General features: G+C 38.0%; 9 protein-coding genes, 4 long non-coding RNA genes and 2 pseudogenes across 15 annotated transcripts; 1 reads left to right on the top strand and 14 right to left on the bottom strand.

The window, feature by feature from the left end:
- Positions 1 to 22,820: 22,820 nt before the first annotated feature.
- On the bottom strand, positions 22,821 to 53,033 carry LOC132133692 (uncharacterized). Its single transcript, XR_009429210.1, has 4 exons — positions 52,914 to 53,033; positions 28,093 to 28,159; positions 25,860 to 26,374; positions 22,821 to 22,939 (listed from the first exon to the last, which is right to left on the bottom strand). It is a non-coding gene; the product is annotated as an uncharacterized LOC132133692 (long non-coding RNA).
- LOC132133691 (protein shisa-like-1a) lies at positions 25,910 to 52,011 on the top strand. 2 transcript variants are annotated; one of them, XM_059546607.1, is made up of 5 exons: positions 25,910 to 26,143; positions 39,254 to 39,436; positions 42,194 to 42,407; positions 43,599 to 43,916; positions 49,593 to 50,574. In XM_059546607.1, coding segments are annotated over exons 2-5 (600 nt in total). In that variant the 5' UTR covers positions 25,910 to 26,143; positions 39,254 to 39,369; the 3' UTR covers positions 49,594 to 50,574. The 2 variants fall into 2 exon arrangements, with proteins under 2 accessions (XP_059402590.1, XP_059402591.1); XM_059546608.1 differs by lacking the exon at positions 25,910 to 26,143 and having other exon boundaries at positions 39,364 to 39,436; positions 49,593 to 52,011.
- Positions 53,034 to 67,498: 14,465 nt separating the features above from the next.
- On the bottom strand, positions 67,499 to 81,783 carry parvb (parvin, beta). 2 transcript variants are annotated; one of them, XM_059546756.1, is made up of 14 exons: positions 81,464 to 81,783; positions 80,447 to 80,572; positions 73,546 to 73,635; positions 72,212 to 72,282; positions 71,371 to 71,473; positions 71,121 to 71,261; positions 69,977 to 70,092; positions 69,830 to 69,891; positions 69,705 to 69,724; positions 69,370 to 69,431; positions 69,215 to 69,283; positions 69,037 to 69,138; positions 68,086 to 68,158; positions 67,499 to 67,899 (listed from the first exon to the last, which is right to left on the bottom strand). In XM_059546756.1, the coding sequence occupies exons 2-14, from the start codon at positions 80,556 to 80,558 to the stop codon at positions 67,823 to 67,825; spliced, it is 1,098 nt and encodes a 365-aa protein (XP_059402739.1). In that variant the 5' UTR covers positions 80,559 to 80,572; positions 81,464 to 81,783; the 3' UTR covers positions 67,499 to 67,822. The 2 variants fall into 2 exon arrangements, with proteins under 2 accessions (XP_059402739.1, XP_059402740.1); XM_059546757.1 differs by lacking the exons at positions 80,447 to 80,572; positions 81,464 to 81,783 and adding an exon at positions 77,862 to 77,923.
- Positions 81,784 to 81,933: 150 nt separating this feature from the next.
- On the bottom strand, positions 81,934 to 118,247 carry hdac10 (histone deacetylase 10). The gene is given in 40 exon segments (XM_059546089.1): positions 81,934 to 82,059; positions 82,247 to 82,406; positions 83,256 to 83,450; positions 83,529 to 83,607; positions 84,001 to 84,054; positions 84,154 to 84,239; positions 84,315 to 84,405; positions 84,489 to 84,741; positions 85,197 to 85,264; positions 85,887 to 85,993; positions 86,119 to 86,208; positions 86,889 to 86,948; positions 87,037 to 87,102; positions 87,317 to 87,443; positions 87,920 to 87,988; positions 88,102 to 88,206; positions 89,661 to 89,758; positions 89,843 to 89,939; positions 90,023 to 90,157; positions 98,217 to 98,295; positions 100,881 to 100,923; positions 101,492 to 101,674; positions 103,230 to 103,424; positions 103,503 to 103,581; positions 103,977 to 104,030; positions 104,130 to 104,215; positions 104,291 to 104,381; positions 104,465 to 104,717; positions 105,221 to 105,288; positions 105,455 to 105,561; positions 105,686 to 105,775; positions 109,117 to 109,176; positions 109,265 to 109,330; positions 109,544 to 109,670; positions 110,208 to 110,276; positions 110,399 to 110,503; positions 116,475 to 116,572; positions 116,662 to 116,758; positions 116,843 to 116,977; positions 117,729 to 118,247. Coding segments are annotated over 40 exon segments (4,104 nt in total). The 5' UTR covers positions 117,794 to 118,247; the 3' UTR covers positions 81,934 to 82,045.
- Positions 118,248 to 119,319: 1,072 nt separating this feature from the next.
- Positions 119,320 to 176,961, bottom strand: LOC132133471 (von Willebrand factor A domain-containing protein 5A-like). Its single transcript, XM_059546316.1, has 20 exons — positions 176,799 to 176,961; positions 129,328 to 129,420; positions 128,799 to 129,001; positions 128,494 to 128,716; positions 128,225 to 128,391; positions 128,035 to 128,149; positions 127,784 to 127,959; positions 127,339 to 127,427; positions 127,109 to 127,253; positions 126,949 to 127,028; positions 126,756 to 126,870; positions 126,511 to 126,669; positions 125,960 to 126,063; positions 125,657 to 125,874; positions 125,521 to 125,559; positions 120,809 to 120,907; positions 120,123 to 120,197; positions 119,874 to 120,013; positions 119,662 to 119,785; positions 119,320 to 119,546 (listed from the first exon to the last, which is right to left on the bottom strand). The coding sequence occupies exons 2-20, from the start codon at positions 129,365 to 129,367 to the stop codon at positions 119,467 to 119,469; spliced, it is 2,391 nt and encodes a 796-aa protein (XP_059402299.1). The 5' UTR covers positions 129,368 to 129,420; positions 176,799 to 176,961; the 3' UTR covers positions 119,320 to 119,466.
- Positions 138,776 to 143,687, bottom strand: LOC132133563 (beta-1,4 N-acetylgalactosaminyltransferase 2-like). The gene is made up of 6 exons (XM_059546445.1): positions 143,287 to 143,687; positions 142,318 to 142,404; positions 140,573 to 140,754; positions 140,343 to 140,486; positions 139,486 to 139,711; positions 138,776 to 139,109 (listed from the first exon to the last, which is right to left on the bottom strand). The coding sequence occupies exons 1-6, from the start codon at positions 143,480 to 143,482 to the stop codon at positions 138,928 to 138,930; spliced, it is 1,017 nt and encodes a 338-aa protein (XP_059402428.1). The 5' UTR covers positions 143,483 to 143,687; the 3' UTR covers positions 138,776 to 138,927.
- On the bottom strand, positions 146,631 to 147,094 carry LOC132133564 (uncharacterized). The gene is made up of 3 exons (XR_009429172.1): positions 147,041 to 147,094; positions 146,813 to 146,950; positions 146,631 to 146,739 (listed from the first exon to the last, which is right to left on the bottom strand). It is a non-coding gene; the product is annotated as an uncharacterized LOC132133564 (long non-coding RNA).
- LOC132133473 (von Willebrand factor A domain-containing protein 5A-like) lies at positions 163,942 to 189,471 on the bottom strand. The gene is made up of 19 exons (XM_059546317.1): positions 189,005 to 189,471; positions 187,826 to 188,028; positions 187,521 to 187,743; positions 172,735 to 172,901; positions 172,545 to 172,659; positions 172,294 to 172,469; positions 172,035 to 172,123; positions 171,811 to 171,955; positions 170,792 to 170,871; positions 170,599 to 170,713; positions 170,360 to 170,512; positions 170,161 to 170,264; positions 169,863 to 170,080; positions 166,019 to 166,063; positions 165,256 to 165,285; positions 165,089 to 165,148; positions 164,801 to 164,940; positions 164,589 to 164,712; positions 163,942 to 164,467 (listed from the first exon to the last, which is right to left on the bottom strand). The coding sequence occupies exons 1-19, from the start codon at positions 189,042 to 189,044 to the stop codon at positions 164,388 to 164,390; spliced, it is 2,307 nt and encodes a 768-aa protein (XP_059402300.1). The 5' UTR covers positions 189,045 to 189,471; the 3' UTR covers positions 163,942 to 164,387.
- LOC132133475 (uncharacterized) lies at positions 179,470 to 181,322 on the bottom strand. The gene is made up of 3 exons (XR_009429159.1): positions 181,086 to 181,322; positions 179,694 to 179,748; positions 179,470 to 179,502 (listed from the first exon to the last, which is right to left on the bottom strand). It is a non-coding gene; the product is annotated as an uncharacterized LOC132133475 (long non-coding RNA).
- Positions 189,472 to 189,842: 371 nt separating the features above from the next.
- LOC132133472 (von Willebrand factor A domain-containing protein 5A-like) lies at positions 189,843 to 201,905 on the bottom strand (annotated as a pseudogene).
- Positions 191,470 to 194,237, bottom strand: LOC132133474 (uncharacterized). The gene is made up of 3 exons (XR_009429158.1): positions 193,155 to 194,237; positions 192,472 to 192,504; positions 191,470 to 191,603 (listed from the first exon to the last, which is right to left on the bottom strand). It is a non-coding gene; the product is annotated as an uncharacterized LOC132133474 (long non-coding RNA).
- Positions 201,906 to 203,921: 2,016 nt separating the features above from the next.
- On the bottom strand, positions 203,922 to 224,929 carry LOC132133284 (von Willebrand factor A domain-containing protein 5A-like; annotated as a pseudogene).
- Positions 224,930 to 225,838: 909 nt separating this feature from the next.
- LOC132133530 (AP-4 complex subunit epsilon-1-like) lies at positions 225,839 to 244,657 on the bottom strand. The gene is made up of 21 exons (XM_059546393.1): positions 244,386 to 244,657; positions 237,624 to 237,695; positions 237,426 to 237,549; positions 237,187 to 237,260; positions 236,987 to 237,108; positions 235,502 to 235,661; positions 235,199 to 235,365; positions 235,027 to 235,100; positions 234,134 to 234,256; positions 233,944 to 234,053; positions 233,452 to 233,606; positions 233,257 to 233,369; positions 233,054 to 233,172; positions 231,941 to 232,237; positions 229,588 to 229,699; positions 229,342 to 229,480; positions 228,318 to 228,558; positions 227,705 to 228,223; positions 227,444 to 227,634; positions 226,370 to 226,530; positions 225,839 to 226,214 (listed from the first exon to the last, which is right to left on the bottom strand). The coding sequence occupies exons 1-21, from the start codon at positions 244,512 to 244,514 to the stop codon at positions 226,054 to 226,056; spliced, it is 3,363 nt and encodes a 1,120-aa protein (XP_059402376.1). The 5' UTR covers positions 244,515 to 244,657; the 3' UTR covers positions 225,839 to 226,053.
- A 759-nt stretch (positions 244,658 to 245,416) lies between these two features.
- LOC132133619 (guanine nucleotide-binding protein subunit beta-5a-like) lies at positions 245,417 to 256,823 on the bottom strand. Its single transcript, XM_059546506.1, has 11 exons — positions 256,588 to 256,823; positions 254,301 to 254,437; positions 254,157 to 254,198; positions 253,630 to 253,706; positions 250,839 to 250,971; positions 250,616 to 250,759; positions 249,587 to 249,678; positions 248,545 to 248,593; positions 247,608 to 247,704; positions 246,099 to 246,265; positions 245,417 to 246,014 (listed from the first exon to the last, which is right to left on the bottom strand). The coding sequence occupies exons 1-11, from the start codon at positions 256,694 to 256,696 to the stop codon at positions 246,003 to 246,005; spliced, it is 1,059 nt and encodes a 352-aa protein (XP_059402489.1). The 5' UTR covers positions 256,697 to 256,823; the 3' UTR covers positions 245,417 to 246,002.
- A 1,190-nt stretch (positions 256,824 to 258,013) lies between these two features.
- Positions 258,014 to 279,467, bottom strand: myo5c (myosin VC). The gene is made up of 40 exons (XM_059546235.1): positions 279,227 to 279,467; positions 278,870 to 278,980; positions 277,202 to 277,370; positions 276,975 to 277,119; positions 276,669 to 276,825; positions 276,440 to 276,583; positions 276,262 to 276,343; positions 275,967 to 276,074; positions 275,764 to 275,870; positions 275,382 to 275,647; positions 274,587 to 274,668; positions 274,358 to 274,498; positions 273,423 to 273,545; positions 273,258 to 273,341; positions 273,052 to 273,180; positions 272,880 to 272,977; positions 272,715 to 272,801; positions 271,490 to 271,601; positions 271,195 to 271,406; positions 269,768 to 270,164; positions 266,776 to 266,940; positions 266,317 to 266,410; positions 266,180 to 266,243; positions 265,768 to 265,948; positions 264,924 to 265,017; positions 264,772 to 264,835; positions 264,613 to 264,690; positions 264,320 to 264,500; positions 264,138 to 264,231; positions 263,415 to 263,478; positions 263,159 to 263,327; positions 262,352 to 262,436; positions 262,175 to 262,273; positions 261,948 to 262,102; positions 261,041 to 261,130; positions 260,773 to 260,923; positions 260,392 to 260,695; positions 259,324 to 259,498; positions 259,142 to 259,222; positions 258,014 to 258,545 (listed from the first exon to the last, which is right to left on the bottom strand). The coding sequence occupies exons 1-40, from the start codon at positions 279,251 to 279,253 to the stop codon at positions 258,393 to 258,395; spliced, it is 5,322 nt and encodes a 1,773-aa protein (XP_059402218.1). The 5' UTR covers positions 279,254 to 279,467; the 3' UTR covers positions 258,014 to 258,392.
- Positions 279,468 to 288,358: the final 8,891 nt, after the last annotated feature.

Here is a 288,358-nt window from a genome sequence, read left to right as displayed (position 1 = left end):
CTCTTTCCCTGTGTCCGAGCGTAATGAATGAATGATACGACTTTGGCCGTTTTTTCTTTCCAAATTGAAAAAAAATTTAGATGGTGCATCCATTTGTGAGATGCTTTGAAAACGTGAACGTATTAACGCCCCTTGAGCTTTGATACCCAACAAATCTGCAAGCATATCCTTTTTGGATTTACTGCTTTCAAAACAAACACCATCACTTGTAGAAGCTGTTGTATTTAAAAGTTCTATAATTTCATTTTCTAAAATCTTCATTAACTGGGCCATATCTTTAGTGGCATTAAGAGTGTACTCTTGACATAATTGTTTAATGTGAACCTTGCCACAATCCCACCATTGTTGTAAGGAAATATGAAACTCTTTTTGTTTCTTGAAATTTTCCCAAAACAAATAAAAAATTTCAATAACCTTTTTATCATTTAAAAGGGATGTATTAAAATGCCAGTAAGCACTCTTTAAATAACCAGAATTAATAGAAAATATTACAAACAACAGAACGGTGATCGGAAAAACCTACAGGAATTATTTTACATTCTCTGGCAAGATTTACTTGATGATTAGACACATAAAACCTATCTAGTCTTGCCATAGAAATAATAGTATCTCTACTATGTGCCCAAGTATATTGCCTATTCTTGTGATGCACATTCCTCCAAACATCACATAAATCAAATGTTCTTAACAATTGCACAAGCACTTTTTGTGAGGCAATATGTGGCTCTAAGTGATTTCTGTCTAATTTATCATTTTCAGTACAGTTAAAATCTCCACTGAGAACAAATAATTCTTCTGGGCTTAGGTCTTTCATAACAACACTGATTGTATCAAAAAAAGCAATTCTTTCAGCCCCTTTCGTGGGGGCATAAATATTTAAAAAAGTCATTGTAGTGTTTTTAAAATTAGCTTTAACTTAAAGAGCGGCCTTAAACTATTTCTTCTATTTCACAAGAAATTGGCAGGGATTTCTTTGAAAACAGAATAGCTACTCCTCCACTATTGGAAGACATATGACTCAAACAAATTTCTCCATCCCATTCTTTTTTCCAGTCTACCTCATTATTCAAGTCACTATGTGATTCCTGAACAAAAGTGACATCAATATGTTTTTGTTTAATAAATTCAAACAAACACATTCTCTTCTGACCGTCTCTGGCACCATTTAAAATGAGAGTTCCGATTTTAAAAAATCTCTCATTAAAAACTATGTTATAAAAAGAGAGAGATAATTAAAAGAAACAGTCAGCAAGGCAAAGACTTCTACCAGTAAGAAGAAATTACACCATATCTTGTTTTTCATCATTAAGATTTTGCTTTCTAAGTTTACTCACAATTTTCCTAAGACGGAAAACTTCTTTGTCTGCAACAGCACCTTCTTTCATTAGAATTTTTGCATCATTAATGAAAGTTGAGCGATCAGGGAAGTAATCTTCAACCTGAACCCCAGGTAAACCTTTAGTTTCTTTCAAAAATTTGCTAATGTCCTCAACTTTATATACTGTGGTCTGATTATCATTCTCATTTTGCGATGAAAGATAAGAACAATCAGAAATATTAGAATCTGAAGAATCACTGTCATTCTCTGGGACTAAACTTTCAGCCTCATTTTTGTCTTTTTTGGTTTGTTTAAAGACTTTGGTCTGTTGGACTTTTTTCCTTTTATTTGGAACTTTGAAGATTGACTCTGTTTCCACCTCCAATTCTCCAACAACACCCTCACTGACCTGTTTACCAGTAGTTGTCGTTTTATCTGTATTGATGTCACTGCTCAAATTAACAGTGTCAAAAATCATAAGATCAGAAACAGAGAAACGACCTGCAGTAACCTCAGCCATAGTGGGTTTATTCCCAACTGACCCACCAGAACCTGACGCAACAGCAGCAGCAGGGGCCACAACATCCTCTGTGACAGACACAACTTCAGAAGGATTGCTCTGAGTGTTAGTCTGTACAGTAGCATTTTCATCTATTTTTTTAGGACAAGCACGTATCAGATGGCCAATTTTGCCACAGCCAAAGCATTTCATTATACTTTCAGATGTTGCATAAACTGTATAGTTAAAGTCTTCAACTTTAACATTAAAGGACAGGTTCAGCTCATCAGCATTGTTTTTCAAAATCATATAGACCTGTCTCCGAAATGACACTACATGTTTCAACAAGGGTGATTTACAACTAAAAGCAATTTTCCTAATGGGAGAAACAATCTTACCAAAGGAAGACAATTCTTTAGCAATACTTGCATCAGAAACAAAAGGAGGAACATTCGACACAACAATCTTTCTAGAAGGGCTACTTAGCGGCAGAACATGCGTAAGCGCATCATTAATCACGACTCCCGTTTGAACAAGCTCATTAGCTTTTTCGATCCCGTTTAAAAATAAAACAACCGCGTTGTTCATTTTAGATGCAGAAACAATAGCGTTGCAACCAACTACATTGCCAACCGCTAAAGCACATTCCTCCACACTGAATTTACACAAAATCTTAATCCCATGACGCCGAGTTAGACCATCACTACTCGCAACACCTGAAGCAGCCATGCTTCCCGGCAACAAAAACGCCGGGAGCAGACTTCCACAACTTTCTCTAAAAAAACTACTCCTCATACACAAAATAACACACAAAAAACATAAACAAACAAACAAACACAAAAAAGTTAGAAAACACACTCAGGTGTCACTCACCACGCACTCTTCTCACTCGCTCCGCAAACGCTCGCACATTCGCACCAGCCACAGTCGGCTACCACTCACACACGCTCCGCCCACTCGTTCCCAGCATCCACTCCGAGAGACAGAGAGAGAGAGAGAGAGAGTGAGAGAGAGTGTGTGAGAGAGAGAGAGAGTGTGTGCGTGTGTGTGTGTGTGTGTGTGTGTGCATGCGTGCGTGTGTGTGTTCTCTTGTTTTTGTGACATATCAGGACACAACTCTGTATAATGACATGGGTATGACACAGTTATTACAAGGAGAGGGATCATAACCCATGTCCCCATTTTTTAAAACACTTATAAATCATACAGAATGAGTTTTTTTGAGAAAGTAAAAATGCACAAAGTTTCCTGTGAGGGTAAGGGTTAGGTGTAGGGTTGGTGTAGGGCCATAGAATATACAGTTTGTACAGTATAAAAACCATTACGCCTATGGGATGAACCCACTTTTCACAAAAACTAATGTGTGTGTCTATGTTTTTGTTTAAATATGTAATAGTTTTTCATGTTTAATATGAACTAATCTTTATTTATCTATTTTTATTCCATATGGATCCAAATTTCACGTGAAATGGAAAGCACAATCATGCAAAAACAGTGTATGTGTTCCGTCAAGTGCAGATCCAGTGCTCGTGTGTGCAAAGGTTAGCTTACTCCTTTAACCGGCAAAAGTGGAGGCTGACCCTGGCAGCTATGAGTCTTTTCATAACACACAAGTCACTGCATGAATAGATGTGTGAGAGATAATTCACATCTCGCGCAAAGGTCACTTTCTGCCTACAAAATAGCTTTTTTTTTTTTTTTTACTTTTCAAAAGGATACTCAAATGACTCCATTTATTGCCTGAATGAGGGGTTACCAGGATCATCTTACAACTACAACTATTTTGGACCTTACTGCCGGTGACTTTCCTGTTGTCTAAATGTTCATTGCAATTGCATAATATTAGTGCTGAAGACAGAGGTTCCCTTGATGGGCCTTGCAGTAATTCTGCTTGTATAAAAGCCAAAGCTTGAAATCTGCTTTCTTCGCTATCATTGCTGATTCCTCTGCCACATGATTAGGTGTTAAAATGGGCATAATTCCTCTCATAATGAGCGCCATTCTATTGAAAACATTGAGTGAATGTCAAAGATGGCACATAATCTCCTATTAGCTGTCAGAGTTCTGGATGCCGTCTGTGACGAGACGATGGCTGCTCACTCATTTTCAATACATTACCCATGCAATATTTAAGGAATGTGCTTGTTTTCACATTAACAATGGTACAATTTTAACCTCAGGCAATCAGATTTTTTTTTAATCTGATGAAGAAAGGGAAGAGGATTATGCAAAAGATTATTTTTGTTTGACTGGTAGCACAGCTTTGGTTTTATGGACCCTCAAGAAAAAACATTAACATGTTCACATTAGTCAATACATGACCTAACAATGAGCAACATATTTGTTACAGTGTATATTAATCTTTGTTAACATCACTAAATCAAAATGCAACTGTTCATTTTTAGTTCATGTTAGCTCATCTTAATTAAATAATATGGACGGATATAGGTTTTGATTGTATTTGTAAATGTTGAAATTAAGTAAGATTAATAAATTGCCTTAGAAGTCATTTTAATTGTTAGTTTATGTTAACTAACGTAGTTAACTTATGTTTACAAATGGAACCTTAAAATGTAACCACAAGAACTGATCAACCACAGTTTCCACCAAAATAACATGCTGTACATGAAGTAATTAAAAATAAATAATTTAGTTAAATAAATATATTTACGCTTATAATAACAGCATATAAAATAAGCAAATGGACATAAAAGCAAACAGATGCATATAAATGAAATGCGTGAACTAATAAATAAATAACATTAAATGCATAAATAACTAAACAAATTAATAAATATCATATAGACAAAATGCATACATAAAATAGACACATAAAAAGGAACAGATATACACAGTAAAAAATGCATCAATAAATGTATAATTCATAAATAAAGTAATTATGCATTAATAAATATTTATTTTATTAATGCATATTAATTTATTTATGCATTATGCATATGAAATAAATTACCAAATACACAAACAAACAAACAAATAAATGAATGCATGTCACAAAAAAGACTGAAAAATGTTCACACAGGCTTTAGCTATTTATTTAATCTAAGGAACTATCATTTCAGCCAGACAGTTATTGAAGCCATTTAGATTATTGTAGTTTAATGCAAAAAAAAAAAAAAAAGAAAAAAAGAAAACAACAGTATAGGTAAAAAGAAAATACAACGATTACATTAGCGATTAGCAGTTTATGCAACTACAATGCTTTCACATATATCTTATGAATATTCAGCACATAACAAAGCCCTAATTGATACTATAATAAAGCAATTACTGAATACAAGAAAAAAAATGTTGAAAATGTTCTCACCCCTTATTAAAATTAAAACATCTTGGTGGATTTGTTTCTTACAAACACGCAGCTTTTAACTTCTCGACATGTTAACTTATGCACTGGAGTGGTGTGGATTACTTGTGGATTCTTGTGATGTTTTTATCAGCTTTTGGACTCTCATTCTGACGGCACCCATTCACTGCAGAGGATCCACTGATAAACAAGTGATGCAATGCCACATTTCTCCAAATCTGTATTGAGCATGAAAAACTCATGGCTTGAGAGTACATTTTCAGCAAATGTTGAACTATTATTTTGAACAGCTTTCAGATGACTGTGGTGTTCATTTCTTTTTTTGATGACAACAAAAAAGTAACTTACTATTTTAGCACTATAATAACTGCAGTAACTGTGGTATTTTGGCAAACTATATAAACCATGACGGCTTTTTTACAGGATCGTGACCAGCTAAGATCTGCACAAGAATCTGTTCTGTCTGTGGGATATATTTCTGATGTCGATTGAGGTAACAGACAGAATGGCTAACAACATGAGCTAGTGGGCTCTAAAACCCCATTTACTGACTCTGCAGAGCTCTATCTACTTCACGAGGTGTTATGAATGACCTAAGGTGGTCGAGTCCTGGGCTGTGACCACACAGCTCTATTGTGAAATGAAAATGTGCACCTGGGAAAGCCATATTAAGCTGAAACTGAAGTGACGTATTCTTGACCTTTAAAATGCACTTTGACTCTTCAGTTACATTTTTAAATCACATTTATTCTGCAGAAAGCATCCTTATCTTCTATTTTTCCTTTCCACAAGCAGGCTTGAAACATCATTATGCATTTTTTTCGAGGAGTCACATTCCTTACTGGTTGCCCTTTTAATCTATTCCTCTAAGACCAGGTTCTGGATGAGCCCACAGTTGAGAGGAATGTTTAACGGGTCGCTCTTTGTCCATCTACACAGCCTGAAGGAGGATACAGAAAACAAATAAGCCCATTAACAGCCTGAGTTTGAGAAAGTGACCGACCAGGCAGACTGGTTGATAGTTATGTTATGTCACAACTTTGTGGCTTCTTGAATATTAATTAGGCTAATTCATTTTGATTAGCTTACTGTAAGTAACTTTTTTTATAAAGTGATGTACTGATTGGGTTTTAATAAAGCATTTGCTTTCTACGGAAATCTCAAGAACTTATTAAAATGATAAATAAAAATGAAAAGTCTTAAACAGCAATTTGAATAGTACATTTAATGCATACCGTATTTTCATTAAATGAATCTTAATTCTCTTTTTTAATTAATACTGCAAAACCAAAACAAACAAGATATGAGATATTACTTATGTCTAGACATTAAGTTTTGTAGTTTTGTTAACAGTCTATAGTATTAAAAATAATAATATTAATTAAAACAATGTAACAAAAATTTGTCAACAAAAATGTCAACAACTTATTCACATTACAATTAGAAATAAAATGTGCATAGTCATGTGAAAAGCAATTTAATTGCAATTTAAAGCATATGGTTATTTTCTACATAGAAATAAGTTCTAAGTTACACAATAAGTAATTATTTTCAATAATCTATAATAACTATTTATAATTAGAATCTTCAGTAATCTTCGATAATGATTTGAGATACATACAGTACATCTATCTATCTGTCTTCAGTATCTATCTGTCTGTCTATCTATCTATCTATCTATCTATCTATCTATCTATCTATCTATCTATCTATCTATCTATCTATCTATCTACAGTATCTATCTATCTATCTATCTATCTATCTATCTATCTATCTATCTATCTATCTATCTATCTATCTATCTATCTATCTATCTATCTATCTACAGTATTTATCTATCTATCTATCTATCTATCTATCTATCTATCTATCTATCTATCTATCTATCATGAATAGTAAAATTTTATAATAAATACATAAATAAATAAATATCATGGAACATGCATAGTTGTACCCAATGAACACAAACGCCTGATGTTTTGATTGGTTTTGGAAAATCTGTGAGGAAAATCCTAAATGAAAATTACCCCATGATTTACTCACCCTCAAGCCATCCTACTGTAGGTGTATATGACTTTCTTCTTTCAGACGAATGCAATCAGAGTTACATTACAAAAAACACAGGCTCTTTCAAGCTTTATAATGGCAGTGAATGGCTGTTGTGATTTGAAGCCCAAAGAAATGCATTCAACCATTATAAAAAGTACTTTACATGTATCCGAAGCGTTAATACATGTTTTTTGAAGCGAATCGATGGCATTGTGTAAGCGTAAGCTCCGGTGAGAAGTGATGAATGTGAAAGCACACAGGAGAGAGCAAAACAAAACACCAGTCACAATTTAGAATTACACAATGAGTACGTTTACAGAGACATCAGTAATCTAATTATTTACCTTATTCTGAATAAGACAATATTATGATTAAGGTGTTGACATGGGGTCAGTTTCACAGATCACAGTTCGTCTTCTGTAACGTAAAGTTTTGGGTGTTTAATTTTTAATTTTAACGAAATCTTCAATTATATGTTGTGTTATATGTGAAAACTGATGACAATAGATTAAAATGTGCCTTCTTGCATGAAGCCATGCTCTTTCATTTGCCGTCAAACGATTGACCACTTCTGTGTGTGTATCCTGTCACAAAATGAGGTGAAAAGTCCTACACGACGGTAATAGTGTGATTAAGGCAGGTGTGGAGTACTTTTAATGATGGATGAATGCACTTTTTGGGACTTCAAAATCTAGACCCCCATTCACTGCCATTATAAACTTGAAAAGCCTGGACATTTTTAATATAACTCTAATTGCATTCATCTGAAAGCCTCAAGTCATATACACCAGTGGCTTGAGGGTAAATCTCGGTGCAATTTTCATTTTTGGGTTTAGCATCCCTTTAACAAACACCCAATTTAAGATGTTGGAATTATTAATGACAATAACCAGTAAAGGTTTTTGAAAACAGAAGTAAAGAATTGGTGTATATATGAGGGATGTAGGTTTAAATCCAGCCTGCAAAAAAAAACAAAAAAACAAGCATTAATCCACAAACTGCCAATAGACTGAACATTATATCTCTACTAAATTAATGTGCAGCCAAAAATAAGCTACTGCACTACACTTAAATTAGTTACTGAAGATCTATTTAAGAATATTTATGTGAAGAATTTGCTGTATGTTATATAACAAACACACTATGTGAATAGCAGCAAAACTGCTGTCATTATCAAAGCAGCAAACATCTGTTGTGATCTGAGTTTGAGCGTCAGAGAGCTGACAGCACGCATGTAGGGAAGCCGTCGATAGCCCCAGCCAACTACTAAGGAATCTTTTGATATTGTGCAGCGCGGGGGGGTTGTTGGGGGGGGTTGTTGGGGGGGGTTGTTGAGTCCCCAGCATGAGAGTGGTCTTCCAACAATGCCATCAGTTTCCACTACATACCTGTTGCCATGGACACCCCACCAATAGCAGGTGAAGATCAGGACGGGGAAATCTCAGGAAAGGTGAAAGGGAAAGCTGTTCTTATGCATTTGATAGGCTGTTGTGGGGCGATGCTAAGCAGGGTGGCTGCTTATTGGTCTAAGTCAAGAGAAAAATTATAATGTTATTTAAATAAAGCATTTATTCATAACGGTGTGTAGCACTTCCTATATATACAAAAATAAATAAAAAATAAAAATTACACACATTTTTTGTAGTTTTTAATTTTACTTATATAATATAATATATATATATAATATAATACTATATTATATTATATTATATTATATTATATTATATTATATTATATTATATTATATTATATTATATTATATTATAGCATTTTATTTATATAAATGTGTGTGTGTGTGTGTGTGTGTGTGTGTGTGTGTGTGTGTGTGTGTGTGTGTGTGTGTGTGTGTGTGTGCGCGTGTGTTTATGTTACTGTTAAATTATGTTTTTATTTCTGAAAATAAATACATGGTTATGTATTAAACATCACTAATAGAGATGGTTACCTTCATGACAGTTGTTATTTTTGTAATGGATCATAATGAATCATAAGCCCTGTGTTGTCTCATTATTAAATAAATAAGGGTTTTTCATCATGCTTGTATGTTCATGCAGTACATAGGGCAGAGATTTGTCACGGAAATCTGACCTATATCTGAGTATCTCGCACCGCTGGGACAACAGCACACGCTGGAGAACAGACAGTGTTGAGAAACGCACTTCAAAGAGAGCCATTGTGACTGTAAAATGACTAATGCCACTGCTTGCCAGATCCACAACGCTTCTGTGCGCTCGGAGTGGGAGTTTGGCTGATGTTAACGGTTTAACAGTCATTATATCAGCTAAAACTCTCTCTCTCTCTCTCCTTATGTCTGATTCGGGCACTGACCGCAAGCTGCCAAAAGCATTTTTTCAGTTCATCTTCAAAGCATCAGAGCCACGGTTTCAGCTCATTGTTCGCAAGAACTGGAAGCAGGTAGTTTACAAGAGAAGTCTTTCCCCAAACTTACGGCTGCGCTTTACTCTGGGTTACTGCCAGCTGATAGCAGAGAGGTTGCTATGGAAACAGCCAGGACTTATCGTGGAGGAGGGGATTCGTTTTATCACCAAGTGTCAGGCTGGAAAGTGCAAATATCTTTAGTACAACCATCATATGTTTGTTTTGATTCAGCAGAAAAGAAGAAGCTTGATTTATTTTAAAAAGTGTCCACCAGATATATCTCACAAAACTCGCTAAAGTAATGTTCAGATTACATCTCACCCCAATATCAAAATAATATTGCACATAAAGCATAAAGTCTGTGTTTAGAGACCATTAGGATGACATACATTTTTTTCCAGGATATTTAGGCACATTTTCCATATTTTTGTACTGTAATCTAGTGACAGCTGATGAAAAAAATACAGTTAAAAAATGTACAGTACAATTTACAAATCTAAATTAAAAAATGTTTTATAAAACTAATTATAAATTAGATAATATTGTAATGACAAATTGTATAAATTATATTAAAAAAAAATGTAAATTGTGATGACATTAATCTTAAATACATATATATATATATATATTCTGGTTAAATGAGACCTGTAAGCATTTTCGTTCACCCATTGACATGTTTTCCCAAATTCTTTCCTGTCCAATTCTTATTTACTCCTACAGTAAATTAGTTTGAATTGTTACGGCTGTTCAAGATCAGCCTATACTAAACTATATCTAACCCCCCAAAAAAGATGTACAATAATTGTTAAAGTGATCTGTGTAATGTTCCTTCCTAAACTTACTTGAATGTTTGTTTGCTGATAATATCAATGTGTACCCTTGCAAAATATTAAAAGGCACAGAGCCAAGTTATTAAGAATGAAAATACAAAAAAAAAATACATTTAACCGAGAGAGAGAGAGAGAGAGAGATGCTATCTGTCTGGTTACCTGCTTAATCCAAAGCTGATCTGCAATTGTGACAGATCTGTGGTTGGTTTTGCTCATGCTTTCGATTTTTCACCTGGTATGAAAAGTAAACAAGAGTTTGTTTTCAAAGGATTTCCTTCCATCTCATAAAATCAAAAAGATTTAACAATAGATGATACGAAGAGAATGAGAAAAGCTGAGAGAAACGGTAACAGAAAAAAAAAAACAATGGGAAAGATGCGAGCGGCATGATAAAAGGATGAATCAGAGCCAAATTATTTCCTCAAAGTTAAACAGAATCATTCTAACATTTGTAAGATTAAAATCAGTTGAATGAGAACAACGGCAAAATGTACTTCCTCCTCAGATATTATTAATCATGTGTTGTTTGATCTGAAATCAAAGCTGGATTTATCTTTAAAGGAAAGGAATAAAAATGAAATGTTTGTCATCATTTACTCACCCTCATGTTGTTTCTAAGCCCATATGACTTTTCTTCTGTAAAACACAAAAAGGAGATGTTACGCCATCAGTAACTTGGTGTGGCACAGCGAAAGGCCCCATTTTCAAACCTATCATAAAAATGAATGAGATCTGAGAAGATTATCAGTTGAATAACATCTTAAATTTGTGTCTGTTCCTCACACAAAGCTATCAAATGACTTCAGAAGATTTTAAATATAGTGCACAAGCTGTATGGACTACGTTTATGTATAAATCTCCATCTGCACAATTGGGTTTTTACAGTGATGCCATAGAACCATTTTTGGTTACTCAAAGAACCATTGCTCTTAGTGTGAAGAACATTTTCACAATCTGAGGAACATTTTTCACTACAAGAAACCTTCTGAGCAATGGAAAGGTTCTACTAATGTTAACGCTTCTTCATTGATGCTAATAAAGAGCTTTTATTTTTAAGAATGCACTTTTATTGTATGGCAAAGGTGTCGCTTGGACCTGCCTAGTAACCTAAGTTTCACAGAAGAAATTCAGTTATATGGTTTTAAACATGAGAGCCGAGCAAGAATGGCAGAATGTTCAGTTTGGAAGATCTGTTCCTTTAAATGTTCTTCTCTGTCTCAGATCTTCTGTAAGGTTTCTCTTTGCTGATGGTTTGTCACCTGCGAAATGAGATGATGAAAAAATGGTGTTGTCTGTTAAAGTGTCAGCCGCACTGCTTGAGCCTCGCCTTTTGAGTTATTTCAGGATTAATCGATGCCTGAGTCTTCATTGCGTGAGGCACAAAGATAGATTTTGCATCCTCAAACTTTGACAGTTTTACAAGAAGTCCCTTTGGTCAGTGCTATATGGGTACCAGCACACGTCAGCATTGTGTCTGTGCACCTGTTACGCTGCCTACATCACGACAGGAATAACAGATCAAGCAAAATGACTCATGAAACATGTGGGTCGGGACTAGACTTGATTTTCATTCCTTAAAACTCTCCCAGGATGATGATAATGAAAATTTTGGTCAAGCAGAAGAGCTTAAAAGTGGTTTTAACACACATTAAATAGTCATTTAGCACTTCTGTCTCAAACAACCCAGGGCCCGGTTCTCCAAAACGTTCTTATCGCTAAGTAGTTCTTAACCTATTCCTTAACCTCTCTCTTAACCTTATGGCACGGTTCCCGACACGTTCGTACGCTAAGTATATCTTCTGTAAGTCACACTTTCGTAAGGTTGGTCTGGACCAATCGTAGCTCTCTCTTAGCGTTATTTGAGCTCATGACGCTACTGTACAGCAGTCTTTAGCAACCAGCGCAGCGAAGTACAAGTCAAACTATGGTATGTTGACAATTTTGTGGCTCAACAATGATTTTCTGTTATTTTTTAAGACTCATAATAAATTATGTTCGCAATGGATACAGGCCTATTTATGAAGTTGACTTTATGTGGTTACAGAACTAATAAGGTGGTAATTAGCCTAGGCTTTTTCGTAATGTAATTAAAGCGAATTGGCAATCATTTTTTTGATAATTAAAATCTGGCAAACAATTTGGCTCTAAATGGCTAAGATCTTTAAATGGGTAAGCATGGTGGTGTCCAGTAAGCGACCAACTATGGCAGCGATCCAACATGTCCTTGTATTGAATAAAAGACGGAGCCGGACTCGGAGCCGTTTAGTCCATGTCAGTTTTTTTATTCGGCAAAACTTAAGCCCTTTTGACATTTTGCCTGACGTGGCTATATTAAAAAAATCCCCTCCCAAGACAACTCATTGTGGAGCAGCTGGACCTTCCCAGACCTGCGCTGGCCAGACTAATGCGGCGAAATCCTGCTTCAAGCCCTGAAGCCCAGCGCTACATTTTTTTTTTTTTTTCTGCTACAGAGAGATTCATCGAGGTCGCGGGAGAGGGCTACAGCCTAATCAAGACCTCTGTGTGGAAATGCGTCCACACTGTCACCAACGCCCTTCTGCGCCATGCCGGGGATTGCATCCTGGTGGATGGCACTCATCCCTATCGCCAATCCATCAGTGATTGATTAGGCGAAGGCTACTTATCGCGAAAGGAAGACGCGGCCATAAATGTGCAGGTTATAGTGGACCATAGGGGTGTGATATCTGACCTGGTGGCAAGGTCCAGCAACACTTCAAGTTCCTCTGACGAGAGGCTTGGTGCCCTTTTTTACGTTGCTTCCCCAGCATATTTTGTATCTAACTCTCTCTCTCTCTCTCTCTCTCTGTTCATTGTAGATAGGTTGCTTTTTATTAAAAACATAAACCAATTGCAATCAATACCGCATTAAACAGAAGTAACTGCAGCTGCTTGCCAATCAATTCTAATTGTAAAGTACCTTGCCATTAATATAAAAGTGTATTATATAATTTTTATAAGTCGTTAAACCCATGTCAAGAAGCGGCACAAGTGGCACAACGGGATGGATGATTAGCGAGGGATACCCGGTTTGTCTTACCGTCACAACATATCGTGTGAACATATTACTGACCATTTGATAATTTAATTTATAGTCTATATTTTACTGATAACTTAAACTACGTTAAAATAAATGTTACTGTAATAATTTGAGGAATGTTTCATTTGCATAGAACGTGTTGTCTTTCTTAACGCTGTATTGCACCTTCGCGTGAAGTGGAAAATCGATTCATGAGCAATCGATGCCAGCTAATTCAGCACCCTGACTTTGGACAGCGCTCTTGTAACGTCGGACGTAAGAGGCAGCGTGCTAAGAAGCTTCCTAAGGGACACTTCGGGTAACACATTTAGAAACATCAACAACTTTGGTAAGATATATCTTTCGATGTCTTCTTAGAGCGCTAAGAGTGAACGTTATCGGGGAACCGGGCCCAGGTTGCTTGCTTAAGGGTACAATGGCAATCGCTGATAGATTGTTCCTCAGTGGAATATTTATTTCTCTTCTGCTTTACAGAGTAAACTAGCAGCGTTTCCTAAAATAAAAACAACCAATGAAACAAAATCCTGTGAAACCCTTTAGAGACTGTGATTTAGAGGCTCAGAGTCTCTGTTTGATCCCCAAACAACGAGAGCCATGAACCATCTCCATCATGCCCTTGAGCAAAGAACTTAACGGTCCCTGTAATGGAGATATTCATTCATGACGTCAATTTGTAGTTCAACATGGAAGGCTAATTCTAAATGGTTAGTCTCAGGAACTTAAAATAGGAGTTCAGAATAGTGTTTTTTGATTTATGGGTAAAATAAAGCCTGTGGATAATAGTACTGGAAGAGATTTAACAAAGTAGTAAAAGTTGCTAAATAAAGTTCCTGACATTTACCTCTGTTCTGCACAATTTTGCAGCTGAAATCCAATCATTCCGAAATAAATCTGTGTAATTGGGAGCATAACATCAGGGTGAAAAAGATCCCCAAGCTGATTTAGCTCATGTTCAAGTTGGTTACGGAAGTTTGCCACACTGACCAACAGAAAGGTGCTTGGTTTGAAAGTGACTTCTGCTTTATACTTCTTTATGCTATTGACAATAGGCCTTTTTCGCATGTGACCTAGGATCTACATTGATAGTCTGATATTTCAAGCATAAAAATGTGCACCCTTAAGTTCAAGAGCTCTTACTGAGACACATGTTAGCAGTCATAATGGTTTAAAAATGTACATTTGACAAATTAAATGTCTAAATGTTTTTTTGTTTTTGTTTTTGTTTGTTTGTTTGTTTGTTTGTTTTTCTTTGGAGAACAAGATGTGAAAGTTTAAGTAATGTTAAACACAGATGTTGTTTTACTTATAAATCAATAACTTCTGTGAACCCATGGTTAAAATATGCTAATTATCAAAAGCTAATCTTTTGATTGCACCAATCTATTGCAAAATCAAACAGATACTGTGGTAATTTGGATTCTGTGTGTTTGCTACTTTTTTTAATCTTTTTTTGAAAACCTAACACTGATTGGGAAAGTTGTGGCCTTATGGTTAGAGAGTTTGACTCCTTACCCTAAGGTTGTGGGTTTGAGTCTCGGGCCGGCAATACCACAACTGAGGTGCCCTTGAGCAAGGCACGGAAACCCCAACTTCTTCCCTGGGTGCCGCAGCATAAATGGCTGCCCACTGCTCTGTGTGTGTGTTCACTGCTGTGTGTGTGCACTTTGGATGGGTTAAATGCAGGGCACAAATTCTGAGTATGGGTCACCATACTTGGCTTTATGTCACTTCAATTTCACTTGATTGTTTGTCACTTGTCAGTCCTAACAGGAAAACTTCAACAGTGTTGCTTTGATCAAGTCCTCATTAGTTACTTTGGACCAGGGTCATGACAAGCTTTCAGGATTGGTGAGGTCCTGCAAGGCCATGTCATGGGCCCGCTGTCGATTTAGTTTAGCACTACCAAAGCTGTATCTCATCACTCCCACAACCCTAGTCTCTCCTCACCCTTTAGCCCCCAGTCCAATAAAGGCTTCTCCCTCAACCCCATGCCCCCCTCACCCCAGTTCAACCAGTCCAACTGTGATCAGTGGCTAAGCCATCCAATTATCCAGTGAGGAGAACAATAAGCTCAAAATAACAGTGAGCTAGAGAACGTATTCTCTGGCCTCTCTGACGTCAGGCTAGCCATGGCAACTAGCCGGCTCTACAGACATCAAACATTCCTTTTTATTAAGATCAAAGCTTCAGTCTTCCCAGAATATAATAATTTCTGCGTGACCTGTCGGAGAGCACTAGGAAACAAAGATTGGTGTGTATTTAAGAGAGATTGGATGGGTCATTTCATCATATGGATGGACACTCAAACACATGTTTGCAAAGGTTAACAAGCTCAGTCCAGTCCGGTCAAGTCCAGCTAAGATATATATATATATATATATATATATAAGATACAGAACAGCATTTCAGCTCTAAGATCCATCACACCGACACTTCTGCCAGGAATGTTTATGTCTGTTGGAAAGCAGTGGATGTAATTTTGTTTGTGAAGTGATGGATGGTGTAAAGTGTGTGTGTGTGTGTGTGTGTGTGTGTGTGTGTGTGTGTGTGTGTGTGTGTGTGTGTGTGTGAGAGAGAGAGAGAAAGTGAGAGACCCCTCAGGGCACAGATGACAAATCAAATCTAATACATTGTGTTTCTTGCCAGTGATTCTCTTTTCCCTACCACTGTGCACCTGTGTACCACACACACACTGTTCAGAAATGAGTTTCAAGTTGTCCACATGACAGAAAGATGTGACATGCATGCGAGTGACCAATGACAGTTTGTAAAACCCAGTTATATTTTGTTATTATTATTAATATCATTACTGTTATCATCTTTCTCAAATATGGAAGCTTGTTTCCACCATAGGGTAAAAACATAAAAATTAAGAAGTTACAAAATTAAGAAAAAATTAAAAAGGTAATTATGACTTTTTATCTTACAATTCTGACCTTTTTCCTTTGAATTCTGAAATTATATCTTGCAATTAATTTTTTTTCGGCATGGAATACAAATTATAAAAGGTAATTGCAACTTTTTAGTCGTACGTTTCAGACTTTATTATTGCAATTCTAAGTTTATATCTGAAGTTGCAAAATGACGTGAGTAGGTGTCTCTGAGTGATAAATAGATAAATAGAATTCTGTACGTTTCTGTCATGTTTGCACATATAATCGAGATATGCAGATGAACTTATTCTTGGAATACAGACGGCACAAATAAAGAGCTGAAAATAGCTCACATCGGATGTTTTCACCCTCTTCGGAAGAGCATCTGTTTAGAGTTCATTTAACAGTTATCAGTATCTATTGATAATATTTGGGGGGGAATATGATGATTTCTCGCTCGTTATGATGATTTGAATTTGAAAATAGCGCCAGGGCGCCACCCTCGAGAACCGTTACGACATGGTTTACGGCACCGATATCGAACGCTCATTGGTTCTTACGTAATTCGTCACAGATTGCGACATACCGTGTTTCAGTTGATAGACATTTGAAATCAGTACTGCGCCGGTGCAAGGCGGGAAGGAAGTCGACCAGAAGTTGAAGTCAGCCGCGTGCCGACATCTTGTAGCAGAACTTCACTTGCGTTGGCATCCCATTGACTCCCATTCATTTTGTCATCACTTTGACAGCGAATAACTTTACATCTGAGGCGTTTAAAGACTCCATTTGTCCATTATTTATTTCTAAAGATACACGACAATGTATAAAGGGCTCCATTACCTTCTATGTTACATTATGGCCCCGTAGAAACAGTTTTTGTAAAAATAGGCTAACGGTTGCGTCATAACCACTCGACTCTCTGTCTCACAGTAGAGAAATTACCGTACAGACAGGAGGAGAAGCTCACAGGCAATCGGGGAGACGTCAAGAGAGAAGCCCATAGATACAAGCCCTGGGGTTAAATTTTAAAATACTATACAAAATAATTATTCAGAATATTAACTCCTGCTCACTCACGCCAAAGAACTCCCCGCTCAAGCTCGCCGTCTCTGCAAGATTAACGATGGCAGTTTGCACTCACAGCTACTAGAAGATTTACATCTGTCAGACAGGTTGCTGATGTCATCAAGCTTAGTTTGAGTCTGCGCGTCAGAAACGGAAGTGCTAAAAATCGCTAAAAATGGGCTTCACTTATCTCAATTGAATTCCAATGGGGTCGCTGTGTCCATTTCTTTTACTGTCTATGGCTGGTGCGCCTTCACGGAGAGAAGACAGATACATAATTTCACGGATTAATAAATTAAATTCTGCTCTGTACCCTAAAAACTATTACCTCCAGAGAGGACTGCGACTGGAACTCATTATCATTTGAACTACTTTTGGTACCAATTTTGATATTTTCGCAAAAAATAAATGATTAACGTTACGTTTGTTTGTCTGTTATTCGTTTATTTATAACAGTAACATTATGTACAGTACTTTTAAGAAATGGTTATGGGTGAGGGGTAGGTGGATTAACGTTACGTAACGTTAGGATTAACGTTAGTGGCTCAAAATAACGTTTTAATGTTATATTTTTATTAAAATTGTTATTATTCTACAAATTTCTGTCCATTATGTTTTATTCTTTATAAAATGGGTAGGTTTAGGTTCGGGTGGGGTTTAAGGATCTTACATTTATCCAAAAAATTATAAAAAGGGAAAATATACATAAGTATTAAACAAATTAATCAGATATGTATTGAAAAGCAGCTTCATGAGCAAATTTCTATGGATAACTGACTGGTCAGAGAACACGTTCTATCTGTACCTATTTGAGGTTGTTTTTACGTAAATTTAGGTACGTATCGAACCTGTAATTACATCCAGATAATACGTAAATGACACTGTAAATACGCAAAGGCACATACGTATTGGACAGTTTTAATTTACGTCTAAATATGTACGTTTTGATTGTGAGATCAGGCTGGTGTGTGTTCACTGCTGTGTGTGTGCACTTCGGATGGGTTAAATGCAGAGCATGAATTCTGAGTATGGGTCACCATACTTGGCTGACTGTCACGTCACTTTCACTTTCATCTAGTAATATCAATATCTATATTTAGTAATATCAAACGAGACCTGAGATAATACAGGGTTATTGTTGGTCCAAAAGATTCAGCGATGTAAATTCAAAATGCTTCACACTGAGAAATGTTTCACAGGACATAAAAGTAACACTAATCAACACAGAAAACATTACAGTCATTTTCTTACATGAAAAAAAAAATGTTATTGGTGTTTTTTTTTTTTTTTTGCAATGATTTTGTAGGAAAATTTGTACAATACTGCAGAATGGATGTAAAATACTAACTAAATGAAGACATAGCAACTAATTATATAGTTAAGTACATATGATGGAAATATAAACAAATTTGAATAAATATCTAAATGTGGAGACATAGAAAAGGAGTTTTAAGTCATAAGGCTGTATACATGTAAATCAGTAATATTTATAAATATGAGTTATTATCATAAGTGTGGATATATAAATGTACCCCCCCCCCCCAAAAAAAATATATGTACACACACACACACACACAATTAGCATATAAAATGAAATATGATTATATTTAATTACTATATTTATATAATTACATATAAATCACACGTTACTGATACACAAATAAATAATAAATATACATTTTATAACTGTATTTTTTGTTACATTACTGACTATATAATTCTGATTGAATTATTGTTATATTAAAACATTTTTTAGAAAGTTAAATCATAGTACTTTGTATTTTGAAACATACACTGATATAATAATATCAGATATAATATTTGTTTTTAATGAGGTATCTTATACAATTGTATGTTTGTATTTGCTGACGCTAATGTCTTGTTTTGTTTTCTAATATGTATATTGTATAGAGATTTGTGGTGTATTATGTAATTTATGTTCTGTCTTTTATGCATTGAAACTTTTGGCCGTCAGTCTTGGCCAGGACTCCCTGGGAAAAGAGCTATTGTAACTCAATGGGACCTTTCCTGGTTAAATAAAGGTTAAATAAATAAATAAATAAAAATATATTTAAACTCACAAGGGACAGAGGATGGGTGGAATTTCTTCAGTTACACATGGCCCAATTCTGTAGAGTTTTCTCTAGAGTTGAGATGCAGAATCCATGTGGGCCTTTGGATCACTGATCTGAAACAGAAGTTCATGAAACTTGAGGACTCCAGAGAAAAGTTGTGTTAGTCTGACACAAAACTACTCGAGACTGCCGTCCCATCATTGTATCACTGGATTCTCTGTGACAGCAGGCTTAAGGTGGCCACTCCGTCAAGAAAACTCATTTTGCTTGACAATTGAGAAGCAAGTGCTATATAAACTCTTTTCTGTTGCTGTAGCTTTTTCCATGGAGAACATCTGAAGGTCGCAACCTAGAAACAAACACAAACTGCTTGATTATTCAGAAAGGGAAGTCAATATTCCTCACTCGGCTCTGAATGTGATGAATTCCTTTCCTCTTTTGGATTTGACTGACGTCTAGAAACAAAAATGTCTTGCATACACTGTGTATAGAGATTCCACTGGAGTCTTCCCCATTGAGAAGTTAATAAAATCTAAATAAAACCTCTATATGTTATAATAATATGCAGCGCCTTCAAAGATTCCCCTCAACAATTCAGCCTGATCTCAGCAATGCATCTGCCAGAAACATAATAATTCCCATTTGAGCCAACAGCCTTCAAATATGTTGAGCTTCTTGATTTAATGAAATGTTAGTTGATTCATGGTCCAGATGGAATCTGTGGTCTGTTTTCACATTTTCTGGGCTGATTTTAGGAGAACTTAAAAAATGGAATTAAACCAGGGCTGAAAATATATATAATAACAATTTTTATATATACATTTAATAGAAATAGACAAATGAAATATAAAAAAACTGGAAAATGTAATTATTTTAAAATTATAATTACTTTTATATAATAAGTGTACAATTTATTTATATTAGAACAATTTAATACATTATATATAAAAATAGAAATACACAATGAAATACTAGAAATAATATTATCATTTATCCTTTTACAAAAGTGGTAAACAATATATTTTAACACTTTATACTGTGCTATACAATTTAATATTGTATATTAAAATTGACATATACAATGAGATGTTAAAAATAGAAATGTTGTTTTATAATTATATTTTATAATTGCATTTATTTTGATTATTACCATTATTAACAATAATATATTTTTACGTAAGTTCACAATATAACTGAAATAATTACATTTTTAAAATTATATTTTATAATTACATTAGATGTAATACTATTAATACTACTACTAATAAATAATAAGTATAATTTTGTATAATATTATACATTTTAAAATACTAATATTTTAGAACCATTTAATATATTTTAAAATGGATATAGACAATGGAATTTTGAAAAATAAACATTTTAAGTTATTTAATCATTTATTTTATAGGCTAACTACTTTTAATATATAAAATTACTTGCAATATTTGCACCTGTAATATAAAAAATATTAATATTATTAACATTGTTATTATTATGTAGCCTATTCTATATCTGAAAATCTTCATTTGCATAAAAAAAATGCTTTTCGGTGTGGGAAAAAATACTTCTCCTCGTATTCTAATCAGTCTTGTAAATTGTGGAGCTCTAAAGATTTCTTTCTCTCTCTCATTTTTATTTTGTTGCTTCCACAGTATTATCCATTCCAGGAAACCATTGTGTGTCATACGATGCCAATGACATCTCTGAACAGTTTTGCTATTAGCAGTCTACAGGTCACACCAAGGTTGGGACTCTGCTTTGTTCACATTTCCAAAATCAGGATCATACCTCTTGGATCGGGACCGGGATTGATTTAGCCTGGATTCTTTGAAACTTCATTTGCTCTCCAGAGGCTTGCAGGACTCAATCCAGGCCACAAAAAGTGATCATAAGAGCAGTGGTGAAATCAGCCCAGGAAATGGGTAATTTAAAGCCTCATTCTCTAGATTTAGAAATATATTTCATTGCTTCTGACAAGAAGTGACTCAAAAAGTCATATTATGAATCATAAGGAAAAGCCCGGCCAAAACTGAAGCCAGACTACCAGGTGTATTGAATTTATCGGCACCAGACATAAGAGTGGTTTTTACTGCCAATATGATTTGCAATACAACCTACTTTCTTATTCCAAACCTGGATTGGGACTTTCTTATTTTCTCTATAAAAATGACAGGGTTCAGAATAAACCTACGGCATTGCCCTTGAGTGAATTGGGGGGGGGGTGATGCTCCCACAGTACAGATAACATTCAGATTCATTCCCTGAGGTCCACAAGATGACCTTTAACCTGTGTGTAAGTAATGAGCTGGTCACCTTATTCAACAATGACACCCTTCCCTCACCGTCTTGAGCCCACGGGAATTGATGTGTTGTGTTCTGTGTGTTTTCTGTGTTAAAGAAAAATCTATAATTGTTCGGGCACAGAGCAGAATTGATCCCGGCAGTGGCTTTTTCACCCTGATTATATTACAGTCAATGAGCTCTAAAATTTCACTTGGTGGACTCAAAATGTGTTTTCTGATTTATTCATTGTCATTTAGTCAGAGGTTCAAATTTACTCTAATTTGTTTCATGGCGGGACTTTGATTTTTGTTTCTGCAAGTTAATTTAGAGAGGTAGTTTTCCTTGTGGAGTGCTATCATCTGTGTAATGAATTGTCAGATAAATAAAGAGAGTGCAGTGCTAGAAAAGCTGCATCATTTTTACAGTCAAGCTACTCTTTTATACAAGCAGTTAGCTACAATATGAGCCACTAAGAGAAATGTAGGTAAATTAAAGATTTGTCCAAAAACAACTAATAAACCAGAAAACTCGTCTAACGTAAGTCTGAACAATGATAATTGTATGTGTGAAAAAACTTCACTGCAAAATAAAATAAAAATAAATGAATACATTTTGAAAAGACTAAGACAATAAGACCATAAGAAAGAAAGAAAGAAAGAATCATTTACCTACACTGCAACCTAGTAGCGTTTGGTTACATATGTCTCAAACATCCCTTGAAAGTATAGATCACAGTGAGTGTTACGAAAAAGCCTGATTTAGCCTGGTTCGGCTGCCTGACATGTTCCACACGACCTCCATCTGCAGGTGACCTGTGAGGAGAAGACCACAGCAGGCAGAGGTCAAAGGTCATGAGCCATGACTCTCACGTGTGCACAGTGCAAAGAAAAAAGCAAAACACTTTGATAACACAATCACTGCAGCCTCAGTTCACTGTACACGGTCCAAAAAGAGCTTAAGAGAATTCAATAAGCCAACCTATAAAAGTTATATCTTTAAAAAACATTTAATCTCCAGATGCAGGATACAACAAGAACTTAATAATAATAATTAAACTAACAAAAATCACCCTCAGATCCATTGAAGAAAAGTAGAGGTCTTTGGTGAGCATCAGGGTTTCGGTCCAGAACGGTCCGTCTGATTTAATAGCTCAGACAATGTAAGTTGATCCTGCTTGTACAGTCTGGCCTGAAAAAAACAACATGAGAACTGTTCAACAGAGCCATAAACCACAGAGAACCACAGAACAGACTAAATATACGGCACAGATCCCCTCAAAACATCTGCTTTTTCTTACAGTTTTAACTAAAAAGTTTTACGATAGATAGATAGATAGATAGATAGATAGATAGATAGATAGATAGATAGATAGATAGATAGATAGATAGATAGATAGATAGATAGATAGATAGATTTTAAAGTAAAAAATGTTTCAGAAAATATATTTTTCATATAAAATATTTTTGTGCATTTTTCACAATAAACTTATTTCACTTCAGTAATAATCTTCCAAGTGTATTCAGTAAAAAGAGGACAAACTTGAATCTGTGATTCAAAGCATTTAAGATTTACAACAGTTTAGGTTGGAAATGTCATTTCATTAGGTCTATGCTAAAAACAGTGGATAGCAAGAAATAAATGGATAAATACTGCATAAACATAGTTCAGTATGGAAGCCTGTTTCTACGAGTGACTAAAATAATAAGTAAAGAAGGTAATTGTGACTTTCCATCTCACAATTCTGACATTTCTCTAGCAATTCTGCCTTTTTCTTTCTTATAATTGTGAGATATGAGCTTTCAGTTCTTGCAATTTTGACTATCACATGCAATTGCAAGTTATAGAGCAAAAATTGTGAGATGTAAACTTAGTTGTAAGAAAATTCAGTCTTTCTTCATCAGAATTAAACTCGCAACCGTGAGTTTATAGAAACGTTTTACTTTTTGCAACTAGAGGTTAGTTTCTAACCATTTCGACTCAAGTTTCCAAACTAATAAGCATCATGCCAAACAAATTTTTCATGCCAAATAACTTCCCTTGAAATTTTTCTAATTCCCTTTCAGCAAATACCAAATGATTTCATCATTACAGCAGCCTGAAACTTCAGAAGTTTCAAAAGAAACACTCACAATGACCTAAATTTCTTTATTTTCTGTGGTATGCGTAAACTGTCCTTGAGGGACTGCTTTCTGCTCTGAGATCTCATTCCGTGGATTTTCTTTTGCCCAGGAATACATTTTTAAGCAAGTGCAGAAAACTTGGGTTTGTAAACATCATGGTTCCTCGTGGCTCCGACACTACACCTGTGATTTACAGCCTAGTCTGGCTCTTCCGGTGGGTCACAGCTGAATTAATGTGCTTTGTTTGGAGCAGGATATCGTTTACTAAAACTGACAGCTCTTCCTCGAATACTGGCCCTTGACAGTACAATATGCTCTTGTGTTCGCCAATTTAATATCGTTTTGAAGGCAGATGTGTAGTGTGTGTGAGTGAATGAGAGAGAGAACCTTACATCAATTCAGAGGCACTGAAATCATAACTATATAAGCAGCAAAAAAGACCCCCGTCACACACACTTTCAATGACACTGAGGGCATAAGAGTAATTCAGTCATTAATACTGGTCTGATCCCTTGACAGTCAAACCTACTAAACATTTGTGTGTGTGTGTGTGTTTGAATAAAAGACGTAACCTTGTGTGATCCAAATACACAGAGGACACACAGAGGAGTGTCAAAGCAAATTAGATTAAAGCCTAATGAGAAGAGGAAAACACACACACACACACACACAAACACAGGTTTGTATGTCTGAGCATCTCTTTGAATCTCATTGCATTTCAATTAAGCTATAATTTAATAGCAATACATAAAATGTTTAATATCAATTTCCTTTATATTAAATAACAGTATATATGTAATATTAATATTATTTTTTAAAAAATTGGTCCATTTATGAACAACTTTAATAATGACCTTACAATTCCATTAGATGAAATATCAATGAGTGTGGGTGCAATTTTTAAAATATATATTAATAATATTATGTAAAACATACACAAATTGTATTAATTCTATTCTATTAATTATGTATATTATTCTATTATAATTAATTACAAAATATAATTTAATAATAATAATAATAATAATAATAATAGAAGAAAGTGATTTTAATCATTTAAAATAAAATGAGAACTTTAAGACCTTTTTTGGCTTTGTGATATATACCCCCTCATTCTTATTGCTGCAGCAAACAAAATATTTTTGTATTTTTTATTTTCAAGTGCAAATCACTGTAATCTGTAAATTAATTTCAATAAAAATAATTTTTAGGAGCAATAAGATTTGTATTTTTTTATCTCATTTTTAATATATTTTTTATATTTTTATAACAATACCCCCTCATTCTCACTGTTGACGCAAACAAAAACTAAAATTTAACAGATAAATAAAACATTTAAAGCATAATTCACTGTATTCCTGTGAAATAAAATAAAAAAAATTAACTACTTTTTAAGTTCACTATTTGTTTTCTTTGTGATATTACTTTTAAGACAATTAATCCCTCCTCATTCTCAATAATGTAAAGCAAACAAATGATATTAAGTACATTTTTAAGCCATAAATCACTGTATTCCAGTAGTTTAACAGTAATAAACATAATTTATTACAGTAATAATAATCTGATGAAAATAATGAATTAAAAGACCATCTGAATGCTTTAGAAATGTTAATTTTATTTATGCAACATATATTATTTGTTTTCCCATTTTGATGCACAATATGACAATGAGATTCACTCCAAGATACCATTAATTTCTGAACAACAGATCTATTGTTTATGTTATGAAATAGGCCTATATCTAACATTCATCCGAATTTTTTTTTAAATAATTAAACATACAATACCTGTATCTAATGCAATGATATGCAGACAATTTAAGCATTACTTGTCCAAATTCCATACACACACACAAACACAGATGCACAAAACCTCAAAAACAAACAATTCACACAATTCTTCCCGCACAACCTCTCTCTCTCTCTCTCTCTCTCTCTCTCTCTCTCTCTCTCTCTGAGAGCTTTACTTTCCCCTCCCTCCTTTCTCACATTGTAGACTTTCTCTCTCTCCTTCTCTCTCCATTTGGAGCTCCTGGATTCACTGGCTTTGGCTCTTCTGTGATATTTGATAGACACATTCAGGACCTAGGCTGTATCAGGATGAACTCCACATTAACGTCCACCCATAGCACTGAAAAAGAGTTTGAGGAGCAATACAAGACAAACTGACACAGATACACAGAGAGAGAGAGAGAGAGAGAGAGAGAAAGAACGCAGGATACAAGAGAAGGGATTTCTTTTCCGAGAGGGATTCCCCACCCAGGGAAACGGAGGTGAGTGCCAGCTGCTGTTTATGATAAAGAAGGAAAGAAACTAGTGTGTCCCTCATGTGGGGGACGAGTGGCTCCTTTCAATGCTGCCGGGAATGAAGAGAGACTTTATTTGGGCTTGATGTGAGGCAGATCATTTCCATAAACTTAGAGGAGAGAGGTCGTGTGTTTGGTCACACCTCTCTGTCGATCGCCAGGTGTCTTTCACTTCACTTTTGATTACGACTTTCAGATCTGATGAGAAAACAGAAGCATAAAAGTGCGTATATGCAGACAGAGAGATTCTGGTCAGTGTTTTCCCCTTTACTAAAAAGTATGATGGCATCACCATGGTCTTTTGGACAGTAATATGACCTTTTGGGCATTTTTGGATACAATATCATGGAAATATCCTTCTTAGAAAAAGAACTGGAGCAGTACCATGGTAAAGTAATGGTTTTAGATGTTACAGTACTTTATGTACTCCAGTATTATATATGTTTTTAGTATGACGGCATTACCATGGATTTTTGATGTTAAAATGATGGTTTGAAGATTTTTCTTTGGTATTACCATGTTTTTGCATATAACAGAATGGAAATACCCCCTAACAAAGTGCTGGTGTTATGTTGTAGGACTGTGTGCACTATTGGATCTACAGTACATTGTAATTAATAGTACCATGTACAAATTGTGTGTTTTCAGATGTAGGACCATGGTAATACCACGGTTTCCAGGACATGTTTTTGGGATGCAGTACCATTTATAAAAGTAGTATAGTGATACCATGGTACAGTAAAGATATCAGATGGTACTTTGACACACCATGGAATGGAAATTCATGCACCATGGTATTTACATGTTTTTTAAGGTACCTTCAAGAATATCATGGTAATACCATAGTAATTTTAGTTGCTTTCTTCTTTATGAAGGTAGTGGTTTTTGGACATGATGTAATGTTTCAACATTACCATGATCTTTATATCTCTATCCTAAAACACTGTTTTCTGGACTCTATTATGCCAGTAAAACCACAGTATTTTTGGTATCTTACAGAACCATATACAAATTGTACAGTACATGATTATGATAATCTTTTTAAAGGTTCTTGGTATTTTCATTAAATGTACGATTGGTACCACCACAGTTAAGGGCTGTCCTTCCCTCATTTCTCTCACTGAGTTGTTTTAAAGCTTAAAGGGGTTTCAGAAGTGCGCTCAACTGGCAGCAGAGTGAATCTGGTAACTTAGAAACAGGCATGTCTGAGCGCTCACACACACACACACACACACACACACAGGATGGGGGTGGTGGGTGTCTTCAGTGGAAATAAAAGGAGATTATCTGTGTTCCACCACGTGGTGTGTGAGAAGCGGTAATGATGGTATTTTTGCTGAGAAGTGTGTGTGTGTGTGTGTGTGTGTGTGTGTGTCTGTGTGTATGTGTATGTGTTCACTTGCATGTGCAAATGTGCATGAAAAAACAATAGAACACTGTGTACTAAAATCGTGTTGCTGAGCGGAACGGTGCAATCAGTCCATGAGAGCTTGTGTTCATTACTGCTCAAAGCCGGAGGTTTGTGTGTTCCTGAAGAACCTCGTTCAGACAGAAACAGTTTGATGAATTATTAATCATGTATTAGAGCATTTACATCAATAAAAGATGAAAACAGGCCGAAAACTAACATCATAGTACTCCGATTACAACCCCCGCCCAACAAATGATCCAAAAAACTTCCAAGATTTAATGCACGTCCACTGTGTGTGTCAGTGAATGCCAATCTGGAATAGAAGTTTTCTCTGACAAATTTTGTGATGCAATTAGTGCTGAAGTTTTCATCAACTTCACAGCATGAGTCTTGTGTGCTGATGGATGCTGATTTATTACCTTTTAATTAAGGACAAAACAACACAGTGGGCGTCCCGAAACACACACACACAGATCACAGATTCATAGATTCAGATCACACATACCTCATAAATACACAGGTAACAGGTGTAATGTCATTCTTGTCAGTGTCAAAGAGTTCAGATTCTCATCCTGCACAAAATTGTTTAAGCTATTAAGCATAACACAATACAAAAGATAACAATATCCTCAAATTTTGCATTCAGAAGAACAATATTCAAATTTAATTAGAATGGCATTCAAAAAGTAAATATATATACATATATATATATACTGTATATTGAGACAGTTTCTCAGCATCTGAGGCTATTTTCACAGAGAAACGGGGTAAAAGCAGGACAGAAAAGGTAAATAAACATCTAAAGGGATATAATTGATAGGCAAGCAGGATATATACGTTACATAACGAAAGATTTGAAAAACATTTTGTTAGTACATTTGTGAAACGCATACTTCTTCGGCTCAGTTGCTGTCCATTTAGCAGATGATTTTATCATCTAAAGTGACGCACAGGACACTAAGTGCAGGGACGGTCCCACTGGAGATGTCCCGGGGTTAAGAGCTCAGAGAGGAGAGAAACTGTCCATGCACTCACTGAGGCCAAATACTACTCAAGTTTCTCTAATAGTGCTTTGCAAGCACTTTAAGTCCAGCAAATAAAACTCTTCGATAAATGAACAAAGAAAGACATATTTAAATAAATGATATATATATAAAATAAATGATCTAAAAACAATTAATGATTATAAATATGTACTTTTTAAAATTAAAATAAAAAATAAAAATGTTTTCTTATTTATTTCGTATTATTTTAGTTTGTAATACAAAATGTTATAAACTGTTTTAGTAAAAATAGTTTATAACAGAAACATGCTACACAAATGTGTTTTATAACACTAAAGTAAAATACAAAATATAAAAATAATTATACCATGCTACAAAAATGTTTGTGTGTATAATTTTTGTATTTTATTTGTAGAATTTTATTTGTTTTTTTAATTTATAAGTGAAAAAAAATATGTCAATTAAAACATTATTTTTACTACAGAAACATAATGCAGAAACTGTAAAAAGAAATAAACACATACACACATACATACATAAACAAAAATAAATAAATAGTGATGGACTGTCAGATAAATTGTAAATGTAATGAACCAAGCTCATAGAATTCATACATCTCTGCCAACCTTATAAATGCAGAACTGAATCGAAATCAAGGACCAAACAGAATGTTCCGTTCCATTTAGAACCCAAAACTTTAGCTTTAATTAAATAGCCAAAAAATTTTTAAAACACACACACACACACACGGAGAGAGAGAGAGAGAGAGAATTCCAAGAGTCAGTCTCTCATGCCCATTACCATCAAAAGATCAAGTCTGGGGATGGACACCAGTCAAAGTCTCAGCCAATCAAAACAGTCACACAACAACATCATTTCCACAGTCTACACAGACCCTCTGGAGTCAAATGTTTTTCTCTGAGAGAGAAAAAAACAAAAACAAATTTATATTGTTGATTAGCTGAGATGAGGATTTTAGTTGGAATGTCTTTGGCATTTCAGGATGATCTTCCAGACTGACATTTCTCTTGACCTACAGCGCCAGCACCTATCATTACACATAATGATGCTCAAAAAGCCCTGAGGTACTTCATATCATCATGATTTCACCTGTCATGTATTTCTTTTCTACAGGCCTCTTAAACTATCAGCATCCATTATATAGAGGTCCACAGCTAATGCAGAGATGGTTTTCAGATCAGATATCTGGGCTCCCACTGTACGTCACATTATCTTGATTACTGGCAACAGAAACGTTTTCCACTGCACAATCCAGCCAGGAAATTGATTTGCATCAACATTTCAGTACCATCATCTCGCAAACACGATTTTCCGTAACTTTTCTGAAAACTAGAAGCTTAGTTTTAATGGTTGCTTGTCTCTGATGGTGTTTAAAGGTCCGAATTACATCCCGGAAGCACAAACACTAGACCACTTATCAGTAGGTTTCCTACTAAAAGCATTGATGCATTATAGGAAATGTTTCATTAATAGTCATCCTTCTATTTGCAAGACCCTTAATTACGGCGTTGCAGTAATTGTTTCCTCTCTGAGGGGCGGTGACGGACGACACAAAGACCTCAGAGCGGTTTATCATCAGAAAGACGACCAGAAACATATTATTATCCCCCAGCAGACCTGAGTTCAGCAGGGAGATCACAGATTTCAAGACCCATGTCATTACAGAAATATTCTGGGTCTGGCAATTTTGAAAGGGTCTTTAAAAGTAGAAAGCTTGTTTTTTTTAAACACAAAAATATTTATATATAGCCTACTTTTTTTTTTTTTTTTTTTTTTTGCGTATTGAATGATGTTTAATATGGCTCAGAAGAGATTACAGTACTGACAAAACAATTAGAGTGCAACTGTAGTCTTGTTGGAATAATTAAAGCCATAAAGGGATGAAACAACAGTTACGGAAATGACCCAAACATACTGACAAACACACAACATGTGTGGTGCCGTTGTTTAGAATGCCCTAGACTCAATTTAAGATGCACAAATTAAATTTAATAGTCACACGCCATCTAATCTGTGTTCATTACACATGCACGCTTAATTATTTGACTCCCACATTCGGTTTCTAACCCCTCCAACACAGAGACCTGTCCTCCAGAGCATCTCTGCTCAGTGATGGGTCCCTGAGTCATTACTGAATTAGAGAGGGGAGATGAGGGTTATCCACACCATCACAAGGCTTGTTAACACAGGGTGATTAATTGGGTTTTAATGCATAGTCATTAATAGCTGTGAATCATGTGTACACACATAAACACTGAGGGGGGAATAAACTGAGCCCACAAAATACGTTTAATTGCACAAATTTCGTTGTAGTGCCTTTTTCAAAAGCACAGTGGCTATGTGCTACACCATTATTTGATCACTATCTGATGAATTACTGCTGCCATGATCACTATAGAAGAAAACATCTCTTTAAAATAAAATTGAGTTTATCTCCTGCTTTCTGTAGGTATTAACATTAACCGTGCAAGGCAAAAAAGTCTTTTGAATAAGGGCCATTCTCTAATTAGACAAATTTACATAAAAAGGGGTGTGTTTGTTTGAAAAAGAATAACAAATTATATCATTTTACATAAAGTGTAGCAATATTCCAGTGGATTTTGCACCATTAAACTGGACTCTGGGAGATTAGTACCTAAAGTAAATAAATGCAAATAAGCAAACAGATAAGCAAAATAAATGAATAAATTGCAAAAACTAAAAGTAAACAAAAAAGTAAATAAATTAAACAAACACAATGAAACAAGCAAGCAAAACAAGTACTTAGCAATAAGCAAATAAGCAAACAAACAAATGAATAAAATGCAAATAATCAAATTAACTAGGAAATGAATAAACAGTTAAATAAATAAATAAATATAAATATATTTAGAAGTAAATAGGCAAACAAATAAATAAATCAGAAAAATAAATGAATAAATTGCAACAAAAAAAACAATTAAATTAGGAAGCAAACAATCAAACAAACTTAAAAAAGACAAAAAGCAAATAAGAAAACAAACAAGCAATGAAACAAATAAATACAATCAAACAAACAAGAATAATAAATAGCAAAATGCAAACAAATAGGCAAAATAAACAAAGAGCAAAAAGCAAATAAGCAAGCAAGCAAATAAATATGCAAACAAATTAAACATTTATTTATTTATCACTGAATAACCCATAAAAAGTAGTGGATCTGTTCTACTCACTACTACAGACTATGACGAATTGACCCAAAATTATTTTCTAATCATGCATGAAATAATTAATTAATTAAATGCAGATTTTAACAGATTTCAAAATGTACTTAATGAAACAAAGTAGACATTTGTTTTCTGTTTATTCAAGATAATTCTTTATAAAAGTTTTTTCCCCCGCTGAAAAAGTTTCTCCGCACACTGTAGTTTTCTTTTTATTACATTAAAGTGAAACTGTCCAGTCAAATATCAATCCTGCGGTGCCTGTCCAGCTGTGTGTCACTAGGTCACAGCTATTTCGAGCCGGAGTCAGGAAATGCCGCAACTAAACAATCAGAAGCGGCCAAAACCGCAGCTGGGGGCAACACTACACACACAGATTCAAATAAGCAGAGTGAGTCCATCATATTTGTGATCCCTTGAGCCCCAGCTGTCTCATTCGGTTTTTGTGTGTGTGATGACTGTTAGATAGACTCTAAGCTCGTCCGAATCCCCTATTGAGTCCAAAGCAGACGCACTGTCACGGGGCACTGTTAAACATAAACTGCTTTTAGTTTTAGAATATGAAAACGGATTTATTTAAAAAAGAAAGAAGTGTTTCTTTTGACAGAGCATTTTAAGAGTTGTGGGAAAGCAATATATTCCTTACGATTAGAGCCTAGCAGGCAACAACACAGCACTGTGAATAAATGGTTAAAATATGCAGGCATCAGTTTTTTACAGTCATAATCCTGAAACATTTTATACGTTTGCATTAAATTATACAAGCCCTCTCTGTGCAAGTTAATTAATTAATTTATTTATTTATTTGGAAACTAAATTAATGCTTTTATTTAGCAAAGACACATTAAATTGATCAAAATTGACAGTAAAGACATTTATAACAGTCCTAAACATTTGTATTTCAAATAAATGTTTTTCTATTGAACTTTCTATTCATCAAAGGAGCTTGAAATATATAAACCTTTGGCCATTACTGTACTGTATATGCATCACAGTTTCCACAAAATAACGAGCAGCACAACTGTTTTCAACATTGACAATAAGAAATGTTTCTCAAGCATCAAATAATAATATCAGAATGATTTCTGAAGAACCATGTGACACTGAAGACTGGAATAGTGATGCTGAAAATACAGCTGTGCATCACAGGAATAAAGTACATTTAAAAATATATAAGAATAGAAAAATAAGAAAACAAGTTTCTGCCACAGAATAAAAAAGGTAATTGTGACTTTTCATCTCATAATACTGATTTGTTTCCCAGTTGAGAGTTTATATCTGACAAATCAGACTTTTTTTCTTAGAATTCAAGTTAATGCACTGCATTTGACACATTCTTTCCACAATTCTGCATTTATAGCTCACACATCTCAGAAAATTGTGAGATATAAACTCGGAATTGCAAGAATATATTTTAAATAGTAACATTTCACATCTGTATTTTGATCAAATAAATTCAGAGTTGATGAGCGTAAGAGACTTCTTTCAAAAACATAAAAAAATCTTATCCACCCCGGCCCGAAGTTTTGAATGTAGTATAGATCTTCACAACTACACATTCTGTAACTAGTATCATAACTAGTTAACTGGAAAGTCACTTTAGCATCCGCAAAATGAATTAAAAACAGATCCTTTTAGCAGACTGCTGTGAACGCAGAATATATATGTTTTAACAGTTTTGTTTTTAAGGCTAGGTACATTCTTAGCAAATGACTATTAGCACTACCAAAGAAAAGTTCCTTGTTCCATATTAGAATTTTCTTTAACAATGGAAATAAATAAAATACTCTTTAAATGACGGGAGATCTCCGGTTCTGGGTAGGGAGCTCAGAATCCTCTTACAGCTAACAGTGTTTTCTCTCACCGTGAGCTCTGTCTTTCTCTGGAGGAAGTGCTATATGATGCTGCTCCTTTATAATGATGGAGAATAATTTGCTGTCTTGGATCCCCGTCATGTAATAAATTCTACCTATTAAATGCAGCTGGCTCTCGTTAGAAATCTCCCTACTGTACGACTGCTTCTGTCACCATCACATAATGACGCAGAAGATATTCTGGGTTTAATTCTAGAGCATGGATGAGGGAGGCGTTCAAAATACAGAGAGTGACAAAAAGAACATGAAACATCAGCAAGGTTTTATTAATGTTGGATACCAGACTTGGTGGATGTTATTGGATTAGAAACCTTTCTCTTGCTCACATGGGGAATAAATGTTGCAAACAAGTCGTGCAGCTTTAAATATTAGTATGTGCTGTGGATGATCCAGATATAAACACAAATATTCTGTATTATAAATATATATATATATATATATATATATATATATATATATATATATATATATATATATATATATATATATATATATATATATATATATATATATATATATATATATATATATATATATATAGAAATTAACTGAATTAATAAATAAATGAGAAAATAAAATGAATTTAAAAATAAATTAAAATAAAATAAAATAATTAAATAAATTATAGCAAAATAAAAAGCAAGCAAAGAGTAAATAAGCAAATTAATAATGACAATTAAGCAGAAAATGTATATATATATATCTTAACAGTTTAAAGTTAAACCAGATATACAACATTTTAAATATAATATTATATAATATATTAAATACAATACAATATATACAATAAATATAATATTCTGCCAGTCTAATAAGCCTCCTACAGTCAGATTTCCGGCTATTTACAGAGCCTCGGGCAGTGACAGAGACAGCAGGGACATCTAAGGATGCCTATTTCAGTCATTTTATGAATGTTATTCCATATTTAAAAAAACGTTTAAATATGCCAAGCACCATCTGCGAGTAAAAAATAACTTGTGACTCAACTTACTGACCAGCTAATCATGCACAACCAGACTTTTGACTAAAGGCAAGACTTAAATCTAACCAGAAACCGCCCATGGACAGGAAATCATCACCTGTCTGACGTATGACCATTTAGAGACAGGTAAACCTGAAATAGAAAAATATAAATAAATGAAGATGTTTTTAAAAAGTCTCATGCCTACCAAAGCTGCGTTTATTTGATTAAAAACACAGTAAAAACTGAAATATTATTTCAATTTAAAATAACTTCTTTTCCTTTTCATTATATTTTAAAAATGCAGTTTATTTCTAATGCAAACATGAAATTTCACAGAAAAAGCAGGATATACAGTTCTGCTCATGAAATGGTCTCAAAACTGACTTGGAAAGGCAAAAGCCCCCTGTGCACCTGTTGAAGGTTGCCATCCAGGATTCTGATTGGAGCTTTTCACAAGCACTTTCTAGTTTTCTGTGCAACAGATCAGACGAGACTGTGGGCGGTTTGTGGGCATGCGATCCGAGGCTGAGAGTAACTGGCTGCTAACGTTTTTAGGAATTGCAACATAATACACAGTTCAAATTGCAACAGAAGAACAATAGTCTAAGCCTTGCAGTTTTTCAGTCAAACAGATACACGAGGTCTGCTAAAGCTTAATGTCTGTCAGCTGCGTCTAATGCATCTTTATGAACATTTTACCTTTATAGGACAGAATACTACAGAAAGAACAAGAAAATATATGAAGAAAAAAAATAATAATTGTAACAAATTGATATTTCAGTGAAGCACTGGTTAGTATGTGATGCATTAACCTGCATTATTTGCCAGACGAATGCATTAAAACAACACACGTATAATAAATTAAAGCTGCATATTGTCAGAAGCATCTAGTTATGGAAACCTTGTACAGTTAGGTAGGTTTTGGGTTCACCCGATCACACAGATTCACACACACACACACACAAAATGCAGTATAAAACGTCTATTTTAATAATGTTCTTACTACGTTTCTGGGCCTTGAATGTTGTAGTTCCCTCGCTTTCTATGGAGGGTCAGAAAGCTCTCGGATTTCATCAAAAATATCTTAGTTTGTGTTCTGACGGTTTTATGGGTTTGGAACATTGTGAGGGTGAGTAATTAATAACAGAATTTTCATTTTTGGGTGAACGATCCCTTTAAAGAAAAGAAAAAAAAATCATATCTCACCCCTTCAATTAAAAGGAATGACTGCTCTGAGGTCATTTCTGATTGACACTCGCACATGACAGACTGGGATGTGCTTCTACAGTGCTGGAAATTGAGAAAGCCAGCAAGTCTAACGACTGTATCCTAATAGAGACACTTTATGATAATTCAGACCCTGGATGCGGGCTCCACGCAGACGTGACATTTGGTCCCACTCACAAATAGAGGGCAAATATTCCAAACAGGACAGTGACACAAATGTCAGCGACTCTGATTAAGTCACACCACATCAGGAAATGTCAGCAGTGCATCGTTCAGGTTTATTTACCGCCAAGTACAACAAGAGTAAAACAACAGGTTGGTAGTTCTAACTGGTTTGAATGGATTTCCAGGTGAGTTTGAGTTCCTCTGCATGGTATTTCTGTCTGAAAACCCCTGAAAAACACCAAAGAGAAACCAGCTAAGACCAGCTCGGAGATTTCTATTGATCAAAATGTGATGGTTTTAGACCTCCAGCATAAACTAGCTGAATATTCATGCTGGTCTTTTTAACAAGATGTCTGCATGGAGTGGGTGGGTGTTTAACTTACTTCTGCAGATTTATTCTTGCGTTTTGTTCAGCGTGATGTCGTGTTTAGTCAACAGCTTATGATAGCATGAGCTGAAAATGTGATTAGCATCGTTTGGTCAGGAGCCTAAAGTCAATCAACAGACGCTTTAATGATTAGAAGGTTAAAAAAGCAAACTGTCACAGCACGGTAATTATTATATATTTAGAAGCCATCCTGAATCACATGAAATTATCTTCAGAGAGCACAAGGAAGCTGTAATACTGGAAAGGGGCGGGACCAACCGGTTTAAGAACCGGAAAACAGGAACAATCGAATGAAATCAGAGAGAATACTGAATTTGTTCAAAGAAAAAAAAATAATTAAGAATTATATATATATATATATATATATATATATATATATATATATATATATATATATATAAATATATATATATATATATATATATATATATATATATATATATATATATATATATATATATAATTTTGCATTATGTATGGATAATATCCTTCTGTGCACAGGATTTTAACATCAATCTGCTGGACAAAAGAAAAGAAAAGTATGTTTTTTGAGACACAATCACTGTTAATCACTTAAAATGATTTCTGTAGAAAAGGATGAATGTCTCATTCTGACACTCAACATCAAATTAAAATGCTAAAAATATTACATGAAGTTCTTGTTCTCGCTCGGTTCATAATCAAGAGAAAGCCTCTCTGCTCAAACGTTCTCATAAAGACCTCAGACACATTCAGAAGCACAGTCTAATATTTCATGCTAACATTTCAACTCTGCCGCTGAGATAAAGGCTGCTAAATCAAGCATATTATTAGCTGCTGTACTTTATTACTTCCTTTATTCATGATTTAAGAGCTGATTAGCATGTTCCTTTTAAACGTTATAATTACTTCTGGGGCACATATCCATTCTGTTCACTAAAATTAAAAGTGTGAAAGTTTCTCTGGTACAGTTCATGACATTTCTTGATAATATCCTTTTCTGACTTGAGGTTAAATAATTTTACTCAAATTTAAATGCTGTGCTTCACAATTTTTATGATGTTATTTATTTATTTTTTAAGCAAGCACAACCTTAGAACTTTTTTTTTATCTCGCTTCCATGCTAATGTCAAAAGTTTTTATTCCGATTAAAGATTAAATTAAATATGTTCTGTTGAATTGAGTTGTTAAACCCAACAACATCTCGTCTTCCCCGTGCAAATTTCACAATGAAGAGCATGAATCTGGGAAAGGCAAAACACTGACAGGGAGAACAAATGTGTGTAGGATTTGTCTCGAGTTTCCTTCTCGTACAGAGAGGCACAATCAGCCCAAATTACCAAACAGCTGCAAAAAGAAACATTATATCCATCGCCAGCCTGAAATAAACAATCACAGCATGCAGATTAACAGCAGTTATTCCATCTTAAACGCTTTCAGAATCAGCCACAAAGGAACTGAGAGTAATTTAGCATAAATCCTTCACTAAAGCCTGCCGCATACTGTGCGATTTTCTACAATGAAACTCTTTTTTTATACACTGTGATGATGCATTACTGAAGTCATTAACATGGTTACGTTTATTGTTGTTGTAATAGTTGTTTAAAAAGTGTAATGTGCATTCATAAAACTATATATTAAATGACAGAAAACTGGTGCATGAATGTTCCTGATAAACAGCTGAGGGAATGACAGCAAATTTGACATCTTTCTCTCTTCTGACCAAACTTTCAATCATTTTCAAAATGTTCGCTTTTGGAAAGTCATATTGTGGATTTCTCTTCTGCGAAGCAGCAAAAGGAAACATACAAATTACATTTGTTGTAGTTTCTGTTCACCGCTATCCAAGTTTACCCAACTATGACAACTTCCACTTGTGAGAACCTCAGAACACTCAAGGACAGTTTGATTACATGACCGTAATGTGAAGGAATTAATAATAAGATGTTGCTAGAATACATATGACAACTATGACATCATACAGACACACTAATAATCAAGGTTTTTATTGGTTATGACAAGTAAAAACGCTTTTTGGTTGCAGATGACGACTTGTCAGACCTTCTTCAACTGCTATGATTCAATATAATTCCAAATATTATGGCATTTCTAAGCACGTCACATTAGCGATCAAAAACTGAAGATTTTGCCCTATAAGGAAGATTTGAAATTAACAATCTCTGGCCTGGTGAACCAAACTCTACATGAAACAAACAAAACAAGACCTACAATTTAATAAAATAACACTGGTCATATCATAGTGAGATTTCGCATTTAATGGTATTGGATTTGATGATTGTGCTTTCAATAAAACATTTGCAATTGGTTAGAAATAGTGAATCATTTTGCAAAGCAATTGGTTTTGATTTGATTTTGTGCTTTTTTTCTTTCTTTTTTTTGGTATTTACATATATTTTTTCCTCTTTCTTTATATCTCTCAAGATAGACAGAAACTTTTGCTAAAAGTAAAATGTAAATGTTGTGTAATTCATGCTTTGTGTATTATACATTTAAATATGTTTCACTGGTGCAAAATAAGTTTTTAATAAGTTTTTAACAGGCTTCATTGCTGTTTTTAAACATTAATATACAAATTGCATTGAACATAATTCAATTTGGTGGCTTGGATGTGTGTTTATTTTTTAAATACAATGTAAAAAAAAACAACAACAAAAACAACAACAATAACAAAAAGACCTGTTGAAGATTTTTGGTTTGGCTTAACAAAGCAGGCTGGAATAAACTCTGAACTGCTGAGAGCAGAGTTACGCAATCTTGGACTGAAGAAAGACACGAGCAGTGTCAGATCTTATCGTACAGATGTCTTGGTGTGATGATAACACCTGCGCTCTTCTGCTACAGGTGTGCTGGCAAACTCTCACAGTCATGAACAGAAGCTGGAGATGAAGATGACATCTGGAAGCTTCTGAAGCTGTCAGGCTTCATGTCTCCATCCTCCCCTGAGGGAGGACAAGAAGATGAGTGTCACCAATCATCACTGCTTCAACATCCTGACCATCATCTTCCTCGTTCTGACTACTACAGGTAAGAGGACGTGGGCAGATGGTTTGGTTGGATGTATATCCACAAGAGCAGTTCATTTTGTACCTGCTGTCTGAATTCTGCTGACAGAAGCTATCAGAGGCATCACAAACCCTGAGAAATATCTAAAACTGACATAATATTCAAAAGCACTTGGATGTTTCTTCAACTATAGGTACGTTTGGGCCTGTGAAGAATTAGAAAGTACACAATATTATTGATCACAAATGCTGTACACATTTGAATTATTTTAAATTATTTGATAATATATTTATTCAGTTAATTTAATTAAAATGCTTAAAATATATTTAATATAAGATTATCTTTATCAGGCGTAAATTATAATTTGTGCAAAAAATGTATTTAATTTGTTTTATTTAATTACATTTTAATTTGTGTCGATTTTAATTCTTTGTATAGCTTTAAAAAATGTAGCAGTTAACATTTTTATAGGAATACTTTTTTTGATAATATTTTAATTTATTAAATTGAAAATTATGTAACTTTGTTAGGTGCAAACTGATAGATTTTTTTTTTTACTATTTTATATTTTTTATTTAAATATTTTATAACAAAATGTGAATTACATTTTTAAAACTATAATAAGAATTAATATATAATTTATAATGATTATAATGATATATATATATTTTATTATATTTTATCTTATATTTAATTCTTATTCTAGTTTTACAAATGTAATTCATATTTTTTTGTGACCACAACAGGGTTGAAACCCATTTGTTTCAATAAAAATCAACCCGTGGGACATAAAAGTACCTGTAGATGAAGAAACATCCTCTTATCAGATTTACCGCTCTCTTGTGGGCTTTCTTTTCCCAGAATCTCTGAGCTGTCCCATTTGTTTCATCCATTGTCCATCTGTGTCTCACTGAGCTTTAGATGATGTCTCACTGTGAGTTCTGCCTCCACCGGGAGACTGAAGCTTCCATAACATTGATCGGGTGTGAGACTGTGTGAGATTACAGGTCATAAAGCTGGATCAAATCGAAAAACCTCTTTAATTATTAAAGACAGGTGTGAGTCATTCTCTCTGCAGTGGAGTTTAAAGCCTTGAACAGCAAGGAGAAAATCATCCGGAAACAAACAACGATGCTGTCACGACTCTTTAGATACGCGGCATGGTTAATACTAAAAAAATAACATAGATCATATATTTCATTATATTTTAAAGTCACACATACACACACACATATATATGGTTCTAAGGCGAGACACTTTGTGATTCTTAAACTTTTAATGTCAGCTAATGACTCTGGTTCTGAATATGCCTGATTTGTAGTTTGCATATTTATAATTTTTTGCTATATGAACTATTGTTAGACCGAACGACATCTTTTCTGTAAATCATCAAGAAAATGAAAAATCTAAATTAAAGAAATGTTAAGCTGTATTAAACTTTTGATGCTTTAAAATCCCTTTTTGTCTTTGATTTTATATATCAAAGCTAAATTCACTAGACATTTAATACATTCACTAGAAGTGTTAACTTACTTGAACTTAAAAAAAAAAAAAAAACGTTTTATGACATACTTATAATATGAAGTGAAGAACTGAAAAATAATGCCAGCAGTAATGTTTTGTACATAATGTATGGTTATAAGGCATATTGTTTCTATGGTTACCTCCTCAGGCAAGCACGACTTCTGTTTGTGAGCAATGAGTTCTTACTAACATGCATTAAACTTTGATTACTAAAACATTGTTTGGAAATGTTCGTTATGTTATACATAGGAACTGTTTAGTACTTGTACTTCTTAAGATTCCCAACCCTTTGTGTTGACTTTCTTTAGGAGGGCTTCATGACTTAATTAACCTACCTCAAAACCCTCATGATTTGCACCCGTCTAAATGAGTTTTGACGCTCTAGCTCTCATCACTTTTCTTCTCACATTTGTCTAATTAAACCAATCGGGTTCAGCCTGTTTTCACGAAGAAGTGCAGAATTATCATAAAGACCTGTATGTCTGCATCACCTAAAAACATATCCGAGCTATTTGGGCTGAAACTCTTAGTGGCTGAGATTTAAAACAAGTGCAACAAGTGCGAGAAGAGAAGTAGGCTTTCCTATGCGATGTCTGAGAGCTGTTGTGTCTGCTGGTTCTGTTCGAGTTGTTCAGGGTGAATCGTGTCAACATGGGTTAGTCGCTCAGACCTCACTGTCACTCTCGGTTTGAAACTCAGAGATGAATAATGAAGCAGAACTATGACTGTCATATAATAAAAACAAGCCTTGTTGCATGGCTTTTGTGCATGTGCTTGAATCAGTGAGAAAATTATTTTAAGCACGTTTTAATGCTTTACAATTCCTTCCAGTTTCTGAGAGGTCCACTAAATGTGGTGAGCGTCATTAAATCAGGGTGAATTATAACTGTAACAGTAAAATGCATCTCTTATTAATAAAAAGACTTGGCTGAAGATCAGCCGTTTGAAATTGAACTGCTAGCTGAACTGCATGCAACAAAACATGTCGAGATGCGGTCCTAATGCAAGCGATGAATGTTCGAGTCCAGCCTGCAACATCCCCATGCCATTCATTTTTACTATTGTATCAAAAACAAAAAAGCCCCAAAATAACAAAGTAACCATGAATCTGACATTTGGAATTCATTGTATTGTATTGTATTGTATCATATTGTATCGTATTGTATTGTATTGTATTGTATTGTATTGTATTGGACCGTTTACAATCTCACATCACATGCTCACTGTCCTGTCTATCATTGTCTTTCTGCACAGCTCTCTCTGCTCATTTTCGGGTGTGTGAGTCTTACACCGACCACAAAGGGCGCTACCACTTTGGATTCCACTGTCCTCGACTCTCGGACAACAAGACGTACATGTTCTGCTGCCACCATAACAACACGGCCTTCAAGTACTGCTGCAACGATACTGAGTTTCAAACAGTCATGCAGGTCAACCTGACCACGTCTCCAGACGGCTACACTCACAAGTGAGTCTCCTGCCTTCAACTACAAACACAGTGTTGACTTGAGATTATCATACCAGGGAAAAACTATGAAATATATATATATATTGCGATATATTAAATATTGAGAACTATAATGCATACAATTCACAATTCAATAAATCATAATAGCTTAATATAATATTAATTTAATATTAATTTAACCATTTTATTATTTATAAATAAGAAATACTGTTACATATGTATACATATGAACATTTTTCATCATATGACACAAAAACAATCATTTAACGAAAACGAAAACACTTTTCCCCCCATCATAAATCTATTTTGGCAGTGGTATGTCACCAGATATTTCTGTAGCTGTAGCAATAAAAAAAAAAAAAAAAATATATATATATATATATATATATGAATAGATAGATAGATGGATGGATGGATGGATGGATGGATGGATGGATGGATGGATGGATGGATGGATGGATGGATGGATGGATGGATGGATGGATGGATGGATGGATGGATGGATGGATGGATGGATAGATAGATAGATAGATAGATAGATAGATGGATGGATGGATGGATGGATGGATGGATGGATGGATGGATGGATGGATGGATAGATAGATAGATAGATAGATAGATAGATAGATAGATAGATAGATAGATAGATAGATAGATAGATGGATGGATGGATGGATGGATGGATGGATGGATGGATGGATGGATGGATGGATGGATGGATGGATAGATGGATAGATGGATAGATGGATAGATAGATAGATAGATAGATAGATAGATAGTACCAGTATCAAAGAGATCTGATATCACACACATGGCATCTGTTCCCCTTGGCTCTAATAACACGATACATTATTGAGACCTCAATATCGTCCCTGTCAGAAGGCCTGTGCGTCATCAAAAAGTGAAAGTTTTGCTTTTACTGCAGTTTTCTAAATTAGGTTCAGGGTAGGGATCAACTATTATGTCAGTGTAGGGATACCTAGAAGGAAGTGTTAAAAGGTTTATTAACACTAAATGCCTTGTATAACACTAATGAACTTTGAATTTATTGAAGTACTTTAGCTTTTATAAGACCTAAAGAGTTTCCATCCACTTTGCAATGCTTTTTGACACGGTGTATCAAAAACCGTTTGTTTATGACCACATTAAATGTTAAGTGCATCTAATTCTTCCACGTTTTCTCTGTCACAGCAATTACTCTGCATTAATCGGCGTCTGGATCTACGGATTCTTCGTCATGGTGCTGCTAGCACTTGATTTTCTGTACTACTCGGCCATGAACTATGAGGTGTGCCGAGTTTATCTGGAGAAGTGCGGGTTGGGCGGCCGCTGGCTGAAACAGGCCCGAGGTCAGTGGCACGGCGAGGGACAGGAGGAAAGGGACGGACGGCCCGCTCAACCCACAGCTCCGTCACAACCTCAAGAGCAACATCATGAACACAGCTGTGGTCAGATCAGACACAGCCTGGCGAGCCCAGGACAGACCGCACACAATACCACAACAGACTGGTGAGTGAAGCATACTGTACACAACATACTGAGTGCATCTTAATGGAATATTTCTGGGGTTAGTACAAGTTAAGCTTACTTGAGAAGCACTTGTGGCTGATTACCAAGAAAATAATTTCCACAGGCAAAAATTTGGGCTACAGTGAGACCTTCAACAGAAGTGAATGGGGCCATTATGCAAATGTTAAAATACTTGTTTCAATAGTATAGCCCAAAAGTAAACAATAGTCATGAATTTAATGTGAAAATTAATTGCTTACCAACCAAAACTTCAACGCAATACCATAAAAAGCCTAACAATCTACAATGACTGTAAAAAAATTATGATTTAAATATCTTACAGTTTACAGGAGTTAAGATAATAGAAAACAATAGAAAAATAATAAATAATAGAAAAAATATATGCTTTTAAAAATATAAAGATTCATGTTTCTGCTTTTAAGGCAATTTTTTTATATATATATGTGTGTGTGTGTGTGTGTGTGTGTGTGTGTGTGTGTGTGTGTGTGTATGTGCGTGTATTTGGATATTTTATTTCCACCAGTATGAAAGAATATAAGTTATGAATACAAAATAACCAAATATCTCAAATTTGACTAGTGCATGAAAAATCTATGGACCTACATTTTCTGGGCAATTTAAGGCAAGACATTATAGGGAAACCCATTCACCTCAACATAACCTCCAATTTTGCTTTTATTAACAGAAAACGAGGGGAAAGTCCCAAATATTATAGTGGATTTTGATTAAATTGTTCTGAACCTCTAAAATATTTTAAGAACACGCTCTTTTATAATCCTCACAAACTTCACAATCCATATAAACTAAACTCCATGTCTTCAACACACACACTAGAGGAGTTTACTCAAACTGACAGGTGTATATCCTCTCAGGAGAAGAAGAACAGTTACACATAACTGGCCATGAACCAGATGCATCATCATCATCCTGAGCTGCAGAGCCAACACTTTAAAAATACCTTTTTCTACACAAACACCAGATCCGTTTGCTAGCAGAACTAGGTCACAGTCAAGAATTGTTTTTCTGTTGCTAGAGTGCTGTCCTTGATTCTGACATATACAGGTCAAAATCATTAAAAAGTCAACAAAACCTCACTACAATATACAGAGCTTCTTTATTTAACCACATCAACTCTGGGGACCCACCGGTGGGTCCAATATTGCATATGCCTAATTCTCAAAAAATCAAAATAACAGCTCAAGTTGTTAAGGGAACTTTAAGTCACAAGGTTTTGTCCAGATACTATGAGTGTGATTTTTACACAGTTGTTTTCAATTCACTGTAAATGAAATAAATATGCATCTCATTTGCATATTTATCATCTTTTACTGCAACACTTCAATAATAACATTTGCTGTTCATCATTAAAGAGATATTTACAGCCATTATTATTATGGATGCACTTTATTAGATTCTTTTGGACTGTTGAACAGAAACACAAACCCACTGCCATTATAAAGCATGGAAGAACTAGGACAATTTTAAATATAGCGTTTTTAATTTTTGAGTGAACTATCTCTTTAACAGTTTACCTCACATGCGGGAAAATAAAGAGTGAGTCAAAGTTTCATGAATAGATCAACCAGCATTCTACTGTTGTCTATCATTTTAAAATGACAGTAACATATGATATTTAGGTTCAAGCTTTCAGTTTAAATTATGGTTGAAAAAAACATTTTACACTGCAATTGTTTTTCTTGCTTCATATTTAGGTCTTGTTTTTCAGTATAAATATCAAAATATTAAATCATTGGTTGTTTGGTTTCTATTTATGTGGTTGTGCCGGGTGGTCAAAGTGGTCACTGAGTCCATATAGCCGTGTTGTCATCAGATATGTTCTGATTGGCCGAGATTCGGTCTGTTTGAGCAGCATTCTTGCTTTCAGTGGGAACTGAATGAAAAAATAATAATTTTTTTACTTGCATTTTTGTCGTTTTCCAGTTCATATCTCAAAACATTTTTAAATCAATATGACCTACATAAGTAAAATTTATAAATCAAATGTTATTTTCTGGGAATAAAAGCTGTTATTGTACTTATGCTTAAAACAAGAGGGGGGGGGGGGGAATGCCAAGAGGGTCAATTCAAGGAATTAAATTTAATTAAATTCTTTTAACCTCATGGGTGAATGATTTTTTTTGTTTAAGGCATAAACCCACTTCATTTCAATAATTTTTTTTAGAAAACAAGACTTAATATCTCAAGTAATTTTGCTTGATTTAATAATGTTTAGATATTTGTTCTGTAAAATCTGGCAAGAGAAAAATACTGAGGAGGAACATTCTTTCTTGCAGTGTAGGGATGCAGTGTAATGAGGGGTCCATTGACTTTAAAAATACAGACAAAATTAGTTCAAACATTTTTCAGAATACCATCTTTTCTGCTCCACATAAAGCCACACAGGTCTAGAATCAGTAAATTATTGCAGAATTTTCATTTTGGGTGAGCTGTCACTTTAAACATAGTTTGACAGGCCTTTTAGTGTGTCAAACACAACTCTTGAACATCTTTCAAGTATCTGTGCTGTCTTAGGATGAACACGTACAGACACACACTGATCTCTTACAGTGCGCAATGCTGTAGCCGTGTTAGTCTGACTGAATACCCATCTAATTAAGCCTGTCATTTGTGCTGAACCCACTCATTAACAATCACAGGAGTCTCTGAAAGCTTCAGCCTCTGATCACAGACTTGGAAGATCTGCTGCGAGACAAAAACAAGATGAGTGTGACACAGCGATTTCATGTGTGAGCTTTAAAGCAGGCACGACTCCAAAAAGCTTCAAGCGATAAATCTCGGTTTTATGTAAATAAGTTTAAAAAGTTCAACTTTTAGAATAAACATAATACTTTTTACTACATATTTTATATATATATATATATATATATATATAGAGAGAGAGAGAGAGAGAGAGAGAGAACTATATTTTGTGTTTATATATTATTATTATACAATATTATTATTACTACTAAATCGCATATAATAAATTGTGTGAATAAAAATGTTTTATATCTATCAATAGAGTTACTATTTTTGTGTGAATATATATTTTATTATTATTATTATTATTATACGTGTGTACAGTATATATTTAGAAACTTGTATGAATCTATATCATCTATAAAGTCTTATTATTATCATTAATATTTTGTGTGTATATATGAACATATGTATGAATAATAATATCAACAACAATAATAAATAGCCAGCTAGAGTTTTGTTTTCTCTGCAGTCTATACTAAATTAGGTTTTTAGTGTATAGTGGGAGTGAAAAAGCACAGCATGTTATTGTACTAGCTGGAGACTTGAAATGCCTTTCATGAGAGGGCTCAGAGTTGGATGGTCGAGATCTTTAAAGCCCCTTCCCCAAGAGCATTGTGGGAATTTATTGAATTGAGTCCAGCTCAGAGTGGAAAATCTGTTAGAGAGAAAAAAGAAAGAAAGAAAAAGACGACCACAAATGGAGGTCCCTGACCAAAACAGAACTAAGTTCAATTACTGCCTACAGTCTATTCATAAAGCTGTTTATATGGGTCAGGTCACTGCTGGCCTGAGAAAACACTGCCAGGGTCTTTAAATGGCATCTGATTCTTATATTGTGTGTGATCTAGAGAAGGGCAGACGCCCGGGGAATGATAGGAGAAGATCTCGTGTGTTCACTTTGCAACATCTGGCTTGACTGACGTGTCATGCATGGGAATCAGCTTTAAAAGCCTATAAACAGGACACATTTTATTAAGAGCCATATTTCAGTGCCCCCTTAAGACACATTGAGCCTCTCTGATGGTTTATGCAATTAGATTCGGGTTGCTCAGCACGTCAGATTGATGGTTTTTGGACATTGTCAAACACAAGAGAAAATTTTATTGCTAGATTGTTCGTTATTGCTTTTACGACATTGCAGAAATCTCTTCTAAATCTCTAGATGGCACACGTGAGATTACAAGGGTCTTTTGTCTTTATTTCTCAGATGTGCCTCCTGACAAAAATGTCTCTGTTTGCTTGTTTTAAATGGATCATTGTCAATGAGAAACAGATGTAATAGCTTTTTTTTTTAATTACATAACCAATTTCCATGCCGTTTGTTTCTATTAACATTCTCAAACATGCATTCTTAAAATACTGTGAATGTGTTCTTTGCATTATTCATTATTGTGAGCGCTAAAGATACAGAGTGATCAGTCAAGTCCAATTTCAGAGTTAATGATTATTGAGTCAGTTCATTTTAGCGAATCACAAACATGCAGCGTGACTCATATGAGCTGGTTCTTTTTAGCTAATTACAAACATACATCACGACTAGTGAAGATATGCATTATATCAGTAGTAATGTTCATGAATGAACAATTGAAATCCATTGTTAAGTAACTTTTACAATTCCCAAACCTATTTTGAAGAAACACTGGTGTGTCTGGCACTATGTAGATGGTTCTTCTGGGTTAATATTGTGCTAATGTTAGCACTGGATAACCTCTCAATCTCCTGCAGCTCTGGGAATGGTCTCCCAGCATGCACTCTGCCCCGGTCTGTTCAGGGGTGCATATGTCTGCTTCACACCAGAAACATGGCCTGGATTCAGAGAAAGATCTCGGAGGCAGCACATGGTGTATTATTAGAGAAGGTCTGCCGAATCACTGTCTCTCCCTCTCTTGTACTGTGGGCAGATTCCTGTAAGAGCACACAGTGAAACCTGCACTTGTCATGTCCACTGTTGAGTGCATGTGCTCCAAGAGCCGAACCAAACACAGGCCACAGAGTGTGACATTTCTGCTGTCCACCTCTTCAGATACACACACACACACACACAGTTGCCAGTTACATAAATAGACAACACTTCTGTGCATTTTATACTTGAACTATCTAATGCAAACTGCACTCAAAAATGAATTTGTAAATTCCCTTCACTTTTTTCTTTCTCTCTAAATAGACAGTTCTTGGTCTGTTCAAGGCATGTGCATATTTGTGTTTGCAATAAGAGGTTATATACAATACAGTAATGAAATCAAGTCAACTTCCAGTTAGGTGTCTTTTCTCTGTCTCGCTCCCAATTCATTCAGCAACAGAGTCCATATAGTGGGCTAATTATCTGTCAGATTGGTGATCCAGTGTTAGTGAACAGGCACATTTTCTCACTATTATCAGTCACAGAAACACAGTGAGAACAGTAATATAGTGACATTTTATTTAAACTTGAAAAGCTATTTTCTACTTGAATATTTTAAACAAGTAATTCATTCCTGTGATCAAAGTCTTCAGTGTCACATGATCTTCAGAAATCATTCTAATATGCTGGTTTGCCGCTCAAAAAACATTTATCAATGTTGAACATTGATTCATATTGTTATGGAAACCATTTTAAAAAGTAAAATATAAAGTTGAATAAAACACTGCACCAAGGATGCATTAAATAGATTTTTAAAAAGGACAGCAAAGGCTTTCATAAATGATTTGTTTCAAATAAATCCTGTTAGTTTAAAATTTATATATAAAAAAAAAATCCTAAAAAAAGAGAAAAAAATGCATCACAAAAAAAAAAACTTTCCAGCTTTGCAACACAAATTACATTTGAAAACATATTCAAATATATATTTTTTAGTACTTAAATAACCATTGTTTTTGTTCCAATAATCAATTCTTCATGCTCTTTTTTTTCAGAGATTAACCAAATGTAAGGACCAACTGTTGGAGTCCCCCGGTGAGGAAGTGCATTATGGGAAACATACTGTAGTACATGCCCCTGCCACATGGACCTACATCACAGGGCCTGTTTGCCCCTGGCCTCTCAATGTGGTCCAAATCTCACAGGGTACATCCTTCAACCCCTCGACAAACCCAGAAACTCAACTCAGAGCCAACTGGAAATGGTCCAATGGTGGAACCAGAGATTCTGAAGAGCGAGCCTTGTGGCACTCTGGAAGCACATTTCGGACCGAAATGGACTTTGATAGACACAGAACTCACCCTGGACATCTTTGGAGGACCTATGTAGCCGTTTCTGCACCATTTTGCAAGCTCCTCTAGATTAAACTCTCTGTAACTGTGCAGCGTCGGTTTATTTATTTGTAGTCAGGGAAAATGCTGAGTGATGAATGAAGATGTCAAACATCATTTAAAACATCTTTTAAATCACTCTCATGACTCAATACTAGAAGTTAAATGACCTTTTTTGCAGTAAATGTCAACTCACATGTCACGGCTGGTTTTGCGGTGAAGATCATATGTGAATGTCTGTTTTTGACTACTGCTGTGATTCGACATTTTCTCATCTGTAAGAATCAGCGAGGTACTGTAGCAAACTGTTAAATTCATTTTGTTTAATGCCCTGAAGAGCTCATGGTGTATGTTTGTCACGTTGTTTTGTTCAGCTGGAAAGCGAATATTGATAGCGATCAGTTGAGTTCATATAGACTTTAGTTTAGAAGTGAAATGCCAAAATAAACATGATTCCACACTTCTTTGCACAAAGGAGACACTTACAGAAAGAAAAGGTTTTGTTCTTTGTTTACCTTGGTATTGCAAGGCATTACCCAGCTAACAAAAAATGTTTTGCGAACATTATGAAAATGTTATTTCTGCATGATCTCTGAACACACATGGTTTTGTTATGTTCAGATTAAGGGGCTGATGATCACTCAGAACTAAAATCACAGGACACAGAGCTCAGGAATGTTGTTTTTTTACAGCACAGAGGAATGCTTTCTCTGCCATGTTTCCATTAAATTTATATTACACAAAAAAAAAAGAGAGAGTTGCCATTCCAGCTTGCTATGGTAAACAAACGCTTGCCCTGGGGTCTTCTGATAAGTCTGTTTCTGAACTGACATCGATGTGTGAACCTGTGTGAAAAAAAGATGTATTATTTTAGTGTTATTTTAAAGTGACACGTCATCTTAAAAACATGCCACTCAAGTGTGAGACGCTGCAAAAGATGTCTAACAGGTTTACCTAGAAAAACAATGGATAATTTCATATTGGACTGGAAAAACACGTTCTGTGTTCCATTTTATAATTTTCCAGACATTATGGAAATGTTACTTTTGAATGTTCTCTGAACATTCTAAAACATTAAATAACATTTAAAAAACAACAACAACAGATTAACATCTAACTCAAACATTTTAGAAATGAAACATTCTATAAACAATTTATAAATAATGATTTTTGTTCCAGCGTTGAGAACATTATTAAAGACCAGATAACTCTGAACAAATGTCCTGTTAGTATTACTGGATACATTTATTCATAACTTTAAGAGAACCTTGCCAGAACATTAGCCAAAGTTCTAAAAACGTTCATTGTTAGCTGGGTATCAGCTTCTCAGGCCTGTTGAAATGTAGATAAACTCAGTTTAGCCAAATAGAACATGTTCCTTCATCAACATCCTTGTTTGTGATGGAAGAATATTACAGTCAGATTTCATATTCTAGGTTTAGGGGCATTTTTTTAATCACTCAATCATATCCCTATGATTTGGTCAATTAACGTTTAACAGAAATTATTATTTAAGAGAAACAAAAGACCAAGGGACATCTAATTGGCTAATTTCTATATGTCATCAAAAACAAACAAAATATCAGACGTCAAAGTGTTCAAGGCAACATAAATTTACTTCATGTGCACTGGCCAGCAAGTATTTAAAACAAGCGCTTCAGTCTTGGTTGCTGCACCAAACTGAATACAGCATGTTTTCAGCAATAAGTTTAGAATATGTCTGTTGGTAGGAATCCACAGAGCAGTTTTTGGCAGACAGCAGCCTAATTACGCACATAAAGCAGAACAGAGCTGCTATGGCTCCACCACCTTTGACTGAAGTAATTGGTGGTTCAGAAACGAGCTCAAGGTGGAGGAGTTCAGATCTCTGGTTTGAGCAGGTGCGAGTTTAATTATGGTGTCAGCTGGCAGGAGGATGACTGTGATTCATCATCTGTTCTAGAGAATATGGAAACTCTGCTGAAGGTGTTTGGGCATCACTGCCCACAGATTTCTGCAAAATTCACTCATTATTTACAAAGCTTGCACCCTGGTGTGCTTGTTTACTAAATAGGTTTGTTAATTCAAAAAGGCTTTCAGATCAGTTTGACATATTTTCCTAAATTAAAACCATTCCAATATGACCCATATATACTACATGGGTCATATTTCACCAATAATAAAAAAGGGAATAAATAAGGCACCATATTTACCGTGAAGAAAATTAAGCATATTGCTAAGACATCAGTTTTGCATTGCTTCTGCATGTCATTATCATGACATTTAAACACATTTTCAAATTACTGAAATTAATTTGTACATTTTGCTTTGAGTTTGTCATTGTAAGTATAATATATGATTATATCAAATGATTCTAATTACAATACAGTATTTTTACTTTATTGCAGTATGAATACTGATTCAAATGTAAAATAAGCATGGGATGAAAAATGAAAAGCAGCACAATTTTTTGTTTATTTTTAAGTTTAAAAAGTAAAGTATTATTTTTCTTTTCTTTTATGGGTAAAAGGAAATTTTCTTATCGTGAACATTATGTTCTTAACAAAATATAAGAAATATAAACTGTTTAAATAAGCTAAAAGAAAATTGCGTAAAAAATAATTTCCTTTTGATTCTATTTGACATGTTTTGTGACATTCACCCATGCTAAACAACTATGACTGAGATCCATGAGGACTTTGTATAAATATTATTTAAAAAATTTTAAGCGCACTAATGGTGACATTTTCTGACAGCTAGTCATAATAAATCATGTGAATTAACTGGTATCAGGGATCGACGTGCAACTGGTGGGTTTTAAAGAACCTGTTGCCACCTTCCAGGAGTCATTCTTCAGCCTGTAATCAACATGACGTTTTAGGAAACAAGGAAACTCATCATTGCCATAATTAGATTCTCAACACAATGGAAACTTAAAACCGAGATTTGCAACTCTCAAGTAGTTGCTGGAAAACCATTTCACATTCAATAAATTACAGTGTTTACCTAAAAATCCATTGTTGCGCTCCTGTCTCTACATCTGTCAATCTTCACCTGTTCGTACGGCTTTATGGCTTTCACCTCGCAACAGATGGTCTGGTAAACTCTCATCATTGTTTCACATGTGGGTACTATGTACAAAGTAGCATTATGTTATACTTTGTCAAATTTGAACAACACAGGAAAAATAAACTTTTAGAAGGTTACAGTTACATGTTCAGAGTGGATGCAAAGGACAAACTGGACAGCGATGGATATTTTGTGTCTCACAGGGTGTCATCTGGTCACTCGGGGTCATTACATAAGCTGCTTTTCAAGTTACTAATGTGAGAATTTCCAGATATTCTGTCCATCTGTCTGTCCAAGCCACCTACACATCTCTACTGCAGTCTGCTTTCTTACCGCTCACCGTCCTACAGATTTCATTCATTTTTATGACACTAGCACCCACGGCAAGGCTGAAAAATTGCAGTCATGAATATAAACGAATAACAAACGGGCGTTAGGATGAAAAACGTCAGCTTCTCATAAGTTTTCTGCTCAGTAACAGCAATGGTAAAAAAATTACCCAAGGGCAATTCTCCATTAAAACGCCATCAGAGCATCCATCCACCCGCACCTCGAATCCCGGCCCATTCGCTAAGAGAAGACTCTCTTAAACCACTCATAATGATTTTGCCATTTAGATTAAATGGAAGTCATTCACCGTATCCAATTTGAGAGAACACACATTAGGGAAATTAAATTACGGAGGTGGATGGAGGCTATTCTCATTGAGAGATGCCCTTTACTGTTCACATCAAGAATATGAGCTTGAGTTCCTCTGAAGATTAAAAATAATATGTTTGTGGTGCTCAGTTGAAATTTGTCCACACTCCGACCAATATTTATCAATATTTAACAATATATTGGTTATTTTAGCAAAGTTTTTATAGCTAGCGAGCAATGGAAATGTGCATTTTAGGACTCAGGATTTCCCTTTTTTTTTCATTAATAATAAATAAATTAGTTTAATAATAATAATTAATAAATCTACTGGAGTATATCCACTTGTCACACAGGCACGCACACACACACACACACACATATAAGTACAGTATTGAAGAAGTAATGACGTCGTTTCAGAGCTGCTATATGTGCCAATTTTATTCGAAAACAAGCTGCAAAGTCAGCAGAAAACTGTTCAGTCATACATAAAGACTAATGCACATCTGTCCAAAAAATAAAAAATAAAAAAACCTGGAAAGTGGGAAACTGAAAAGGTGACATTAAATTGAAGCTGTAAGCATCCAAAAGCAATTTCCATGATGAGATGAGTGTCCATGTTCTCTCATTTTCTCTCTGAAGCATCTGGTTCAGAGACACTCTGTACAATTGCTTCTAAAACACTCTGAGTGCCAAAGTAATCTGACTGTCGACTCTGTGCCCTGATTTCTAGTCAGAAGGAAGATGCACATTTATAGTGAATTTGATTATTTAAAGCATTATGAAAGGTTTTATTAAATTGAAAGGTGGGTCGCTAGATTCTTTGTTTTTGTCCCTCTTGAATAAGTAATACAGCACTTTCAGCGTGGCCGGAATCACTCCATCTGAAAGCTAATACATTCACATTATAAAATCATAAACAGAATGACATGAATGTGAGACATCGAAAACAATTGTTTCCACTTGTTTTAAGTGGTGCTTGATCTGTGCATATTTCGCTCCTGATTCAGATGAATATTACACAGTAGAAAGACAACTCAAATAAAGCATTAGTTGGAAGCAATGGTTTGAAGGTAAAAACATCTAAATGATGTGTACATTTCTCCAAATCTGTTCTGATAAAGAAACAAACTCATCTAAATATAATTTTTGAATGGCCAAAGGCTAAGTACATTCTCAGCAAATGAACATTTTTGGGCGGACTACTCCTTTAACCTTTAAGTTGACCTCTAGAAAAAATGCACCATGAGGCTTTTAATCTAGGGTTTGCACACCTGTTTGTAAAGATCTGTCACATTCAGTCCCAGAGATGACATGTTCTTATTCACAAAGTGCCAAATGGCCTTTAGGAACAAAAACATAATGAAGCTGTCAAAGATGTGTGTCAAAGGCTACATTTAGAGACGTATCAAGCTGGATCGCAACCTTTTTTACGGCCTCAATTTTGTGAGCCTCCAGTTTGAAGACCTCATCAACAGGACATTCCTCTGCAAAGACATTGCAAGAGAGAGATTAAGAAGCAAACGTTGTCTTCTTTATACGCCTCTGCTATCTGAAAGTTACTGATGCTTATAAATATGGAAATGAAAAGGCTCAGACTTCTGCCTCTGTTTGACTCACTGTTAGATTCTTTCTCTAGCACTTCACTGGAATTACTGCGGAGACACACAACAGACCATGAAAACACTGGTTTGGATGATGTCACAGAGATTCAAAGTGCAGTTGAGTGTTTAATAAGGATCGAGGTTCTCTACAAACCTTTCAAATGTGATGAATTCTGTCTGCTTGTCTGCATTGATGCCACTTTTTGTGACCTGTTTAACAAATTAGATTTTAATGAATGCTGACAACGTGAATATTTGACTTATGTAATTCAATTTAACTGCTGTCAGTGAATTTTCAAATTGAATAATGTGGGACATGATTCCATTTGGATTTAATTGGATGATGGATAATTATGAAAAAATTATGAAAACAATTGTTCATTAAAATATGCACATTAATTTTCAAATAATTAATGAAATGTGAAATATTTATAAAATCAAGTTTTACATTATAATATGCATATTAATTTTTCAAATAGAATGCAGTCACAAACTGTGAAAAGTTATGAATGCATTAAATATTTCTTTCATTATAACATGCATAGTAATTTTTTTCAAATATGCAATATTAATTTAAAATAATTGTTCTTTAAAATATGAATATATTTTTTAAATATACAGTGAAGAATCATAAATATTAATTCAATTCAAGTTTATTTGTATAGCGCTTTTTACAATACAAATCGTTACAAAGCAACTTTACAGAAAATTATGTTTCTACAATATTTAGTAATAGCTTATGCAAATGCAAAAAATTGATGCAAATGATCATATTACCCCAATTTTACAGTCTCTGCACTGGCTACCTATTAAGTTCCGTATCAGTTCCAAACAGGGACGGACTGGGAATAAAAAATGGCCCTGGACTTTGACTAAACCCGGCCCAAAGTAATCGGCGCGCGGAAACTCGACAACAGTCTGTCTGCGCCATCTTTGTTTACTGTTGATTTAAACTTACTGTATTTTCCGTACTATAAGTCACACTTTTTTTTCATAGTTTGGCTGCTTCTGCGACTTATAGTCAGGTGCGACTTATTTATCAAAATTAATTTGACATGAACCGAGAGAAATGAACCAAGAGAAAACATTACCGTCTACAGCTGCGAGAGGGCGCTCTATGCTGATCAGTGCTCCTGTAGTCTACACTGAAAACATAGAGCGCCCTCTCGCGGCTGTAGACGGTAATGTTTTCTCTTGGTTCTTGGTTCTAAATAAATGCGACTTACAATCCAGTGCGATTTATATGTTTTTTTCCTCGTCATGACGTATTTTTGGACAGATGCGACTTATACTAAGGTGCGACTTATAGTCTGAATGAAGAAGGGTCTGGCTGCAGACTTGCACTCTCAGACACTTGCACTTCTGCTAGTGACATCACTTGCAGTCTTTATTTTTTTATTTTTTTCTATTTATTGATAACTTTTTGTTTGAATCTCTCAACATTTTACAACAGTAGCCAGGTGGTGAAGACAAAAAAAAAGAAAATAAATTACAATATCATTTGCAATCGACACTTGTACTCTCCGCTACCTGTGACGTCACTTGCAACCAACACAAATCGTGCGCGTTGCCAATGGCGACAAGACGCTGTGGTGGTGATTAAACGATTAAACCTAATTTAGTACTATAACGTACAGTGTCCTGCAAGAAAAAACAAGACCGGACCGTGGCCACAGAACAGCAGAATATGAACGTGTTGGGAACTCAGAAATGAAGACCAGGAGACTCTTGGGTAATCTTCAGCAGGATTCTTTATTGAGAACGCTCTGCGTGGCGCTGCAGTCATCAAAAGTCTAACTTGTCCTTAAGACATTGTAGATTATATACATTCAAGTGGGAGGGATCCATACAGTAGAGGTGGAGACACTTTAAACAAAGCATGCAAATGCAATCAGGAAAGTGCCAGACACTGGTATCTTCCCAGCCTTGATCTCATCAGCATAACGGTGTCATTTAAATACAGAGGTGCCTAATAGTATCACCCATATCTTCACATTATCATAGAGACAAAAGGCACAGCTGTGCCTTGAGCTTAAAAAGCCAAATGGCAAGGAAGAGCACAAAGACAAAAAGACATTATCTCAGACACCTGATTTTCCTGATTTACCTCAAAATGTATATCAAAACGTTTTCAGTTCCTATGCTATTACATTGGAACTTATATTTAACATTTTATAAATTTGTAATCCCACAAATGCAATGCACAAAGTCTTCCGTTAAGCGTTTTCCTCCTGTAGAAAAAACAACACTTAATATGGCATAATGTATTAAGATACATTAAGTTCAATTAAAAGACCAAATTCGATATATAGTTATTATTTAATGTACTACAAGGCAAGCAGATGACTATGCACACAATGCGCAAACTTTGTCCTCCCATACAACAAAACGCTTAATGTGGCCTAATAACAGACTAAGATGATAAAGACAATTCAGTAGGCCAAGCCTATATTTCTTGTTGTTGACTCAACGTATATACAGACCAGCAAATATGAACGTGCATTATGAAATGCATTAAGTGATTTTAAAAGGATCAACTCCGTACAGGCAAGCAGACGAGTACAGAACGCAGTGCGTTAAATTGTACATTAAACGTTTTCCTCCTATAGAAAATCATTATAAAGTAAATTTAAAAAAAATAAATTTAATTTATCAGACGGTTTTATCCAAAGCGACTTACAGTGCATTCAGGCTATCAATTTTTATCTATCATGTGTTCCCGGGGAATCGAACCCCCAACCTTGCGCTTGATAAAGCAAATGCTCTACCAATTGAGCTACAGGAACACTATAAAAATAAATTATATATATTTATATATTTTTATTTTTATAAATAAAACACATAATGTAGCTTAATGGACAAAGATAGTGATATTAACGAGTTGAGAAAGTTTATTCTATATGGAAAAATGCTTAACGCGAAACTTTGCGTGTTGCGTTTATTCTAGGCTCACCTGCTTGCTTGTACATATTAGTTATGTATTTTAATGATGTAGAGAAGCATATTGAGTTTGGCCTTTATCATCTTAGTCCATTATGCCACATTTTCCGGTATGTGAGGAAAATACTATATAAATAATCATTAAAATAATGAACCGTATATTTAATTTGATATTTTAATAGCATCTTAATACATTAAGCCATGTTAAGTATTTTTTTTTTCTACAGGAGGAAAACGCTTAGCGAAAGACTTTGCGCAAGCGTTCATATTCTGGTGTTCTGGCCACGGATTTGCCGGTCTTGTCTTTTTCTTGCAGGACCCTGTACGTTATAGTACTAATAGTACTAGTTTTAATCGTTTAATCACCACCACAGCGTCTTGTCTCCATTGTCAATGCGCACGATTTGTGTTGATTGCAAGTGACCTCACAGGTAGTGGACAGTGCAAGTGGCGATTGCAAGTGACATTGTAATTTAGTATCTTTTTTCTTGTCTTCGCCACCTAGCTACTGTTATAAAATGATGGGAAATTTAAACAAAATTTAATAAAAATTCAACAAAATAAAAAATAAATTCTGCAAGTGACGTCACTAGCGGAAGTGCAAGTGTCTGAGAGTGCAAGAGCAAGTCTGCAGCCAGACCCTCTTGTCTGAATGAGGTGATGACTGCGTGCGTGGTGGGTGGTGGGCCGGCTCGCCGGCCGTCCTGAAGTACCGGCCGTTCTGTGATTCTCCAGATCACACAGATGGCTAGTCCGCCCCTGTTCGTGGATGTTTCGACGTGGAAAGCAGTCCGGAATGGAAATATTGATATTTTATTTGTTAACAACATACTTTTCGTACCTTAAAATCAGTAAATGTTATGAAATTAGAGAACTAAGCCAATAGTAGCACTGGCGGTGTCATTTGATTTGGATGGCAACTTCAGATTGTGAATCATTTGAGTCAGTTCGGGAGTTCAGAGCGTGATTCATTTGAGTCAGTTTGGGAGTTCAAAGCGGGTTTGCAAATCATTTGAGTCATTTTGCGAGTTCGGAGTATGGAGCGTGAATCATTTGAACCAGTTTGGGAGTTCGGAGCAGGATCGCGAATCATTTGAATCAGTTCGGGAGTTCTTTGCGGGATCCCGAATCATTTGAGTCAGTTTGGGGATAACGAATCATTTGAGTCAGTTCGGGAGTTCAAAGCGGGTTCGCGAATCATTTGAGTCAGTTCGGAGATCGCAAATCATTTGAATCAGTTCGGGAGTTTGGAGCGGCTTCGCGAATCATTTGAATCAATTCGAGAGTTCGGAGCGGGATCGCGAATCATTTGAGTCAGTTTGGGAGTTCGATACGAGATCACGAATCATTTGAGTCAGATCGGGAGTTCGGAGCGGGTTCGCGAATCATTTGAGTCAGTTCGGGTTTCGTGAATCATTTGAGTCAGTTCGAGAGTTCGTAGCGGGTTCGCGAATCATTTGAGTCAGTTCGGGAGTTCGTAGCGGGTTCGCGAATCATTTGAGTCAGTTCGGGAGTTCGGAGCATAGACATCATATAGGTAGACTCCCCATCGAACGCTACTGCCTATTGGCACGAACGAGCCGTGGAGCCGCCATCTTGTACCGGTCGATTGCTCCACTCAGTGTAACTTGTTTGCCAGGTGCAATGAGCTGTCAGCGCATTAAATTAATCATATCTCACTGAATACCTAACTGATTTTGACACGGGTTTTTTTGCTGCAAACTTCATTCATGCAGCTATGATACAGGACACATGATTCAGCGTATTTTAATATTCATAATAGGCTTTACAGTTACATATTATATTCTGATATAAGATATAAGTGACCAGACGCCCAAAATCTAAATATGTGAGGTTGAATATTTATAAATCACACACTATAAATATGACAAAGAAGCAGAAACAGATAGTTGCAGTTAAAATAAGATATTTTAATAAGTTGAATAAACAATTAATTATAATTTGTGACATAGGCTATACACTCTCTCTGGTTCTCTCTCTCTCTCTCTCTCACACACACACACACACACTCTTCTCCCTCCCTCCCTCTCTCTCCATCACACACACACACACACACACACACACACACTCTCTCTCTCTCTCTCTCTCTCTCTCTCTCTCTCTCTCGACACCTTAGGAGCTTTTATTGCTGAAGCCTGGCGGATCAATACAAATAATACATATTTATATAGCGCTTTACACAGTACTCAAATACACTTTACAGAACAGAGAAAATATGAACAAAGCAACTTTAATATACATTACTTCCTGATATCACGTGCGCAAACACAAATAAAAGTGAACAATGTATGTATTAACTTCAGATTGGATTGTGTTGGTAATAGGCACTTAACGTTACCTAACGCTAAAAGTGAGTTTCGTGCATCTAACAAGTGCTTTTTCGAACTTCTTTCTGATCTGAATAGTAATAGTAAGTTATGTGGGAAACACTTGAGTTGAGGGAGGTAACGTTACATAGTCTAACTAACGTTAGCTAGCTACGATTTCAGTACTATCAAAGATCCTTGCTCCTTCTCAATTATCTGGATTTAAGGACAAACTACAACCAATAGTACAATAGTAATCTTAAATCTTACTTGTGAAAAGTAATCCCGAGCCGTACTTGCGATGGTCCGCCGATTAGAACAGGAAAATGCTGCACAGTGCTCTGGTATCTTAACTGCTGCTACGCAACGAAACTAGGAGTACGACCGGTTCAAAATGGCGGCCGCAAATCTCATCGCCCAGCGGCCAATAGGGCGTCTACCTATATGATGTCTATGGTTTGGAGCGGGTTCGCGAATCATTTGAGTCAGTTTGGGCGCTCGCTAATCATTTGAATCAGTTCGGGAGTTCGTAGCGGGATCGCGAATCATTTGATTCAGTTTGGGGATCGCGAATCATTTGAGTCAGTTTCGGAGTTCGGACCGGGATCGCGAATCATTTGAGTCAGTTCGGGAGTTCGTAGCGGGTTCGCGAATCATTTGAGTCTTTTCGGGAGTTCGTAGCGGGCTCACGAATCATTTGAGTCAGTTCGGGAGTTCAAAGCGGGTTCACGAATCATTTGAGTCAGTTTGGGGATCGCGAATCATTTGAATCAGTTCAGGAGTTCGTAGCGGGATCGCGAATCATTTGATTGAGTTGGGGGATCGCGAATCATTTGAGTCCGTTTCGGAGTTCGGACCGGGATCGCGAATCATTTGAGTCAGTTCGGGAGTTCGGAGCGGGTTTGCGAATCATTTGAATCAATTCGAGATTTCGGAGCGGGTTCGCGAATCATTTGAGTCGTTCGGAGCGCGATTGCGAATTATTTGAATAGGTTCGGGAGTTCAAAGTGGGTTCGCGAATCATTTGAATCAGTTCGGGAGCTCGGAGTGGGTTCGCGAATCATAGCTGTATATGGATAGGCATTTTTAACTAATTTAGTAGCTAGTTCTAATTACGTTTTCCAAGCGTGTTTAGGTGTGATATGTGAACTCGTATTTTTTGTTTTAATGATGTGCCTTTTAACAGTATCAAGTATATTCAAAAACTAAACAAATCGTGCCTAAAAAGTGCACAGGCTAATGTAAAGTTACATGATGAAGTCATACTAGTGCGCTTGGCTCGTGTGCTTTTGGAGTGCGTTCTTTCACTGCATCATTCGTTGTATTCAAATGCATTTATGAATGCATGTGAATGATCACAAAATTCAAGATATGGGGGTTAGAAAATGTATATATTTATATAATTTTATGTAGTTAATCAATATCACACGAAGAGTGCCATTTCATTTTGTTCTCCAAAAATCAGCATGATTAAAATGTGATATTAAGTTACTACAGATAATAATTAAATTACAAATACAAAATGTTGCAGAATAATGTAATATATGAATGAATAATAGCCTAAAGAACCTTTGTGCCAAAAGGGTTCTTTCTTGTCATTATAGAACCTTTTTAGCATAAAAGGTTCTTTGGAGTTGAGTAAAGAACCCTATGGTTCTATATAGAACCTCAATGAACCCTTTTTTTCTAAGAGTGTGTTGTCATAACGTTCACCTTGGAGATTGAAAATGTTTCTTTTTTGAGACCCCAGGAGCCTAAATTCAGACCCAGAACAATAAAACCCACAGAAGAGGTGGGAGTTCAAAAGAGAAATCTTTATATTACCAAACTGCAGGGAGAGGAAGAGTAGATATAAGTCATGATCTGCAAGATTATCCACAATCTGATGTGATCCAACCACCTCAGAGAAAACCAGTGTTGAGCTGCTGCAAGAGCTTTTGAAGCACAGCAGCTGTGGTCAAAGAGTTCTCGTGTGTTCTGATTGGTGGATGATGATGATGAGTGGATGAAGACTAGAGCAATCAAATAGTGAGAGAGTGATCTGCTCACCTGGTTATGTTCGTTACAAATTATCATTACTTACCTATAAGGCCCTAAATAGTTTAACTCCTGCGTACCTAACTAGCCTTCTACCACGTTACAATCCATCATGCTCCCTAATAATCCACAGCACTCCAGACAACAGTTACCATATTGTGAAGCAAAAACTGTGTTTGTAAGATGAAAATCCATCAAGACATTTTCAACTTCAAAATGTTGCTTCTGTCTAAAATATGATGCCATAATACATAATATTACAAACATGCAGCTTTTCACTTCACAAGATGTTAACTGCTGGACTGGAGTGTTGTGGGTTATTGTGATGTTTTTATCAGCTGTTTGGACTCTCATTCTGACGGCACCCATTCACTGCAGAGGATACATTGGTGAGAGAGTGATGCAATGCTGAATTTATACAATTTTTCTGATGAAGAAACAAACTCACCTATATCTTGGATGGTACATTTTCAGCCAATTTTCACAATTTTGCCACAAAGCAACCGAGAAAAACCACAGATGTTCAGACACCCCTCAAAAAATGAGGTTCTCATTGATATCAGTGGGTTAGTCAGTACAGTGACTAAATAATTTTAATAACTCTAACCAGAAATCTTCCAGTTATCAGCCCTGAGCATTAGCCACTATTCCACACCATCCTAAAAAGATGTTAGGTATCCCACCTCTTTAAGTTTGTTGAGTTTGGAGTCTTCTAAAGATGTCGGTTGAATGATCATTCTTCTCTCTGCTCCTTAAGACCCACAATAAAACACATCATTTTCCACATTATCAGGCTCTGGATGCTTATCTTCTTTCAGCTAAACACTGGGTCTGTCCTTCATAAATGACTGTGACTGCATCCTTATTCACACATACTTACTAGATAGTGTAGAAGATTAGGATAAGTGTGTTCTAGTATGTTAAAAAGAGCAAGCCGAATGTGCACATTGAGGTCATTCTGATGCTTTCCAAAGTTATAACCGCTTGCAATGTATGAGTTTGTTGCAAGTCTCTTTTAAAGTGGTCAATTGTAAAATAATAATAATAATAATAATAATGTAAAAAGCTAAAGTAATAGAAAATTAATTTAAATGAGTTGCATGCAATTTCAGTTGTTTAGACTTAATTAGACACACCCTTTCCAGAAACCACACCCTCCAAAGACCTGTCATCCAATGCAATGACAGCAATCGCTTAAAAGACATGGACAGAAAACATTTTCTGATTGGCTTCTTACTGTTTAAAAGATATATGTTACCCTGGACCACAAAACCAGTCTTAAGTGTCAATTTTTTTCGAAATTGATATCTATGCATAATCTGAAAGCTGCTCTTCAGCTCCACAGTCTGCCATTCTTTTGACTGTTTCAAAACATAGTTTTCATCAAAAAGTGAACTTTATTAATAGTTTCACTCAGCAGACATTTGATTTCTAGTGCTTCTGTTTGAAACCAAGTGATGTTCGTTCGGGTTTTGTCTGCATGTTTGTGTCCTGAGGGTATTTCAAGGACATGATTCTTCTTTGCTTTCGGGTGGACATGTTATGGCAATGATGAAGTACGGCGAACCGTTGCCGAATTCAGACGTCAAAACTATAGACTAAGGACGGAGAATCTCCACAACACTGATCTGACGCTGAACGGAGAAGAACACACAGAGCTCGGAGATTTCTGTCTTCCTACATTACACACGCCAAGCCACATTGACATAACACAGACTGACGGGCAAAACATAAACCTCTCTGACAACAAAAACATGCTGCGGGAGAGAAAAACATGATGGAAACAGAAAGGAACATCTCAAATCTCAACCATCTTGAATTGAAAACTCTGGCATATTTACAGTCGTGAAAAACAAAGTCTCATGGTGACCGTGTCCTATAAGATCAAGAAAGTACATAAAAGCTTCATAATTTTCATTTTAGAGTGAACTGTTGCTTTTAATGTCTAGCGATAAGGTAAAATAGAAAGCAAATTGGAGCTTTAGTTTCACATAGAAGTGCATCTCTGAGAAGAAAAAGTCAAAAAAAAAATGTTGTCCATGTCAAAAATATCTCAATATTATCTTTAAAAATTTTCAGAGCATTTATCTGAGATGTTACCCATATCCATTTTCTATAGCTTTAATTAATGTACAATTTTATCTATTTTGATTCTCTAAAACAATTCTTGGAGCAACATCAGAGACAAAGGCGATGCTCAAACATAAAAGAGGAATCCATGAAGTCTACTGCGATATTAGGAAAGAGCAACACAGTCCAGCCTTGTTTTCTGTCAAAACTTTCACCTCAGCTCTCGCCACGGGTCTGGAGAAATCCTTCTTCTTTCAGTCGGCCTGCGGAGGAAGTGTCGTCCAAACGGTCTGTCATCTTTCCTACAAGGATCGATCAACTTCTACAACACAACCGACCATATTTCTGATTCGACTTAGTAGTTATGCACCACTTCCACTTTTTGTTCTATTTTGTAGAAGCATAAATCATGTCCTAAACTGTCATACATGGCATCAAAGACACAAGACCCTGTAACAGGCTGTGCACAGGGCCTAACATGACATGTGAGTCAGTAACTGACAATACAAGTAAACAAACAAATAGTGCTCTGACGTTTCCTCTCTCTCTTCAAATAACATGCTCCAGGTTTGAGAGCAACAATTGCATATATTTTCCACTCTCTTACTGTGATGGAAAGAACCCCTCCCTTTGACTAGAAGAACCCGAGGTAATTTGGGACGGAGGGTTACCATGGTTACCATCCCAATGAATTCCCCCATTAAACGCACGTTTGAATCCAGAACAAACAGTTGGGGAAAAAAGACCCTCAAAGAAGCATCTGAAAACAATGGGATTGTTTAGATTCAGACTCAGCCGTCTGTCGAGGTGTTTACATTCTGCGTCACTCTGAGATACAATCAGACTGGTAACTACAGTTAACAGATTCCTAAGAATTACCTTTTTCTGATGCAGAAAAGCTAGTTCATGCATTTATGACCTCTAGACTGGACTATTGTAATGCACTTCTTGGTGGTTGTCCTGCTTCTTCAATAAACAAGCTACAGGTAGTACAAAACACAGCAGCTAGTCCTTACCAGGTCGAGGAAAATATGATCACCCCAATTTTACAGTCTCTGCACTGGCTACCTATTAAGCTTTGTATCAGTTACAAATTATCATTACTTACCTATAAGGTCCTAAATGGTTTAGCTCCTGCGTACCTAACTAGTCTTCTACCACGCTACAACCCATCACGCACCCTAAGGTCACAAAACGCTGGACTTTTGGTAGTTCCTAGGATAGCAAAGTCCACTAAAGGAGGTAGAGCTTTCTCACATTTGGCTCCCAAACTCTGGAATAGCCTTCCTGATAATGTTCGGGGTTCAGACACACTCTCTCCGTTTAAATCTGGATTAAAAACGCATCTCTTTCGCCAAGCCTTCGAATAATGTATCTCTTAAATTGTGACTGCAGTTGTATCTGATCAAATGTGCATTTTTATTCTTTAGCTTGGTTTAAACTAATTAATCTTACTTTGTTGGATCAGCAGCTATGTTAATGATGTCTCTATTTTGTTTCTATGTTTTGCCACAGGATTTACATCGCGTGGTAACTAGGATTTACACAAGCTCCAGTCTGGATCCAGAAAACCTGAGAAGAGATGATGCTGACCCTCAGAGGACCCCAGATGATGCTGACCCTGAATCAACAAACAGAACCAACAAATATTGCTACTTATGCAATCACATTATAATTCCTGTTAATAGTGTTCATCATCTGGTTGACTATGTCTTGTATACATTTTTCAGAAAATTCCTGTAATATGCACAAACTTACAGTCACTACCTATAAGCTACTACTAAATATTGTAGAGTTAACTTTCTGTAAAGTTGCTTTGCGATGAATTGTATAATAAAAAAAGCGATATACAAATAAACTTGAATTGAAAAATTAAAATGGTGTTTGCCCATGCAAGACTAGCTGGGCTGTTGTTAGGCAGTCGCCTGTTGTTAAGGTGTTCTTAGTGGTTGCTAAGGTGTTCTGAGTGTTCTTACATGATGTTATGCAGTTGCTTAGGTGCTTGCTAGAGGGTTACTGTGTGGTTGCTTGAGTGTTGTAAGTTGGTTGCCAGGGAGTTGCTGCAGGGTTCCTTATGAGTTCTGATTTTAGTGAGCTGTTATGCAGAAGTTAAGACAGTCCGAGTCTAATAACATCTCAGACTCAATCAGTGATTGTGTCAGTATTCTGGGTGGTTGCTAAAGTATTCAGTTGCTGAGGTGTTCTGGATGGTTGCTAGGGAGTTGCTATATGGTTGGTACAGTGCTCTGTGTAATTTCTTGGGTTTTGTACGTGTTGGCAGGACATTGCATGGGTGTTCAGATTGATTGGTAACATGTTTCTAGGATGGTTGCTTATTGGCCCATGTCAAATTAACCCAACCACATTACTCTATAATAAGACATCATTGAACCCCAGAATTTGAAAGTGAAAGTGAAGTGACATTCAGCCAAGTATGGTGACCCATACTCAGAATTTGTGCTCTGCATTTAACCCATCCGAAATGCACACACACAGAGCAGTGAACACACACACACTGTGACAACACACACACAACCTTTCGATTGGGAGTCCGACTCTCTAACCATTAGGCCACGACTTCCCCTATTGAATCCCTAATGTCTCCAGCGCAAACACAAAAAATTACAAGTTTAATATGTATCAATTGAATGTTGCAAATTTTATAACACTGAGCAATTCTTATAATGATGTTTCTTGTATTAAACAACCCTAAATAAATTAAAGGTACAGTGTTGGTCTGTCATAATGAATCACTCCCACAAATGAAGGTGAAATATTTATATGGACCAAGGTTTTTAAGTATGAATAATTCTGTGTATGAAGACGTGATACTAAACTGCTTATTTTGGTAAAGAAAACCTCTACAAATTCATTTTTTGAGTCAAAATGTCAAATTCATTCCAGAATGTAGAAAGAGCTTGTTTATTTTAAATAATTACATCATTTCTATTAGAATAGAATACACGGTGCATTCCAGGACAAAAGTCATTCTGGTGTAGTGCTTAAAGCAGTGGCAAGCCTTGTTTGCATAAAAGTCAAATGCAAGAAAAATAAAATATTTTAAAGAGCTGCTACACTGATGCATCAAGTCTGAATACATTCGTTTCTAGGCATAAATAAGCGAAATAATACAAAATATTTCATTCTTATGTACCAAAGATGTGTGTGCATGAGTGTGGGCAGACATCCATCAGTGAAGCATGTAGCAATCATCCCCACATCGCTTTCAGTGTTACTCTGAGTTCTTGTAGTTGGTGAAAAGGTTGTAAAGCACCCTGAGTGTTGACTTCAGATTCAAGTTCACCACGTCTGCAGGACACAAACAACAGATTCGCTGTTAAACAGACAGAGGCTTGAATAGTTACCCGTCACTGTGAAGGAACACAGGATGTTTAGTGCATCATTTGAGAAACATCTCCATCTAGGGGATAATGTGGGTAACACCATGAACAGGTGCAGACGATGTTACTGCTGGCACTGATTTTTTTCTGGTACCTTCTGGTCGCGCTTTGGGTTTCTGTAATCCACCATCTTGCATGAGCTCAAAAGCAAATGCGACATTATGCACCTAGAGAAAAACAGAGAGAAAAACACTCTAGCAATCCCTTTAGTACAAAACCAGTTGTATATATTATAAAATAGAAAAGTTCAGATTATTATAAGTTTAATGCCATAAAGATTCCATAACCACCGCATAATCAGACTTCACGAGTCCAAATCAGACCACAGACTCATTGAGAAACACTTAAACTGTAATCAGACTGACTCGCTTTATACTTGCTTAGTATAATGTGGTCTGATACGTCTGAAATTTGATTTGAAAATAAACCAGACCTCATCGAACCACATCAGACTCTGTAAGATTTAATAATTTTTTACATTAGACTCAAGTCCACATCAGACTTCATAAATACTCCTCGTCTGACGTGGACTCATCGAGATCGATGTGGTCTGATATAGTCTGAACAGAATTAATGAAGTGTGGTTCTGATGTGGTCCAGTATGGTGTTGTTCGATGTAGTGCAATGGTTCATGAAGTCTGACGCAATTTAATGAGGTATCTCATTATCTAAACAAATCAAACCGCATCAGACACTGTAAGACCTAAGTCCACATCAGACCCAATCAAACTCTACAAACACTATTCATCTAATGTGGACTTACTTACCGAGACTGACGTGGTCTGTGTGTGGAATCATGAAATGTGATAAGGTCTGATAATGGTTTGATGTTGTCTTAATGGTGTGATGTGATGTAGGCTGATGTGGACCGATGTGGTTATTGAATACCTCATCAAACCACATCAGACCAAAATGCACCATATCAGACCACATCATACTCAAGTCCACATCCGAGTCTAATCAAGCTCTATTAGACCCCAACAGAACCATTCAGTCTGCTTTAGACCTCACCAGTCCATATTAGACCACCCTATGGCACACTTACCTTCTGTTCGAAGCTTTCAGGCGTGAGGTAGAAGTTGTACAGCTGGACAAAGTAATTTTCTAACAATCCCATCAGCAACACCAGATAGACTCCATCTGCAAACTTCACACACACAAAGAGGTTTTTAAGTGGATCTGATGTAAAGATCTGTGTGAGAGTTAACAGATGATGTTCATACCTGTGACTCCAGCTCCGTCACCTCCAGGTTCAGTTTGTTCAAGTGTTTATTCACAAATGTAATCAGCGACTGAAGAAACAGACATTAAAGGAACATTTTTGTATAATCAGTACCATCGCACAAAAGATCAGGTCCCATCCGAAACCAGTTCTTACCGTTTTCACTACATTCAGTTTGTCAGGAGCGTGATCCAATAACGTGTCGAAAGCATCACGTTCTGCGAATGACAATAAAATAAACAGTTTTTGGAAGAGTGAAAATAAAAAACATGCATGTGTGGAAATTCCAGATAAAACCAACTCCTGATGTTCACTAGTTTTATAGGGTCTACTTGAATAAAACAGGCCATTTTATACATATAGCTGGTCTAGATGGTTGACTAGCTGGACTACACCTTGATCAAGCAGTTCACGGCTGGGAAACCGTCAATGAACCAGCTAAAGTTGTCCAAAAACTAGACCTCTGCATGATCCTTAAGGAAAATACTCACCTGATCTTCCGATCATCATTCTGTTGGAAACAAGGAACACAGAGTCAGCATCAGATCACACATTCAAATACAAAAAGTGTTAAAATCATCTGTCACCACTAGATGGACACATTGGAGCATCTTACTCTGTTGTGGTACTTGTGAGTTGTTTGGTCACATGAGCACTCTGAAGGATTCCCTCTTTTTTCTGAGACAAACAAACGCACTTCTGTAATTAGGCTTAGGTTATTTGATATAATGTTCATTGTCACACTTTAATAAACTCGTCGTACCTTGACCACGATCATCTTGACAGACACATGCTCAGGTAAGCGGATGGGTGCCGCGTAGTAAATGGCCAGCGCCAGCAGCAGGTACACGATGGACACCAGGTTCTTAGAGTGGATTGCTGAGGAAGAGATACAGATTTAATATCAACAATAAACATTTCTTTATTTTTGATAAAAATAGACTCAATTTACTTTCTTAATAAAGGCCTCTTGTGCACAATTTATCAGTGCATGTTACATGAAATAATACATATATACATATGTGACCCTGGACCACAAAACCAAAAGGTCATAAGGTCATAAGGGTCCATTTCTGAAGAAATAAGCTTTCCATTGATGTATGGTTTGTTATGATAGGACAATATTTGGCTGAGATACAACTATTTGAGAAAAAAATCTAAATATTGAGAAAATTGATCATTTTATATCTATTAGTTTTATTTATGTCCAGTTAGTTATACATGCATATATATATTTGTTTTCATGACATTTAATTTAACCATTAAGAATAGAAAAGACTGGAAAAGGTCGTGTTTGTTTAGTATTATTTAGTATATTGTTTATTTGCTATACACAATATTTTATAAATATTTAACATTTTCATTTCATTTTAGTTACATTTGTAAAAAATGTATGTGCTTTTGTCGTTAGTATTTCTTTTATATATATATATAACAATTGTTTTAGATTCAATTTATTTTTATTTCAGTTTTAGTTTTTATTCATCTCCAGTTAGTAATATACATATAAAAGAATGGGGGAAAAGTAATGTTATTTTGGTATTATTTACTGTATATACTATAATGGTTTTAAATTCACTTTTATTTTATTTTTATTTTCAGTTTTCATGTCAATGAGTAACATTTTTAGTAATTTTGTTACATGCTTTTTGTCATTATTATTATTTATAAGGGTTTTTTAATAATAGTATATAGGTTTAATTTTTTTATGTCCATTTAATTTCAGTTTTAGTTTTTAGTTTTAAACTCATGTCAGTTACTTGTACATTTCATTTTGTAGCTTTATATCAGTTAACAAAATGTTTTTAATAGTTTTGTTTGTAGTTAACGATAATAACCCTAGTACAATTGACTTCTTATTTTTGGGTGAACTATCCCTTTAAATGCGAGTGTTTTTCAGCGCTCACAGTCAACACTCCACTCCGTGTTCCAGTCCAGCGGTCTGAGAACCACATTAACAGCCTCCAGAACCGTCTGCAGCTTCTGCTTCTGTCCGATCTCTGACTGCGTCACCTCTGCCACATTTAGCTTATAACCCGACAGCTTCTCTGAAAGAGACGACACACAGAACGCCCTCACTACACTGAAAACACCACGGCAAAACGCCAATACAGACAATGAGCTCAAGAAATAGATAGGGAAGGTTCTTTGTCGTACCGAACAGTTTCTGCAGCACCTGTCCATCATACAGATCTTCCTCAAGGTCTTTCACGATGATCCGGTCCTCCTCAAGTTCACTGTTGATCCAGTCAATGAGAACCTGAGAGGAAGAGAGAATAAGGGTCAGTGGGTAGAATGGTAATCATGCAAAAGGGGTGTGGCTTAGCAGACCAGATGTTCACTCTATTATCATTTGTGATTTCTGTTAAGGTATTTACTGTTATTTACAGTTTAATCATCAACATTTTTCACTCTATGTTTATTTTCTAAAGTCTAGGCATTGTTGTTACGGTTAACAAATTTATAGTAAGCTAATTTTCGTTAATTGAAATAAATAAAACTGAAATAAAATAAAATAATTTATATTTTATGTTATATAAATATTAGATGAAACAAAGAAAAAAATAGAAATCCTCCCTTGGCAACTAACTTAAATGATATGTTTAAAGTTAAAATTAAAATGACTACAATTGAAAATGAAAAACAAAATTACAGTTAAAAAGAAATATAAAAAAACAATACAATTACAATAGCACAAATCTAAATCACTTAAACTTAAACTAAACATTAAATGACCAATACATACATTTAAATGATAATTACTAGTATAAAAATAAAAGCTTATCTAAAATATTAATGAATGACAGTTGAGGAAAGAGGTAAGATGAGCGGGAGTAATAACAGAGCTGAAACTCTAGAGGGCGCTGACCAAACAGATTTAAGTGTCAAATGTAATGTTTCATTGGTGTTACTGTCTTCATCTGCCATTTCTGTTTTTCTTTTCCGCACCGTTCATTCTGAAATATTAGTGTAAGAAGTCAGAAAAGGTGTTTTGTACCTTCTGGAGGTCTTTAAAATTGAGGTCTTCTCTGGACGTTGGGTCTAGAATGGTCCTCTCTGCATTTTCCTCTTCAAAAATCAAGGAGGAAAGAAGAAACTCTTTAGCACACTGTTGTTGTTATTGTTGATGTTTTTAAAGACAGTTATGTGGGAGGATCCTCTAGGACCGTCTTGGGTCTGGGTGCATTTCTGCAGCTGTCTGACTCAGAAATCAGGGTGAGTAAGAGACATGGAGGAAATGAGAAGTGTCCTCCACACCCAACACCACCACAACACTGGTTTTGAAGTTTTTAGTAAAGTACTGCTTAAGTGCCAACTTTATCTCAGATGTTTGCCTTTAAATTCTTAACTAAGAGAATAAAAACAGACACAAAATTAATAATGAACATTTGCTGAGGATATACTCACCCTCGGGCCATTCAAGTTTGTTTCTTCATCAGCGCAGATTTGGAGAACTGTATCATTGCATCACTTGCTAACCACTGGATGCTCTGCAGTGAATGGGTGCCGTCAGAATGAGAGTCAGACAGCTGATAAAAACATCACAGTATTCCACAAGTTATCCACACCACTGCACTCCATCAGTTAACATCTTGTCAAACAAAAAGCTGCACGTTTGTAACAAACAAATTCATTATGATGCTGTTTTTAACTTTAAACAGTTACTTCCAGCTAAAATGCAAGTCCTCTATCCATAATATTGCTGCCTCCAGTGAAAAAGTAATCTCTTCTGAATCAGGAGAGAAATACGCCCAGATGAATCACCATTTAAAAGTAAAGACCGTTTAAAATTCTCAACAAATATGTGCGTGTATTTTGATGAGAGAGGACAACAGGTGATGGACGTTTCACTGGATGAAGGGATATTGTGGATTATGGACTCATATTTTGGCCAGAAGCGAGTGTTTCAAATTTAAAAGTCTTACTGAATGATTTGTTCATTACAAACATGCAGCTTTTTGTTTCACATGGTGTTAACTGATGGACTGGAGTGGTGTGGATCACTTGTGGGTTACTGTGATGTTTTTATCAGCTGTTTGACTCTCATTCTGACGGCACCCATTTACTGCAGAGCATCCAGTGGTGAGCAACTGATGCAATGTTACATTTCTCCAAATCAGTTCTGATGAAGAAACAAACTCACCGACTCGTCTTGGATGGTCTGCGGGTGAGAACATTTTCAGCAAACTTAAATTATTGTTATTTTCTGCAATAATCTAAAAGCCAATGGAACCTGAGTGACACTAATTTACACATATCTCTGTTCTGACCACTAGTGGAGGAGTGAGACATTCGATTGGGTTTAATGGATGAGAAGAAGCCAAATGTTACCCAGCAAAGTGTCCTCAGGGAGCAGCTCTGGGTCGGTGTGCAGAAGAGGAGCCATGATGGCGTTCTTACCATCTTCCTGAAGATCACTCGCTAAGAAGACAAAAGAAGTTCACTATTGAAGTACCTTGGAATATATAGTATTTATTCAACGCCATGGTAAATATCAAGGTACCATGGTTCTTCATGCTTGTCTGCATTGTATTAGGAAAATACTTGCTAAAGCAATACCAGGAGCTCGCTGCATTTTATTACAGTCAATTTATATCATGACTTGACGTCTAGTTCTAGGAAAAACAGCATCAGTTTAGTGCACTTCCTCTTAAATGCAAACAGTCATCAGGATCATACATCAGAAAGAGTTCCTCCTGTACGACACACACACACACACACACACACACACACACACACACACACACACAGAGTCAGCAAGGATGCATTAAATGTATCAAAAATGACAGTAAAGACATTAATAATATTACAGATTTGTTACAGAATGTTACAGAGATTTCGGTTTCAAATAAATGCTGTTCTTTTGAACTTTGCATTCATCAAAGAATCCTTAAAAAAAAGTATCACAGTGTCCACAACAATATTAAACAGCAAAAAATATGTTTTCAACATTGATAATCAGAAATGTATCTTGAGCAGCAAATCAGTATATTAGAATGATTTCTGAAGATCATGTGATACAGAAAACTGGAGGAATGATGCTGAAAATTTATATTTACATGGAAAAATATGACTAATTTTAATACTTATGACTGAGTGTAAAACTGCACACAGATCTAACATTATTGCTAATATTTCAATATATTATAGTATAAGTTTTTACTGCCATCAGATGACCTTCGGAGACCCCTTAAAAGTGTCAAATGAACTTATATTTCATATAATGAACTTGATTTTTTTTATGTTAGTACTTAAAATAAATGAAAATGAGAAATGTTGCTTTGGAAACTAGCTGCAATAAAATGTTGAGAAATAAATAAATACATACCTACATACATATGCAATCAATGAAAGTCAATATGGTCCAGAAACTGTTGGGTTACCAAAATTCTTTTAAATATCTATAGTGTTCAAACAAACTTATACAGGTCTAGAACAACTTTAGGGTGAGTAAATGATGACCGAATTTTCATTTTTGGGGGGAACTATCCCTTTAAGATGAATGAGAATTCTAACAGATTGCTTTTTCTGCCTGTGAAAAGTAACAGTACAGTCGAAAAATGACTTTAAGAGGCTAATAAAAGTGTCATTCATGTTTGTCATCAATCCCCCATGTAAGTGGAAACTCATTTAAACAGTGTTTCACCATGAAACATGCCTCAATTTTTTAATGATTAAGTTCCGTCCATGTTTCACATACAGAAATAAATCCTCTAGGAACAGAAGCTATTTATAGTAACCAATGCTAATATTGTGTTTTAAATATACACAATAAAAATACTATATATACACTGGTTATACATATACTCATAAACAAATGCATTTAGATTTTTTTTATTAAATACTGTACATGCATTTATGAAATCTAATTGTTGAGATATATTATATTATTGAACCAAACTTTTGAATGCAAATAGCCATGTACTAACTGCTAACCACAGTGAACATGCACACACTGTACAGGTTCTCGTGTACCAAACAAACCTGCTATCAAAACTATTCTGTTATCATTTAACACAATCAGTTCCTATATAATAAATACTATTATATTTTATAATAATGTTTCGGTGTATGGTTGAAAAAGCATGTGTATTCAGAAATAAATATGTTTGATTTTAAATGAAATATTTAACAAGTGAATCTAATGTGGCAACGTACATCTGCATTCATTTAATTAAGATCTATGAAACTGCTGCATCATAAAACAGCCCAAAGTCTACCTTGCTTTCTTTTCTTCGTTCCACACAGAAGACCAGCCATGTCCCGTCAAACAGTGCTGAATCCAGCTAATGTTCTGCAGTGAGCCTTGGTGGTGTGTGTGTGTGTGTGTGTGAGGCCATCAGTGTGGCTACAGCAGTTGCACCCGCGTCATCACGTGTTATTTCTGTCCCTTTGACACCCCCCCACCCTCACTGCTCCTGTTTCACTGAGGACGAGAGGCTGCTCTACTATCCACTCTAATAGATGCAACATTTGACTCACACTAATGAGGGACTAACCAGAACTACACTCGATGGAGAGATGACACACCTCTGCTTTTTACAATATTATAAAATTACATTTTTGGTCTTCATATTCTAGTCTATGATAATGGATTATACATTCAAGTTTTACATGCAACACATGAAATCGCAAATGTTCAAAGGTTTCCAGATATTTGATCTGTGTAATTAATTCTATTTTATTCTATTCTATAAACCTATATTCAAGTTTATATGTAACACACAAACTCTTTATGGATCTTTGAAAATTTCCAGATCTTAAATGTCCAGTTTAATTAATTCTATTCTATTCTATTCTATTCTGGATTAGATGTTCAAGTTTTTCTGCAACACATTAAATCTTAATGGCTTTTGGGAAATTTCCAGATCTTAAATGACTGTTGTCTAATTGATTCTATTCTATTTTATTCTATGCTGCATTAAATATTCAAGTTTTTCCACATGAAATGTTCATGGATCTTCAAAGACTTGCAGGTCTTCAAGGTGTGCTGTCTAATTCTATTCTATTCTGGATTAGATGTTCAAGTTTTTCTGCAACACAAAATATTCATGGCTCTTGGAAAATTCCCAGATCTCAAAAGACTGTTGTCTAATTGATTCTATTCTATTCTATTCTATTCTATTCTATTCTATTCTTCCAGATATTCAAGGTGTGTTGTCTAACGGTAATTGTATTCCATTCTGGATTAGATGTTCAAGTTTTTCTGCAACACATAAAATCTCCATGGCTCTTTGAAAATTCCCAGATCTGAAATGACTGTTGCCTAATTTATTCTATTTTACTCTGTTCTATTCTATATTAAATATTCAAGTTCTATATTAAAACTTCAATGTTTGTTGTCTAATTCTATTCTATAATGGATTAGACATAAGGTCACTGAGACATTTCCATTTTTGATTTAGGTAACAGTATACAGTAGTATATTAACAGTTCTGCGGTTCTGATTCATGGGGAAATTCATTTAATAAATTAGGTATTTTCAGGAAGTCATCAATCTGCTCTCAAAGCTGATTTCTCATGTTCAAATCAGTTAGTAAAAAGCTGCTGATCTGCAAGTTCCGTTGGTTTATTGACACGACACAACAAACACTTCCCTGAGAAATCAATACACACTCACAGCAGTGTTCAACAGCAGTGTGCGTGTCTGCAGGTCTTGGGGAAAGTTATTTATTACAAAGACGACAAAAATAGCAGTCTGGTCAGAGGAATGGAGTTGCTCTTAAATATAGCAGCACTTATTTGTGCGATCATTGGGATGCTGGAGAGGGAAATGGATGCCGGATGAGTAACATAGTTCAGATGTCAGAGAGAAGATGATTGTGTCATATTATCAACCAAACTTCCTGCATTACACACAGTCCACAGTCAGTCTCCATATTACACACTACCCGTCTCTGGATTACATGCGTTCAATCATTTGTACAAGAAAACATTAAAAAATAATTATTATTATTATTTTAATTGATATGACAAAATTTGAAAGCTTTGTGCCAATCCTGTTTCAATACTCTTTCACGGATAAACTAGTTTGACAAGACCAATATGTGAGAAAATGAACAAAATGAAATACTTCAAAAGTATATATAAATAAAAAGTCATTACTTTAAAAAAAATAATTTTTCGAAAAGAAAAAAAAAATCAATAAAATCAAAATTGATCTATATATATATATATATACACACATACACACACACACACACACACACACACAGACCATTAAAATGTGAATGGGCACATGCAAATTGGCTGATAATTTAGATTTTTAAAAATAAATGATTTTTGTTGTTGTTTTCTAAAAATAATAATTTTAAGTGTTATCTGAGAATACTGACTAACCAACTAACTTAATATAAGTGTAAAAATGCTCCTTAGGAAATACTACAATCATTTCATACTTTCTTTATGACTTTTTACATTTATAAGCACACATTTCATCATTATAATTATTTTTTTAACACTGAGGTGACTGAATTGTATTTTAGGATCTGAGAACTATCCATGATGACAACTAGACTTTTGCTTCAGATGAAAGTTATTTCTGTTTTTTTAACATAGCAACACTTTATACCTCAGATAGCTCTACACAAACACAGACACACATCAATGATGCTCAATGTACAAACATAGACAAGAGTGAAACTTACTGAGATCCATGTTCCCCAAAGCTCTGAACTTGTCTGAGGACACTTAACAAATGAAGGCAACTTCAGCCAGATCTGTCAGTATCACTCATACACACACAATAATATGCAAGTCAACATCCTGACAGGCAAACACATCCTCATATATATCCGAGGGTTTTCTGATATCAGCTTCTGCACAGCAGGGATGGGAAATGCTGCTGTCAATCATAACAACTACTAAGCTCCCGAAGAAAACTTTCTAACAAAAGTCCACCGGATGGCGCTATTAATGTCATGTTAACTCGTGTACATAAAACAGCATCACTGCTTAAATGAAGTCACTCATCTGTCAGACATTTAACCAGCATTCCATCATATTTTCATCAAAAATGTATACAGCCAGCATACCGTACCAACCATTCAAAAACCTTAGCAACAATCTAAAAAACATCCAGAAGACCCATACAACACCCTAATAACCATCCAGAAGACCCAGGCAACACCCTAACAACCATCCAGAACACCCATACAACACCCTAACAACCATCCAGAAGACCCAGGCAACACCCTAACAACCATCCAGAAGACCCATACAACACCCTAACAACCATCCAGAACACCCATACAACACCCTAACAACCATCCAGAACACCCATACAACACCCTAACAACCACCCAGAAGACCCAGGCAACACCCTAACAACCATCCAGAACACCCATACAACACCCTAACAACCATCCAGAAGACCCATACAACACCCTAACAACCATCCAGAACACCCATACAACACCCTAACAACCATCCAGAACACCCATACAACACCCTAACAACCACCCAGAAGACCCATACAACACCCTAACAACCATCCAGAAGACAGCCAGGCAACACCCTAACAACAATCCAGACCACCCACACAACACCCTAACAACCATCCAGAAGAATCATACAACACCCTAATAACCATCCAGAAGACTCAGGCAACACCCTAACAACCATCCAGAACACCCATACAACACCCTAACAACCATCCAGAAGACCCATACAACACCCTAATAACCATCCAGAAGACCCAGGCAACACCCTAACAACCATCCAGAACACCCATACAACACCCTAACAACCATCCAGAAGACCCAGGCAACACCCTAACAACCATCCAGAAGACCCATACAACACCCTAACAACCATCCAGAACACCCATACAACACCCTAACAACCATCCAGAACACCCATACAACACCCTAACAACCACCCAGAAGACCCAGGCAACACCCTAACAACCATCCAGAACACCCATACAACACCCTAACAACCATCCAGAACACCCATACAACACCCTAACAACCATCCAGAAGACCCATACAACACCCTAATAACCATCCAGAAGACCCAGGCAATACCCTAACAACCATTCAGAACACCCAAGCAACACCCTAGCAACCATCCAGAAGACCCATGCAACACCCTAACAACCATCCAGAAGACCCATACAACACCCTAACAACCATCCAGAACACCCCAACACCCTAAAAAGCAGCCAGAATAACCTAGCAACACACTAAAAACCAACCTGAACACCCTAGCAAATAGCCAAAACACCTTAGTAACAACCAGACAAAACACCCTAACAACACTCTAACAACCATCCATAACACCCAAACAACTATTCAGAACACCCTAGCAACCAGCCAAAAAACCCTAGCAACACCCTAACAACCATCCATAACACCAGTAGCAACTGGTCAGAAAACACCTATTTAAACACCATAGAAATATATCAACCACTTAACAGGGCAGTCACTTTAAACTTCTAAACTCCTTTCAAACTGTAAATGTTTTCAGAATTCACAAACTCAAAATAACCGTCAGAATTTCAGCTGACTCTTATCTTAGTTTATCAGGCCAGAATTCAGCGTTTCATGGCTGCTGCAATGGCGCTGAATGCTGAAGCACTAAATAATCTATTAAGATTGTCTGAAAAATCCCAAAAAGGATCCTCCTGAACAAAGAGACACTAAAGAGACTTGAACACATTTTGTCACTCCCGTGTGACTGTCTGGAGGTTAACAGGACAACCACTCTGTTCCACAATGACACACACACACAAACACACACACACACTTTACTGTGCAGCTGTTCACACAGATGGAGACTGAAAGGGGTGGGTTTGATGTAAGATACACAATTAAAAAGAAAAACAACTAAAAAAATGCAGATAGATACATTTTTAACTCTTGAGAGCTTGAAACAATACGAGTAAACAAGACAAAGCAGTCCACCTCATTCTTATCTGAATAACCTTGAGCTTCTGACCTGGTTATTTCTGTCCCCACAATATAACTATGGCTTATGTTATGCTGATATAAGAAGAGTAAATCATAATAATTATAAAACTAAAATTGCACCAGTCCAGTATAATTATTTATATTAATAAAAATCATACAAGTTGCAATGAAAGAAGCATTTTCATATATTCACAAATTCGTATATTGATCAAGTGCACCACCATGGACAGCGATAAAAATCAATCACTGCATGATGTGCTCATCTTAGTTATATTATTTCCTTTTTCTTTTTTAAGTTACAATATCATGGAAAACATTACCTTCTTTCAGCTTCTTTTTGCGAACTAACGTTCCCCCCAGTTTTCCGAGCAGCGACTCATCCTTCTTCATCTTCCCCGGCTGTCCGGAGGGTTTTGTGGGACTCGCGGCCATCTGCTCTGCTGCGGCTTCAATCACAGAACCAGAACGAGTGAACAGAATGAAAGGGGCGGGGCATAGTGGCCCGAAATATGCTAAAATAATTATTTTACTGTTTTAACTTTTACTGTGTAATTTAAATTAATTAGGTATTAAATTTACTCAGTGTGTTTTATCATGTGAAAAATATTGTCTAGATCTGTGCCAAGGATGAGCGGCGATGTCACGTGGAACGTGTTACTTTTCTCAGCGCGGTTCGACAAATCGGTTTACTGAAAATATCGTTGTTTTTGTATTCTTGTTTACCGGGGATTAATAAGAATTGGTAGCCATTAGTCAGTGTAGCGCTGTTTAATGTTTAACAGGAATGAAAACGAGACTTTGAGGGACAGAAGTATTGTGTACAACTGATTGTAGTGTAGTTTCAAAAGAGGCACAAGTAGTTCAGCTAACAAAACATATTTAGTCTTTCAGTAACGTAAGACAAAGTCACCATAAAACAGTCTGAAATTAAGTTTTGAAAATCACGATATAGTAAAGGTATAGAGAACATTATGAAATTCTACAGGGTTTCTAACCTGATTAAAATCTATAAGTATACTATTATACGATAACACAATATATCACCAGTAAGACAGAAAAAGTTCTAAATGCGGTTCTAAATTGAGGATTGGCCATAGCGCCTCTTCTGAGTAAAGGTTTTAATTCATTAATTGGAAACAGATCAAACTGGTAACATTTGCCACACAATGCCAGTGGGTTTTGGAAAAGCATCACATGCAATTACAATACGGATAATGAAAAATAACAGCAAACCATTGAAAATAGGTTATAAAATGAACATATCTCTAATGCTATTTAATAATAACCGTCTAATAATCAAAAACAAAGATTAAGAAAATATAACTTTGCATACGTACCCTTTGCTCTGGGTGTGGTGAAGACTTTAACAGAAAGCAGTACTGAAGCAGTGTAATAGGGGAAAAAAGGGAAGTATGAGCATATTTTCACTGTGGATATATTTTGAGTCAGGCATTGTCATATCTGGAAAAGTGCTGTAACATCTTGAGTCACACCCTTAAAGTCAGTCATAGACAGAAACTAAACATACACACAACACACATCACCAAACTAAGACATCTAGTGTTATTAAATAAATCCCAAAAAGACAACTTCCTGCATCTAAAAGAAAAAAATATTTACATTTATTCATTTAGCAGACGCTTTTATCCAAATGAGGGAAACAAGCGGTTTATAATACATAATTCAAAATGTATAACATTTATAATATTGCTTACATCCTCAGATGGAGGTTTTGTCAGATTTAACTAAACAAACCCTAAACAAGCAACACAGTCAAACAAAAATAAAAAAAACTACCAACAAAAACTTCAACAGGTTCATTTTTAATGCCATACAAAATTTACAAAGTACAAAAAAAGTTATTATTTTCCATAACTGAACATCAAAATGCAGGTCGTTCAATGTTCCAGAGGTTTCCATCAGCTTTCTGAAACTGCACAAGCACACATTATTATTAATTTACTCATGTAAGAGAACATTAAGGCATTGTAAGGTCACATAACTCATATAATTCATCATGTATGAACTTTTAGATAAACATATGTGATGTATATTTCACAAAATAGCTCAATTGCATGTTCCATAAAATATTTGAGTGAACTGTGGTATCACTGTGGTACCTGTGCACCGCAGCAGACCCCAGCGTTTCTGCAGCCTCTGTCTCTGCTTCTCCATCATCTGAACATCTTCAGGATTGGGAGCTCCCAGGGGCCCGAGTGGAGGGACAGGGGCCCCAGAGAGGGCAGAGAGTGTAACCGCCAGGAGATCTTTGTCACAGCCCTGAAGAAATGCAGGTATGACGATTTACTAGAAGCAAGCAACTCTCATACAGAAGATTAAGCAAGTAAAATGAAATAATACACAAAACAAATAAAGAAATATAAAATAAATACAAAATACATTTAAATAAATCCATTTAACACAAATGCATAAAATGCATATATTAAAAATGTAATATTGTAAATAAATGCATGTAAAATAAATTAATACATTTAAAATAAATAGCTTTTTAAACAAATAAATAAGCTATGTAAGTACATAATTTTTTTTTTAAATAAAATAAAATAAACAAATACATTTAAAATTAATAAATATGAATACATATAAATAAACAAATATATTGAAGACAAATAATTACATTTAATATAAACAATTTGAAACAAATAAATGGTAACACTTTAGAATAATGGTCAATTAGTTAATGTTAGTGAATTCATTATTAACATGAACAATACATTTATTACGGTATTTATTCATCTTTGTTAATGTTAGTTAAAGAAAATACAGTTATTCATAGTTAGTTTATGCTAATTCACAGTGCATTAACTAATGTTAACAAGCACAACTTTTGATTTGAATAATGCATTAGTAAATGTTGAAATTAACATCAACTAAGATTAATAAATGTTGTAGAAGGATGGTTCTTGGTTAGATCATGTTAACTTAAGTAGTTAAAAACTAACATTAACTAATAGACCATTATTCTAAAGTGTTAATGAATTACGGTACCTAAAAAAATAAATGAATCCATTAAAAAAAAAAAATTTGTTTTGGAAAGGTTTGTATATTATTTTTTAAATATTATTATTATTATTTAAAATATATTATTTTAAAATATCTAAGTCTGACCTGCAGTAGGGTGAGCGTGCGGCCCTCTGCCAGGCCTTGGAGCAGACCGGTCAAGTGACCCCAGACTGGAGCCAGAAGAGTCTTTGCCCCACTGTCTCCAACAACCCCCAGCACCAGCCCGGGGTTAAACTCATACGCCAGAGGGAGGATCAGGCTCAGAACCGCCTGCATAAATCCTGCCGTGAATCCCTCACCCTGAAGACAAGCAGGAAGAGGAAGTGACTTCACAGAAATCAGACGAAATCCAAGACAATATCAGCTGTGAATGCACACCTCTCTCAGACACAAGGACAGACGGTTCACACACTTCTCTTCAGTTTCTTCAGCACAGATTTGGACTAGAAACACCTTCCTGAAAAGAAAGACCCCAAATGCAGCCAAGGCAAGCTGATCATGTCATTTTTAAATAAAAATGAAAACTGAAAATATAAAAGTAAATTACATTTTTTTATAAAGCTATAACAGTGCATTAAAAAAGCAAAAACACTACTGAAAAAGCAAAAAAAGATTTAGAATTATTTTTAAATAATATTTAAAAATAAGTGTAACACTAAAATAATTGAAATAATCTTTTTCAGAAAACGTTTTTTTTTTTTTCCTAAAAATAAAGGTAACACTAAAATTATAATTTCTTAAATACTAACTTTATACATGTTTATATATTTTTTTTAAATTACAACTTTTTTACTCTACCCTTTCAACGACAAACAATAAAACACAAAAACAGATGCAATAACTGGCTCACCCGTCATCAGTTTTGACTGGTAAATTCCCATCTCCAATAAAAACGACCAGCACCCTTCATCAAACACACAAGCACAGTATCACATGACAGCTCATTACTGATCTGATCAAGGTGATATTAAGTTAATTCTTGTTAGTCTAGTAAATGTTGTACCGTTCAGCGAGGCCCATGAGTGCGTGTTGATAAGCACAGCGTACGGACAAACTCAAGTCAGACACCACGATGCATCCGTTACGCACCTGATGAAGCGTTACAGTCTGTTACCAAATACAGCACACAAAAATAACCACCAGATTCAGTTATCACCCCCTTACCTCTTTATTCATCATTTGTTCAAGAACTGAAATGATCTTTCCAAGAGGCTGGAGGATGTTTTGGTCCGTTACATCTTGGAAATATTTATCCCTACAGACAAAAAAACGATTTGTAAAGGTTACAATGTGGCCAAAAAGCGTGAATCTGTGTGTTAATGATCTTATTTTACCAACCGGATATTTTGTACTTCTTTAGAGGTACTTTGGGAATCTTCCCCAACATTTTGGCAGCCTTCAGGCAGTGAGACCTCCACACCAGGAGGGGGCGCTACGAGTGTTCGCACATCAGTAGATGTCCTGATTAAAGGTTCAGGCCACTCAATGGTCTTCTTTGCATCGCTCTCTGGCGCAGGTTTCTCAGCCTTTTTTGTTTCGCTGTTCTTCTCATCCAGTCTGGGCCTTTTGGTTCTCGTACCTGAATGAGCCTCTTTAAGAATGAGACGGATACAATTTTTAAGATGTCAGATGTTAAAATGACATTTAAATAAAAACTCATTTAAATGTCACTACAACTTTAAATCTAATATCAATTGCCTTCATTACAGAGATATTATCGTTAACTAAAATCAAAACTATTAAAAATGGTTTTGTTTGTTAAAATATAGCCGAAATAAAAAATAAATAATAGATGAAAAACTTAAACTAAATGAAAATTAAACAATTAAATTAAAAGTTGAAGAGTTGAAGCACTAAAATTACTAACTGAAAATAAATAAAAACTGAAACTGAAAGGAAAATAAATTAAACCTGAATAGTAAAAATTGAGAAAAACACATAAAATCAATAAAAATATAAAAAATTTTGAAAAAAAATATAGTACCATAAAATAATACTAAAACAAAACATCCATTTAAAGTGAAAGTAAAATGGCAATAACCTAACCTAAGAGTGTTAAACAGCTCCAGTATGATGATTGAGCGCTGCGAACATTTTGGATAGATTCTAGTGCACTGCAAAAAAAAAAAAAATTCACACGGCATATTACTCCAGCTTAATAGCGACAAAAACACATTGAAACCAAATCACAACCAATCTGAATATATTTACTGTTTGATGTCTCTAGGGCAGGATTTTAGACCAATAAGATCTGACTGTGGGCGGAGCTAACAGTGCACCTTAAAGGGATACTCCACCCCAAAATGGAAATGGTGTCAATCACTTACTCCTATGTTGTTCCAAACCCATAAAAAAAGCAACGACAATACTTTTTGTACACAAAGAAAACAAAAATAACGACTTTATTAAACAATTCCTCTCCTACGTCTCTCCGCTTCATAACGTTTGGTTGAACCGCTGATGGCAGATGGAGTATTGTAACGACGTCTTTCATACTTTTCTGGACCTTGACAGTGTATTTTACTTGGCAGTTAATGGGACAAGCCTCCCGGTTTTCATACAAAATATCTTAAATTGTGTTCTGAAGACAAATGAATCTTTTACGGATTTGGACCTTGACATGGGGGTAAGTGATTAATGACAACATTTTCATTTTGGGGTGGAGTAACCCTTTAACTCATGAAAACAGCTCAACCAATGAAAAGCACTCTCCCCATGATTGACAGCTCAATTCACCTCTCACAAGGGGCTGTGATCCCTGACAGCTGAGGGGCCGGATCTCCCAGAAGGGTCTGGATGGTTTGGCAAACAGATTGGGCGAGAGAAGTCAGGTTATACCCTCCCTGAGAGAATGAAGGAAATCAATATGCACAATCTAAACATGATATAACAGATAATAGGGCTTTCAAAATTAAAATGTGCTAGGATCAGCTTTAAAAAAAGATTTTAAGTGATAATGATAACAGACCTCCAGGACGACGCACATTTTGCCTGCAGCCAAAGGCATTAGGAGTTGGGTGAGGTGGGCAAAGATCTCTGGAAGAGCACACATTTCACCCTGAACCAGAACAGACAGCAGTGTTAACTGAGATCAACCCATACATACGGCCCATCAAACCTTTTTAGAAACAGTGTGACAGATGTAAGGATTTCAAAGATTCAAGGAGTAGTTCACCCAAAAATGTAAATTGATTGAAAAAAGTACTGCTGAGTTTCCTCATCTGAAAAGATTTGGAGAAATGTAGCATTGCATCACTTGCTCACCAGTGAATGGGTGCCGTCAGAATGAGAGTCCAAACAACTGATAAAAACATCACAATAATCCACAAGTAATCCACACCACTGCACTCTATCAGTTAACATCTAGTGAAGTGAAAAACACTGGTCAAAATATAAGTCCCTAATCCATATAAACACTTCCTGTTGTCCTCTCATATCAAAACCGTTAATGATGATTTTGTTTTTTACAAACACACACTTTTTCGCTTCATTAGACATTAACTGCTGGACTGGAGTGGTGTGGATTACTTGTGATGTTTTTATCAGCTGTTTGACTCTCCTTCTGACGGCACCCATTCACTGAAGAGGATCCACTGGTGAGCAAGTGATGCAATGCTACATTTCTCCAAATCCATTCTGGTGAAGAAACAAACTCATCCACATCTACTTGGATGGCCCGAGGGTGAGTACATTCTCACTAATTTTCAGACAATCACAGATTTAAAAAGAGTCTCTTACTTCTGGGTCCCCGATGGCTGAATCAAAACCAGCACTGACCAAAATCAGCTCTGGATCAAACTGAAAGAGATAAAAATGTGCATCAGCTTGGCTTCGACACTCAGAAAACAGTCTAATGTGCTAAAGGTTGTTCTCGTGTGACAGGTACCTCATACGCTACGGGTAAAAGAACATGGAAGAAAGCAGCCAGATAGTCGCTGTTCGTCATGCCCACCTGCAGGAAACAAGCACAGCACAGAAACTATGTGACAAAATCTTTGTTAAATATTATTTTAGGTGATTTCCTTTTAAAAAAAGAATATATTTTTATTGTAACCAGTGAGAATGGGTGATTAAATGCTAAACTGATCGGCATGCACCGCTGGTATGAAACACACATTTATGACAGAGTTTGATGGTTTCTGAGCATTGATTCAGTGTTCACTCGCCTTGTTCCAGGGGAGGTTCACGTTAAAACCAGATCCTTTGCCTTTCCCGACGCTGGTGTAGTCTGACTCAGGGAGATTGGGCCAGAAGGTCTGGTGCTCGTAACGATGCCAGGAAAAATAGAGCACACTAGGAAATAAATAAACATTAAGCATGCATACCAAGGAAAAAGGATGTGCTATGGGCTATTTTTTTTTTAAAGCAATCAGAGTTTTTAACTAATGGATAATAAAACAGGTGGAAAAACATCTAATTTAAATAATTTAATACATTTATGCATTTAGCACACGCTTTTATCCAAAGCGACTTACAGTGCATTCAGGCTATACATTTTTTATTTATTTTTTACCAGTATGTGTTCCCCAGGAATCGAACCCATGACCTTATGCACTGCTAATGCAATGCTCTAGCACTGAGCCACAGGAACTAATAATTTAATTAAGTACTACATTTTTATATGTTACATTATAAATAATGCAACAAAATATTAATTAAAAAAATAAATAATGCACCATTAAAATAAAATATTTTATAGGCAAAGGTCTCTTACATTTTCTTCAGAAAATTGAAAACAATCTTGTTCATCAGAAGGAAGATGTACTCACCTTGGGTCCTCCTCAAAGCAGTACTGGATACCCTGTCCATGATGGACGTCCCAGTCCACAATCAAAACCCTGGAAAGATCCACAAGCTCAAACTTATACAAAATCTGAGTTTCCTTCAGTGAATATTACAGGTGTAAGTCAGTGTTTGTTGTCCAGCAGTGCAGGATGTTACAACATTTCACCTGTTCAGGTTGTACGTCTTCTTGGCATAAAGCGCAGCGATGGCCACATTATTAAACACACAGAAACCGTTCGCAGCGGAGCGCTGACTGTGGTGTCCTGGAGGCCTGAAAGTCACAAAAAGAGAAAAAAGGGAAGTGAACAAAAATGAATTACTAAAAAAATAGGGATTAACATATTGTGCTGTCCACTGACCAATATGAATATGGACTGCTTTTCTATTTAAAGGAGCTATGTGGAGGTTTTTACCATTTGTACATGTATGAGCCAACCATGATGTAAAAAAAAAAAAGAATGACACCTCGACTGTCCACCACGGTTGCCTCTATCAGCCTGTAGGCTCAATTGTGTGTGGAGGAGTCGGGCCCGAATTGGCGAGAAAATTCACATAATGTGACATCTTGCGCGTTCTCGTCTACTTGGGCTTACAACCGTACGCCACGCCAGCCATTATAGTAAGCAGCGGCAATAGTGTTTTCAAATGGACTCTGCGGATGGAAAGAAGCGACCAGCCTCCAGCACAATTCAGACACCCACGGACACTACTCGAATTAAAAAAAAAAAAAAAAAAGAGCGTGCGCACTGAGAACTAGCATGAGACTGGCTGCAGTTCCTCTAACGGCCACTGGTGTCAGTAACAGTTAGACATTTCAGAACCTACGCAATGCTCCTTTAAGTTTCCAATAACAAACATGCAGAAGTGATGACTACCCGTAATTCTTTAGTTTTTTAACATAATACAATCATTCAAATCATTCATTAATAACAAATAATTTATTTTTCAAATAGTACATTTTTTAAATGAAATAATCATTATCAATAATAATAATAGTACATATTTAAATAAATATATATTTTTTCTTTTAATTACTACATTTGAATATTAAATTCACTATTAAATTAAAATGTTGAATGCAATTTGTATTAAATAATATTTAATATTAACAAATATTCTTAGTACTACAGTACTAGTAGTAGTAATAATTTTATAATAATAAAAATAATAATGCATTATTAAATTAATACATTTAATATAATTAATACTAAAATAACAATAATAAAATGCTTAATTAAATTCATTATTAAATTAAAATGCTAAGTTAGTACTATTAGTATTTAATATTAACATAACTACATATTGTTAATAATAAAATCAGTATACATTATTAATATTGTTAATACTAACAATAACAACAACATGAATTCATAATTAAATGTATTATTAAATGAAAAAGTTACATTCAAATTGTATAACATATTACTAATATTTAATATTAATAATTATTGTAAATAATTCAATGTATATTTAAATTAAGACCATTACATGCAAGTATTATTATAATGTATTTATATTGTTAACAACAACAACAATAATAATGTTTTGTTTTTAGTTTCACTTTCATTTTAGTTTTGCTTGGGTTCAGTTTCAGACTAAACTTCAGAGTACGCTGGGCCTCTCAAACATATGTTTAGTGTCGAGTTTAAGCAGGTGGTCTTCTTGACAGGTATCTGCTCATTTATTTCCAATCCGGAAAGCAGCAGCTGTGGGTTGTGTGCTCACCTGACCAGTGCCATGCCGTTCCTGACCTCTCTCTTCATCACACTGTCCACCAGCTGCAGTGTGGCGCCCACAGCCATCGTAGCACAGTGATAGATGTTCTGCACTCACATGAGAAACTGTGTTCAGAAGCGTTAAGGTCTCCAGTCACCTGAACCCAACAAGCATCAATGATCTGGACTTACCTGATGGAAATAGACATCGTTGTACTGCTTCGAAAATGCCTTCAGCTCTTCCACGCTCATTTTGGAAGTCTGTTTAACGGCCTCCAGATATTCCTCACTAAAGTAAACACAAAAACCAAACTCAATCATATAGCAGTAGAAATGGGGCCTGGTTTAAGTTTTAATGCCAAAACTCGAAACCTGTGTGCCAGTAAAATCTCCTGCTCGGTGGCCAGGCGGACCGGCACCTGTTTGCACCGCTCTGCCACGCCGCGAGTCTTCAGCGCTTCATAAGACACGGTCAACCGCTCAGGAACCTCGATCTCACAGGCTGGACTGGACAGAGCAATAAAAAAACAGATTCATGTGAAAATATTGTGAAAATTTATGTGAAAATTGCCATGCATTATAAAAAAAGCCGGTTTTGTCCACTTTTAAAGCATAGCGATGATAAGACAATTTTAGAGAATCAGCGCACTGTATTCAGGTCAGGTAACAAGGCTAATTTCACTTTGAAAAGACCATAGACTGTAAAAAATAATTAATATTGATATTTCCACGATAAGTTTACATTTTGCAGAAAAGATGGAAGAATATTTGTTAATGTGCCTTTGGTTCGTGATGTTCAGATGTTCGATAACTTAGCGGCCATGTGAGGAGTTTACATGTGTTTTACATGTGAGGAGGTTATTTAAACATATAAAATACAATTGCAATACAATGCAAATCTGAATTTTCATCAGATTGAAATGATGTTACTCCAGTTTTCAGAGTCATGATCCTACAAAAAAATTATTCTAATATATTGACAGTTTTACTGCTTAATATTTTTTGGAACCGGTGACATTTTGTTTAGGTTTATTTGATGAATAGAAAGATAAAAGAACATTACTGATAGTAGATCAACATATTGGAATGATTTCTAAAGGATTATGCGACACTGAAGACTGGAGTAAAGGCTGTTGATATATATATATATATATATATATATATATATATATCCTGAGAAAATGTATTATTTTAAGTGATTTAAAATTTCATGGCATCAACAATCTCAAAAAAGTTGGGACAAGGCCATGTTTAACACTGTGTGGTATCCCCTCTTCTTTTTATAACAGTCTGCAAACGTCTGGGGACTGAGGAGACAAGTTGCTCAAGTTAAGGAATGGTAATGTTGTCCCATTCTTGTCTAATACAGGCTTCTAGTTGCTCAACTGTCTAAGGTCTTCTTTGTCGCATCTTCCTCTTTATGTTGCGCCAAATGTTTTCTATCGGTGAAAGATCTGGACTGCAGGCTGTCTTCTACGCAGCCATGCTATTTATAATATATTTAATATGTGGCAGCGCCCAAAATTTTTCTGCCCGCACTGCTCTCACTATGGAACTGGCAAGAATCAAGCGTGTCTCCGAGTTCTTAGTTGAGCCTGCCACTTATCAGCCAATCAAAAAAAAAAAGGCTACACAATAACCAATCAGAAAATGGCACTATTGTATATGGGTAAGATTTAACACAACAACCAATGAAAAAAAGCATATCCTGTGTTCAACCACAGAGGAAACCACTGGAGCTCCGAGCATCACTTTGAGCACAGAGTAAGTCATGATCTCTTGTTTTAATGTTACAACAAATCCACAACTTGTTTGACACAAACAATGACAACTTAACTGCTGTTAGAGAATGTTTTCCATTTAATTGGGATCAGCTTTTCATGAGTGTCTGTAATTTAGCCAGCAGTTTTACAGCCTGTTCACCGACAACATCTGCTCAGAACAAGTAGTCTAGGCCTAGTCATATTTTCGTTATCACACGATGACTGATATATTGTCACATTAAATATATCTCTCTCCAATAAGGCTTTATAATTTTATTAGCACTAAATAAATTGAAGTCAAGTGTATTGCATAGTCGATGGTATAGGTCACTTTTAAAATCATGTCATATTTTATAAGTATATCCTGGCCAAGGATGCATTAATCATTGCATCTGTCATTCAAAGATGTCAGGTAAAAGGCAACAAAGCATCTTTTCATTCACCCTGAGAGGAAAGCCCCCCAAAAATGGTGGAAGAGGAAGAGACGGCGCAGGTGGAAGAGGAAGAGACGGTGCAGGTGGAAGAGGAAGAGGAACCCGCGGGTTGGAAAAAAAACGGACCTGCGTATCACTAGGCTGCATGTGTGAGCACAAGTGATACTGTGGCCGCCGGTCCACAACTGGTAGAAAAAGATGACGCTCAATAAACCTCACTGGCTGAGTTTTCTCCTCTGAAAGAAAAGGTTGCACAACTGACAGAATAAGTTACAATATCTGAGATATTGCTGCTAATTGCACATTTTCTTTTTTTTTTTACTTGAATGCCATTGCTTAAATTGATATTATTTATCTTTTAACATTTAATCTTCTGAGTTCAGAAACATTGTTTAATATAATCGCTGTTCATATTTTTATTCAAACTTCAGAATCAAGATACATTTATTACTCTTATGTTTCTTATGATAACTGAGATAATGCTGCTAAATTTATCCTTTCTTTACCTTGAATGTCATTGCTCTATTTTATTTTTTATATTTTGATATTTCATATTTTGTTCAAATGTTTAATTTATCTGCTGTTGATATGTTAATTATTTTAGTGTGTTATTTGATTAGAATGTTGTCCCGGTTTTAAAATAAAGCACATCAATGATATTTGAGAGTGTATTTTCCCTTTTCATTAGTATCCAAACAATAATTTTGGTATCGTGACAACACTACATTTCAGGTGGAAGAGGAAGAGACTGTGCAGGCGGAAGAGGAAGAGACATTGCAGGCGGAAGAGGCGAAGAGACATTGCAGGCGGAAGAGGCGAAGAGACATTGCAGGCGGAAGAGGCGAAGAGACATTGCAGGCGGAAGAGGCGAAGAGACATTGCAGGCGGAAGAGGCGAAGAGACATTGCAGGCGGAAGAGGAAGAGAAGGTGCAGGCGGAAGAGGAAGAGACGGTGCAGGCGGAAGAGGAAGAGACGGTGCAGGCGGAAGAGGAAGAGACGGTGCAGGCGGAAGAGGAAGAGACGGTGCAGGCGGAAGAGGAAGAGACGGTGCAGGCGGAAGAGGAAGAGACTGTGCAGGCGGAAGAGGAAGAGACACTGCAGGCGGAAGAGGCGAAGAGACATTGCAGGCGGAAGAGGGCGAAGAGACATTGCAGGCGGAAGAGGCGAAGAGACATTGCAGGGGTAAGAGGAAGAGACGGTGCAGGCGGAAGAGGAAGAGACATCGCAGGCGGAAGAGGAAGAGACATTGCAGGCGGAAGAGGAAGAGACATTGCAGGCGGAAGAGGAAGAGACATTGCAGGCGGAAGAGGAAGAGAAGGTGCAGGCGGAAGAGGAAGAGAAGGTGCAGGCGGAAGAGGAAGAGAAGGTGCAGGCGGAAGAGGAAGAGACTGTGCAGGCGGAAGAGGAAGAGACATTGCAGGCGGAAGAGGAAGAGACGGTGCAGGCGGAAGAGGAAGAGACGGTGCAGGCGGAAGAGGCGAAGAGACGGTGCAGGCGGAAGAGGAAGAGACGGTGCAGGCGGAAGAGGAAGAGACGGTGCAGGCGGAAGAGGAAGAGACGGTGCAGGCGGAAGAGGAAGAGACATTGCAGGCGGCAGAGGAAGAGACGGTGCAGGCGGAAGAGGAAGAGACGGTGCAGGCGGAAGAGGCGAAGAGACATTGCAGGTGGAAGAGGAAGATGCATTGCAGGTGGAAGAAGAAGATGCATTGCAGGTGGAAGAGGAAGAGACGGTGCAGGGGGAAGAGGAAGAGACATTGCAGGCGGAAGAGGAAGAGACATTGCAGGCGGAAGAGGAAGAGACATTGCAGGCGGAAGAGGAAGAGACGGTGCAGGCGGAAAGAAGAAGAGACGGTGCAGGCGAAAGAAGAAGAGACGGTGCAGGCGGAAGAGGAAGAGACGGTGCAGGCGGAAGAGGAAGAGACGGTGCAGGCGGAAGAGGAAGGCGGAAGAGGAAGAGACATTGCAGGCGGAAGAGGAAGAGACGGTGCAGGTGGAAGAGGAAGAGACGGTGCAGGTGGAAGATGAAGAGACGGTGCAGGTGGAAGAGGAAGAGACGGTGCAGGTGGAAGAGGAAGAGACGGTGCAGGTGGAAGAGGAAGAGACGGTGCAGGTGGAAAAGGAAGAGACGGTGCAGATGGAAGAGGAAGAGACGGTGCAGGTGGAAGAGGCGAAGAGACGGTGCAGGTGGAAGAGGCGAAGAGACGGTGCAGGTGGAAAAAATCAACAATGTTTGTAGTGTTCTCTACACTGAACCTCATTCTCCAAAGAGAAAAATCATCCATATTCCAGCCGTATGAAGAGGTAAATGGGAGGGTTGAGCTATTTTTGGCTATTTTGATGACTCCTTTCTTAAATGCTACACCCCTGTAAAATATAGGTTGTGTTACTTTGTCAGGAAAGACTATTAAGGTATCTAAAGCTATCTAATTTCAAAACAGCTGATATTTTTTGATTCTGTGCACTACATGTGTGTGCCCCATTTGATAAATTACTTGTACAGAGTGAAAAAATAACAATTATCTAAACTTAGATCTACTCATAGTCATTGAACTGAGTACCAATTGCATTAATAATGCATTTGAATCTTTTTGGACATTACATTTTGCAGATGACGAAATTCATCAAGAAACTTTGTTCAAGGTTCATGACAACAGCAGCACTACGAGGAGGAGAAGTCCATGACATCCCCTTCAAGGACCCACTGCACCAATGCCAGGTAATGCTTTGAAGTCACATAGGGAGATAAACCTGTCTGCTTATTCACAACAAATACACCTTTTCTATGGATTGAGTGGTCTTTCTGATGATGGAACATGGATACAAAATTTTAAGAAGTATGGTACCCCAGTAACAATATACTCACCCCTCTGCCATTTGGTAGAAGATATAAGAACATCAGAAACAGCACTAGTAGATTCAGAGACAGCTTATATCCTCAAGCCATCAGAATGCTGAACTTTACTCAACCATCTTTACTCTCCTTAATAGCACACTTGTCACTTTTTAGAATTAATCCTTAAACCTAAATTAATCCTTTTTTATTTTACCTCTTCTATTTATCTACTTTCTATTTAAAACATTTTCTGTAAAGTTGCGATTACTTTGAGTACAACAAATTTCATGACTGATAAATGTTACTTATGTGTATATGACAAAAAACTTGAAACTTGTATAACCCAGAGATATCCTATAAGATGCCTGTATTTGACTAGCTTTCTCTATGTCTTCTGTCTCACTGATAGGCGAAAAACTCAATGTGGGTTTCACCACCAGAGCTACGCTCAACAAGGCTCCTTGAGGCTGGAGAGGTCACATCACAGAAGGATCAACAATTCCAGCAGGCAGCACTGGCCTTTTTGATCGGAGCTGTGGAGTATGCCATGGATAAACTCAACACGAAACAGCTTGTCTCTGGACGGGACATTGTCCTAAATCATGACCCTTAAAGGCAGTCATGAAAAGGCAACAAACACTTACAATAAACAACACCAGTCATAATCTCTCTCTCTCTCTCTCTCTCTCTCTCTCTCTCTCTCTCTCTCTCTCTCTCTCTCTCTCTCTCACACACACACACACACACACACACACACACAAACATCTTGCATGCCTGAGGCCATCCTTAAAAATATTCTTCTTTGCCGTAACCCGACCGACCCTGTCAATTTAGCACAGACTCAATTTTTTATTTATTTTTTTGCTTTTGGTCAGACCGACTTGCCGATTGTAAATTTGCGTTAAGACCGAACAATTTTGTTTTACTCTTCAAACTACTAACGCAAAAGCAATAAAATAATATTAATTATATTTAAGTAATTGTAAATATATAAATTTTCTAGGCCTACATACAAACGAAGGCTATCTTACTTAATTAAAAAAAAAAAAAACCTGTGACGACGGATGTCACACTATGCCTGCGCTTCGTCTCATATTCTCACTCACTGTCAGAGTCAACGGTTCGCGCTTGGTAATGATGGCTGCGGCTGCAGTAAACTAAATGTTCGCGGTCACTGTTCAAAGTCATACGGGTTCGGGCACCATAATACATCTAAAACAATTCATTAAAACAGCTCGACACCGCTTTAACTGGCACGAAGTTTTGGAAAAACTGTGCCCAGATCTTTTCCTATCCCTTCTCCCGTCTAGTCTAAAACCGTGTCCGTGTCGACTGTCACTATGTTCGAAAATCTATTGCACGAATCGATTGGACCAACCAACACAAGTTTCGAAAACGAAAATAGGAAATTGATTTTAACGACCTTCTCTCTGAGCCTGTCCAGGTTTTTTTTTTTTTTTTTGGAACACGCATCACACAGCAACTGCAGCTTCGGACACACGCATAACAGCAAATAATACTTTTTACAACAGAAATGTGAATTCTGACGGTATTCAGGGCTAGAATCGCCTAGGGCTGTCAAAATAGCTGAAAAACTAAATTCAAATTTTTTACTTTAATATGATCAAAATTCGAATTGTATTCGAATTTAAAATGCATAATAATTTCAGTTAGGGTGAAGAAAAGCTTTTTGCTTCTCTTCTGAGGCCTCAAGATAGCGCATCGAGCAAAATATTACTGCACGTTTATTCAAAGAATTAAAATACATGACTGTGAAAAAACAACATAATATCTAAAATAATTTTTATGAACAATTATTATTAATTAAGTTGCTTAAAGAACTATAAAAACAGCGTCATGTAGGATGCATGGTTAAATAAATAAAAAGGGCGGAAAACTAGTCACACAGAATAATTTTTTTTCATTTAAAAACATGAGATGCAGTGGGATGGGGAACAAAAACCCAACATAAAGTCTTGAGATATTTTTAGAAAATTAAATTAAATAATGGCTTCAACTGGATAGGCTAACATAACCTTATAATGCAATGCCAGATACATCGTCATCGCATCTCGTGCGCCACTGATAAGTCACACTGTCTGCATTATGTCCTTTTCATCATCCGCGTGCGGGCATTTTTTGAGACCGCGGACCGTGCGCGTACACGAGGTGAAAGAGGAGACAGCAGATACTGCGTGTCGAGCTCGTCCGCCTTTGAAATTTGTGTAGACACGGCTGTGCGCGCAGCGAGATGGAATGGAACACGGACTGTGAAGTACCGGGGCTCATAAGGCAGCTTCCTTATATTTCCTATATTTGGTGTTATTTGCCGTATAAAACTTATTTAGACATGCAAAATCGATTTTACAATCGATTCAATGAACACTTGTCACTCAAATCAAACAGGATTTTTTTTTCACAAAAGTGACAAGCCAAGAAAGCAAAGTTAACGGTCTCTCATTTGTAGGTTGCACTGATACCTAGCGTTGGATGCAAGTAAAACAGTATAACAGTACCTCATTTTTTTTTTCTTCTCACATGAAATTCATGCAATAAACATGTTTTTGACAAAGATTTCATTTTGTTTGTGTTCTATATAGCCTGCTTCAAAATGAGGTTTGCAATTATGCGCCCGAAGGCACGGGTTGAAGACCCAGTCACTGACGTCACGATATGCTAATTTGTTAAAATTCCTACCTACGTCATCACCATCACCAAAATTTTCCTTTTTTTTTTACATTGAAAAAAAAATAGACCGACCTACCGACCCTTTTTTTAAAAAAAATTACTGTTACTTCAAACCAAAATATTTTTAAGGATGGCTTTGTAGACAGGTAAGGATTTTCACATATTCTAATCACTCTTCTACTCATGTGCTTTTTTTTAAGATTTAGTAATAGTAATTACGATGAAGGGAAAACATTTGAGAAATAGAGGCCCCTGGTTCCTTTTTTCAAAGGTGACTGGCTTGAACCAATTTGGGAGGCTATCGAAGATCGCAGCCTTGGTTTTAGCCTTCCACATTCTAATGCTGATGCTGAGAGGGTATTTTTGATGGTTGGTTTGAACAAAACCTCAACACGAAACAGCTTGTCTCTGGACGGGACATTGTCCTAAATCATGACCCTTAAAGGCAGTCATGAAAAGGCAACAAACACTTACAATAAACAACACCAGTCATAATCTCTCTCTCTCTCTCTCTCTCTCTCTCTCTATCTCTCTCACACACACATAAATTTAATAAATGGAAATTTAATAAACGCTTTGTATTTGGTTAAATTGTCAGTGTCATCAAATATTTTCTTCTACTAGTCTGACTAATTATTAATATTAACAACAAAAATACTACTAATAATAATATTGCTCGTCTTCAACACGTGTGTATATATATATATATATATATATATATATATATATATATATATATATATACATACAACTGATATGGTCCTACTATCATAATATCATGTCTAAGAAAAAATAACTTTTAACTTTTTTTAACTTTTGTAAGAGGCGTAATGATGAGATGACTTACTCTGTCCAGAGGAGTTTATAATCGCTCATCTCCTCGTCAAAGATCAGTGCGCTTCTTGATGCCATTTAAACACTCTGCTCTGGATTTCAAAGAAAAACGACTGATTGATAACTGTAACTCACTGTAAATTATAATTTAAACCACTCATGCGAAAACAAGTGAGGTCAAAGACCCTTCTTCTTCCTCTTTAAATTTATTGGCAGTTGGCATACCAATTTGGTGCATTACCGCCACCAACTGTTTGGGGTGTGGAGCTTCAATGCGGATTTAGACGCTATATTTAAAAAAAAAAGGGAAAACAAGATATTGTTCTTGGTTGTTCTTAAATTCTATCTAATAACCCTGTTTCTTTTAAGTATCTCATGAGAACAGGCCATGCTGATGGTTTTGATGCATGAAAAGAAAATAAACCCTCTATTGACAAGTGTGTATATCCTAATTCTTTGACTTTTTCTAAGAGTATGGTTCTCTCTATGCTGTATGCTTCACACTCTAGCAATACATGTTCTACAGTCTCTCTTTTGTCACAATTTATGCATATTCCTGTTGCGTGTTTCCCTAAACGACTGAGATTATGATTGAGACCTGTATGTCCGATTCTTAATCTTGTAATCACAGTTTCTCCTCTTCACTTCCTTGTTGTCACTTGCTTCTGTACTTTATATAAAAACCGACCTTTGGTCTCCTGTTCCTATTGTCCTTGCCATAACTTATTGATTTCTGTTTTAATGAGACTTTCCACTTCTGATTTACCCAATGGAACTTTCCATTGCAAGTCTGACTTAAGTGTCTTTTTAGCCATATGATCAACTGCTTCATTACCCCTCTATTTCAACATGAGATGGGACCCACATAAAACACACTGTAATATTAAGATTTTGTATTCTATACAGACTATGGAAGATTTCATAAATCAAGTCAGGCCTACAAACAGATTTGCAATTTGCAATACTTATTTTTTTTTTCAAACAGCTCTTTACGAAACAGTCAAAACGATTATACACTACCTTTCTTTTGGAAGAGGCTTTTTTTTTTACTTATTTTGTAAAGCTTTGTATGGAGCTTAAAATATGACAATACTATTTGAATTTGAATTGTGTTCATTTGAATTATAGACAAGTGTCATTTTAACAAAACTGAATTTTATGACATTTACCAGTTTTGAATTTGATTTTTTTTTTTCACTTGAATATTTAACATTTGAAATTTAACACAATTTATTTTTTATGGCAGTTTTTTTTATATATATAGATATTTTCAAACAGCAGACTTTTTGTTCTGAATTGTTAGACTGCAAATATCCAGTTTTTAAAAATACAGCTTCAAGTTTTCAATATGAAATGATAATCGAGATGAAGAAATCCTGGAATGGCCGTGGGCCTGCTGTTTTCTCTTATACTGGAGGTGTTGGTCTCGGGGATGACATTGCCATAGTTTCAATTAATAATCCACCCAGTAATGGGTGAAATGCGATAAAAAGATCAAGATTAAAAGATAAAACATGATTTTAAGTTTGGTGCATGACCGCTTGCACACCGCCTCTGCTTTGAAACAGACTGCTGTTCACAATTAAAGTTTCAAGAGGCACGGCCTCTATGTTTTCTTCCAAGCGTAGGTCTGGACGAAAAAAAAATCTATATTTTTTTTTTTATATGAATTCTATTTTTACATTTAGATACATGCAAGGCCATGTGACAAAATACTGTTTCTGTTCAGGCTTTTCCTCCTGAAATCTATACTATTTTAATATTTTACTTCAAAGCGTTATCTACTAAAAATGTCTACAATAGTTCGACAAGTTCTATCCTAACCATCTAACAACAATTACCATACTCAGTTACTAGCCGATAGGCTGAGACACAACAGGGAAAAGTCCTTTTTCTCCAATTTCTGAAGCCTTTTTCAAATCACGCAGTGAAACTATGGTGAGCGAGCCCGCCCGAATGTGGCAAAATGGGGGGGCATCGGGCTATATAAGCGGCCGTCTCACCTAGACAAACTGATTTAATTCGACTGAAGCGACGACATAAGGTATCCTTGCTTGTAGCACGGTAAAGTACGCAGTACTCGTTCCATATCTCCGTAGGAGCCGGGAGGATGAATAAGCGAGAGCTATCGCGTCCACTATCCTTCTGGATAGTCTTGGCTTTGAGACCGAATGATCCTTGGTTCAGTCTCCGAAGGACACAAAGAGCTGTTCTGACTTTCGAAAAGAGGCGGAGCGGTCAATGTAGGCTCTTAAAGCCCTGATAGGGCAGAGTAAGTTCAACTCCTGGTCATCCTGAGGAGGAGGAAGCGCGGAGAGAACAACAATCTGGTCTCTGTATGCAGTGGAGAGAACCTTTAGGACACACCCGAGCCTTGGCTTCAGGATGACCTTGGAGTTTCCAGGCCTGAACTCAAGACAATAGGGACTCACGGAGAGAGCTTGTAAGTCTCCTACTCGCTTAACCGGTGCTAGGGCCACTTTAAGCCCCTTGAGGTCCCTTAGAACCATGGATAGGTCCCATGTGGGGTTATCGTGAAGTGGCGAGGAGGGTTTGGCCTCCTGGACCTCTTCAGAAAACGAACAACTAGGTTGTTTTTACCCTCCGACAGAACTGCAGTACGTAACCTTGTTTTATTGTTTTCAACACCCATTCTGACACTCCGAGGATGTCCTACCATGCCTTGGCCTGCGTGCCTTACAGTCAGTCATAGACAGAAACTAAACACACACAACACAAATCACCTAACAAAGACATCTAGTGTTATTAAATAAAGCCTTAAAAGACAACTTTCTGCATCTAAAAAAAAACATTGACCTATTTACATTAATTCATTTAGCAGAGGCAAAAACAAGCGGTTTATAATACATAATTCAAAATGTATAACATTTATGATATTGCTAACATCCTCAAATGGAGGTTTTGTCAGATTTAGCTCACTTCTAACTCAACAAACCTTATACAAGAAACAGTCAAATAAAAACTACCAACAAAAACTGTAACAGGTTCATTTTTAATGCCACACAAAATGTTCAAAGTACAAAAATGATTATTTTCCGTAACTGAACATTAAAATGCAGGTCGTTCAACGTTCTAGAGGTTTCCATCAGCTTTCTGAAACTGCACAAACACACATTATTATCAATTTATTTATACAAGAGTACATTAAGGCATTCTAAGGTCACATAACACATATAATTCATCATGTACGAACTTTTAGATAAACATATGTGATGTATGTTTCACAAAACTGCTCAATTACATGATCCATAAAATATTTTAGTGAACTGTGGTATCACTGTGCAGACCCAATCCCTCCTGCACCAAACTCCAGCGTTTCTGCAGCCTCTGTCTCTGCTTCTCCATCATCTGAACATCTTCAGGATTGGGAGCTCCCAGGGGCCCGAGTGGAGGGACAGGGGCCCCAGAGAGGGCAGAGAGTGTAACCGCCAGGAGATCTTTGTCACAGCCCTGAAGAAATGCAGGTATGACGATTTACTAGAAGCAAGCAACTCTCATACAGAAGATTAAGCAAGTAAAATGAAATAAACAATTCACAAAACTAGGGATGCATCGATCCGATACTCGCTATCTGCTCCGATACTGGCATTTTCTGTGGATCGGGTATCGGTCAGACAACCGATCCAAATACGATTTTCTGCGTATACTATTGTGTTATTGTTGAGCCCCAGGAAAAAGGCACAAAAACATTAAAAAGCACCAAAACGTTTTCGAGAACATATTTCAAGTGTTCTGAAGCTGTTCCATAGCTCAATATGAGTTACAGATTAATATTGAAGTAATTAAATTCAAGTTCACATAAACTCTTCTTTCCCCTGAGGCTGTCTGTCTTCCTCTATTCAGCAATTGAACTGCGTGTCGCGTTCGGTTACTACAGTCAAAACGATGAAACTCTCATCCAAGAGTGCACATAATGAGGTTTAAAACTGTTCAATGAAAAAGCTCATTAAACTAACGTAAATATTTAATACTCTACATATCCATATCTCTTCCCTTTGTAATAATGATGTCCGGTTCGCGAACGAATAGTTGGATTTAACCGGTTCTTCTTAGTGAACCTGTTGAACCAGTTCACTAACTCTGACTAATCTCGAGTAAGCATAAATCCACAAATTACTTAAGTTATTTACTTTTTCAACGTGGATAACACTCTCTCTGATTCGAAATAAACCAATATCCTGGAGTAATTCATTTACTCAAACAGCACCCGTGATTTTTATAGCATCTATAGTATTTTTTGCTGCTGAATTATAAACTAAACTAGTTTATAATAGTATTTTTGACATAGATTATGATAATATATTTTTTCATTTGTTATTTTTCATTAAAATGAAGTTGTGTATATGTAGTAGATTGTGATTAATGATCAGGTCAACACAGAGAAGTACCGAAATTCTACACTGATTTAAAAAAAACTGCGATGGTTTCGGATTGGATTGCTATCGGCAGATACTCAGAATTTTCGGTATCGGATCGGTTCTGAAAAAATGGTATCGTTGCATACCTACACAAAACAAATAAAGAAATTAATGTAAAATAAATACAAAATACATTTAAATAAATAAATACATTTAACACAAATAAATGCATAAAATGCATAGATTAAAAATAATATACGGCAAATAAATGCATGTAAAATAAATGAATACATTTAAAATAAATAGTTCTTAGCAAATAAATAAACTATGTAACTACATTAAAAAATAAAAAATCTAAAATTTAACTATTAGTAAAAATAAATAAATGTAAAATAAACAAATACATTTAAAATTAATAAATATGAATACACTTAAATACTGTATATATTGAAGACACAACTACATTTCAAATCAACAATTTGAAACATATAAATGTATGTAAAATAAACACAAATACATTTAAAACAAATAAATAAATTTAAATAAACACTTTTTAAATGAATTACCTAAAAAATAAATTAAAACATTTAAAATTAAAATAAATATTATTATTTACAATATATTATTTTAAAATATCTAAGTCTGACCTGCAGTAGGGTGAGCGTGCGGCCCTCTGCCAGGCCTTGGAGCAGACCGGTCAGGTGACCCCAGACTGGAGCCAGAAGAGTCTTTACCCCACTGTCTCCAACAACCCCCAGCACCAGCCCGGGGTTAAACTCATACGCCAGAGGGAGGATCAGGCTCAGAACCGCCTGCATAAATCCTGCCGTGAATCCCTCACCCTGAAGACAAGCAGGAAGAGGAAGTGACTTCACAGAAATCAGACGAAATCCAAGACAATATCAGCTGTGATTGCACACCTCTCTCAGACACAAGGACAGACGGTTCACACACTTCTCTTCAGTTTCTTCAGCACAGATTTGGACTAGAAACACCTTCCTGAAAAGAAAGACCCCAAATGCAGCCAAGGCAAGCTGATCATGTCATTTTTAAATAAAATTAAAAATGAAAACTGAAAATATAAAAATAAAAGTTAATTAAATGTTTCTATAAAGCTATAACAGTGCATTAACACTACTAAAAAAGCAACAACAAAAAAATAGATTAAGATTTGTTTTAAATAATATAAAAAAATAAGTGCAATACTAAAATAATTAAAACAATCTTTTTCAGAAAAATGTTACACTAAAATTATTACATTTTAAATACTAACTTTATACATGTTTTATTTAAAAAAAAGAAATTGACAACTTCTTTTCTAAAAGAAAAAAATTAGCTCTTCCCTTTCAACGACAAACAATAAAACACAAAAACAGATGCAATAACTGGCTCACCCGTCATCAGTTTTGACTGGTAAATTCCCATCTCCAATAAAAACGACCAGCACCCTTCATCAAACACACAAGCACAGTATCACATGACAGCTCATTACTGATCTGATCAAGGTGATATTAAGTTAATTCTTGTTAGTCTAGTAAATGTTGTACCGTTCAGCGAGGCCCATGAGTGCGTGTTGATAAGCACAGCGTACGGACAAACTCAAGTCAGACACCACGATGCATCCGTTACGCACCTGATGAAGCGTTACAGTCTGTTACCAAATACAGCACACAAAAATAACCACCAGATTCAGTTATCACCCCCTTACCTCTTTATTCATCATTTGTTCAAGAACTGAAATGATCTTTCCAAGAGGCTGGAGGATATTTTGGTCCGTTACATCTTGGAAATATTTATCCCTACAGACAAAAAAACGATTTGTAAAGGTTACAATGTGGCCAAAAAGCGTGAATCTGTGTGTTAATGATCTTATTTTACCAACCGGATATTTTGTACTTCTTTAGAGGTACTTTGGGAATCTTCCCCAACATTTTGGCAGCCTTCAGGCAGTGAGACCTCCACACCAGGAGGGGGCGCTACGAGTGTTCGCACATCAGTAGATGTCCTGATTAAAGGTTCAGGCCACTCAATGGTCTTCTTTGCATCGCTCTCTGGCACAGGTTTCTCAGCCTTTTTTGTTTCGCTGTTCTTCTCATCCAGTCTGGGCCTTTTGGTTCTCGTACCTGAATGAGCCTCTTTAAGAATGAGACGGATACAATTTTTAAGATGTCAGATGTTAAAATGACATTTAAATAAAAACTCATTTAAATGTCACTACAACTTTAAATCTAATATCAATTGCCTTCATTACAGAGATATTATGGTTAACTAAAATCAAAACTATTAAAAATGGTTTTGTTTATTAAAATATAGCTGAAATAAAATATAAATATTAAATGAAAAGCTTAAACTAAATGAAAATTAAATAATTAAATTATATAACTGAACTAGTAAGTTCAAGCACTAAAATTACTAACTGGAAATAAATAAAAACTAAAAGGAAGATAAATTAAACCTTAATAGTTCAAATTGACAAAAACACATAAAATCAATAGAAATTTAACTAAAATGTATATGAAAACTGAAAATATATCAATAAAAGCTCATTCATGTGTTGATAAAAACTATAGTACCATAAAATTAATACTAAAACAAAACAATCCATTTAAAGTGAAAGTAAAATGGCGATAACCTTAACCTAAGTGTTTTAAACAGCTCCAGTATGATGATTGAGCGCTGCGAACATTTTCGATAGATTCTAGTGCACTGCAAAAAAACACACACACATGGCATATTACTCCAGCTTACTAGCGACAAAAACATTTTCTCAGTCCACACTTAAACCAAATCACAGAGCTTACAGTGCACCTTAACTCAAGCAAACAGCTCAACCAATGAAAACACTCTCCCCATGATTGACAGCTCAATTCACCTCTCACAAGGGGCTGTGATCCCTGACAGCTGAGGGGCCGGATCTCCCAGAAGGGTCTGGACGGTTTGGCAAACAGATTGGGCGAGAGAAGTCAGGTTATACCCTCCCTGAGAGAATGAAGGAAATCAATATGCACAATCTAAACATGATATCACAGATAATGGGGCTTTAAAAAATGTAATGTGCTTGGATCAGCTTTAAAAAAAAATTTAAGTGATAATGATAACAGACCTCCAGGACGACGCACATTTTGCCTTCAGCCAAAGGCATTAGCAGTTGGGTGAGGTGGGCAAAGATCTCTGGAAAAGCACACATTTCACCCTGAACCAGAACAGACAGCAGTTAACTGAGATCAACCCATACATACGGCCCATCAAACATGACGGAAACTCTAGAAACTGTGAGAGATGCAAGGATTCCAAAAAGATTCAAAGAGTAGTTCACCCAAAAATTTAAATTTCTTGAAGAAATGACTTATTCTCAGGCCATACAAGATGTAGATGAGTTTCGTCATCAGAGCAGGTTTAGAGAAATATAGCATTGCATCACTTGATCAGCTATGGATGCTCTGTCTGCAGTGAATGGGTGCCGTCAAAATGAGAGTCCAAACAGCTGCTAAAAACATTACAATAATCCACAAGTAATCCACAGCACTCCAGTCCATCAGTTAATGTCTTGTGAAGTGAAAGACTCCATCATTAAAGCATTTTCTGGTCAAAATATGAGTCCATAATCCATATAAACACTTCCTCCAGTGAAAAGCCATCTCATGTTGTCCTCCCACAGCAAAACCAACCAACATATTTGTTTAGATCAGTTTCAGACTTTTTTTCACTTGTAAATGGTGTGCATATTTCTATCATTATCAAGACAAGACTTAATAAGCGTTGTTATGCATTCATATTTTGGTAAGAAGTGAAGTTTAATGATGATTTTGTTTCTTACAAACACACACTTTTTTGCTTCACTAGACATTAATTGATGGACTGGAGTGCTGTGGATTACTTGTGGATTATTGTAATGTTTTTATCAGCTGTATGACTCATTCTGACGGCACCCATTCACTGCAGAAGATCCACTGGTGAGCAAGTGATGCAATGCTACATTTCTCCAAATCTATTCTGATGAATAAAACGTACTCGGTTACTAATGTAACCTCGGTTCTCTCTAGAGGAGGGAACGAGTACTGCGTCTTAGCTAAGACGCTGTGGGAAAAAGTCTCTTTTCACGATACACTGAAGCAAAAAATTATCCTTAATTTTGAATTATTGTAAAACGCATTTGCAGCAGCACACAGCCATAGGCGAGACGGCTCGCTCGCTCATTGGCTGCTCTGCGGCAACTGCATAAGCCTATCGAGCACAGGCTGATGCAACATCAGACCAATGAGGGCGCTCGCGCCCTCCATGCCACTTCCCGCCAAAACGGGTGTGGCCTAGCCCTATAAAGGGAGCTCGAAAAGGCTGACTCACCTGATTTATTTCATCGCCGAAGCGAACCAGAGTGAATCGTACGCACGGCAGAGAACGCAGTACTCGATCCCTCTTCTAGAGAGAACCGAGGTTACATTAGTAACCGAGTACGTTCTCTTATGAGAGTTCTCTCGTACTGCGTCTTAGCTAAGATGCTGCGGGAACCCAATGTAAAACGCCGTGCATGTAGAGATCACACACCAATAAACCTGGAAGCGACGCCCAGGATTTACAGTGCACAATCACTAGAGGGACTCACAGAGAGTCCTAGAACAGGAGGGGGAAACCTCCGTCCCATATCTAGCAGCGTCCGTAGACGCGACAATATGACATCACATAATCAAGGCAAGGCCTGACCAATGTGGGAATGTGGGTCTTACGCAATATTGCCCATATAACAGTCGGCAGCGCATCACGCTTGCGATCTCAGAGGTCCAATCAGGACACTGATTCAACTATACCGACAACAGCTTTGCTTGCAGGGCGGGAACCTCTAGGTTATAGAACCTGATAAATGTAGAGGGCGAGGCCCATCCTGCCACCATACATATATCCTGTAAGGAAATCCCACTAGACCACGCCCACGAAGAGGCGACGCCTCTTGTGGAGTGTGCTCTGACACCCAGTGGGCACAGAAGGCCCCTAGAAGCGTAAGCTAACGCTATAGCGTCAACTATCCATCTGGATAGGCTCTGTTTCGAAACAGCCATTCCCTTGGAACGTCCACTGAACGAGACAAACAGCTGCTCAGTCTTTCTGAAGACAGCAGAGCGAGACACATAAGTTCTTAAAACCCTAACGGGGCAAAGAAGACTTGAGTCTACATCCTCTTCTGACACCGACAGGGCAGACGGTGTGTTGAGGGATTTCGGCACATAACCGTGCCTAGGTTTGAGTATGACTCTTGAGTCATTAGGCCCAAACTCCAAGCACGCCGGGCTCACCGACAGCGCGTGCAGGTCACCCACACGCTTCATTGAAGCGAGAGCCAACAAGAACACCGTCTTGAATGACAGATGTCTGAGGCTAATCGTTCGGATAGGCTCGAAAGGGGAACCTTTCATGGCCTCCAAAACCGTCGAGAGGTCCCATACAGGGACTGACGGAGGTCTGGGAGGATTCAGCCTCCTAGCTCCTCTAAGGAAGCGGATGACCAAATCGTTCCTTCCTATTGACTGACCGAGCATTGTCTCAGAAAACGCTGCGATAGCCGCCACGTAAACTTTGAGCGTGAATGGGGCTCCCTTTATAGGGCTAGGCCACACCCGTTTCGGCGCGAAGTGGCTTGGAGGGCGCGAGCGACCTCATTGGTCTGATGTTGCATCAGCCTGCACTCGATAGGCTTATGCAGTTGCCGCAGAGCAGTCAATGAGCGAGCGAGCCGTCTCGCCTATGGCTGTGTGTTGCTGCAAATGCGTTTTACAATAATTCAAAATTCATAATTTTTTGCTTCAGTGTATCGTGAAAAGAGACTTTTTCCCGCAGCATCTTAGCTAAGACACAGTACGAGAGAACTCTCGTAAGAGAACAAACTCATCTATATATTTTCAGGACCGAAATATATTTCAGATATGCTCACTGAATATAAGCCTAACAGACCACTCAGATCACTAGGATCGAGTCAGTTAGAAATACCAAGGGTTCACACAAAACAAGGGGAGTCCGCCTTTAGTTACTATACCGCCCGCAGTTGGAATCAGCTCCAGAAGAGATCAGATGTGCTAAAACACTAGTCACATTTAAATCTAGACTTAAAACTCATCTGTTTAGCTGTGCATTTATTGAATGAGCACTGTGCAATGTCCGAACTGATTGCACTATATTTTCACTGTTTTTTTATTTTATTTTATGTAAAATCATTTTCTGTTTTAAATTCATTTTAAATAAGTAAATTTTTTAATAATTTTAAAAGTTTTAAAATTGCTTGTTTTATTCTTGTTATTATTTTTCTTCATTATTATTTTACTTTCTTTTATGTAAAGCACTTTGAATTACCATTCTGTACGAAATGTGCTATATAAATAAACTTGCCTTGCCTTGCCTTGACTTGCCTATATCCACTTGGATGGCCTGAGGGTGAGCACATTCTCACTAACTTTCATTTTTGAGCTGTTTCTTCAAACAGGATCCAGAAAAGAAAACCTCAGGTCAGCAGCTCAGACAATCTCAGATTTAAAAAGAGTCTCTTACTTCTGGGTCCCCGATGGCTGAATCAAAACCAGCACAGACCAAAATCAGCTCTGGATCAAACTGAAAGAGAGAAAAATGTGCATCAGCTTGGCTTCGACACTCAGAAAACAGTCTAATGTGCTAAAGGTTGTTCTCGTGTGACAGGTACCTCATACGCTACGGGTAAAAGAACATGGAAGAAAGCAGCCAGATAGTCGCTGTTCGTCATGCCCACCTGCAGGAAACAAGCACAGCACAGAAACTATGTGACAAAATCTTTGTTAAATATTATTTTAGGTGATTTCCTTTTAAAAAAGAATACATTTTTATTGTAACCAGTGAGAATGGGTGATTAAATGCTAAATTGATCGGCATGCACCGCTGGTATGAAACACACATTTATGACAGAGTTTGATGGTTTCTGAGCATTGATTCAGTGTTCACTCGCCTTGTTCCAGGGGAGGTTCACGTTAAAACCAGATCCTTTGCCTTTCCCGACGCTGGTGTAGTCTGACTCAGGGAGATAGGGCCAGAAGGTCTGGTGCTCGTAACGATGCCAGGAAAAATAGAGCACACTAGGAAATAAATAAACATTAAGTGGGCAAACCAAGGAAAAGAATATGCTGTGGACATAAATTATTTTTCAATCTGCATGGGTGAATTTTTTTTTTAAACGATCAGACTTTTGATTCTAGAGGATTATAAAACAGGTAGAACAAAATCGTATTAAAATAATTTTATAATAATAAATAAACTAATACATTTATGCAGACACTTTAATCCAGAGCGACTTAAGTGCATTTAGACAATGCATTCAGGCTATACATTTAGTTTTTTACCAATATGCATGTTCCCTGGGAATCGAACCAATGACCTTTTGCACTGCTAATGCAATGCTCTAGCACTGAGCCACAGGAACTAATACTTTAATGAAGTACTACATTTTTATTTATAAATAAAATAAATAATACAACAAAATATTAAGTGAAATAACAATAAAAATACAATTAAATAAAATCTTTAATAGGCAAAGGTCTCTAACATTTTCTTCAGAAGATTGAAACATCTAGGCTTGTAAACAATCTTGTTCATCAGAAGGAAGATGTACTCACCTTGGGTCTTTCTCAAAGCAGTACTGGATACCTTGTCCATGATGGACGTCCCAGTCCACAATCAAAACCCTGGAAAGATCCACAAGCTCAAACTTATGCAAAATCTATGACATTTGGTTCTCCTTCACTGAGTATTACAAGTATAAATTAGTGTTTGTTGTCCAGCAGTGCAGGATGTAACACCCCTTCACCTGTTCAGGTTGTACATCTTCTTTGCATAAAGCGCAGCGATGGCCACATTATTAAACACACAGAAACCGTTCGCAGCGGAGCGCTGACTGTGGTGTCCTGGAGGCCTGAAGGTCACAAAAAGAGAAAAGAGGGAAGTGAAAGAAAATTAGTTACTAAAAAAAATATAAAAAATAACGAGCTCTTGTTACATTATAATCCTCCACGTCCACTGCGTTCTCAAAACTCAGGCAATTTGATAATACCTAGAATATCAAAATCAACTGCGGGCGGCAGATCCTTTTCTTATTTAAATAATAATAATAATAATAATTCCTCACATTTATATAGTGCTTTTCTAGGCACTCAAAGCGCTTTATATAGTACATAGTCAGGAGGTATCTCCTCATCCACCACCAGTGTGCAGCATCCACTTGGATGATGCGCCGGCAGCCATATTTCGCCAGAATGCCCACCACACACCAGCTTACTGGTGGAGAGGAGACAGAGTGATGAAGCCAATCAAGGGATATGGGGATTGTTAGGAGGCCATGATGGTCAGAGGCCATTGGGCAAATTTAGCCAGGATGCCGAGGTCACACCTCTACTCTTTTTTAGCGCCTAAACTCTGGAATAACCTACCTAACATTGTTCGTGAGGCAGACACACTCTAGCAGTTTAAATCTAGATTAAAGATCCATCTCTTTAACCTGTCTTACACATAACATACTAATATGATTCTAATATCCAAATCCGTTAAAGGATTTTTAGGCTGCATTAACTAGGTAAACCGGAACCGGGAACGCTTCCCATAACACCCGATGTACTTGCTACATCATTAGAAGAATGGCATCTACGCTAATATTGGTCTGTTTCTCTCTTATTCTGAGGTCACCGTAGCCACCAGATCCAGTCTGTGTCCAGATCAGAGGGTCACTGCAGTCACCCGGATCCAGTACGTATCCAGACCAGATGGTGGATCAGCACCTAGAAAGGACCTCTACAGCCCTGAAAGACAGCGGAGACCAGGACAACTAGAGCCCCAGATACAGATCCCCTGTAAAGACCTTGTCTCAGAGGAGCACCAGGACAAGACCACAGGAAACAGATTATTCTTCTGCACAATCTGACTTTGCTGCGGTCTGGAATTGAACTACTGGTTTCGTCTGGTCAGAGGAGAACTGGCCCCCAACTGAGCCTGGTTTCTCCCAAGGTTTTTTTCTCCATTCTGTCACCGATGGAGTTTCGGTTCCTTGCCGCTGTCGCCTCTGGCTTGCTTAGTTGGGGACACTTCATTTACCATATTGTTGACTTGAATACATTTTGCATTATTGACACACTGTTTTCCTAATTAATGTTGTTCAGTTGCTTTGTCACAATCTTTTTGTTTAAAGCGCTATATAAATAAAGGTGACTTGACTTGACTTTCACTTCAGCATCGCATTTCACACACACACACACACACACACACACACATACACAAACACGTGCGCGCAAATGAGGATTTAAGTCTCCATCCACAAACAGACGTACATCGTCTGCAGATATAAGGTATTTCATTGCACTTTAACAAGTTATCTGACCGGCCTATATATGTGCAATATTTTAAACGAGCCCTCACTAAAGCCCCTTTCACACTGTACATTGGAAAGCAAACACGTCCCGGGCTGTGTGAACAAGCCCGAACTAATGCCGTAAAGGGTGTGCCGTAGTGATGACGGACGTTATCGTGCGACATTTTAACCACATGTTTTAAGGTAGATCAACATTCGTGATTAAATAAATATGTGCAAACTGTAACGAAGCAGAGATCAGTTACTTCCTCACAATCCGCGCTGAAGCTGAGATCGTTCGCCAGCTTAAGTGAAAGTTAACGTGCCTAGCGTTTTCGACTTGTACATTACACATCACATCTTGATGTCACGTGTCTTTATGGGACCTTTACGTGTTGTGTGTGAAAGCACGCACATATTCCGGGTAATCACTGGCAGTGTGAAAGTGCAAAATCTAGTGACCCGGGAAAAATTGCCGGGACACATTACCCGTGTATTTTCCTAAATCGCAGTGTGAAAGGGGCTTAACTGAATTTAATGCCACAGTTATGTTAGAATGCAACTCATTCTTGTTTCTGAGGCAGTGCGACGCTCGATATGACAGTTTCGTCCTACTATATATGAACTAGTGTTTTAAATACAATATTTTTATTAGAGGTCGACCGATTTATCAGTTTTGCCGATTAATCGGCACCGATAGTTGACTGCTGGAACAATTGGTTATTGGCAAAAATCCATGCCGATAGTTTTCCGCATTTCGTCCCTTGCTGGAGCCAGCTTATAGTTTCCCGGGTTGCGTCCATTTCTGGAGCGGCTGAGAAGGCTCTGTTTTTATCATACAGTGCAAGAGCGTCCTCTAGAGGCTGAAATCATTGACAGCACGTGCTGTTTGTTTAGACACGTGACGCTGCACGCTGATCAGAGCAAGGAATCTTCAGACCAAAATTCTGCCGTGCCTGCGAGCGCCATTCATATAGTTTTCCATTAAATTACATTATATTCGCCCCGAATTGTTGTTAATGTACATAATGAATTGTATATTGAGCATTTTCATCTAAACATTTGTATGCTTCCTTTATAGAGCTATAATATAGATCGCTCTTGCCATTTGCTCGGTTTTTTAAACACTGAACTTCAAACTTATCTATGCCTCATTGTTCATTCTTGAAGTAAACTTGTATCCGTTTGGTGAATAAATAAACTGTATTAGAGCACTAATAGAGTTGAACGTGACGTGTCCGAAGTGTGTGTGACACTAGTGAGTTCTCCTAACATTTTTTTAACATTTAACATTTAATCATTTAGCAGACGCTTTTATCCAAAGCGACTTACAAATGAGAACAATAGAAGCAGTCAGGTCAACAAGAGAACAACAACAGTATACAAGTGCCATGACAAGTCTCAGTTAGTCTAGTATAGAATGCATAGGCAGGGTTTTTTTTTTTTTTTTAATAAAATGAAAAGACAGGTAAAGGAAAAGTGCTAGTGTTAGTTGGTTAAGTGCAGGCGAAAAAGATGAGTCTTTAGATGTTTCTTGAAAATGAGTAAAGACTCAAGATTGGGAGCTCATTCCACCAGCTGGGCACAGTCCAGGAAAAGGTCCATGAGAGTGATTTTGAACTTCTTTGGGATGGTACCACAAGGCGTCATTCACTTGCAGAGCGCAAACTTCTGGAGGGCACATAAGATTTAACCAATGAGTTTAGGTAAGTTGGTGCCGTGCCAGTGGTTATCTTGTAGGCTAGCATCAGTACCTTGAATTTAATGCGAGCAGCTACTGGTAGCCAGTGTAACCTGATGAGGAGAGGAGTAACGTGAGCTTTTTTTGGCTCATTGAAGACAACCCTCGCTGCTGCATTCTGGATCAATTGCAGAGGCTTGACAGTACATGCAGGAAGGCCCGCCAGGAGAGCATTACAATAGTCCAGTCTGGAGAGAACAAGAGCTTGGACAAGAAGTTGGGTTGCTTGCTCTGACAGGAAGGGTCTAATTTTCCTAATGTTATATAAGGCAAACCTGCAGGACCGGGTAGTTGTAGCAATGTGGTCTGTGAAGCTTAACTGATGATCCATCATGACTCCTAGGTTTCTAGCTGTCCTCGAAGGAGTAATGGTTGATGAGCCCAGCTGTACAGAGAAGTTGTGATGAAGCAATGGATTAGCTGGAATCACCAGGAGTTCTGTCTTCCTAAGGTTAAGCTGAAGGTGATGGTCATTCATCCAGCTAGAGATGTCACTCAGACAGGCTGAAATGCGAGCAGCTACCGTCGGGTCATTTGGTTGGAATGAGAAGTAGAGTTGGGTGTCATCAGCGTAGCAGTGATAAGAAAAGCCATGCTTCTGAATGACAGATCCTAATGATGTCATGTAGATGGAGAAGAGAAGTGGTCCAAGTACTGAGCCTTGAGGAACCCCAGTAGCAAGGTGATGTGACTTTGAAACATTACCCCTCCAAGACACACTGAAGGATCTGTCAGAGAGGTAGGACTTAACCCACAGGAGTGCTGTTCCAGAGATGCCCATCTTTCTGAGGGTGGACAGAAGAATCTGGTGATTAACAGTGTCAAAAGCAGCAGAAAGGTCCAGCAAGATGAGTACCAAGGATTTTGAAGCTGCTCTTGCTAGTCGCAGGGCTTCAGTAACCGAGAGCAGAGCAGTCTCAGTTGAGTGGCCACTTTTGAAGCCAGATTGGTTGCTGTCCAGGAGGTTGTTCTGTACAAGGAACATAGAAAACTGGTTGAACACAGCTCGCTCAAGTGTCTTTGCAATGAATGGAAGAAGGGATATCGGTCTGTAGTTTTCAAGAAGAGCTGGATTTGGAGATGGTTTCTTGAGCAGTGGGCTTACCCGAGCCTGCTTGAATACTGAGGGAAATGTTCCAGGGTGAAGAGAGGAGTTGATAACGTGAGTAAGCGAAGGTATGACTGAAGAAGAGATCGCTTGAAGGAGGTGAGTGGGGATCGGATCAAGTGGACAAGTAGTAGGATGATTGGACAGGAGAAGTTTGGAGACGTCCATTTCTGAGAGTGGGGAGAAGGAGGAGAAAGAGTGTGCATCGGTCATTGTGAAGTTGTCCTCAGTCTGCGGTGTGGAGAATTGGTCACTGATGGATCTAGTCTTATTTGTGAAGAAAACTGCAAAGTCGTCCGCTGTAAGAGTCAATGGAGGAGGTGGTGGCGGCGGATTAAGAAGAGAAGAGAAAGTCTTGAAGAGTGTCACAACAGCTGTTAATTATGTTGTGGTAGTAGGATGTTTTAGCGGTGAAGACATTTGCAGAGAAGGAAGAGAGGAGAGACTGATACACACTGAGGTCGGTAGAGTTTCTTGATTTCGGCCATTTCCTCTCTGCAGCCCTGAGTTTAGAGCGATGAGTTCCTAGACTCAGTGCTGCTCTTTTATTTTGATTAGATAATCAATAATTGTTCAATAATAGAAGCAGTTAAAGTGTGAGAGTTTGCATTGTACTGGTGGAATTGTAGGACCCTGTTTCCCGCGATGCGATTTTCAGTAATTAAAAGAAAAGTAAAATTAATGTTTCATACCTTGATTTAATAACTATAAAAATGTAAATACACAGAATTTTGAGGGAAAAAAAGCATTAGCCTTCAAGGAAAAAATTTATAAATTAAGTTGTTTTATGCGTTCAAATAATTAGACATGCTAAAACAAAATTTGGTTACAATAAAAAATATTGTGAGAAAAGATAAAACATTTCATAGGGCCCTAATCAGGTAATTTTTGTTAAACTTTTATTAAATTGATTTGAAAATGTATAATTTTCATGATTTTAATTAATTAGACTTGCCTTATGATAAATACAATTTAATTTAACTATTAAGAAAGAGTGGAGAAAATTTTAAATGGAAAAACAGAATCCAGAAAAATTAAATAACGGAATTTGGAAATAAATAAAATGGAATTTAGGAAAAAAACTAACTGATTTCATAGGGCCCCATTAGAGTGTGGTAATTTCAACATTTAATATTATTGTTGTTATTATTATTATTACTTTTATTATTACTATTACTACTACTACTACTACTATTAGTATGGTTCAGTACTGATTTGTATTTGTTTTAGTTTTTTTGTAAAAAGCACTATTTTAGTTTTTGTTCAGTATCCATTTTAAAAACTATCGGTTAATTAATCGGTATCAGCCAGTGTGGTCCAACCTAGCTATCAGTATCGGCAAAATCCAATATCGGTCGACCTCTAGTTTTTATATTTAACGTTTATCAGTATGTTTGAAAGTATATTTTTTTGATTATTGGTGATTCCATAGGCTCTCTCTCGCACACCCGCGCAGTTTAAAACACCAAATAGTTATACTATGACAAGAACAAAGAGTCTCTCTCTTGCTCCACCCATGCACGATAATATCATGTATCGTCGATCTCACGGACTGACGATATGACGATTTGACTCTCAAACATACTGTATGTTTAGCGTCGAGTGGGTAAGAGATTACATTGGTCTTCTTGACGGACATTTGGTGACACCCTGCTCATTTATTTTAAATCAGCAGCAGCTGTGGGTTGTGTGCTCACCTGACCAGTGCCATGCCGTTCCTGACCTCTCTCTTCATCACACTATCCACCAGCTGCAGTGTGGCGCCCACGGCCATCGTAGCACAGTGATAGATGTTCTGCACTCACATGAGAAACTGTGTTCAGAAGCGTTACCTTAAGGTCTCCAGTCACCTGAACCCAACAAGCATCAATGATCTGGACTTACCTGATGGAAATAGACATCAGTGTACTGCTTCGAAAATGCCTTCAGCTGTTTCACGCTCATTTTGGAAGTCTGTTTAACGGCCTCCAGATATTCCTCACTAAAGTAAACACAAAAACCAAACTCAATCATATAGCAGTAGAAATGGGGCCTGTTTTAAGTTTAAATGCCAAAACTCGAAAACCTGTGTGCCAGTAAAATCTCCTGCTCGGTGGCCAGGCGGACCGGCACCTGTTTGCACCGTTCTGCCACGCCGCGAGTCTTCAGCGCTTCATAAGACACGGTCAACCGCTCAGGAACCTCGATCTCATAGACTTGACTGGACAGAACAATAAAAAAACAGGTTTGTGTAAAAATTGTGATGCAGGCAATAATTTAAAAAAGTTTATGAATAAATAAATCAACCGATTTACTCAGTTTATGAATATCAACGAAGAAATTATTAAATTAAGCAAATGAAGTAAAAAAGTGATAGTGATATTAGTAACTCCTACAATTTTATAACTGACTTAAATCTTCAATTATTACTCTTTGGTTACAAAACTAAAAACACGTAATAACAAAATGTTGTGTTAATTTAGTATCATTGAGATACTATAGTAGTTTTTTTATATTAGCCTATCAATTTGTTTTTATTTTTGAATTTTCCATTTTCATTTTGAGTACGTTTTATTAATGTTGTGAGCATGAGATCATTTAATTAGTTATTGTTTAGTTCGTTTTTATTCATTTCAGTTGTAAATTATTTTAGTACAACAAGTTAAACTAACTGAAAATGGGCAATGTTGCTTTGTGAACTAGTTGAAATAAACTCTTTTTTTCAGTGAACATTTATTTTTATTAACATATTTCAGAAATCAACTTTTAAAATGAACGGAAAAGATCTTGAAATAGCATTTAAAAATAATATATTTTTTTTAAACTAACAGAATGTTGAAACAAATTCACAAAGATGAAAAGCATTTAAAACCATACACATGTCAAGTATGATCATTTGTACTCGTGAGGAATGATATGTAAAGGTATCAGATGATTATCATATTTCATGTAAGAGGCGTATTTATACTTACACTGTCCAGAGGATTTTATAATCGCTCATCTCCTCGTCAAAGATCAGTGCACTTCCTGATGCCATTTAAACACTCTGCTCTGGATTAATAACTGATTAATAACTGATTAATAACTGTTAAAGGTTTGTTAAAGGTGTGCTGCGTTCAAGTCAGTTTAGTCGGCTCAAGATGGCGATGTACCTTATTTAATAAATCACAAAAAATACAACAGGGTTTGTTAACACTGCCGAAGGGGCAAATAATTTGCGTCTTAATTTTTTTTAAATAATTTATGAAGCCACTTTAATCTGTATCGTATAAAAACCTATCGTTATGTTGCAATCCTGTCTATCAATTTCATCAAAAAAAATTACCGTCAACAACAGACGTCGTCGCATCCATCGATTCTGTCATGTTTCTTGCAATGACACGCCCCCAACTCGGAGCTTAAAGAAAATTCCTAGTTTCCCACTCGTTATCACGACTTTGTGGTGGCTTTCATGTGCGTTTAACGCGTAGATACAATGTATCCGACATGACATGAACCGGTTTAGTTGTTTCTTGTTCTTTGCTCGGTGACCGCACAGCGTCTGTTGTATGACCGCCCCTAGCGGATGATCAACAGTCAAAACAATTCTACACTACCTCTTTTGGGAAAGACTTATTTTCATTTATTTGACATATTTTGTCCATTTTGTGTCTTGTGCACATGCATGATTCTTTGATATATATATATATATATATATTTTGCAATAGTAATTATTTTAATTTCAGTCTTTTACTGATACTTGCCAAATTTCATATTCACCAATTTAGTTTTTTTTTTTTATATAAATACACGCTTCATACACTTTTCGCACTCTCAGTAGATATATTTGTTTTCAACGGTGTCCATCAATGTACAATTCAACTCTGTATTTTTTCTGAAATCCACACATATATCAAACACTATGTGATTTCCACAGCTCAAATGATGGTGAATTGGACCAATTAATAAAGATAATAAAGACAATGTAAAAAATTTTGATTGCATATTATTTAATTTACACATAAATCACTGTCACATGGTAGCATTTAGTTTTATGCACACAGATTGGATGATGTGGTTAGGATAGACCTAAATGACAAAGCACATTTTTCTTTTCTTTTTTAAATAAATATTGAAATATTCGGTCCTCAGAGCCAAAGAGTAATGGCATGTGTGGGAAAAAAAATTTAAACTAAATATTTCATCAGTTGACCACAATTATATATGAATTATAAAAAGTAAAATCTGATGTTTTATCAAACTATTATTATTTTAATATTTAGATATGTATGGCAAAAGACCCTGTGACAGAAAAGATACTGTACAGGGGTTCAGAGTTTTCCTCATTTTTAGATTTTACTTAAAATAAGTAAACAACAACAACACAAACAAACAATGTACATGATAATTGAAAACAAACTGAACAAGTTTGCTGTCTTTCCTTGCCATCTACAAATAATTTTTCCAATTATAACAATTGTCTTTATTTTACGATTCTCTGAACATGCTGATTAATGCTAAATGTTTGTAAAAAAAAAAAAAAAAAAACATTGTGTTAACCGCTTCATTGTTTTGATGCGCTGCTTACTTTGTCTAGAAATGGTGCATACATTGTCTCACAGTCTGGTTGGAACCAAGCAATCGGCCATTTGAATATGTCTGATATATATGCATACATATACAAATCTGATTTGCAGTTAAATGGCACAGGATGTAGAAACACAGACGTCTTCAGATTCCCAGAGTCTCTTTGGTCACCTGACATCCGAGCAGGACATTGCCCACACACACACACTGAGACAGATCACCCACTGAAACACACACACACACAGATCATCAGCGTGAGTCAAAGAACTGAAGATATCTGCTCAAACATCTCTTGATGAACGCTGACTGAATGAATGTGGTCTGGAATGGAGATCTCACCTTTCTGAGAGCCGATCCATGACGCTGCCTTCATGGCCACAAACTGCCACTCCACCTGCTGCTCTATTTTACAGCTGTATAACCAGATCAGAGCCAGGAGAGTGGCCCATACTGACCCATCCACCTGTGTACAGACCATCATCCACTGCATCAGTTACTGGACACTGCACACAATCAGCACTGTCTTATTATGACTTCATCACATCTCTCACCTGTGCTGGTTTCTGATTGGTCAGCTCATCCTCTGTCTTCCCAAACACATCGGCCAGTGTGGCGTCCAGATCCCAGCAGCCGGACGCCTTTTGGAGAGAAACCAGCTGCAGTAACAGATCCTTCTGGGGCTCAGGAGCAGCTGAACACACATACACACACAAACCAGTTTTACACTGCACAGTTTCAGTAAGTAAGCTAGTACTTTCAAAAACATAACCAATGTGACCATCTTGTGTGTGTGTGTATACGATCATTCTTGCTTTCGGAGTCTGTCTGATCATACGACGCAGTCGCAGAACCACTGCGGAAGAAATTCTGGATCTCTGCAAATCACAACAATGATCATTAACCATGAGGAGATGCTGCATTTGTGTTTTAAATTTAGTGAGCTTTAGTGATGCTGCATATTCATTGTGTAACTATCTGTTCTTCTGTTCAGGTGCACTCATGGAAAAAGAGGAAAAGGTCTCTAAAATGAAAACTGTTTTTCTTACGCTTTTCAGAACAAAGTTTAGCATTAACACAAGACATTTCCACAGATATGAAAACATTATGACTGTGAATGTTTATTTGAGCTTGCTATTAGTCTGCTTTTCCGGCACTATTTTAAAAACATATTTAAAAATGATATATGTAATTCACACAAACATTTATATATATATATATAAATATATATATATATATATATATATATAGATAGATAGATAGATAGATAGATAGATAGATAGATAGATAGATAGATAGATAGATAGATAGATAGATAGATAGATAGATAGATAGATAGATAGATACAGCATCTCAAAACCTGCAGAAGTGTAAATGGCCATTCAAAATGAGTTTAAGCCTGCCTTCCGACTCATTTTCAAACTCAAATCATGTGAGAGGGCCTTTTAGTGATTTATTCTGTACATCTGAGATTGTCAGGTTCTCTTACGTTCTGGTACCCAGTTAGACATTTTTAAGAAAGCTCGCTCTGTGAAGGTTCTCAGGGTCTTCTTCTTTGAGCATCGAAACGATTGTTCCTCTGCATAACCTGTCGAAACATTCAGACATTGAGAATAACAAAAGAGAACAAACACAAATAAATATATAAGCAAAACAAGCAAGCAAACAAGAAAAGCTCTTTAAAACTTTGTTCACTTACATGCAGATAAATGTGATGCGTGGGTTCGTACTTCAACTGATAACATAAACAAAATAACACACAAAATTATATATTATTTGTTTACAAAACTTAAATTATGAAAAAACTAAATGTGTCTGAATTTTTAGTTTAATCAGCTTTTGACTGGTAGTGTGTATCATTATTTACAAGTAACAGACTTTTTATTATCATCAGACTTCCTAGAAGCGAATCTGAAAAACATTTGATTTCGCATCTGAGGTAAACATCAAATAGTCAAGTGACAGTAAAAGCAATAAAAACAATGAGCACATTTACATGCATATTGATACGCTGACGAATACCATCATCTTATTGAAAAAGAAAAACATGGTTTACAGGTATTCATGCAAATCAATAACCCAGCAATGCAAGTAAACACATTTACAAGACTTTATTATAATCCCTCTGCAGTCACTAATTTTATCCATTAAAACTCAACCGTGAACATTAAAATAACATATTTAAATAAGTGCAGTCAAATGATTAATCACGATTAATCGCATCCAAAATAAAAGTGTTAAAAACACGCCAGGTTCCACCTCCACACAATCACAACGCACACCCTCACCGGAGTTCTAAATCACATCCACCTGGTCCTCATCACCAGCCTATCACTGCAGCACCATAAAAGCCACACACACGCACTCACACATTGTCCGGTCACGTTCGCGACAAGATCATTCCTGTATGCTTACTATAAGGACTAACTCCTCTTCTACTCTCTCCAGCGATTCTCCAAAGACCCAGTTCCCCAGTGTGCGTGTGTGTGGCTCACCGTCCCTCCAAGAAGTCTTCACTCTACCTGCACGGATCCCTCCTCATTATCATTCATCACTACCTGCTCCTCTGCTTGTGTCTTTGTCAAATAAACATCTTCATTCTGTTACTCCTCAGCTTCCCGAGTGATCCGTAACAGATGACCGGACCAGCACCGCCAGGCACAAGCATGAGCCTCACGGACCCCTTTCAAGATCTGGTTGATGCACTCCGACGAACACTCATGGCAACACCAGCATCTCCTACACCAGCGAGCACTTCCGCCGACCCTGTCATCACTTCCTCACCTGCCGTTCACGCCAGTCCCATGGCCAGGCCGGTGCCCTACTCTGGTTCGGCGGAGGAATGCAGTGGATTCCTCCTTCAATGTTCGCTGGTCCTGGAGATGCAACCGCACTTGTACCCCACTGACCGTTCAGAGGTAGCCTTTATTATTTCCCAGCTGCAAGGTAAAGCACTACTGTGGGCAGATTCTCTCTGGACTCAAAATAACCCAGTTATCCAGTCTTATTCTAGCTTCATCGACCCTTTCCGTGAAGTTTTCGGCAGACCAGCTTGGGACTCTTCCATTGGTGAGAAGCTGTATAATCTAAAACAAGGAAAAATGTCTGTCAATGAATATGCCCTTCAGTTTAGGACTCTGGCAGCCTCCAGTGGATGGAACGAACCGGCTTTACTGACGACCTACCGTCAAGGATTGGAACCCCGAGTGCGGTTGCATCTCGCTGCATACGAGGATACCATCGGACTCGAGCGATTCATCCAGCTATCCATCCGCTTCGCCACTCGTATGCAGTCGCGCTTAGAAGAGCACCAGGGCCAGTCGCATTCCTCCACACCACTCTGCCGACCAGAAAACGTCAGCCCCCCAGAACCAGCCAGCAAGCCTATGATCCTCGACTCCTACCGCCTCACTATGGCGGAGCGTCAGAGACGGCTGGCCCAGAATCTGTGCCTCTACTGTGCAGCCCCGGGGCATGCTATAGCAGTGTGCCCCGTCCGTCCTCCTCGTCCTATGGTGAGTGCCATTCTCCCTTCAAGATACCAAATGAAACCACTCGCCACTATTCTGACACTTACTGCCGCTGACATGTCTCTTCCAGTTTCTGCCCTCCTCGATTCTGGGTCAGGCGGCAACTTCATCTCCGGTGCCCTCTGCCGTCAGCTCAAACTCCCTACCATGGCCACGCCGTCAGCCTACCAGGTCCACACAATCACCGGCAGGCCGCTAAGCAGGAAGTGCGTGCGCCATAGTGTGGGCCCCATATCCCTCCAAACTGGACTACTCCATCACGAGGAGATCCATCTGCTGGTTCTGGAGGAATCCACCGCTGACGTTATTCTAGGGCGCCCATGGCTGGAGCAGCACAACCCTGTGATTTCCTGGAAGACGGGCGAGATCCTGAAGTGGGGCGAAGCCTGTTTCCAATCATGCATCTCCGGTTGTCCAGTTCCAGTCACACCGTCCCCTGAACCTCTCCCAGTCTACTCCACGTCTATTGAGAGCCCAGTTGAAAATCAGTCCATCACCATTCCTCAATGCTACGCCCCCTTCAGCGACGTCTTCTGCCCTAAACGGGCCTCCAAGCTGCCTCCACACCGGCCGTGGGACTGTGCCATCAATCTGCTGCCGGGTGAACCAGTGCCAAAGGGAAGGATATATCCCCTATCCATTCCCGAGGAGAAGGCCATGGAGGAATACATCAAGGAGGAGCTGGCCCAAGGGTATATTCGTCCATCTACCTCCCCTACTGCTTAGAGCTTTTTCTTCATAGAGAAGAAGGATGGAGGCTTGAGGCCATGTATTGATTACCGAGCACTCAATAACATCACTGTAAAATTCCGGTACCCACTTCCCCTCGTCCCAGCTGCCCTGGAACATCTCCGTGGTGCCACTTTGTTCACCAAGTTGTACCTCCGCAGCGCATACAACCTCATCCGGCTACGTGAGGGGGACGAGTGGAAGACTGCCTTAATTACCCCTACTGGTCACTACGAATATTGCGTCATGCCGTATGGGCTTGTTAACACCCCCTCCATATTCCAGGATTTCATCCACGAGGTGCTCCGGGATTTCCTCCACAAGTCCGTCTTGGTATATATAGATGATATCCTCATCTATTCCTGGAGCCTGGCAGAACATCAACGCCACGTTGCAGAGGTCCTGCAACCCCTGAGGGACTACCAGCTCTACCTCAAAGCCGAAAAATGTTCCTTCCATCAGCCCTCAGTGCAGTTCCTTGACTATACCATCAATCGCAGTGGCATCCGGATGGACGAGGGGAAGGTGAGCGCAGTCAAGGATTGGCCCACTCCAACCACCATCAAAGAATTTTAGCGGTTCCTTGGCTTCGCCAATTTCTATAGACGGTTTATACGCAACTTCAGTACCATCACCAGTCCTCTTACCAATCTCCTCCGCCAGAAACCTTCTCTCCTGGACTCCAACCGCCACAGAAGCCTTCCAAACCCTTAAACAGGCCTTTACGACCGCCCCACTCCTGGTCCATCCTGATCCCGATCGGCCCTTCGTGGTGGAAGTGGACGCCTCAACCACCGGTCCTATCCCAGCAGCAGGGGAATCCCAGCCGCCTCCATCCATGCGCCTTCTTCTCCCGGAAACTCAACCCGGCGGAGGTAAACTACGACATCGGAAATTGGGAATTGCTAGCCATCAAACTAGCTCTGGAGGAATGGAGGCATTGGCTAGAGGGAGCCAAACACCCATTTCAAGTCCTCACTGACCATAAGAACCTAGAATACCTTCGAGTAGCCAAGAGACTCAATCCCAGACAGGCCCACTGGGCGTTATTCTTCACCCGCTTCCAATTCACCATCTCGTACTGCCCAGGGGTGAAAAACGTAAAGGCCGATGCCCTATCCAGATGCTACGTTCTCGAAGAGAAATCTGAAACTCCAGAAACCATCCTCCCAGAAAATATCATTGTCTCTCCGATTACTTGGTCTTCTGACACTCTTCCTCCAGCCGAACCTCCTACCAACACCCCGCCGGGTTGCCCCTTCCAGTGCGTACTCGGCTACCAACCACCTCTATTCCCCTGGTCAGGTGAACCCTCGGATGTCCCGCCATCGACTACTGGTTTCGGGAGAGCAAGAGGGTCTGGGACGCGGCACATCACCAATTTCAGCGGGCACTTCGCAGACGCAGGACGACAGCCGACCTTCGCCGATCGGAGGCTCCTAACTACCAACCCGGTCAGAAGGTCTGGCTGTCCACCCGGGACATCCACCTGCGTCTACCCTGCCGCAAGCTCAGTCCCAGATTCATTGGCCCATTCATCCAGCAGATCAATCAGGTCACTTACAAACTCCAGCTTCCCCCTTGGTACCGGGAACTTAAAAAGAACTTCCCTTCTGATTCTGAAGCTTGTCTACAAGTCCGTGTATCAGAATGGTAATGCACATGGTTTGTCTGTAACCATATTAAAAACACTAGAAACACATGCAAACAATGTGAAAACTGGATTGAAGTATTTCAAAATGTCAGAAGGAAACCTGCACGAAATGAGTACATGTTTTCTTGGGGCTAAAAAAAAAAGTTGGAAGTTTGCCACAAGAACGCTTTCCTGTCACATACTGTATCACATCACATGTAGACTTCAATAAGCTGATGGCATGCAGGTGAAATCAGGGCGATAAGTAAAAATCTTTATGCTTAAATAACAGATTATTGTCTGTCTTACCACAATTTGCTTGCATCACGGCAATTACAAAAGACAAATCTGAAAAACATTTGATTTTATCTTAATGTAAACATCAAATCAGTCAGATGACAGTAAAAGTGATTTATACACACACAAATACAATCGTTGCACTAACCATACGCTGACACTCTTCTCTGCTGTAGAGGTCCTTTCACAGTCTGTCTGCTGTCTTTATTAACAGCAATGAAGGCTGTATGAACACTGCTCACTCCTGCCTGAACACTGAGCTCCACCATCCTGCTCCTGATGCCCTCAACATCTGCAGCACCTGACCTCTCCTCCTGCTCCAGAGAACGCATCAGGGTCCGAGCCGCCAGCCGGTGGATGGACAGCCTGCAGAAACATGGAGCAAATGTGTTGGATTAGAAAATAAAACACTCCGTGTCACTCCAATTCAGGATGTTTCTATGTGTGTTACCCAGTTTCCTCAGTTGGTTTGAGCCAGAAGTGGAGCTGGTTTGTTACTGGTTGATCTTTAAGGCTGTATTTGACAGTCACTGTTCCCTCAGAGCCTCCTGAACTCTGTAAGAGAGAGTAAAGACAGATTTTCACAAGCTAAATGAGAGAAACTGGTCTAATTGTAATTATACAATACAAAAAAATCGTGGCCTAATGGTTAGAGAGTCGGACTCCCAATCGAAAGTTTGTGAGTTCGAGTCCCGGGCTGGCAGGAATTGAGGTTGGGGGGAGTGCATGTACGGTTCTCTCTCCTCCTTCAATACCACGACTTAGGTGCCCTTGAGCAAGGCATCGAACCCCCAACTGCTCCCCGGGCGCCGCAGCATAAATGGCTGCCCACTGCTCCGGGTGTGTGCTCACAGTGTGTGTGTGTGTGTTCACTGCTCTGTGTGTGTGCACTTCGGATGGGTTAAATGCAGAGCACAAATTCTGAGTATGGGTCACCATACTTGGCTGAATGTCACTTCACTTTCTTTTCACTTTATAGAAATACATGTAAAACCATCTCACCTCTCCTTTCAGTTGGGCATAAATGAGTGTCCTTTGACCCTGGAAGAGCACATTGATGGGAGGAGACAGTGTGTCAACAGTAAGACCATCTGGAAGGGTCCAATCCACAGAGATATTAACCACAGCGGGCTGCAGCGCAAACCTGAGCGACTGCATCACCTGATATAGTTTGAAGAGAAGGAGAAACCATTGAGACATTTGACCAGGAAACATTTGTGCCTGTGAAATCCAGTGAAGAGCTTTACTTTGGGCTGCATGCGGTCTGTGTCTGTGATGAACTGAGCGTGACCAGATCCCTCTCTGGCCATTCCTGTGATGAGGGCGGCACTCGCACCCTCACCAATCCCGAACGAGAAACACCTGAAGACACGATCAGCTCTGTTACTGTTAGTGATGAAGATATGAATGATGCACAGATCAAACCCAGCAGAGCTTTACCTGTGAGAGTGAGCGTGACTTTTCACCAGGTCCAGCACCTCTTTAGTGTTTCCCACCTCTCCATCTGTGAAGACGAACAGCTGAAGAGAGAAAACAGTCTTAAATCTTTGACTTCACATCGTTACAGTGCATTGTTCGGGTGTAAGCAGAGGTGTTGTACCTGTCTGGGGTGATCGGGGTGACAGCGCTGACTGTAGATGTGTTTTAAAGGCTGTAAAATCTCTGTGCCGCCCATGTCTGATTTCATTTCCTTCACTCTCTTCAGAGCCTGATCCATTGTTTCCTGATTATACACGACACTCTGACTGCAAAGACACACAGAAACACATCTCACCTCCACTGACACATTTCAAAACTGTACATCTATGAATAAAGATCTACAGTTGCTACGGGAAGAAGGACTCAAAATCAGAGCCAAATCCATAGATATTGAAGTAGCATCCCATGGGCAGACTCTTCAACAGTAACAGCAGAGTGTCCTATAGAGAGACATGGATAGAAAGTGAACATGAGATCAAAACTACATTATTTACTAAAGCATACAAGATGCAGTATAACTATTGTATTTACTTTCCTAATGGACATTCCTGGTTTTATTGTGCACAAAGAAAATATGGTTTGTCTTTCAATTTTCATCAAAACATAATAACTTATTTTCCTTTTTACTTTTCATTCCTTTTCCATCAAACACTTGAATTGAGTTTAATATGAAATGTAGATGGACAAAATACAGACACAGTCTCCATTATTCTTCCATGTGCCAAGTTTCATGATGACTTTAAATGTCTCATCTCAAATAATTTAAATAAATGCTGTTTAGTATATTTATTCTTACTTTTGCACTTTCAATGCGCATCTTTGCTCCTGTCCCATGATGCATCATGCTGCCCATACTGCCTGATCTATCAATCACAAAAACAAACTCCCCTTGAGTTGCCAGTGATGACATCACTTCCTCTGGGAACTCTGGGTACAAACTTATCATGACCACTGGGTCCCTCATCAGAGAGCCTGAAATAAAGAAATAGAGAGTCAGTGACAGCTTGAGCACTCAATCCCATAATGCCAGTGAGCTGCAGGTCGTACCTGGCGGGGCAGTGGTCACTCCTGCCTCCACTATAGCAGAGGGCTGATGGGTATCCTGATAGAACACAAACAGCTCAAAGTCCTTATCAAACATGTGACCAGGACTCAGATTCACCTGCACACATAAACAACACATGCTTCAAACTGCTCTGCTCACACATCCAGATAAACACATGAAGACACACAGTACCGTGGCCTGAGTGTGATCAGACTGCAGGAACACTAGAGGATCCAGAGAGCAGTTGGACTCTAGTTTGGAGATGGGCTTTGGAGAGCTCACATGGACACTGAGAATCAGCGTGTAGGGAACAGCTCCACATCCTGATGAAATCTCTGAGACGATACCAGCACCTGAACCTGACAGACACACACGCACACACACACACACACACACACACAGAGTGTGTTAGAATCAGCTTCTCTCCTCTAATAAAGTGTGTGTCAGAGCTGCTGCAGTACCTGCTGGTGTGTATCGGGGGTTGAGTACAGCCGGCAGACAGAAGCGCAGCGAGTGGTCGGCCTGCACAGCGAGCTCAGTGATGTAGATGATGGTGACAGCAGCGTTCTGACCCGCCGACAGACACCCCACACTCAGTCTGAACACATCAGGACTCTCTGGGCTCTCTTCCAACAGAAACGCCTGCTGACCCGAACTCACAGCGTCATCATACTGATCCCTCGCCTGCAAGATACGGTTTAATTAAAAGGTGATGTGTAGTAAGAATATACAAATCAATGTCCTGCAGATTTCTAATATGACTCACACTTTCTCTGTCCTGCACCTCTGCCACAATCTCCTGCTCTCCGATCTTGGCACTGAAGTGGCAGACAGCAGCATCAGCAGGCAGAGGGAAGACGAACAAGGCCTCCAGGGGGCGCTCTTCCTCATTCACATACTGCAGAGTGGAGGAGACTGTGGCTACATGATCCTGAACCCGAACCTGCACCGAGATGCTCTTCAGAGGCACTGAGTCACACAACAACAACACAACAACATCACAAATACAGCTCAAAAACAGCAGAACAACATTACATATACTCCTCACATACAGCTCTCTGAGAGATAAATATTGGCTTTAATAAAATAAATAACTGAATAGGAGAACAAGGTGTGACAAAATAATGTTAAAAAATAATTTTCTTATACTCTGAGTAAAACATAAATTATGTTAAATACTGAGATTTAAAACTCTTACGACCAATTTTCCTTATGTCAAAAATAGCTCAGGTCTCCTACGTATTATACATTTTTTAATTTAAGAAACAGATAACAGCAAACAGGTGAATTCGTACCTGACTCATTTTTCGCAGTTAGAAGACCGCAGATCTCCATCCTGACGCTCCGGAGAAGAAATGACGATTTTTCTTCAAATCGAAAGTGAAACTAAAAACACCTAAACTACTGTCTTTATATCTGCTTTAAATCTTCACCTATGGATTCATTAAAATGAAATGATTAGATCGGTGCTTCTTACATTTCTAATGCGGTCAAAGTCGCTGAATCACTATAAGACCCATAGCAGATAGTGAAGTCATGCCTCATGAATATTAATTGCATTGTTCGCAGGAGCGCCGTGTCCACGTTTGATTCATGAATATTAATTAGGTTACGTTCGGAAAGACCTTGTTGTAATCGTATTTAGATTCAACAGAATGGATAGTTCTTTGGTTAAGGTAATTTTCCTCTAATCTCTTCGACAAACAGTTATTCTAATATTCATTAATATGTACTCTTTATTTTACCTAATTTCACGTTTTAAATATTGAAACCCATATTTAACACTTTGATTCTACAGCAGTGTGAAAGTATCCTGACTGAGTGAATGAGGAACAACAGTTTTATTAAATCACTGACAGACAAACAAAATCCAGGAGAAAAGTCATTAAAAAAACACAAAAACAAAAACATTAATTTAATTTAAATTGTTTTAGATTTCAAAACAGCAAACATCTTGGAAACATTATTATATATGTTTTTTATTTTGGAACATAAAACTCAAACGGTGCAGGTCACATATATAGAATTTGGTTTAGAATAGAACAAAATACAACTTTACTAAACTAAATTTTACTGAGACAAGTACAGGACCCATCTCTTTAACCTTGCTTACACATAATACACTAATATGATTCTAATATCCAAATCCGTTAAAGGATTTTTAGGCTGCATTAATTAGGTTAACCGGAACTGGGAATGCTTCCCATAACACCCGAGGTACTTGTTACATCATTAGAACAATGGCATCTACGCTAATATTAGTCTGTTTCTCTCTGTCATGAATTAAACCTTAATAATCATCGGGAAGAAGGAGGCGGTAACCGGCGGACAATCAAATAACATTTTAATAATACAAAATAAGCACAAAACAGCGCACCAGCCCCTCACGGACGACTGGTGCGCTCAAATAAAAACCAAAACACAACTAAAAGCCCAGGCCTGTTCCTCTCTCATCCTTCACTGTCGTCGCTCCAGTTTTATATCCTTCCATCTCCTATGTGGGACTCGAGACCGGTGGTGGGTCGCAGGTGTCGCTGATTTCACAATCACTCCACCGGCCTCACTCGTGTTCCCACATCCCTCGGCCCCGCCCCACTCGTCACATATCCCCATCGCCCCTCGCAGGCCGGGGGGTACCCTCGAGACTGCGCTCTACTCCCCCCCCCCCCCTCCCTCCGGGGAGACCGCTCACGGGGACCTACGGGAACCTGGGGGTAGGACAGACGAGGCGAGAGAAAAGGAGATGGAAGGAGGAGCGACAGAGGGGAGAGAGGGGAGAGAGGGAAAAAAAAAATTCTGGTTCCCCGACGCACTGCTGCTCGGCCCTCCACCAGCTGGGTGATCTCCTCCGCGGTGCCTGGCGGTGGCACTGGGCAGCCCTCGGCGGACGGCACGACACTCCTCCGCCGCCCGGTGGACGGCTCCTCCGGTTTTGGGCAGCCGGCAGGAGTCCCCCGTTCCCTGCTCCTCCCCGTTCAGGCGGTGCGCTGTTTCACACAAAACAGCGCACCAGCCCCTCACGGAAGACAGATCCCCTGTCTCAGAGGACCACCAGGGCAAGACCACAGGAAACAGATGATTCTTCTGCACAATCTGACTTTGCTGCAGTCTGGAATTGAACTACTGGTTTCGTCTGGTCAGAGGAGAACTGGCCCCCCAACTGAGCCTGGTTTCTCCCAAGGTTTTTTCTCCATTCTGTCACAGATGGTGTTTTGGTTCCTTGCCGCTGTCGCCTCTGGCTTGCTTAGTTGGGGTCACTTCATTTACAGCGATATTGTTGACTTGATTGAAAATGATTGCACAGATACTATTCAAACTGAACTGAGATGATGTTATCACTGAATTCAATGATGAACTGCCTTTAACTGTCATTTTGCATTATTGACGGTTTTCCTAATTAATGTTAGATATTTACGACTCTTGATTGGACCGCCTCTGACGTGATACCTCCGATAGCCAATGACAGCCAGTAAGCGTCACCTACTGGATGTAAAATTACCACAAAATTGGAAGGAGGTTCCAATACGTAAACTTGGGAAAAATTTTACAATTCCTGGAAATTATAGACCGAATTGCTTTGACGTCTAATATTGGTAAGATAATGGAAGAAATGGTGGATGAATGGTTAATGTATCATGTGGAAAATAGTAAATTGTTGTCCAAATATCAGAGTGGTTTTAGGAGAGAGAGAAATACAATGGATCCGGCTGTGTGTTTAGAAGACGAAATAAGGAAAGCACAATGTCATGGTTCTGCCTTCATGTCCTGGTTTTTTCTCTAGTCTTGTGGCAGGATCATGACAGGCCCATGTTTTGTGTACAAGCACATGGCCTTGTCTTTGGGCCATGTGCTCGTGTTGTCTCGTTCCCTTGCCCCGCCCCCCTTGTTACCCTAGTTTTGTCATCATTGATTTACCTGTTCCACCTGTTGTTCATTAGTAGCCTCCCTTTATAACCTCATGTGTTTCTCTGTCTCTTTGTCGGTTCATTGTTTAAGATTGTCAAACGTTGTTTAATATTGCCTATTTCTGTCAAATGTTGCTAACTGTTAATGTATGTGAGAACTGTCCGTAAGTAAGTCTGTAGAGAGTCTTGTCTAAGTAGTTGTTTGATCCTGTTTTAGTCATAGTCTAGTTTGTAAAGTGTTAGTCTAGTTTTGTCATCTTTTGTCTGTCTAGCCCTTGTTTTGCCCCCTCGTGGGTTTTGTTTTCCTGTTTTGTATAATAAACCGTGTTGCTGTGACATCTGTCTGCATTTGGGTTCATCCTCCACTCCATCCACATAACAGAATGAACCGACCAAAAAGGAACCCAGCAGACAGTATGTCCTCCCTGCTCCGGCAACAATCACAGATACGTGAACAATGCTGGTTGACGTCCCCCACCGACAGAGAGAGGGTCAACCTTCCAGTCCCGTGCCAGGGTGAGTGGATCCTGAAGAATTATGCCCAACTCTGGGATCGTTTCTCTCGGGAGAAGCCGCAGAGTCCCACCGTGTTGTCGCCACCAGTGTGTTTTTCTAGGGGACCAGGCTCACTCCACTTCGTCCGAGGTCCCATCCACTCCTGTGGATCTTCGTGGCAAACGAGGAAGATGGACTTCGTGGGATTCTCTGTCGGACTCATCCTCGGCTGAGTCCGCGCCTTCTGAGACTGCCAGTCCGACGCAAGTCACAGATCCCGCTGAGCTTCACCAACCGGCGACATGTCCGGCTCTGTCTTCCACACCGCGACCTAAGAGGAAGAGGAGGAGAAAGGGAGCCTCTCGCCCTTCATCTCTGCTGGTCCCGGAGCCCGCTACTGCAAGCGCTGTCCTAAGCGCTGTCCCAGAGCCCGCTACTGCAAGTGCTCTCCCAGGTGCTGTCCCAGAGCCCGCTACTGTAAGCGCTGTCCCAGGTGCTGTTCCAGAGCCCGCTACTCCAAGCGCTGTTCCCGAGCCCGCCACTGCAAGCGCTATTCCCGTGCCCGCTGTCGTGAGTGCTGCAGAGAGAGCAGCGGCCGATTCAGCTGCTGAAGCTGTCTTGCGGGCTGTTTCCGCGCATCAAGAAATGCCTGTCCTCATCGCTGCTGACACTTTGGCTGAATATCTAAAGCGTCTTGTCCAGATTCTCGAAGCCCCTGGCAAGTCTGTCATGTCTAGTACTGAGTCCAAAGATTCTGTGAGCGCCGAACCCCAGTCAGCTGCCGTGAGCGCCGAACCCCAGTCAGCTGCCGTGAGCGCCGAACCCCAGTCAGCTGCCGTGAGCGCCGAACCCCAGTCAGCTGCCGTGAGCGCCGAACCCCAGTCAGCTGCCGTGAGCGCCATACCCCAGTCAGCTGCTGTGAGCGCAGTACCCCAGTCTGCTGCGGACGATGATCTCCCCGATTTAGAGATGGGGAGCGCTGATACGGAGCCGTCGTTGGGGGGCTCTATTCTTGCTTCTGCTCCAATATCACCAGCAGTATACCCTGTCTTGTCTTCTGTCGTGTTGCCTCCTGTCTCCCCTGTCAAGCTGCCTACTGTTTCCCCCAAGTCATCCCCTCATGTGTCTCCAGCCAAGTTCCCCCGGAGTCCCAGTCCTCAGTCCTCGTCCCGGAGACCCAAGACCCCCAGTCCTCCCATCCACCCTGGACTGCCCTCTAAGGACTTTGTGCTTCCCCCACCTCCTCTGCCTTGTTTATTGTTTTTGATTTTGCACCCTAACCCTGTGATTGTTTTTTCATGTTTGCCTTTAGTGTTATTTGTCATGTCCTGTTGGTTTGTGTCTTTGTCCCAGTCAGTCGTGTCTCGTGTTTGATGTTCCCTTGAGGAGCGTCTGGAAGCCGCTCCTTAAGGGAGGGGTTCTGTCATGGTTCTGCCATGGTTCTGCCTTCATGTCCTGGTTTTTTCTCTAGTCTTGTGGCAGGATCATGACAGGCCCATGTTTTGTGTACAAGCACATGGCCTTGTCTTTGGGCCATGTGCTCGTGTTGTCTCGTTCCCTTGCCCCGCCCCCCTTGTTACCCTAGTTTTGTCATCATTGATTTACCTGTTCCAGCTGTTCATTAGTAGCCTCCCTTTATAACCTCGTGTGTTTCTCTGTCTCTTTGTCGGTTCATTGTTTAAGATTGTCAAACGTTGTTTAATATTGCCTATTTCTGTCAAATGTTGCTAACTGTTAATGTATGTGAGAACTGTCCGTAAGTAAGTCTGTAGAGAGTCTTGTCTAAGTAGTTGTTTGATCCTGTTTTAGTCATAGTCTAGTTTTGTCATCTTTCGTCTGTCTAGCCCTTGTTTTGCCCCCTCGTGGGTTTTGTTTTCCTGTTTTGTATAATAAACCGTGTTGCTGTGACATCTGTCTGCATTTGGGTTCATCCTCCACTCCATCCACATAACAACAAATAAATACAGAGAGTGTAGTGGCTGTCTTCTTCGACATAGAGACAGCGTACGACATGGGGTGGAGAGAAGGAATGTTAATAAAATTATGTAAGTTGGGTATTAAAGGTCAAAAGTATAGATGTATCAAGGATTTTTTATCAGTAAGAGCACTTTTTATCAGTAAAAGTGAGAATAGGAAATAGTTATTCAGAAAAGTTAATGATTGAAAATGGAACTCCACAAGGAAGTATAGTGAGCCCTTTATTGTTTTCCATAATGATAAATGATGTATTTGAACATTTGGGTAATGGTTGGGCAGTGAATGGGGGGCAGATAGGATGGTGTTAAAGGCCATGTATATTGGATTGATTAGATTATGGTTGTTAGATTATGGTTGTGTGGTGTATGGATCAGCAGCAGAAATGTCTCTTGGAAAGTTAGATAATATACAGCATCAGGTATTGAGATGATGTACAGGAGCTATGAAAACTACACCATTTACAGCACTACAGGTTGAAATGGGGAAATGTCATTATAAATGAGAAGGGTACAGTCAACAGTCAATTATTGGGTTAATCTACTAGGCCATAGTCAAGAGCATCCAATACTAGATATTTTAAAACCTTGTTGGGAAAAAGAGGGGAGGAAAATTAAAAGCTTTAGATGGACAGTGACACAGAAAGCAACAGCAATTGAAGTTAATCTGTTCAATGTTACCATTACCTGTAATAAAACCTTGTTTACTTTCAGATGCTACAGTAGATTTTACATTATTAAGAAAAATAAGAGTGAGGAATATAATTTATATAATGTGCAGACATATGTTAATGAGTACTACAGCTATGATGAGATCTACAATGAGTTTGGTCAATGGGGTAGCGTTTACTGTTCCAGAATTTCATCTATCAGTAAGAAAAAGGATCAGTGATGAGTTATCTGTTTATACAGGGGAAATTATTGCACTACTATTAGCAATAGAGTAGATAGAAGAGATAATTGAAATTAGCTGTTTGTTCAGATTCATGTTCATCTTGGCTAGTGTCCAATACAGTCACTCGGAAAGTAGACCAGACATTTTAATAGAAATAAAGTAAAGCAGGGATAGGCAACTCCGGTCCTGGAGGGCCACTATTCTGCAGAGTTTAGCTCCAACCCTAATTAAACACACCTGAAAAAGGAAATCAGTGTTTTCGGGATTACTAGATAGATAGAGGCAGGTGAGTTTTTATGAGGGCTGAAGCTAAACTCTGCAGGATAGTGGCCCTCCAGGACCGGAGTTGCCTATCCCTGATGTAATGGTTATTTAACATTCAAAAGATGGGGATTAAAGTGGTATTTGTATGGGTGCTGGCGCATATTGGTATCCAAGGAAATGAAACTGCAGATATAGAAGCAGTTAAAAACAACAACATTAACTTAATTGTTAATCTAAGTTAGAATGAAATCAAGAGTATTATTAAGAAAAGACTGAAGGAAAGGTTGCAAAAACAATGGGATAAGAAGGGGTTTGTGGTTTTAGAGAATTCAAAGGAAAGAAGGCAAAATTTGTCTTGATACATTTACATTTAATCATTTAGCAGACGCTTTTATCCAAAGCGACTTACAAATGAGAACAACAGAAGCAGTCAGGTCAACAAGAGAACAACAACAGTATACAAAGTGCCATGACAAGTCTCAGTTAGTCTAGTATAGAACGCATAGGTAGGGTATTTTTAATAAAATTAAAAGACAAGAAAAGGAAAACTGCTAGTGTTAGTTGGTTAAGTGCAGGCGAAAAAGATGAGTCTTTAGATGTTTCTTGAAAATGAGTAAAGACTCAGCTGTACGAATTGAGATTGGGAGGTCATTCCACCAGCTGGGCAAAGTCCAGGAAAAGGTCATTGAGAGTGATTTTGAACTTCTTTGGGATGGTACCACAAGGCGTCGTTCACTTGCAGAGCGCAAACTTCTGGAGGGCACATAAGATTTAACTCAATGAGTTTAGGTAAGTTGGTGCCGTGCCAGTGGTCGTCTTGTAGGCTAGCATCAGTACCTTGAATTTGATCCGAGCAGCAACTGGTAGCCAGTGTAACCTGGTGAGGAGAGGAGTAACGTGAGCTTTTTTTGGCTCATTGAAGACAACCCTCGCTGCTGCATTCTGGATCAATTGCAGAGGCTTGACAGTACATGCAGGAAGGCCCGCCAGGAGAGCATTACAATAGTCCAGTCTGGAGAGAACAAGAGCTTGGACAAGAAGTTGGGTTGCTTGCTCTGACAGGAAGGGTCTAATCTTCCTAATGTTGTATAAGGCAAACCTGCAGGACCGGGTTGTTGTAGCAATAATGTCATAACTTTGATAGAAATGTATTTAATGGATTACAATCAATCAAAACTACAGACAACTGTTATTATGACAATATTTACACAGCTATACTTTGCTAAATACTATAATATTTTCAGCACCTTTGTCTGCGCTGTTCTTCATTTACAAACACGTCATTAAAATTAACTGTAACTCAGTGAATACTCAACAAAGAGACATGAGAGAGATATCTATAGAAAGCCTGACATGTCTACTTTTAAACTAAAAAGTGCTGCCGAAAACAGATATTCTGTGATAAAGTAATCCATATGAAAATAACGCGATGTCCGTTTTTCATGTCTCCCTTTTTCATTATCTTCTAATGCGACCACGCCCCCGCGCTGAACGCTCTATTCAGATTCTAATTTTACACTGAAGCTCACGGCTTGAATACACCCACACAACAGAAGACAACACAGCCAGACTGTTCTACAAGTTTTTTTATTTTACTGTTTGCTTCGCGATGAAAGGAATTAGACATAATTTACCCCAAAAAAGATGTGATGTGGTTGAGGATTTGAGATTTGGATTTTTCTTCAGAAAAAAAGGATGAAGCGCTTTATTCAGCAGAGATCATAAACATGAGTAAGTCTCTTTTTATTTATTTATGTACTTGTAATAGTTTTCACATAACATGTAAACATTTTACTAGTTAGACAATAACAATATACATATATGTTTACTGCAGTTTGTTATTCTTTTAGCTATTTATCTATAGCAGCTAATGAATCAGAAGTCGGACATTTGCAGAAAATAGGGTACTTCTGCAGTGGATACATAAGCTGAAGAATAGAAACAAATAAATCATTTTCTCAAAAAATAAAATGACAACTGAGCATTTAATCTTTGAATCTTTAAATGTGTGCTGCTTTTAAGTTTATTTATTGCATCCGCACTGCCACTCTAATTTTCCTTCATGTAGCTCTGCATCACTCTACAATGAAATTTTAGACACCACTCTACCCCAATAATCATATTAGTACCTCAGGACTACTTATGAATACTTATAACTCGTAACACTGTCTAACTTTATTGTATCAGTAACTACTACTTATTTGTATATATTGCTCCTTATCCACGTAGGGATGAGTGTGCCATCCACCAGGCCCAAGACTCTGGGGATGCCAGCAATGGCATGACAGCCCTGGTGTACCTCCTGGACTCCTGCCGGCAGACGGATGTAATCCCCAAATGGCGTAGAAGTGCGTTGGTGACAGTGTGGACGCACCTCCACACCGAGGTCTTGCTTAGTCCGTAGCCTTTCCCACGACCTCTATGAAGCTCTCTGTAGCAAAAAATCGTAGCGCTGCAAGCAGCTGGACTTCAGGGATTAAAGCAAAATTCCACCGCATTAGCCTGGAAGGTGTGAGAAGGTCCAGCAGCTCCATAAGGAGTTGTCTTGGGAGGCAAATTTTTTTTTATATAGCCACTTCAGGCAAAATGTCAAAAGGTCTTAAGTTTTGCCGAAAAATATTTTTTTGACATGGCTCCGCAGCCAGCGCCGTCTTTGATTCAATACACACACAAGGACACATTGGATCGCTGCCATAGTTCATCGCTTACTGGACACCACCATTTATAGATCTTAGCCATTTGGAGCCAAATTGTTTGCCAGATTTTAATTATCAAAAGTGACTGAAAATTTTAACGCTTTAATGACATTACGAAATAGCCTAGGCTAATTATCACCATATTAGTTCTGATACCACAAAGTCAACTTCATAAATAGGCCTGTATCCATTGCGAACATATTTTATTATGAGTCTTAAAATGTCCATAACACAAAATCATTGTTGAGCCACAACATTGTCAACATACCATAGTTTGACTTGTACTGCGCTGCGCTGATTTCTAAAGACTGCTGCACAGTAGCGTCTTGAGCTCAAACAAGGCTAAGAGAGAGCTTACGAATGGTCCAGAACAACCTTACGAAAGTGTGACTTACAGAAGATATACTTAGCGTACGAACGTGTCGGGAATCATGCCATAACATTAAGAGAGAGGTCAAGGAAGAACTACATAGGGATAAGAACGTTTTGGGGAACCGGGCCCAGATTTTTGAAAAGTAGCTAAATTGTTATTCCATGGTAAAAAAAGAAAAAAAGCTTTCATGTGAATAAGTAGATCCAAACCTTTGATTTGTAGAGTAAATAAAAAATGTAAAAATCCAATGATTAATGAGGTGTGAGGAATGGCATGTTTCACCTCATATGCTCCTTAGTATTTGATGCATTTCAGATGGTTCTTGAAAAAATGGTGGGTCATTTTCGCCTGTGAATCACTTTTGGGAGGGTGCCTGTAGGAACCGTAGTTGTTTGTGGAACCATGTTTTTGATGACCAATCATGAGACCTTTACAGGTGGCAACTAATAAATGTCCAAGCCCGTCAACAAAGAATTCTGTTGGGAATATAGAATAAAAACAGATTCTTGAATAAACACTTATTATCTCTGGCATCTCTTTCTCTATAGCTGGCATGTAAATAATTTGTTCACCATGGATCATGAATAAGTTCCATTCACATTTCTCCGTTGGTCAGCTGTCATAAACTGTTGTTCTTGGACAATAAATCAAAATCTGTACCACACCCATTGCTTTGAATTATCTAAGACCTAAGCCCTATATGCCATTAATTATTTTACTACAATGGATGAATATCGTATGTCAAAAGGCATAGTTTCACTTTAGGCAGGTCTACATGCAACTCTAATAACAGACTTAATCTAAAATAGATGGATGACTTCATCTGATCTGAATGTTTTAAGATCCACTCACCAGTGTGAGCCACTCTTTTGAGGAACGGGTCAAAACTGACCCTCCGCACAGCCTCCGTCCGGCCCAGGAAGTAGTTGACGACTCCATCTGCAAAGAAGCAGCCGTTGAAACCCGGCAGGGGCGCATGGGTACGAGAGACACGCGTGATACAGCCGCCTTCCTCGCTGTTCCCTTCCTCGTATTTCAGCTGGAAAGCAAACTGATTTCTTTCTACCTGACCACCAACCTGATGGGGAGAGAAAGAATAAGATCAGTCAAGGTCTTTCGCAAACATAAAAATAAGAAACAATATTGAGCACAATAAAAATCTCTATTGGATTGAGCAATATTTTTCATACTTTAGTGAACTATAAACATTTATTGCACATGTGAAACAGTCCAAAGTTCACAGGTATAACAACTCACAGTTATTTTTATTCAGCCAGGATGCATTAAATAAACCAAAAGTGACAGTAAAAGACATTTATAATGGTAAAAAAAAGATTTCAAATAAATGCTGTTATTTATTCATCAAAGAATCCTGAAAATAAATAAACCACAATTTCCATGATAATATTAGGCAGCACTACTGTTTCAATATTGATTATAATATAAAAAGTTTCTTGAGCTGCAAATCAGAATATTAGAATGATTTCTGAAGGATCAGGTGACACTAAAGACTGGAGTAATGATGCTGAACATTCAACTTTGATAACAGGAATACATATGACTTATTAGATTGTAATAATTTTTCACAATATTACTGTTTTACTGTATTTTTATCAAATAAATGCAGCCTTGGTGAGCAGACAGTCATAATGTTGTTGTTTTTTTTGTAATTGCAAATGTCATCAAGATGATAGAATTGACATAATTACCACATCTAGTTCAGGAACGGCTTCCATAATGTTCACAAAGCTCTCAATGCGTGTCTCATTGAGAAACACAAAGTCATCATCCACCCACAGGAAGTATTTAGTGGTGACCTGCGACACTGCCAGATTTCTTCCTGCAAACCAGCCCTGAAAAGCCAAACAATGAAACAAGTAATCTTCACACGTCAGGAAGATTATATTAACAGTCAACTTGAAAAACCTGAGGTTTGTACCTGTGCTGGGGGCATTATGTAGTGCTCTATATTGTCACCGACCACCTTCTCTGGGTTCAGACTGTCATCAGCAACAATGATCTTTATTTTTGGGTAGTTCAGACGGATACTGTTGATGAGGACGTTTAGTTCTTTGTAACGCAGAAATGCTTTAATTAGCACAGTCACCTGAGAGTTCACATCTACAGAGAGAGAGAGAGAGAGAGAGTGGGAGACAATTATTATGGTGTTTGTGTTCACATGATACAGACACTGTGATTACACTGTACAATTAAGAAAAATGACAGAAAGTGCATAACAAAATCACTAAAACTAAAGTGAAAACTGAAGATAAAAATAAATGCTATTCAAAATATTAATAAAACTATAATAGTATATAAATGATAATAAAATAACTGTTTAGAAGCACACACTGCACTCTGAACTGTGTAAAAATATTGATGAAAAAAAGTTCTGTGGTCTAAACTTAATATAAAAACTGTAAAGATTTAATTGGGATGTTTCATGTAATTAAAAAAAAATGTGGGTATGAAAAAGAACAAATAAGACCCAGAATCCAGTCTATGAAATGTCACAATTAATGGTTTTTGATTGAGACAATTTTTTTTTTTTCAATTATGTACATTTAGGTTTTCTGTTAGGGATTTTGTTGTTAAATTGGACCCTCTTTACATTAAGTGTCTCTACCTGTGTACTTACATAGTAACTGCATGTGTCCGTAGTATGTAACCATAGTGTAAGTACACATAGGTACATAGCATATACAGCTGTAATATTTCTGTAACAACACACATGTAACAACCCTCAGATGGTTTGTGTAAGTACAAATGTATAACAGGACATTGGTCACAATACTTTTTTTCTCTTCACTAAGTACTTGTGTAACAGGAATTATATAACTACATTTTGTAACAACATTATGTATAAGAGTAATTGGAACCATTTAATCCAAGGGGTGGAAATAGGATCCAGGGTGTGGGAATGGGTAGGTTTAGGGATATGTAAAGTAAGAGGAGTTAGATCTCGAGTTGGAGTAGGTGCACCACTGTAATAACAGTGTACTTGCATGGTAACTCCTCAGGAACTGTCCACTTAATATAAAGTAACATTTTGGACACCAACCACAATTTCTATGTAAAACCTAACTTACTGGCTGCTGCTGTGTAACATCAGAGTAATTACATGATAAATCCAATGTAAAGTGTAACACATTCTTTACCAAAAAGTGCTATTAGTCCTGTTACACATTTGTACTTTCATTACCAAAAACTGTTGTTACCAATGTCCTGTTACACATCTGTACTTACACATACCATTCAGTGGCTTGTTACATATGTGTAGTTAGACAAACATTACAGCTATGTACCGATTTGTACTTACACTGTGGTTACATAAAATGTACACATCTAGTTACTATTTAAGTACACAGGTATTAGGGACACAAAATATAAAGTGGGACCAGGGTAAAGATTTAGGTAAAGATCATGCTGCATGATGATATCTTGTAAATTTCCTACCGTAAATATATAAAAACTTAATTTTTAATTAATAATATGCAATGCTAAGAGTTCATTTGGAAACTTCAAAGGCGATTTTCTCAGTATTTTTATTTTTTTGCACCCTCAGATTCTATTCTATTCTCATTTCAAGTATTAGTTCTATGTTATTTTTTAATTATTGTTATTACAGTGTAAAAATATTTATGTATCTTTTTTTACAGTGTAAGTATGAGTATTTGAGCTCACCTTTTCCTGGGTCAAACAGAACAGGAACTGACAAACGTCTGATCTCAATCGGGAATATGACCTCATGATTCTCAAAAGAGAAGTACGCTAAGGACATGAATGCATTGGTCAGTACAAAAGTATATGACTTATGATACTTTTAACATAATAGTATCATAAAAGTTGTCCCTGTGTGACTCATTATATTCCAAGGGCTTTTCCAAATACCCACATTAGCTGTCTTGGCCATTTGAAAGCAGGTTCACACAACTTGAAGTAAAACACCAAAGTGCAGCGCCCTTAACACACCCTAAATCCACACTATCTTGAATACTGCTCTGGAATGGTATTTGAGGCTAAGAGTATCCCATCATGCATCATGTTCTGGAAATAAATCATGATACTTTTGCAGAGATCTCACAAGGTGTTGTGGAAACCTTTCCAGTGTAAGTTAAATATGAAAGATAATTAGATTTGGTAGTAAAACAAAGTGTTGCTCATTTTAGGATGAGTATTTTGTACAACATTTGCAACTGCTTTTTATCACTTAATTAGAAGCACCACTATTACTAAACTGAAAAGACATTCAGAATGCAAAGTATTCAAAATCAAAATAAAGTTCTGTAAACACTTGCATTTTTGTAAACACTATAAGTGTATCCCATCGCATAATGAAAAGTTCTACACAGACTTCTGGTCTACATGCTCACTTGAAAACTTGGGTCAAATACAGGAAATATATCATGTATGTAAACAACTGATCAAGTGCAAAGACCGCAAGTGTGGGATTTTGGACAAGCCCCAAGTCATTTTTTTTTAAATGTCTGTTTCTTTTTTTTCTGTTAGATGGGTCCAATGTTTTTTGGAACCTAAAATTCTTCAACAAACATCTGTGTTCCGCAGAAGAAGTCTAAACAGCTATAGAATGACATGACAATAAACGATGATAAAATTCAGGTGAACTATTCCTTCAGGTCACAGGTTACGTACCGAGGTCTTCGGTCTTGATGTGGTAGATGGTGCTGGTGTAGGTCAGTCTGCTCAGCAGGTCGTTGAGCTGTTGGAGGCTGCTGGATGAGATGTTCAGATGTTGCTCATTCTGGCCCTCCACCTGCTCTCCTTCCTGGACATTCATCACTGAAAGCACTCCTTTATGCACCCTTAGAGAAACCTGGAGAGGTTTCATATAATTTTACCTCATTTTATACATTTCACACATGATGAATCCTTTTGAAAAACACCCAAAATAAAGGCAGGGTAGGTGATTTGGTTCAGAAACATGCTGGCTGAAAGTCTCTTCACGTCCCAATAGCAATCAATAGTTAAGTGGTCTAAATGTATTTATTTGTTTTCATATCATCTGTGGAATATATATAATCTGATTGTGATTCTGATTTTCAGGGAGGGTAGGATCCTATGCTTTCACAGCTAGCTTGCTATTGCTAGCCTCTACGAAATCACCTACCCTACCTTTAACAGCTTTAGATCAAAAGCTCACAAAGCATCAATTAAAAGAAGGAAAAACAGCAGACCCCCATTCAGAGACCGTCTGAAACAAACCAATGATTGTGATCAATGTTACGGCCAGCTCGTAACCGCAACAAAGATGGGACAGCCACACCACTGAATTAATATAATTAATATTTATTACAAGATCTAGGGGTTTACAGAATACAAAAATGCAGACAACGATCGATCCCAAAACGAGGCAACCCGAGGCCAACCGGAGATGATGTCAACTCTCCGTGCCCCCCTCATTGCATAAAACCACGATATTTATCTCCACCTCCTAATGGGAGTCAGTTGTCCTGTATCTCTGCGGCCGCCTGCAACACAAGGAAAAAACAAAACCAAATACCAAGAAAGGAACACACCCATACCCATAACACCTCCCCCCTTAAGAGAAAGGATCCTTACAAGAGGACCTCTAAAATGTGAAAATTAGGTATTCATTAAGTTACAAAAGGTCTAAACATAACCACTAAACCCACAGCAAACCCAGTATGATCCTTTAACCTGATCCCCCTCTACAAATTGAATCAGCAACTCCCGGTGCATGGGCACGAGATAAGGCATCAGCCAGTACATTCTCCACACCCCTTATGTGTCGAATGTCCAAAGGATAGGGTTGTAGGAAGAGAGACCATCGAATAAGACGCTGGTTTGGGCTCTGCAAAGAATGCAATTAAAACTTGACTAGCGTCAACCTGGATCTGAAAAGCCTAAGCCTCCAAATCTGTTACAAGCCTGGCTCAAAGCAAGCAACAGAGTAGGGAAAGACCACACGTGGAATAGCAATATATTCTAGATTTATTACGTAAATAGAATTTAACAAATTTTTGATACAGTCAGTAATGAAGATGGCTTTAAAAAATAAAAGTGTAAGCAATCAGTATAGTGAGGTGCAGTGAATAAGCAAAACAAAATCAAAAAGTCGTTGCGGGAGAGATGGAACAGCGGCAGTGCCCTCAGCCCAGCATCAGCACAAAAACAACAAACTAAAATAATAAAGGGTCAACGCAAGCGTTGCTTCAGCCTAACAAGGGAAAAGCCACCAAATAAGAGAAGACAATCAATCAATTTAATCCTCGCTATAAATCTCACGCAACTTTAACGGAGACTACCAAACAACGTACATACACCACCCAAAGTTATCATAAACAACCTTCATACATGTACATCGACAACCGGTCTCAACTGCCTTCATCAGTCGAACAAACAAATGCCAAACAAGAGTAAAACATATGTCTACCTCCGCAGCATTTCAATATCGCATTACAAACGTAGGTTAGGTGAAAATCAAACTCACCTACCTCACTTTCCTCTCATGTAAATGAGTGGCAAACAATTGCGATGAACAATCGACAAAGAGCAGTGACTAACCAACTTACACATCGATCTGTCCGCACACTCTCCTGCAAACAGCTGAACTGCTGAAAATACCAACAGGTGCTTCTAATTACCAAACACGTATCCCGGACGAGCCCCCAATTTGTTACGGCCAGCTCGTAACCGCAACAAAGATGGGACAGCCACACCACTGAATTAATATAATTAATATTTATTACAAGATCTAGGGGTTTACAGAATACAAAATGCAGACAACGATCGATCCCAAAACGAGGCAACCCGAGGCCAACCAGAGATGATGTCAACTCTCCGTGCCCCCCTCATTGCATAAAACCACGATATTTATCTCCACCTCCTAATGGGAGTCAGGTGTCCTGTATCTCTGCGGCCGCCTGCAACACAAGGAAAAAACAAAACCAAATACCAAGAAAGGAACACACCCATACCCATAACATCAATATAACATAAAACCCACCACCTTTAATGAGAACACCATATTCAGCAGGACAAACCTTGTAAACCGCTCTCTTTTGTGTTTGTAGGGCTAGACCTTTAATAGTGATACATTTCTTTAATTAATCAAATTGTTAAAGATGAATAAAACAACTGACAGTCTTATATTGTATAGGAGATCGAAGGATTTGATGAACAGAACATTCAAAAAAGCAGCATTTATTTTAAATATTTTCATAATATCATAAATGTTGTTACTTTCACTTTTAATTAATCAATTTAATACATCATTAATGAAAAACTATTTAATGCCAGCAAATCAGCATATTAGAATGATTTCTAAAGAATAATTTGAATAAGAACAAGATAATGCATTCAGAAACATTATTTTAAATCTGAGAGGTCGTTTATGTCTCTCTAGCCCCTTTCACACTGCACGTCTTCTGGGTCGCCTTCTGTGTGAAAGCAAACACATCCCGGGATTGATTCCAGCATTGAACCCGGGTCGGGGACCTAGTAACATTGCTGGGTTCAGTCCCAGAATGAGCGCTGTGTGAACAAAAGGCAGATCTAATGCCATGTTGTAGTGATGACACACGTTATCGCGTGACTCTTTTACCGGCTGTTTTGAAGGAAGATCAACGTTCGCAACAAAAAAATATGTGCCAACTAATGAAGCAGAGATCAGTTAGTTCCTCACTTTCCGCGCTGACATCGAGATCGTTCGCCAGCTTTAGTGAAAGTATAACATGCCTAGCGTTTATCGACTCGTACATTACACATCACGCCCTGATGTCACGTGTCGTTACGGGATCTTTACGGGTTGTGTGTGAAAGCATGCACATATCCCGGGTAATCACTGGCAGTGTGAAAGTGCAAAATCTAGCGACCCGGGAATAATTGCCAGAACACTTTAGCTGTGTATTTGCCAGAATCGCAGTGTGAAAGGGGCTTCAGTAACCTTCTGGAGATGCAGTTAAGTAACCTGAGATCATTAGCAATCATATAAAGGACTGACAGAAATCAGACTCACCGGGAATGAGTGTTTTATTCATGGGAGTTACTCTGAATCCTCTCATCGGATACTGGAGCGGGGTGTTGGCCGGGACGAGAAGAAGAACATCATTTTCTTTACCTGATCTGAAAGACAGTTCATTCAGTTAAAGGAATGAATGTGTGCCACATTAAAGAGATCTGAGGAATTGTGGGGAACCTGATCTGGTCTTGTCTGAACTCTTCTGCCCGGCGTTTCTGCAGGTCATCCATCTCGTCTTTTGACACAAACCTGTTTGCTGGATTAGTGTTTTGGCAGGTACAGGGTGCTGGATTCTCATTGCGAAAAGGCCCGATACTGAGATGTGTAACAAGCAACAGGTGAAAATCAGAAACAAGGAATTCACTGCTTTATGGTTGCTCATAAAAATAAAATGAATCTGCTTACTTTGGTTTGGGAAAGTCTGGGATCTCTGGGTCACGGTAGAAATTTGAGAATCTTGAGAAGGTTGTTTGAGTGGGGGGAAAAAACAAATTTGAGTACAGTTTGCATGGACTTGTTGTCTATAACCAAATAAAACTTGAACAGGAGTGAATTGTATCAAATATCTTCCCACACCAGAATTAAATCACTTTTGTGGTATGTTAAAGATGTTAAGGGTTATCTGTAAGAGTTAACATTTTAGTAAACCAGTAAAAAATGTATTTGTACATTTCACTCAAAACTAAAAGCTGCTGTGACTGACACTGTAACCTGCTGCCCATAAAGGAACAGTGTTTGAAAAAATGCAACTAATCGATGGCGCTGAGAGTTGCTATTTCCTGAAGAAGAGGCAAAATACCTGCACTCAACCGGCTGGGTTACAGCTGGACTAACCTATTGAAGTTCTGAAATCTGTTTAGTACCTTTGTAATACAAACCGGATTCCAAAAAAGTTGGGATACTGTACAAATTGAGTAAAAAAAGAGATGGAATCATTTACAAATCTCATAAACATATATTTCCTTCATAACATATCAAACGTTGAAAGTGAGACATTTTGAAATATCACGCCAAATATTGGCTCATTTTGGAGTTCATGAGAGCTACACATTACAAAAAAGTTGGGACAGGTAGCAATAAGAGGCCGGAAAAGTTAAATGTACATAAAAGGAATATCTGGAGGACCAATTTGCAACTTATTAGGTCAATTGGCAACATGATTGGGTATAAAAAGAGCCTCTCAGAGTTGCAGGGTCTCTAAGAAGTCAAGATGGGCAGAGGATCACCAATTACACTTTACGCTTAAGGAAGGTTAAGGAAAACAGTTTGACACCATGGTATAATGAGCATACTCGCAACCTAAAGAGAGCAGCCCAAAAAATGGAGCGCAGCTGGAGGAAAACAAAACTAGAGGTATTTCGTATTGCTTGGCGGGAAAGTAACATATCCTACAGAAAAGCATTAAAAACTGCTAGATCCGATTACTTTTCTTCTCTTTTAGAAGAAAACAAACATAACCCCAGGTATTTATTCAATACAGTGGCTAAATTAACGAAAAATAAAGCCTCAACAAGTGTTGACATTTCCCAACACCACAGCAGTAATGACTTTATGAACTACTTTACTTCTAAAATTGATACTATTAGAGATAAAATTGCAACCATTCAGCCGTCAGCTACAGTATCACATCAGACAGTGCACTATAGACCCCCTGAGGAACAGTTCCACTCATTCTCTACTATAGGAGAGGAAGAATTGTATAAACTTGTTAAATCATCTAAACCAACAACATGTATGTTAGACCCTATACCATCTAAGCTCCTAAAAGAGGTGCTTCCAGAAGTCATAGATCCTCTTCTGACTATTATTAATTCCTCATTGTCATTAGGATATGTCCCCAAAACCTTCAAACTGGCTGTTATTAAGCCTCTCATCAAAAAACCACAACTTGACCCCAAAGAACTAGTTAATTATAGACCAATCTCGAATCTCCCTTTTCTGTCCAAGATACTAGAAAAGGTGGTATCCTCACAATTATATTCCTTCTTAGAGAAAAATGGTATATGTGAGGACTTCCAGTCAAGATTTAGACCGTATCATAGTACTGAGACTGCTCTTCTTAGAGTTACAAATGATCTGCTCTTATCATCTGATCGTGGGTGTATCTCTCTATTAGTTTTATTGGATCTTAGTGCTGCGTTTGACACAATTCACCACAACATTCTTTTGCATAGACTTGAACACTTTGTTGGCATCAGTGGAAGTGCATTAGCATGGTTTAAATCGTACTTATATGACCGCCATCAGTTCGTATCAGTGAATGAAGATGTATCCTATCGATCACAAGTGCAGTATGGAGTACCTCAAGGCTCAGTACTAGGGCCGCTACTCTTCACGCCTTAAATGTTACCCTTGGGAGATATCATCAGGAAACGTGGTGTTAGCTTTCACTGTTATGCTGATGATACTCAGCTCTATATTTCTTCGCAGCCCGGTGAAACACACCAATTTGAAAAAATAATGGATTGCATAGTCGATATAAAAAACTGGATGACGAGTAATTTCTTACTGCTAAATTCTGAAAAAACAGAGGTGTTAATTATAGGACCTAAAAACTCCGCTTGTAATAACCTAGAACACTGTCTAAGACTTGATGGTTGCTCTGTCAATTCTTCGTCATCAGTTAGGAACCTAGGTGTGCTATTTGATCGCAATCTTTCCTTAGAAAGCCACGTTTCTAGCATTTGTAAAACTGCATTTTTCCATCTAAAAAATATATCTAAATTACGGCCTATGCTCTCAATGTCAAATGCAGAAATGTTAATCCATGCATTTATGACCTCAAGGTTAGATTATTGTAATGCTTTATTGGGTGGTTGTTCTGCACTCTTAGTAAACAAACTACAGCTAGTCCAAAAGGCAGCAGCAAGAGTTCTTACTAGAACCAGGAAGTATGACCATATTAGCCCGGTCCTGTCAACACTGCACTGGCTCCCTATGAAGCATCATATAGATTTTAAAATATTGCTTATTACTTATAAAGCCCTGAATGGTTTAGCACCTCAGTATTTGAATGAGCTCCTTTTACATTATAATCCTCTACGTCCGCTACGTTCTCAAAACTCAGGCAATTTGATAATACCTAGAATATCAAAATCAACTGCGGGAGGCAGATCCTTTTCCTATTTGGCGCCTAAACTCTGGAATAACCTACCTAACATTGTTTGGGAGGCAGACACACTCTTGCAGTTTAAATCTAGATTAAAGACCCATCTCTTTAACCTGGCATACACATAACATACTAATATGCTTTTATTATCCAAATCCGTTAAAGGATTTTTAGGCTGCATTAATTAGGTAAACCGGAACCGGAAACACTTCCCATAACACCCTATGTACTAGCTACATCATTAGAAGAATGGCATCTACGCTAATATTTGTCTGTTTTTCTCTTGTTCCGAGGTCACCGTGGCCACCAGATCCAGTCTGTGTCCAGATCAGAGGGTCACTGCAGTCACCCGGATCCAGTACGTATCCAGACCAGATGCTGGATCAGCACCTAGAAAGGACCTCTACATCCCTGAAAGACAGCAGAGACCAGGACAACTAGAGCCCCAGATACAAATCCCCTGTAAAGACCTTGTCTCAGAGGAGCACCAGGACAAGACCACAGGAAACAGATGATTCTTCTGCACAATCTGACTTTGCTGCAGCCTGGAATTGAACTACTGGTTTCGTCTGGTCAGAGGAGAACTGGCCCCCCAACTGAGCCTGGTTTCTCCCAAGGTTTTTTTCTCCATTCTGTCACCGATGGAGTTTCGGTTCCTTGCCGCTGTCGCCTCTGGCTTGCTTAGTTGGGGACACTTCATCTACAGCGATATCGTTGACTTGATTGCAAATAAATGCACAGACACTATTTAACTGAACAGAGATGACATAACTGAATCCAATGATGAACTGCCTTTAACAATCATTTTTGCATTATTGACACTGTTTTCCTAATGAATGTTGTTCAGTTGCTTTGACGCAGTGTATTTTGTTTAAAGCGCTATATAAATAAAGGTGACTTTGACACTAATACTGTGGTGAAAAATAGTGGAGCAATATCAGAAAGGAGTTTCTCAGAGAAAAATTGCAAAGAGTTTGAAGTTATGTACAGTGCATAATATCGTCCAAAGATTCAGAGAATCTGGAACAATCTCTGTGTGTAAGGGTCAAGGCTGGAAAACCATACTGGATGCCCATGATTTTCAGGCCCTTATACGGCACTGTATCACATACAGAAATGCTACTGTAATGGAAATCGCAACTTGGGCTCAGGAATACTTCTAGAAAACATTGTCAGTGAACACAATCCACCGTGCCATTCGACATTGCTGGCAAAAAAGAAGCCATATCTAAACATGATCCAGAAATGCAGGCGTTTTCTCTGGGCCAAGGCTCATTTAAAATGGACTGTGGCAAGTGGAAAACTGTTCTGTAGTCAGACGAATCAAAATTTGAAGTTCTTTTTGGAAAACTGGGATGCCAGGTCATCCGGACTACAGAGGGCAAGGACAACCCAAGTTGTTATCAGCGCTCAGTTCAGAAGCCTGCATCTCTGATGGTATGGGGTTGCATGAGTGCTTGTGGCATGGGCAGCTTACACATCTGGAAAGGCACCATCAATGCTGAAAGGTATATCCAAGTTCTAGAACAACATATGCTCAGATCCAGACGTCGTCTCTTTCAGGGAAGACCTTGCATTTTCCAACCTGACAATGCTGTCACGGTTCGCAGATCAGTTTGCTCATTCTGTGTCGCTGCTCTGATTGGCCATAAGCGTCAGCTGCTGCTGACGAGCAATCAGATCAGCGACAGGTGTGTCTTGTTTCTGTGGGCCTACTTATAGTCCTGTGTTTGTCTTGTCTAGTGTCAGATCGTTTGTTACTGTCCTCTGTCATTCTTGTTCCTTGCAGTGCCGTCTAGTCCAGTTTGTTGGAGTTTCCTGCCGTTGTGCTAGTGCTTGGATTAACGTGTTCGAGTTGGCGTGTCGCCTTCGCGGTTTCCTGTTTTGGTTCCTGTCTTCGAGGTTATGCCCACTGCAGTCCCTGCACTGCCAAGGAGTGACTGCCGACTGAGAGACTTGTTCTTACCATCTGGCCTCTTTGCTCTCTTGAACATTCAAATAAAGACTTTATTCATTCGCAACTGGATCCAGTGTTTGTTTGCCCTGACATAACGATCTGACCATCATGGATCCAGCAAATGTAACCGAGGTATGAGTGATCCTTAAGAAGAACGACATTTGATCATAAAAAAAAAACGATCATGGCTACTGGTCGAGCAGTTCAGGCCTTGGTAGCCCAGGTCTCAGATCTCACCACCCAGATACAACAGCTGAGAGTCGAGCCTGTCCATGTGCCCACTGTGCCTACACCATCCGCCGTTTCACCCACCAGCCGACCTGCCAGCAACACCTCTGCTGCCTATTCGGGTGAGCCCAAACTCTGTCGTGCATTTCTGACTCCATGTTCACTGTTCTTCGCTCTGCAGCCCTCATCATTTCCCACAGAGGAATCCAAGGTTGCACTCGTCATCACGCTGCTATCAGGTAGAGCAGCGCTGTGGGGAGCAGTGACATCGGTGTCTAGAGTTGTTCCAAGCTTTCAGTAGTGAACTCCGGAAGGTGTTCAATTGGGCTGTGTCTGGCAGAGATGCGGCAGGGTACTGGCGGATCTACGACAACACAACAGGTCGGTGGCTGACTACTCCATAAAGTTCCGGACGCTCCTATTTTTTGCCCATGAGATCCCATAAAATGATTAGCTATGTTCATTAATCTAATGTTCTGCTAGTTTTCACCTGTGATATTATAACACTGAGAAGAATTACATTTGTATTGAGTCTGAAGTATGCAGACGGTTTTTTGGCGGGAGCTGTTGCCATGGTGAATCGTAATATCTGCGCTCAATTGATAATGGCTTTTTATAGTTGTGGTGCACGTGCTTAACTCAGGGTAAGTCAACTCAGAGTTCAAGTTTAAATTCCGATTTTGGGTGAACCTCCTTGGTGAACCGGCCCCAGGTCAAAACCTTCCTTGGCAATAGGCCATCGTTGTTTTGTTTTTTTCACCGAATTTGGGATTTGGTTGCTTTTTTTGTTTATTTGTCATGTTTTGATTTTGTGGCATTCATTTTTGCAAGATCTGCCTGTCTTATTTAAGTGGTATATCGCTGTATTGGGAGGTCTTGTTTGGGTGTGTGTTTTACATATTATGGTTTGATTGGGTTTGATTTTTTTTTTTTTTTTTTTTTTTCTTTGGGTTTGATTTGTTCCCCCCATGTGGTCTACTTCCCATTTTATGATTCTAGGTTGATTTGGTGTTACTTTGAGTGTCATTATGTTTTTCTTTTGATGTAAATTATGACTTGTCTGTTTAATTAATCTGAATTTTAATAATTGTTGTATTTTAGTTAATTTTGATTTGTTTGGAGCATTGTTACTATTTCTTTTGAAAATTTAGTTTACTTTAAATCCATTTAGAGTGGTGTTGAATTGTTGTAATTTATTTTCTTTTGTGTTATGAATGGTGTTACCAAGTCATTTCAGTCATAAGAGAAGGTGTTTCTCATTTTATAAAATAAATCAACCCTTTTTGTACTCTGGCTTCTAGCTCATTTATTTGAACCACCTATGCGAACAAAAAAAGAGATCAGATCACTGTTAGGGTCCCCAATCCCGGAACTTGTGGGTGGCGTAGTCAATTTGTACCATGTCCCAACTTTTTTGGAATATTTGTTACTGTCGTTTGGAATTAAAAATGCTGAGAGACATCAGTCAGTTTGTCTTTCTCTTCCGAGCCTTAACCATACTGAAACTCAAAGAAAACATACTAATTAAACTAAAATTTGCTTGGGGTAGGTAGTAAACGGTTTTATTGTCGTTTCAACTAACTCTGAGTCCTGTAGCCATGAAATAGCTCACCTTAAAGCTAACTACATTAGCATTAACAACTTGCATTAAAAATAACTACAGCTACTCCAATCATAATTTAGCTTTGAGGAGTTCAACTAAAAAGCAGGCTTTCCAGTCTCACACAAAGCTTAAAAAGAAAACCTGTCTTATTTCAAAATTTTCCCCGCTAAAATCTGCTGTGTCTGCCCCTCGGATCTTCATCACATGTGGAATAAGGACTAAACTTAGCATGAGTCAAGTGAATCTGATTTTATGACTTGCTCCTGATAAGAGAGATGGGAAGTTTTACAACTGATCCTCATTCAAACCATCCCCCAAGCGGTTGCATTTAAAACCATATCATTCTGAAGAACCCTTTTATGCTGACTTGTGTCTGTCCACAATGTTATCTCAGATCTTTTGATAGTGCCTTGCCACCCATAGTTCACTGTTTGCTCCAGTTGCACTACCAAGGACTGAAATGCTCTTTTCATGCTGAGCTAATCAAAATGAGCAAAGCTGATCAGTTGAAAGTCAAATGGCTTTGTGTGTCATTGAGATGGTGATTAGCTGCACCTGATTGAGTTTATAAGTCATTTTTAGAAGGTGGGTGATACTTTTTGTAACTTAATGATTCAGTTTTATTATTATTTATTTATTTTTTCTGACATGCTGGGGTTATCTTCACTTGGATGTTAGAAGTTGCACTGAGTAAGTACAGCTAGAAAGAAAGACTGGGTCCGTCTTAATTTCATTTAATTCAGAGGTGTAAAGTATTTGAGTAAAGTAATTGATTACTGTACTTGAGTATCTTTTTGGAGACTAGTTGTACTGAGTATCAAAGATATTAGCAATTTTTACTCTCTACTTCACTACATTTTTGAATAAGGATATGTACTCTTTAGTCCACTATATTAGTAATAAGTGTTGCAGTTACACATTACATTCTGTAGCAGTTTACTTTTGCTACAACAGAAATGATATCTCAATTACAGGGCAACGAAACTATATCTTGTGCGTTTTGCCCTTACTTCCCCCTAACTTGTCAGCGTGGCTTCTTGTGTGAATATGAGTTCCTAGCAAATAGTTGTAAATTAGTTGTTTTATATATGAGATGAGGACATGACTGCACATCCAGGGCAAGAAGGCTTTAAATTTTACATAACATTTATTTTATCCTCATAATGAAGAGACCTTTTTGAAGGTTAGCTTTACAGGGCGTTGTTCATTCTGCACGCACTGTTGTTTCAATACAAATCTGGAATGAATATGAAATCCTATTAAATAGTATGAAACACATAATTTTAATTTATTGACAAGGAATCTCTAGTATTCTGATTTCGTTATATTAAGCCTAAAAAATGTACTTCATCATGGATTAATCGGAGTCAGAAATATGCTTGTATTTGACCTAATCAATCGATAGCCTTTTGTTATTTGGCTGAAAAAAATAGATAAATTTGGCCACGATAAAAATAAATAGCCTAAATAAAAAAATAATAAATAACGTTTACTGATGTACGAGGCACTTACCTCAGTGAAGGTTTTTTTTTTCAAAAATCTCCGTCAATATAATATAATGCGAAAAGGAAACCCATTAAAAGAATGACGAATAAAGTTCTGCGGGATCCGTACATGATTAAATCTGTCGCTATTAAAAACAATGTAATATAAGTAATTTTAAGCGGTCTATATCCACTTTAAAATGAAGCTTTGAAACTCAAATTACGCCAATCAGAGTCTAAATAAAGACAGGACTCTACTGTATAGGATGTTACCTGTTGAAGAGGAACAGGTGAATGAGTGACAAGAGCCTAGAGGACGGATATGTGACTGTTTGGAGCTACATAATCAGCGATCGCTTTTTTTAATAAAAAATTTTCACATATAATTTCTGTGATTTGGGGGCGTCTTGCTTAATGTCAAGCAGTTTGCTTCATGCATCATCTTTAACAGCATTCAAGAGGTCCAATTTATTACGAACTGTGTATGCATTTTAAACACCTACATTAGGCTATATATACTTCCTCTTCCATGTCTCTGAATGAGCGCCATTTTATAAAAGCGCATTTAATGCTCAGTGGTAGCCTATGACCCGTTTCAGGGGTGACCAATTACTATTCAAAAACAGAAAATCAGTTCCACCTATTTAAATTAATTCTCTAAAATGACATTTAAAGGCAGTTCATCATTGAATTAAATAATGTCATCATCATCATGGCCGTAGCTAGGCTTTGAAAATGAATGATGTGCAGGTGGTTTCTATAATAACCCCCTTATTATAGAATTGTGCTGTATAAACCCTATAAATACAACTAATTATATACACTAACACTTGAAAAGAGACAGAAATGTAGATGTTTTTGGAAGGATGTACATTTTTAAATCATAATTCAGCATCGCGTTAGTTCAGTCAGGCCATGTTAGTCACGCTTGCATCAGCCGACAGTAAGCTCTGTTCCTGACGTGTACCAATCCAGTGTTGACACCTATCACATATGGGCTATTCCCATTTTTCAGCGTCTCTTCCATTCTATTGCTGCTTGCAATTAACTCCCTCCTCCATCCCCAACTCCACCAACTGAACCTGTAATCTGATCTAACTTTGTCCTTTCTTTTCATTCACTTCCTTGGAAGCAGTCTCTATCACGTTTTGTTTACATAATAACTCGTGTAATTGTGAATTGTAATTATGTATGCATATAATGGTTCAGTTCTGTACCCCAAGGGGGTTTGTCTTGCTGCTCTTCCCGCTGTGTCCAAGCATGGCTGTATGGACAGGTGTTACCCAGAACATAACCATCACCAACACTAACTGTATGCAATATAATTGTCATAAATATACTTGACGGAAATGGTTCTGATTGAACCCTATTTATTGCATCAAAGTTTGTTAATACTTTACTATATTTATGGGGTGGATAATTTTATCAGTTGTTTATTATTCATACAACCATACATATTGCTGTTATAGTTTTTATTTATAACCATTATATAGTTGATAACTTTGTTTAGTGGGGGAAAGCAGGGGCGAAAGTACCATTTTTCAGAAAAACATAATTTTAAAAGATAATGTTGTAGACAGAGATATATTTCTGCTGTGGCCAGTAACTCAGAAGTGTTGTCTATCAATACCAGGTGGTATTTTGTAGAAATGTAGAAAGATTTCAGTATAATTTCACTTTGAACATAAGTTGCACATTGTTACTTTCGACACCGTCGGTTGGGACGAAAGTAACACAACAATATAAGCTAGATTTTTTTTGTCTGTTACTCTTATCTTTATTAAGTATACCTGACTATGACCTTGTTGATATGTTACTGCAAACGTATTGTGCAAAAAAATTTATAAATTACATTATATTTTTATTTTAAATTTAAGTTTCATCAATGTCTCAAAACCCAACTGTACAAACTTGATTTTTAGATATATATATATATATAGTTTTTTATTTCAGTGTATTTTTATAAAACATTTTTTCAACAGAATGAACAATCTAAAAAAAAATTACATAAATTCTAAACATAATGTAACATTAGGTCTATTCATGTTTCTATCCAGTTGTTTTTATGCATCAATTAAAAATGTGCATTAAAACATCTGGAAACAATGCAAATTCATATAGGTGGAGGTTTAAAAGGTAAAGTATGCCTAAAATCTAAGTAAAGTAAATGTGACGTAGCAGCTGCCCAGAGAATATTGTTCCTCTATGTCCAGAAAAGCCCTCACATAAACATCTGGAAAAACCTCTGTCTGTCTTTCTGACCCTCACTCTTGACATACTCTTTTGGTATAATATGACAAATTTTAATAACTGATGCAACTTGCATCATACATCATGCAAGATACAGCAGTTCACAGTATAGTATGCACCAGAACCAAATAAATACATCTTGTCACTGTAGTTTTCTTACCGAATGTCCTATCTTGTCAGCAATACCCTGCCATGGACCTTTTTGATCTGTGTATCCATTACACAAACTTCACCCACCAAACCTACGTAGATTGCAAAAGACAAGATTACAAAAGACAATCATTGACCATCAGTTTCAGTGGTGCAGAAGATAAATAGTGTGTCATGCATATTTTGACGGGACAGACCCAGGTTCAAATCTGCCTTTTGGCAAACTGCTTTCTCCCTTTCTCCCTCAGAAAAGCATTTATTTTTAATGAAAATTAAGTGAATAATCAAAAAGTTGAAAATAATGTATTGGGCAGGGTAAGGGTATAAAGTGTAGAGAGGGATTTATTGTCCCAATAAGGTGGCATCCATTTAATAATTTGAATTTAACACTTTACACTTACACTGTTTTATACTACAATATTGAGGTGAAGATAATTGCCACTATTTGCATAGCGGTATTATTAATAGCAGAAAATCCTACTATTTTAACATCTATAGCTATTTGCACTTAGTGTAAATATATCTCTAAAAAAATGCTGCTATTTGCACTTAGTGTAAATAACTGCTGCCTTTTTTGATTACTGCCAGACTAATGCCGGCGATGCAATATTGCTATTAAAAATAAAATAAAAACCTATAGGCTAAATAAAATAAACTCGAAATCCCTAAACCACAACTTCCTATTTTATTAAGTGTCAAATTAAGAGGAAAAAGTAGTCGCTTACAATAGCTGGATCTGTCAACATGGAGGCTGCATCTCGCTCCTAACTCTCTGAAGACTCGTTCTCTTCAGCAGAGTCTCGCAGCGATCATTTTCAACGGATGCTAAACATTCTGAATTATATATGCAGACAATCATATGAGGAGTTTAGAAGCAAATTAGTCAATTGGAGAACAAATTTTATTTTTGAAAACAAAATTTATTTACAGAGGTCTGGACCTCGTGACCTCATAGATGGCTATGGGCCTGGTCATCATCTCAGTTCAGTTTAAATAGTATCTGTGCAATCATTTGCAATCAAATCAACGATATCACTATAAATGAAGTGACCCCAACTAAGCAAGCCAGAGATGACCGCAGCAAGGAACCAAAACACCATCGGTGACAGAATGGAGAAAAAAACCTTGGAAGAAACCAGGCTCTGTTGGGGGGCCAGTTCTCCTCTGACCAGACGAAACCAGTAGTTCAATTCCAGGCTGCAGCAAAGTCAGATTGTGCAGAAGAATCATCTGTTTCCTGTGGTCTTGTCCTGGTGCTCCTCTGAGACAAGGTCTTTACAGGGGATCTGTATCTGGGGCTCTAGTTGTCCTGGTCTCCGCTGTCTTTCAGGGATGTAGAGGTCCTTTCTAGGTGCTGATCCACCATCTGGTCTGGATACGTACTGGATCCGGGTGACTGCAGTGACCCTCTGATCTGGATACAGACTGGATCTGGTGGCTACGGTGACCTCGGAATAAGAGAGAAACAGACTAATATTAGCGTAGATGCCATTGTTCTAATGATGTAGCAAGTACATTGGGTGTTATGGGAAGTGTTCCCGATTCAGGTTTACCTAATTAATGCAGCCTAAAAATCCTTGAACGGATTTGGATATTAGAATCATATTAGTATGTTATGTGTAAGCCAGGTTAAAGAGATGGGTCTTTAATCTAGATTTAAACTGCAAGAGTATGTCTGCCTCCCGAACAATGTTAGGTAGGTTATTCCAGAGTTTAGGTGCTAAATAGAAAAAGGATCTGCCGCCCGCAGTTGATTTTGATATTCTAGGTATTATCAAATTGCCTGAGTTTTGAGAACACAGTGGACATGGAGGATTATAAATTAACAGGAGCTCATTCAAATACTGAGGTGCTAAACCATTCAGGGCTTTATAAGTAATAAGCAATATTTTAAAATCTATACAATGTTTGATAGGGAGCCAGTGCAGTGTTGACAGGACCGGGCTAATATGGTCATACTTCCAGGGCTGGGGAGTATTGAAATACATTTAACAGTGTTAAGTATACAGTTCAGACCAATAGTTTGGACACACCTTCTCATTCAAAGAGTTTTCTTTATTTTCATGACTATGAAAATTGTAGAGTCACACTGAAGGCATCAAGGGCTATTTGACCAAGAAGGAGAGTGATGGGGTGCTGCGCCAGATGACCTGGCCTCCACAGTCACAGGACCTGAACCCAATCGAGATGGTTTAGGGGTGAGCTGGACCGCAGACAGAAGGCAAAAGGGCCAACAAGTGCTAAGCATCTCTCGGGGAACTCCTTCAAGACTGTTGGAAGACCATTTCAGGTGACTACCTCTTGAAGCTCATCAAGAGAATGCCAAGAGTGTGCAAAGCAGTAATCACAGCAAAAGGTGGCTACTTTGAAGAACCTAGAATATGACATATTTTCAGTTGTTTCACACTTTTTGTTATGTATATAATTCCATATATAATTCCACATGTGTTAATTCATAGTTTTGATGCCTTCAGTGTGAATCTACAATTTTCATAGTCATGAAAATAAAGAAACCTCTTTGAATGAGAAGGTGTGTCCAAACTTTTGGTCTGTACTGTATTTAAAATACAAAATATGAGTAAGTGTATTTCGTTATAATTACATTTTAAATAAGGCGTAATCAGATAAGAGTTACATCTGAAAAGTATTTTAGATTACCAGTGATTACTTTTAGTTTGACTTTTATATTTGCTGTGTGGCTTGGACGTGGCATGCGTCAATAATAGACTAGGCGCCTATCTTTAGTGAAGCGGCACTGAGAGCAGCTTCTGGGACACTTTTGAAAGTGCCACAGCGCGTCTGATGTAAACAGTGTTGTGCTAGTTACTAAGAAATAGTAACTAGTTACAGTTACTAGTTACTTAATTCAAAAAGTAACTCAATTACTTTGTTGATTACTTACACCAAAAAGTAATGCATTACTGTTTAAAGTTACTTTTTAATGTTCCCATTAATGCGCTTTTATGCGTTATGGTCTCTATACAAACACTGTGGTCTCTATTTTTAAACACTATTTTGATTAAGTCAGACCAGCACAAACTGAATATTGTATATCGCAAGGATTTCTGAAATACATAACAAAACACTTGAATAATATATTCAGAATCAAAAACTAAAGTGGCTTCTGCATCATAAAAGCTGTTGTGTTGAGCCCTTAAAAATGTTCCTTTCACAGCTTAAGTATGAAAACTATCAACAAAGGACAACATAATAAATAAATGAAAGCAATCGGAATTATTCAGAATCAATTTCGAGAAACATAAACACATACATATATGCTGTTTAAAAATGAAATCTATGTTATCATGCTAAGGAGCTGACTGAAAGTCGGCGACTCCACAGTAGAGACAGGCTGCATGTTTTCAACAATGTTTCACCTGTATGAGAAAAACATACAGAGAATCACTTAAGACATTTTGCTGTAGACCCATTCCACATAATAATATTCATTAAAACTGTATGTTAATTGAATTCATGAATCCGTGAGTAGGCTACAGTTTACAAATCCATGGGAACGGATTGCGAAAGTGTGCGCACAGATTATGAATTTGTGGGTACAGATTCAAAAACCGAGGGTACGGTTTACAAAATCTGAGCGCACGGATTGGAAATTCGTGGGCTAGGATAGGACATTCGAACCAGAAAGAAACCTCTTACATTTGACTAAAAGGTTTTTGTCTTTATGCTCAACTAAAGAGAAATAATGAGTATATTTCCACTTTGAGAAACTCGTGTTGCTCTCGCCTTGACTCTCCATGACTGCCGCACGTACTTGAATAAACGGAAACACGCCCACATTGCGTCTATGTGTTTACAGTGGTTGGCATCCACCAATCCTACAATGCGTCGCTGCTGCAAACAGGTTAGGCTGCACTTCAGTCAAAATTAATTCATTTTTAAAAAAGTAACGGACAATGCACCATACGGTAACGGTAACAGTTACTTTATTTAAAAAGTAATGCGTTACAGTATTAGTTACTGTCAAAAGTAACTGCGTTACAGTAACGTGTTACTGCCCAACACTGGACAACACTCTTAAAAAAAAGGGTTCATTGAGGTTCTATATAGAACCATAGGGTTCTGTACTCAACTCCAAAGAACCTTTTATGCTACAAATGTTCTATAATGACAAGAAAGAACCCTTTTGGCATAAAGGTTCTTTAGGCCTCATATTCATTCATATAGTACATTATTCTGCAACATTTTGTATTTGTAATTAAATTATTGTTTGTAGTAACTTAATATCACATTTTAATCATGCTGATTTTTGGAGAAAAACTGAAATGGCACTCTTCGTGTGATATTGATTAACTACATAAAATGATGAAAGTGAAGTGACATTCAGCCAAGTATGGTGACCCATACTCAGAACTCACTTTCACTTTAACTACATAAAATGATATAAATATATACATTTTCTAACCCCCATATCTTGAATTTTGTGATCATTCACATGCATTCATAAATGCATTTGAATACACTGAATAATGCAGTGAAAGAACGCACTCAAAATGCACATGAGCCAAGCGCACTAGTATGACTTCATCATGTAACTTTACATTAGCCTAGATGCGTGCACTTTTTAGGCACGATTTGTTTAGTTTTTAAATATAATTGATACTGTTAAAAGGCACATCATTAAAAAAAATACGAGTTCACATATCACACCTAAACACGCGTGGAAAACGTAATTAGAACTAGCTACTAAATTAGTTAAAAATGCCTATCCATATTCAGCTATGATTCGTGAACCCCAAACTGACTCAAATGATTCGCGAACCTGCTCCGAACTGACTCAAATGATTCGCAAAACCGCTACGAACTCCCGAACTGAATCAAATGATTCGCGATCCCCAAACTGACTCAAATGATTCGCGAACCCGCTCCGAACTCCCGAACTGATTAAAATGATTCACGCTGCGAACTCCCGTACTGACTCAAATGATTCACGCTCCGAGCTCCCGAACAGAATCAAATGATTCGCGAACCCACTCCGAACTCCCGAACTGATTAAAATGATTCACGCTGCGAACTCCCGTACTGACTCAAATGATTCACGCTCCGAGCTCCCGAACAGACTCAAATGATTCGCGAACCCGCTCCGAACTCCCGAACTGATTAAAATGATTCACGCTGCGAACTCCCGTACTGACTCAAATGATTCACGCTCCGAGCTCCCGAACAGACTCAAATGATTCGCGAACCCGCTCCGAACTCCCGAACTGACTCAAATGATTCACGCTGCGAACTCCCGTACTGACTCAAATGATTCACGCTCCGAACTTCCAAACTGACTCAAATGATTCGCGATCCCGCTCCGAACTCTCAAACTGACTCAAATGATTCGCGATCCCGCTCCGAACTCCCGAACTGATTCAAATGATTCACGCTCCCAACTCCCAAACTGACTCAAATGATTCGCGAACCCGCTCCGAACTCTCAAACTGACTCAAATGATTCGCGAACCCGCTCCGAACTCCCGAACTGATTAAAATGATTCACGCTGCGAACTCCCGTACTGACTCAAATGATTCACGCTCCGAACTTCCAAACTGACTCAAATGATTCGCGATCCCGCTCCGAACTCTCAAACTGACTCAAATGATTCGCGATCCCGCTCCGAACTCCCGAACTGATTCAAATGATTCACGCTCCCAACTCCCAAACTGACTCAATTGATTCGCGAACCCGCTCCGAACTCTCAAACTGACTCAAATGATTCGCGAACCCGCTCCTAACTCCCGAACTGATTAAAATGATTCACGCTCCGAACTCCCAAACTGACTCAAATGATTCGCGATCCCGCTCCGAACTCCCGAACTGATTCAAATGATTCACGCTCCCAACTCCCAAACTGACTCAAATGATTCGCGAACCCGCTCCCAACTCCCAAACTGACTCAAATGATTCGCGAACCCTCTCCGAACTCCCGAACTGATTCAAATGATTCACGCTTTGAACTCCCGAACTATAAATATATACATTTTCTAACCCCCATACCTGATTCGCGATCCCGCTCCGAACTCCCGAACTGACTCAAATGATTCGCGATCCCCAAACTGACTCAAATGTTTCGCGATCTCGCTCCGAACTCCCAGACTTAAATGAATATACGTATATATATATATATATATATATATATATATATATATATATATATATATAAATGCTGTTTAAAAATGAAATCTGTTTTCATGCTAAGGAGCTGACTGAATCAAATTTCAAATTAGTTTTATTTTCTAACATTTCAGTTTCACAAAGAAATATGCAGCATTTTGTCTTTTGTCTAATAATAAAAGGACACATTTTCATTTATAATTTGTCTTAAATACCATTTTGTAAAACATAAATAAATTGTAAGAATATTGTATGGTGTAATCTGTATTGTGAATTTTATCGCTTCATAAATTTATTGTATCGTTACATCCAGATGTGCTTTTAGTTTCTGCCTATCATGCTGATTTTTCCACAGTAAAGTTCAGCCGATGTCATTTATTATTATTATTATTTTGGCCTAGTTAAATTCATTTTGGGCTACCAAAATCTGAAGACGGCAATGTATTCAATTATGCATTAAGGTTTTCCTCCCAAGGAAAACGTTTAAATATTGAAAACCATATTTAACATTTCTGATTCTACAGCAGTGTGAAAGTATCCTGATTAAGTGATTGAGGATCAACAGCTTTAGAAAATCACTGACAGACAAACAAAAACCAGGAGAAAAGTCATTAGAAAAAATAACTTTAAATTTCAAAACAGCAAACATCTTGGAAACATTATTATATGTTTTTTATTTTGGTACATAAAATTCAAACAGTGAAGGTCACATATAAAGAATTTGGTGTAGAATAGAAAAAAATAAAATTTTACTTAACTAAATTTTACAGAGACAAGTAACAGAGTAACAGTAAATGTAACGGTTTCTGTTCTTCTGTCTTCTGTGGGATCAGGATGTAGAAACAAAGACGTCTTCAGATTCCCAGAGTCTCTTTGGTCACCTGACATCCGAGCAGGACATTCCCCACACACACACACTGAGACAGATCACCCACTGAAACACACACACACACACACACAGATCATCAGCGTGAGTCAAAGAACTGAAGATATCTGCTCAAAAGTCACTTGATGAACGCTGACTGAATGAATGTGGTCTGGAATGGAGATCTCACCTTTCTGAGAGCCGATCCATGATGCTGCCTTCATGGCCACAAACTGCCACTCCACCTGCTGCTCTATTTTACAGCCGTATAACCAGATCAGAGCCAGGAGAGTGGCCCATACTGACCCATCCACCTGTGTACAGACCATCATCCACTGCATCAGTTACTGGACACTGCACACAATCAGCACTGTCTTATTATGACTTCATCACATCTCTCACCTGTGCTGGTTTCTGATTGGTCAGCTCATCCTCCGTCTTCCCAAACACATCGGCCAGTGTGGCGTCCAGATCCCAGCAGCCGGACGCCTTTTGGAGAGAAACCAGCTGCAGTAACAGATCCTTCTGGGGCTCAGGAGCAGCTGAACACACATACATAATAGTAACATACAATATGCTTAGTATAGAAAAGTACTGAAAACCATTTCACCTCGCAACTAGAAGAATACGCTGATGCAAGAATGTGAAAGGGCTTTTGATGTGCGTGTCTTGTTGCGTAGGCTTATTTACCCTCCGCCAGTGCATCATAACCGACATCATAAATGTCATCATAAACATCATCATTAGAATCTAATACAAAAAAAGAAAGAACATTTAAAAATGCACAATCAGATGTTAATACCAAAAAAGAAAAGAATTGCAAATAATCAATAAGCAAACGTGACTGTTTTTCTTACATTTAAAACAAGCAAAGTATCTCCGAATTCCTAAAGGAAAACAACATGACACACAAATCATACATACACATATACAACGTGGATTGCAATTAATCGCATATTTTTTCACGATTTATCAAATTAATGAAGTCAGACCATTTTTTAGGGACAGACCTAAATAAGTCAATGTGCATATACAGTAATGTGCATTTAAACCTCAACATTGTAGCAGCAACAGGTTTAAATAATTAACTTTCTGATGAATTTTCTGAATTTCAATGATTTTTGAAAGCAACGTTTGACTTTATGCATTACAGCCCTTCACGTATATTGCGGTCTCAAAATTCTGGCCAGTTGATAATACCTAAAATTTCAAAATTAACTGTGGACGTTAGATCCTTTTATTATTTTTTGCCCAAACTCTGGAACAGTCTTTTTAGCATTTTTCACTTCCAATTTAAATAATACAAATGATATAGTTGATGAACGGAACTGAATCAACATTGAACTGACACGGTTTTAAAGCTCCTTTACAGCAAAATTGATCTGTTTGCATCACTGAATCAGTGTTTTCCTGTTTATCCCTGTAAAGCTTCTTTGAAACAACCTGTATTTTATGAAGCGCTTATATAAAATAAAGGTGATTTGACTTGACACACAATGTTCGACTAGGACACGTGTGAACAAAGAACAGATCCCACATGAATCTGGTTAAAATGAAGTTGTACATTACAATGTCAATGGCCTTCAGTGTGCGTGTGTTTCATTGTGTGTGCTCATTTACCCATCTGCGGGAGACCATAACACATGTCATCATCTTCATCAGAATCTGCAAAACATTCAGAGTATTCAAGAATTAACAAAAGTGAACAAATGCTGATAATAAATAAGCAAACAAGAAACGCTTTGAAATGTGAAATACCAAAAGTAATCAATTGCTAATAAATAAGCAAACGTACTTTTATTTTGACATGGTTAAAAACCGGAAGTAGCGCCTGTAAGCGCCGTAAGCCACTCACGGTGACCAAAGCGCACATGTAGCGGTGATGTTACCTGCTAGTTTGTTTCTTTATCACTCCATTGCTACGTGGTGTTTGCTACAACTGTGTGTGAGTTGAAGAATCATATTTTGTTTGACTGTGAAGATTGCTTCTGGGAAATGACTCTGCCGTTGGTTGAGAAGCAGGCTAAAGTGGTCAGTATTTCTCTGTATTATTTATTAGCATTCGCTACAGTGCTAAGCCATGCTGTTTATGTAATGATTGCAATGTTTAATGTTGTCTTTTATTTTTTCTACCTGAACTTTTAGTTCTACGGTGTTATTAAATATCTGTAAATGGAACCGGAGTCTCGCATTCAATCAATGGGCGGCATAATATTTGTGACTAGAGACGAGCAAAGGATCTCTAAATTCCTAAAGAAAAAAACCCCACAAACAATTCATACACAGATTCCATGTTGACTGCAATGTATCTAATATTTTAACAAGATTTAACAAAATGCAGTCAGATAATTTTTAAGCACAGAAAACGTAATGTCAGTGTGCATATACAGTAATTTGCATTTAAACCTCAATTTTTGTAGCAGCAACAGTTTAAAATAATTGACAGATTTTCTGCCTTGATCTGAATTTTGAAAGCAAATTACACATTTTTAAAAGAAGCATACTTTTTTACAATTATAATTATTTGTTAATAAGTTCAAATATCAATCTATTAGGTAATGCATAATATGTGAATTCTCACCTTCTTGAAAAAAAGCTGACCACAAAACTTGGAGACCTGGACATTAACACCTCCCTCTGCAACTGGATAATGGAGTTTCTGACCAACAGACCCCAGCATGTTCGGACAGGCCACCCCTGCTCCACCACCATCACACTTAACACCGGCGTACCACAGGGCTGTGTGCTGAGCCCATTCCTTTACTCCCTTTAAGTTTGCAGACGACACCACGGTGATTGCCCTCATCAGTGACAATGATGAGAAGGAGGTACAGCACCTGGCCACATGGTGTTATACTATAACCTGCTCCTTAACACCAGCAAGACAAAGGAGCTCATTGTGGACTTCAGGAAGAAGAAAGGAAGCACGAATGACCCCATCCACATTAACGGGATGGTTGTTGAACGTGTCTCCAGCTTCAAGTTCCTGGGAACCACCATCTCGGAGGACCTGTCCTGGACTACAAACACCTCCAGCCTGGTCTAGAAGGCTCACCATCGCCTCTTCTTCCTCAGGACACTGAAGAAGAACCAGCTGTCTTCAGCCATCCTGGTGAACTTCAACCAGTGTGCAATCGAAAGCATCCTGACCAGTTGCATCACAGTCTGGTATGGGAACTGCTCAGTGGCTGACTGCAAGGTACTGCAGAGGGTAGTGAAAACTGCCCAACGCATCACAGGGACACCACTTCCTGCTATTTAGGACATCCACAGGAAAATCTGTCTACGTCAAGCTTGCAGCATTCTCAAGGACCCCTATCACCCTCACCACAAGATTCATGTCTCCTTGATGAACTCTGCCCTCTGACCCCCGCCAAAGTTTCTTAGTTTCTGCTTATAGTGTACATACACTTATTACATAATCCATCTGTATAGTGTGTTCATAGTACACCTATCTGTATATCATGTTGATAATATTTAAATTCTGTAAATTATGTCCATAATACTTATCTGTAAAGTTATTGTACATATTGTATACTCTGTACTTACTGTTTATTGCACTTCTAGTTAGATGCTAACTGCATTTGGTGCCTTGTACCTTACATGTGCAGTGACAATAAAGTTGAATCTAATCTAACCTAAATCTAATCAGTGTAAAGTGTTCATGCTTTGTTTATAAATATTTTACCTTTTTTCAACACCGTTGTTTCGGTTCTCAACAAAACGGTCATTTGAGTTCCTGGTTCTCTGAAGCCCTCCCTCAGAAATACACAATTGGGCTAAGATTGGTTCAGTTGGTGTGTTATAATTCGCCTAGTTCAGGTTGTCTGTTGCATGTAGTTGCATGTTCCCGGGGAAGGGTTTATCTAATGCTGCGTTCAAGTCCTCCTGGGAAGTTTGTAAGTCGTAATTAGGAAGTCGGTTGCGTTCAAGTCAGTTTAGTCTGCACAAGATGGCGGTGTACCTTCTTTTAATAAATTACAAGAAAATACAACAGGGTTTGTTAACTCTGCTTATAGAAAATGAAGAGCAAAGAATCCATCTATTCTGTCATGTTTCTCATTGACACACCCCCAACTCAGAAAATCTGAGCTTAAAGAAAATTCAGAGTTTCCTACTAGTAATTACGACTTTGTGGTGGCGTTCATGTGCGTTTAATGCGTAAATACAATATATCCGACATGACCTGAATGCACCATAAACATCAGGGGTCAGTGATGTCACAAACATGGGAACAAGCTCGTTGTAGTCCCTGCCAGCTTTTTATTGTAGCCCTTAAACAGCGATTAAAAAAAAAAGAAAATATCTCCCTTTGCATTGAACTCTGAGCATCATAACTTTGCAGTTGTTGTTTATACTCTAACAGCAACATTACACACTAATTGAAGTTTAAAAAAGTGAAACCACAATCAACCACCCCTTTAAATGTATTTCACCTGAAAAATTGAACTCAAGACCACTGCTTTCTGTTCCATTCTGTTGAGGTCTCTTTAGCTGTCTTTAACCACAAGAGCACTTCCTGTGTTCTGTGCTCTCAGAAAGTGTGGTTTAACTGATTGTTTGTTTGTTTGTTAACATCATGCAAGCTTTTTGGATATTTTCCTGACAGAAACCAGATCTGAGTTATTAAAATATTTGTATAAAATTTGAATAAAACTAAATAAAAGATATTGAAGATTGATTTAAAAAAATTGTTTGTGAATAATCACAAATGAATTATATTCCCTTAAAAATACAATATACCTGCTTTTATCATTCAGTCATGTCCAGAGAATGTTATTTGGGGCATTTTTCACCAAAAGGTGACCAGTTTGCAGCCCTGGTCTTAGCAAACACCACAAACACATTCTCACAGGCACTACAAACCCATACACATGAATAAGAACAACTTACCACATCCTGCCTAAATGTACACTTCACATCTTAAAGGGGTCATATGATGCAATTTCAAGTTTTCCTACCTCTTTGGAGTGTTACAAGCTGTTCGTGAATAGATAAGATCCCTGAAGCTTCAAATACTAGAGTCTCAAACCCAAATAGATATTTTTTATAAAAGTTAAGACTCATCCACAACCCCCTAAAATGGCTCTTTTAAACATAAACATTTGCATAATGCCGCCCAAATGTTCATGCAAAGAAAGAAGGCGTAGCTTCCTTGTAGCTGCCACCACTGGCGCAATGTTCTGAAGATGCTGTGGGTTTCGTTGCGAAAGCGAAAAATACTTTGTTTGGCCTTCCAAAAGAGGCCCCATCTAGAAATCAGTGGTTAAGTTGTATTTACAACACTGTTCCAGAAATGTTCAACCCAAATATTCAGATGTGTGCAGCGCATTTTATGGAGGACTCTTTCCTGAACCTGGGAGAAGACTGCAATGCTGGCTGTTCTGATGTGAAGTGATGAGAAAAGTATTTGAAATCCTTGCAGTCAAGCAAACACAAACAAATACACAATCATTGCACTAACCGTATGCTGACACTCTTCTCTGCTGTAGAGGTCCTTTCACAGTCTGTCTGCTGTCTTTATTAACAGCAATGAAGGCTGTATGAACACTGCTCACTCCTGCCTGAACACTGAGCTCCACCATCCTGCTCCTGATGCCCTCAACATCTGCAGCACCTGACCTCTCCTCCTGCTCCAGAGAACGGATCAGGGTCCGAGCCGCCAGCCGGTGGATGGACAGCCTGCAGAAACATGGAGCAAATGTGTTGGATTAGAAAATAAAACACTCCACTCCAATTCAGGATGTTTCTATGTGTGTTACCCAGTTTCCTCAGTGGGTTTGAGGCAGAAGTGGAGTTGGTTTGTTACTGGTTGATCTTTAAGACTGTATTTGACTGTCACAGTTCCCCCAGACCCTCCTGAACTCTGTAAGAGAGAGAAAAGACAGCTTTTCACAATCTTAATAAATGTGAGACACTGGTCTAATTGTAATTATAGAAAAACATGCTACATCATCTCACCTCTCCTTGGGCATAAATGAGTGTCCTTTGACCCTGGAAGAGCACATTGATGGGAGGAGACAGTGTGTCAACAGTAAGACCATCTGGAAGGGTCCAATCAACAGAGATATTAACCACAGCGGGCTGCAGCGCAAACCTGAGCGACTGCATCACCTGATATAGTTTGAAGAGAAGGAGAAACCATTGAGACATTTGACCAGGAAACATTTGTGCCTGTGAAATCCAGTGAAGAGCTTTACTTTGGGCTGCATGCGGTCTGTGTCTGTGATGAACTGAGCGTGACCAGATCCCTCTCTGGCCATTCCTGTGATGAGGGCGGCACTCGCACCCTCACCAATCCCGAACGAGAAACACCTGAAGACACGATCAGCTCTGTTACTGTTAGTGATGAAGATATGAATGATGCACAGATCAAACCCAGCAGAGCTTTACCTGTGAGAGTGAGCGTGACTTTTCACAAGGTCCAGCACCTCTTTAGTGTTTCCCACCTCTCCATCTGTGAAGACGAACAGCTGAAGAGAAAGCAATAGTTTATATCAGACATGATCAAACTATAGCCCACAGGTTGCCAGATTTTGGTTGCCAAACCACTCATTGAGAGATTTCAATATTCAGTTTTTACATATTTTATTAAATTATAAACAGACTCTCCACTGTAAAAAGGTGCAGCTAAAATATAATTGTAGGTCACAAATCAGTTTTAACAAAAGAGCCACCATAAAGTCTGTCAAAGCCTTTCCGTGATCTGTGTTCAAGAATTAACAATTACTGTAAATTCAAATATGTGACACCTGTATAAATATAGCATAAAAAAAGTCTCTGAATAAGGAAACATACAAAGATGCAACCCCCTACGAACACATTAGAGATAAAGTCGCCATTGGATAGTGCATTATTTATTTTACTCACCATATTTTTTTACATTTTTAATTATCGGCATTTTAACAATCTTATCGCATGGTGTAAAGCGCTATTGCGTTTAGGGCATGTCAGAATCCACTTTTGCTAGTTTAAGGAAAGGGAAAATGGCCGTTTTGTTACCATTGCCATGAATTAGATAGCTGACAGAATGCTACCGCTGGAGGTAAAAATCATAATCTGTGTTCTACTGAAGAAACAAAGTTGCCTACATCTTGGATGCCCTGGGGGTAAGCAGATAAACAACAAATTTTCCTTTTTGGGGGAACTATCATAACTAAAATGTTATAATAAAACTAAAAAATCAAGTACTTTTTTTGCAAAAATCTGTTTATTTTACAGATTTTTTAAATGTTTATTTGTTTTATTTTTGATTTTCCTTTATCTGTCGCTCTATGTCTGTTTAACATGCATGTTTTGTGTGATTGCATGAAGTTTTCAAGTTTAACAGCGACTCGCTTCTTGTTTAGACAAACTGTACATCATGTATTTATTTACAGTAAATTATTCAAGTGCACATTGAGGTGTTGTACCTGTCTGGGGTGTTCGGGGTGACAGCGCTGACTGTAGATGTGTTTTAAAGGCTGTAAAATCTCAGTGCCATCCATGTCAGCTTTCATTTCCTTCACTCTCTTCAGAGCCTGATCCATTGTTTTCTGCTTATACACGACACTCTGACTGCAAAGATACACAGAAACACATCTCACCTCCACTGACACATTTCAAAACTGTACATCTGTCAATGATAGATACTAACGGGAAGAAGGACTCAAAATGAGAGCCAAATCCATAGATATTGAAGTAGCATCCCATGGGCAGACTCTTCAACAGTAACAGCAGAGTGTCCTGTAGAGAGACATGGAAAGAAAATCAACTTGAGAACAAAACTATTTACTTTCTTAATGCACATTCCTGGTTTAATTGTGCACAAAAATGGTTAAGTCTCTGTAATTTTTCACCAAGATTACATTACTTTTTCTATGACAATAAATGCTGTATTGAAAGTTAAATATTACCTTTGCACTTTCAATGCGCATCTGTGCTTCTTTCCCATAATGCATCATGCTGCCCATACTGCCTGATCTGTCAATCACAAAAACAAACTCGTCTCGAGTTGCCAGTGATGACATCACTTCCTCTGGGAACTCTGGGTACAAACTTATCATGACCACTGGGTCTCTCATCAGAGAGCCTGAAATAAAGAAATAAAGAGTCAGTGACAGCTTGGTCACTCAATCCCATAATGCCAGTGAGCTGAAGGTCGTACCTGGTGGGGCAGTGGTCACTCCTGCCTCCACTATAGCAGAGGGCTGATGGGTATCCTGATAGAACACAAACAGCTCAAAGTCCTTATCAAACATGTGACCAGGACTCAGATTCACCTGCACACATAAACAACACATGCTTCAAACTGCTCTGCTCACACATCCAGATAAACACATGAAGACACACAGTACCGTGGCCTGAGTGTGATCAGACTGCAGGAACACTAGAGGATCCAGAGAGCAGTTGGACTCTAGTTTGGAGATGGGCTTTGGAGAGCTCACATGGACACTGAGAGTCAGCGTGTAGGGAACAGCTCCACATCCTGATGAAATCTCTGAGATGATACCAGCACCTGAACCTGACAACAGAAACGCCTGCCGACCCGAACTCACAGCGTCATCATACTGATCCCTCGCCTGCAAGATACGGTTAAGTTAAAAGGTGACATGTAGTATGAATATACAAATCAATGTCCTGCAGATTTCTAATTTGACTCGCGCTTTCTCTGTCCTGCACCTCTGCCACAATCTCCTGCTCTCCGATCTTGGCACTGAAGTGGCAGACAGCAGCATCAGCAGGGAGAGGGAAGACGAACAAGGCCTCCAGGGGGCGCTCTTCCTCATTCACATACTGCAGAGTGGAGGAGACTGTGGCTACATGATCCTGAACCCGAACCTGCACCGAGATGCTCTTCAGAGGCACTGAGTCACGCAAAACAACACAACATCATCACAAATACAGCTCATAAACAACACAACAACATTACATATACTCCTCACCAGGTGGGTAGTAACGAGTTGCATTTACTTTGTTACATTTACTTGATTACATTTTTTGGTTAACTAATACTTTTGGAGTATATTTTACTTTGTTAATGTGGATGACGCTCCTCTCGTTACTTTATCTTATTGCAATAAAAGTTAGAAATGCTTCAGTTTATTCCAAACGCGCCGTCTACTTTTCTCTGGGCAATAAGCGATGCCCATTCGTGAATGATTCATTCTTTGAGTCGATTCTGTTCAAAGGCTTGATCAAACCAGTGAATTTGGTTTGTGAATCAATGCGTACAACTTATTAGGCTACATTTGATTACAGTACACGATAACACTATGACATTAGTTTCCTGTACGAGTAACTTATAACAGAGAGAAGCCAAGTTGAATGCAAGTTCCAAAAGACAAAATATAGCCAATTCATATTTTCTATGTTTGATACAATCACACCGGCATAGGATCATTCAGCGAGTCATATCTTCAGCTGCTAAATTCCCAGGCCAGCAGAGAGACATAGTCCCTCCAGCATGTCCTCAGTCTTCCTCGCGGCCTCCTCCAGGTGGGACATGCCCAGAACACCTCCCCAGGAAGGTGTCCAGGATGCATCCATAACAGATGCCCGTCCTCTTGATGTGGAGGAGCAGCGGTTCTACTCGGAGCTCTTCCCGAGTGGCTGAGCTCCCCACCCTATCTCCAAGGGAGCGCCCAGCCACCCTACGGAGAAAGCTCAATTTGGCTGCCTTCTCTTTTCCGTCATGACCCACAGCTCATAGGTGAGAGTAGGAACATAGATCGACCGGTAAATTGAGAGCTTCGCCTTGCAGCTCAGCTCCTTCTTTACCACGACAGACAGGTACTCCGGCCGAATTCTCCTCTCCGGTATCCTGGCGTAGACTTTCCCAGGAAGGCTGAGGAGTGTGATCCCCCTGTAGTTGGAACACACCCTCCGGTCCCCCTTCCGGTCTGCCATTCCAGAGGCACTGTCCCCGATCGCCACGTGATAGTTAAGAAGAAACTTCTTAATGCCATCAAAGAAGCTTCTTAACTACCTCAGTGACTTGAGCTTGGGTGATGGACAAGTCCACCTCTGAGCCCACAGCCTTCCTGAGGCGCTGTACGATTTGCCAGCTTCTCTTCGAGGCCTACTGATAGTCTTTCTGCATGGCCTCACCAAACTCCTCCCAGACCTGAGTTTTTGCCTCCACAACCACCTGAGCTGCAGCCTGCTTTGCCTGCCGGTACCTGTCAGCTGCCTCAGGAATCCTGCAAGCCAGCCAGGCTTGGTAGGACTCCTTATTCAGCTTGACAGCATCCCTTCCGGTGTCCACCACCAGGTTCGGTGATTGCCAGCTTGACAGGCACCAGAGACCTTACAGCCACAGCTCCGGGTGGCCGCATTGACAATGGAGGTGGAAAACATGGTCCACTCGGACTCAATGTCTCCAGCCTCCGTCGTAATCTGGTCGAAGCTCTGCGGAGGAGGGAATTGAAAATCTCTCTGACAGGGGGCTCACCCAAACGTTCCCAACAGACTCTCACAGTACGTTGAGGTCCACCGAGTCTGTCCAGCTTTCTCCCCTGCCATCAGATCCAACTCACCACCAGGTGGTGATCAATTGACAGCTCCGACCCTCTCTTTACCTGAGTGTCCAAGACATACTGCAGGAGGTCAGACGAAATGACAACAAAGTCGATCATCGACCTCCGGCCTAGGGTGTCCTGGTGCCACGTGCACTGATGGACACCCTTATGCTTGAACATGGTGTTCAATATGGACAAACTGTGACTTGCACAGAAGTCAAATAACAGAACACCACTCAGCTTCAGATCGGGGAGGGCACTCCTCATAATCATGGCCCTCCATGTGTCACTGTCGCTGCCTTCATGAGCATTAAAGTCCCCCAGTAGAAAACGAGGTCCCCGGTCGCCTCTCGCCACGAGTAACTCCTGAGTAGTAGAGAGGTTCCAGAACCCAAGCTGTGTGTGGAGGTGAGCCCGACTATTCAGTCAGTACCTCTACACCTCACACACAAGCTCAGGCTCCTTTCCCGCCAGTGAGGTGACATTCCACATCCCTAAGGCCAGTTTTCATGTTCAGAGATCAGGTCATCAACCAAGAGGTTTCGAGGTCCTGGAAGTAGCCTTAAGCAGCGCACGTCACGAACGCCGCGGGTTTCGTCACCATTGCTGACATGGCGGACTGCTGTTATATGGTGATGCCGCTGTGGACGAACTCTCTAGCCGAACGGATCACGCCGAACTCGGCCGCGGCCTAAAGTCTCGTCGAAGGCATGTTGAGTCACGTCTAATCTCAGCAAATTTACTTCACTTTATGGCGGTTCTTAACAATAAAGATATTACCGGAGGCTGTGAAAAAGCTGCGGGGGCAACAGATTTGGCGCTAAGTGCTACCAAACCTACTGCCCGAGCAGTGAACCGTTCTATGATGGGGATGCTAACAGTCGAGCACCACCTTGGCTAATCTCGCTGACATTACAAAAACCTGAGTTGGACGGCAAAAGCCTCTCGTCCTCAATCCCCACGCTCTAACATTGACTGTCTCGCAGCAAAGGCACCTCGAGCATCATTGGATTGAGCTATCACCTGAGCGCCCCCTCAGACACTCTGCACAATCCAGCCTTCAGAGTTTGAGGGACAGCAGAAGAGGCTGACAAAGATGGCCAGTTTATGACGGCTCACACAGGTGCCGCGTTCTCGCTAGCGGCGTGGCCTGATGTTTATCTCGTTGGATTAAATCCTGCCGTGAATACGCTTTAGGATTATACACAATGAAACGCAGCAACTTTGACGCATGCGCATCCCTTACTGTTCGTCAGGGACTGTGCCCTCCACTAGAGAGTGCTGTTGGACTGCTAATGCACATCCAACCCTCTCACTGCAGCCCCCACGCTCTAACATTGACTGTCTCGCAGAAAAGGCACCTCGAGCATCATTGGATTGAGCTATCACTTGAGCGCCCCCTCAGACACTGTGCACAATCCAGCCTTCAGTTTGAGAGACGGCACAAGAGGCTGACAAAGCTATCACTTGAGCGCCCCTTCTTGGATTCCAACTATCAGGTACGTCAGGCGTTATGATATAGGGTTCCCATACGGTGACGTCACCGCAGCATCGTGACCTATGAAAGGGAATATCTCGGTTATGTATGTAACCACGGTTCCCTGAATAGGGAAGGAGATGCTGCGGTCCTAGCCGTTTCGTACCTTGATAGTATTTCTTCAGTTCATGAAATCTGAGCGAAATAGCGTGCGGCACTCAGGTATACGATGCGTACGCATGCGTAGGGCGGTGCCAAGCACTATTTGGCCAATAGGATTGGCGGGATGGTATAGGGCTTCAGACATTCGTCACACCGAGAGGTGTTCCCATACGGTGACGTCACAGCAGCATCTCGTTCCCTATTCAGGGAACCGTGGTTACATACGTAACTGAGATGTTTTCTCCAAATCGAAAGTGAAACTCAAACACCGACACTACTGCCTTTATATCTGCCTTAAACTTTCACAAATCGACTCATTAAAATGAAATGGTTGAATCTGTGTCTCTTAACGTTTGCAATTTGGTCAAAGTCGTTGAATGATAATAGATAGTAAAAGCGAGTTCGATTTTAAGCAGCGCTGCACAGAATGATCACTGTATGACATCAAAGTACCGCGAGAGCGATTCGAATACATTGGATCCGTGTGCTCTCTTATCGCTCTCGCGGTACTTTGATGTCATACAGTGATCATTCTGTGCAGCGCTGCTTAAAATCGAAAGCGCCTAAAGTCATGCCTCATGAATATTAATTGCACGGTACCCACGTTTGATTTATGAATATTAATTAGGTTACGTTCAGAACCGCCTTGCTACAAGTGTGCGTTGTTTTGATCACTGATCTATAATAAAGAGCATTATATAGACAAGTGACAGACTTCCTGGATAATTCTTTCCAATTTTAAGCGTATTGAAATATTAAAAGCCATATTTAGCACTCATGATTCTACAGTTGTGTAAAGGTATACTGATTGAGGATCAACAGCTTTAGTAAATCAATGAGAGACAAACAAATACAAGAAAAGTCATTTATTTTATTCTTGGAAACATTTTATTTATTTATTTTACTTTGGTACATAAATCTCAAATGATAGTGCAGTTCACATATTTAGAATTTGGTGTAGATTTGAGCAAATAAAATTAATTAAACTTCACTGAGAAAAGGTACAGAGAAACAGTAAATGTAACAGAATCTGTTCTTTTGTCTTCTGAGGGATCGGGATGTAGAAACACAGACATCTTCAGATTCCCAGAGTCTCTTTGGTCACCTGACATCCGAGCAGGACATTCCCCACACACACACACTGAGACAGATCACCCACTGAAACACACACACACACACACAGATCATCAGCGTGAGTCAAAGAACTGAAGATATCTGCTCAAACATCTCTTGATGAACGCTGACTGAATGAATGTGGTCTGGAATGGAGATCTCACCTTTCTGAGAGCCGATCCATGACGCTGCCTTCATGGCCACAAACTGCCACTCCACCTGCTGCTCTATTTTACAGCCGTATAACCAGATCAGAGCCAGGAGAGTGGCCCATACTGACCCATCCACCTGTGTACAGACCATCATCCACTGCATCAGTTACTGGACACTGCACACAATCAGCACTGTCTTATTATGACTTCATCACATCTCTCACCTGTGCTGGTTTCTGATTGGTCAGCTCATCCTCCGTCTTCCCAAACACATCGGCCAGTGTGGCGTCCAGATCCCAGCAGCCGGACGCCTTTTGGAGAGAAACCAGCTGCAGTAACAGATCCTTCTGGGGCTCAGGAGCAGCTGAACACACATACACACACATTAAGGACAAGGGTAAAATGAACAGAGAAGAACATCTCTCTCGCACACACACACACACACACACACACACACACACACACACACACACACAAACAGGGTTGTCAACCTTTAAGCAAATTAATTATGTGACATGTCTGTGTGATTTGGTACACCATCCTTACTACAAAACACACTTTCTAAACTTCTACGTTTCTACATAGAAAAAGCATCTAATTCCCATACAAACCCCACTTCTGTAGCCTGTTTCAAGACATGTTTTTTATGTTTGGAGCTACACTGTAAAAGCTATGGGCCAAATCAGTCAGGGATTTCTTTGGATTTTGGAGAGAAACCAGCTGCATTAACAGATCCTTTTGGGGCTCTACTGTATATACACAGAGTAGGTAGTGTACAGTGTACATTTAGTACATAATGAGCTAACAGAATATTATTTCATTTTAAACACATCCGTTGTGTCAAGCTCATATTTGGCAGTTACTTTGTGTATTGTCCTGGAATACATTACGTTATGGGGACCAAATGTCTACACAAGAATGGAAATATCCAACAGTTTTTATTTTTTTTCTAAATCATACTACATGAAATTTTTTTGTTTTGTTTGTTTGTTTTTGTAAGTGATGGTTATGCTTAGGGTAAGTGAATACAACATACAATTTGTACAGTATAAAAAACATTACGTTTTTGGAAATCTTTATATATAAAGACAGAAAACCAGACAATTCATGCCTCTACAGCAAAACTGAACAAATACATTCTTAAAACCATCAATGAGTCCTCTAAAATGATTGTATGTTCCACTTACTTGTTTCAGAACAATGTTTATCAGTAAAAGAGTGAAAATGCTCAAATGGAAACAATACATTTATGATCAAAGCAAATAAGAAATATTTGTTTAACGTTATTAAAAATAAATTTTTAATGCGATTCTGCATGAATCCAGACAAATAAAGTACATCACAGTGTCAGTTGGTATGTGAAGGGGATTTAAGTGTCTGGTTCATTCACCCTTTATTGCCAATGATTCAGAACAGCTGTCAGCCATCATCCTTGAGCGTCTAGACGTTTTAGTATCTGTCAAAAATATGTTGCACAAAAAGTGAGAAAATGCCAATAATAAGCAAACAAGAAAAGCTCTGAAATGTGTCTGCATTTTTATTTCTTGCAGATCCTGGTGCTATAAGAGATCTCACCATCACTGAAGAAAAAACAACATGCATTAAAAAATAAAACACCCTAAATACATAAACACATAAGAAAAGAGAAGTCAATATGATTAATCTTACCATGATTACGAGACAGGGCTTGACCCAGTTTCCCTAAAAACAAATTAAGTTCACGTTTTGTTAACTGCTAAGTGACGAGGAGCTATTTAGTGCTCTCTATTTAGTGCTGTGGTTTGGGAAGGCTTGTAAACATATTTTGTGAAATGCAATGAAATCAATAAGTTTGCCAAAAGTCACATTCTTCACTCTTTCATAAAACTAATATTACATTGAGGTGCACTTACCCAGCAGTGATTTAGGCTTAGCTTGTTTAGATGCTCTGAATTTAGATGCCGATGGCTGGAACGCTCTCTGTCAGGGAAAATACAAAAAACACACATGCATTCACATTCAGAGCATTAAATCAGCACTGACATGAGACTGAAAAGAAGAGTCTATATTATTTATCTTACTACACGAGGCTCCTCAATCCATTTCTAAAAAAAAGTACATTTCAATAATCTGCTCATACCAAATGTAAACTGTTAAATCACAATGAACAACGTAGGTTGAAATTGTAATTTTAACTGAATTTCACATTTTCCGAAGTAAACTTGAGTGCCACTTGTCATCTGTTTGTTGACTGATTTATTTGTACGGACAAAAGTTGAGACATTTTTCCTCAAATTTAAATTAAAAAGGCAACATGTTTTTATTTTCGGCATGAAAACTAGAAGCTGCTCACATGACAATGTAGCATAATAGTTTGAAGCATGGAATAATGCCTTTCACAGTGTATATTCAGTACATAGTGAACTGGATTCAATTCCAGTTAAGAAACATATTTCCAAAACACAAACAAATATAATAAACGACTAATGTTTTCTTTCTGGTTTCAGAACAAAGATTAATAGTAACAGACAGAAACATAAGACTAAACAACAAATCTAAACAAAAAATGTGCTAAACAGATTGTTTTTTACTACATGTTGTCATATGAACTAATAGTCAGGAAGTACATTGATTTAAGTAGCTCAGATAGCTGTAAGCTGTATGTGTGATTCACTATAAAGAACCGCTTCATTAGAGTCATTTGTTCTGGAATCAGACTACACTGTTCACACGGTCTCTTTCATGCAGACTAGTGTCTTTGTTTTACTCCATTGCGGTTTGACTAGCTGGCTTTAAACACAAAAGCAGCTTTTGTGTGAATGTTTTCTTACTCATTCTGAACTCTCATTGGTTGCGTGGTTTGGTGAGGATGATAAATCAATAATTAAATGTACCAGTTTTGTAATACGCCTTGAGAACAACATTTCATACTTCACAGAACTATTACATTGAGGTGCATTTATACCTACTAGTGGCAATGAATCGATCTCCTCCTACAGGCAATGAAACCAAAGGTCAGAACAGATTCAGATCTGGAGAAATAGTCGAGAACAGAAATATCCAAAAGGACTAACAAACAAGATTAGGTTTGGAATAGGGATTGATTGTTATGGAGACACAAGAAACCATCACACACAACAGATAGAAAAGAACCCTTCACCAATTCATAATGTAGTAGACACATCAAATATCATAATTTATGAAGTGACAAGCAAGGCATCAGACAGACAAAACACACATCTGTACAGACACAAACGGAGCACTGGCATGACAGACAGCAAAGAACAGTCGACATTATCACTTACTAAGCAATAGCTGAATGAACTCATCCCTAAAAAACAAATTCATTTAATTTTAATGAGCTGTACACACACAAAATGTAAACTGTTACATGACATGAAATTTGTAAATCCTAATTTTAACTGTATTTGAATATTTTCTGAAGAAAATGTGGTGCTTAAAAAGACACTGCCACATATTGGCGCTGTTGGAAAATTTGAACCCTTGATTTTGATTAACTGAAAACAGCAAATATCTCAAATCTATGTAATTCAAATCTATCTAATTGTATTATAACTTATTATTTGTTCAAGTGTGACTTAAGTTCAAGTTCAATTGACTTTTGGCTGGTAATGTGTCTCATTATGTACAAATGACAGATTGTGTTTATCTTACCACATATTGGCGCAGTAAGTGCGTGAAGGAAATCGGAATAATCTTAAAGAGATAAGCACAGCAGTGTAAACATCAAATCCTCAAGTGACAGTAAAAGTGACAATCATTGCACTAACCGTATGCTGACACTCTTCTCTGCTGTAGAGGTCCTTTCACAGTCTGTCTGCTGTCTTTATTAACAGCAATGAAGGCTGTATGAACACTGCTCACTCCTGCCTGAACACTGAGCTCCACCATCCTGCTCCTGATGCCCTCAACATCTGCAGCACCTGACCTCTCCTCCTGCTCCAGAGAACGGATCAGGGTCCGAGCCGCCAGCCGGTGGATGGACAGCCTGCAGAAACATGGAGCAAATGTGTTGGATTAGAAAAGAAAACACTCCACTCCAATTCAGGATGTTTCTATGTGTGTTACCCAGTTTCCTCAGTGGGTTTGAGGCAGAAGTGGAGCTGGTTTGTTACTGGTTGATCTTTAAGGCTGTATTTGACGGTCACTGTTCCCTCAGAGCCTCCTGTACTCTTTAAGAGAGAGAAAAGACAGATTTTCACAAGCTAAATGAGAGAAACTTGTCAAATTGTAATTATAGAAATACATGTAAAACTATCTCACCTCTCCTTTCAGTTGGGCATAAATGAGTGTCCTTTGACCCTGGAAGAGCACATTGATGGGAGGAGACAGTGTGTCAACAGTAAGACCATCTGGAAGGGTCCAATCCACAGAGATATTAACCACAGCGGGCTGCAGCGCAAACCTGAGCGACTGCATCACCTGATATAGTTTGAAGAGAAGGAGAAACCATTGAGACATTTGACCAGGAAACATTTGTGCCTGTGAAATCCAGTGAAGAGCTTTACTTTGGGCTGCATGCGGTCTGTGTCTGTGATGAACTGAGCGTGACCAGATCCCTCTCTGGCCATTCCTGTGATGAGGGCGGCACTCGCACCCTCACCAATCCCGAACGAGAAACACCTGAAGACACGATCAGCTCTGTTACTGTTAGTGATGAAGATATGAATGATGCACAGATCAAACCCAGCAGAGCTTTACCTGTGAGAGTGAGCGTGACTTTTCACCAGGTCCAGCACCTCTTTAGTGTTTCCCACCTCTCCATCAGTGAAGACGAACAGCTGAAGAGAGAAAAACAACTGAGTCTTAAGCCATGCTTATACTTTTACACAAATTCCAGAATGTCGTTCAGGTGCACATTGAGAGTTGTACCTGTCTGGGGTGTTCGGGGTGACAGCGCTGACTGTAGATGTGTTTTAGAGGCTTTAAAATCTCTGTGCCATGTCTGATTTCATTTCTTTCACTCTCTTCAGAGCCTGATCCATAGTTTTCTGCTTATACACGACACTCTGACTGCAAAGACACACAGAAACACATCTCACCTCCACTGACACATTTCAAAACTGTACATCTGTCAATGATAGATACTAACGGGAAGAAGGACTCAAAATGAGAGCCAAATCCATAGATATTGAAGTAGCATCCAATGGGCAGACTCTTCAACAGTAAAAGCAGAGTGTCCTATAGAGAGACATGCACAGATATTTAAACTCAACTTAACTCTTTGGACTTTCTTAACACACATTCCTGGGCCCAGCAACATAAACATAGTCACTATGTTAAGTCTGTGAAGGGGTAATCAGTCTTATATTTCTGACAAATATACCTTTTTGTAACTGATCTTAAAATGTTATGACGAATATTGAAGAAGAAAAAAAATACATCAATACGTTTTTAAGACTAGTGTAAGCAGTTTATGTACCAAAATCTTACTGTACACAAGTCATTGGTAATTTTTTAACAACAACAAAAACAAATTCAACACCCATTATAAATCTATATTCTGACATAAAAAAATTATCTTATTGAATCTTAAAGGGGACCTATTATGCAAAATTCACTTTTGGACATAAATGTGTGTTGGAAGTGTGTGTACACAACCACCCTATTGTAAGGGAAACAGGTCAATTTAGCTCAAAGGGAATCATTTAAGATTTTAAAAGGAATTTGAACAGAATCACTGTTTCAAGGCTGATCACTGAAACGGCCAGCACTTCCATGAACGAGCCGTATAACATCAAATCTGCACTGGATATTAATATCCAAACTATAGTGAAAACACTTAATTAGCACATTAACAAGATCGGCAATTTAAGACATTAACTTGTAAGCAGAAAACACAAGATACTTCTCTTTTCAATATGAATAAGGCTTTATTAGATAAATCTAAGACATATAAACTAATCTAACACATAAGCACACGCACTCACACATTCACACAAGTTGCAGGAAGATCGAAAGTTAGGGAAAGATGAGTTTAAGAGAATGAAAATGTGAAATCCAAAGTTTACAGCAATACGTGAAATTGCATAGAAATGAACAGCCATCAATCACTAAATTAACCCTCGCATTGAGTTCCTCAATGAGGTTAAAGTTATATTAGATACACAAGTACAGATCTGTCTGGAGGTAAAGTTACTTGCGTTCCCTGGCTGGAAGTTCAGTAGTCGCTGAAATTACGTCTTGGTAAGCCCGTGGTTGGGCGTCGTCTGACGACGCGGCGTTGTGGTCTGGATGAAGTTGAACGGGCACTCGAGGTCAGACTTGGAGACACGGCGTTACAAAACTTAAAGGGTTAGTTCACCCAAATATCAAAATTATGTCATTAATAACTCACCCTCATGTCGTTCCAAACCCGTAAGACCTCATCTTCGGAACACAGTTTAAGATATTTTAGATTTAGTCTGAGAGCTCTCAGTCCCTCCATTGAAACTGTGTGTATGGTATACTGTCCATGTCCAGAAAGGTAAGAAAAACATCATCAAAGTAGTCCATGTGACATCAGAGGGTCAGTTAGAATTTTTTGAAGCATCGAAAATACATTTTGGTCCAAAAATAGCAAAAACTACGACTTTATTCAGCATTGTCTTCTCTTCCGGGTCTGTTGTGAACGCGTTCACTGCAGTGTTGTGATATCCGGTTCGCGAACGAATCACTCGATTTAACCGGATCTTCTTAAACCAGTTCACCAAATAGAAGTGAATCGTTTGAAATGGTCCGCGTCTCCAATACGCATTAATCCACAAATGACTTAAGCTTTTTTAATGTGGCTGACACTCCCTCTGAGTTAAAACAAATAAATATCCCGGAGTAATTCATTTACTCAAACAGTACACTGACTGAACTGCTGTGAAGAGAGAACTGAAGATGAACACCGAGCTGAGCCAGATAACGAACGAACGATTGACTCGTTCTCGAGTCAAGAACCATTTATGTCGGACGCATTCAATTCAAGAACCGAGGAACTGATGATACTGCGCATGTGTGATTCAGCGTGAAGCAGACTGACACACAGAGCGTCTGAACCAAACTGATTCTTTTGGTGATTGATTCTGAACTGATTCTGTGCTAATGTTATGAGCGCGGGTAAACCGAGGCTTGAATCAAGGGCAATCATCGCCAATGACGTCATTGCGTCGAGCACAAAAGAACCGGTGAACCGGTTCTTCAACCGGTTTATTGAATCGAACTGTCTGAAAGAACCGTTTCGTGGAAAAGAACCGAACTTCCCATCACTACTGGTGATCCGAAAACCGATGCAACCGGTTCTTCACTCGAGAACGAGTCAATCTTTCGTTCGTTATCTGGCTCGGCTCGGTGTTCATCTTCAGTTCTCTCTTCACAGCAGTTCAGTCAGTGTACTGTTTTAGTAAATTAATTACTCCGGGATATTGGTTTATTTGAACTCAGAGGTAGTGTCAGCCATGTTAAAAAAGTTAACAGCTTAAGTAATTTGTGGATTAATGCGTATTGGAGACGCGAACCGTTTCAAACGATTCAGTTCTATTTGGTGAACTGGTTCAAGAAGATCCGGTTAAATCGAGTGATTCGTTCGCGAACCGGATATCACTACAATGCAGTGAACGCGTTCAAAACAGACCCGGAAGAGAAGACAATGCTGAATAAAGTCGTAGTTTTTGCTATTTTTGGACCAAAATGTATTTTCAATGCTTCAAAAAATTCTAACTGACCCTCTGATGTCACATGGACTACTTTGATGATGTTTTTATTACCTTTCTGGACATGGACAGTATACATTTTCAATGGAGGGACAGAAAGCTCTCGGACTTAATCTAAAATATCTTAAACTGTGTTCCGAAGATGAACGAAGGTCTTACAGGTTTGGAACGACATGAGGGTGAGTTATTAATTACATAATTTTAATATTTGGGTGAACTAACCCTTTAACTCAGAACACAAAACTCTCAACGGAAAAGAAAAGAAACTAAAGTAAAAGAATAGAAGTAAAGTTTGATGGGACTAGTTGGTGTTTCTTCTCATCGTGGCTAAGTAGCAGCAGGCGTGCAGTCCGAAGCATGCTGGAACCATGCTCAAAGAACGCTAAAAGTGATAACTAAAAGCATGACTAGAAGCAAAAGCTAAAAGTAGGCTAAAAGCCGGCATGACTGATAGCAAGAGCTAAAAGCAAGCTAAGAGCAGGCATGACTGATAGCAAAAGCTTAGAAGCAAACGCTAAAAGCTAAATTTGATGGTGTCCTTAGTATTTAAACTGGCCTTTTGGCCACACCTCAAATGTTGTCTTGACCAATTAGATATTGTCTTTGCTCAGGGTATCATAATGATAAAAATCCTCCCACTCCTTTTTAATCCCTTTAGATCTGTTCGTGATCCAGCTACACCTCCAAAAGGAGTAAGCATCATGCATTAGTTTTCCAAATTGCCTTTCTGAAAGATCTTCTTGGCAGGCACTCTGTAATGCTAATGTTGCTAAAGCTACCATTGTCTGTCTGTTCTCACTGATGCTGCCGTTAATAAGAATGTGGGAGTTAAAACTGCATATGAAAGCGATGTAAAGTCGAGTGCTGGAATCAGTCAAGCTCATTATCAAGTGTGGCTTGTAAAGTTTGTATGGCACCATGAGCTATTTTTATCACGCCGTGCCTCCGTCTGTGTGATTCATAACGTGCATTATTTTATGCACAGAACAATCGGATGACTGGCTTTTAAACCAAGTGCATTTTCTGTAAATATAACAGGCTTTTACTAATAGTGGAGTGTTTATTTGCAAGAGCTAGTAACTAGAGCTTGCAAAAGAGACTGCAGCAGAGCTTGAGCTCTTGAAGCTCCGCCCTCTTTTCCATGAGCAACAGGTCATTTGCATTTAAAGGGAAAGAAAAACACCCATTTTGGCTCATACCCTAAAAGTGGCAATATTAACAAGCTAAAAAAATGATCTGTAAGGTATTTTAAGCTAAAACTTCACACACACACACTCTGGGAACATCAGAAACCTTTTTTACATCTTGTAAAAAGGACCATAATAGGTCCTCTTTAAATCCTACCTTTGCACTTTCAATGCGCATCTGTGCTCCTTTCCCATAATGCATCATGCTGCCCATACTGCCTGATCTGTCAATCACAAAAACAAACTCGCCTCGAGATGCCAGTGATTTCATTATGTCCTCTGGGAACTCTGGGTACAAACTTATCATGACCACTGGGTCTCTCATCAGAGAGCCTGAAATAAAGAAATAGAGAGTCAGTGACAGCTTGAGCACTCAATCCCATAATGCCAGTGAGCTGCAGGTCGTACCTGGTGGGGCAGTGGTCACTCCTGCCTCCACTATAGCAGAGGGCTGATGGGTATCCTGATAGAACACAAACAGCTCAAAGTCCTTATCAAACATGTGACCAGGACTCAGATTCACCTGCACACATAAACAACACATGCTTCAAACTGCTCTGCTCACACATCCAGATAAACACATGAAGACACACAGTACCGTGGCCTGAGTGTGATCAGACTGCAGGAACACTAGAGGATCCAGAGAGCAGTTGGACTCTAGTTTGGAGATGGGCTTTGGAGAGCTCACATGGACACTGAGAGTCAGCGTGTAGGGAACAGCTCCACATCCTGATGAAATCTCTGAGACGATACCAGCACCAGCACCTGAACCTGAAACACACACACACCCAGAGTGTGTGTTAGAATCAGCTTCTCTCCTCTAATAAAGTGTGTGTCAGAGCTGCTGCAGTACCTGCTGGTGTGTATCGGGGGTTGAGTACAGCTGGCAGACAGAAGCGCAGCGAGTGGTCGGCCTGCACAGCGAGCTCAGTGATGTAGATGATGGTGACAGCAGCGTTCTGACCCGCCGACAGACATCCCACACTCAGTCTGAACACATCAGGACTCTCTGGGCTCTCTTCCAACAGAAACGCCTGCCGACCCGAACTCACAGCGTCATCATACTGATCCCTCGCCTGCAAGATATGGTTTAATTAAAAGGTGACGTGTAGTATGAATATACAAATCAATGTCCTGCAGATTTCTAATTTGACTCACGCTTTCTCTGTCCTGCACCTCTGCCACAATCTCCTGCTCTCCGATCTTGGCACTGAAGTGGCAGACAGCAGCATCAGCAGGCAGAGGGAAGACGAACAAGGCCTCCAGGGGGCGCTCTTCCTCATTCACATACTGCAGAGTGGAGGAGACTGTGGCTACATGATCCTGAACCCGAACCTGCACCGAGATGCTCTTCAGAGGCACTGAGTAACACAACAACAACACAACAACATCACAAATACAGCTCAAAAACAGCAGAACAACATCCCAAATACAGCAGAGCACTGAATGATTTTTGTTAGCAGTTTGTAGGTGTAGCTGATGAATTTAAAGATGAACTGAATTTTATGAAGTTGTATGTATTTAGGAATATTTCTGATACTGTTGTCAGGCACCAGGAGTTGGATTAAAGGGGTGCTATAATGCTTTTTCAACTTTAGTTAGTTTGTAATGTTTCAGTTTGAGCATAAAAAAAATCTACAAAGTTACAAAACTCAAAGTCCAATTTAAAAAGAGATCATTTATTTAACAGAAGTCACTTTTCAAAATCTACAATGAACGACTCGTTTTGGACTACAACAAATATTTTCCGGGATTAGTGACATCACAAAAAGAAGACAAGGATTGTTATCACTATGTCGGAGATAAGCTAGCCTTCCCAATAGAGTGGTTACAATAATCACAGCACAGACTGGCCCTGCTAACCAATCACAGCGCACTTCGTTTTCAGAAGGCGGGCCTTCATTTGATACAGGAACTATTTGAACCAGTCATGCCAGACTTGGGAGAGAGATGTTGTAATAATGTTAAATATGTGAAAAATAATTTGTTTTCTATGATAGCCTGTTCTAGTACATCCCCAAAACAAAATCAAGACCTTGTAAAAGAGCATATGGACCCCTTTAATAAGAACATATTGAAAAAAAAAAGTTAAATTCTCACATTATTATAAAAACAAGAACGTGTGTGTATAATTAATATTTCTGAGTTTAAGAAAAAGACCTGACAACTTCTTATGACATTCGAAAGAACTATATTTTCGGTTAAAATTACTTTCATTATAAAACTGAGACAAATCCCTCGCCACACACTGTGTGGAAAAAAAAACACCTCAGCTCTCCAACATTAAAGTCTGAATTTAGGAAACAAACAGGTAACAGCAAACAGGTGAATTCATACCTGATTCTTTATTCTGAGTTACAAGACCGCAGATCTCCATTCTGACGCTCCTTCTGTTTACTTCAAATCGAAAGTAAAGCTCAAACACCGATCCAGCTGCCTTGATCTTTACAGGCTGAATGAAATGTCGAGTAAATCTGAGTTTTTGAAAGTTTCTAATAATAACAAATGTTTATGGAAAAGGTGAGACGATTTCCCGAAGTTGCTCAATGGCGGTGCAGTAGCCTATCAGTAAGAAGGCCAATAGCAGACCGTATAAAGTCGTGCCTAATGAATATTAATAGCTTCGTGCGCCGTACAAACAGGTTGGATTCATGAATATTAATTAGGCTACGTTTGGAACTTTTGATCTCAGCAGTTTTGAGCTGTTACATTTGAATACAATTTCCGCATGGCACAGATGGTTCTTTATTTAAGGGGTTTTTCCTCTGTCCTTTTCAAAACAGTCATTCTAGTTATTTCCTTATTTTAAAAGCCATATTTAATCGGGGAAATCGTGGCCTAATGGTTAGAGAGTCGGACTCCCAATCGAAAGGTTGTGAGTTCGAGTCCCGGGCCGGCAGGAATTGTGGGTGGGGGAAGTGCATGTACAGTTCTCTCTCCACCTTCAATACCACGACTTAGGTGCCCTTGAGCAAGGCATCGAACCCCCAACTGCTCCCCGGGCGCCGCAGCATAAATGGCTGCCCACTGCTCCGGGTGTGTGCTCACAGTGTGTGTGTGTGTTCACTGCTCTGTGTGTGTGCACTTCGGATGGGTTAAATGCAGAGCACAAATTCTGAGTATGGGTCACCATACTTGGCTGAATGTCACTTCACTTCACTCACTCACTTTTAACAATCCAGACATTATTCCTGTTGTGCAAAAGGTCCTTGATTGAGGACCAACAGCTCTAATAAATCACTGAAAGACAAAGAAAAGGAGTTCTGTTTACTTGTTTTTTTAATCGTTGATTCAAAATATTTTTAGTAACAGCATTCCCTTTAAATTAATATAAAGGAAACATTAAAAAAAAAAGAAAAAAAAGGCTATTTTTATTTTGATACATAAAACTCAAATGATAGTGCAGGTCACATATAATTACAATTTGTGGTTGATTTGAGCAAATAATACAGAATAAATGTTAAAGAAACAAGTAACAGAGTAACAGTAAATGTAACGGTTTCTGTTCTTCTGTTCTTCTGAGGGATCAGGATGTAGAAACACAGACGTCTTCAGATTCCCAGAGTCTCTTTGGTCACCTTACATCCGAGCAGGACATTCCCCACACACACACACTGAGACAGATCACCCACTGAAACACACACACACACACAGATCATCAGCGTGAGTCAAAGAACTGAAGATATCTGCTCAAACATCTCTTGATGAACGCTGACTGAATGAATGTGGTCTGGAATGGAGATCTCACCTTTCTGAGAGCCGATCCATGACGCTGCCTTCATGGCCACAAACTGCCACTCCACCTGCTGCTCTATTTTACAGCCGTATAACCAGATCAGAGCCAGGAGAGTGGCCCATACTGACCCATCCACCTGTGTACAGACCATCATCCACTGCATCAGTTACTGGACACTGCACACAATCAGCACTGTCTTATTATGACTTCATCACATCTCTCACCTGTGCTGGTTTCTGATTGGTCAGCTCATCCTCCGTCTTCCCAAACACATCGGCCAGTGTGGCGTCCAGATCCCAGCAGCCGGACGCCTTTTGGAGAGAAACCAGCTGCAGTAACAGATCCTTCTGGGGCTCAGGAGCAGCTGAACACACATACACACACATCAAGGACAAGGGTAAAATGAAGAGAGACAGAAGTTCATGCGTTGTTTAAAAACCTGTTCAACAGAAATTCTGATATTTTCACATAACACAATTAGCAATGAAGGGGGTTAGTGTCCTTGTTTTTTGATAATTACATTTTTAGTGTAATGTTATGTTTTGTTTATTTTATTGTTGTGTGTTTTTTGGCTCTTTCTCTATCCTTGGTTGGTTGTTTTGACCTCAACATTGGACAATGTTTGGATTGACATACTACCATAACGTTCTCACTATTTATACAAAAATGCATTGTGGATTAATTTTCTTACCTCTTCTTACTCTGGGCGCATGCTTCTTTGCAAATGGAAAAGACAGAAAACAAGAGAATTCACGTCTCTTAGCAAAACTGAACAAATAAATGTTCAAAACACAATTAAATAAGTCTTTATAATGTTTCAGAAATGAATAAATGTTTTAGAAAAAAAAGTCATGAACACATTTATGATCAGAGCAAAAGAGAAACAATTGTTGATGCCCTGAATGAAGCTGGTGAAAGGGTGTGTGTGTGTGTGTGTGTGTGTGTGTGTGTGTGTGTGTCTTCCAACTAGACTTAACCTTTCTATCTGGTTTCCTACAGCTCAGGTTCCTCACTGTTATTGTACAAGCTGGACCGAATTGCACCGGCTGTATTTTCCAACGTGTGTGTGTGTGTGTGTGTGTGTGTGTTAGATTTAACACTTTCTCGTCATTACCAATACTGAATAATAATCCTGGCCCTTTGAGTGTAAAAACATTTTGGAATCTGCTACATCTGCCGAAAATACGCCAGCACCCTCATCTGTTAGGAAATAAACTAAAGTGAACAAACAGAAATAATAAATATGCAAACAAGAAAAGCTCTAAATGGAGACATTTTTTTCTTGAGAGACCACATAAGGACTTCACCATCACTAACAGGCACAAACATCCATATGTATAGATACATAATTACAATTATTTAGTCTCACACACAAAATAACAATTGTATTCTTTTCAGTATGTATCAGCAATAATAATAAAACAGTCTTAAAAGATTTTAGCCTCTAACTTCATTTGTATTAGCCAATATTAGTAAAAAAAAAGTTAAATTAAGTTTGAAATACTAAATAATTCAATACTGGTTGCTCTGGACAGTCTGTTGACTAAACTCATGCATCCTGGGATGCTGTTTAAAGGAGTTTGCATGCTCATTATTCACCCCAGCTCATCGAATTAATGAATTGTTACTCCATTAGGTGGCAGCAAGTGACAAACTGCGTCTGAAATCGCCTTCAATCTTCTAACCAAGTTATCATTTGATTTGATAAATGAATAAATAAATTTGATCGATACTCATTAGAAACAGCCCTTGCGTCTTATTCTTAATTAATTAATCGATAACATTTAAGAATTCAACATGAAAGATGTTTTTCATTTTAAAAAAATTGCCCAATAAGTTAATGTAATAGGGCAAATATTCTAAATACGCTGATTTAAAGTAAGCAATAGATACAAAACTACATTTAAACTACAAAAAAAGTAAAAGTATAACAGTTCTTAGATCCTGCACCCTATAAAGTGCAATTTGAACAGCATCCTTACCATAAAACACATAAAAAAGTTCACATGCAAACCCGACACACGTGCACAAAAAACCAGATAAAAGTAGTCAGTATGATTTATCTCACCATGATTAAGAGACAGGGCTTGACGCAGTTTCCCTAAAACAAATTAAGTTCACATCTTGTTAACGGTCATGTGATTGGGAATCATTTAATGTTCTCTGTTTAGTGCTGTGGATGAGGAGACTTATAAACCAAGAATTAAAGGGTTAGTTCACCTAAAAATTCTAATTAGCCTGTGTTTTAATCACCCTCAAAGCATCCAGAGGTGTGACTTTATTCTTACTCTTTAATACAGTCAGAGTTATATAAAAAATGAGTCATGCGCGCGTCTATGGGAAATGAAGGAGCAAAGGAAAATCAGTTTCAGGCTCATATCGAAATCCTCCGACATCTTTCATTACAAATCCACATTTTGTGATTATTATTCGTGAACGGCATTTTTTTTGTCTCCACATCCTTTACTTATCATGCGACGTTGACATCTTACAGTACATCATCCGCCGGAATATCTTCCACGTAGTGAGAGAAAAGTGATTATTACGTTTGAAATATGGATATTTATCTTACAAAAAAGCATGGATCCACTACAGGAGGCCTTTGGATTCACCTTTATTGACTTTTATGAATTTTGGGGGGTGAACTAACCCTTTAAATGAACCAGTTTTGTAAAAAGAAATGATTCATTTCTTCAAACATTGCATACTTCACTCTTTCATGAAGCTAATATTACATTGCGGTGCACTTACCCAGCAGTGATTTAGGCTTAGCTTGTTTAGATGCCGATGTCTGAACCCATCGAGCGCCTACAAGCAGAGAAAGATAAGATCAGAACAGATTCAGAGAAACTGCAGAGAACAGACACTTCCTACAGAACTAAAAAAACACGAAAAGCTTTGAAATAAAGAATGATTGAAATTAACATCTTTGGCCAGAAACAATTTTGCTATTTCCTTTGTATTGTTTTTTTTTTTTTGTCAATGAACCCATAAAAAGAGGTACACTCAGCACTTTTAGTACTCAGTCATTTCCAGTGAATGCTACTGAACTGATGTTGTGACGTCTGTTTTAGAAAATACCACCAACACATTCCTGGAAAAACACGAAACCCACACAGATTGAAAAGAACCACTTACCACATTCTCACTAAAACAAAAAAACCTGTACATTTCACACCTTAATTAGGTCAAATCAACTCCTCAAATTAAACTGTAAAGGGATTAGAAAAGCATGTGGAGTGGAAATACAAAAACACACATGCATACAGACACAAACAGAACATTAAGACAGCACTGAAACGAGAGAATGAAAAGAAGAGTCTATTACCAGACAAGGCTCCGTATTCAATATCTAAAAAACAAATACATTTCACATCAAAATGAGCTGCTCACACCAAATGTAAACTGTGAAGTGACAAGGAACAACAGTATTTTTAAGCAATCATTTTAAATGGATTTTAACCGTTCTAAAAAAAAAAGTAATAGTTATCTCTGGGTCATTCTAAACCCTGGGTAAATGAAATCCTGGGTTTACATTTACTCAGGGTTAACAATGCATTCTGGGTATTCTTGAGCTGCTGTTTCACACCGTACATTCCTGTACCTTGGGTTAATGTCTTTATTTGCATTTTTTTCTGTAAAGGTTTGGTTTAAGTCATTAACAGTTACAGACTGATATGCATAAAAATGCACTCTTTCACATAACTAATATTACATTGAGGAGCACTTACTTTACCCACCAGTGACTTACGCTTAGTATGTTTAGAGGTGTCTGTCAGAGGAGCATATGTGTCTACAGGAAGAGAAAGCCAAGGTCAGAAGAGATTCAGATCTGGAGAACAAACACATCCAGAACTAACAAACAAGAAAAGCTTTGGAATAGGGATGATTGATATGGACATGTTTGGCTGAAAGTGACTTTGCTGTAATCATAATAGCCAAAAACCTCTGTCAAAACAAAAAAGGTTCAAGAGCCATTTTTAACACTCATTCATTTCTAGTGAATGTTAATGAATTGATGTTATATTGTGTCATTTGTCTTAGCAAATACCACAAACACATTCTTGCAGGCACAAGAAACCCACACAGATTGAAAAGAAACACTTACCACATCCTCCCCAAAACAAAAAAACGGCATATTTTACATTATTAATGAGGTCGAATCAACACATAAAATAATTAAACTGTAAAATGACAAAAAAAAAGCATTTGATATCCTTGCTGTCAGGCAAACACAAAACACCCACAATCAGAGCACTAATGCATGAAGTGTCTTTTACTATTTTGTCAAATGAACTACTAGTCATTAACTACACTGATTTAAACATCAGTTATGTTTTTAGCTAAAATGAACTGATTAATTGCAGTGTTTCATTCTGGTATCTACACTGGTCACACTGTGTTTCTTTCAGACTTGTGTCTTTGGCTATTGTGTGGCGTCTCACTGTTTTTCAGTGTCTTACTCCATGAGTGCTGCAGCTTTGTTGTGCCAAGTTAAATGTAGTTCAACTTCATACCAACTCCCAATTTTGTAACTTAAAAAATACTTCATAAAATTATTACATTGAGGTGCATTTACCTGGTAGGAACAGGCAACGTCTATCGACTGACCGAGCTACAGGCAGAGAACCTAAAAGTCAGAACAGATTCAGATCTGGAGAAACAGCCATGAACAGACACATCCAACAGAACTAACAAACAAACAAAAAAAAAGCTTAGGAATAGGGAAATACTCTTGTATTTTTATTGTATAGAATATAATAATTTACATTTTACATATTAATGAGATCAAATCAACACCTTAAATGTTTTAAACTGTTAAGCGTGAAGCAAAATGCTACACCTCAATGTAGCATACCGAAGACATTCAGCATGGAAAATACCATTCACATACTAATAAACACAAGCACTGTATCAATCTCATCTCATGTTTGGCAGGTAGTGTGGTCCAGGATTCCCTAGAACAACCCCTTAATCATGCTGTGGTTTGGTGAGGATGGTAAAACAATAATTAAATGTACCAGTTTTGTAATATGACATGTAAAAAACAATTATTGCTTCAAACATTTCATACTTCACAGAAATATGATATTAAAGTGCATTTACCTAGCCTGTTGGACTAATAACTTGATTGCCTTGTTGAATTCTGAGGAAACAGGGTCACCCTGTCAGGGTGATTTCTGCTTAAAATGAGCTGAGGACCAAAATGTTTCTTGATGTGTTGTCTGTGTTCTTCTGTTATAGCTATATCAATTCAATACATTTCTATTGGGAATAAATGTTGTTAAATAAACAATGGTTTGAAAGTGGTTGCTTATTTATTCATTTTTGTGAAAATGGAGGATATTTCCCTCCCACTCAATGTAGTCGGTCAATTTTACCAGATTATACAGATGCTGATGTGTTTTGTTTTCATAGCATTATATGTGAGTGAATGTCTTTGATAGAGGACATAGTAGTGCATTTGTAGTTATATGAGCATTTAAATATTTGTAAATCAAAATACACCTGATGACAGTTAGAATTTGAAGTATTGAGTATATTTACTGTATATTACAGTAATATATTCTGTATATGACCATATTATGGTGATCCTGGGGTCGTGATGATGGGGCCCTTGAATATTGTTGCCCAGGGTACAACAAAGTGTTAATCTGGCCCTGCTTGTATGTAGTGTGTAGCTTTGTAGCATATTGTTTCTCAAACAACCATGTTGGAAACCACACTCATGTCCACATTCAAGGATGACAATATTAAGATTTACCAGGCTCAACTTGTGGTTTGTGGATTGGTCACCACAGAGTTTTGACCTAAACCCTATTAAAAGTCTTTGGGATGTGCTGGGGTCAACTTTACATTGTCTGTCCAAAAAAAAGTCGCACACTGTAATATTTTGTTGGACAGCCAACAGCATTGATTATATTGTCCATGCATTGTGGCATTCTTTCGACAACATCATGCAACATCACAGCATTTACTGCCAACAACAGTTGCATAATTTTTTGGCAGATATATTGCATTGACAATGGGAGAGTTGAATCACTCTGTAAAGTTCTAAATCCTATAAGTTCTCAATAGGGTAAAGCTCTGGACTCTGTAATGGCCAGTTAATACTGTACAATGCTCACTGAACCACTATTTTATGAATAGAGCCTGGTGAATCTTGGTGTTGTCATCCTGAAATATGGACATGAGATATGTCTTCCAATATGGTTGTTTGAGAAGCAAAAGCTACACACTGCATCAGTTAAGGTTAAAAGAATTGTATCAAAATTTATAAAATGGCAGAAACGTGTTAATGGTGGTTTATCTGCTTAGCCCCAGGGCATCCAAGATGTAGGTGACTTTGTTTCTTCAGTAGAACACAAATAAAGATTTTTAATTCAAACCGTTGCAGTCTGTCAATCATATAATGGAAGTGGGTGGGAATCACGGCTTTGAGAGTCAAAAAACATACACAGACAAAACCAAATTAAACCCTGCGGCTCATGACGATACATTGATGTGTAAAGACACAAAACGATCGGTCTGTGCATGAAACTGAACAGTATTTATATAGTTTTTTTTTTTTACTTCTGATTCACGCAATGTCTGAACTGTCCGAACTGTCCTGAGCGTGTTCTCAACAGCCGGTGCATGACTATCTTCTTGCTTTACGCAGATTACAGACTAATAAGTGCATTACTGCCACCTATCTCTCAAATGGACCATTGACAATATCTACAATCTCAATTAGGAGTGTCAATGATCCATTTGAGAGATTAGTCTGTGATCCACTGTAAAGCAAGAAGAAGAGTATCAACTTAACAATTTTTTTGCAAGATTTAGCAACTTTTCAGACTACCCTACCAACTTTTTTTTTTTTCAAAAAGCACCTAGCAACAAAATTAGCTATTTAAAATAAGTTTTTGGCAACTTTTGTAAAGTGACCACAAATGACAAAAAGGCACATATTTTCTTCTAAATTACACAAAAAGAAGAAATCATTGAAACAGTTACACATTTTTTGTATTTTCTTATTAACTAGTAAAACTGCAAAACTTCTTTTTTTAAATAGCTAATTTTGTTGCTAGGTGCTTTTTGAAAAGAAGTTGCTAGGGTAGTCTGAAAAGTTGCTAAATCTTGCAACAAAATTGTTAAATTGGCAACACTGACAGTTGGCACATGACTCGTCATATTCTTCTTCTTGCTTTACGGCGGATAACAGACTAATAAGTGCATTACTGCCACCTATCTCTCCAATGGACCATTGTCACTCCTAATTGAGATTGTGTCAATGGTCCATTTGAGAGATATAAGGCAGTAATGCACTTATTAGTCTGTTATCTGCGTAAAGCAACAAGATAGTCATGCACCGGCTGTTGAGAACACGCTCAGGACAGTTCGGACAGTTCAGACATTTCGTGAATCAGAGGAAAAAAAAAAAAAAAAAAACTATATAAATACAGTTCAGTTTCATGCACAGACCGATCGTTTTGTGTCTTTACACATCAATGTATCGTCACGAGACGTAGAGTTTAATTTGGTTTTGTTTGTGTATGTTTTTTGACTCTCAAAGCCGTGATTCCCATCCACTTACATTATATGATAGACAGACTGCAACGGTTTGAGTTAAAAATATCAGTTTGTGTTCTACTAAAGAAACAAAGTCACCTGGATGCCCTGGGGGTCAGCAGATAAACATCAAATTTAAATTTTGGGGTTAACTATCCCTTTAAATACTGCAGTAACGATCCAATCCTAAAACCATTTTTGCTTTTTTAAATCCATATAGTGAGATTTTACACTCACAAACACACACACACATGCGTAAACCCACATTACAAAAACAAAAAAACACAAAATAACAAAATCATGTAAGAGAAGAGTAGTCAATATGATTTATCTTACCATGAGACCTGTCTTGTTGTATATTCCCTGTAAAAAATATATTTTCACAAACTGTTAGTTGTTAGCTGACAGGGACTCATTTAGTGTTCTCTGTTTAGTTCTCTGGTTTGTGGCTTGTAAACCAATGATTCAATTCAACAGTTTTGTAAAAAGCAATGAAAACACCAATCATTTATTTAAACATTTCATACTTCGGTCTTTGACAAAATGAATATTACACATAAGTGCATTTACCCTTCAGTAAATTAGACCGATGTCTAGATGCCAGGGGCTGAGCAGTTTTTTTTTTTTGCCCTGCAGGCAGAGAAACCAAAAATTAATAAAATATAAAATGTACTAACCGCGTGTCTGCACTCTTCTCTGCTGCAGAGGTCCTTTCACAGTCTGTCTGCTGTCTTTATTAACAGCAATGAAGGCTGTATGAACACTGCTCACTCCTGCCTGAACACTGAGCTCCACCATCCTGCTCCTGATGCCCTCAACATCTGCAGCACCTGACCTCTCCTCCTGCTCCAGAGAACGGATCAGGGTCCGAGCCGCCAGCCGGTGGATGGACAGCCTGCAGAAACATGGAGCAAATGTGTTGGATTAGAAGAGAAAACACTGTATGTCACTCCAGTTCAGGATGTTTCTATGTGTGTTACCCAGTTTCCTCAGTGGGTTTGAGGGAGAAGTGGAGTTGGTTTGTTACTGGTTGATCTTTAAGGCTGTATTTGACGGTCACTGTTCCCTCAGAGCCTCCTGAACTCTGTAAGAGAAAGAAAAGACAGATTTTTTATATTATAAACAAATGAGAGACACGTGTCTCTAATTCTCATTAAAGAAACGTTAAACCATCTCACCTCTCCTTTCAGTTGGGCATAAATGAGTGTCCTTTGACCCTGGAAGAGCACATTGATGGGAGGAGACAGTGTGTCAACAGTAAGACCATCTGGAAGGGTCCAATCCACAGAGATATTAACCACAGCGGGCTGCAGCGCAAACCTGAGCGACTGCATCACCTGATATAGTTTGAAGAGAAGGAGAAACCATTGAGACATTTGACCAGGAAACATTTGTGCCTGTGAAATCCAGTGAAGAGCTTTACTTTGGGCTGCATGCGGTCTGTGTCTGTGATGAACTGAGCGTGACCAGATCCCTCTCTGGCCATTCCTGTGATGAGGGCGGCACTCGCACCCTCACCAATCCCGAACGAGAAACACCTGAAGACACGATCAGCTCTGTTACTGTTAGTGATGAAGATATGAATGATGCACAGATCAAACCCAGCAGAGCTTTACCTGTGAGAGTGAGCGTGACTTTTCACCAGGTCCAGCACCTCTTTAGTGTTTCCCACCTCTCCATCTGTGAAGACGAACAGCTGAAGAGAGAAAACAGTCTTAAATCTTTGACTTCACATCGTTACAGTGCATTGTTCAGGTGTAAGCAGAGGTGTTGTACCTGTCTGGGGTGATCGGGGTGACAGCGCTGACTGTAGATGTGTTTTAGAGGCTTTAAAATCTCTGTGCCACCCATGTCTGATTTAATTTCTTTCACTCTCTTCAGAGCCTGATCCATAGTTTTCTGCTTATACACGACACTCTGACTGCAAAGACACACAGAAACACATCTCACCTCCACTGACACATTTCAAAACTGTATATCTGTCAATGATAGATACTAACGGGAAGAAGGACTCAAAATGAGAGCCAAATCCATAGATATTGAAGTAGCATCCCATGGGCAGACTCTTCAACAGTAAAAGCAGAGTGTCCTATAGAGAGACATGGACAGATATTTAAACTCAACTTAACTCTTTGGACTTTCTTAACACACATTCCTGGGCCCAGCAACATAAACATAGTCACTATGTTAAGTCTGTGAAGGGGTAATCAGTCTTATATTTCTGATTCAAATTAGACAAATCTACCTTTTTGTAACTGACGTTAAAATGTAATTGTGGATATTGAAGACAACAAAAACATGACTAAGTTCTTAAGTTCTTAAGACTAGTGTAATAAGTTAATAAAATCCCAAAACAAACTCAACACCCATTATAAATCTTTATTCTGACATAAAAACATCCTGTAAGTGAATCTTAAATCTTACTTTTGCACTTTCAATGCGCATCTGTGCTCCTTTCCCATAATTCATCATGCTGCCCATACTGCCTGATCTGTCAATCACAAAAACAAACTCGCCTCGAGATGCCAGTGATTTCTTAACGTCCTCTGGGAACTCTGGGTACAAACTTATCATGACCACTGGGTCCCTCATCAGAGAGCCTGAAATAAAGAAATAAAGAGTCAGTGACAGCTTAAGCACTCAATCCCATAATGCCAGTGAGCTGCAGGTCGTACCTGGTGGGGCAGTGGTCACTCCTGCCTCCACTATAGCAGAGGGCTGATGGGTATCCTGATAGAACACAAACAGCTCAAAGTCCTTATCAAACATGTGACCAGGACTCAGATTCACCTGCACACATAAACAACACATGCTTCAAACTGCTCTGCTCACACATCCAGATAAACACATGAAGACACACAGTACCGTGGCCTGAGTGTGATCAGACTGCAGGAACACTAGAGGATCCAGAGAGCAGTTGGACTCTAGTTTGGAGATGGGCTTTGGAGAGCTCACATGGACACTGAGAGTCAGCGTGTAGGGAACAGCTCCACATCCTGATGAAATCTCTGAGACGATACCAGCACCAGCACCTGAACCTGAAACACACACACACACACACACACACACACACACACACACACACACACACACACACACACACACAGAGTGTCTTAGAATCAGCTTCTCTCCTCTAATAAAGTGTGTGTCAGAGCTGCTGCAGTACCTGCTTGTGTGTATCGGGGGTTGAGTACAGCCGGCAGACAGAAGCGCAGCGAGTGGTCGGCCTGCACAGCGAGCTCAGTGATGTAGATGATGGTGACAGCAGCGTTCTGACCCGCCGACAGACATCCCACACTCAGTCTGAACACATCAGGACTCTCTGGGCTCTCTTCCAACAGAAACGCCTGCTGACCCGAACTCACAGCGTCATCATACTGATCCCTCGCCTGCAAGATACGGTTTAATTAAAAGGTGACGTGTAGTATGAATATACAAATCAATGTCCTGCAGATTTCTATTTGGACTCACGCTTTCTCTGTCCTGCACCTCTGCCACAATCTCCTGCTCTCCGATCTTGGCACTGAAGTGGCAGACAGCAGCATCAGCAGGCAGAGGGAAGACGAACAAGGCCTCCAGGGGGCGCTCTTCCTCATTCACATACTGTAGAGTGGAGGAGACTGTGGCTACATGATCCTGAACCCGAACCTGCACCGAGATGCTCTTCAGAGGCACTGAGTCACACAAAACAACACAAAAAATCTTAAAACAGCAGAAAGCATCACAAAGACACTTTTAAATACAACAGTAAAACATCATAAAACAGCAAAAAAAATAATAATAATAACAATAAATAAATAAACAAACAATTATACAGACAGCCTTATCTGTTATTTAAGGGTGAATTCATACCTGGTACATTATTCTCAGAGAGAAGACCGCAGTTCTCCATTCTCGCGCTCCGTTAGAGGAAATGACTTGAAGACCTACTTCAAAAGTGAATGAAAGTGAAAATCAAACAGAGAAGCTACAGTCTTTGAATCTGTCTCAAATCTTCAAAGAAAGACTCATTTACTAGCAAATCAATTTTTTTTAGAGTCTCTAACGTTTGGGGAACAGAGGTGATTTTTGTCGTTGAAACTCCGCTGCAGCATCAGTCAGAGACTCTCTAACTCCAATCAACTCCAAATCTGCGCTGTCTGCTGACGCGTCACGATATTTAAATTGAGGCGCAGGTTTGGCTCATGAATATTAAATTTAGGAGCGAGTACCATCAGATTTTTGAGCTAAACCAATTTTCTATGCAGCTTCTAAATATACGGCTGATTATTCCATTAAAGATAATCATTTGAGTTATCATTTAAGTTATTGTATCTCTTTAATTACTTATTCCTAAAATATTTTCCACGCCTTCTGTTTAGATTCCAACAGACTGCAATCAAATCTGAACATATTACACGTTGAACAGGCGCCCTCTATTGGAGAAACTAACAACATGACAATTACACTGACAGCTAAATAATAAAGACATGTTGACCAGAGATTTTGCATTGTCATACAGTTGCCCAAAAAGTATTTGAACACTTAAACCACACGTAGGAATTTCACTGCATTAGATATATGTTACCAAATTAAAATATATATGCATTCATTTGTCTTCTATGCCAAATATATTTAGACAATATTAACCACTGTTATCAAGAATGAAAACGTACAGTACATCAACAATCTATTTTGTTTGATGTATTACAAAAATATATTGCAAACTTCCAATTGTGTCTAAATTTAAAAACCTACCAGAATATATCTAAGATGCAAGCATATAATAATAAATATATTTGCTTACTTAAGTACTACTAAAATATGCAAAAAATATAAATTCATTTAAATAATAATTTTATACATTGATTTATCATGTTTTATTATTAGGGCTGAACGGCAAGTTCTGAGAGATTCAAAGAGCTTTATGACGTCATAGAGCGCGTTCGAACAGAACTCGCGGGCTTTATGAAGAGCGGACATTCTTACACTCTTTGTGGGTTTGTTGTAGTGGTCAGTGAGTTTCACAGCGATGGGACAGAGAGTTACTAAAGTTTGTGTGATGGTACACAAGCATATTATGAGAATGTGTTTCATGTTAATACAGCTCTACTTTGAACATGTAAAATTATCTGTCTCTTCACACACAGTATCAGATTTTTATTTCATGACATGTTAAAAGCATTGCTGTTATATGTCTTTATATAATAATATATGTTAAAACTATAAATGTTCAATATAGTCTCTATTAATTAATTAAAATACAGTGATTAAAATTAATAATGTATGAAAATTAGTCTAAATTATTTTTACATAAACCACAGCATCTCACATCACAAGGCACTGATCTCATGTGTAATTTATTTATTTTTTATTTTATTTTTTTATAGACTACATCTTCAGCCTACACTGTGGGTGATCAGATGGGCAAAGATTGATTCGGTGTGGTGTATGAAGGGAGACATTTGGAGGATGATCTTAAAGTAAAAATATATAACCAAGCTCATAACACTCTCAGTGCATCTTAATTAATTGATTCATTAATTTTTGTTTGTTCATCAGGTGGCTTTGAAATACGTCACAAAGACCAAGCACACATGTATATCAATTGTATATGTACATTGCACTATAAAAACAATATAAAATGTCTCATATTCTTATAAATTACAAACAAATTAAATTTAACTAGTCCAAGACTGTGCTAAATCCCTATTTGAGAAACCATCATAATAACTCAACACTTCTAGCCTGATCATCCAAACCAAATTTAATCATAGATTCAAATAATTTTCAATTTCAGAACAGTGTTCCCTTTAAATTGCTATGATGTAAACATTCTATAATGTTTTACTTTGATAGACAAAACACAAATGATAGTGCAGGTCACATATAATTGAAATTTGGTGTTGATTTGAGCAAATAATTGAGAATAAATGTTAAAGAGACAAGTAACAGAGTAACAGTATATGTAACGGTTTCTGTTCTTCTGTGGGATCAGGATGTAGAAACAGAGACGTCTTCAGATTCCCAGAGTCTCTTTGGTCACCTGACATCCGAGCAGGACATTCCCCACACACACACTGAGACAGATCACCCACTGAAACACACACACACACACACACACACACACACACACACAGATCATCAGCGTGAGTCAAAGAACTGAAGATATCTGCTCAAACGTCTCTTGATGAACGCTGACTGAATGAATGTGGTCTGGAATGGAGATCTCACCTTTCTGAGAGCCGATCCATGACGCTGCCTTCATGGCCACAAACTGCCACTCCACCTGCTGCTCTATTTTACAGCCGTATAACCAGATCAGAGCCAGGAGAGTGGCCCATACTGACCCATCCACCTGTGTACAGACCATCATCCACTGCATCAGTTACTGGACACTGCACACAATCAGCACTGTCTTATTATGACTTCATCACATCTCTCACCTGTGCTGGTTTCTGATTGGTCAGCTCATCCTCTGTCTTCCCAAACACATCGGCCAGTGTGGCGTCCAGATCCCAGCAGCCGGACGCCTTTTGGAGAGAAACCAGCTGCAGTAACAGATCCTTCTGGGGCTCAGGAGCAGCTGAACACACATTTCTCCCGGTGCTCCTGATGACCAACCCGGACCTGGTACCATCTTGTGTAACATGACATGAAAACAACAATCAGTTCTTCAAACTTTTCATATTTCACTCCTTCACAAAACTAACACTGAGGGACATTTAACTAACGATGATTTAAAGCATCCAAAGGACTTTTAAAGTGTGTCAGGATCCTGTCACTAGGATCCAACTTCAATAAAGTCCTCACACTTACAGAGTCCTTGACTCATCTCTTTCCCATACCTGACAATATATTCAGTATAAAAGCTAATTCTTCCCATGTAAACCCACTTACACACACCAAAACACACACACACACAAAATGCAACAGATGAAAGAAAGACTCGATAAAATGTATCTTTAATCACACAAAACTTATGCATTAAATAACAGTTGAAGAACTTAAGTGCTCAAAAATGATTTAAAAGAATAAACAATTAAATTAACCAATAGTTAAACCAAATTTGTAATGTCATAAAAAATAACAATCACTGCTTTAAACATTTTATACTTTACTCTTTAACAAAAAAAAATAACATTGAGGCAAATTTACCTTGCACTGGCAGCCATCCAAACAACGGTGCTTTACAGCATCCAGGGAGCGGTGGTGCAGCTACAGGGAGAGAAACGTACTCGGTTACTAACGTAACCTCGGTTCCCTGAGATGAGGGAACGAGTACTGCGTAAGCTAGCTTACGCTATGGGAAAAGGTCCCCTTTTCTCGAGAATATGAAGCCAAAAATTATCCTTAATTTTTAAATAATGTAAAACGCAGTGCTGCAGCACAGCAGACCTAAGCGAAGCGGCTCGCGCGCTTATTGGCTGTGCTGTGGCAACTGCAGCAACCTATGGTGAGGCGGCGGAGAGGAACGAACCAATGGGGGCGCTTCGCGCCCATTGGACGTCAGAGCGCGCCAAAATAGGCGTGGCTGGAACTATATAAGCCACCGCTTCGCCATAGGGATCAGGTTTTAAATCGACTGAAGCGATCACCCGGTCCGAGCACATAGCACGGCAGGTTACGCAGTACTCGTTCCCTCATCTCAGGGAGCCGAGGTTACGTTAGTAACCGAGTACGTTCCCTTTCGAGAGTACTCTCGTACTGCGTAAGCTAGCTTACGCTATGGGAACACAATGTAAAACGCCGTGCGTGCTCAGGAACTTCGACCTGTCACAGTCCGAGGCGAGAGCCCGGGGCTTTATAGCAGGAGAAATCCCAGTCCCAACAGCCAACCTTAGTGAGCTTTATATAGGGAACGAAAAAAGGGGGACGTGATAAGGCTTAGCACGTCTATATAGAAAGTACCCTGGCCTGCAGGGCAGGGACTTGCAGATTATAGAATCTAATAAATGTGGACGGAGAGGCCCAGCCTGCCGCCGCACAGATATCATCCAGTGGTATCCCGCAGGACCACGCCCATGACGAGGCCATACCTCGGGTGGAATGGGCTCTGATGCCGAACGGGCAGTGAAGGCCTTTAGATTTGTAAGCCAGCGAGATAGTGTCTACTATCCATCGCGATAGGCTCTGCTTCGTGGTGGCGAGACCTCGGGTGCGCCCACCAAAGCATATGAAGAGCTGGTCCGACCTCCTGAATGAGGCGGAGCGCGCAATATAGGTTTTGAGAGCCCTGACGGGGCAGATGAAGCTCGCGTTGCTTTCGTCGCTTTGCGAGGAAAGGGCTGACAGCGAGATGACCTGTGCTCTGAACGGTGTTGAGAGCACCTTGGGGACATAGCCGTGTCTTGGTCTGAGAATGACTCTGGAGTCATTAGGCCCAAACTCGAGACAGTCAGCGCTTACAGATAGCGCATGTAAATCCCCCACTCGCTTGACTGAGGCCAGAGCCAGTAGAAAAGCGGTTTTGAATGAAAGAAGCTTCATATCGACAGACTGAAGCGGTTCAAAAGGGGGGCCCTTTAAGGCCTCTAGGACCGTAGACAGGTCCCAGGAAGGGATTGAAGGGGGTCGGGGAGGGTTCATCCGACGAGCTCCCTTAAGGAAACGAATGACCAGTTCGTTTTTTCCCAGTGATAGGCCGGCCACCGGAGCATGAGAAGCTGCAATGGCTGCCACATACACTTTGAGCGTAGACGGGATCTGCCCGCATCTAAACGCTCCTGTAGGAAGGAGAGTATCTCCGTCACGTCACATAAGTGAGGGTCTAGGTTCCATGTCCCGCACCAGGTGGAGAACACTGACCATTTCTGCGCGTAAAGGCGCCTGGTTGAGGGCGCTCTGGCTTCCGTAATGGTCTTTAACACTCCCTCAGGGAGGTTCCCGGGTACCTGTTGAGGGGCCATACATGAAGGGCCCAAAGTTCGGGGTGGGGATGCCAGAGCGCGCCCTTCAGCTGCGTGAGGAGATCTTTCCGCAGCGGTATTGGCCATGGGGCTGTACTGGACAGCTGCATCAGCTCGGAGAACCAAGGTTGGGTCGTCCAGAGTGGGGCTACTAGCAGCATAGCACATCTGCTCTTCCTGACCCGATCGATGACCTGCGGTACCATCGCGACCGGTGGGAAGGCATAAAGCGGGCGTCTGGGCCAATCGAGGGCCAGCGCGTCCCTGCTCTTTGAAAAATATATTGGGCAATGAGCGTTGTCTTCTGAGGCGAAGAGGTCGACCTCTGCCCTGCCGAAGATGCTCCACATCAACTGAACCGTTTGTGGGTGAAGAGACCACTCCCCAGGGGGAACATTCGCCCTGGAAAGCATGTCCGGGCCCCGGTTCAGGATGCCAGGTACATGCGCTGCCTTTAGCGAGCGCAGATTGTAATGTGCCCATGTCAGAAGACGTTCGGTCAGGGTGTGCAAGGTTTTTGACCTGACACCACCCTGGCGATTTATGTAGGCCACCACTGACATGCTGTCTGATCTGACCAGAACGTGGTGGCCCTTTAAAAATGGGAGGAAAGCTTTCAGGGATAGTTCGACCGCTATCATCTCCAGACAGTTTATGTGTAACAGTTGCTCCGGGCTCGACCAGAGGCCGGAGGCAGACCTGCCCTCGTCCAGGGCGCCCCAACCGAGGTTGGATGCATCTGTCGAGACTACTTTCCATTTCGAGACAGCGCCCGTGCTTACGCCTAACTGAAACCAGTTGGCTATTTTCCAAGGGGCCAGAGCTGTGATGCAGCCGTGGGTCACCTTGATGCGCGCGCGGCCGGAAATCCAGGCGCGCGCTGGAACACGGTCTCTCAGCCAGCGTTGTAGTGGGCGCATGCGCAGCAGGCCCAGTTTGAGAACCGCAGAGGCTGATGCCATCAGACCTAGCATTTCTTGAAATCGTTTGAGCGGGTAAAGAGACCCGGCTTTGAACGACTCGGCTAGATGCTGAATAGTGAGAGCGCGCTGTGACGTCAGACGCGCTGTACACGTCACAGAGTCTATGTCTATCCCCAAAAAGGAAATCCTCTGGCTGGGAGACAGAGCGCTCTTGACAGTGTTGATCGTGAGACCCAGGCATTCTAAATGGCTGAGGATCCAGGATCTGTGTGTCGTCAGTAGTTCCTCGGAATGGGCTAAAACTAGCCAGTCGTCGAGGTAGTTCAATACTCGCACTCCCCGCATTCTCAGGGGTGCAAGAGCGGCATCCATGCACCGTGTAAACGTACAGGGCGCTACGGAGAGGCCGAATGGAAGAACCATGTACTGATAAGTCTGCCCCTCGAAGGCGAATCTCAAGAATGGCCTGTGATGAGGTGCTATTTGAATGTGAAAGTAAGCGTCTTTCAGATCCACTGAGAAAAACCAATCCCTCGGGCGAATTTGCGCGAGTATTTGTTTGGTAGTTAACATTTTGAACGATCGCGCCATAAGCGCTTTGCTCAAACGTCTGAGATCTAGGATGGGTCTGAGACCGCCATCCTTTTTTGGTACGAGGAAGTAGCGGCTGTAAAAGCCTGACTCGCGCTGCCCAGGGGGGACAGTTTCTATCGCCCCTTTTGCAAGAAGGTTTATCAGTTCGGCGCGAAGGACGTGTGTCATTTCGCTTTTCACTTTCGTTTCGACCACGGCGCGAAAGCGCGGCGGTCTGCGAGCGAACTGGAGCGAGTAACCTCGTTTTATTATATTAAAAACCCAATTTGATATGCCGGGGATGGCCTGCCATGCAGCGGCTCGTGCGGCTATGGGTTGAATGTGCTTCGGGCACTGGCCGCCTGTTATGAGGGGACCAGTAGCTCGAGTATGCTGTGCTTGGGACACTGTGGTGACAGCGCTTATTTGTAGGGTTGCGCACTGAGAAGTGGGCACGCGCGCTACATTTAGAGCACCTCCGGCGCGAGCGGGAAGGTGGGCATGAAAGGGGACCCGAGTGTGTTTTTGTGACACTTGGGGGAGTGTGTATACATGTAGGGGTGCGTGCCTACATAGAAAAAGCTCTTTTTGTGCTTTATTGAGGTCGCCGTGAAAACAGCGTTTGTGTGCAGGCGTGCGTGCATTGTAACAGGCTCGTTTACTGCAGTATAGACATCTCCAACCGCCTTTAGTGAGGGGATTGGAGGAAGTATGTGAGGTTTCTTGTGTGGTGATCCGGCCGCAGCGGGACTTAACCACGGTCTTTTCAGCACGAAGGTCAGGAGGGCTTCGGAGGCTCGGGGTTCAGCACAATCCTGGGCCGAGGTCCCGTCTCTCTGGCGGTTTGCGGCTCGTAGAGCGAGAGCGGTGCTGGGTTTTGGTCGCTGGGCGAGACTGTAAGTCTGGCTGCGATGGCTTCGAGGTCTGAGGGGGCGGCGCATTTCTACGGCGTGCCGCAGCAGAGCTAGAGCGTTTCGGCAGGAAGTGTCTCATTGCTTGTGACGTCTTCTGAGCCTCAGTGAAGCGTTCAGCGAAACCCTTAACCGACTGGCCAAAGAGGCCGGAAGGCGAGATAGGAGAGTCAAGAAAGGCGGATTTGTCGGCGTCTTTCATCTCCGTGAGCGTGAGCCAGAGGTGTCGCTCTAAAACAGCGAGGCTTGCCATGCTTCGGCCGATCGCTTGTGCTGTGGTCTTTGTCGCACGCAGGGCTAGATCAGTAGCGCTGCGGAGATCTTTAAAGTCATAGGTATCTGGGGCAGACTCGTCCAGGTTACGGAGAAGTCTGGCCTGAAAAACCTGCAGCACAGCCATGGTGTGTAGAGCCGAAGCAGCTTGACCAGCGGAGGTGTATGCTCGGCCAGCGAGAGCTGAGGTGGTGCGGCACGGTTTGGATGGATGCACAGGCTTCGACCGCCATCCTGCGGCTGAGGGCGGGCAGAGGTGTGCAGCAATTGCCTCCTCGAGAGGGGGGAGGCTCTCGTAACCATGGTCTCGGGCGCCGTCGACAGAGGAGAGCGCTGACGAGACAGAAGTTTTCAAGCGTGCGGAGAATGGGGCTTTCCACGACTTCGTGAGTTCACCGTGAACTTCCGGGAAGAAGGGGGCGTTTCTTTGCGGAGGGGCCGAAGGGCACCCCTGCAAGAACCATTCGTCCAGCCTGCTTTTAGCGGGCTCGTCTGGAGGAGACCAGTCGAGCTGAAGGTCGCTGACAGCCCTTGTAAGCACGTGAGTAAGCTCTGCGTCGATATCAGCGCGTTGTCCGGTGCAGCTGGGGGCTGTAGAGGAGGGGGGGGTCCGCAATGGAGCCCGACCATTCCTCACTACTGGACGCGGTGAGAGAAAGGCTGTCGTGTCTGTCCTCTTCCGCCTCAGGCACTCCGAAGGAGAAGGGGGCGCTGGTGAGCAGAGACTGGCGCTGCTCGTCCACGAAGAGGACAGGCGAAGGAGAGAGAGCGGGCGAGGCACGCGGGGAGTGTTCCGGCATGAGCTCGCGTGTAGCAGTGTGCTCAGGCATTCTCTGATCACGGCGTTTCTTACGCGGCACTTGAGAGAGAAGAGGCGGAGCGGGTGGAGCATCGTGGCTGGTTTGAGCTAATCGAGCCCGCAGGGTCGATATAGCCATGTTGTCGCACTCAGGGCAGCCGCCCTTGGAGAGTGCGTTCTCAGCATGCTCGCGGCCCAGGCAGGAGACACAGAGGATGTGGCGGTCCTCGCTGGGCAGAGGGCCTCGGCAGGAAGCGCAGGCCCGAGGCATTTGAAACAACGCCTCGAATTTTGGAGAAAAAAGTGTGATGCAGCGGCAACACACTAGCTTTATAAAGGATATAGTCACGCCGGATGGCGCAGCAGGAAGCGAGTGCTGAAGGCGGCGTCGAGATGAAGCACGAGCCGACGTCCTCAGATCTGCGTTGCAGTGCTATCCCGCTGAGAGGCTTTTCGACGGCGTGTAGAGGCTTCTCTGGAGAAGACAGCGAAGTGCAGGTGAGATCGCTGAAGGAGATGAAATCTGATCCCTATGGCGAAGCGGTGGCTTATATAGTTCCAGCCACGCCTATTTTGGCGCGCTCTGACGTCCAATGGGCGCGAAGCGCCCCCATTGGTTCATTCCTCTCCGCCGCCTCACCATAGGTTGCTGCAGTTGCCACAGCACAGCCAATAAGCGCGCGAGCCGCTTCGCTTAGGTCTGCTGTGCTGCAGCACTGCGTTTTACATTATTTAAAAATTAAGGATAATTTTTGGCTTCATATTCTCGAGAAAAGGGGACCTTTTCCCATAGCGTAAGCTAGCTTACGCAGTACGAGAGTTCTCTCGAAAGGGAACTAAAGATCAGAACAACTTCAAATCTGGAGAAACAGCCATGAACAGACACAACCTACAACTTCTCTGGAAACCTACAGGCTGACCTCAATAATATGTCAATCATTCTATTAAATTCTGATTTGTCTGCAGTGTTGGGAAGGTTACTTTGGAAATGTAATAGGTTACATATTACAAGTTCCCCTATTTAAAATGAAATTGTAGTGTAACTTTTTAAATTACTTTTTGATTGGTTTTCTAAATTTCTAATGAATGTTTATTCGCAACTGTTAATCATTTCCAAACATTTACAGCATGCAGGGTTAACCTTACAATAGTGTTTAACAATCCTTCATCACTTGAATTCAGATGATCACATTTGAACACATCACCCACAAAATCAGACTTTACTGAATTTCACATTGAGATTGATCTGAAGTTCAATGCAGATTTAAAATCATAAGAAACGGTTTGAAACCAAATCTTTGCATAACTACACTGCGTCTAACGTTTTGGAAAAAAATATTAATTACAAAATAATAAATAAAAGCAACTCAAATACGGTTATCTAATAAGCATGTGTTCAATACTCCTGAAACATTGGTGTCTTTTTAAAAACATTGGTGTCTTTTTGTACATGATATGATGATAGTTTTCTCAAAATAAGTCAAATGCTCATGAAGTTACTCAGAGCAGTTCTAGAGATGATGTTTATGTGTTCATGAACTCATATATTGAGGCGGCAGAGGCTGAAAACACTGCTAGCATCAGTAGGCCTATGTGTAGTAAATGAAACCACAACCCTGTGCAATTCATTTCCACGAGGGGCGGACTGGGAAAAAAATTCAGGCCAGCAAATCTCACAATTGTACACCCACAACAAATTCTGAAACATGGACAACCCTGTTTTGTATGGACCTAAATATTTCGATCGGGGATATGCAAAATAATTCAAAGTTCTTTTCTGAACGGCACCTTCACTTCCATTTTATTTTTCAGTCCCCTTATTTTGCCCTGATGTCTATCTCTTTCATGACTTTAATACTCAACATTTAACAAAACTATACTTTCTAAATTGCCTACATGTCAAAATTAGTACATCACTACAATATCTTTATAAAAAAATCCTAATACTGAACATGAGTCATGTTTTTCCCTTACCAAAATAAACCATGCTTTATTATAGCAACCATGGTTTGTAACCAAGTACAGTAACCATGTTTTTTTTTTTTTTGGCAAATGGATTACCATTTGTATTTATTTTTAACTATAAATTCCATGGTTAAACTATGCAAAAACCTAATTTGTGGTTACCATGGATTAACAATAATAACCTTTGTCTCTGGATTTATAGTAAAATCTTTTGATTCAAGTGTACTGACCTACTTTTGATTTATTCGTCCAAAATGTGGCACATTCCGTCCGCGTTTGGCTGAATTCCGTTTTTATGACTGGATTCTACGAACCAGGGGTGCGTTTCCCAAAACCATAGTTGCTAACTAAGTTAGCAACGTTGTTGGTTGCAATACAATTTCCCATTGCCAACCAACTAAGTTGCTAACAGGTAAGCAACTATGGTTTTGGGAAACGTACCCCAGACTGTGTTTTCCACATCGCAGAAATTAAAGGGTTGTATGTCTCAGAACAGTCAGTGCAATTTGGAAAAGGAATCAATCAACTCCGTATGTGGATGTGTGTAAATATTCAAATGTAATCCTCTTTGTAATCGTCAACATTTTCATAAGTAACTGTAATTTAATAACAGATTTGTTCTTAGTAACTGTAACTGATTAGTTACATTTATTTGTAATTAAATTACGTAACGCCGTTACATGTAACTAGTTGCTCCCCAACACTGATTGTTTGTCAGTGACTATACATTCCATCACACCCCATATAAAGAGATAAAAGAGCTGTTTTTAGAATTCATTCATTTCTACTGAATGTTAAGTTATAAAATGAGTTATAAAAATAAATATTCAGATATGACATTTGTCATCGAGTTTATATATTTGTTCTTAAAAGGATAATGTAAAGACATAAATGATAAAACTACTACCGAATATTTTTCAGACAATATTTTAATCACTTCTTTTGGTTTTAATATAATTAAAATATAAAAGCTATTTTTAAAATTATTTCATGCCATTTTTCTCACACAAATGAAATGTCTTTACACACAAAAGAGCTGTTATAAATGATGTGAAACAAAAGACCAAACAATCTAGAATCACAGGTAGTTGTACGCTGAAAAACATTGAGGTACATTGACCTGCAGATGACCCAAAGCCAGTGTTGGGGAGTAACTAGTTGCATGTAACGGCGTTACGTAATTTAATTACAAAATGATTGTAACTGTAATTAGTTACAGTTGCTAAGATAAAATGAGTAATTAAATTACAGTTACTTATGAAATTTTTAACGATTACAAAGGGGATTACATTTGAATATTTACACACATCCACATACAGATTTAACTGATTTCTTTACCAAATTGCACTGACTATTCTGAGACATACCGCCCTACTAATTTCCGGGATGCGGAAATACAGTCTGGTTCGTATAATCCAATCATAAAAACTAGTGATGCACCGAAATGAAAATTCTTGGCCGAAACCGAAAACCGAAAAAGAGAAAACCAAGGCCGAAAACCGAAACCGAAACACCGAAAGAAATTATGCCAATTATTCCATTGCATTTATTGCTATGACCATGTACTAACTTTACTAAAATTAAGACATTGCAATTGCATAAATTAATATTAAAGTTTCAAAGATAATTACAATTACATAAATTATAAAAAACATAAAAATACATAATTACAAATTATGCAATATTTATTAAGCACATTGCAACAATGCACAGTATAAAATAAAATTCAAACTAAAAATGTATCCCACTCATGTGAATATTAAATAATAATGTACAGGCCTACTGGCCTGCAGAAAGGTTTTAAAATGAACTGTTCTCTCATAAAAACAAAGTGCATTTAGGTCAAGTGCATTTGAAATTGTTCTCTGTAGGACTAGAAAGTGCATTACTTCTCAAAGCAAATGTGTTGGATTAGAAGAGAAAACACTGTGTGTCACTCCAGTTCAGGATGTTTCTATGTGTGTTACCCAGTTTCCTCAGTTGTTTTGAGGCAGAAGTAGAGCTGGTTTGTTACTGGTTGATCTTTAAGACTGTATTTGACTGTCACAGTTCCCTCAGAGCCTCCTGAACTCTGTGAGACAATGGAGAGAACGGAATAGGGAATTAAAAAAGACTGCAGAACACAAGAAGAGAAATTCTCAAGAGAAGAAATGCTTTTCCATGTAATTACAAACAACTGTGAGCAGTGGAGCTACAAGTTTCAAAAAGGGACACATAAGCACCATAAAAGTGATTCATACATGTGATTGGTCTAGCGTTTAGAGCGTGTGTCAGAAATGTAATGCCCCCTTCCAAAACTGACTGATTTCAGCTTCTGAGGCTTTATTAGCATATGTAAACATACTGTAATTACGTCAACGGTTTTGCTGTACCATTTCAAGCCTGACTCCTACAATAACATTCGGGGAGAAGGTGATGATCGACCCAAACCACGTTTGCAAAGACTTCAGCATGACATTTTACAGTAGGCATGTATTATGTTACATGCTGAAGTAGAGAAGTCACCTAAATAATGGTAGGACTACAAATTAGGGGTTTTCTTTTGAATATATTATTTTATTTTGATGTAAACTTTGTGCTTTGTATCTTTGCTGATTGATTACACTAGATCTTAGATCAATGGAGTGGAGGAGCTATGACATCAGAATCTGGAAGAGTAATTCACCTTTAAGATTTTCCTATGGGGTTTTCTAATGGGTTTTTCTATTAATGAATAAAATAAAGCTGATGGTAAATATGACTTGATGATACTTTAATGTTTTTTCTACAACGTAAATTACATACATCCATGCCCAAAATACACATTTTGAAGGAGTTATGTTAATTTTTGTTCAATGTATGTTTTTAATAAGTAACTACATAAGAACGTTTGGGCTATAAGTAGGCATGGGGCGATTACCGGTTTCAAGGTATACCGCCATTTGAAAATGTCACTTCATATATGTGCTTTAAATATATTTTATGTGAGTTTTCATGGTCAATTAAAGTTGAATTTGAAAATAGTGAAACAAACCTCATTCAGAATTTAAAAAGTATACAGTATATTGGATTTCCCAAATGAAATGTAAGTCTTAGCAATGAATCCGGATGATTTACCAGCAGGTGATTGACTTATAGACTAGAAGCTTCTGAAACAAACATGTTCAAAATATATTACCATAGGTACAGTGTTTGATCCGCTAAATAGATGCGTTCATTGTGGAAAGAAAAAACAAATAAACATTGTGCTAGATCTTCTCCACAACGAACTGCGTATTTGCAGCTGCGCTCATTTCTACAGTCCTCGATATCTACTCTCTTTTTAAAGTGAACTGAGACACTTGATTATGAGATCATCTGCGAAGTCTAAGCTAATGCTTTACATACAGTAAACTTTATAATATAATATTATGTTTCTGAGGGAAGCTGACATTCTTCTGAAAACATTACGTGGTATAATTTCACAAAGCTTTCAGAACATTCCGTTTTTACATCAAATTGTGTTATTATTCAATCAAATTATGTGTATGATTATTTTTATATAACTAAATGATGTGTATACTAATTCTATAACTAAAATTAAATAACTAGTTACAGATTTAGGTTTGATAAAGATGTCAGTCTTAAAAAAAAATATTTTTAGGAAACAAATCAAAGAAAAAATTTACTAATTCTACTGTTTCTAATGTTCTCTATGTTGGTCAAAAACAAAATATATTGTGTACAGCAGCAAAAAAAAATAAAAAATTTACCCAGTCATTTAAAAATAACACATTTCAGAGCTGTAACAACAATACCGTGATATTGTGAAACGTGATAATTTTGCTTAATGTTATCATACCGTCAAAATTTCATACCAGCCCATGTCTAGCTGTAAGTGTGTGAAGTTTACATTGTACAAAAAAACAAAAAAGTATCATAAGGTTATGTTTACCCCAAGCTTTATTTTACTCATTTGAAAAACCCCATTATAAAACCCCATAGGAAAATCTTGAAGTTACACTGAAGTCATAGTTCCCACACTCTATTGTCATTAAAAACATGCTACATCATCTCACCTCTCCTTTCAGTTGGGCATAAATGAGTGTCCTTTGACCCTGGAAGAGCACATTGATGGGAGGAGACAGTGTGTCAACAGTAAGACCATCTGGAAGGGTCCAATCCACAGAGATATTAACCACAGCGGGCTGCAGCGCAAACCTGAGCGACTGCATCACCTGATATAGTTTGAAGAGAAGGAGAAACCATTGAGACATTTGACCAGGAAACATTTGTGCCTGTGAAATCCAGTGAAGAGCTTTACTTTGGGCTGCATGCGGTCTGTGTCTGTGATGAACTGAGCGTGACCAGATCCCTCTCTGGCCATTCCTGTGATGAGGGCGGCACTCGCACCCTCACCAATCCCGAACGAGAAACACCTGAAGACACGATCAGCTCTGTTACTGTTAGTGATGAAGATATGAATGATGCACAGATCAAACCCAGCAGAGCTTTACCTGTGAGAGTGAGCGTGACTTTTCACCAGGTCCAGCACCTCTTTAGTGTTTCCCACCTCTCCATCAGTGAAGACGAACAGCTGAAGAGAGAAAAACAACTTAGTCTTAAGTCTTGTTTACGCGACCGCTTAGCTCTGTCACATGATCCTCTGCTCACATCGCTCAAGAGATGTTATTCTTATATTACAGGTGACAGTGATCCTGTCAGCTAAACTAACAAAAAAAAGCTCTGAGAGGAAGTACTTTGTCAAATATAATGCATCACATGGGTTCAGGCAGGCCACATCAGTCAAGCTCACATCAGCTGATCCTCGTTGGCGAAAACGAGCAATCCTATTTAAGGCACCATTCAGTTATAATATTGCTCTGGAGCTAATTAGATGGTAAAGCATCTTTGTCACATCAGGCTAATATTTCACTATTCCATCCATCTCCGAAGGTGTTTTCAGTGCAGCTGAGTTCAAGTTTCCCTTTTATGCTTATTAGCTTATACAGATATGTGCATTTTTGCTTGTTCTTCAGTAGTTAGTTAGTGCTCTAGCTACGGGATTGGATCGAATTCCTATGTAATATTTGGCTTTGATATATAATTACTGCCGTTTTGTTTTTTGGGGGTATTTCACATTTGATTTGAGGGTTATGTTGCTGCACTTCCTGCTTTTGTCATTAAGTAACAGCTGGATAGGAAGTACTTGGAAGGAAGTCATACCTTATCCTGGGTGGTTAGGGTGATAGCGCAGATTGTAGATGTGTTTTAAAGGCTGGAAAATTGCTGTGCCGCCCATGTTTGCTTGCATTTTCTTCACTCTCTTCAGAGCATAATCCATTGTGTCTTGATTGTATTCGACACTCAGACTGCAAAAAAATAAATTATAATAATAATAATATGACATCAATGACGGCATCTCACACATTTCAAAAACTAATATCTGAATATCTGTGAATGAGAATCCAGACACTTACGGGAAGAAGGACTCAAAATGAGAGCCAAATCCATAGATATTGAAGTAGCATCCCATGGGCAGACTCTTCAACAGTAACAGCAGAGTGTCCTATAGAGAGACATGAACGGACATTCAAGTGTGTCTCATCTGAATTTGTGTCAACAGACCAAAAAGTACATTTTAAATCTTACCTTTGCGCTTTCAATGCGCATCTGTGCTCCTTTTTCATGATGCATCATGTTGCCCATACTGCCGGATCTGTCAATCAAGAAAATAAACTCACCTCGAGATGCCAGTGAATACAACTTTATTTTGTTGTTTTGCATTTTTTTTTCATAACACATTGATTAATACGCATCGGACTCAGTGTGCAAGGTCTCTTTGCATGACGAATTTTTCGGATCACGAATACGAAAAAATGCATGCAAAAACCTTAAGACCTCCGTTCATCTTCAGAACACAGTTTAAGATATTTTTGATTTAGTCCGAGAGAGACCACTTTCTGTCCCTCCATTGAAACTGTGTGTACGGTATACTGTCCATGTCCAGAAAGGTAAGAAAAACATCTTCAAAGTAGTCCATGTGACATCGGTCTTACTGGTTTGGAACGACATGAGGGTGAGTCATTAATGACATAATTTTCTTTATTGGGTGAATTATCCCTTTAAGCAATAGTATGTTTCTGTTGAAGCTATTTAAACTTTTTATTTCAATTTCATTTTAAAAAGATAAAGAGCCAAAAATGGAGTTTAGAAAAATGGAATATACTGTATTTTAAACTAATAATCCATTACATAAATTAATACATTTATATTGTACTCATATTGATGATTTGAATACATGATTCACAGTGCTTCATGAAAAGCTCATTACGTCATAAATTACTAATTACCTTCTAGTATATTTCACTTTTCTAATATTGAACTGGTGGTAGCCTAAGGAGATTCCCCGCTTATATGTTAAGCGTTTTGAGTGCCCAGAAAAGCGCTATATAAATGTAAGGAATTATTATTATTATTATTACTTCTGGATCTAAGGTCAATGGTCGGTCACTGTTCAGGTCATACCTGGCGGGGCAGTGGTCACTCCTGCCTCCACTATAGCAGAGGGCTGATGGGTATCCTGATAGAACACAAACAGCTCAAAGTCCTTATCAAACATGTGACCAGGACTCAGATTCACCTGCACACATAAACAACACATGCTTCAAACTGCTCTGCTCACACATCCAGATAAACACATGAAGACACACAGTACCGTGGCCTGAGTGTGATCAGACTGCAGGAACACTAGAGGATCCAGAGAGCAGATGGACTCTAGTTTGGAGATGGGCTTTGGAGAGCTCACATGGACACTGAGAGTCAGCGTGTAGGGAACAGCTCCACATCCTGATGAAATCTCTGAGACGATACCAGCACCAGCACCTGAACCTGAAACACACACACACCCAGAGTGTGTGTTAGAATCAGCTTCTCTCCTCTAATAAAGTGTGTGTCAGAGCTGCTGCAGTACCTGCTGGTGTGTATCGGGGGTTGAGTACAGCTGGCAGACAGAAGCGCAGCGAGTGGTCGGCCTGCACAGCGAGCTCAGTGATGTAGATGATGGTGACAGCAGCGTTCTGACCCGCCGACAGACACCCCACACTCAGTCTGAACACATCAGGACTCTCTGGGCTCTCTTCCAACAGAAACGCCTGCTGACCCGAACTCACAGCGTCATCATACTGATCCCTCGCCTGCAAGATATGGTTTAATTAAAAGGTGACGTGTAGTAAGAATATACAAATCAATGTCCTGCAGATTTCTAATTTGACTCACGCTTTCTCTGTCCTGCACCTCTGCCACAATCTCCTGCTCTCCGATCTTGGCACTGAAGTGGCAGACAGCAGCATCAGCAGGCAGAGGGAAGACGAACAAGGCCTCCAGGGGGCGCTCTTCCTCATTCACATACTGCAGAGTGGAGGAGACTGTGGCTACATGATCCTGAACCCGAACCTGCACCGAGATGCTCTTCAGAGGCACTGAGTCACACAACAACAACAACAACACAACAAATACAGAAGAACATCATCACAAAAACAGAAGAAAACATCACAAATATATCTCATACAGCTCTGATTAAAAAATATTTTATTAGACATTAATAACATGAACGCATAGATATATCATAAAAAAAATTGTGAACAAATAAGAATGTAACATGGGACAACTTGCTTCATATGATATGTAGAAAAAATACACTTCTTAAGACAGGACAACATATTTCAGCCACCGGAAACACCAGAGCCACACCTTCATGTTTTCAATGTGGAACTAGGCACAGCTAGAAAGCGCTTCTTCTCAAACCTTATAAAAAGTAACTTAAACTGTTTGCGCTGTCGATCATAACATACTTCTAGAGAGACTGGAAAACAGGGTTGGGCTTTCTGGGATGGTACTCAAATGGTTCAGGTCATACTTAGAAGGGAGAGGTTATTATGTGAGTCTAGGAGAGCATAAGTCTAAGTGGACGTCCATGACATGTGGAGTCCCACAAGGCTCAATTCTTGCACCGCTCTTGTTTAACCTGTATATGCTTCCACTTAATCAAATAATGAGAAAGAACCAAATTGCCTATCTATCACAGCTATGCAGATGATACCCAATTTTATCTATCCATATCGCCTACTGACTAAAGGCCCACTGACTCCCTCTGCCTGACTGAAGACATTGCATTTGGAAACAAAGATGAAGTTTTCAAGGTGAATGTATGCCTTGACTCTATGGGCCAAACAACTAAAAATCAATTCAAGAAACTTGGTGTGATTATTGAGTCAGACCTTAGTTTCAGCAGTCATGTCAAAAAAATCTATAAATCAAATTTGCATTAAATTTGTATCAAATTTGCATCAAATTTGTATCAAATTTGCATCAAATTTGGATCAAGTCAGTTAGAAATACCAATGGTTCACTCAAAGCAAAAGGAGCTATCGGTCTTTGTCAGTCACGTGTGTTTATTATGTGTGACGTCACCGATGTGTTGCTGCCTCCAACCTATTACTTAATACTATTTTGTTTACGGTACAAAAAATTATATAATTTACTTATGTTTGATTATATATTGTTGTTGTTTACCATTGATTTGCACGTCATGTGAATCTCTACCATTAAACCTTACCATTTGTTCAACATTTGCTTTCCGTACTTCATTTGGCTGCAACAAGTACTGATAACAAGAAGACAATCAAAAACAAATTTATGATATACCACTGTAATTTATTATTAATGCAACACTGGGTTAAAAATCAGTTTTAAAATGCATAACATAAGTTGTGAAGGCATAATAAACCCTCAATATACAGGTGCTGGTCATATAATTAGAATATCATCAAAAAGTATATTTCACTAATTCTATTCAAAAAGTGAAACTTGTATATTATATTCATTCATTACACACAGACTGATATTTCAAATGTTTATTTATTTAATTTTGATGATTATAACTGACAACTAAGGAAAATCCCAAATTCAGTATCTCAGAAAATTAGAATATTACTTAAGACCAATACAAAGAAAGGATTTTTAGAAATCTTGGCCAACTGAAAAATATGAACATGAAAAGTATGAGCATGTATAGCACTCAATACTTAGTTGGTGCTCCTTTTGCCTGAATTACTGCAGCGATGCGGCGTGGCATGGAGTCGATCAGTCTGTGGCACTGCTCAGGGGTTATGAGAGCCCAGGTTGCTCTGATAGTGGCCTTCAGCTGTTCTGCATTGTTGGGTCTAGCATATCGCATCTTCCTCTTCACAGTACCCCATAGATCTTCTATGGGGTTAAGGTCAGGCGAGTTTGCTGGCCAATTAAGAACAGGGATACCATGGTCCTTAAACCAGGAACTGGTAGCTTTGGCACTGTGTGCAGGTGCCAAGTCCTGTTGGAAAATGAAATCTGCATCTCCATAAAGTTGGTCAGCAGCAGGAAGCATGAAGTGAATAAAACTTCTTGGTATATACGGCTGCGTTGACCTTGGACCTCAGAAAACATAGTGGACCAATACCAGCAGATGACATGGTGCCGCAAACCATCACTGACTGTGGAAACTTTACACTGGACCTCAAACAACGTGGATTGTGTGCCACTCCTCTCTTCCTTCAGACTCTGGGACCCTGATATCCAAAGGAAAAGGAAAATTTACATTCATAAGGGAACATAACTTTGGACAACTCAGCAGCAGTACAGTCCTTTTTGTCTAAGAGACGATTCTGACGCTGTCTGTTGTTCAAGAGTGGCTTGACAAAAGGAATGCGACAGCTGAAACCCATGTCTTGCATACGTCTCTGCGTAGTGGTTCTTGAAGCACTGACTCCAGCTGCAGTCCACTCTTTGTGAATCTCCCCCACATTTTTGAATGGGTTTTGTTTCACAATCCTCTCCAGGGTGCGGTTATCCCTATTGCTTGTACACTTTTTTCTGCCACATCTTTTCCTTCCCTTCAACCTCTCTATTAATGTGCTTGGACACAGAGCTCTGAGAACAGCCAGCCTCTTTTGCATTGACCTTTTTTGTCGTGCCCTCCTTGTGCAAGGTGTCAATGGTCGTCTTTTGGACAACTGTCAAGTCAGCAGTCTTCCCCATGATTGTGTAGCCTACAGAAATAGACTGAGAGACCATTTAAAGGCTTTGCAGGTGTTATAACTAAATTAACTGATTAGAGTGTGGCACCAGGTGTCTTCAATATTGAACCTTTTCACAAAATTCTAATTTTCTGAGATACTGAATTTGGGATTTTCCTTAGTTGACAACTTTTTGATGATATTCTTATTATATGACCAGCACCTGTATTGTTTTCTTAAGTTGAAGAGTCTATGATTGTGCCAAACATTTCTGATAACCATTTTTATGAGTATTCTTAGAAGTGTTAAATGATCTGTCTAATATAATGAATAGTGCCATGATGCTTGTAAACATGAAACAGTTGGGCACACCCTTACACTAATTTCTCTGTGAAAATCTCTAAACAGTCGATCACTGCTACAATGCGTTTCAAAGGACTCCACAAACTAGTGAAGCATAATATTGTGCCTGTCAAAGTTGTCTAAAACAGTGGTTGTGCAGGTGCATCTAATCTGAGATGCATAAGGTTAACAGAAGTATTTTAAATTAAGTGAGAATTGTCCTTAGGTCTGACATGAGAAGCAGCATGAAGGCATAAAAACCTTAATGGCAGGAGTTCTCAATTCTGGCCCTCAAAGTCCATTTCCTACAGAATTTAGCCTTAACCTTTAGAGTTAAAGCTCTGAGTTGAAGCTCTGCAGAAAAGTGGACCTCTAGGGCCAGAGCTGAGAACCATGGCACTAAAGGTTCGGCATACCTGTATAGTACTTTATGATAATTGTCACCAAAAAACTATCAGACATCCTAAACCTCGATTTTACACCACAGCAGTCCGTTTTCTTCTGCGCAAACATAAGTTAAATTCAGTTTGTGTCTCCTCCAGGCTGGTGGGTCATGAAGTAAAGAAAAGTAAAGTACAAACTCCCAAATCAATATTCAATTTCAGTAGTGAAGTACAATAACTTTTTATTTCAAATAAATATTTACACCCATGCACATGATGACTGCATATCATGTCTGGTAAATGATCTGTTTCTGCTCCTTCACTCCCTGGTTGTCTGTTGTTTACTAGCATTGATAATCCAAAACAACATAAGGATATAAAGTTAGCTACTTCAGAAAAAAATAAAACAAACACATCTTAAAAATCTCTTACCTTTATGAAAATGTCAAGAGCAAAATCACATAGGCTAAATGGATAGAAGTTAGCAAAGTGATGTTTTTAAGTATCATCGTTGCAGCACAAGCCATCCGATGCTTCTTGCTTCCACTATATGGTGTCAATAGTCTTTCATCCAAAAGGGAAAACTAAAATATCTTTCTTCGTGGTGAGATTTTTTTTTTTTTTTTTACCTTTTCTATCGTGTGATTTACTATCGCAGACTGTCACATAACAAGACAGTAGCCACCCTACTAACAAATCTTTGTTCCCAGAACGTTCTCTTTTAAAGCTAGCTTTTGGTTAGACAGGAAAGTTTTATTTATGGAAATAGAACGTTAGTTTCTGCTTTGTATAACGTTATTTCAACGTTTCCTTTAACGTCAGTAATCCAGCACACACACGACCCAGTCTAACGTCAGTATGGGGCATGGAAATTATCTATATGGACGCCTAATAAGTATTATAAAAACCATATCCTGTTTTATCTATTGTTTAATTAATAAAAAATAATCTGAGCTAATCAACTGCTCATAAATCTGTCCATTACGGGATAACGTTACCCAGATTTAACATTTCTTCTGCACCAAATAAAAATTATTTCAACACAATGTATGGTTTATAAAATATGACATTAATTCACACGTGCACACACACACACACACACACACACACACACACACACAAACACGCATATATATATATATATATATATATATATATATATATATATATATATATATATAATAGTAATAATATAATATAGTAATATAGTAGTAATAATATAATACTAATAATAAAAAATAATTGACTTAAAGTAGTATATTATTATTATTATAATTATTATTATTATCATCATTGGAAAGTTACAGGGTTATAAAAAATACACTGAGAATAACCATTAGAGAACATTCTAGGTTGTTGGGAACGTTATTTTATGGTTACAAAAAAAAGAACAATAAAACAATAAAAAGAACGTTCCCCTAATGTTAGTATTTAGTTCCCCAAAAAGTAACGGTCTGTGTTTGCTGTGCATATTTAAATCCAGATTCAAAACACATCAATGCAGCTGCGCATGTACTGAATGAGCACCGTTTAAGTATCGTCATCTTTACTTTTTACATTTTTAAATAATATTAACTAGGCTACGTGTTTTTTTTTTGTGTGTGTGTGTGATTATTTAAATGTAAAGCACGTTGATTTCCTATTGTGATATCCACCGTAATTACAGTTATACTGTAGATAAAGCCCCCGCATCTGTGAAAACACCACAGCTCTTACACATCATAAATAAAGTTTTAATTTTGTTAATAGTCCAAATAAACAGGTGAATTCATACCCGTTACATTATTCTCAGAGAGAAGACCGCAGTTCTCCATTCTCACGCTCCGTTAGAGGAAATGACTAGAAGACCTACTTCAAAAGTGAATGAAAGTGAAAATCAAACAGAGAAACTACTCTGCTGACGCGTCACGATATTTAAATTGAGGCGCAGGTTTGGCTCATGAATATTAAGTTTAGGAGCGAGTACCATCAGATTTTTGAGCTAAACCAATTTTCTATGCGTCTTCTATGGCTGATTATTCCATTAATGATAATCATTCTTTGTGCATTAATATTTTATTGTATCCCTTTAATTACTTTTTCATGATAAAGACATGTTGACCAGAGATTTTGCATTGTCATACAGCTGGCCAAAAAGTATTTTGGACACTTAGGAATATCACTGCATTTGATGCATGTTACTGATATATGCACTTTTATAAACATAGGCTTGGTTGTTCACTTTTAAATGCATCATGCAAAAACGTTCTTCGCATGAAGATCCAAACTACTGCATCCAAACTAAACAACTACCAAGACAACACAAAATGCCAAAACAGCACATCTATAGGAATAAATATATATTGGAATAATGTGCAGGTAATCATTTACAATACATAAAGTACATTTTATTTATATAGCACATTTACACATAGCAAAGCTATCCAAAGTGCTGAACAATATAAAATAAATTTAAAAGCGAAAGAAACAGAAAAAGAAACACTTTTCAAAAAGTCAATGAGGTCGGTTTTCTTTTCATGATGTTTTATAAAAAATAATTACAGTAGTCTACTTTTTGAGGTTGACTGTATTACCTATGAGAATTTTCTATTAAATATTAAGAAAATAATTAATAATCAAAATATTTAAGACATTTTCAATATTTATATTATTATGAAAATAACAACAGAAATATTTCATAATTGTATATGCAATGCTTTTCGGTATAAATTTAAAACTACTCAATTTTTGCTCTAATAAATTAATAACTATAAAGCAAATAAAATGACATTTTGAAAACAATGTTAAAGCCTTTCTTTTTTTCTCTGAAAAACAAAACTAATACTCACCAGAAAACACCATACCACAAATCAATAAATAATTTCACTATATGTAGGTGTGAAACAAAGCAGCTCAGCTCAGTGACTGCATACCCAAAAATAAATATCATTAAAATTATTAATCAGGGGATAAGACAAGCAATACACAGGTACTGCATTTAAACAGTCCCTGCATGAAAACAGTGTTTTGTGGGTGTTTGTGGGTCTTCAGTGTTGTGCGAGTGCTCTCTGGCAGTGGTACAGGATGCAGTCTGGGAGAGCAGGAAGAGGAGAGCGCAGCCACATGGCCAGAGCATCGCCGTTCACTCTGCAGTGCAGAAGACAGGAAGCGCCACTGAGCAGCCGACATGCTACGATCCCCTCGGAGCCTGAAACCACAACACATCAACCTGAGTGATGCACTGCTTTCCTAAATACTGTTTCAACTATAGTCAGTTATGATGCCATTTGAAATGGAACGTAAAAGGTGCTAAAATGACTGCACATCACGTTAAACTAAGTGATTGTTTTTTTTTTTTTTTACCAATGATGTCCACTACATGTAGCTGTAGGGCGTCTCTGAGAGCGTTCAGGGTGGTTCTGAGCGGGTCACTGGCATCTATGAGCAGTTTCAGATTCTGTTTGACGTCATGAGACAGAGTCAGCCAGAGTTTGCCATATTCCTCTGTGGTTAAGACCAAAGGCCTGTGTGTGAGTTCATCAAAATGAGTCGCATACGGTTATAAAGCTCCAAACATGGTGGTTCACTTTCATTTAATATTCAGAAGAAAGAAAAAAAAACTTAATTAGAAACTGCAACCTGAAATCTGTTATAATGTGCACGTCTTTAACATTAGTGTAAAATTCACCTTCAGAAGATTATTTAGGATGATTTTTTTCTCCAAATAGGTGAAATGTTCTTTACAATAAAGCAAACAATTCATTATAGATATTAACTATTTTTTGCATGCATATCAGGGTGTATAATTGTGTATATATTTTATTATTATAGTTACCTAAAACTTAAAATACTACAAAAAAATAAAAAATAAGGAAACATTTATTATTTTCTATTTTGATGTCATAATATAACTAAAACTGATATTTATGCACATTATATAGACATTTCTAAAACAGAAAGAAAAACGAATTAAAATGACCAATAAATAAATAAATAAATACTAAAGCTTTAACTAAAACTAAAATGTATAAAAGGAAATATTAAAAATAAAAACAAATTCAAAAGATAAAAAGAGAAAAGCATATCAATGATACTAAAATCACACTGGTATACATTTATTATTTTTATTAACCAATGTATTTATTATTGTTATAAATGTTATAGTTTTATTATTAATTATCTATTGAAAATAAATGACTCCATTCTTTATTATAATTTAGCAGGTTACAAAAAATATTTTAAAAAGAAAAGAAATCCTTATTAAATTAGTAATTGAGTCACAGTTTAAAAATAATTGATGTACAATCAATATTTTAAAAATAGATTTATTTACACTAAATTAAATCAAATCATTCATTGATTTATTTCTTTAGTAATCATTTCTAATGGTTGCAAACGAATGTAAAGTAGTTTGATGTAGTTTCAGACACGCATTACCTGATGAAGTCTGCTGTTGACAGTGTCCCAGAGAAGGGGAGTGTGTTTGTGTGCCCCGGTTGTGTTTGATAAGAGACGGTCCCGGTAAAGGACACGTTTGTGTGAGGGTTGTCCATCAGCAGAGCGTAATGACACACAGACGTACTGTTACCCTCCAGACAGTTCATGACGTTCCCTCTCAAACTCGCCGTCTAAGACAGAAGATCTGCATTACATCTCATTTCCTGTTATATGATATTCTAATAATATCTTGTGACACACCTCCAGCTCGTCACAGGTCAGCTGCACTGCGACATCTTTGATTTCAGTTTCCGTGCAGTTGGATATTAAGATCACAAGCAGCAGAGCTTCATCTCTGAACAGGCGGCAGGAGGACAGAGACAGGCTGGGGTCAGAGGTCAGGCTGATGACATCAGAGTGAGGTAGGTCTTTGAGGTCAGCGGGTAACAGTGCGGTCAGATCTGAAGACCCGGGTGGAGGATGTTCATCCTGGATCATGTTGGGCCGCACTAGAACCAGATCGCCACCCAGTATCTGAGACGTGTTTGTGCGTCTGTCTTCGTTTCGAGCCAGACCATTGGCTGTCGAGGATTTTGGGTTGTGGCTAAAAGCAGATATGGATGTGGCTGGCTCCTCCTCCAGCAATCTGCCGTACAGGAAGCTTTCAGTCGTGCAGTGAGAGGAGGATTCTGAAGACCTCTCGCTGGTGCCTGAAGACGATGACGAGTGTGGGCGGGGCTTTTTTCTGAAGCGAGGGGGCGGGGCTTCAGATTTTCCCAGCTGAGAGGAAACAATGCATGCGTTTTGAGCGAGAGGATATTTAGTACCATCAATACAAGATACTATTGTCTTATAAAATCCATCATTTTCTCACCAGGGACATGGAGCTCCCGGCTCCCAAACCAACAAACAGAGAGGAAGCCAGCTGCTGTTTGTCCTGGTTTTGCGTCGAGGGCTCCGGCTGTGGCTCTGATCTCTCTGCTGCCTCCTGTTGGCCGGAGGCCTGAACTGCAGCGTTGGGTTCATCCACCAGAGGTGCTGTTGTCTCGTTTTGACGAAGATACCCATCTTTCCCCCAAACTCTCTTTACACCCTCAAGACTCAGAGTGCTGGAGCTGAAATGATACATAAAGTTAGTTTACAACCGTACCATGTATACGCTACTGTTCTTAAGGTAGGGGTCTGTAATCATTTTTAATATTTTGAAAGAAGTCTCTTAAGCACACTAAGGGACCGTTCACACAGAACTCTAAAAGCGCTCAGTAATGGTTTTTAAAAAAGCACAGCACAGATCGCGAGGTTCTCAAGAGATGTGCTTTTGAGACGTGATGCAATAACGGAAATAACAGAGGATAGTCAAACAGCAGGATATATAGAGAATATCAGGCTCTTTTTTTTAAGAAACTGGCATTTAAAAACACGCCGCTCATGTACGAGATGTTGCAAAAGACACAGGAAATTTTTCACGATTGTCAACTTAAAATTAACTGTTTTCTATTTTAATATATATATTAAAATGTAACTTATGTCTGTGATCTGCAGCTGTATTTTCAGCATCATTACTGCAGTCTTCAGTGTCACATGATCTTCCAAAAATCATTTTAATATGCCGATTTGCTGCTCAAGAAACATTTCTGATTATTATCAATAGCACAACTGTTTATAACACTTATTTGCAAATATATATAAAAAAAAAATTGTCTGTGTGTTGTTGTGTCTGTGCACTGGAAGCTTATGTCACTAAAACAAATTCCTTGTATGCGCAAGCATACTTGGCAATAAAGCTCTTTCTGATTCTGATTTTCTGATTTAATGCATCCTTGCTGAATAAAAGTATTAATTTCTTTACACAAAGTGGTTGTGTACAATCAAAGACAGCATGTTACACAGATACCCACCCTGCCTTCTGAGAGAGTTCAGTGCTGTTGCCCGAGAGTCCTGAGCTGACAGACAGAAGTGTGGGAGACGGTCTGTCCGTGATGCTACATGATGACAAACTTACAGGCAGAGAAAAACTGTACGGCTCCAGGTTCAATGCTGAAAAACAAAAACAGTCAGTCAAACAAACTAGGAAAGACGAGGCTATTTTAGGACAGGATACTATAGAGTTTACTGTAGTCTAAATAACAGTAAGTTGACCGCACCTCTGTCCTCACACAGCTCTTCCTGTCTCTGATGAGGGGGTTTATATGGTGCAGCTCCTGCAGCCAATGCCTCAGACACAAACCCATCCAGAAACGACAGAGAAGAATCAACCTGTGAAGAAAACACACTAACTAGAGCAACAAGGTGGAATCTTTGAGGATTTTAAGTTCTACTTATTTGAATGCTCAAAACATTAAAAAAAAAAATTAATACTTTTATTAAACTGATCAAAAGTAAATAACATTTATAATGTAGCATTAGATTTGTATTTCATCTTAAATTCTGTTCTTTTGATATTTCTATTCATCAAAGAATCTTAAAAACGATATCATGTAACAATATGAGGCAGCACAACTGTTTTCAACGCTGATAATAATAAAAAATGTTTCAAATCAGCATTAGAATGATTTCTGATGGATCACGTGACACTGAAGACTGGAGTAATGATGCTGAACATTCAGCTTTGCATAACAGTGCATTCAAATAGAAAACAGTTATTTTAAATTGTAACGATATTTCGCGAATACTGTATTTTTGATCAAATAAATGCAGTCGTGGTGAGCAGAAGAGACTTATTTCAAACAAATCTTACCGTGTACATAATATGTTACACCACCAAATCTAGATCAGCTCTAGAAGCTTTACTGGTTTGTTCACTTAAAGTGCTCTAAATCGGAATGTTTATTGTTAAAACATTCTTTAAGGAACACTATGCAAATTTTTTTTTGTTAAAAATAGATATAACGAGTTTTGTTTATTAACCGCTAGAAAGCCAAAAGTTACATAGCGTAGCTTTAAAACCCTTGTGTGGTTTTCGGTCATTCCTGAATTTTACATTTAGAATTTTTTCAAAAATTGTAGCTTCACCAGAATGGTGTGTGAACTTGGTATGTGAACACAAAAAAAAACTATTTGAAGTCATGATTCGAAAAAAGTGGTCGTAAAAAAAAAAAGTCACTAATGGTCTTAAAAGGCCGACCATAGGAAATGAATGGGAAATAAACTCGAAAACACAGAACATTTATGTGTGCAATCTACAAATCTCCCAAAATGCTGAAAACAATTGCAATGAAGGGGTGAAACTCTAAAACATCTAGAGTGCAAAATCAACACACCAACTCACACACGCGCGGACACACACTTGTACACACACATACACACCTATGAACTGGTGACTGTAACACTGCAACTATGTAAAATAAAATCAATAATTTAACTACAATGCAGTAAAAAAGTGGACAGCAAGGAATGGGTTACACTAAAACATCAAGAGTGTAAAACAGATACATCCACTCACACACACACACACTTACTCCACTACACACTCACAGATACACACATTTATTATGCATAGAATTATACAAACTCAAATTAATCGGTATGGCTATAACCATATAGCCAAAATAAGTCAGAAGAGTGAAATAAGAGGTTTAAATCCAGGATTAAGCTCTGATAAAGCATTCCAGTTCATTCTTGTTTCATTTTTATAGAATTTTAAAGCGTAACCGATGCAACCGGTTCTTCACTCGAGAACGAGTCAATCGCTCGTTCGTTATCTGGCTCGGCTCGGTGTTCAACTTCAGTTCTCTCTTCACAGCAGTTCAGTCAGTGTACTGTTAGAGTACATGAATTACTCCTGGTTTGTTTGAACTCAGAGGGAGTGTCAGTCACATTAAAAAAGTTAACAGCTTAAGTCATTTGTGGATTAATGCGTATTGGAGACGCGAACCGTTTTTTAAATGATTCAGTTCGATTTGGTGAACTGGTTCAAGAAGATCCGGTTACATCGAATGATTCGTTCACGAACCGGATATGACAAACTGCTTTGTTTTGAACTGTCTTACAACAGACACGGAAGAGAAGACAATGCTAAATAAAGTTGTAGTTTTTGCTATTTTTGAAAATCTAAAATATCTTAAACTGTGTCCCGAAGATAAACGGAGGTCTTACGGGTTTGGAACAACATGAGGGTGAGTTATTAATGACATAATTTTGATTTTTGGGTGAACTATCCCTTTAAAGGCCTAGTCTCTATTTCAATCTGAAATACTGCATTATTTAAAAAGATTTTTTTTTTTTTTTTACTATTTTCAATGGGGAAACTTTTTCATAATTATTGCATAACTATTAATTTGTACCATTACATTATTTCAAAATACAAAAGAAAAAATATCATTGAACAAAAATATATTAGATTGATTTTACTGAAAAAAAAAAAAAGAAAAAATTAACATTTCAGGTGTCCGGTCACTTTTGATCTTGAAGACCATGAGTGTGACTCTCAAATGAGGAGCGCACAAGGGTTAATAAGATTAATTTGTCATAATTAGGAGAAGCAATCAGGCCTGTTACCTCCATGCCGTCCCAGGGGGCTCCACGGGGCAGGACCCGCTCATAGAGCTGTGAGTCCTGGGTGAGCTGACACAGCTCCTGGGCCTGCTGACGGAGCACCGTGTCCTGGGAGGACGAAAGACTCTCAGCCAGCTCCAGAATCAAGTCTGTCTGGCCCTCAGAGATCTTGGTCAGCGCTGAAAGAATCCAGACCCGTGTCTCTGAGCTCACACTTCTCTGATCCAGCAGCTTCGTCAGGAGACAGATGACCTCGCGCTGGTCCACCGACTCGTGGAGGGGAGTGTATTCTCCAAGCACCTGAGCACACACACACACACCGGTGAACAAATATCTCTTGTGAGTTTCTAGAAGAACACTGATTTAATTTGCAGTTCATTCCAGTAGGGTTTGATGTTTGCATGCTTCTAAGCTAATAATAGGCACAAAAATGCACCACAAATAGGGCTTATTTTATCAGTTTTATTCAAAAAGTATGCAATTTATACTTCTATTACAGGTTTAAAAGGATTCCATCCATCCAAGGAGTCATCCAGCTTTTTTCCTACCAATTAAAATGCTGTATTTTACTTTAGCGTAAATGATTTTTTATATTAACATTCATTTCTAAATATTTATATGAAACTATAAATAAAATTCAATAATATTATATATTAAATTGGTTATCTGCTACAGCATAAAAAAACATTTAAATGTAAAAAGAAAAATATATATATTATATATATATATAAAATGTTACATTTAATTAATACTAAAGAGTAAATGTTTAATAAATAACAATTATTTACACAAATTTAAATTAAATATTAGATAATTATTTAATGCTTAGTTGGTCGACGATTAATATTCAGAAAATATCAGATTAAAACTGAATAGAGCTAAATATTGAAAATATTGTCTTCTGTAGAGCTAATATATAAATTTATTTACCTAATAAATAAATGTATTTTGGCGATATATATATATATTGTTTTCTGAATATTTTTCCCTCAATTCACCCACCTTGAACAGTTTTTTAGCCAGTCACTAGAATTTAATTCAGCCTTATAGCAGAATTTGTTTTGTGAATCATCACAGTGTGCGTGTGTGTAGATATATATATATAGCCGTACACACCCAGCTCATGACCTGTAAGAAGCGCTGGGGCAGATGAGAAGCGTCTCTCTTCAGCACGGTCAGATACGAGTCGACAGCATAAAGCCGTAACTGATCATCTTCCTCTTTAGACTCTGAGCCTGAGACGAAAGCATCCGAAATATAAAACAACACACCTTCTACTACAGTTTACAGCTCTTAGACTGTCTGTGCTTCTGGTTTACCCTCCGCCAGCAGTCGCAGGAAGTTGTTTGGGACGTCCTGTTGCAGCAAATCTCCACCAGTGGAAAAAACATCATTCATTGTCTGAATGAACCACGAGTTATCTGGAGCAAACCTAAGGGTTTTCATAGGAACATAACAGTGGACATTCAACAAATCTTTGTTCATTTTATAGGAAGTAATGCATGTTAATAAACTCAAAAAAAGGATATTTTTCAGCGAGCTCTGTGACTTTTCCAACCAGATGGATGATGGTGTGCTCGTCGTTGCAACCGTGCAGGAAGTCCAACATCTTCTCAACGATCACGGTCACGTTCTGAGCATTTGTGATCCTGAACAACAATTCAAGAGTCTGAGAGAGAAGAAAAGGGAAGAACACAAGACCCTTGAGTTATTAAATCCGTTATTGAGATTATATGTGAGAGCATCACATCGGTCAACCAGGTTTTGATGTTTTATAAGTTGGATTTTCTCTGTGCCTTTGTTGTTCTCATGCCATAAAATAATAGATATGAATTGAAAATTGAAAATAATGACACAAAATTCATATTTAATGAGTTAAAAAGTCATATTTATAACCTAAAAACGTTGTTATTAGGATAAACAAAGTTACAATTATTTCATCATGAGTCAATAACAATGGATTTTTCTCATGATTATGACAAACGTAGGTGTGGTCTGTTCATTACCTCTCTTTTAATAGTGTAATCTGTGTGGTCCAAACACTCGATAATGGTCATCTGATGCTGCAGGGCGAGTCTAGCGTCATGCTGGACCACATACGTCAAGGCTTTCAAACCTGAAAAGTGCACCCATATGTGAGCAGGTTAGGAGAGTTTGGGTTAACTAACAGGTGAGAATCAAAAGCAGGAGTTTTACCAAGATATTTGAGGTTGATCTTCGGAGAAAGAACAAAATTTCCAATGCATCTCGCAGCTTTTTCAAGCAGCTCAGCTTTGGGGTGGATGGTGTGGACGGCCTTCACACACTCATACAGGATTGCTGAAACAGAACAGCATTTATTTTACTGACAAAGTGTCGTTCACTTCATTAGAAGAGATGATTTTCGATGATGAGCAGAAATAAAACAAACAAACAAAAACAGTTCTGCATAGTGTTTATCAGACACTAAAGCTATATGTGTGTGTGTGTGTGTGTGTGTGTGTGTGTGCGTGTGCGTGTGCGTGTGTGTGTGTGTGCGTGGAAGTGAAAAATAAAGTGAAGTACTAAATCATTAAAACTTTAAATTAAACAAAAGCCACACATTATTATAAAATGTATAAAAAACCAAAACCACTGAAAGACACATTATGTATTAGTTGAATTCATTTTGATTACAAATAAAAAAACAAAACTTCAAATAAAAAATGTAAACTTTAACAAAAATTAGCAAGGTTTTTCTTGTCGACTACCTTAAATAAAGTACTTTTAATTAAAATACAAAACTACTAAAACTTTAATAAAAATAAACAAAATAAAAAAGCAGTAGTAAAATGAATAAACATAAAAAAAATTCTGCATAGTGGTCGATCAAACACTTATAAATGACTAGTATCGGTTATAAGCACTGTTGTTTTCATTAACTTAGGCTAAAACAACTTATTAAAGATTGTTTTCATTAACTGAAATAAAGCTGAAATATAATAGAATGAGTATTAGATGAAAGATGTCAACTTAAATGAAAATTAAGACATCAACAACAACATGAAATACCAGAAGTTTAGTTGAAGAACTAAATTACTGAAAAAAGCCACACTTTTTAATGATTTTACCGTAAGTGATGTTGTGGTTCATTTCCGCTCTGCGCAGAGACTCATCCAGAACTTCATACATCAGCTCGCTAGTGCTGAAAAAAGTATAAACACATTGACGTTACAATTTCAGTTTTTAGTGCATAATGTAAGCGTATAAATTGGCCTGCAGCTTGTGTTCGGCCCTCGGTACCTTGGGTCCTCTCTCCCGAGCAGCGAGAGGATCCTGAGCAGCTGGATCTGAAGCCACGGCGCAGGAACACCGTGATAGTCAAACTCCACCGGGAGTTTCCCCCCCACCACCTGCTTCAGGATAGTGACGAAACTTCCCGTCAGGTCCTTATAGTCGTCTGGACTCTCCTGATGAAGAGAAAGACATGTGACCCACTACTGCATGATGGGACAAAACCACAGCCAATCTTATTATATTCTCTGGTATAGAGGTGTTCACTTTAACACCTATCATAAAAGCCCAAACTGTTTGCTGAAGACTGACCGTGATCAGCTGTAGATAAATATGTAAAGATGATGTCATGACACCCGGATCTTTGTCGCACAGGGCTTTTCGAAACTTGCCATGAATGTGCTGGACTTGAGTTGGAGCAATGAGATGAAACTTATATAATGCCAGGACGGCTTTTCTTCGAATGATCTCCCTTGGACAGAAAAGAAAGACAAGAATATGTGTCCCTGGAGCTTAAGTCACTGGGGAATATTTGTAGAAATGGCCAAAAATACATTGTATGGGTCAATTGATTGACTCTTCTTTTATGCCAAAAATCATTAGGATATTAAGTGAAGATCATGTTCCATGAAGATATTTTGTAAATGTCCTACCGTAAATATATCAAAGCTTAATTTTTGATTAGCAATATGCATTGCTAAGAATTCATTTGGACAACTTTTAAGTTGATTTTCTCAGTATTTAGATTTTTTTGCACCCTCAGATTCCAGATTTTCAAATAGTTGTATCTTGGTTAAATATTGTCTGATCCTAATAAACCTTACATCAATGGAAAGATGATTTATTCAGCTTTCATGTGATGTGTGAATCTCAATTTTGAAAAACTGACACTTAAGACTCGTTTTGTGCTACAGGGTTAAATATGAGTTATTATTAGACTGAGAATCAAATTGACCAATATACAAATTATTTTACCCATATTTACACTTTTCTTAACTGGAAAGCTGGTAATTAGTTCAATAATATTGCAACTTCTGGTACAGTGCATGAATATATGCATTCAACAGGAAACTAGTGTTCACAAGTAAATTCAATTAGTATTTCTTAAATTAATATTAAAACAATATACATTACAAATATTTATATAAAGTGTTTTGTTAATGTAATTAATATTATTATTAATAATAATAATTTGTAAATGATGATTTGTTATTTTTATGTTAAACAAATCAAAAATGTTAAATAAACTAAATAAATTGTACATGCCTTGGCAATGTTTACTATTAAAATACTAAAACTGACATAAAAGCTGTATACAGAAATATAGATAAAAATTATAAAAATGACAAAAGCACACAACAAACTGACTAAAACTAAAATATAAATGGAAGCTAAAAATATAAAGGTTATTCAAAATATTACTAAATACTATAATATTATAGAAATAATAACAAAATAACACCTAAGTGACCCTGGACCACAAAACCAGTCATTAGTGTTAATTTTTCACAATTGAGATTTATGCACCATCTGAAAGCTGAATAAATCATCTTTCCATTGATGTATGGTTTGTTATGTTAGAACAATATTTGGTCAAGATACAACTATTTGAAATAGTTTTTTGTTTTTTTTGGCTATTGCTAAAAATATACCCCAGAGACTTAAGACTGCTTTTGTGCTCCCAGGTCACATATTAGCCATTTTAAAGCCTTATGTACACAGCTTTTAGATATCTTCAGGTGTTGAAATGAGAAATGAGTTGTGTGCACTGTGGAGGAGTGAATCTGTCGGGCTTACTTTGGATGCGACAGCTTGTCTTCCACCAGAGGAAGGACAGCAGGTATCATGTCTTTGGGAAACACCTGAGCTACAACAGTCAATGCCATGCACGCTTCGATGAGGTTAGTGCTCTGAAGATCCTGTCACACATGCATGAGACCTTCAGCCACACATTTTACATAACAGGTATAAATAAAGCTAACAAGAACCGAGCTCACTTTTAATACGGTGTTTACCAGCAACAACAACAATTCATGGCCTTCATTGAGGAAAAGAGACACCGCAAGGTAACCTAGACCATAAAGAGATTAAAATACACAAACATTTCATCAAATATTGTTATATTAAAATGCATTTTATTCATAATTTGTACAATTATCACTGAGGCAGATTGTGGACCCTGTATAAAGTGTGCTGTGCATCTGTGACGGTGAGGCATGGAAACGCAGTAACGTACCCACTCTCTTCTCCAGCACGCCGCCCTGCTGGGCCAGTTTGATGGCGTGAATGTAAGTGAAGGAGGCATCGTAGCCCAGCATCTCACAGTACATGGCTCGCACCATGACCTCTCTCATCTGCTTCTGTAACACACACACTGAGGTCAAAGCACCAGCTTCTGAGTGACTGTGATGACGGTAACATCTGTATCGCTCACCATAGTAGTGTTGGGGGATGAAACCTGCTCTTTCATGGCAGACAGCTCCTGTTTGATGAGCTTCTCCTCGTCCTGCAAATGAGATCATGCTTTGAAATAAAGAGCACTGCACTGCATACTAAACAGTGGCTGCTATGACCTTGATAGTGTGCATTTGTATATTGTACTAACTTGTTGTTATTATTCATTTTGATGCTGGAAGTGGCCACCTTATTGCTGTTCACTTTATTTATTTTTATAAATATTATGTTTATATTATTATTATTATTATTATATAGCTATTAATATTTATTATTATTATTTAACATATTATTACTATATATATATATATATATATATATATATTAGGGGTGTAACGATACGCGTATTCGTATTGAACCGTTCGGTACGAGGCTTTCGGTTTGGTACGCGGTACGCATTATGGACCGAACGGTTCGTTGGACTAATTAATTATATTTGGAAAATAAAAAAAATTGTGAAATATAATGATATGCGTTCAACAAGGTAGCCCAATAACACAAACGACGTAACAGGCAACGCCCCTGACACCCCCGAAGAAGAAAAAAACACCAACTTCTATGTTTATGTTAGGCTACTAAGTCAGGCGCTCGCTCACTCAGTAATACACGCCGAAGGCTCGTAGCAAAATGGCCAAAGCGTTTAACAGACCAGAAATAGAAGATCCTCCAATAACCAACAGGTCTGGTGTTTGGGTGCACTTTGGATTCCCTGTAAGCTATAATGGTGATGGCAAGAGAGTGGTGGATAAAAAAAACAACGATATGTCGCATCTAGGGTTACACCAGCGGGAATACAAAAAATAAAACCAGCGGGAATACTTGAAACATGTCAACTCATTTACGCCGACATCACCTTAGTGTGTCAGTATCTGGGAAAAGACGGAAAAAAGGAGAAACATACCTTCACGAGCCCATTTCAGACAGACCGTAATTCCTGCTTTGTTCCAAAAAACATAAGCCCTATAGAGAACCAATTGAGTAAAAACACACTCAATATAAAGAATTATAGAGTTCCATATAAAAAGTTACATCTTTGTATTTGTTCATAACTAATATAACATTTTCATTTTTTTTTATAAGGAGCTGTTTTGGTTTCATACAGTATGCTGCTAAGAAAACACCATAGAAGATGGGTAAAGAATAGCTCCATCATTGTTCAATGTAAAAAAAAAAGAAACATACTTTGTTAGTTTTAATAAATAAGACATTTTGTAAAAATCATGGAAATTTATCTGCCAATTTTTTTCTTTTTGCTGTATCTAAAACGTACCGAACCGTGACACCAGTGTATCGTATCGAACCGAACCTTGAATTTTGTGAACCGTTACACCCCTAATATATATATATATATGTATATATATGTGTGAGTGATAGTGTGAATAGTGAATAGTGAAGTGACATTCAGCCAAGTATGGTAGGGATGGGACGGTATGAAAATGTAATATCACGATTATAGTGACTAAAATTATCATGATTATCAATATTATCACGGTTTTGTTGAAACGAGATGAAAGTGTTCAAAAATAGTTGATGCTCACACTGAAAACATTTCAGCAAGTTTTATATTTAATAATCAACAAACAACTAATAAAACAAGCAACTCTATGCACTTAATTTAAAGAAAGATTAAATTCTGTGGCATTTCCTTCCTTACAATGAAAAGTGTAGAAGCATAGAAAAGCATAGAAAAGTCACTGACTTTCGCCATTCCTTCTCGAAAAAAAACAAAAAAAACATTGTGCGCTGCGCTTGCGTCAGACTGTTGCTGGCTGGACATGATTTAATAGTGAGTTATTAAAACCGTGATAATCAAACACGGTTTTAATGATAATTCATTTTTAAACTATATTACTAACCTTCAGCACATTTTATCACGGTTATCAATAAAACCGGTTATCGTCCCATCCCTAATGGTGACCCATACTCGGAATTTGTGCTCTGCATTTAACCCATCCAAAGTGCACACACACAGAGCAGTGAACACACACACACACACTGTGAGCACACACCCGGAGCAGTGGGCAGCCATTTATGCTGTGGGGTTCGATGCCTTGCTCAAGGGCACCTAAGTCGTGGTATTGAAGGTGGAGAGAGAACTGTACATGCACTCCCCCCACCCACAATTCCTGCTGGCCCGGGACTCGAATTCACAACCTTTCGATTGGGAGTCCGACTCTCTAACCATTAGGCCACGACTACCCCATATATATATATATGTATGTATGTATATTATATATATATATATATATATATATATATATATATATATATATATATATATATATATATATATATATATATATATATATATATATATATATATATATATACACAACCCGAATTCCGGAAAAGTTGGGACGTTTTTTAAATTTTAATAAAATTAAAACTAAAAGACTTTCAAATCACATGAGCCAATATTTTATTCACAATAGAACATAGATAACATAGCAAATGTTTAAACTGAGAAAGTTTACAATTTTATGCACAAAATGAGCTCATTTCAATTTTGATTTCTGCTACAGGTCTCAAAATAGTTGGGACGGGGCATGTTTACCATGGTGTAGCATCTCCTTTTCTTTTCAAAACAGTTTGAAGACGTCTGGGCATTGAGGCTATGAGTTGCTGGAGTTTTGCTGTTGGAATTTGGTCCCATTCTTGCCTTATATAGATTTCCAGCTGCTGAAGCGTTCGTGGTCGTCTTTGACGTATTTTTCGTTTAATGATGCGCCAAATGTTTTCTATAGGTGAAAGATCTGGACTGCAGGCAGGCCAGGTTAGCACCCGGACTCTTCTACGACGAAGCCATGCTGTTGTTATAGCTGCAGTATGTGGTTTTGCATTGTCCTGCTGAAATAAACAAGGCCTTCCCTGAAATAGACGTTGTTTGGAGGGAAGCATATGTTGCTCTAAAACCTTTATATACCTTTCAGCATTCACAGAGCCTTCCAAAACATGCAAGCTGCCCATACCGTATGCACTTATGCACCCCCATACCATCAGAGATGCTGGCTTTTGAACTGAACACTGATAACATGCTGGAAGGTCTCCCTCCTCTTTAGCCCGGAGGACATGGCATCCGTGATTTCCAACAAGAATGTCAAATTTGGACTCGTCTGACCATAAAACACTATTCCACTTTGAAATAGTCCATTTTAAATGAGCCTTGGCCCACAGGACACGACGGCGCTTCTGGACCATGTTCACATATGGCTTCCTTTTTGCATGATAGAGCTTTAGTTGGCATCTGCTGATGGCACGGCGGATTGTGTTTACCGACAATGGTTTCTGAAAGTATTCCTGGGCCCATTTAGTAATGTCATTGACACAATCACGCCGATGAGTGATGCAGTGTCGTCTGAGAGCCCGAAGACCACGGGCATCCAATAAAGGTCTCCGGCCTTGTCCCTTACGCACAGAGATTTCTCCAGTTTCTCTGAATCTTTTGATGATGTTATGCACTGTAGATGATGAGATTTGCAAAGCCTTTGCAATTTGACGTTGAGGAACATTGTTTTTAAAGTTTTCCACAATTTTTTTACGCAGTCTTTCACAGATTGGAGAGCCTCTGCCCATCTTTACTTCTGAGAGACTCTGCTTCTCTAAGACAAAGCTTTTATAGCTAATCATGTTACAGACCTAATATCAATTAACTTTATTAATCACTAGATGTTCTCCCAGCTGAATCTTTTCAAAACTGCTTGCTTTTTTAGCCATTTGTTGCCCCCGTGCCAACTTTTTTGAGACCTGTAGCAGGCATTAAATTTTAAATGAGCTAATTAAGTGGATAAAAGTGTAAAATTTCTCAGTTTAAACATTTGCTACGTTATCTATGTTCTATTGTGAATAAAATATTGGCTCATGTGATTTGAAATTCCTTTAGTTTTCATTTTATTAAAATTTAAAAAACGTCCCAACTTTTCCGGAATTCGGGTTGTATATATATATATATATATATATATATATATATATATATAATTGTCAAAATTATAAGAATGTAATTAATATATAAAAGTAAATTATACACAATAATATTAAACAACCTTTACTATTATTCAATATTAGATCTTTATTTATTTAGAATGTGGTTTCTAGGACCTTAATAGTGTACATTGGTTTATTTTACTAAAACAAATATTTTTGAAAATGGTCCTTTTTGCTGTTCACTTGTTACAGTTTTTATAAATGCAATGTTTTATAATATTTTTGTATAGTATACATAACACATAATAATATATCGTTAGCCTCATAGCATAATTGCCTAAGTCATTTTTTGGCCAAATTGAGATATCTGCCTAACTTTACTGTCCTACCACTGCTGCATCATCCTGCCTTTCTGCCTATGTCCTTAGCCAATCACAACACTTATTAGAATCCGAAAACACTATCTGCCTAAGTCATCTCTTTGACTTAGGCAGTTTTGATACAAACAAAATGGCAGAAAACATGGGAAGACAGACTACTGACTGAAGAGCATAGAACAGATATCTTCAACAATTTCTGGTCCATGCCTTTCTGGGAGACACGCAAGCTGTATATCCAGACTCTAGTCCAAAATGTGCACATAAAACAGAAGAAAGGTGGTGTTGCATCAAGGAGAACAACGTCCCTATTATACCACCTGCAACTGGCAGATAGACGTAAACTACCTGTGTGTAAGAATCTTTTCTGTTCAACACTTGGCATCGCCCCCAGAACCATTGGATCATGGTTAAAATCCCAAACTGATCCATGTAAACCCAAGATCAACAAGACTGGCCCATGTGTGCCCATATCAGATGTTGACCAGACCTTCCTGAAATAATGGCTCTCTGGACTGCCTACAGTCCCATCCCATATACTGCCGTCAGGTTCCCTCCTATCAGGAAAAGAAGTTCCTGGAGCCGGGAACAGTTCTAAGTGGAGTGCGTGCTGTGAGTGAGACATATTTTCGAAATGTGTTCTGTGAGCAGAATTACTCCATGTTCATACCAAAAAATGACCAGTGTGATGTATGTGTCACCGCCAAGGTAGGAAATACAGATCAGGATACCCTTACTACTCACTTGAAATTAAAGGCTCAGGCTCAAGCTGAAAAAGCTAAGGATAAAAAGGAATCCAGTTACAAACTTTCAGTGTGGACAATGGATCTTCAATGCGTTCTTCTGTGCCCCAAGACGAAAGCAAGTACAATGTATTACAAAACTAAATTACAGATGCACAACTTTACTTGCTTCAACATGAACAAAAAAGATGGATATTGTTACGCTTGGGAAGAGCATGAAGGCTCCCTCAGCAGTGAGGTTTTTGCCCATCTGCAGTCCAAACACTTCACATCAATCCTAGAGGCCAACGGAAACATTGAGAAAGTCATTGTCTGGAGTGATGGCTGTGGATATCAAAATCGGTGTGGTGCCATCAGCAACACCTACCTTCATCTGGCCATGTAGCATGGTGTCACCATAAAGCAAAAGTTTCTGGTTGCTGGCCACACACAAATGGAGTGTGACTCCATGCATTGCCTCATTGAGCGGCACATCGTCAAAGATATTCACACTCCATGTGATTACATTGTAATCTTTGAGACTGCACGAATACATCCATCCCCATACAAGGTGGCCCAGCTATACCGTCACCAATATTCGACCAGGTAAAAAAGTTGGTGACCCCACAGTCCATGGCCTCCGGGCTCTCCAGTACTTGGCTGATGGTCGAATCCGGTACAAGGTGGATTTTGAGTCTGAATGGGAGGACCTGCCTCAGCGAATCAACATCCCCAAAGAACCATTCCCCTGGGTCCCACTCTTTCCTGCCCAACTGCCAATTACTCTCAGGAAATTCAATGACTTGCAGGCAATGAAACCAGTACTACCAAGAGCAGCCCACCAGTACTATGACAACCTCCCTCATCAATAGACAGTGTAAAAATGAGTGTGCACAACACCTGAGTGGAACTTGGTGGGAAAGAAAAACAGTGGTTAAGGTTAAACATTAAGAAACAACTTGGTTAGGGTTGACAAGTTACACATCTTGGTTATATTTAGGAGGATTAAAAAAACTTTGGTTATGTTATGTTTGCACAGCACCTAAGTGGAACTTCGATTAAGGGTGGAAAAGCAAAACAGTGGTTAAGGTTAGACATTAATAAGAAACAACTTGGTTAGGGTTCACAAGTTACACATCTTGGTTATATTTAGGAGAGTAAAACAACTTTTGTTATGTTTGCATTTTTTATGTAAGAGAAAAAATGCCTAAGTCATGGCATATTCTGCCTAAGTCACTTTTATTGGTTAGACAATTGATGATGGATCTTTTTCTTTTTGCATACTTGTTCACACATCTGGTTGAATGTACTGTTATAATATCAGTAAAAAATAACAATGTGATTTCTAAAAAATGTGTTTTTTCTTGTTTACCAAAAACATTGAAATATGACTTAGGCAATTATGCTATGAGGCTAACGATATTTTATTATTTATATATATATATATATATATATATATATATATATATATACACAGACATACACTATTAAATAATTTACTATACTATTTATTAATTATAAAAAATATAAAATTAACAATACAAATATTCTGTATTATCAATTATTTTGAAATAATTAAATTTTTTTAAATGCTCTAAATATAGTACTGATTAAATAACTTACACTGAAAGCGAAACCACTGTCTCTGCTTTCCCTGTCAATGTATATATTTATGCTTCTTTCTGTGATGTCATGTTATTAATAAGCGAATGATTAACTCACATGTTTAGATGTCAGTTCTGTGATGCTCTTGATGAGTTGTCTTAATCTGTTGGTGATTCTAGCAGCTCCGGTTTGAGAATCAAATAAACCCGGCAGAGCAGTGAGGGTTTTCTCCACAACGTCGCTCATTTCAGCACAACAACACAGACGAGAGCATACATAAAGACGAGTGCACTACAGAAGGACAGATACATGTATAACACCTATACAGAATGAAAACACAAACCAGCATGACTAGACTTTCTCGACGCCTACAGGAAGTACGCTGCTGCTTTTCACAATAAAAGTCCCTCTAGCGGTTTTACAGTTACAGGTTTTAAATCTGCTCTTAAATTTCATTTTTATTCTTTAGCATTTTCTTAAGAGTTGTTGTCTTGTAGTAACTTTGTTATCTGCCTTGTTTTAAATGTATAGCACTTTGGTGCAACGCCGTTGCTGTTAAATGTGCTTTAAAAATAAAAATGACTTGACTTACAGGAATTATTCACCTAAACATCAATAATAATATTAAAACTTAATCTATCTATCTAAATGTCTGTCTATCTATTAGTTTTGTGTAACAATTCATGTATTTATTTTAAAGCCAACGAAATTAAATATCAATTAGATATATTTGATTATTAGAATTAGAAATTAGAAGAATAGAAATCTGAAAACATTTTTTATTGCTTTTTTTTAACAAAGCTACATACAGTTTTTTTTTATTAATAATTTGTAACATTTGGTCAATGTACAAAAACAATTATAATTTATGCTAAATAATTCAAAATAATAATTTATTTAATTAAATTAATTACAAATTATCATTTAAAAAATAATTGAATTTGGTTCCAGCAAAAAAAGGGGAGGGGTGGTGGACTTTTCATTTTTGGATGAACTGTCTATTTAATAACTGTAGAAAACTCGAAAACTGTATGCTTTACTGAACAGTTACTATTATTATAAAATAAGTGATTAATTGAATTGCATTAAACTGATCTAATAACAACAAAAGCAACTTCTTGAAACATAAAATAGAGACACCACATACATTTAAGCATTTAGAATCCATTTATTTGGTTTAGGTGCAGGGATATATGTGTCGAAATGACAACCTATATGATATAATGGTGTATACACTTTGCTACAGTAAGAAAGAACAACATAATAGCGTAGTAATTAAAAGACAATGAGACCATAACGAGTAAGAGACAATAACTAAATCTGTTCGCTTGCATATTAGAAACAGAGTCCGCTAAACAATCTTTATCTTGACTCATAACAACTCAAGCAGTCAGTCGAGACATCAGTGTCTCTGCTGTGCTTCAACCTCATGCACAGGCCTAAACAACATGGAATATGTTTATATTTTAAGATTAATGTTTTAGATATATGATTTCTTGGATCATGAGCTCAAACACATTCATACACATAAACTAGAACGCTGTCATAGAAACAGAAGCCATCCACACCATCCAAGTCCATCCCATAATACCAAGCATACCTAATGTGCTGATTAGAGTTGGATGCACTACAATCCCTCTGTATCATATCCTCTACTGAGCGCAACACACTATTACAGTCTGCAGCTTATCCTTGAATCCAGACGTCAAACACAAGCAGAGGTTCAGCAAACATTCAGGCCCAGACCTGGAGAAAGATGGAACGAATGTGAGATTTTCATCACAACACTTAATATACTTGCATTGTGTTGTGACCTTTTTGTCCACTGACCCGTAATGTGTGATCCCAGGATCCCGAGCAGAACGCCGTTCCGTCCGGAGAAATGCGGAGCGTGCTAACTCTGTTCTCATGTCCAAACAAGATGGACACGCGGGTGCCCTTTAAAACGTCCCACACGTTAATGGTGTAGTCATTGTAGCCACCAAACAGCAGCCTCCCTGCAGGAAGATATTAGAATATCACAAACAACAAACTCCTTCAAATAACAAATCAATCTTGGTTATTCTTGTTAAAAAAAAAACTATATATAATAATAATAATAATAATTATAATAATACATACATGCATGCATACATACATGCATTCATATATATGTTGTCGTCAAAATTGTAAATAAACTTTGCAGTATCTGCAAAATGTTAATAATTTGACCAAAACAAGAGGCATCATACAAAATGCATGCTATTTTTTAATAAGTATTGACCTGAATAAGATATTTCACATTAAAGACATTGAGTCCACACAAGAAAATAATAGTTGAATTTATAAAAATGTCCCCGTTCAAAAGTTTACATGCACTTGAATCTTAACACTGTTGATAGCTGAATGATCCACAGCTGTGTTTTTGCTTTTTCTGTTTTGTGATGGTTGTTCATGAGTCCCTTGTTGGCCCTGAACAGTTCAACTTTCTGCTGTTCTTCAGAAAAATCCTTCAGCGCCAACAGATTCTTTGGTTGTTCAGCATTTTTGTGTAGTTGAACCCTTTTCAACAATGACAATTTATAATTTTGACATACGTCTTTTCACACTGAGGACAGTTGAAGGACTCATACTGAACTATTACAAAAGGTTAAAATGCTCTCTGTTGCTCCTGAAGGAAACACCATGCACTAAGAGCTGGGGGGTGAAAACTTTTGAACAGGATTAAGATGTGTCATTTTTTTATTTTATTATTTAGTAATGCCATTTAAAAGCTACAAAAGATATGTACATGTTTCCCAGAAGACAAAATAAGTTCAATTTTCCCTGATCTTCAGATTCAAAAAGTTTTCACCCACGGCTCTTAGTGCATCTTGTTTCCTTCAGGAGCATCAGAGAGCATTTGAACCTCTTGAAATAGTTGAGTTTAAGTCCCTCAATTGTCCTCAGTGTGAAAAGATGGATCTCAAAATCATACAGTCATTGTTAAAAAGGGTTCAACTACACAAAAATGCTAAAAAACCAAATAATTTGTGGAAACCGAAGGATTTTTCTGAAGAACAGCAGAAAGTTAAACTGTTCAGGAGAAACAAGGGACTCATGAACAACCATCACAAAACAGATAAAAACATTCAGCTAACAACACAGTGTTAAGATTCATGCGCATGTAAACTTTTGAACAGGGACATTTTTATAAATTCAACTATTATTTTCTCATGTGGACTTTGTGTCTTTAATGTGAAATATCTTATTCAGGCCAGTACTTATTAAAAAAATAACAAGAATTTTGTATGATCCTTCTTATTTTGGTAAAATATTGAACATACTGCAGATACTGCAAATATTACTTAATATGCTTACCGCTGAGGGAGAAATCCACACTAGAGGCTCCAAATATGATGCTCTCTTTAGAATAAATGGCCACCTCTCTGTCTGCCCTCAGGTCATAGAGACGACACTGTAAAGACAGAAAATAAAGATTAAACACATTTTTTATTATTTAACTACAGAAGCTGTTTACATGTTTTTAATGAAGTCTCTTCTGCTCATCAAGGCTGCACTGGTGTGCTCAGAAATACAGTAAAACACTAATACTGTGAAATATTTTCTTTCAATTTAAAACAGCTGTTTTCTATGAAAACATATTTTTAAACATATTTTATTCCTGTGATCAAAGCTGTATTTTCATCATCATTACTCCAGTCTTCAGTGTCACATGATCCTTCAGAAATCATTCTAATATGCTGAAGAAAAACAGCGTTGAAAAGAGTAGTGCTGCTTCATATTTATGCAGATACCATGATATACTTCCCTTGTTTTTAATAGAAACGAATGCTTTTATTCAGCAAATATACATGTGATATGACAAACATTTATGTCACAAAAGATTCTATTTCAAATAAATGCTGTTCTTTCCATTTATCATAGAATCCTGAGAAGAATAAAAAATTGCTTACAAAAAATATTAAGCAGCAAAAACGTTTTTTACCAGTATTTATATGATAATAGTAAGAACCAAAGAATAATAAACGAGCACTAATAATAATTGAGAATTAGAATGACTTGAATGCATCATGTGAGACTGAAGACTGGAGTAATGATGCTGAAAATTCAGCTTTACAACAAAGGAATAAATTACATGTTAAAATATATTACAACAGAAAATAGCCTTTTGCTAATGGTTTAGATTAAATAAATGCAGCCGATAAGACTTCATTAAAAGCATTTAAAAATCAAAACATTTCCAAACTTTTGACAGGTATCATATGAAAATAATGCGAGAAGGGAAAAGACTCACAGTAGCGTCATCTGAGCCTGAAGCGAAAGCATCTCCGCTGGGATAGTACCTGCAGCGATAATAAAACACTTCTCAGTAATTCACTTAACACTACTTCAAGGTGCTGCAAAGTCCCTTTTAAGACAATCAGATAAGTCGATGACTGTATTAGCACTCTTCCAGAGCTGTACGCTTACACAGACTATAAATATTGACCAGCAGTGTAGGGGAAAGTTACTTTTAAAAGTAATGCATTACAATATTGCGATACTCCCTAAAAAAAGTAATTAATTACGTTAGTTACTTTTTATGGAAAATAATGCGTTACATTACTTTTGAGTTACTTTTTAAATCTGGGCAGGGCTTGCTTGTTTGTTTTTAATAAATAATAATATTTTACAAATGTAAAAGCCCTTTTCACAACAGAAGATAAATAAATATGCCTCAGGCTGAAGGAAATGTAAATTCACGTCTGTACAGTAGAGGGCGCAGCTCAAACAAACTGCATGAAGAATATGACGCAGGAGAAGAAAAGTCAACACTATTCTGCAATAACAAAAACGAAACAGATATTTGTAATTTTTGCTTATTAATATGGTTGAATTAGATCATCGAAGGTCAGTAGCAAAGACATTGGTTGATAAAATGGGATTAAAAACATTAATGAGATTTGCATTTGATGGTATTTATTCATTTTGAAGAATACTGAATCTGTGCAGTGAAAAGACTAAAAAATGTTCATATTTAATCTAGAACTACTGTAAGATCTTGTTCACACACAGCGCTCTGCACTTACTCCCAATTTCTCTCAACATGGCAACACGAGAGCTGTCAGTCAAGACATGGGAAACAAAGTAACTAGCGTTACTTATTTAAAAAAGTAACTCAGCTATTTCCTTTTAAATTAAAAATGTTACTTTACTAGTTACTTTAAAAAAAGTAATCCGATTACGTAACTTTACACCCAGCACTGTTGACCAGTGCTGTCAAGGCCTTAAAATGTCACTCACTACGCCTTTTTTTTTTGGCTTTGACAAATTCTGAATAGAGAAGAGGCACTCACCGCACGCTGTTGATGTCTGATTCATGAGTCTCAAAAGACTGGACGCACTGTCCTGTGCGCATGTCCCAAACACAAGACTTCTTATCGCAGCCCTGAGAGATGCGAGAGCATGTCAAAGGTCACTGTACAGGCATGTTAACAGCTCGATTTAAAGGGATAGTTCACCCAAAAAGGGAAATTCTGTCATCAATTACTCACCCTCATGCCGTTCCAAACCCGTTTATCTTCTGAACACAAATTATGATATTTTTGATGCATTCCGAGAGCTCTCTGACCCTCCCATAGACAGCAAGGGTCCTTACACGAAATGTAGCAAGGAGATCGTTAAAATAGTCCACGTGACATCAGTGGTTCAACCGTAATTTTACGAAGCTATGAGAATACATTTTGTGCACAAAGAAAACAAAAGTAACGACTTTATTAAACAATTAATCTCCTCCTCCTCGTGACATTTTGGAGCGTAAAACATACATAAACAACTAATGGTAGAGCATTGCATTAGTAGTGCAAAAGGTTGTGGGTTCAATTCCCAGGGAAACATATGCTAGGCAAAATAAATTTTTTACGCTTTGGAAAATAGCGTCTGCTAAATGCATAAAAAAAAATGTTGGTCACGTATGTGATAACGCTATAAAATTACGCTAAATGATGATGCAGAGGAGATAAATTGTTGAATAAAGTCAATATTTTAGTTTTTTTTCGCACAAAATGTGTTCTTGTAGCTTTGGAAAATTACGGTTGAACCACTGATGTCACGTGGACTATTTTAACGATCTCCTTGCTATGTTTCTGAGCCTTGATCGTTTAAGGACCCTTTCTGTCTATGGGAGGTTCAGATAGCTCTCGGAATGCATAAAAAAAATAATATTTGGAACGTCATGAGGGTGAGTAATTAATGATAGAATTTTAATTTTTCAGTGAACTATCCCTTTAAGAAAGCAAATAGGGTCAATTATAATCTCATGTTGACTGTAAGGTATTGTGTGACATTGATTTGTTAATGGAGACTTTGTGTGGTTCAGTTCCCACCCCTGAAACGAATGTGTTTCCGGTCTCAGAGGGGGCCAGATCCAGACACAGCACATCAGCCGCGTGTCCATGGAAGCTCTGCAGCATCTGACCGCTCTCTACATCCCACAGAGCACAGGTGCCATCACCGCTAGACGTCAGGATCTACCGCAAACACAAAACACACCACAACCAGTCAAATGCAAGACACCGTCTCGTTATTTCATCACGTATTCATACATACCTGCATATCTGAGTTAGTAAAGCAGCATGCAGACAGGTAGTTGGTGTGCATGGCCACTGATTTCTTCTTAGCGGCGAGGTTTTCATTCTTGTCCAGGGATAGAGGGTACACAGAGCACTTATTGTCCAAGCCACTGCAAAAAACATAATTGGTGCAGTATGTAATATTGACAGTTAATGGGTAATGCAGTCCAAATTCAAAATAATGGAGAGAGTTGTTTCTCCCACCCCTCCTCACTAGATGCAATGCTCACGCGGGTTGCCAGATTGAAGATACTTTATGCAACAGGAACGAGTGCAAATGACAATGGAATATTGACGAGTTATGAGTTGATTTATAATATCTGGATGTAGCATTCTTCTGAGAAACAAGTATGTGATTTAAGAATGTTTCCTAAATATAGTGCAGTCAAAAACATTTGATACATCACCTTTATTAAAATAAATCAAGTGAACAAAAAATAAAGCTAGCAAGCAATTCTCCATTAATATGATCTTGTCACGTTAATGAACTTTTGTTCCCTTATTTGGTCACCTTCCTTTTCTTGTTTTAGTTAATTGATTGATCCCCACCTGTCTCCAGTTCCCTCATTACCTTCTGTGTGTTTAAATACCCGTTCTGTTCAGTTCCTCCTCGTCCGTGATTATATGTGTAAATGAATGTATACTGAATGTGAATCTAATCTGATATCGTATTGTATGTGTATAGTATATTGTCTGTTATTCTCCTTCGTTTTCTTTAGTAAACTCCTCATTTGTTCCATATCCTCCTCGAGCACTTAGTCTTTCGTTTAGCACTACACCAGTTTGTAACAGAATCACGGACCTAAACAGTTTAGTTTATTTAGCAGCGTTTTTCTTTCTTTTTGGGTTTTTATTTTTGTTTTCTTCCCTCTCCCAGAATGGCCATCCCAGCAGTCCGTCTCCTATGCCTGGAGCAACTGGACCGTTCGCTGGAGGACCACACCAGGGACTTTATCGATCTGGCGTGCCTTACCCACTTCCCCGACTGCTCACTCTCAACTTCTTCTACACCAGCCTGAGCGAGTGGAGTAAGGCAAGCCTACCAGCGAACTGTCCCCGAGAGGATTTCGCCGCTTTTGTGGAGCGAGTGCTGGAGAAAAATAGATCTTCACTTACCATCAGCACCGCCGAAGAGGATATCTCCAGCCCCACTCCCGACCCAGAGACCAGCCAGCCACCATCAAGGCGCACGGAGCCAGAGCCCACCGCAGCTGCAGAGCCTGAGCCAATGCAGGACCTCGAGAGCGCGACTGACCAGGTGTGTGAGCCGATAACACCGTGCGTTGTGGGAGTCTTCGTGGAGATCGAGGGCGTGGAGGAACGCCCTGCCCACACTTCTGCGACTGAGGGTGAGCTGTTTTCGGTCTCTGGAAAGGATATGGAGCAACTTCTGGATCTTATGGACTGGTCTATGGAGGTAATCCCTGAATTTTCTGTTTCTCCGCTGGTTCCGTCCAGCCCTGTTCCCCCTGTATACCCTCTCAGTCTCCCACTCCTACCTCCTCCAGTCAGTTCCTCTGCTCCATTTCCGCTGGTTCCGCCCAGCCCTGAGTTATGTTTCTCCAGCTCCGCCTTGGCGTGTTAAGGCCCTGTCTCCGCCTCCAGCCTCCGAGCCTTGGACTCCTCCTCGGCCCTTCGACCCAGCGGCTCTGCCTTGGCTCTTAGCTCCCTCGTCTCCACCGTGGCCTGGCATCCCACCTGCTCCACTGGGCTCCCTCGTCCCTCCGGCTCCACCTTGGTCAGTCGTCCACCATCCGCCGCCTCGGGACTCCATTCCTCTGGCTTCACCTCGTCATTCCATCCCTATGGCTCTGTCAGGCTCCTCCTTCCCTCTGGTTCCACCGTCATCCTCCGTCACTCCGGCTCCACAGCGGTCTTCCAGGACCCCACCTCCGCCTTGGTCGCCTGAGCCTTCTGCTCCACCTACGCCCTCCGGATCCTCGACGTCACCCTGGCTCTGCGGCTGCGCTGCTCCATCTTGGGCTCCTCACCCACCGGTGCAGTCTCCTCCAGTCGGCCGCTTCTCCACCATGGCTCCTCCCGCCGTCGACTCCACCGTGGATCTCCGTCCTGGCTGGTCTCTGGAGGACCATCTGGCTCCGGGCTCCTCCATCCACTCTGCCCTGGTCCCTACCTCCATGCTCCCTCTTCACCTGCTCCTTGCCTGCTCCTCGCCCGCCTCCAGAACCCCCACCCTCCCTCCGCTGGTATTCCTCTTGCGGTGCGAGGACGCACCGTTCCGGGAGGGGGCGAACTGTCACGTTAATGAACTTTTGTTCCCTTATTTGGTCACCTTCCTTTTCTTGTTTTAATTGATTGATCCCCACCTGTCTCCAGTCCCTCATTACCTTCTGTGTTTAAATACCCATTCTGTTCAGTTCCTCCTCGTCCGTGATTATGTGTAAATGAATGTATAGTGAATGTGCATCTAATCTGATATTGAATGTGTATAGTATATTGTCTGTTATTCTCCTTCGTTTTCTTTAGTAAACTTTTCATTTGTTCCATATCCTCCTCGAGTACTTAGTCTTGTTTAGCACTACACCAGTTTGTAACAGATCTCCATATTATTGTTTTAATCCGGCGAGGATATTTTGTATTTACTAAACGAGTAACTAAAGTTTAAAGTGTGTGACATCTAAATGAAACATACAAAATATTGTTTCCTAAAGCTTTCCAGCCTTTACAAAGGTCACAATTGGTGTAGCCGGATGTTTATTGCTCAAAGAGAGCGATATAATGCTTAGTGAAAGAGCCCAGAGACTTACCCACAAGCCACTGCACATCCAGAGGGGGCGTAAGCACAGGCCATGACCCACGTACAGGGCATAGTGACCGCATGCTCCTGTCAGGACATTTAATATATCAAAATATATTAAAAACACCCTTATTATAGCTAAAACAAAACCATAAAAAATACTTCTGTTACTTGAAAATTAAATTAATGGTAAACATTTAGTTTATATTGATGTACTAATATAACAAACTATACAAAAAGAATAAAAATACAGTAGGTAGACTTAAAAAATTTAAAAACTAAGAGAAATTGCAAAAACACAACTTTATTTCTAAAAAAAAAAAGTTTTTTTTAAATGAAAAAAATTGAAAACCGTATCTATAATAGTATCTACATTAAACACTATTACATCAACATTAGTCAAAAGCATAATGTACATAATTATATAACATAATTAGTGACTAATGCTATAGGTAAGCTTTGGGGAATTTTTTTTAAGAATATGATATTGCCTTTTAAATGGAAAATCACTTTTTTGAATGGTCAGGTTCATTTTACCTTATTTGTTGTAAATGCATCCCATACAATCACTTTTCCATCCTAAAATACAGAAGAAAATTCACTAATTATTGATACGATTAATGAATTTTTTTTGGCGTCATTTGCAAAAACTGTCACTGTGAAAGTGATTTATAGACTGACCTGAGATGAGCTGACGATTCTCCTCTTGTCTTTACACCAGTCCAAACACAGAACTTTATTTCCATGGCCTTTCAGAGTTCGTCTGGTCTTCATGACAAACTGACCCAAAGCCTCAGTCTTCTCTGCCACTTGATGTACTGATGGAAAAGCCACAACATTAATGCCATTAATGCCAGTTTATTTCCTGTTTTTATTTTTCATTAGCCTGCCTGAAGTTAATTGCATCTTATCAACCATTAGTGAACAAGCCTTAAAAAATATAAATAATGAATGAACAAGCTTATAAAAAGTAATGAATAAATAAAACGTGTAAGTACATAGAATAAAAGTTAACATTACTTAATATGTTACACAAAATAACTGTATAAAAAAAGCTTAAAATGGAATGAAAATTCTTCTTGTTAATTAATAATTAGCAGTGCTGTTATTGTTGTTACAAAAATTTAAACGTAGCTGAAATATTAAATGTTAAAACGGTTATTTTGATACACTAAAATAAAATAAATAAAATAAAAAAATCAAAGCTAAATATAAATATTTTATAACAATAAAAAAAGAATGAAAATGACAAAAGCACATAATAAAATTACTAAAAAAAAACTAAAATAAAAATCGAAACTAAAAAATATGATACCACTTAACAATAAGGTTCATTAGTTAACATTAGTTCCCATCATTAGTTAACATTAGTTAACTACTTTAGTTAAAATGAACTACGAATGAACAATACTGATACAGCATTTACTGTTTTAATCTTAGTCCATGTTAATTTCAACATTTACTAATTCATTATTAAAATCAAAAGTTGTGCTTTTTCACATTAGTAAATGCACTGTTAATTAACATGAACTAATAATGAACGACTGTACATGTTCATTTACTAACATTAACAAAGATGAATAAATACTGTAATAAATGTATTGCTCATTGTTTTTTTTCATGTTAGTTAATACATTAACATAAACTAAGGGAACCTAGAACCTCTTAGTAATGACTGCCTTCTTTCTCAGAATATCATAATGTGATGTCACAACCACCATCACCATCATCATCATAATGACCATCACCATCACCATCATCATCATCATGACCATCACCATCACCATCATCATCACCACAACCACCATCAACATCATCATCATCACCATCATCATCACCATCATCATCATAATCATCACCATCATCATCACCACAATCATCATCACCACCATCATCATCACCGCAATCATCATCATCATCACCATCATCATCACCACAGCCATCACCATCATCATCATCATCACCATCACCATCATCATCACCACCTTCATCATAATCATCACCACCACCATCATCATCATCACCACCATCATCATAATCATCACCACCAACATCATCACCATCACCATCATAATCATCACCACTGTCATCATCATCACCATCATCATCTTAATCATAATCATCACCACCATCATCATCACCATCATCACCGCAATCATCATCATCATCACCACAACCATCACCATCATCACCATCACCATCATCATAATCATCACCACCCCCATCATCATTATCACCACCATCATCATAATCATCACCACCAACATCATCACCACCACCACCATCATAATCATCACCACTGTCATCATCATCACCATCATCATCTTAATCATAATCATCACCACCATCATCATCACCATCATCACCACCACCATCATCATTATCACCACCATCATCATAATCATCACCACCAACATCATCACCACCGTCATCATCATCACATCATCATCTTAATCATAATCATCACCACCATCATCATCACCACCACCATCATCATTATCATCACCACCGTCATCATCATCACCATCATCATCACCATCATCATCATCACCATCATCATCACCATCATCATCTTAATCATAATCATCACCACCATCATCATCACCACCACCATCATCATAATCATTACCACCTATTTCATCATCATCACCATCAGCATCATCATAATCATCATCACCATCGTCATCATAATCATCATCATCACCATCGTCATCACCACCATCATCATCATCAACACCACCATCATCATCACCATCACATCATCATTATCATTACTACCTATATCATCATCATCAGCATCATCATCATCATCGTCTTCCTGAAACCTGCTCAGTTTATCTAAATGGCTAATAACTCCGATTTCCTCTTCAGTCAGGCTTACTGTATGCCAGATGGTGTTGACATACAGTATATCTTCATTAAACACACACACACACACACACACACACAGACGGCGCTCGGTTCTTACGCTCGACATCGTGCAGTTTGGCTCTCTCCTCCTCCAGCTTCGTCTTCAGCGTTTCAGACTCGGTCTTGAGCGTCGCCAGAGTGTTGCTGGGCTGCGCAGCCATTTCCATGAGAAAAGACAAGATTTCGCGGAGGCGAGGAGTGTTTTGATGGGGAGAGGAGCCTGGAGACGGAGGAGAGTCACTGGAAACGGAGCGCACGGATGATGCAGCTGGCGTGACGTCATGAGGGACGCGCGCGCACTCGCTCTCTCTCTCTCTCTCTCTCTCTCTCTCTCCAGCATCCGTCTGAACTACCAGAGAGGCGCTTGGATGTGCTTTATTATGATCAATTTGCGCTTTCCACGCCTGCAAGCGTTTCTCAAATCCCGGACTGGAAAACATATGCTCTATAAATTCAGTATTCCATTTTATCACTCTTGTGATACACAACACTTATAAATAATAATAATATATGATTATATGAATTATGATTTTACACACACACACACACACACACATATATATATATATATATATATATATATATATATATATATATATATATATATATATATATATATATACAGTATATATTACAATTAATTTTAATTATTTACGTATTTACACAAATATTTGATCACTGTATATTCTGAAAATACTTGTTTAAAAAAGTCAAACATTATTTTAAAGCCATATTTGGTAATTGCCAATACTCGTCAATACACACTCTCTCTCACACACACACACACACACACACACACACACACACAAAAAGAGAGATTATAACATGTAAAAAAAAATGGTAGTATTAGTTTTTGCACTGATTAATGAATAAACGTTAATGATATTAAAATGTGCCCTGAAGATTTTCATGACTGTATTAGTAAGAGAATATGCAACTGATCATTGAAAATAATAAGAATTAACTCCAAAGAAAATATTTCAGTAATGAAATAATGGGGAAATGTTTAATTCCAATAATAAAATAATAACAAGATATCAAAACTGAAACCACAGTTAAAAAAATACACAAAATAAAGTTGAAAATATAACCTTATAATAAATTAACCTTATCCAGTATATTAATCCTATAATAGTATATGAAAGTAAAACATTGCAGTATTGAAAATCAGGAAGGATGAGCTTAATAACACTGATAAAACAATAACCAAAATACTATCAAGAACTGCAAGAAGAATCATTTAAAGCTAAACTTTAGAAATTAAACAAACATTAAATATGCTTAATTGTTCTTTCTATTTATTTATTTGTATTTTTGTATTAAGTATAATGCATGCTTGCACTCAGTGAGACTGAGATTACTGGTTGAAAGATTAGTTCCAGGGCTTTCCATCTCTAGTCACCAGAGCATTAACCATAATAAACATTGCATTTGAGAACGAAGAGTGCTAAGAGTGAAGAGAGAAGGACTCATTTGGCAGTTGTGTTTATTGATTTATTTCAGATTTATACAAAAATTCAAATAAAGAGCTATTTGAGGCAATTATTTAGGATTTACAAAATGAAGCTTAGCATTTGAGGTTGGTTTGGGATCTTGAAATGTATTTTACAGTGTCTGTTCATAGTTGGTCTTGTAAAAAAGCTGTTCTAAAAGAGTTACAATCTCAACAGTATTCATTCAAAATACACATTTAGAGAACATGATTAAAATCTTTACAAATAAATCAAAACATACAAGAGCATTAATGAGTTTATATTAGCAAATCAGCTACTGTGCAGTGTTCATATGATGCATTCATGTCAACACAGATGCATGATGATGTTAAGTACCGGTCCTGATATAACCAAGGTCAGAGGTTAAAGGTCAGATGCGAGTGACGAAGCCCAGGCGGAGGTTGCTGGGCACCTGTAGGAGCTCTAGTGCTTGTGGAGAAGAACAGAAGGGAAAGGTAACCTGGAAACGATACTGTGAATCCATCATCAGCTGAGACGACCCCTCGCGCTCCTGAAGCAACGCCTGTTAACACAGAGACCAAACAAGGGCCAATCAGACGATGCTCCATTCTATGAATGATCTGTGATCGTTCACTTTTCTATTACCATTCAAAAGTTTGTATGATTTTTTGTATGCAAGTTAATACTTTTATTCAGCAAGGATGCATTAAAGTGACAGTAAAGACCTTTATAATGTTACAAAAGATTTCGGTTTCAAATAAATAATGTTCTTTTGAACTTTCTTTTCATCAAAGTATCCTGAAAATAAGAAAAAGCATCATGATTTCCACAAAAATATGAACGAGCACAACTGTTTTCAACAATGATATAAATAAGAAATGTTTGTTTGAACAGGAAACCAGCATATTATACTGATTTCTGAAGATCACGTGACACTAAAGACTGGAGGAATGATGATGGAAATTCAGCTGCGCATCACAGGAGTGAATTACATTTTACAATATATTCACATAGAAAACAGTTATATTGAATTGGAAAAAATATTTCACAATATTACAGTTGGTGAGCAGGAGAGACTTCTTTTAAAAACAAAAAAATGGTACCAACCCCAAACTTTTGAACAGTAGTGACCGTGCTTTAAAAAGTAAATTAACCTACCTGAACTTTGCGGACAAACGACGGAGTGACACGCTTTTCGAAATCATCAATGGGTGTGTAGGAGTTAAGGATTTTTACAATCTACAAAACCAGAAAACAGTCAGATTCTATAAATGCAATGTTAAAAACTCACATTCTACGGCCGATATAGCCTTCATGTAAATGAATGAATGGCAAAGCACCTGCACAGGAGAGAGCTCGGAGCATCTCTGCTTGATCTCGGCTGCGTCTTCATCTGTGGTCTTGTTGACTTGAAGAATCCAGGCGACCTGAGAGAGCGGTCCAAGTGTTTCCATGGCACAGCTGCTCTGCAGATCCTTCTCTCGCAGCCACTCCTCCAGATAACTGATGTTACACCTGAAAGAGAAAGATGCTTCATTAAACCTTTTTCCGGGGATGTTCAGAAAGCCATACTACCATCTGTGCGGTAAGCATTATGTTTACATCCATTTGTATTCCAGAGCACACGTCACATATCCCACGATGCAATGCACAATTTAGTGAAATATGAACTGAAAACAAATGAGCATCTCCACGGTGTGAATAGTGCATGATTGTGTGTTTGAAAGAAGCAGATTATGCAAGTTTCTGGTTTTGAATTATCATGATAGTTTATGTATTACATTAGTTTGCTCAAATTTAGGACATAATACAATGAGTGACAGAACTATGCGCATGTTCTCTATTTATGAAATTTATTTTGAAACTTTCCGAACTGTTTTTTGAGACTTTGGACATGTTTACAACTGGATACAACTTTTTAGCAATGTAAATAAGAAATAGCATTAGACATCCCCTTTAAACAGCAAAGACATATGTGACCCTGCAGCACAAAACCAGTGTTAAGTCTCTGGGGTATATTTGTAGCAATAGCCAAAAATACACTGTATGGGTCAAAATTAATTTGTGATTTGTAAAATATGCATTGCTTAAGAATTCATTTGGACAACATTAAAGATGATTTTCTCACTATTTAGATTTTTTTTGCACCCTCAGATTCCAGATTTTCAAATAGTTGCATCTCAGCCAAATATTGTCCGATCATAACAAGATGCAAAGATGATTTATTCATGATGTATACACCTCAATTTCGAAAAATCGATTGGTTTTGTGGTCACATTTATAGTACTACAAAACAAAAACCATAACTTCTGATCAACTCTGTGCATCCTTGCTGAACAAATCATTAGTGTATATATGCTGTGCATTATGTAGTAATGCACATAGAAGGATGAAACACATGTAGGCACCTGATTTGCATGCCCTTGCGGCAGGAGCACAGGTCTTTGCGGAGCAGAATGCTGTTGACTGATGTGGCTCCGATGAGGAAGAACAGCTGTCTTATGACCTGACCCTGCAGTTGAGGCTCCATGCCATGCTGCGTCATGCTGGTGTGAGACACATCGAGCTGCTGCAGGATGTCTGTCACACTGAATGGCTCCGACCCGCTGTGGTCCCCGCCGTCCTCGTACACGCTGTTCGAGCGCTTACGGAAACCTGTGGGCTTCATGCTGGAGATACCCTGAAGACTCTCGTGCTCCAACATCCCAGGGACTGAATGGAGAGAGTGGATTGGTTAACAAGATGGAACAAAGGAAAATGCATGAAATTAAACGCCAATGCATCCCTACTGATCATGGGGAAGAGCGCGTCCTCCATCAAGCTGATGAACTGATGGTAGATGTTGATGGCGAGGTCGCTGAGAATCTGCCGGTGCTCTGACAGGTCGAAGTTCCTCAGGCAGTTCTTGTTCTGGCGAGGAGTGTTGTGCTTCATGAACTCCTGTTGATGGACGGGATAGAAAGAATCTCAGTGGTTGGTTTCAGGAATGATACAAGTTAAGCGTTGATGTATTGAATCAGGAAGTACAAACAGTGGAAGGGAGTAGAGAGACTTCACCTCGTCTCCGCTGTACTGTTTGAGACAGTTGAGGAAGTGATATGTGTTTGAGAGCCAGAAGGACAGAACTTCAAAACTCTCCTGGTGACTCTGAAACCATAAACAGCATATAACCATCATCATGAAGTGATGTTTTAACTACATCTCCCAGGATTCTGCAGGTTGGTTGTATTCTGATTGTGTGTTTGAAAGAGGCAGAATATACACGTTGCAGGTTTTGAATTATCATGTTAGTTTAAGAATTGCATTACTTTCCTCGAATTTAGGACATAATACAATGTGTGTCAGAATTAATTCATATTTATTTCATTTATAATCAAAAGAACATCACATTTTGCTTAAAGCAAATTAAGTATGTTTACAATTATTCTATTTTTGCAGTGAAATTGTATTTTATTACTGTATATATTATTATTTTAATATTTATTGCACTGCTGTATTATGAATATATAAGTATATTTAAATCAGCATTAAAGGCAATACTATAATAAAGTAAACATTACCATGTTTACAATATCATATAATCATAATATATATTTTTAATTGCATCATCGTATTTGTTGTACTGCTTATAATCAGCATTAAAAGCAGTACAACAAATACTATGATGACATATAAATATATATTTCTATATTATATTAATACAAATATTTAATATTTTTTATTCTATCTTGATTTTATTAAACAAATGACAAAAATTTTTTGCATTGCAGTAATGAGAAATCACCCACACAAAAAGTATCTGCTTTAAAAGCAGAGAATAACCCTAATTAAAAACACAATCAAATCATATAAAATCCACATCTGTCAAAAACATCCAGAATAAAACCAGAATCTTTACTTATTCCAGAACATAACTGAGGCCTTTCTCTGAACCACAGTACACATTCAGAGCAGAGCGTCTTACCGTGATGACCTCTTTGATAGCTGAGATGATGCCGTTCATGAGGGACTTGAGTTTGTTTCCATCATTGAGGTAATCGGCGTGTCTCACACACATGAAGAGGAGATGTGCGGCCAGACCAGGGATCATCAGCACACTCACACCGCGGGGTTTCAGCTCTGCACATTACACACCAGTGAGTAGATGAGTTATTTGTGCACATGTACACATGCTTTAAGTGCTGGATTTACCCAGTATAAGTGTCCGGATCAGCCTGCTTTCATCCTCCTTCTTGTACTCCAACATGCCCAAGTACTCTTTGGGCACAGCCGGTGCTGCTTTCTGATTGGCTGACGAGGATAGAAAACATGGAGAGGATGAGACCGGATTGGCTAAATATAAAATCAGACGAATGGAAAGAGTTGTACCTGTCGCATGTGTTTGAAGAGCTTTGATTTGGTCTTGGAGTCGTTTTATCAGTCTGTCCTTCATGTCCAGCTGCTCCTCAAAGTCCTGGAACCAGAAGAAAGTTATCGTAAAAATTAGATTAATATTAACATATTGACTTTATGGATCAGGAGGACACTGATTCTGGTGCCACTAACAGTCTAGTTTTAAAATGAACAAGTAAATGAACTAATAAATAAATCTAAATTAAATAAAATACTTTGGAAATAAGTTTTAAATAATATATATATATATATATATATATATATATATATATATATATATATATATATATAGTAAGTGTAAGTATATTAAAAATATGTAACATTAAGGAAAATAATATTAATATTCATGAGGACAACTAACAGTCAAAGTTTTTAATAAATTAAACTGCATATTCATGTATAAATAAAGTATTTTGCAAGTATATTCTAAATAACGACTAATACATTTTAAGTCTAAATATATGATAAAATATACAATTAAGCATGCTACATGTGAAAAATAAGCTTATATGAACTATTAATATACATTAAAATATATTTAATAAACAGTATATTATTTATAAAAAATTCAGCTTTCAATTTTGCATTTTTTTTTTTACATTTTTGCATTTCTCCAACCATTCATTTATGTTTTATTTTGCATTATGTATGCTTTGAGGTGTGCATATGTTTTTTACGCATGTCGTTTTCTTTATGACTAAGTTGCTTTTTATAAATGAATCCATATGAATGCAAATGTACTCATGAGCGTGCCCTTTCACACACACACACACACACACACACCATATTCTCAGCTGTGAGACGTGATGTCTCCTGTCTGAGTTTGTTCTTGGCTTCGCTCTCTGAGAGCTGGGCTTTCTGCAGCTGCTGGTTCTCGTCCTGGAGGTCAGCCACCTGTCTCTCCATCTCTTCTCTTCTCCTCTCGCTCTCTGTGATCGTCTCCTCGAGGTGCCTGTGAACAGATGCACAACACCTGCTCCTTCAGCCTCGTCCCCAAGTCTGTAGTGTAAATACAGTCTGAGGGTAATAAACGGCTCACCTGCGCTGCGATCGCTCCTCGTCAACAGTGAGCTGGAGCTCGTTTGATAACGCCGTTATTTTTGCTGCAACATACAATTCAAGAAGTTCAAACGTTATCATAATTGGTCCAACCTCAAGAATTTAACATTATTTATTCATATACACTGCTTAAGTTTGAATAATATTTTTTTTAAGTCTCTTTGGCTCACCAAGACTCCATTTATTTGATCAAAACAAAGTAAAAACAGTGATATTATGAAATATTTTTAATAAAAATTATTAATTCCTGTGATGCATAGCTGCATTCAAATGTTGAAAACAGTGCTGCTTTATATTTTTGCTTAAAAAAAAACATGATACACTTCCAATAGTTTGGAGTAGGTGAGACTAAAAAAATAAATTAGTTCTTTTATTCTGTAAAGACGCATTAAAATGATCAAAAGTGACAGAAAAGACAGATGAAATAATTCAGCTTTGCTACCACATAAATAAAGTACATTTAATAATATATATTTAAATAGGAGACTCTTATTTTAAAAGGTAATAATATTTCACAATATAAATTCAAATTCAAATCAATGCAGCCTAAGTGAGCATATAACAGACTTCTTTCAGAAACATTCAAAAATGATTCCAGAAGCGTATTTAAAACAGTAGCCCTTGAGTGTGACATCACATCCTGTTGCCCATATCTGCTGAGAATAATTTAGCATGTAGTCGTTTTCAGATGTGTTTGGCTCACCGCTCATCTCAGCGCTCTGATCTTGTAACTGGGTCTCAAGCTCTTGTTTGTGGCGGTTCAGTTCTGACACCTGCTGCTTCAGTTCTGGAATCACCTGCACACAGGAAGTCACCATCATCGCCAGCAGACGTCAAACTACGCAAACAAACATCCAGTCTACTGTACAGAAACACAAGCGCTACCATGTTCTCGGCAGACAGACGGGCCACTTCCTGTCCGATGCTTTGGTTGACGTTGCTCTTCTCTTGAAAGAGCGCTTGAAGCTGCTCGTTCTCTTTGTTTAAATGTTCGTTTTTGAACACCAGAGCTTCCAGCTGACTCTTATAAGTCTCCTTTTGCTCCCGCTGCTGAGTTTCCATCACCCTGACATAGCAGGACAGACAATTTGATGGAAAAATAAACACTACGGACTACATTTACATTTAACTATATAGGACTAAATGGGACTAAATGGCAAAAATGTTAGAGGTCATACTTAGCAGCTTTCTCCATGGCTTCAAAAGCAGCGAGAAGATCAGCTCCATCATCATTATCTAAAGCTTCTTCATTAAGTCTGGAGTTAAAGAGACAATTAAAGCAGATTAAGAGTGTGCCAAATAACAATCAGCACTTCAATCCCAATATTATCACACACCTCTGGATGAGAATTTCCTCTTTAGCTTCACCGAGCAGCTGTCTGGTGATCAAACTCATCTTAGCTGAGGGCATTATAAAGGATAAAGTGGCTTTAGTCGAGTCATTGAAACATCATTTAAAAAAAGACGGTCCATGGAGTATGTTTTGTACCTCTGTTTTGTAGATTCTGAGCTCTTAGGGATTTATCAGCTTCAGCTCGCTGTATCTGCAGGCTGTTGATTTCTTTCCGTAAATCTGGGATGACCTTCAAATTGAAAATAAATGTATAAATAAATAGTAAACGTCTCTTTAAGTAATTTGCAGAAGTGCTAACAAGTGCTTCAAAGTCGGCAAAAGGATAAAGTTATAGCTTTTTTTAGTCTGGGTTTTAGGATCTGAAGGACAAAATGCAAAAATGCTAAATAAGTGCATACACAAACAAACAAACAAATCCACATTTTCAGAAAAAAAAAAAAAAAAAAAAAAAAAAAAATATATATATATATATATATATATATATATAAAGCAGAATCAATCAAATAATCAAATATAATCAAATATCAAATAATCAAAATGTACAAGGACATAAATGTTTAAAGGAATACATAAATAAACAAATGGGAGAATTAATACAACTGAAAAAATATTAAGAGATTAAAAATGATAGTATTTTTTCAAATTAAGATATCTAAATGAAAATGAAAATACATCATTTAAAAATAACTTTGAATTTTGCATTTATTTTAACATTATTGCATTTCCCCAACCATTTGATTAATAATGCATAGATTTTTTTTTGCATTGATTGATTTAATGGATTATTCGGAAACTTGTTAATTATTTATTTTTTATTTATATATTCATGCATGTTTATTTATTTATTCTTTTTGCATGGTCATCCTTCATGTTAGGCTTTGTCTTGCAAGCATTATAATTAAACTGCATTATGTACTTGTTCTTAAACTTGGAAAAAATGTAAGAAACCAGAGAAGGAAGAGTGAGCGGTGTGATGCACCTTGACGTGTTTGGTGAGCTGCAGCACTTGTTCCTGCAGTTCTGCATTGACCTTCTCGTCCTCCTCCACCTGCGTCTGGAGCCTGATTCGCTCCTCTCTCAGTCTACTGCTTTCCTCTTTCAGTACTACCATCTCTTTATCCGAGTCTTCCTTCTGGAGTTCACTGTTGTGCTCCGCCACCCTGACACAACAGAGAACGGATTTAACACTTATAGCCTAAAAATCTATTATTTTCCATGCAAACAATTTAAAAGTCAGGTCTGTTTCTCACAAAGCAACTTCTGACACCCACTTGTGGACCACTTTTATGTGCTTGACATGGTCACCATCCACTTGCAATAATATGAGCGGAAAGATATGAGAGCGAGTAAATGGTTTTTGGGTGAACTATTCTTTCAGTAAGCACTCTTACTTTCTGAGTCTCTCCTCTCTTTCTAAATCCTCCATCAGTTTTCTCTTTACATCCTCAAATTGATCTGGAAAACAAATATTTCATGAGTTACAGTCGCACACTCATGAGCACTGTTTTAGAGGCAGTTCACTCGTCACCTTGCATCTGCAGACTCGTCTCTTTCAGTTTCTGCTCCAAAGCCTTACTCGCCTCAGTTAGTTTCTCTTTGTCATTCTGAAGCAGAGCGATTGTCTTGGAAGAGAGAACAAGGTGAACACTCTCATAATTATATTCAATACTTTATCAATATTATAAAGATAATGTACGACAAATCAGTAGGTGTGTTTGACTTCATGCAGAGCTGCGCAGACCGATCTGTACAAAAATAAAGCTCTACGTTATTTCAATACAAATAAAGTTGGTCATTATATACTTATATCAGTGTTTTTTGATAAACATGATTTAGTACAACATTGCAACTACAGTAAAAGAGCTTTTAGTGTTATAAAAACACAGATTTGAGAGCATTAGTGCAACTGAAGGTGTCAGAATAAACATGTCATCGCTGATCGGTCTGCGCAGCGCTACATGAGGTCGAACACATCTAGTATCTTTACCTGATTGGCCTCTTCTGACTTAGTTCTCGCCCTCTCTTCTAAAGCTGCCATCTCATTGGTTAGCTTTCCAAGCTCCGCCTCCAGAGCCTGGATCTTTTCTAGTCCTTGAGCACGAGCATTAGACAAACTGGTGAGTCTCTCCATAAGGCCTCGGTTCTCTTTATTCTAGAAGAAGTGAAAGAAAGGTTTAGTATTTGCAGAGCCACTGCAGAAAAATATATATTTAAAGGGACTTAATTGTCTTTATTGTAATTTTTTAAATAGTTGACATTTAAATTCAAGCATGTGGCAGTTGTTTTTGTTTAAAAATTCAAAGTATACGCTTTTATCAGCAGTGTGACTTTAGTGATATTTCTATGCAATTATTTATTAAGATTTTGAATTAGCCTTTTAATATAAAAAATTTGTGTGTGTGTGTGTTTTAGTAATTTTGCACCTTATACCTCTTCATTTGTATTCGTTTTTGGAGTTGCTATTAGTAGTAGTAGTTTTATTTTATTAATCAATTTTTTTATATAAAACATTTTTGATAATTTTAATGCTTCAACTTATTATTTCAGTTAATTTCCTAGGCAACATTTCTAGGGTCTTCGTGTAAAAGTTATAATGTTTTAATAAAATATATCTATTCTATTTTAACAATCATCAGTATGCGTTTATTTGGAAATCAAACCTATGACATGCTTTAGCAGTCAGGCTACATGCTCTTGAAGTTACTTTGAAATAAGTTACATGCATTAAATATTCATGTAGTAACAACAACAACAAATCTTTTTTTTTTATCTAATTTAAAATCGATTTTTTTTTTTCTAACAAGCAGCAATAAGTTTAAAGGAACACTCCGACTTTTTTGGACTTTAGCTTATTCACAGTATCCCCCAGAGTTAAATAAGTCCATACATACCTTTTTCATTTCTGTGCGTTCTGTAAGTGTTATTTGACGCACCCACCGCTAGCCTAGCTTAGCACAAAGACTGGATGTAAATGGATACTGGTAGCATAGTAATCCCAATAAGTGACAAAATAATGCAAACATTTTCCTATTTACATCTGTATAGTCACAGCGTGTACAAATAACAATGCTATATGAGACAGAGACCATTTTTAATTGTATAAATACTGGGAACTATATTCTCACTAGGCGTAGGAGCACAGCTAACGTTACTTGGGCGGAGTGATTAGCGCAGCACACGAGACGCGCCGTGGTGAGGAGAAGAGAGTTCGCTCAGAGTTGGAGTAATAGAGTCAGCAATTACTAGATAGTAGATTTATAGTGTACAATCATGGGTGTTCGCTGTATTGTAAATAACTGCGACAATAAACAGGGGAGCCAGGTATTACTATGATGTTTCATAGAATTCCAACCACAAACGCTGACCTGATAAATCGATGGCTACTTGCTCTGGAAATAGATCCAAACACACCTGTAAACACCATCACGAAGTATTTCGTTTGCTCTGAACATTTTACTGTAGACGACTATTTTGAAAAAATGCAAGTTGCCACACGGACCATGAAACGTGTGCTAAAGGATACAGCCATCCCATCGATAATAAAGACAGGACAAATTGGATCACCTGTTGCTGCGGTAAGTGTTCCGTTATGTTTTGAGATGGCTAACATTAGCCATACTGTAACAGTGCCATGCTAATGTAATATAACCTTAGTAGTGACACTATTACGTGAATAGGGGGTCCGTGTATCCCCTTTATTGTTATTATTGTGACATACTGTATGCAATGGCTATACTACAATTTCATTGAACTATGAATGATCATTATAACAAAATCACTTACTTGGTGGAGAGCTGACCATTAGGTTCACTCGGCATGGGGCATTTCTTCCAGTTGATCTTGTCACAATGGGAAAAAAAGACAACTGCCGGGTGTATTAGGGCAAAGAAATCTTCCGTGGTAGTGACGCAAATATCTTGATTGTCATCAAGCCTTGACATTGATGGCAATACCCGGTCCCGTTCATTACAACAAAGGCACTCGGTTTCGGTCGGCAAAGGTTGGCATGTTCCACATTTACACCACCAGTCCGTGTTCGTTCTGATTCTCCCTTCGTCTTACAGCTTCCAAAGTTTGTAACTCCTCGTCTGTGTATTCTGGCTCAAAACTATATGGTTCTGGATCTTGGTTTGATACACAGTAAAATTCCTCTGAGTCTGACAATTCCTCAAAGTCAGCCATGATCACGAGTCACGTCTAGCTAGTTAGTCACGTTTGTTTTGTTTAAGGTCTCGTGTGCTGCGCTAATCACTCCGCCCAAGTAGCCACTCAACCCAAGTAAAGTTACGTTAGCTGTGCTCCTACGCCTAGTGAGAATATAGTTCCCAGTATTTATACGATTAAAAATGGTCTCTGTCTCATATAGCATTGTTATTTGTACACGCTGTGACTATACAGATGTAAATAGGAAAATGTTTGCATTATTTTGTCACTTATTGGGATTACTATGCTACCAGTATCCATTTACATCCAGTCTTTGTGCTAAGCTAGGCTAGCGGTGGGTGCGTCAAATAACACTTACAGAACGCACAGAAATGAAAAAGGTATGTATGGACTTATCTAACTCTGGGGGATACTGTGAATAAGCTAAAGTCCCAAAAAGTCGGAGTGTTCCTTTAAACGGACACCGAATAGAGCTCAGCGATCTCAAAAGTCTCCTCTAGAGTTTTAAAAGAGATCTCAACAGTACCTCAATACTATCAAAGTCTGCGATCAAAAGTGAGAGATCTCAATATTAACTCAAACATTTCTCATCCAACCAACATTTATTTTATAGCTCTCTAAAATTACCGTTATTCGACTACATACTCATTCGTGTCAAAATTAGCATGTGCAATAAATAATTTCAGTTTAACGGCGTTAAAATGGTTTGATGCAATTAACGTTTTTGGAGTTTTAGGGAGAAACATCTTAGACAAAGTGCAAGACAAAGTCTTCTCTCATTCAGGAACCTTTTCCTCTCTGTTGTCTGATTGTACCTGCTCTTCTATTTTCTTGCGCAGCTGCTGGACTCGGTACGAGAGCTGCACGTTGATGACCAGACGTCGCATGGTTTGAAAGCGCCGGCGCGCCAGCCAAGCTCGGGCGTATTTCTGCAGAACCACAGCCTTGTGTACCGCCACCATCTGCAATAACACACAAAAACTCACAATCAAATGAGTGACCATCATGAAACGCTTCACGCAAAATGACAAACGCAGAGACTCTGCCTTTCTGTAGCGCTTGCGGGCCGTCCATCCTCTGGTGTAGGCCTGGATAATGACAGCAGCCCTCAGGACGAGCTGATAAACCCTCCGGACCAGATACCCACGACAGTGTCTCTGGATCACCACAGCGGCCCAGGCCTGCTTCAGCGCCAGAGCTGTTATACTGCGTCTGCAACACCACGCTTTTTAAGGTTCATGAAAACACAAGATGCATTTCATATGTGCTCTATTCTGCAATTGTTTGTCTGTGTAAACATTCAACAGATTGACATCTTTGGTTGCATCACATCAGCCAATTGTTGTGTCCTGCTGCATTTTGAAATTCAATGCAATTCTAATTTATTTGTATAGCGCTTTTCACAATACACACTGCTTTACAGAAAATGCATGTGTCTACATTACAATTTAATGACTAAAGTGACAAACTTGACTTGATGCATCCTGAACGGTCAGGGTTAGTGTAATATGAATGAAAATAAACTTCAACTGAAATGGAATATTAAAAAAAACACAATCCTTTTTTTTTTGTTGTTGTTGCAAAGGTTACACTTAGTGAAACCACCTGATCAACTAAAAAAACAAAAACTTAAATAAATAAAATAAAAAATGGCAAAAACACACAACAAAATTACTAAAACCTGAACATAAATATAAAAATGACATAGAAAATATGAAAATGTTAAGTTTTAAAATAATTTAAAATATTAATTAAAATTATAAATGAGGTAATAACAGTTTAAAATTCAATATATGATTTATGGACTGCTTCTATGGTGCATCTGTGTACATGATCGCTCAAAAGTTTAGGGAGAGTATTTCTTCTTTTCTTTTTTTTATTCTGCAAGAATGCATTAAAAAGATCAAAAAGTGACAATAAAGCAATGCATGTTACTAACCATTTCTATTTAAATAAACAATGTTCTTTTGAATTTATCAAAGAATCCTAAAAAAAAAATGCATCACGGTTTCCACAAAAATATGAAGCCGCATAACTGTTCTCAGCATTAATAATAATCAGAAATATTTCTTAAAACGGCATATTAGAATGAATATTGAAGGATCATGCCACGTTGAAGACTGGAGTAAATCAGCATTGCATTACACTTGAACTAAAACTGCAATTATGTTTAACACTATTACTGTATTTTTGATCAAGAAAGCTTTGAGTTTTGGATTGCTAGCGCTCTGGAAACCCTCACCTGATCTGTTTCTTTCCACGCACGTACTGTTGGATAGTGATGGCAGCTTGTCTCATGTGCAGGAACCTGCGTCTCTGCCTCCAGCCCCTCACGTGCTTCTGGATGGTGACGCAAGCCGCTCGAAGATGATCCAAACGCAGCTTCTCCAGGTACGCCACCTGTCCCGCCCGGAAGAAGATCTTACTCCGACCGAACTTGTACTGGTTGGAATCCTTTAACGGAGCAGAGAGGAGTTTTTTCAGAGCACGGCTGAAGAACACGAGCTGTCAGATGTAGCACAGTGTGCTTGTCTTACAGGAATGAGTCTCTGCAGAACCGTCTTGCACGTCTGCTTCTTCTCTCCCAGCTTCAGCTCGGCCTGGCTCATCAGTATACTGTAACGGCTGTAAAACTCTATGTACGTCCATCTGTGAAGATGGACAGAGACGATGAGAACTGTACGAATTAGTGATGAGAAGGAAAGCTGGGTTGGTTGGATTTTCTGATGTGATTTGATTACTAGTTTTTCTTGAGAGTTTTGTTGAATTTTCCACAATAATAAAAAAAAAAAAAAATTCTCACAAAATTGTGTCTAGGTGAAAAAAGTAGATTAATAAATCAATAAATATTTAAAACATAAGATAAAGATAAAAAAAAAATATATATATATAATATATATATATATATATATATATATATATATATATATAATGACACTGTAGCATTATTTTCTTGATATATTTTAACACATTTTCAAATGATTTAAATGATTACTCTTTTAAAATACTCTTATTCTTGAGAGTTTTGTTGAATTTTCCACAATTAAAAAAAAAAAAAAAACATAAAAAAAATCTCACAAAATTGTGTCTAGGTGAAAAAAAGTAAATAAAACAATCAATAAATATTTAAAACATAAGATAGAGATAAGAAAAATAAACAGAAAAAAAATAATTTTCTGACACTGTAGCATTATTTTCTTGATATAATTAAACACATTTTCAAATGATTTAGATGATACAATTATTATAATTTTTTAAATATTACATAAATAGTTTCTGTCATTTCCAGTGATGATTTTTTTTACATTATAGTGTTTTACGAAATTTTAAATAAATGCATTAAATAAAAATTCTTTAAAAAAGTTCTTAATTATCCTAAATATAAGGTTTTCTTTAAGCAAAATATAATATCTTATGATTTCATTTTAATATTTATTTTCTTAAATTTCTATTTAGCTTTAATTTATTTAATTTTTCAGTTCTAGTAATTGAGCCAAGGCAACATTTAAAAATTTCATAAGGTTCCGAAAACCTTTTTTTATTTTTTTTTATTTTTTTATTTAAAGTTTATTTAAACTAAATTGCACTAATTTTAGTTTTAGTTAACAGATGCACTAAAATCCTTCACAGATATTTCCTTATAGATATGCCTTCCTGCATACTCCTGTGTTCTGCATCTATAGGAAAGTCACAGAGCCTTTACAGAACTGTTCAAAATGAAGTTAAAATGTCAGATAGTGATGCACGGAGAGTTTCGATCACCTGGACGGGTAACTCTGGGCACTGATACGGATGGTCTCCAGCACACCACAGGCTCTCAGCTGCTGCACCACACGCTTTGAGTCGTACCTGAGCAAACACACACACTAATAAATGCACTGTATTCAAAAAACACTAATAAAATCATTTGGGTTTTGCGTGACTTACTCAAAAGCCAGTTTCTCCTCATTGGGTTTAATGCAGCGCACATAATGAGGTGTTGTAGCATTCAGCGTCTCCATTAACAGGTACAAGGAACTTCGAAACTAGATAACACGTATAATCTTTCAAAATGAGTTCATCAGCTAAGCAGTCGCTAATATTGTCTGTGGTTTTGTACCTTGTCTCCTACAGTGGTCCTCAGCTGCTTGTTCGATGCTTTGACTCTGGGTTGTGCCGGTGTCACCTTGATATTTTTATGGCTTGAATTTGTTTCCTCCTCTTTAAAAAAAACTGCCAAGAGAGCATTCTGAAAACAACACAGAAATAAGATGAACAACATTATAATGGCATTAAACCTCATTAAGGGTGCTATTAGATTGATACCTGACTAGTGCGCATGATGTCCAACAGCTCTTCATACAGAGTGTCTCTGTTCTTCTCCAAAAACCCTTTACACTGGTATTCTACCTGAAAAAAAAAACTGGTTTAGTTCTTTATGCACCTTTTTTTCAGTTTTTAAGACAATATAGAGATGTCATAGTCTCTCACCTTATCAGCAAAATGCTGGATCACAAAAGAGTCATTAGACATTCGGGGTTTCTCAAACAGCGGCCTTGAGCCTAGAAAGTTGTACAGCTTTTGCAGCCAGTTTTTATCAGTGCCCTGCAGAAACTGTGGGAGATCAAAAACGATTTAGTAGGTGCAAACAATAATCATAATGATCCCAAAATATGGATTTCTTTAAGCAAAGTTTAATATCTTTTTTCTTCCTTTTGATTTTGAAGCTAAATATTACCTGCACATGTTCTGGACAGGTTTCATAAAATTATAAAACTGCATTACACCACTTTAGATATCAGAGTTATGTTCATATTTTTTTAAGTTTTAAGCTTTAGTGATTTTGTTATGTGCTTTTGTTATTTAATTTTTTTATTTATTTTACATTTTAAAAAATTGTTTAATTTTTTTATTTCATATTTTGTACATTTTTCTAAATTTTGTTTTAGAAATTTAGTATTTCAACCTAAAAATGTTATTTCAGTTAAAGTTATTATAAAATGAGACAATTACGAGTGAAAAAAACTAAACAAAAAATGACAAAAAACCCACAAATGAGATCCTTTTATTGAGATTAAATGAAGATTAAGTAGAAACTCTGGAGACATTTCACAATTTCTCAGCAAATTCTCCTAAAACCAATTCATCTAAATTATTTGTGTCCTAACCAGGTACATTTTCTGTCCTTGACACAGTAAAAAATAACTTAGCCAATCAGAAAACATCTGATGCTTAATATTTAGCAGTGTTGTGTGCAATTTTGAACCAATGCGATTCAATTATGGGCGGGGCTCTGTTTAGCTCCGCCCACATTTGAATCTCATTGGTTCAAAATCACAAGCTGCAACTGTAATATAAAACACCATGTTCATTCACGGTTTAAAGCAGGTTAAGATTGAATATTTTATCCACAGAGTTATTCTCACCAGACACTCCTCATCCAAAAGGTCCAGAATGCCCATCTTAGCCTCGATGAGATCAATAACGGGCTGATTGTCATAGAAATCAATCAGCGTCCAGGGAATATCCTCTTTCATGTACTCCTCCTGCTCCAGTTTAAACACGTGCTGATAGGATGATAATCGGAGACATGTTTTTATAAGTTCCACTACAAATCAAGTTTAATTCATGGAAAGATGACACAGATGAACCCACCAGGTTGAACTGCTGCTGCAGCTTCTCGTTGGCGTAGTTGATGCAGAACTGCTCGAAACTGTTCACGTCAAAGGTCTCAAATCTAGAGGAAGCCAAAAGCCAAAACGTTCACACAAATGTGCAATAATGTTCTGTTTATTTTAAGCGCAATGCAGTTTAGTTATCTAAACTGCATTGGATTTTAATAGTATTGTTCCTCTGTGCCATTACCTTTCTTATCATATAATGTTTACCGTTATAGTTATTGTTCTTGGAGTGAAATGGCCTTAATTCAAAGGCTATGGCTCATGCAAACAGGGTCTAAAACTTAAAACAGCATTTTGCTGCTTGAACTTTAGAAAATTTACCGGCCATATGTATTTTTTACTGGCCATTAAACAGTGTGTGCATTATTTCCTTGAAAAACATGCAGAAAAAAATGAGTAAACACATCTAACTCCAATTTTCAAATTTATATGTAACTGTTGAACTAAGGGTTAGTCTATATACTCCTACTTGTTTGTTCGCTTTGCTTTCAAACTTTGAAACAATAGAGCTTTTATTTTGGCGGGAAATTACCAATATCATGAGTGGCTCATGTGTAAAGATCACTTCGCAGTGCATTCAGCATTTGCAATTTGATCCTTGCGCCAAACCATACCGAGTTCTTAGGCATTTTTAGGATTAATATTAAGAAGCGACTGTCCAACTCATTCATTCGCCATTGCTGATTTTTACTTGCATTTGGTGCTTGGCAAGTGTTAATTTTAGGCCCTGAATGCAAATTAACATAAAAATGAATTCAAGCTGACATACCCATAAATATCCAACACCCCAATAAATGAATGCTGTCTCCCAGGGATCATCAGAGCCTGGTTGATCTTGTGGATGACCCAGTTGAAAAGATGGGCGTAGATGTGTTTGGCAAGGGCATCACGGGCGTTGATGGCACGCTCCTTGGGCTGCGGTTTGACCACCGTCTCTGCAGACAGGACTATCCGTCTGTGACACAGCCAGCGGCTCATGTTGTCCATTTTGATGCCCATTAGCTCACAGAAAATGGCCAAGTGAGGGTCTCTGGACTGGAGAGAGAGCAGAATGAACTTCTGATGAAACACCTTGAAAGTCCTGATTCGTCCAGATATCAATTATCAACATAAAACACCTAAAACTGCACAGATAAGCATAAATTTCTTACACCGATGGACGATTTCTCAGAGCCGTTCTCCTTGATTACCACGTTGCCCAGATGCAGAATCGCAGCAAGCACCTTAAACACATCAGCCTGAAAACTGTCCTTAAGACCTGGAGAGAAACACTGCATCAACACGGCTGAAAGAACAACAGAAGATTTGTGCTCTTTTAGAAATATGATCAAAATACACCAGACGCTTGTGTCACCTAGTAGACTGAAGGTCCTGCGTGTTTCTGCCATGTCAGAGCGGTCGTCCACACCTTCGATCTCTGTCTCACCACCCACACGTGTGTAATTAAACTTGTCTGCGGACACTAATGAAAACATGAACTTAATGACACTTCAACCAGTCCAGAGTCATGAGCATGAGTTATTTTAGTGTCCGTACTGTATGCTCCCTTATATTGCAATATAGATGGATAGATAGACTCCCTGGACTCTACTATTCAAATACTATTCACATAAAATTCAAAGTCATATAACATGTAAAGAAACACTCACACAGTCTTAAGCCTTTAAACTCCGGCTGATTTGCACATGCACACATTTGGTAGAAGATGTGATAATTTCTCTCATTCTCTGACTGCATGAGAACAAATGAAATATTAGGAGTGTTGCACCTTTATCATGTAGTTATTCTGTTATGTCAAGTCTACAATCCGCAAAAAGCATCTTTCACCTGAAAAACCACCCTTGACTTTTCCAGAAGGTATGTCCTCATGTTTGCTCCGATGATTTGGTATCTTTTGTCGAAGCTGATCTCAGTGTACTTCCCAAATCGACTGCTGTTGTCATTTCTGGTTGTTTTTGCATTTCCAATGGCCTGCAAACACATCAGATATTGCCAACTATATCCGATAAGGATGTGTGTGATGATCAAGTGACCTGATCCTGATGGTTTGTTTTACCTCGGTGATTGGGTTGGATGCCAAAACCTTGTCCTCCACCCGAGATTTGCTGCCAGATTTGCTAACCACAGCAAAGTACCTCATAGCATAGCGAGCAGATACGGTCTTTCCAGCCCCGGACTCACCGCTCACAATGATGGACTGATTCTTGCCATTCCTGCAGTTTGAACAAAAAAATGGGTCTTGTTTTGATCTAAGCTTATAAAACCTGTACAGTTGGTTATTTAGCATATGTTTGTGCCAAGTCTTTCTCAATCAACCATGACTTATAGAGATAGTTAATTTAATTAAGACATAATGCTTCACCTGGCCATTTGTTTGTAGGCCTCTTCAGCAACAGCAAATATATGAGGGTCCAGGTCGCCCATATTTTGACCAGAGTAAGCATGGATGACCGCATCTCCATAGATAGGAAGAGTTTTGTATGGATTGACTGCCACCAGGATAATTCCTGAGATGATAAATATCAGAGTGAAGTGATCAAATCAGAGAAGGAGGTACACATTAAGGAAACAATGGTACAGAAGACCTACCGCAATATGTGTAGATGATTTTGGACTCGACAAATCGGACTTTGAGGTTGTGTAGAACGGCCGGCTCGTGAAGGTAACTGAGGGCAGTGAGGTCATTCTCACCCACCAGGATGTCCGGGTTTCGGAGGGGTGGCAACTTCTCACCCTCTTCCAGAGGATACTCCAACTCCTGCAAGAGAGGATCACAAAGAGAGCCATTGACTTCATTCCTGGATGAATCAGCCGTTTGAACGATTTTTCTAAACCCCAGTAACGGTTAGGTTTAGGGGCGGGGTTAGGTGTAGGTAATTCGTAACAATTCATACGAATTGTGCAACTCGTAAAATACGTACGGTTTGGCAAAAATTTGTACGAGTGTGGTCGTACGAATCCGTACGAATAAGCCACCTTGTAAAATATGTACGAATTGCCGTGAGATCGGGTTGGATATTGACAGAATGATCAAATTAAGCACTCAAGGAAATATGTTAATATTTTGCAATTAGCATTTCAATCTAACAAAAATACACTCTGTTTGTCATAAATAAACATCACGGAAAAATATTAAGGGGTTTCAAATCGGAATATGAGTTTTTGTTACGAAACGGGGAATAGTTTTCATTCATGTCTTCTGTAGAGGACCCAAGGACAAAAATTACAGATCAATATTGAAATATAAGATATAATTATGAAATGTTGCCAAGTTATTACTCCCATTATTACACTTCTTTTCCAATTTGGGTTGCACCAAGAACACATTATATGCAAATTAGATGATGCAATGTATAGATACATTAAATCAAATGGGAATATCAATTTATGAATATTTTACGCACATATTCTATAAAGTACAGTAGTAAATCAAATCATTCTGTTATCTTTCATAACATAGTCGAGAATTATCTTTGTACAAAATTTGGCTTAACATAGCCTGAAAACTAAAAACTGATTGGTGAATGAAAAAACTAAATAATTGTTTTTGCCTATACATGCCTTGTAACTTAGTCCAGCATAGAATAAAATATGATTATAATATATATATTTGTTTAATATCGTTTTTTCTGAATTTGTTTCTTATGCTCCAACCAATGCAATGAAATAAAAAATGGGTCTCGAGGATATTAATAAAAAAATATGAAAATTAAAATCCATATTAATACAAATAATTATAAAGGGACATCTCCTCCCAAAATAAAAAATAAATATATTTCTTTTTAATGCCACTTTTTGTTAAATCTTATCATTCCATAAAGTAATGTCTTTAAATTATATTTTGGGGATAATTTCTAAACCGCTTTGATTCAGTAATTAATTTCTGGTTAATTAAAAAAATGAATTGCCACATTTTATAATTAATTAGATTCAAATGTTAATCATTTGACAGTGGGATTTAATTTCTGACACTGTATCTTTTTAATATTAACATTTATATTTCATGTCATTTAACTAAGGTGACCAACTTGCACCATGAAATAAAATGTTAACATTTTTAGATAACCTTTTTTCCTCAATTTTCAAATGGAAATCAAAAAAATCTAAACAACAACAAGAAAGAACACTTTCCTTATTAGAATTTATTTGGACATCATTGAAGGTGCTGCAATGAACCACTGAAGAACCTTGATAATGCAGTGCATTATGTATAATACTTCAAAAGTCCATAACCAGCTGCTGATGTATGTGTCCTACCGTCCCATCCTCCAACTGTAGCTCCAGCACAGTCTCACCAGTCTTGAAATCTACCAGAATCTCCGCAGATTGCCAAACATGTTCCGCGTCAGGGATCCACACCCTGTTATACTACGACACAAAACTCACATTACACACTTTATTCCATAAGACTTGGACTGTGGCTTATGTTTTTGCGCTGTTACAAAATACCAACGAATAGGAACGATGGCCATATGTCACAACTATAACTAAGCTTGAATCAGTAGGCTAATGTGAGACTTCGACAAGAATATTATCTTCTCAAATGCATGCATGATAGGCTAAAATATCACTTACTAAAATACCTCTCAAAAGTGAAGCACCTGCTAAGCATACCTTTGTATACAACTCCGACAGAGCCATGGCAACAGGAGTCGAGTCCCTTCGCACAGATTTATTTCATATCAAAGGCACTTTCTCATTATACTTACAGGAGAAACTAATATTCATATGCTTAATTTTTTAGCCATGGCACCAGCTGAATGTCTGGAAATGACGGTGGGAACTTCCTCGCTCACCTGCGATCCCCGGCGAAACTACGACTCCTACTATAGTGAAGGAGAGCTGATTAATATTCATGAGCGTCATTAACATACAAGGAACATGCATTAATATTCATGAAAACGTCTCTGTCGCTGTTTTTCTGCTGGTATTTTACTAATCAGTACATATCGACCTACAAAAAATATTTGAAAAAGTTTATAAAATTATAATAATTCTTAATTTTACAATAAAATAAACTCCCAAAGTTTAGCAGAGAAGACAAAGAAATCTGAAAAGAAACATGGATAGAAAAATATAACAATAATGAAAGCATTTTTGTAAAGGATTATATTTTAAGTTATGGTCGCATATGTGATTTAATATAATACATGGAATACGAATACTATTAATTATTATTTTTTTAAAAAAGTAACTTTTAATAAGGTCTGCGTATCACCTGTTTAATATTCATGAGATTATTCTTCGCCATAGTGCGGTGCGCGTCGCGCGAACTTTGACTGCGTCCCACCGCGCGCGAGCTAGTCTCGTGACGCTTTGCTTACCGTAGGGGTGTGTTCATTTGAACAAGGATTTGAGAGCAAAGGAACAGGATACTGCTCTTACTCATTCAGGCATTGAGTATGCACAAGTATGCGGACATATTATCCAGCTGATCGGATGTGAAGACAAGTGTGTGTTTTTTTTTAAGATATTAAAATACAAAAGACAATTAAGCTAAATAATTGCTCAAAATTGTTTATTGCACATTCGATTTTTTTATATTTCAGTGACAGACTGCATGCATAGTTTATATACATGCATTATATATACATGAACTGAACTGCAACAAGAAGCACAAATGAATCTTTATCATAACTTGAGATTTTTATTTCAATATGATTGTACTAAAAATATTTACAGAAGGTGTATTCCTTCTGTTTTGAAGCGAATCCATCTGAATCATCAGTTCAAATGGCATCAGTACAGTGACAATATAAAATGTCTTTACAAAGCAATTAGGTCAAATGCTATGCAGGCGAGAAGGAAAAGTGAAACCTGCTGCATACAGAGGATGTTAGATCATCAAGATCAGTATGTGCAAAATCAGGTAAGACCAGTTCGTCCTCTCCGCAGTGCTGGAAAATACAAAAATTAAAAGAATCTGAGGAGCTTTAAAAACACGGTTTAATTTAATGTTCTGTAGTACACATTTCCAGTAAAAAAAAAACTGTGTTAATCTCTAGAATGACCAACAAAATAAAAAGATCTACTTAAGAGTCAAATTATCTTCACATAAATGGGCTATATCAATATTCATCTTGTAAGTCTTGGCTTATGTGACATAATTAAATGGCATATTTTGATGGTTAATGCTAGATACAGTACAACATCAAGCAATATTGCAAGATTTCTAATAAGGTATAGTAAAGTAATCCCATCCAATGGAAAGGTTCCTTAATTTATCCAAAACAGAAGACATTCACTGCTCACTCAGTGACTGAATTTATAGTATACTGTTTTACCACATTATTCCAGCTATTTCCAGCATTGGGGAAAAATACTACATTACAATATTGTGTTACTCCATTAAGAGTAACTAATTGTATTTCTTAGTTACTTTTTATGGAAAGTCATACATTACTTTAAAAGTAATCTGATTACGTAACTCCCATTGTCATCCGTTACCCCCGACATTTGATAACCTTAAACTCTACATCTGCTCTATTCGATCATGTTATTCAAAACTCTTAAGATATTTTGTATGATTCTGAATTATTAGGGGGTTTTTTGTGATGAAAAATTGCATGTCCTTCTGAATATTTTGTTGTAGGAATATATAAACATACAATACTTCAAAATAAAGTACAGAGCCTCTAATTTGTAAACAAAACAAAAAAGAAGAATTTGTTTTATTCTAGCTTTGAGCATTCTTCTTTTATCAACACTTGAATGTAGGTGTCACGTTGGGTGTTACAGATAACACAGGAGAGGGAACCAATTGCAGGTAAGTTATTTATTCAAAGGGTAAATCCAAAAGGGTAAACAGTCCAGGCAGGGTAAAAACCAGAATATCCAAAACAACAAGAAAACAGAACAGAACACACGGCAAAGGCAAGACTACGGATTGTATCAAACATTTAGACATACAACAAGGACTCCGTGACACATACTAAGACAGACCGGGTATAAATACACAGAAGGTAATGAGGGAACTGGAGACAGGTGGGGAATAATCAATTAACCCAAACAAGGAGGAAGGTGACCAAATAAGGGAACAGAAGTTCATAAAGTGACAGACACCGTGGGAAAGGGAGACATCTAGTGGAAACCCAGGGAACACAACCCAGACACTGTGACAGTAGGTAGGTTTCATAAAAAAAGCAACATTTTGATAAAAAAGCTGAAGAAAATCGCATTTTTATCAAACACTAACGTTACATCTGGATCATATGCAAACATGCTTCCAGCAACACCCCTAAAGCTTCACAGTCTTAGCAATTTCTGGATCGCCATTTCACTCGGTAACATCAAGCAGGTTTTCATTTATATCCTGTTTATTGTTGATGATGGCCCTATTTTTCATATGCATCTGCTTACATTTGAGAGTTCTTGTGTCTGTCTTCCTCGCCTGTGTTTTTGATCGGGTGAGAGTAGACTCATTCAGGACATTTTCAATAGCGCCCCCGAGCGTATAACAGCGAGAATCCGAAAGGATGGACAATTTCGTGTTTTGCGCAAAAAGTGTTACTAAACCATGATAGAAAATACATGCATTTTTGTATTTAAATCTATATATGTATAGTGTGGCGTCATAAACTTGTAGATGTGACAGAATTCACATTCAGTGATTATGTTTGCCCTTTAAGATATGCATTTTGGCCTCTAGGACTTAAAACAAATATGTAGGCCTATTATAAATGGGTGTAACAGGTCCTTCTGGAGCTCAGGAGAGGCTGAAAACACATATACATACATTACCGACACAATTACAGATGGACAGAGAGAAGAACACTATCATGCACACACATACACAAACACACACACACAAACAGGGCTGTCAACTGATTACACATTTTAAGCAAATTAATTTCATGGCATGTCTGAGAAATTTGGGGCACAATCCTTATCACAAAACACACCATAAACCATTTTACATATAGAAGCAATGTATTCCCATGCAAACCCAAATACACACACACACCAACAAACAAACAAACCCCACTTCTGTTGAGACCAGGCTGCATTGCATACCTTTTGCACATCTTATTCTCATTCTGCTATGCGGAGACATACAAGAAAATGAAATGTTGTGCCTCACAGGACCACAGTGCTATATACAGACAGACATACAATCCTATGAAAAAGAAATAAATTCAATATAAACCATGTAAATTGATATATGCTATATAATCTGTGCAAACAGATAACCTATATAAACCTATTTACAGAGTAATCAAATACATATACTACACACCGAACTGTTCATATACTTCATATTAATACTTTACATGAATAGAACTTTGGACATATTTGAATTAACACAAGAAGCAAAATAATGTAGTGCAGTGGTACGGTGCAAACACCAATATGTCCTCTGTAGGGTCTCTAGAAATGTGACTTTATTGCAAGAAGACAACAGAGCCAAGATGCCTGCAGAACATCTGACCATCTCACTCAAAGCTCACATTTTTACATGGCTTCCAGCTGGTGATCTGTGGGGGTTTTCCTCCCAACTCCCGAAGTCCTTTCCCATGGTCTCCTCATTAACTGTCTGTATTGTTCTGTCTCGTAACGGTGGCAGATTGCCAACTAGCATGCTTCAAAACATGTCACAAGTACGGTGTACATTTTAGGACATCCTCAGACCTCAGTCATCAAATGAAAAGGCGTCATGCCTCAGACTAAAAGGCTTCAGTCATCGGACAAAACGGCATCGCGCCTCAGACTGAAAAGTGTCAGGTCTCATACAATAAACGTTAGGTATCAGACGAAACGGACTCAGAAAAAAAGTCATCAGACAAAACGGACTCAGGCAAAAAGTCATCAGACTAAACGGACTCGGACAAAAAGTCATCAGACGAAACGGACTCAGGCAAAAAGTCATCAGACAAAATGGACTCGGAAACGGACTCAGGTGGAATATAGCGTTGCCCCGCCCCATGTGACGTCACACGCACGCCGTTCACAGGAAGTGGTATATCATGGTTGATTGATGGCAAAAGGAGGTAAGCAGCGTTTGATATTTTATATTTTAACAGTTTTATTCAAATGTTAAACTAATTAAGTTATATAGGGAAGAGAACATGCTTTTCGAGAGTCTTGTGTGCACGTTTAGAAAGTTAGTTAGCCATATTGCAACTAGCGAGCTTTATTTTGGCCAAGTAGTAAAATTACCCTTACGAAAAATAACCATGGTTTTACTATCAAAAAACAAAACAAAACAAAAAAAACAAATGGTCGATATAGTAACCATAGTTTAACCATGGTGTTTGTTGTAAAACGGTGGTTATACAAATGGTACGTTAATCATTACACTAAAAAAACATGTTACTACACTTTTACTATAATAAAACCATGGCCACTTTACGTCTGGGTAAAGCGAATTCTTTCAAGCTATTAGATTGAAATGTTGGTCTAATTATAACATACCTGTATGAGTCTAACACTAGTTGTTGAATTAAATGATTTTGTAAAAACAATGGTTCTGTCTTATAATTAAATATATATTTGTTGTTTCAGTCAATCAAGTTATCGCTGACATTTTCTGGGTAAGTGTGACCATGCTGAGCAGGACCATTGCCTGGATCCAGTACCCATTTAGATGTCCATGCAACAAATAAGCTCCTCCATGCCAGAGAATAACTGTTTGTTTAATCCAAACCTGCATGTCATCCTGGACTGTACAGAAATCTGCTGTGAAAGCCCTACATCACTGAAACTCCACTCTGAAGTTATAAGTGCACTACCACATTCAAAGGTCTGGTAGGCGTAGCTCTGTGTGGTGCAGTGGAGATGTGGTTATGGCAGACAAGGGGTTCACTATTGAAGATAAGCTCTCCAGTGTTGGTGCTAGACAGATCATTCCATCTTTCAAATGTGCCAAGCAGTTCAGCAAACAGGACTGTGAAAAAACACAGGCCACTGCACGCCTCAGACTTCTGGTGGAAAGGGTGATTAGAAGGCTCAAGGAAATACACATCTGGGATTCTGTTGTGCCACTCACCTTGTCAGGAACTATTAATCAGATCTGGCATAATTGCTGTTTTATGGTTTATTATCAGGGACCAATGTTTCTTGAGCAGTGAATGTATATTAGTATATTAGATTTTTAAGAATGACTGTGATTATTACAATAGTAGTGTTACAGTGTTAACATTTGATAGTAGTTTTTTATTCATTAATTTTTTTTTTACCTTCAGTTAGTTGCAGTGCATACCTTTAATACCTACCATCATTAAATGTTTTTACTTTTTTTATTGTAATGTAAAATTTTATATTTTGTATAATGAAATTATTTAAATAAAATGTCCCTGAAAATAATTTGACAGACAATGAAATTAAAAGTATTTTTATATTAACTCATGAAAAAATCTTATTTGTTATATCATACAATGTATCAAATGTAAATATACACAACTAGTAAAAGAATATGCATATCATATACATTACAGAAGATTTAATACAAAACAAAGTATTCACCTCGGTATGTACATATTTCTGATTAATAGCAAGTACAATATATATTTATTGTTATAATTTGTTATGTATCTAATATGTTACAAAAGATCTACTACAAAATATGCTACATACTACTCAACTACATAAAGTATATATTTACTATGAATGTAAAAATAAATCTTAGGTTCATGCTATAATATGAACAGAATCTGTCCATTCATACCACTGATACACATCCAGGTAAACGTTATAATAGTACTTTCATTGATGCTATGAAGGCATCATCTCTCCAGATCATCTGTATTATGAAATCTGATTTTGTGTCAGTCACAAAGTCACACCAGAGTAGACCAGTGACTGCAGTCTGACCTTGTACCTGCCAGTACTACTTATGGGTCGCTTTAAGTTTGGCTAGTCCTCTTTGAATTTTCATAAATGGAGCCTGAGCAATGTTTTCAGCAGAGGTGCTTTTTACCTCCACTAGTCCAAACTGGAATGTTTCAGATGGATCATGCACTCGTCCGTCTGGACTATTTTAAAATGACAGCCAAACTGAAAACCAAGCACAGGTAGTGGGGGAAAATTAACATCAGGAACACCTGCAGCTATAGGGGGACATTGGTATGAAAGTGGACTGCCAAGAGGTACAACTCTACTTTTGACATGCCCTCAAGTATGTGTGGCAGCAAAGGCTTGGGATTAATCTGAATTAGTTTTGCACCAGAAGCCAAGACATCAGCATCTGGAAGGGGACCTAAAGAAATGAACACAAATGATGAGCCGTGAAGACATTAAGATATAGCTGTGTGCACACAGACAAACAAACAGAGTTGTGAATTACCCGTGTAAGCCTTTTATGGGGTAGAATTGATTCCATTCTTCCCAACTGATTCTGGTTTCAGGACACACAGTTCACTCACTGCCTCTGGATGAACTCCCTTAATATAAAACGACAAAGTAATAGTTAAAGATCGTTTACTGATCTTGGGTGGTTTTAATTTATATATTTGTTACTTAATCTGCACTCTTGTTCATTATTAGTCTATGATGTTTAAATGTTTACATATACTTTCTTTGAGTTAATAGTGTTCTTACCAATGCAGAAAGGAAAAATACATGCCTGTGCTCTTGGACGATGCCATCTCTGTGGCTAACTTGATTTTATTAATCTTCTTAGATGCGTTTCACTGCAAGATAAAAGCATTAGATGCTGTTAACATTTTTTTTTTTTCATTTGTACAAGGATATTGTATAACATCAGTGAAGAAGTACATTATCGATTAAACTTAACGGTAACACTTCCTATGAAGCCCGTATTTAAAACTCATTATAATGCCATAAGAATACTCTTATAATTTATGAATAATGTATTAGAAAAAAAACTTTGTAATATGTCATATCATCTCATGAGTAATCATAACAGTTTTAATGTGTTATAATGTAAGTATAATTTACTTATTTGTGGTTATAGCATTTAAGATTATGATTTATAATACGCAATGAATATAATGCATCCACTTAACTTACAACAGAATGGCCCGGTTTCATAGACGGGGCTTAGCCTAAACCAGGATTAGGCCATAGTTCAATTAGGACATTTAAGTAATTTTTATAAACATTCCTTCGAAAAAAGTATTACTGGTGTGCATCTTAAGGCAAAATAAAAGCACTTACATGTTTTAAGATCAGTCGGTGCAAGTTTCTTTTCGATAAAACAGCTCAGATTTACATTTTAGTCCAGGACTAGGCTTAAGCCTTGTCTGTGAAACCGGGGGAATGTTTCCCTTATATATAATACAAGTCTCATATCTTGGCATTGTTGTTTTGTTACTTTACTCAAAGCAGGCAAATTCCATTATAAATAACTACAACAATAATAATGAAAATAAATATATTATTTTTCATTAAACAGCCATCATATCAAAAATCTGATCAGATGAATGTGTAATATGTAATACTTTTGATTTTAACTATATTTATTGTAATATCAATAAGATAGTAAGATACTGTATATATTTTAAATAAATAATGTCAAGATATAAGACTTATAAACCATTATAAATCATGTGGATTTAGCATGGTGTATATTGCGTGTTATACATAATCATACTCATAAAAGTTACATCCACAAATAAGTAAGTTGTATACGTACAATTGTTATGATTATTTATGAGATGAAACAACAAAGTTTTTCTATATATAATGCATTGTGGTTTTATTATAATAAATGTGTAGTAACTTTTTTTAGTGTAATGATTAACGTACCATTTGTATAACCACAGTTTTACTACAAACACCATGGTTAAACTATGGTTAGTAGCAAAATCATGTTAATCTGTGGATACCATGATTTAACTATATCGACCATTTGTTTTTTGTTTTGTTTTGTTTTTTGATAGTAAAACCATGGTTATTTTTCGTAAGGGTAACTTTACTACTTGGCCAAAATAAAGCTCGCTAGTTGCAATATGGCTAACTAACTTTCTAAACGTGCACACAAGACTCTCGAAAAGCATGTTCTCTTCCCTATATAACTTAATTAGTTTAACATTTGAATAAAACTGTTAAAATATGAAATATCAAACGCTGCTTACCTCCTTTTGCCATCTATCAACCATGATATACCACTTCCTGTGAACGGCGTGCGTGTGACGTCACATGGGGCGGGGCAACGCTATATTCCACCTGAGTCCGTTTCCGAGTCCATTTTGTCTGATGACTTTTTGCCTGAGTCCGTTTCGTCTGATGACTTTTTGTCTGAGTCCGTTTTGTCTGATGACTTTTTTTCTGAGTCCGTTTTGTCTGATACCTAATGTTTATTGTATGAGACCTGACACCTGACGTCGTTTTTCATGAGACCTGAAGCTTTTCAGTCTGAGGCGCGATGCCGTTCCCTTTCGAGAGTACTCTCGTACTGCGTAAGCTAGCTTACGCTATGGGAAAAGGTCCCCTTTTCTCGAGAATATGAAGCCAAAAATTATCCTTAATTTTTAAATAATGTAAAACGCAGTGCTGAAGCACAGCAGACCCAAGCGAAGCGGCTCGCGCGCTTATTGGCTGTGCTGCGGCAACTGGAGCAACCTATGGTGAGGCGGCGGAGAGTAACGAACCAATGGGGGCGCTTCGCGCCCATTGGACGTCAGAGCGCGCCAAAATAGGCGTGGCTGGAACTATATAAGCCACCGCTTCACCATAGGGATCAGATTTCATCTCCTTCAGCGATCTCACCTGCACTTCGCTGTCTTCTCCGGAGAAGCCTCTACACGCCGTCGAAAAGCCTCTCAGCGGGATAGCACTGCAACGCAG

The sequence above is a fragment of the Carassius carassius genome, chromosome 50 (assembly GCF_963082965.1).
Source record: "Carassius carassius chromosome 50, fCarCar2.1, whole genome shotgun sequence".
Classification (NCBI taxonomy): domain Eukaryota; kingdom Metazoa; phylum Chordata; class Actinopteri; order Cypriniformes; family Cyprinidae; genus Carassius; species Carassius carassius.
This window is presented reverse-complemented; position numbering and strand designations above follow the sequence as displayed.

What these genes read in the sequence shown, in the direction of transcription:
- LOC132133619 (XM_059546506.1), bottom strand. Translation starts at nt 256,696, where the DNA reads ATGGAAATGGCTGCGCAGCCCAGCAACACTCTGGCGACGCTCAAGACC. An exon ending in ATGCATTTACAACAAATAAG is followed by an intron (nt 253,707 to 254,156) that starts GTAAAATGAACC and finishes ATGTCCTGACAG; the next exon opens with GAGCATGCGGTCACTATGCC. An exon ending in TCAGACATCAACAGCGTGCG is followed by an intron (nt 248,594 to 249,586) that starts GTGAGTGCCTCT and finishes TTATCGCTGCAG; the next exon opens with GTACTATCCCAGCGGAGATG.
- LOC132133691 (XM_059546608.1), top strand. Translation starts at nt 39,370, where the DNA reads ATGAGTGTCACCAATCATCACTGCTTCAACATCCTGACCATCATCTTC. An exon ending in CCTCGTTCTGACTACTACAG is followed by an intron (nt 39,437 to 42,193) that starts GTAAGAGGACGT and finishes CTTTCTGCACAG; the next exon opens with CTCTCTCTGCTCATTTTCGG. An exon ending in CCAGACGGCTACACTCACAA is followed by an intron (nt 42,408 to 43,598) that starts GTGAGTCTCCTG and finishes TCTCTGTCACAG; the next exon opens with CAATTACTCTGCATTAATCG.
- parvb (XM_059546756.1), bottom strand. Translation starts at nt 80,558, where the DNA reads ATGGCCGCGAGTCCCACAAAACCCTCCGGACAGCCGGGGAAGATGAAG. An exon ending in CCCTGAGGACACTTTGCTGG is followed by an intron (nt 72,283 to 73,545) that starts GTAACATTTGGC and finishes TGATTTTTGAAG; the next exon opens with AGGAAAATGCAGAGAGGACC. An exon ending in CACGGAGTGGAGTGTTGACT is followed by an intron (nt 70,093 to 71,120) that starts GTGAGCGCTGAA and finishes TCTCTTCCTCAG; the next exon opens with CAATCCACTCTAAGAACCTG.
- LOC132133563 (XM_059546445.1), bottom strand. Translation starts at nt 143,482, where the DNA reads ATGAAACCTCTCCAGGTTTCTCTAAGGGTGCATAAAGGAGTGCTTTCA. An exon ending in CATCAAGACCGAAGACCTCG is followed by an intron (nt 142,405 to 143,286) that starts GTACGTAACCTG and finishes TCATGTCCTTAG; the next exon opens with CGTACTTCTCTTTTGAGAAT. An exon ending in TCTGTTTGACCCAGGAAAAG is followed by an intron (nt 140,755 to 142,317) that starts GTGAGCTCAAAT and finishes CTCTCTCTGTAG; the next exon opens with ATGTGAACTCTCAGGTGACT.
- LOC132133530 (XM_059546393.1), bottom strand. Translation starts at nt 244,514, where the DNA reads ATGAGCGACGTTGTGGAGAAAACCCTCACTGCTCTGCCGGGTTTATTT. An exon ending in GAACTCTCTCAGAAGGCAGG is followed by an intron (nt 228,559 to 229,341) that starts GTGGGTATCTGT and finishes GTATCATTTCAG; the next exon opens with CTCCAGCACTCTGAGTCTTG. An exon ending in CCGGGAGCTCCATGTCCCTG is followed by an intron (nt 228,224 to 228,317) that starts GTGAGAAAATGA and finishes GTTTCCTCTCAG; the next exon opens with CTGGGAAAATCTGAAGCCCC.
- myo5c (XM_059546235.1), bottom strand. Translation starts at nt 279,253, where the DNA reads ATGGCTCTGTCGGAGTTGTATACAAAG. An exon ending in GGGGTGTTGGATATTTATGG is followed by an intron (nt 274,669 to 275,381) that starts GTATGTCAGCTT and finishes GGCTTCCTCTAG; the next exon opens with ATTTGAGACCTTTGACGTGA. An exon ending in GTCTCACAGCTGAGAATATG is followed by an intron (nt 262,437 to 263,158) that starts GTGTGTGTGTGT and finishes TTCTGGTTCCAG; the next exon opens with GACTTTGAGGAGCAGCTGGA.
- LOC132133471 (XM_059546316.1), bottom strand. Translation starts at nt 129,367, where the DNA reads ATGGAGATCTGCGGTCTTCTAACTGCGAAAAATGAGTCAG. An exon ending in GATTTTGAGTCCTTCTTCCC is followed by an intron (nt 127,254 to 127,338) that starts GTAGCAACTGTA and finishes GTGTCTTTGCAG; the next exon opens with TCAGAGTGTCGTGTATAATC. An exon ending in ATGGATCGGCTCTCAGAAAG is followed by an intron (nt 119,547 to 119,661) that starts GTGAGATCTCCA and finishes TGTGTGTTTCAG; the next exon opens with TGGGTGATCTGTCTCAGTGT.
- LOC132133473 (XM_059546317.1), bottom strand. Translation starts at nt 189,044, where the DNA reads ATGGAGATCTGCGGTCTTGTAACTCAGAATAAAGAATCAG. An exon ending in TCATTTATGCCCAAGGAGAG is followed by an intron (nt 170,265 to 170,359) that starts GTGAGATGATGT and finishes TCTCTCTTACAG; the next exon opens with AGTTCAGGAGGGTCTGGGGG. An exon ending in ATACTTTGCTTGTTTTAAAT is followed by an intron (nt 165,149 to 165,255) that starts GTAAGAAAAACA and finishes TTTTTGTATTAG; the next exon opens with ATTCTAATGATGATGTTTAT.